We start from the raw sequence: 257,616 nt of genomic DNA on the forward strand, positions 1-257,616 counted from the left end.
GCTGTAGACCTTCCTTTGCTGGGGAGAAGATAACATCTCTTGTGGTGAACTAGCGTTTCACACTCGGTAACGCTTTTCCCCTGACCATGGGGAATTTACAGTCTTAGCAAATGTTTATATGATTATAGAGGAAACATTTAAACATTGCTTTAGAACATGGGATACAGATATAATAAGTAGAATTAATCCATGCAACATCCTACAAGTATTCCATAAAGTCTAAACACATTCTTATAACTCGAATATCTATTTTAATAACACTATCACACAGGTAAGCCAGTCAGCTATGAATATGGAGCGTTCAGTGATGCCTAGGGGTCTTGGCATAAGCTGGCACCTGGTCTACATCACTCTGCTTTCTCAGACATAAACTTGATCATGCTCAGACTATAAACAGGTGTTGACTCAGCCCTGAGGTAAACTCTTTCTTGCTAGAGCCGATGGTACTGCCAACTTCACAGACAGTTACTACTGAAATGCAATCAACTGCTGGTAACTGTTTAAATTTCATGAACGGAAAATCATATGAAATCTCACAAAAGTACAAGGGAGAAAATATGGAGTGAGTTAACGGAAAACAACTTCATTTACTATCATCACTATTGGTCAAAGCATGAGCCAAGAGTAAACATCCTGAGTCCAGCTAAAACAATATGTACTTTATTGTACAGAAATAATGAGCAAATGCAATGAAGTTAATGCCCTGCTTAATCCAGATTGTCAGCTACTACAGCCATTGCAGCTACCTCTTGTGAGATGCAGGATACTTGTTTTTCTTAAAGTCCCCCAGCTCTTGGAAACCCATGAGTATCTAAGAATCTCAGCTTACATTTGAAAACAAGTTTCTAGATCTTATGGTTACAGAGAAATCTTGAAAATGGTACCCTGAGTGCATGTTAAAGTTTCAGAAACCAGGAGGCAAATAAAAGGAACCTCAGAGGCAGCATTTATTAAAAAATCGCATAGCTGCAGAACACTCCTGGCCATACTGAGACTGTAGCTGTATTTCTTTACATTTCCCTGTTAAGACTGAAAGCAAAGTCACTCCGTTGAAAGGGGTTGTAGGTGCATGTATTATGACGGGGGTGTTAAAAAGCACCCAAGGAATTTAGGAACACAAATCAATTGCGTTTGTGCTCCTAAATCCCTTGGGTGCCTCTGAGCCATCTCCCCCATAATTGTCATATGTCTAAGGGCACACCCAATCTCTGTATTTTTAATCACGCTGCTTCCTGTAACCCTCCAATGCCTTCTTGCACAGCAAAGGGTATAGTGCAGTTGCCTGCTTTTTCCTCAGGGGTTGTTGCTCTAGCCACTCCTGGAAGATTGTGCAGCTGGCTCTTAGCACAAACCCTGCAGGACACGCACGTAGCCACACACCTCTTGGCCCGGCTGCAAGGCGGACTGAGGGCACACAGGTTTAATACAGTGCCGCCAGGTGAGGACAGAGCAGCGTCCTACCACAGGGGTGCTCTAAATGCTTTGTCTGGGACCCCCTTTGAAAAAATTTCAGGCTGTGACGATCCCCCCCCCCAAAAAAGTGATGCCCTGCCCCCCTTACCCACGTGCACGGCGACTGACAGCTAACGACCCCCCGGTTTAAGAACCCCTGTCCCAGCACGTGAGAAGCCCGCCTCTGGGCGTCCAGGAAGGAGCCCTGGTCTTCAGTAGAGCAGACTGGCTGCAAACGGCGCGCGCCCACAGACCCGCTCTGCACCGCCGCATCCCTCCCTACCCCTGCCTGTTGCAACCCCCTCTCCCCGGCTGCAATGCAAGCCCCGCACGCCCCCGCTGGCGGGTCAGCCGCAGGCTCCTGGCGGGGGGCGGGCGGGCGGCTTGCGCTGCTCTCCTCCACCCCCTGCTGCACCTGCACGCAGCAGTGCCCGGCCGGCGGCCCCGCTTCTCCCTGCGCCTGTGATCCTGCCCGGCCGCGCTGAGCCCTGCAGGGGGTGTCCCAGGGTCCCAGCCCCGCGCGCGCCGCCAGCAGCGGAGCGGATTCGCTGGCTTCCCCCTCCAGCCCTTTCTTCGGGTCCCTTCGGCGCATGCGCGCGCGCGGGGAGGAGTGGGGGGGTGGACACGCCGCGCGCGTGCCCAGGAAAGGCTCAGTCCCGGACCGAGCGCGCGCGGCTCCCGGCGAAGTTCGGCGGCGCCAGCCCCCTGCGCGCGCCCGCCCGCCCGCCCGCCGTTGCCGGGCTCCGCTGAGGGAGGCGCCGCCGCCAGGGACCTTCCGCGGGCCGCGCCGAGGCCGCTGCCGCCGGCGGCTGACAAAGAAGCCGCCGCGGGGCTGGCGACGGGGGATGGCCGGAGGAGACGGCGGGGTAAGGCAGCGCCGCGCCGCGCCGCTCACCCGGTTGAGGGCTTCGCTCCCGGAGTGTGGACCGGGCGCCCGGAAGGCGCGGTAGCGATGGCAACTGACGGCCCGGCGTTGTACCGACCCACCCAGCCGGGTGCGGGGAGGGAGGGAGCCGGTACGGCGGGTTTAACCCCTCCCCCGCCGGTGTGTGTGTGTGTGGGGTGGGGAGGCACCGAAACGCGACCCCTCCCCCCCGGTCTCATGGGGAGCTGTAACGCCCGGCGCCCCTCCCCCCGGTCTCATGGGGAGCTGTAACGCCCGGCGCCCCTCCCCCCCGGTCTCATGGGGAGCTGTAACGCCCGGCGCCCCTCCCCCCTCCCGAGCGTGCCACTGGCTCCATCCGTCCCAACGGCTGCCGCGGCTCTGCTGCTCTCCGGGTTCGCAAACCCGCTGGGTGGGGGGTGCCCCCCGGCCCCGCCCCTCCTCCTCGTGCCCGCTGCAATGAGCGGGGGCTGCTCGGGGAGATCGGCGGGACGGGCTGCTGCAGGAGCGTGGCTGGGGAGCGGAGTTCCTGCCGGGCTCTGGGAAAGGGGGGTTGAGGAAATGAAGTTGACATTTGCAGGTGGTTTCTTCCGCGTGTCCTCGCTCTCTTTCTCGCTCTCTTTCTCTCGCCCTTTTGACGGTTGCAAACAGGCATCTCAGTTAAGTTGCACAGGAGGATGACAGCGTTTTAACGGGCAGGGATTGCCATCCTCTGGAGGGTTGCTGTCAGATGCAATGCTGGGAATGAAACAGAGTAACACACCAGAGACCCCGTCCTGTCCTTATTACCCAGGCAAAATTCCCTTTGGTTCCAGGGGTTTTTGATGAGACAAGGAAGTGGGATCAGGTGCACGGTAGCAGCCTGCCTTCGGCAGGTCAGTGTCTTGCCCTAAGGAAAGAAAACAAAAAGAAATCTTATTTTTCTTTGCTAATCTTGAGTTTAGCTAGCACTAGTCTAGAGGAGGGGTTAAAGTGTGCTAGACATTGAGACTTCTCTGACTCCCACTATGTCTTGTGCTGCTGGTGTCTCGTAAGGTGTCTTCATCTAATGCTCTGATAAGTCAGCAAGCAGTGTACTCTGCTGCAGTGACGGGTTTTATTTGTTCCTCATCCACACCTTTGCATTAAATCTGTTGCTGGGGGGAAGGCAGAGACTTGGACTGAATCAACAACTTGCTGCTCAGTGTCTCCTAGCCGGGAAAGGATGCATGTCGCTATAGTCCGTTAGCATAACCTCACAGGATGCCTGCTGGACAGGTGTGCTTTGTCTTAGATCAGTGTTTCTCAACCTTTTAAGTAGCAAGTACCCCCTAACATCTGAAAATTTTAATAAGTACCCCAACACTCCATTTTCCATTCCGAGAAACACAATCTTTTCCCCCTTTACTGCTGGATGACTGTATTTCTCGTACAGCAGGGGAGTTCTGAGTTCTGCAGCACTGTGTGGCTGTGGCAGATCACAAAACCCCCTGGTCAACACCAAAGGTCAACACCAGCCAATCACTATGGCCTGATGGCGGCTCAGGTGGTGTTCTCACACAGGTGGGAACTTGTGAGGTCTGAGCAGGCAGTAGAGGCCCACCAGAGTGGATAGCAGTGCTCCCCATGGCCGTCCCTGTGGGCCTGGGGCAAATCACACTGTGTGGGCCTCTCTTAACATTTTTATACTGGTAAAATCTGGGGCTGTCATAGTTGTCAATTTCACGGCTCAGCTAGAGCCATGAAATTGACAAATAAGCCTTTGGTAGAGTGTGGCCCCAGGATTGGGCAAGCCGCTGGGCTCTCCGCCTGGCTTTCTGGGCATCAAGCTTTGAGCCAGGAAGGGGGGCTGCCACCTGGGCAAGTTGCAGGCAGCTGCTGCCTGCCTACCAGCCCAGGGTGGGCGACTGCCACCTGCTGTGAGCTGGGGCGGAGGAGGCTTCCGTGCAGGCTGGGACCCGGGGATGTGGGCAGGTGACAGGTAGCTGCTGCCCATCTTCAAGCCAGGATGAAGGAGGCTGACTCTCGGCTAAGAGCCGGGGCACGGGTGGCAGCCACCCAGCTGCGAACCCAGTTCGGAGTGTGCAGGAGGTTATTGCCAGGCTCCCACCTGGGAGCTGGGACCGGGCGGGATGCGGGCGGCTGCCGCCCAGTTTCCCAAAAAGCCAGCCACTGCCACCCGGTGTCCCAAAAAACCAGCAGCTGCCACCCACCTTCCCAGGACTGGGGTGGCTGCCGTCCACCTCCCAACTAGGAGGTGAGACCGGGTGGGAAGTGGGTGGCTGCCGCCTGGCTTTCCCAGAAGTCGGTGGCTGCCACCTGCCTTCCTTCACTGGGTTTTTTGCCACGTACTCCCAGGGGTACCTGTACCACAGGTTGAGAAACTATGTCTTAGATAAAGCATGACTGAAATGGTGTGGGGGAGCAGCTGATAACTGGAATGTAATTGCTCTTGTAGTAATTTCAGCCACAGCCTAATGGTCCTTTATGTAAAGTGAATAATATTGGAATCCCTGTTTTATGAACTAAGTGGGGACTGAGGGTTTCATAAAATCAAAAAACCTCATAAAAGTGACCACCTCAGAATGACAGTAGGCATGGTGCATAAACTGCAGTATGATACATTGCATTGCTTTTTTTTTCTTCTTGTTCTTCAAACTACTGAAAAGCAATTTCCAATGCACTGAAGGCATCAGAATGTGCAGGGACATCAACTTGCTCTTCCTCAACATTACTTCTGTTATGTGACTTTTTTCACTGTCAGGGAAATATGGTGCATATAACTAGTTGTTCATAAAGTTGGCATTTATTAGATTAAGATTCTACTGCAACGAGTAGAGAAAAATGTAAAACAGTGTATTATCTAAGTTGTCATTCACAAACCTGTGCAAATCTCCTCTTTCTAAGCAGATAAGATGATTTTGATTACTTCAATCATTTGAGCTCTATTTGTTTAGGTAGAGTTGTGGAAAGAAACCACTTCCTTCTTGAAATGTTATTTCATCAGTTAGTGAAGCTATGGGGCAGATCCGTAGGTGTATTTCAGTGGAGCTGTGCAGTTTGCACCATCTGAGAGCCTGCCATAGCTCCACTGAAATAATCTATTAATGTACAACATTTGAGGATCTGGCTACATATAGGCAGTTGCACTTTGTGCGGGCTTCTTTCTTTCTGGCATCAGTTTGCCTTTTCATAGAGATTCAGAAGCTATGTCTCCTGTATTATTATTTTATATGGCCCAAATCCTTTCCCCTATGCTGTGCTTGAGGAAATGGGCTCTGTTAGGATTTCTAACCTATCACCATAGGGTTAAGAGGTTGGTGCTAGGTAGTCATGTGAAAATTCGGAAAGGCGGAATTGAAATCCTGTGGAGTGGCTTGCTACTGTAGCCAACAGCTCTGCAGTGACTGGGCCATCTCTGTGCATGTCAGATGGATTTGCATGAGAGGGCTTCAATTTCCAGTCTTGATATAGAAAAATGTTTGATAGGTTTGTGGGAATTGGCATCACACATAACTTCACTAACTGTAGTTCCCAGTTGTTCCATTTGCATGTGCACAAGCTAGGTTTTTACCAGGCACCTATCACTAATATCTGGGTGCCTGCAAATTAGAGACAATAGAGCAAGGAGCCCAGCAAGTAAACTAGATTTCTCTTTCCTTTCCGGGAGGTTGGTGGAGGAGGGAAGAGTGTAAGCTTTTCTTCTGTTGCTTTTGTGACTAAAAAAGTGGGTTTGCACCTAGCTCATTCCTACCATCTCTGGAAAGGAATGCCATACTTTTGGTTTAGTTGCTAGGAAAACAACTCTAGTGGAATAAGGATGTAATACGTGAGTAAGAGGCGCTTTCTTACATAGCATGGCCTTGTGCAATGTAGGATCTTCAAGACGAGTGTTGTCTTGATGAGAAGTGCAATGGAGTGATGTGCTCTTGGGTCGCTACTATTGTCTGGCTGGAGCTTTAAGGTCAATGTGCTTATTCCCAAGCACAGGGAGTTGCAGTGATCAGTCTGGAAGTCACAAAGGTATGACTCATCGTGGCCAAACCATGTTCTGATGGTGCAAGTTGCAGCTGCCTTTTCACCCACAGAAGGAAGACTCTTTGGCAGCCATGGCTGATAAAGTCATCTAGTGAGATCAGCACAGGTACTGTTTTATAGAGCTGGAAGCTTTTCCTCAGTCAAAGGGTATGGGACTGTAGAGCCGGTGATGGGTTTTAAGATGAGTGTGAGGGTGTGGAGTAGTGGGGATGGTGGGGTGCAAGTCAAGTTGATGATGGAGTTAAAGGACATTCCATATATAACTAACTACATGTTAGGACCCTGTCTGAAGGGGTGCCTGGAATGGCTCCCAGCTCTGGAGGTTATGTGCTGCTAGGTTGGTGAACTGAGGATCAGCGGGAGGTAATGGAATGGTATCTAACCGTCCTCCAAAAGTTCAAAAAACCCATCCCTTACTCTGAAAAGAGATTGCCAAGTTTAGAGTTGACACTGCCTCGCTAGTCTATCAGCAGCAGACTTATACAAGTTAAGGGTGAAGATATTATTTGTACTCTGTATTATTTGTAGCTAATATGCAGCTACAAAACAAAGTATCTAAATATATCTAAACAACATCTGATTAGAGGATTAAGTGGTCAGGCATGCATATCCGGTCCCTGGGACCTTGACCCAATTTCTCAGAAAAGTTACATTGATGAATCAGATATGTAAAAGAAAATCCAATCTGATCTTGTGGTGAACATGATTCTTTACTTCCTTTTTACTATCAAATGCATAGCTCAAGAGTTGGCTTATCTTCAAATAACAGCAGCTCATAAATGTGTCATTGAGGTAATAATTGTATCTCTCCACACTGAACAAATGCCAGGATTAATAGCAAGAGTCTTTTAAACTCAGGATATGGTTTTATTATAGTTAACAGGAAGAACCTTCAAGCTTCTATACTGAAATGACTATTTCTAAAACCACCCAGGACACTGCTGTGGAAACTCTTATTTAGGGTCACAAAATATGTTAGTTTCAGATCTATTTTCCATAAGCTGCTGTTGATTGGCATTGATTATGTTACCCTCCATGTTGCATGAGTTTGATGGTCTTTCACTGGCTGCTGTGAATCTGCGCTTCCCAAGCTACACAGTGGTCCCTGGGGAGTGAGGATTATCAGAGCCATGGAGGCAGGTGGACTTTAGCCAAACGGGACTGAACTACTGTGATCCTCTTCAAATACCACACCACTATTCCACTCCTGACCCCAATAACTCCTCCTGGGGTGCTGGCGACTCTCTCATATCTGAATGGTCTGTTGTGCACAGGGTTGTACTAGTCTCTATGACTCTCCCTTTGTTCCTAATGTGGGTAGTTCACATAGAATGAGCCCCAACTCTTCTGCTGCCTCCTGAGATGCTAGAGGTTGCTAAGGAGCAAGCTGTGTCCTGGGACATTACACTAGACCTTTGGAGTTCTCTGTCTGTCTGGAGTTCACTCGCTGGCCTCCGTCTCAGAAGAAAAGGAAGATGTCCAAAAAGGATGAAAAATACCTTCACCCTTATGGGAGAAGCTGCCTTCTTGAGGGGAAGACTTCCTCACCAGGCCCAGATTAACACATAGGCAGCGTATGCACATACTGAGGGCTTGGTTTGTGGGAGAAGGCAGGCCGAACTTGACCATTGATGCAGCACCTGTGCTCCATGTTACAATGCCACTCACTCAAATTTGGCCTTGCCGCTTTGTGATGGAAGGGCAGCAGTGGCGTGGCCAGTGCTGCTTCTCCACTCTGTTGCTGTAGGGCCAGCTTCTGCACTAGCACCTGAACCAGATGACTAGCCGGAGCTTTGCCACCCCAGGTACTGGATGGGGAGCTGCACTCATGCCTGCACAGGGAAGCTGGCCAGGAGAGGAACAGCAGAGAGCCCTGGGGCATGGACAATAGGGGGTTAGTAGGGCTGTGTCCGAGAAATGGGAGACAGTCGCTGACTGACCTGGAGCCAAGGGGATGAGCTAAACAACAGCTGTGTATGTGTGCTTAGGGCTGAGTGACAGGCTGGTTCTTTTCCTTACCCTTGGATAGCTCTCCATGTGAATCTGGCTCTAATAGTGGCAGTGGGATTTTTGAGTCTGATTTAAATTGGGTGGATTAAATCACCAAGAGAAAATAATTGATTTAAATCAAGTTTCCCACTGATACTTCTTCACAATTCTTAAACAATTGTGCAAATCTGATCACCAAAACATGTTAATTTACAACTCAGTACAGCATTTTACAACATCTAGGAAGGTATACTTGTGTAATTTTTTAGATAACTTGATTTTTATTAATTTAGGAAATAGTACATAATACTCATTACCTGTGTCAAGCTGCAGATGCAGCAGCAGTACATTAGGAATGGTAAGAACTAAATCACACATACAAACACAATAACACTTATATTTATTAAACTAAATCTTAAATTTTACATAAATGTTTAACATTTGCAATTTCAGCAGTCTCCTGAGTTGCTGGCTGACAGCTGTCCTTAAATTCTTTTTATTTTTTTTAATTTTCAAATTTTTTAAACTCTAACAGACAAGTCATCACAACACTAAATGTACGCTGTCCTTAAAACTTCTACAGCTAGCTCTGATTTTCCCCACTCCTGCTGTCATTTTTATTCATAGACTGAAACAGAAATACGAGTGTTCCTGCTTTTTCAACTCCGTCAATTTCTTAGCTTTGAATGAATAATATCAAACGATGAAAACATTCTCTCTGTGCTGGCTACTGCTGTGAAAAGTTGGCTTAGCAACTGAAGAAACTCTGTTTCAGGGTGCCTGGCTAATGATTTCCACCAATTCAAGGGAGTGACTCTGTTCAAAATATCATCAGTAAACATGTACTGTTTAAATGGTTCCGCTCCAGCCCTGAAATTTATTATGACTGGCATAACTGAGGAGTGATTTTGAGATGCCCAAAAGTTAGAAGTTAGGCATCTACCTTTATATCTGGGGTCGAGAATGTTAGCAAGAAAATGAGGTGGAGTTAGTGCTTGATCCATTCGCTTCTTTATTGCCTGCAGTTTAACTTTCTGGTGAGGCATTTCTTTCTTCAGTGTCTCTTGAAGTGCCTTCCAAATTTCGACAGCATCAGCAATGCAGCAACAATTTATCTGAAGTTTGTTTAAGTCTATGGATATAGGCTTCAGTATACTGAGCATATCCTCCACATCTCTCTTTAATCCAATGTTAGATACTTTGGATGAGATACTTCCATCTATTTTATCATGGTTTTCTTCACAAAGTTTTATGAGAATAGGCCAGTTCTTAACAAATTGTTCAAAACTATCAACCACAGAATTCCATTGAACATTTTGAGGGAGAATTAGTTTGGATCCTCCTGCTGTCTTCAGTGAAGGTGAAGCAAAATGGTTGTTACGGAAGTATTTTGCGACTTCAACAACATTTTCTTTTATTCCTGGAGAAGATGTATTTAAGTCTTTGGCTAAAAGATGCATTAAAGTGTTGGGGAATATAGGAAGTTGAGTGTGTACTGAATAATGTCTTCCCTTTTTCTTTCCAGTCCACTCCACTGTTCCTTTCTACTCTGCCTCCGTCCTTTATCTCTTTAAGACAGTGTCTTAACTAACTCCTCTGCCTTGGTTGGCCCAGCTTCACCACCACATAAGCAGAGAAGAACAACAATCCTGTCCAGCCTGTGTCTTCCTTTGCACATGTGACTTTAGACTCCTGAGAAACAGAAACCGAAAGCCCAGAACTTTCAAGAAGCAAGAGCTGGTAGTTAGGCTGGAGAGACTAGAGCCGTTAATTCATTTTTATGAGACTAAGTGTAGGTTTAGCATGTTTGTGATGAGATTTAATTGTAACTGTTATTTTTTAAACAAGAGAGAAATGTAGTATTTTATTGATGATTTTTAAAAATATCAAAAAAATCCCATTTAAATAAAAAAATGCGATTTAAAAAAAAAAAATCATTGATTTTTATCCGCCGTGGATTTAAACAAGACCAGTATTACAGTCAAACATGCCTCTCCAGAAATCATTACGCCACAGAAGGGACACTAACTGTCTAGTGTTCATAACTCGGCATCAATCTGGTTAATGTCCTTTTGAAGATGATTTCACACTGGTGGCTTTCATTGTGAATCCTATACCAGTGTGTTCTGGCCCAGGTGATCAAATGTGGGGCTGTAAGTTTATGGGCAGGTGTCTATGTAAGTGGCCTGATTTCTCAAAAATGCACACCCAGGAGCTTCCATTGTGGGACCTGATGAGGGCTTGGCAGTCTTGGATATCAGGTCATTCACTTAGATACCTAAATGCTGAATCTGTGATTAAATAAAATAAATACATCTGGGTCTTAGACACCTTAAAGGCCTTTGTGTCTTTTAAAAATCTTCTGCTCTGTCATTAAGGATAAACCATCCAGGTAAGCCATATACAGATGCACTGCATTGGAATATCACTAAGGATTAACATTAAGGGTCTAATGAAGCTTTAGTGGGGATTCTTTGCATTGGAGTGAATGTTAAAGAATATGAACTGCATGACCAAATGTCTAGGGAACTTTTATGTGAAAATACACTGAGACATTAAAAAAAAGTAGCAAATTACATTACTTTATGCAGCCCTCAAGCTGCTAAATGAGAATAGCAGGTCTATATGACATGGGAGAGAGCCACATGTGCTATATGCTTTCAAATAGCTTTATGTGTTTAGCAAGCCCAAGCATGACGTGCTGCAGAAATGGAGTTAGTGATTCAGTCGGTAGGACCTCCCTGCCACAGGGCTAAGAGCTTAATATGATTTAAAGAGTGTCATAACTTGCTTATGTGGCAAGTTTCTTTCTAACCTCCAGCTGAGGGAGTTGGCTTATGCCCTGAAGTATCAGGGTTTATATCACTTTCAAACTTGTATTTATTTTTTAATCCTTACTAATGTAGCTCGGAATGTTTCCTGTAAATGTCCAGGCCTCTTCTGAATGCTGCTAAGCTCTTGGCTTCTGAGATCTTGTGACTTCAATGGGCTTTGGATCAGCCTCCAGAGTTAGTGGTAAAATTGGGAACAGAAAGCAGGAATCTTAACTCTCAGGATTGTGCTCGATGTAGCAGTTCCAGATGGGCCCTTCATTGAATCAGAGTCAGTCTTCAGAGACAGACTTAATGGCAGCTGCCACCTCATGATGTTAAAGTTGCACTGCTTCTGGCCAAGTTAGGCTTCTAAGGGCCTGAACCTCATTTTCATGAAAGCCAGAGTAGTATAAAAGAGGTCTTAAAGTCAGGATATATTACAGTGTAAATGAGAATTGTGGCCCAAGTCTATACTTAGGCACCTGAGTAAGTGGCCACGTTGTTTTCAAGAATGTTGAGCATTCAACAGCTCCCATTGACTTGAATGGGAGTTGCTTGATGTTTAGCATGTTTGGAAATCAGGTTGTTTTTTTTAGGTATCTGAAGGAGAAATTTAGTCTAATTTTAGGCACCCATTTTTCTAAATCTTAACCTCTGAATTAAAATGACAGGAATTTCTGGCTCTTGTTGGGTGATGCCTAGGGTGTTGTGAACTGGAACAAGAATTTCTTTCCTGGCATTATGGCAAGGTGTATTAAAAAAATCTGCAAAATCAGTTTGCTGGCATGAAAGCAGAATTCAGTGGATCATTTAAAGGATACTGTAAAGGATCTGGCTGCAGAGTGGAAGCACTATCACACAAGGGTGCCTGGGTCTGAAACTCTTCAATTCATCTACTGAACGTGTCTTGGCTCCTGCTAAAAGCTGATTAATGTCTCTGTCATGTGCAATGAATCTTTATATCCACAGTTTGATATTGATCCTGTCTGGGTGGGATCCCATCTAATTCTATAGGATAGTGAAGAGGGAGTATGCTGGTTTAAAGACTTTGACTTTCATCACTTATTGACCTACTGGCACTTGTTGTTCATGCACAATCACACATCACAGAAAAAACTCAGTGCCCAACATCTACTACAAAGAAATATCACCGAGTAGAGAAGCTACCGTTTTTTCAATGTTGCTGAATTCATCTTGAAAAACTTGATTTAGGAGAATAGTAATTTTTAAAGAAGATTTTAATGTTGGGTGCCTTTCAGTATTTATTCCTACAGTAATTTGGGGCCCAGTTTTCAAACCTGGGTGACTAAATCTAGATGCATAGGCCAAGGCCCTTTGAAAATGGTTACTGACTTTGTTGAGCACCCACCCTCTGTCAACTAAGCCCCTTTAAGGTGCTGCAAGTTGGTGGCCTGAAATCACTAGGCACCCCTGAAAATCTTGGTTGTAAGATTTGGAGACGGACTTTTCAAAAGTGCTTAGTGTCAGCCCAACTCTGCTCCCATTGATTTCAATGGTGGTGGAGTTAGTTCAGTGCTAGGTGATTTTGAAAATCCCCAGGCTGATGACATGCTGAATGAGTCAGTATTAACATTCCACATTTTAAGTGAAAGACTAACTCTATTTTTGTTTTGACTCTACAGGCAGAAGCATTTGTTTGGGTTAATGATGCATTGGCTCATTCCCAGAGTGTTGCCAAGGCCAAATATGAATTTCTGTTTGGTGGATCAGAAAAAGAGAAACCTTCAGAAACAGGTAAGTGCTTTTTCTACCACTTGAAGGTCATACAGAGCCTGATTCTCAGTTACACTAAAGCAACCTACCAGTGCACTGCTGTAAAGAGGCCTTAAAGTGCATGTTAACATAATTTGCAGTGTAAAGGAACCTTGCTCGAAATGAGAATTGGACCCATTCTCTGCGCTGATGTGACTGCAATTCTGTAGTATGTAGCACTGCCCTCCTCTCTATTTAAATGGAGACATTGCCACATGACTGCAGAAAGTTGTGTGCCAGACACATTCAGTATTTCTCCAGGAGTCTGTATAGTAAGTCTTGCAGCTCCTAATTCTTCCAGCTGCACAATCTGAGTCATTTTAGCCACACTTTCTAGCACTGTATGAATCAAATCATTGCCAATTCTTTTTATATTCACTGCATGTGCACTTAGTGTTTCTGGATGATTGTATATCTGTAGCTACAGTTACCTGATATTTATTTTAGATATTCTAGGCAACACTCTAACTAAACTTTTTTCTTGGAAAAACTCCATTCACCATTTTATTTTCTGTATGCAGCAGCAAGAAGTAATATCTAGGGGTCAGCCCATTTTTTCCTCCTCTTTGGTAATAAGGACATTCATCTTCTCCCCCCAGCTAGTCCTTGGCCATACACACTAAAGAACTGCAATGGGAGATGCCCATTTCTCTCAGTTCTTATTTTGATTATTACAAATCCTTGCCTTTGTTTCAGGAGTGAGAGGCAGTCTAGTCTGAGGAGATGCTGCTCCTTGCATCTTGGTAAGTTAAATCTTCCAAATCATGGGCTATCTTTAGGATGCCATTTTTTAGTTAAAAGGAGGATTCTCTTAAACTGTGCAAGAATCTGTTCAGAAGCAGATGTTGAAGTGGGCAGAAAAACTAAATGAACAGTATTAAAGTCCTGATGATGAGGAATTTCTCCAAGGATCTTGCTGAGTTTTATCTTGTGTTTAGGAAATACAACAAGCCTAATTTTTAACTGTTTATTTAGGAAATGTAAACAACTTTACAAATCACCAAACATGTACCAAAGTACAACATGATTCATAATGAGCTCATCTCTTATTTAGAGAATCTTTAGGCAGCAATACAGTCGTAATGCATGTTCACTGTTTCTGGGGACATCTTAAAACTGAGAATTCTGTCTTCACTCACTAACAAACCAATGCAAGTCGTCATATGTACTAACATTCAAAGAAATTTGTCAAATGCAATGGCTTTTTGGGCAAATATATTGAATAAATAGTTGCTAACTACCTAAGTATGTATTTGTCTTCTGTCTGTTTGGCTGTGTATGTACCTGATGTATTCACTCTTCCTTAACATCAACAACTTCCAGTATTTCTCAGAGCCATTCCTCACCCCCTGCGAACTCCAGTACCGGTGAGAAATTACTAATAGTCTAGCGGCTACTAATGAATGAAAGATTTGTTCTTGGTAATCCTTTTAAGGGATACCTAGTGGAAGTGGTTTAAAGGATTATGTGGTAATAAATGTCAAACAGTTGTAATACTTGCACCTAATACTATTTAGTAATTGAACATGTCTATGATATAGGCACTTCCCCCCGTAATTACATCAACATCTTTCCCCACCCTGTGTGTATGTCTGTAGTTTAACCTTTCAGGTTTAAGGTAACATTTAAACAGTATCTCAAAGAAACTCTTAGTACAAATTGGGGTTGGCAGTTCCCACCTCAGTCCAAAACCAAAAGCACACTCCTATGGAAGACTGTATATCCAAATGTGTTCCCTCTTATATCATACATGGACACATTCTTCTTAGCAAAGTTGCTAGCAAAAGCCAAGTATAAACTAGTTACCTCTTTGTTTCCTTTTAGTTCAGAAGCCATCTTTCCTGTTCAATTTCACTTCCTTTCTTATAAATCAAATTCTCTATAAATATTGCAAGATCACACTCTCTGACCTGAAGCTACTGGTACTATGGAAAAGTGGACAAACTGTGTCAAGAAAAGATGCCATTAAACGATTGGCTAATTTCATGTACTCCATGTGTCTCCCAATCTTTATCCTGGGAGAAAAATGGACCAGAGTTCTCCTTACTTAAAGTGGGGGTCACTGATGGAAAATAACTTTATCTTTAGCTCTCTCACAGTCTCAAATGCAGCCTTGCCAAAGCATGGGTATGAATTTATAGAGACACTGATCAACAGGGGAGGCTGCATTTGTCTGGCATTTCTGTTTAACCAAGTACCACTTTTGGGGTCAGCTGGAAAGAGGTGATGTGCCTGGAAGACCCTCCCCTCTACCATTTTGAAAGTATTTTAAAATTGGCAGGACAAACTTACATGCCGTTTTCTCAGTTTTTGAAAACTTGGACATGCCAGATTAGTATGAAATTACACACAGGCAAGGGCTAATACACTAGGAGAGGGAGAAAAAAAAGCAGATGTTATTAAACTAAATGAAGACAGCTTCTTAGCCATATGCTGTTAATGACTTTCAGAAACAAAGCCAAAGTTGTCTTGGGATGGGTATTCCGTTCATTTGTCTTCTGCTTGTCTTGTTAAAATGTGGGAAAATGTTTGAAATGCTACATGACTCAATCACTTTGGTACCCAATTCCAGGTAGTGTCTTCCAGGAACTTCACGGAGAACATGTGGAGTCTCCCAATCACTCCTTAAGTTTGTTTTTTGTTGGTTAGTAGAAAAGCAGCTCCTTATTCCTGAGCCAATCAGAAAAAGGATGTTTGCCCTGAAAGGCTGGGGGAGGCAGGGGAGTGGGGAGGGGAGGGGAGGAGAGCTGATTAGCTGTGAGAAGAGGCAGTGTTTGTCCAAAAGTTTCTCTAAACAGAATTAGCCATTTTGTTAAAGTGACAGTCAGTGGAATAAGCATCAGCATGTTTTTCCACAACTGTGAAAATGGGCACTAGGTGAAGGCCAGAAGGATAAAGCAGTTTGTATGCAAATTTACAACAAACAAATTTACAACAAACAAATTTACAACCATCACAGTAATTACTGCAGTGCTGATGTCCACACTACCCTCCTTCTGTTGGTGGTGCATGTCCTCACGAGAAAGCAGTTTGAGGGGCTGAGAGGCAGCGCTCTCCACTCTGCGCAGCTCCCAGTCAGGAGCCAAGCTTCCCCCCCCCAGCTGCCCTGGTCAGCTGCCATGCTCCTGGCAGGGAGCAGGGAGCTGGAACCCCAAGGAGCAGCAGGACTTCAAGTGGGGAGCCCAAATCAGGAGCCTGCCTGGGGAGCCCAGAGCTGGCTTTCTTGTCAATTTCACGGTTCCAGCAGAGTCCTGAAATTGACAAGACAGCCATTAGCTGCTATAGATTACCATTGCCCTAACTACACTGACATAAGCCCTACGCCTCTCGTGGAGGTGGAGTTACTATGTTGGTGTAGTAGGGCACGTATGTTGGCGAGAGCAAGGCTTTAGTGTAGACACTAACATAGTTAGCTCAGCATAAACTGCCTTATGTCGACCTAACTCTAGTGTAGACCAAGCTTAATTCTGGTCACAGGGCTCTTTCCTAGAGGCTTTAAAAACACGATTTGAAAAAAACTTCACCAGAGCTCCACACCTGCCAAGGCTATCCCCTCCCAAAAGCCCCCACGTATTTCCCAGACCAGGGACCTGTCTGGGAAATAAGGGGTAAGTGGACAGGCACTCTGTAAAAAGCAGAAAGAAGGTCACCCCCACAGGGTCCCTAACAGCAACAAGGCTTGTGGGAGAGGGGTAAACTATCAGTATCCCACAGCGCACAGCTCTGCTAAGGCAATCTCACTTGTCCTCATGCAGCCTTGCTCTTTTCCTTACCTAAATCCCAGGCTTTCAGCTTCCAAGAAAACTTGTCAAAAACAAAACTAAACTGGACTATACAAGACATTTCCTGAGTCTAGTCACTAATTGAAAAGTCACTTATTGACATAGATTTGGACATTTAAGTATGTAAGTATTTACGGAAATCAGATAGTGATCTGTTAAATACTCTTCTCTCTTATATTTAGGCACATCAGATTAACATCTTTTTTCCCCTTCGTAGTTTTAATGTATTTTTTTAAATAAAATTTAAAAAGAAAAAATCCAGTTAACTCCATGTTAAGGTAGAAGGTACATCTCAGCAACTTGAGGGTTAAAAAAAAATCCCTACAAAATGTAAAAAAAAAATAGAAAGCCAAGGAATTCATAATTACTATTAAGTTGGAAAAGAAACCAGAATGATAGTATGGAAATACAGCTAGGTCACCTGAACAACCTTTATTCTGACCCTGGATTGATTCTTTGAGGGCACTATCATTGACAGCCTTATCCCTAGTGAGCAGTCTGATCTCAGTCACCAAACATCTTAAAATGCTTTCCTCTTAACTGTATGGTTATGCAAATTCTGGCCACCTTTATAGCCACAGGAAAAGGCTTGCGTTACAAGTTTCTGATGAGCCAGCTCACAGTTCGAGGGGCCGTCATTCTTTGAGCTACATTAAGATGCCACATGCTACCAATTATACAAAAATTGGAGCCTCTATTTCTACATCTACAAACTTCCTGAGCCTTGATCATGGCAATAAGAGCGCTTACTATGTCAGCCTGTGCTCGTGTCATGGGACCAAGCACCGTTCAATGACTGCTGTTTGTACAAGTCCCATCCTTTCTGTAGCTCGAGACTGTCAATTGGTGACAAAAGATTCTGGTCACCTCATGTAAAGAAAATATCAGAACACTTTCCTCACACACTTAACTAAGCACGGTGCTTGTCTCACTAATCCTTTTGCCTCCCTCTACCCTCTTCCTCTACCCCACTTGCCTCACTTCCCTTCTCCGCATCATTTCCTCTTTCCTTACCTCCAGCCTCCATTCCTCTCAAAAGCTTTACCTATCCTTCCAGTGTGCCATCCCTACCTTGCATCAGGTAATGTTTCCCTCAACCTTTGTCCTCCCTATATCCTTTCCTTATCACCAAATTCCCTGACATCTTGTCCCTTAGATTCCATATACTCCCTCACCTACATTCCTACCCCATCTTCCCTTCCCCTACCTTTCTCCTTTTTCTCGCTGGAGTGCCCCTCCATCTAAAAACCCAATCAGCCATGACCTCTTCATCTCTTGCTCTTTCCACTCCCAGGCAATTCTGGAAATCTGGATTTCCTTGTCTGAAGTTTCCCTCTGCAGCTGTGGGTGAGCCCCAAAACTTCTTTTTCTAAGAGGCCAAAGCAGAGATTGTTCTTTATGTATAAGTGGTTAATTGAAATGGACAGAAAACATTGGGAAAAATGTATGGAATGTGGCATTAGGTTTACAAACCTGCCCAAATTAAATGGGAGCATTCCTGGGATTCAAATGCAAAAGTTTTAAAATGGTGAAATTCAAGCCGCCATCTGTAAATTCATAACTTTGTCAGATGTGTTTGAACCCACAGGTTGTGAATAGATTTTCAGTTAGTACCCCTGTGCACAATACCTGATAGATCAAAGAGTAGCAAGAGTTCTGAAACATTAGTGTGGGACTGTTACATTGTCTCACAGTTAACCTGTGGAACTCATTGTCACAAGATGCAGTGTGGCAAAGAGCTTAATAAGAACGAGGATATTCATAGGTACATTTGACAGGATTAAACTTTCATTTTGTTAAATGAAGGATATAAACACCACTATGGTTCAGGCCATTAAACAATGCCTAACTGAGGAGGATTCAGGAAAAACCTTCCCTTATGGGCAGATTATTCAATACTTTTTCACTATGGAGTTGCTTGCATCTTCCTCTGAAACATCTGGTACCAGCCATAGTCAGATGGGCCATGGATCGGATCCAATGTGGTGTTACTCCTCGCTTTGAAATGTTGGTCTCCATAGCCAGTAAGGGACTGAACACTGCAGATGTGAGGCTAGCCCCAGAATCCTCCTTGGTGGACTGGAAATCCAGACTTCAATAAGGACCTGAGGAAACAAAATAAAAGGCTCTGAGGCATTATACTAACAGTTATAGTGTTTTATAAGAGGGCTCTGGGAACAACCTGACCTAAACCTGAAAACAGGATGGTTAAAGTTGTTACAATAACCTGCAGCTGCTTTCTGTGGAGGAGATAACCACATCTTAGACTCAGTGAACACTGGAACTCGAGGTCAAGGATATCACAGCAAACTAGTTAAAGAAAAGAAGTATATTATTTAGGTTATAGAATCAAGCGCTCAGGAGCCAGGAAGTGCTAGTATTAAGGTAGCAGTATCTTTATATTACAGACTGGGAACTGAGGCACAGAGATCAAGAGAAAAATTTGCAAGAGTCCACTAATTTTGGATGCCTCATTTGAGAAACTTGGGGCCTGACTTTTTCAAAGGCACCAAGCATCTGTGATTCCCTATGACTTCAACTGCAGATGAGACCTGAATTTCTGAAGTGCTGAGTGCTCACAAGTGCCTCGTGTTGCACATCAAGAAAATTATATAATTAGTGACCACCTGTGAAAAGTTTGCTTTAAGTAACTTGTCCAGCCTCACAAAGGAACTCTGGCAGAGGCAGGGATAGAATCTGATTCCCCCTGGACAGCATTCAGCTGCCTTAACCACAAAACTGTCCTTTCTCTTCCTGCAATCTCCTGCCTTCTTCACTGTACACTTTGCAACAAAGAATGCAGGGGCCCTGCAGACAACAGTCTCCTTCACTACACAACCCTAACTGAGCCCCAGAATGCACTGTGGAAAAAACAGTATGTAGTCATACTATTAAACACTGTCTTATAATGGATATGCACTGAGGGGGCTGACATAACATGGAGGATTGTGGCATAGCCAGGAATAGAACAAACATAGCCAGAGCCTTAACCACAAGACCATCTTTCCCCTGCTGTAGCCCCCTTCCTTTTACATTGTCCAATCTTCTATGGGAAAATGCCTCATTCACTCTAGAACCCTGCTGAAAAGTTTAATATTCAGCTGCATCTTTACCAGCAACGTCTCCTTTTGGTTTAAGTCCCAAAAATATATGTAGCCTTTGTGCCTTAATTTAGTCTTAATTTAGCTGAGTATAATAAGGATGCCTCAATATTCAGCGCTTGTAATGTTTTGTGGGCTGGCTAATTGATCCCAAGTCTGAAAATAAAATACATCTGAACTTTTTTGTGTCTGATTTCTTTTGGAGCTGCTGCAAAAATCCATAGTTTGTCACTCAATCCAGATGCTGGGAATATGATCATTTCCTTTAGGCCCTCATTGCCAACAAAATCCCTCCTTGGAAGTCTGTAGATTCGGTGTGTAAATTGGATCTCCTTCAAGCATTTAGCATGAGTGCCTTAAGCAGTGGTGGATTAAGAAATGCAGTACAATCCTCATTCTCTCCCCCCCCCCTCAATTCCCCAGATGCCTTGAACTCCTCAGCAATTACATGCTGGTTTTCCAAAAATTCAATATTATAGCTAAAAACTGGGTTTTTAAAAACTTTTCCTGGCTCCACCCATTTTAAAAATCATGTCTGATCCCAACCTAATGAGATTTTAAAAATAATAAATGGGGGGTTATCTTATGCACTTTCTGGTTTTTTGAGCCTTCGGGGGTCATGTTTTTACTGCAACCATGAGGCTATTAACGCTTTTAAAAATGGAAGCTGAGAGTCTTGTGTAATTACTTGACTCCATTAGCTGGGGCTTGAAGAAAAAACACCAAATATTCTTCGACTGGCAATAAAATTGTGAGAGCTGATAATGCTGGTACATCAGGATACTGAGTTCAGTTGTTTTTCCATTCATCCCTGCTCCATGAACTCACTTTCAGCCTGTGCTAGCAGCTGCTCTGTTCTACCATTGTGGCTTTCCAGGTAATGACCCTAAGGACTGAGCTGTCTCATTGGCCATCTGTGGCCACTACAGCAGTTTGTAATTAATAATCCTTTGTGCTGAATTCTCCCAGGATGTGCTGGATGTTATTCTTGGACTTGGAAGAAGACAAAGGGTTTTGTCGTACGCAGGTCTCTGAGTTGGTGCTGAAAGATGATGTCTTCCCTCGAGCCTTCAGAGTGTTCTAGTGAAGCTTTGCTACCTCTAGATTTTTAGTTTTTATGCATTTTTAGTTGCACTGTAGACTTCACAATGCTCCTTGCCATTTGGAGGAGTTAGCAGTGTTTGAAAAGATGGAATTTAAGGTTGAGTTACACAGTACACTATTGCCAGCCTGAAGGATTGAAGTCAGGACCCAAAATATCATGAGATTTAAAGAATAAATCTTGGGTTTTTTTCATTTGCTGTCTGATCTTTGAGCTCGTTGGGGTTTACATTTTCAAGCTAGAAAGTTTGTTTTAAATGAACGCTGAGATTCTGACATAAGCACAGGACTCTGGGCCCTGGGAGTTCAAAAAGAATACTATCAGGAGTTCATGATAAAATCGTAAGAGTTGGCCACAGTGGAGATTGCAGGAAGTTCTGACCCTCACTGCTTTCGTCTGTCCACCTCTTCCTTTAAAACATTTTTGCTTTCATGTGTCTCCCACCCTTTTCTCCCCCTCTCGTTCAAATTTTGGAGGTTTCTTGATTTCAGCTAACAGGCATGTGAAGCTCAGGCAATATCTTGGTTGCTAGCAAACAGCTTGAAGACCTGAGTAGAGGTACCAGTGAGAACAGGAAGATCATGGTAGCCAATCAAAACAGAGAAATTTGTATATTTGCTGTATTGTTATAAATGAGTTGTACTATGATTATGCAAATCCCTTTATTTCGGCCTAATAAAGGCCATCCACCAGTCAGAACCAATCGAGACACAGGGAGTTGCATCTTTTAGAAAAAGAAGTGCAGGAATAAAACCTATTGGTAATTGTACAGTATCCCTGCAGTCTGATTGGCTGAGCCAGTTCCATTTCTGTAGGGTAGTAGATAGCCTTGATAAAGCCAAATAGTTTGTTACAGTATCATTAGAGGGACTATAAGATGACACTCTAGGTGGTTCTGTACCTTTGAGATGGTTAAGTTAGTAAGAAAATTCCATGAATCCTGTGATTTGTTGTTCACTGACCTACACTAATATTCTGTACCACCAATGGTACTTCCCCCCTTAAACAGATTTTCTTTTGCTTAAATTTGAAAAAAAAAATATTGAAAGCATAATTAATACAAATTCTTCAATTTTTTAAATGTAAAATATAGCTTATGAACAATGCAGGGGCTTGGAGGGAATTAAAATATAAGAAGCCTGCTTTCTTATGTGCAGTCATTCTTGCGTCAGAGAAGATGCGCTATAATGCGAAAATGCCATTGTGCCTCTGTTACGACAAAGCCAGTGTTATACTCTCTGAACTGCCTTCGTACTCTTCTTTTATGCTGATTATAATAAAACAGGCTCCTGTTAATCATAAATATCTCCCTGAAAATAATCTTCTCAAATACGGAAAATCCCGAGTGGATCTATTTTCTGTAAGCTGCCAAGGTGGACTCCTTAGCTTCTGTGATAGAGTGAATGAGATTGCAGTTCCCTCATCAGTTTCATAATGCTCAGAATGCTTCCATTTACATCTCCGTGTGCAATGCAGGGCAGCGGGCTGCCAGGAAATTTGAAACTACTTTGATTCCAGTTGACTAGAACAGCAGCAATTGAATTAGCTTGTATCATTATAGATAAACTGATTATCTGTGCATATTCATTGACCAATGGGTAACTGCTGGAGCTACAGTATTTTCTGTGAGTAGGAAGACTCTGTTCAAACAAATATATATATATATATATATACTTATCTAGCTAGCTAACAGAGAGAGACACACATTTTTGTAAAATGTTCCTGTGAAAATGTCTTTCTATATTTGTAACGTGTGTTGATTTTCTTTTGTTTCCTAGCCTTTCCTTTATAATGCCATGACCAAACTCCTGTGTTAGATTGAAATTTAATGGTTGATTTACATATGAAATATCATATTTATGCCAGTGCAGATTAAATAATGGATTCTTTAAATCTCTAGGCATCAAAAAAGTGCCAGTTGCTCTTGGGCTATATTTGCCCAGTGTCTCAGCTTTCCTTCCATACACCTCTCTTGCTATTTTAGCTTAGAGCTTTTTTTTTTTTTTTTTTTTTTTTAATTTGCCTTATCAAAAGAAGCAACCTTAAATGGAAAGTAGAAATTGGTGTTACCTGAAAGAGTGTGTATCCTTTCATTGTTTATTTTTCTGCTTATCTTCAGCGATGCACCTGATTTTGCTGTTCCTTTTCTAGCCTTGTTTGTATTGCAGTCATGTTGGGGGATGGGGGCTAGACAGGATATGCTGTAGCAAGACATGATGCGGTGGTGGTGGATGGGAATAGAGGAGGAGTTTCCCTTAAAGAGCTCGAGCTCCTTTAAACACTGCTACCTGAAATAAGTCATGTGCTCCCCTAGAATCTGCATGAGACTTTTAAGAAGGAGTGGTTGCCAGTCAACCTCCCAGAAGGTGTTCCTGCAAAGAATAGAGACCATGGTAAAGTGGAACGTGGAAGTTGGTCCTGTAGGTCATATCAGAATAGGTTATTGCTTTGATTGCTTATTCCATGTGTTTTCTTTAGGAGCATTTTAGATTGAAATTAGTTTGAGATAATGAATTTGCTCTTTCTCCCTGGGACTCCAATAAAGGGTCAGATTCTTATTTACATTAAGGCTCCTTCACAACACTGGCAATGTAAAGGGACCTTGAAGTGGGCTTTACACAGGAAGATCAGTGTAAAGGAGGCCTTAGTAAAAATGAGAATAAGGCCCTAAACCTCTGTTTCAAACTTGTAGTTTTCGCTTTAACCTTGTGAGCTTTCTAAATAGCACTCCTGTATTCCTTGGATGTACCATAGATGTTCCGTTAACTCTAATAGGCCTGACTGCTTTGGGCATGGATTTGCTAGGGATTAGGTCATTCATGGAATTAATGAGAAAAATGAAAACATCAGAAACTTGCTGTGAGTTGTTTACTGCTTTACCAAACAGCTGCCTTGTCAAATAGGGTTTGTGGGGAAGCTCATCACAGCTGTGTCCTATATTCATTGCCTGAAAACTAAGCTCTTCACTCTTTGCCTTGGATTGCTTCAGAAGCAAAGATGGCCTTTGAGACTGCCAAATCCCTTCCAAGGGGTTTTAGGTTTAAAACATGATCACGAATTGTCCTTGTAGCTTACCTGTTACAGTCAGCACGCAGCTGACTTGCGAAACTCATGCAGGCAAAGCTGAATGTATGTCAGAGGCATTCTGTATTCTTCTAAAAATGCATTTTCTAAGCAGTTCTTGAGCATTTGAGACATGGTCATGTCTGCTTAGATGTCCTTAGGCAAAAATATTTAAGTAAGGGACTCCTTATAAACAGTTCTTCATTTAAATAATCCATGCCTATCCATGCGCTTAGGTAGTGGTTAATCAATATTAGTGCTTAGAAACTGTTCAGTCACTGCTTAATGGGGAATTGATTCTTCTTTCACTCTCATATACATTTGAAAACCTTTGCTGAAGAACAGGTAGCTTAAAAAGCTGGTTTAGCATCTGCCTACTCCACTTTTAAAAATTCTTTTGATCTTTCTTTGGAGATGGGGCCACACACTTTCACAATAATAGTTCACTGTATTGCCACAGTGCACTGCTAAGGAAATGGTAAGACTGTCTGAAAGAGCTGGGTACAGTTAATAAATTCCCTATGAATTTTATTTCAGAGAGATGAAGGAAACAGAATCTAGCTATTCATAGTTATAGGAGAGCCTTTGATTTCCAGTTACTTTGGGGCTACATGGCAATTAGACATGGGCTGTGAAACGGGATCTAAATCCAAAGCACTCCAAATTTGTTCAAATCAGGCCTCTAAGAAGGACCAAATTTATGAAATGGAGGTCCGTGTCCAATTCCAGATATATTCCCCACACACAGTTCAGAGTGGGGGTGGGGTATGAGACAAGGAGATGGTTTTGATTTAGGTTTCAGCATTGTAATAATAATTGATACAACTGGGATCTAAAACATACTTCTAGTTTCCTTCTGAATAAGTAAATATGTGGGGCCAGATTTTTCCAAGTGCTCAGCCCCTACATAGGCACCTAACTAAAGTGCCTGGAGATTCAGCAGCTCCCATTGTGAGCAGCTGAATTAATATTGTCTGAGAACAATGAGAGCTCTGGGTGCTTAGCTCTTTTGAAAATCTGACTGTCAGTTTTCTCAATTGCTTTATTTTCATCAGCTTGAAAAACAAGACTGAAAAAAAAACAACCAGCCTTCTTGTGTGACACTGAATTTAATCTTTTACTAGAAAGTTGTAAAGTGTGATGATAAGTGTCTGTGCGTCACTGCAGTTCAGCTTTCAGTTATATTAGTTCTTAAAAGAAGAGGGTGTAATGCTAGAGAGTGTAATCGCTTATTAGTTACTTTATAATCAGCTAACTGGAACCTTTCTAGCATTTTGTTTGGCTGTGCTTATGGGTTGTGTGGGATCTAACCAGTTGCTTTCCATGCCTTTGCTCTTTAATGTTATTGTCATTTTCTCTTTTTAGTTCTTCTAATGTATAAAAACACAATATAATGCACACATTGTAGACTGATGTTAAACCTCCAAATACCTGCTTTCTTTAGTTCTCTCATATGGCATGTGTCCCATGCTATTTACGGGGCATTGGGATCCCTGTGAAGTCCAGCAAACATTTTTGGCATTTTTATCTAGGCAGTGCCAACTTCCAAAAATATGCTTCTCCCAAACTCAAATGTAAAAAGCCCAATTTTGAATAAATACAGTACTATATGATTCAAAAAGAGCTAAATACAATAGCATTTCTCTTCAGTGGGCTTGCAGAAGCAATGCAGTTAATCTGTTAGTAGAATACTGGAAATGGAACCAATACCCTTAACAAATGGCTGTATGTACCCTATAGATAAATACACTCTCTTTCTTTTGTGTAGGTGGACATGGAGGTAGCACTCTGCTCCCACATAACGTCACCAATGAATTTCCAGAGTATGGCACTATGGAGCAAGGGGCAGAGGCATTGAGGACTTCATCTGAGTTTCTAGCAGTGGCTGTAACATGCAGCTCAGAAAGGAAGGAGGGTGACCAGTTGCCTACTCTTCTTGCAAGTGGCACTTATGCAGATGAGCCAAGATCTTGCAGTGAGGCATCACAGCTACCAACTAAAGAAGAAACTTTGCCATGTGCTGATAGGCAGACTGGGATTATGAAAATTTCTCAAGAGCTAGAAGCTGTGAAAGTACAGAAAGGAGTGAACGCTTCTCTTTGTTCAGAGCTGCAAATGGAAAAAGAAAGGAATATTGGCAGCCAAGACGTACAGGCAGCCAGAGAATTGGTTCCAGCAGGCCAAGAAAAACCCTCAGACATGTCTCTTCCATCTGAAGTAAGAGCCGAGGAGGAATTATATTTGATCGTAGAAAAAGATCTGGCTGCAATAGCAACTGGAGAAACGCAGTCAGAGTCCTTACAAGCCATCAATAATAAAACTGAGGAGATCCCCAAAGTGAAGGAGACAAGCTGTCACAGACCATCTGTACCAACCCTGGAGGCAGACAGCGAAGTTGGGGGTGTTATCGATATTGTGGGGGAGGGATGGTCAGATTTTGAGAAGGAATTTTCAGTGTATAATCCAGGCGAGATGCAAATGGGTCCTAGGAGGAGGATATCGAAAGAGGCAGCTGTGAGCAAACATGTAGAATTTCAAGGGGTGGAGATTTTATGGATACAGAAAGCAGAAGAGCAGAAGGGAGTGAAGCATTCAGAACTAGAGGCCAGTGCACCTTCACAAAGGGCTGTGTCTATTGAAAAGAAGTTCTCCAAAGCATCAAGTCACCCTATTCCAACTGCAGTTTCCCCAGGTTTAGTCACTTTGTCTGAGGGAATTTGGAACGAAGCCCAGGCAGACCTGAAACCAGGAGTTTGCTCGGAATCCTTTTCTCTAGCTTTGCTAGCTGAAGGCGGGGGCGATGAAGTCTTTGTGAAAGAAAAAATTGCTGAAGAAAAGAACCATGTGCTAAATACAGACAGTGAAAGGTAAGAATGCTTTTTGGGGCAGGGAGTGAATTCCCATGCGTGGACCATGCCTAACACTTTGTGGGAGTTGCTGCAAATGGCTGATTATACTATTAGTCTCCTATCTAGAATATTATGAAGATGACTGTAGTGATTGCACAGTTAATGTTGAGAGTTTCACTGAAGCAGGACTAAAATCCCTCTGGTCCACACTTTTAATGTTTGAATTTAGTCTCCAAATTTGGCATAGTAACTCTGAAGAGGTATTCTGTGCTCTTTACACAACAAAGACAGTGTAAGATAACTGTGTTCTGTGTTGACTAAATATGCATAACAGGCAAGGCCTAACCACATACATACATACTACTGTTCTGGCTGATTTTTGGCAGGGTTTTAAACATAGAACACAGTGAGTGCTGCCAGAAGGATCAGAAATTATTTAAAAGGATACCACTCTATTCCTTTACCCTACAAGAGGATAGCTCCTTATTCAAACTGTGTCCTGTTTGCCTCACATATGTTTGTTTTCCTCCTGGTGAATGACCATAGGACCTCATCACGAGCCTGTGCACATATTCTGATCTTAGATAAGACACAGGCTGTTTTTAAACGATTCACATTGAAATACATGTGGAGTTAGTCCCCCTTATTATTCAGGATCCTCTGAGTTTTGCCAAGATTAGCCAATGGAATTGCTCAGCTCTGCAGTGTCACTTATCCTTGTGATATTATCACAAATCTCATGATGATTGGTGGATTTCTTAAAGCCCCAGATCCCAGAGCCATGAATATGTGAGAATCTCAGCTGTCATTTTAAAATAAAAAGTTAGTTTTTAGCCTTCCTAGTTGTGGAGAAAAGCTTAAAAATGTGATCTGAGTGCACCCTGAAGGTCCAGAAACCAGGAAATAAATAAAAAGAACCTCAAACCTATTGTATTATGTTTTCAAAATCTCCTGATTTTTGAACCATCTCATGATTTTGGGAGCCCTGCGTTTTGATTTTTGAATGCTTGGGGTTGGCTCCCTGACTGGAGGCAAAAATACCGGTGCGGAAAAAAAGGAACGCTTTAAAGATGTTCAAACCTTTCTTTTTGTTCAGGTTTGCTGAGCAGCTCTAGGCAGGCTGCACAGCCTGGAACGTGGGGGTGTGCTCTGGGGCCGGGATGTGGCTGGAGGAATTGCATGGGGCTTTGTCAACATGGGGGGAGCTGATTGTGCAAGGGCCCATAATTTGAGGGGAAGAGGGTTGTGTGGAGCGAGGGCTTGGTGCAGGGGAAGGCAGGTCTGTGTGTCTGTGAAGGCATTGGCCTTAGAAAAGCTCTGCTGGTTGCTCCCTCAGCTCTCTGGCACACTAGGCTACAGCTCCAAGGGAGCCATTATCCCCATAGGAAATGATCAGTGCATCAAGAACACTCCATGGGGCTTTTGCTTCTGTGCACTGGCAGCTTCAAGCAAGCCTTCCAAACACTGATATGGTGCTGAGACACCAATCTGCATCCCCTCCTCCCAGAGTGTCCACACACTCTGTCACCACAAACTAAACCTGCTTTATCATCTGCCTGGTTCTTCCAACTTCCCCAATACCAGGGGCGCCATTTCAGATTTTTGTGTGTTAGGGCGGACTTCAACCGTGATTTCAAGGGCTACTTAGGTACCTGAAAACTCTAGCTTTTTTGCAGATAATAATTTAATTTAGAAATTAGCTGACAGGAGCATGGTATCTAATTCCTATATAAAGAAAGAAAAAAAAATACAAACACCAACTAAAGCCATATTTTAAGTTTATATATAAATTTAGAACAATCAGGGGATAATACAGCAAGATATTCCCAATCCCAAGCCTTGAGGTAGCAGTTTTGGCGCCTTAACAGAGATATCAGAAACACAAGTTACTCGTCATCTGACTCCAGTTTAAATTTGATCAATTAACAAGGAAGTTTTTTTTTAATTCTTGCCCTTGCTTAATCCTGAAAGCAAAATTGTGTTCTTTCTGCTTCTTTCATCTTCACTAGTAATGCATTCAACAATTCTGTTGATGTCTGAGGCCGAACAGAATGCAGCTCTCTTTCCTTGACTGATATTGGTTCCTGTACCAGTAAGAGTAAAAACATATTTTGTATCCATAAAACAAACAGATGTGACTTGAAACAGAGAAAGTGGATGTATGTGAATGTGTAGACATTTTTACAGAGCCACTTTTCTGACCATGACTGGACTTTAAAGAAAACCCCACGTTTATTTTGGTCAGGCTGGACGTACAAGAGATATGCCAATGAACAGTCTTATTATCCATCATCTAAGTCATTAGTTAGGAGAGTGTGCCGTTTTGAGGATAGAGTAGCAGAATGGAATCAGGGCTAAGATACATTTCCAGCTCTCACACTAAGACCTTATCTACACTACCACTTATTTTGATATAATTTAAGTCGTTCAGGAGTGTGAATAAGCCACACTTCGAGTGACGTAAGTTACACTGACCTAAGTGCTGGTGTAAGAGCTTTTCCTGTTGGCATAGCTACTGCCTCTCACGGAGGTGGAGTTGTTATGTCATGGGAGAGCTCTCTCCTGTTGGCATAGAGCATCTCCACCAGACATGCTAGAGCGATATAGCACTTCTAGTGTAGACTAGCCCTAACGTGTTCTGCCATCTTGTGGCAAATCACTGAAGGGACACTGTGTTAGGATTAACATTTTAATGTGTTCTTACTTTGTTACTAACTTTTGAATACAAGAATTGAAACAGTCGTAGAAAAATCTAGATTACTTTCTATATTTAGGCTACTTTTTGCAGTTTACCAAGCTTGGAATAAATCATTTAACTTTTGGAAACATCCTACTCTAGGGCCAGGCCCCCTGAGTTTATACTGCACCTGCCTGGGGTTCTAGGTGTGTTACCCTACTACAGATAATAATAGACTAGAAACTGACTTGAAACAGGAGTGAAACTGAAACTTTTCAAGTCACTTTCATTTCTGTTTAAAGGCTAGTTGCTTTCCAGAAGGCTCTTAAACACAACACTACAGTGATCGAGTTGCAGTTCTCACAGGAGAATATTTAAAACCAAACACCAAGAAAATTCCACATTTTAAAGTTGAGAAAAAAACTGAGTCTTGTTTATTATTTAGCATTTTAATATATGTTTTTTTTTAAAGTATTGTTCTGTGTTTGGACACTGTGCCTCAGTTCCCATTGCTGTAAAATGGGAATAATAAAACTTGCCTGCCTGCCATATGGAATTATAAGGATTAGATTGAGATCTGTGGGGCAGGAACTGGGCCTTCCTAATGGCTTGTATGGTGCCTAGCACAATGGGGGACTCCCTGCTGATTAAGGTCTTTGTGTGCTACTGTAACATTAGTCAGCTGTGGAGATGCCTGCTGGTGGTAGCTGAAAGGGACATACCTGGTGGTGGGATGTGGGTGGAGTACAGGTCAATTTCTGTGTCTGCCAACAGCACGGCCTGCATCCCCTGCGAGCTCAACACCTGCCATCAGAATGTGCAGCACAGCGCGGACACACACCTGTCCTTGAAGCTGCAAGCACTAGTGGGCATGACGGCTCTGGACCAGGAGGGTCTGTCCCTGGTCTCTTCCCAGGGAGAGGTGAGGGTACTCCCTGCTTCTCTGTGGATAAACGGACCCCAAGACCTGCTTAGCTGCTCCTAGCCCCCCACCCTTCTTCAGCTCCCCTTCCCTCAGGATCTTTGCCCCAGGGATTGTTCCCCCTCAGCTGCTCCTCCCACACTCCCTGCCCCCTCCCTCAGAGCAAAGCCCTGTGCTCTCATCTCTCCCTTCCCCTGGAGACTGAGTCCCCTTTCCCACACCACTGCCACTCCCAGGCTCTAGCACCTCCCCACCACTGAAGGCCCTGTGCATCCCCTCTCCTTCCCCCACCACCATTGGGGACCATCTGCTTCTTCCTCCCCCACCACCACTGGGGACCCTGTGCTCTCCTCCCATCCTGGCTAACCCCCTTTCTTGCCTGCCCCACATCCACAGGCAGATTGGTGGAGGCAGACGAGGGGGTGGGGTGGGTCAGCTAGCGCAGCGGAGCAAACTGACTGCGTGAGCCGTAGCCAGAGACCCCTGGCTCCTGGAGGAGGGGACCTGGCTGCTCAGTGCTGCAGGTAAGAGCTCTGCCTTTGGCAGAGCCGTGAACCATGAGCCGGCCTCCGGTATGAAATTTGGGGGGGGGCCCTCCCTAAATGGCGCCCCATGCCTGATACCACCCCGTGGCCCACCTTGAGAGGCACCTTGAGAGGCTGAGGGAATGGGAAGAGGAATAGCGGGGTTCTGTGTGGGGAGCATGAGGGAACATGTGACTTGGGCCCGGAGTCGGAGAAGCAGAGGGGAGAGGCCCTGGCTCTGACAAACCACCTGTGATTTGTCATCAGAGAGCTCCCTTTTCCTCTGCTCTCAGCTCCATCTCCACTCCATCCCTAGGCCCCTCGTCGCCACTCACCCCCGCCTGCTCTCATAGCACAGTTCTGCACACCTTCCATGGTTGCCTGCAGCCCCAGCCTGTCACCTGGGTTCCCCCACATATTGCCCGCCCCACTTACACAGCCAGCACCATGTACAAAAGCTGCATGTGTTAGGGAATGAGTGGGTGGGGAGCACGGTTTGGGGTGTGAGCGTTTGGAGGTGTAGCAGGGCTGTGGGGTCAGGAAGGGGGGTAATCTAGGTGGTGTGGGGAATAGGACTTCCCTGGGGATAATGGCAGGGTATTCTGTTCTGCAGGGCGCTGGGGGGAGATGCTGAATGGGAACAGACAGAGGATAACACGTATCAACACTGCTACATGATGGACAGCTATCAGTGCCAGTACCTACTTACTGAAATAGCTGGGGGATTCCCCTGCAAACCTGGCTGACTGTTTGAGCAACAGAGCCCATAAAAAACCAAGGAAATAAGTAATTACTTCGTTCAATGCTCCATCTACATCCATTCATCAGTTCCCCTTATTAACCACAACCAATCTCTCTTCCACAACCCACATTTTCCTTTCCTCATCCTGAGCAGCTGAAACTCAGCCTAAACACTACAAGCAATGCACTGCTGTCAGTGCTGTAATTTCTGCATTAAATCCACTGTCAAATTTAGAACAATCACTAACATCACATTCCCTAAACGGTGCAGAAAGTCACATCTCACAGCCACCACCCTTCCTGCATGTCCAGTACAAACCCAGATGCAGAAGGATGGATCCTGTCCTTTCTGAGTGCGAGACCGAGCCTATGTTAACCATCAGAACACACTAGCATGTAAGTTATGAACAAGTTTGGTCATGGGCTTTTGGAAGAAGGACTGGGACACTGTAATGATAAGGAGTCTTCTGGTGCAGCTGCAGATCTGCTTCTTTGAGGCTGCTGCTTCAGAGGGTGAAGTGGCAGAAGAAGATGATCTCTATCTAGATCTAGGTTGCCTCCTGAAGGACCTAGGGTAAAATTTTCATTAGTTCCATTTTCAGAAGTGACTTAAAGACTTAGCCTAAGCCCTATTGATTTTCAGTGAGACACAGGCTCCTAAATCACATAGGCCATTTTGAAAATGTTACCCCATGACTGCTGAGAGTGTGCTCCCAACCAGAAGATGTCTGAGGACCAGGAAATCTGAGGGAAGGAAGACTGCTTGTTAGAAGTCTGACTAAGACAGCACAACCTAGCTCGGTTGCCTTCAGTTTCTTGGGTACCTTCTCCCTCTCCGACTTAAAGAGATCAGAGTCCTCAAGAGTCCTTGTCTGTGCATCTGGAGAAAGGCTGAACAGCGTTGCAATACCACTTTAATGTTGGTACTACCTGTTCTGGGTGTTTACCTGTGTTTTCTCTACGTTACATTAGTGTATTAGGTTACATTTAACAGAGAGTGTATTAGTTTTAATTCTAAGGCCCTGACGCTGCTCTGGGACTGTGTGGGGCTGAGTATAGTTTCAGAGGTTTGTCCCCCTGTTGGACTGGGACCTAAGCTCATGGTGGAGCTTCTTATCTACTATAATTCCTTTTGTGTTGCATTCAGTGGAGGTGCTGTGAAAGGGGAGCTAGATGCATCTGAATTTGTGGCTAGTGCCCTTGCTCAGAAAAGCACGCTGTATCTTTCACTGAACACAAAAAGCTGATATTGTTTCTTAGTAAACATCATTTTTTGTTTTCTCCAGAACATTGTTTCTCCCGTCCTCAGAACTGTAGTGCAGCAGTGAGGAAGATTGTGACAGTTCTGTACTGCAGCATGGTAGTGGGAACCAAAGTATCAGTTCTGCATTGTATTCTAGTTCAGTCCCTTTTTATATGTGTGACTCACTCCCAGGGAAAATAAGCAGATTTACTCAACATTTCTAATCAAGCAAAAGTTAAACCAACTCTTTTTGGTTAATTCCTAGAATCATGGAGGAGGAAGAAGCAGCCAAGGGAGGATATGAAGATGTCCTTGGACAAAAGCATGCAGAAGTCTCCATTGATGTGTATAGCTCACAGTTTGAAAACATTCTAGACAATGCTTCTTTATATTATAGTGCAGAATCACTGGAGACTTTATACTCCGAACCCGATAGCTACTTTAGTTTTGAAATGCCACTCACTCCGATGATCCAGCAACGTATCAAGGAAGGCAGTCAGTTCTTAGAAAGAACTTCAGCTTCAGGACAGCAAGATGTTTGTAAGCTTCCCATAAATGGTGAGATCAAGAGTCCTTGTGGAGAGAGCTCCAGTGGACTAAGGGACGTAAGTGACACCCTCTTCAGAAGAGACCTCGGAGAGGTTACTCATTTGCACGGGTAAAAATGTATTTATTTATTTATTTTTAACGGGCATTTGCTTCTGCAGCTTATCTCAGAATTCATTTTTCAATTCTCAATGCTGAACATTTTTAAACAGCGTGTATATCTGTGTCCAGTGAAACAAATGATCCAGGGAAAAGAGAAGCCAAACGGACTTGCTTTTTTGTGGAAATTGACAGACTGCCAACTACTTGTAGGTCTAGCTGTGATATGTGTGTAACTACCAGTAGATGGACCATAATGTGACCTCTCAAGAAGGGGGTTTGCCAGAATGGTGTCAGAGTGTCAACAACCCAGCCATTTAAGATCATCTCCACTTATACCTGAATTTGGAAGCAATAATTTTATGAAAGACTTATAAAAACCCTTTGATCTGAATGGTAAGGGCACGTGTGGACAATTAATTATCCGATGTGAAATCTTGGCTTCCTTGAAGTCAATGGGAATTTTGCCATTGAGTTCAGTTGAGTCAGGATTTCACTCCCCCTGTACCCATGGATTCAGAAGTACTCAATTTTCCACAGGTAAACAAATGCCATTTACTTCTATATGTTAGAAACTGTACAAGAGAGTGCAAGTGGGTATTTAATAATTTATTACAAAGTACAAAAATATTACACACTGTCCGTTATGCATGGCAAAAGAGAAAGAAGACAGACTAGAGAAGAGTGATAGAGAAAATGCAAGAGGCTGCAGTATATTTATAGGTAGTTTGGTTTTTGGAATACTTCTGTGCTTGGTTGGAGGCTGAAGAGTGCAGGGTGGGGGTAGGGGAGGAAAGAGGCAAGTCAGACACAGAAGCAATAAACTCAAATTATTCTTCATCTGCCAGCCTATCAATAGTGGTAGGAAGCCCTGGTGCTTAGAGTGCTGTATCAAATGCTACAGTAATACAGAAACAGCAACCCCTGTTTACAGGTGAAGCTACAAATGGCTCTCGATGAGGGGGAGCTCAGATTTCTGCATGAGCCATTCAAGAAGGGTTTAAAAGGCTGTGCCCCACAGAATGGAGAGATGGAACTAAAAGTAGACTGACTCCAGCCGGGCTGAGTAAGGGGTATTAATGTCACACAGGAGAAGGTAGTAGACACATCATGAGTTTTGTTCCCTGAGGAACAGGAAGGACTGGTCTGGATTGGTAGGATATTGCCAGGATGTATGTGCTAGGACTTAACTTCTTTTATTACTTTTGTGCTAAGCTCACAAAGTTAACCCTTAGAAATAGAATAGAAATATTATCTGTTACTGAGTAAATGTTATTAAAAGATCAAGCTAACTGTAAATGGACACTCTCAGTAGTCTAGACCCATCAGCTAGTTATTTCTCATGGTCCCACCCCCAGTTTTTTTAACAAGCCTTGGACAACATTATACTATTTGAAGCAAATAGGCACAAAGCAATTGCAGCCATGCTGCAAACAGCGGGAGCAGAAACCCCTGTATAGATCCCAGTACTGGCAGCCCTTAATGCCACAGAAATACTGCTCGGTGGGATCACCCCTAGACATGGCAGCAGAAAGGCAAGGTAAATGGGCAAACCCCTGTGAATGCTTGTTACATTGCTGCAGCTCCCAGCAGCATAGAATATCCTGCAGCTCCTAGCAGAATAGAAAGGGCCTGTCAGGGAACTGCCCGGCCTGGCCCTTCAAGGTATGTTTACACTGCAACCTAAGACCTTACTCAGGGTTAGTAGAACTCGAGTTAGCAAAACCTGGGTATGTTAACCTGGGGCTCGAGCATCTACATTCATTGGTAACCCCAGGCTAGGAACTGTTAACCGTGGGTCCCAACCTGGGGCTTCAGCCTGTACGCTGTACTATGTGGCCTGAGTCCAGCCACCCACATTCCTCGTGCTCTTAAAATGTCGCTGCTCTAGCCCTTTGTTCGTGGTGCGGTGTGGGAAAATTTGACTGCCCACCAAACTTGGCTGTCCGGAGGACAAAGAAAGTCAGCCTGTGGGATTGTGGAGTACTTTTGGCAGGCTCCCAGGGTATGTCTACACTGCAATAAAAGATCCGCGACTGATCCAGGTCAGCTGACTTGTGTTTGCGGGGTTTAGGCTGCAGGGCTGTAAAATTGCAGTGTACATGTTCGGGCTCTGGGACCCTCCCATCCTGCAAGGTCCTAGAGCCCAGGCCTCTGCCCGATTGCGGAAATCTACAAAGCAATGAAACAGCCATGCAGTCCGAGCCCAGTGAGCCTGGGACAGCTGGCACGGGCCAGCCACAGGGTTTTCTTTGCTGTGTAGACAGACCCTTAGGCTGTGTCTCTCTGAAAGTCAATGGAATGTAGGGTCCTTGGTCACTTAGATGCTTTGGAAAATTTTGCCTCTGCTACTCTGAAAATGGGAGGGATGAGAACATTGCTATGGAATCCTTAACTTTGTATTCCCTGAGTTTATTTTAGATTTACAGCCATTATGTTGTATTTGCACAGGCTTTTCCACCTAATAGTCTTTTTAAAAAAAAAACAAAGATTGGAAAGAAACAAATATACAAATAGCTGTGTCCCTATGAAGTTGTGTTGTTTCTCACAACTTCAGAAACTGGAGCACTCTGTTAGCAAGGTAACACAAACCCCACCTCTTAAACTAGGTATCGGCTAGCAGTACCACCTCCAGACATCCACAGTCTGCCATTACAGATACACATAACAAACACCACAGCAGTGCAGATGATAGCATAATTAAAAACTTCATGAAGTGATAACATCCTACAGTTCACCAGACACCCATGCCCTACAGATATATATGTTGATATTGCTGAGGTCAGAGTTAGTTGTGCATCATAGTGGAATGGTGGGGAATGTAGTGTAAGTATATTGTGTGACTGCACACGTAGGCGGGGGGGTTTTTTTAATAGAAGGGTGGAATCTGTCAGTAGGAGTGGTGAATGGGACATGTGGTTGTGAAGGTGTGTTAAAGTTGTATATCGTAACTGGACACTTCTTTGTTCTTTTGTGGATGAATATTCCTCCTAACCAGTCTTACCTGGTTTCTAATAATGTTTTTTTCTTTGCAGAGATATATTTAAATTTTCTAGGCAGAGCTGGAAGCATCCCCTATAGATAAGATTGCCCAAGGCTTCCCATTATAAGACCTTATGATTACTTTGCCAAACTTTTATTTGGGTTGAAATTTCTCATGCCTCAGGTTGAAATTTTATGGGAGATTTTCAATTAAAATGGGTTGACCATGAGGTTAGGAAAAAATACATTGTTTTGCCAGCTCCTGAGTTTCCCTAGCTGGGTTCCCTGGCCATCCACTAGTCTTATGGTCGGTAGGCATTGTAATGAGACGTTTTCATGCAGTCACTAGATGCCGCTGTGTGCTGTATATTGTTCCAGACCAGGGTGAAATCCAGACCTGGTTGAATTTAAATGGAGTGTGACCATTGCCTTCAGTGGGCCCAGGATTGCAGCCTTGGTGTGGTCCTCTGGCAGTGCACTCGTGTTCCATGTCCTCTGCAACCAGCTGTCTTGCTGATGCCCCTGGTGTTGTTATTGAAGGGGTGGTCACTGGATGGAGGGTACACACAGGTGAGCTGGTCCAATCGGAGAGCAGGCCGAGGCGCAGTCCTGTAAAGATTTACACGGGGCTGCTTGTTCAGCTTGTGAGCAGTTCCACTGCATTCAGTGAGACTCCCCCCATGCTTGAAGACATGTCAGGGGGTCAGAATTTGCAGGGATGGTGCATAAAAGTTGAGATTTGGAGATCAGATTCTGACTTACCTGGAGTCTTGGGGATGTGAAGGTGGGGGGGGGGGGAGGGCAGGGGAGAACAGCTGCGCAGCTCCTGATATAGGGATGGCGGAGGAGTAGCTATCAGAGGGATGAGAACAGTCAGTAAAAAATAATACCAAAAACCAACCACCACCCAGGACAGCTTACTGTCTCTTCAGATTCAGTGACACAGCATTTGGGGAGAGAGGGCAAGAAAAACCTTCCCAAATGCTGGTTCTGGTGTCTGGAGGAACAGATTGCGAAAGACAGCTGGTTCTTTTGAGTCCAATAAAGAAGCAAAAGGTACAGGCTTGACAGAAGAGGGTTAATGAGTGCCATGTTAAAATAAAAATATAGCTCCCCCCCCCCCTTTTTTTTTTTTTTTTAAAGAAAGGAGAAGCAGCTACTTGACATTCCCCAGGTTGTTGCAAAGGCAAAATGAAATCATCTTCAGTGCTTTGACTGATAGACTCGAAAGGCCTGTTTTTTCATGTCCTCTGGTGCCCTTTATTCAGTGCTGGCCATATAAAGGCCATAGCGTGGAGGAGAGTCAGGCCCTAGATGTTGACTAGAGAGGTTGATCAGTCAGGTTATAAAGCCTGGCTATGATGTAACCCAATCTTTTGAATTGTTTTGATGAATGTGCAGAAGAGGAGCATCCCTGGCTGCAGTACAGCTCTTAGGAGCTCTCTCTGAGGGGGGCATCACTGCTATGTGAAGGCCAGTCACATGGCTTTGAAATAATAATAAAAAAAATGATTCCAGACGTCCAGGCTACAATCTCCTATTGGCTCCTTTGTGTCTGGGTGCTTCTCCCTTGCCAGCCCAGCAGCTGCTGACCTTGACTACATTCCATAAGTCCTAACACAAACTATGCATGACAAAAAACATCATCACTATGACAATGGCCTGCAGAATTCTCTGAATGGGGGCAGAGAGAGAGGCACTGCTTTTGCTGAAATCAGCCAGCTTGCAAGTTCTTATTCAGGAGCTTTGCTGAGCCTCTCTGATGTACAGGTTTGCTTGTTTTTTTAAAAGAATCCTCTCTTAATATGTACAGTTCAGTGACCCAGCTATTGTTGCAGATGGTGTTCAGAGCTCAGCAGAGGAGCGGAGAAATGGGGATGAATGAAACCTGTGTGCTACATATATTCCTGGGAAAGATTTCCAATCTTCTACTTCCTGTGGGTTTTATTAGCTAGAGATCTCTCTCTTGCTAGAACCGGTCTGACTAAGTAGCCATCATTTCCCTGCAACGTGCAGGTTTGCTATAGTTAAGATGGAGGGTTTCATTTAATCAGAACAGCAGAGAATTGCAAGGTTGCACTTTGTTTCCATGTCACTCCTGTTTGGCAGGGTATACAGCCTTTAAGAGTGGTTAGCTTAGAAGGAGTGTTTGTCTTTACGCCTGCACTGCAATACCCAGGCTTGAGTCCCCATTGCCCTGCACTGCATAGTGATTTACATCAGTGCATTCTGATTTGGTAGCATTTTGCACCCATTTTGCATTCACTGGATGTAAATGCCTACCCAAAATGCAGGGCAATAAAGCATCAGTCCCAGTTATGCCCAGCTAGTGTATGCAAACTTTTCTCTGCTCAGTTCTTGTGTTTCCTCTAGACTGTTGGACCTGGGGCCACTGGTTTTCTCTTAGATAATATTTCTTTAATTGTCCTGTCCTGTTCTCGTTAGGTTTACGTTGGGTTGAGAAGAGAAATGTGGTATTTCTTTTTCCTGGATCTTCTTGAAGTTTTCAAAGTGGGAGAGGCGGATCTCAGAATGTGAAGATTTGGGCCACAGTTTCCTGATATTAGGCTCTTGAAGCCATATTTAGGCACCTAACTGAGACCTGGTTTTCAAAAGTGCTGAGCAAGCAGCAGCTGCCATTGTCTTCAAAGGGATTCGGGTGCTTAGGCCTATAGAAAATCAGGCCACTTTTATCTAGGTGCCCTGAACTTAATCACACAGATCTTAAAATATTGGTATCAACCCATTTGATAAAAAAGCAACCTTGAAGATTCTCAGAACATACCAGCAACAATCCAGAGCAAAGTTCCCAGTGTGCAGCAGGTTCTCCTTAGCATGACTTTGGTTATGTGATTTTTTTGGGCCTTTCTCAGAGTTTCACAGTAATCTTTTGTAGGTATTAAATTGAAGGGGGAAATGCTTCTCCACAGTCTTGAAGACCTTAACAAATGTAACTTCTTTGCTTGCTTGCTTTTTAAAATAGCTGTTTACTTAGGAAGAATGTGCTAACTACTTATGCTAAACAATGTGTTGTACCTTGCATTTAGCTGTGACGCTTGGATCATCTTTCCCAGACCTGAAGAAGAGTTCTGTGTGGCTTGAAAGCTTGTCTCTTTTATCAACAGAAGTTGGTCTGGTAAAAAAAAATTCCTCACCCACCTTGTGTCTCTCATATCTAGGGACCAGCATGGCTACAACTACACTGCAGAGAAATAAATTTAGGCTTGTTCTACACTGCAGAATTAGGCCAACATAAGGCAGCTTATGTCGACCTAACTACATCAGTGACTACACTACAGCCTTGCTCCTGTCGATGTAAGTGCCTTACTACACCAACATCATAACTCCACCTTCATGAGAGGCGTAGGGCTTATGTCTGAGCAGTTAGAGCAATGCAGTGTCTGTATAGACACTGTTCCTTACATCAGCTGTTGGCTTCCCTTGGAGCCATGAAATTGACAAGAAAAGCCAGCTGCTGGCTCCCCAGCCAGGCTGCCATCTGGGCTCCTCCATCCCTGCTCCATGCTGGCAGCTGACTGGACTCTGGGTATGGGTCTCTCCTGGCTGGGAGTGGGAAGGCGAGAAGCCTGGGGGGGCGTGGGGGTGCAGCAGGGCTCTCGGTGGGGAGCTGGCTCTCAGCCCTGGCTCTCAGCTCCCCCACTGCCCCTCTTCAGTCAGTAGAAGCACTCCTCCTGAGGATGTGCACGACTGACAGAAGGAGGATAGTGTGGACATCAGTAACTATACTGAGGTGACTGTAAGTCAGCCTAACATAGATTGACTTAAGGTTATAATGTAGGCAAGCCTTTAGATGTTTTGATTACTATTTATTCAATACCCAGCACTTTCGTCTGCAAATAAGCTAATGCATCTGACACTTTTCTGAACGTGAATAGGAATAATTGGCTCACTTAGACCTGTTAATATGAAGAAGCGCTTTGAAGTCAGTGGAGCTATGACAGTTTGCATGAGCTAAAGCTCTGCTCTGGTATTGTCTTTTGGGTTAGGAAAATGTGCCTGAGTTGCATCAGAAGATTCATCATCTAACTTTGTGGATTATAAGGCCAGGAGGAACTATTATGAACATCTTGGAAGTACCTGGCTTAGTAGAAAAACTTGATGTTTGTATCATTGCATAATGTTTCTCTAAACCAAAAGGGGCTGAGTTCATTTTCGTCCCAGTTAATATTGTATGTCTAATGCATGTTTGATGAGGATTTGTAAAACTGCTTATATTTCCTAAATAAGCAGTTATTTAAAAAAACAGATTGCTGATGACATTCTGTTCCCAGCCCTCTCCCAAAGCAAAACAAAATAAAAAAATCCAGGAGCTGACCGAAAAAACCTCACAGCACACCAGCAGCTGATCAGAAAACTGCACACACCTATTCAATACCAAGCATCAGTGGTCAGATGGTCTGCTGGCATGTGTTGACATAGCTCTGTCAAAGTCAGTACTTTTTAGATGACTAGCCTACTTTTCACACATGCATTCGCTGATGTCCATGGAGTTGTGTTGTTTTATGTCCAGCTGAGGATCTGGCCCAAAGTGCAATCTGTGCTCTTATTCATTGGTCACGTTGGCTGTCAGTCAAGCCCTTCTGCATTCTTGCTGGTTAACTCTGTTTTTCTCAGATGCCTGCTTGGGGAAGAGGCAGAAGCAAACAGTTGTTAGGGAACTGTATGTGAATGTGACTTGTTTTTGCTACAAGGAGAACTATGTGTAGCCAAAACAATGCAAATAATTTTCGAACTACTGGGCAGAACAGCTGGCTGTTCTATCAGTTGTGAAAAGGAGGAAAGTTTGTTTCACTGCAGAATTATGAACTAAAACTCCTATGGAAAATGAGTTGCCTGATACACACCATCTGCATGTTTGTTTACTCTTTTTAAAGAGGAGACTTTAAAGAAAGGCATAAACACTGTATTTTTGAGCATGTGTTTTCCTAGATGCCTGCAAAAGAATTAAGCTGAAACAGCTGCACAATCCACATGAACTTCCTGGGCCAGTCTCCAAACAGTTAAACTTTAATGCTAGTGAGGAGGTCATGTGTGACTTCATTGTATTGTGGGCATTGGAAGCAGGTCTGTTGTAGGGAAGTTGTTGTGGGGAACCAGGAAGAGCAGGGGGAAGTAGTTAAATGTCTTTCAAGTTTTGATTCTTGCCCCTGAGGAATCTGTATTAAATCGTTGTGGGGACATATCAAGCAGAACCAGTGCATGGTATTTATATTTCTCTCGAAAGCTGCAATACATACAAGAAGCTCCCAGTGAGAGGAATGTTTGCTGAACAGATGGGATAGCTTTCTGTCCCATGCATGGAACAGTTAGGGGCTGAGCATTTTCTAACAGAGGTAACTGGGATTTAATGTATTTTTTTTTTGTTTATTCTGATCTCATTGAAAGGCAGATTGGCCAGATCCCATTGAAGACCAGGCCAGTTTATATCAGATGAATATCTGGGCCTCTGTGGGTATAAATCCAGTTTGCGTAAATATTATGTGTGTAGGTTTTTTAAACATTTCTTTTTAATATTTTAAAACCTTCTGTCCTTGATAAACTACTTAAGAAGAGTACTACAACAGACAGCCAAATCAGAAAGGATCTGATTTTCATGTACACTAAATTCCCTTCAAACTGCTGTAGTGGTGCAAAGGGGCCTTAAAGTGGGCATATATTTACGCTCACTTTCAGGTCTCTTTACATTGCCACAGCAATGTGAAGAGGTCTTGGGGTAATTTAAGAATCAGATCCATAATATTTGATTACTGCTCGTACTTTAGACTACAATCAGCTCTAATATCAGTGTAATATTGGGACGCACTGACTGTTGGGAGACTAATCCCACCCTTTTAGTTGATGCTCTTGATATTCTAATACTATGATTCTGTAGGGAGAGGATTTGTACTTGCTCTAGTACATGCCTTTCTAGAAATGGAATTTTCTGACATTTTAAATGTTTACTCCTATTTACGATTAGTGAGTTGTTTTGTTATTGGTAGCAAAAGGAGAGACATAAGGAGGATGATTATATACCGCTGGTGGTTATGTTAAGCAGCTGAGACTGTTTTAGTTCCTAAAAACTACTTTGAACATAAAATCTTCTTGGTAAAGAATGAGAAGTGTTAGGTCATAGTGGAGATGTTACTTTGTTCCTTTCTTTGGAGTGTGACAAGTCTGAGTGTTTGGTATTTTTTAATGGCTTCTTGGCAGCTACCTACAGAGTTATTGGAAGACTCTCTCCATTCATACACTCATTGATACCATATTAGTGAGCCACACAGCAAACTGGAGTAGCAAACCAGTGCCACTGTGCTGCTCATACAAGACTGATCTATTTCAAAGCACAGCTTTGCAGGGATTTCATATGTAGGCCTTCAAAGCATATTAAACCATTTAGAGCAAAGTAGCACAGCGAATCACCTACCAAGAAAGGGAGATTTTCCCTGGGAGAGCCTGTAATTGAAGCTAATTGACAAGGTAAATCATTGTTTGACATGAGTTTCTATTGAGCTGCAGGACATGCAGAACAAGCTTCATAATCAGTCTTGAGATCTGTTATTAGCAGTTTGAAAGCACTGTGGCCTTTTGAGCTGTCAATCATTTATCGCAAGCAGTGACTTGTCATGTAATAAAGCTGCCTAGCAGCCTTCATCCACAAGGAATATTTTTTCCACAATGGATCCTCTCTTGCACGCATTGTTTCAACTTCTTTCAAGCAACGAAAGAAAGAAATTCTCTTAGCACCACAAAATGTTTGGAGGCTTCTGGGTATCTGTCCCCAGTATAACGTTAACTTTCCTTAAATCTTAAACTCGTTAGTTGCCTTTTTAAATAAGTGATTGTATGTGCAGGGTGGGATTTTTCAACAGCCAGTGTGTTGACTTAACTCTGCTCCAATCAAGGCCAGCCCTGACTTCAAGGGACAAGAGTTAAGTGCTCAGCATTGGCCTTGGAAAATTCCACTCACAATACCTAGTAGAATGCGGTGCCAGTACCTGCTTACAGCCCTTGGGGGCTGTGGCAGTACAAATCAATTAAGGATGGATAAGGCTGTTTATGGTCAGACTGTTTACAGCTGTGTTTTGTTTGGGAAATGATGATGATCTTCATTAAAAAGTGTTTAAAAAAAAAAAAAAAAAGACTGAAACTGAAGGCATGATGACATCACATCTACAAATGTTAGGCACCTGGGAGCAATCTTGCCCCTATTGAATTTGATGGAGTTTGGCCATTGACTGCAATAGCCACCCTTTATTTCTAATCACTACTCTCCTTGCTGGAGTGGGCTTTGCTGGCAGGTGCTGCCTTATCTTGGCTTTAGATAAAGCTGCTGTTACAATATGTATATTTCTTTAAGAAAAGAGAAAAAGGTGTAATTCCCACCCCAACCACCACATAAAACTTATAAAAACCTCAGGCCCATCTTCCCCTAACGTGCTCTGAATTCTGTGCTCTCTCTCTTCTGGATGCAACATTCCTGGGGGAAGGACTCCCTGCAAAATCAAATGAGACTATAAATCAAAGGCATCTGCCTTAATGCATATATTAAACTGATCATAGTCAGGCAAATGACAGGTGGTGGTTACTGTTACTGCTTGGCTCAGTAATGCACACATAGCTAAACTGTGCTTAAGCACCCTCTGGCTTTTGTCTCTCCATCCTCCTCTTGCCCACTTTGTGTGTTGTCTTTTAGACTCTAAGCTGTTTAGGGTTGGGAGTGGGAGTATGTGTAGGATTTAGCACAGTGGAGCCCTGATCTGTTTGGTCTGTAGGGTGCTAGCACAACAGAAGTGGGATAACTATTATAGACTGTTTTAGGGCTCCTGCCCAGTTGTTATGGCCCATTGTGGAAACATTTTAAATCTGTATTTAATCAGTGATCTGGTTCCTGTTGGTGCCAGGCACTGAATTTAAGGCTGCAGCTATTTATCATGTTGTTTTAATTTTTTATTGGATTCTAGGGCATCAGAATATTCAGATAAGAATCTGAATACGCTGGAACAGAAAGGACAGAAGAGGCTGTAAAAATTCACCAGGAGACAGAAATGGTTAGCTCAAACTCAGCTGGTGGCTTAGGGAGAATTGAACTCCTGGTGCTGGGGCCCACAGACCAGCACAAGTTCCCTGCTTGCCTGATCCCTCTCATTAATTTTGCAAGCATCACTGGGTTAAATTCTGTGGCCTGTGATACACAGGCGGTCACATTAGATTGTCATTATGGTCTCTCTCGGCCATAAACTCTATGAATTGATTAAATAAACTCTATTACACACCCATCTAGCTTATACCATATATCAGATTTTCTTTTTTATCCCATAAACATCGGAGTTGGCTGGCACAGGGGCTTTCATGTCTATGTGACAGATCTGAATCCTCACGCTAGGTCATCTTGATCTAGTGCTAACGAATAGGGGTCCACATAAACCACCATCACAGTTGGCCTGAATTGGCTATTAGCAGCATTGTCAACATAGAGATCTAGGAACTGATTAAATAAAACTCATTACACATCTGGAGATCAAGGATTGTAAAAGATGTTATGTATGTTGGGGCTTCGTATTTTCAAAGCTGCTTAAGTGATTTGGACATCCATTAATTTTTAATGAAAACTGAGCCTTAAAATGTCCCCTCAATCACTGGTATTATTAAATTGGCCTCTTTCATATGAATGCTAAATTTAGGTGTTGAATAAGTCCAAACACCACTTTTACCCCCACTCCTACTAGTAGAGTCCAAACACCACTTTTACCCCCACTTTTACCCCCACTCCTACTAGTAGAGAATTGTTCTAAGAAAAACTGAGAAGAATATTGGATCAAATAGTCAGCTGCTTTGAGATGATGTTTTAGTGTATGAAACACCTGACTTGAACTGCATTTTTACCTTTGGCAAGCTGCCGAGCAAAAAACAAGATCTCTTTTCCTTTTCTATTCCCACTTCATTTCTAAAGTGCTGTGCCGGAAGTTGCTATGGAATATAGGTCACTGTATGGTAGTTGCTGGCATAGTCGTGGTTTGCAGTAGTATTCATTCTTTGTATTTGACTGCAGGATGCAGATGTTTTCTGTCAGTGCTGGCCACATTCCAGGGTTATAAATATTGCCTGTAATAAAGAATAGATGGGGAAGCAGGGCTGTGTTTTATTGGTGGTAGTTAAGGTTATGATTTTTGGCATGGAAATGTTTAGTAAATTTCATGGCAAAGATACAGGGAGAAGAAGATAAGTCATGGAAAGTTCACCAAATGTAGTTTGCATTACATCAACATAAGAGTATAGTGGGAGTGCTGAAGGATGGGGCCTGGGACAGGGGTTTTGGAAAGCAAGCCCACCCTGAACTCATTCTAGAGCAATGGCTCCTGATTGGACTCCCTGCTCTAAGATTATAGCACTGCTCAAATTTGGCTCGTCCACCTCTCTGTCTCCATCAGCGGAGGGGTGGACAGGTCAAATCTGAGTGGTGTTGTGACCTAGTGCTCGGGCTCGCAATGCCACTCGTTATGGGGGCCTAATCAAATGTATTTTTACAAGATGTTTCCACTGTTTCAAATTATTTAAATTCACAATTGCTGTGGCCACCGTGAGCTCTGTGACAGAATCAGAGCCCTTGTGATTGTGTGTAGTTTGACATGGCTTTTGAAGGGGTTTGTGTGTGTGGAAGGCATTGTAAGTGTATTAGGTGTAGAGCAATCGTTTGTAGTTTTGCTCTTTGACCTTTGTATTGTTCAACATGAAAGCTGAGATTTTTAGATATGCCTAGGGGAGTCAGATGTTCAGTATGAAGAGAGAGGAGTCTGCTGGCAGTGTGTTTTCTGTGGGAGCCTTGGGGCTCTGGAACTTGCTTTCCATACCTACTCTGAAATAGCTCAAATTTGGTAACCTTAAAAGGCATGCTGCGGAAGATTGATAGAGCTTTTGGAGAGGGCTGAGGATCTGCTTCCCACAATAACAAAGGAATAGAAAGGGGCATTTTTGTATTGCAGGTGTTGTGTCAGTGCTGCTGGGGTTATGTTGCAATGTTAATTGTGCTTTCAGGCTTCTAGACCCTTTCAATTAAATTAAATTAAAATAAATTCCCAGTAACTGCACTGAGAATTGGGTGTTCAGTTCGACGTTTTGAAAATCTCAGTTTGAGATGATTACTAAAAATGTCACTCACAAAGTGTATGTTTAAGTGATTCTGCTGTAACAGAGCTGGAAGAAAGAGAATACAGATGGAACTGGTAAAAATACTCTTGAGGAGCACCACTGCCCCTTCTTTCTTGAAGTGCAATGGGTAGTGTAACATGGGAATAAAGCTGCCACTGTCATCCCTTCTTCTGACGTGCTGCAGAATACAGGTAGAGATTTGTGTAGCGGGGAACTCCAGCTGAGCAAAGTTTTTTGGATCACACTTTATATTAAGGATCCATTTATAAGGAGTAAATGAATGATCAATAGACATTTTAATAAATAACTGGTCTATTGTTATAGAGTCCAACAGATCAGTTAGTGGTTTATAACTAGGTGTGATAGCCTGCTCTAACACCTTCTGCCACAGTGCTTACGGCCATCTCTAACACACACTGCTCATAGAATCAGAGAAAAGTAGAGATGGAAGGGACCTCAAGGTGATCTAGTCCATCTCACCTCATGTCTGTAACAGGCTTTAACATCTGCTGATCATTTGTTAACCCTTTCTAAATGGAGTCGTAATATCGGTTTTTGTGCCGAAGTTTTGTATGTTTGTTAACTAGGAGTTGTGGGAGGCATGGGTCAAAGAGGCTTTGGGGAGGAAATGAAGGAGAGTCTGAGCACTGATGCATTGGTGTTTGAAAGACATCTCCCCAGTGCAGGTGCACAGTGCAGGACAGGGAATTGTATGGTTGTGTTGAGAACACAGTCAGGTGTCAGAGCACAGACTTTGGGCATAGGTTATAGCAGTGTGGGCAACTGCATGGCCCCCAAGTTCCCATTTGTTCTCCTTCCTCCCAATGATCTCCCATATTGCACACCCTGACCCCGTTTCTCCCAGCCTCCTTCTACAGATCTGTTGTCCCCACCCTGCAGTTACCCTGCATCCCCTCGCCCATACTCTTGCCTTTACAGCTCATCTTGCCTGCCTCTGTATGCCCCCTGCCCAGTAATTCACCTCTGCTTCTCCGCTCAGGTAAGCCCTCAGACAGCCTCACGCTTGGAGTGAGTCTCCGGAGGGGTGGCCAGCTGGCCTGCCACTCATCCTCAGGAGGTCACTGTGGTCCCCACTCCAAGGAGAGGAAATCTTTGTGGGAAGGACCACAGCCCTCTCCCCACCAGCTGGGTTTGGGGCCCGGCAGGTATGTCGAGCTGGCTGAGCCCCGGCCCCTAACGAGCAGGGTTCCCTGGTGCTGAGGATTCCATGCCCTCAATGGGCTCGGATTGTCCATCATTGTCCATCCATAGAACCCGCCAGCCCGATGCCAGACCAGAGCCCAAGGTTTCGACGGGGGAGAAGGTCAGGGAGGAGATTTTGGTTCCTGGCCTTGGGACAGAGACGGACAATGAATCCACAAAGAGTGAAGCTTGGGGGCCAGGTACCTGCCAGCCCCCCACAGGCCAGTGGGAGGGCAGGGCGAGAAATGGCTACCAGGCCCTCCCCCAGGAGACATCAAAGGTCAGTTCTCCTAATGTTGTTAGGGTGACTCCTGGGAGAGTGAAAGGACCTGTGGAGCTGTGGGTATTGGGGAGGGGGTGAGAGCTCTGGGGTGGGAGGCATGGCTGTATGGTGGTGCAGTGCTTTGGGTGTAGCTTCTAGGGAGGAGGGGGTGAAGTTTGAGGGGGCCGAGGGTGATGGAGCTGTGCCATGGTGGGAAGAGGGCTGGATCTTTGTAGGGGACATATGACATGGGAGGGAGGTATTTCTGCAGGGGTCCATGCACATGGGGAGCTTGGGAGCGTGATGTGGAGCTGTGCAGATGTCAGGGAGCAGCGGGGGTGCCAGCTGTTGTGCAAACGATGGTGGGAATGCACGGGAGGGCTGGGTCTCTGGAGAGGGCGTGTGGCATTGAAGCCAGGTGTTGGGGAGCAGTGGGAAGAATCCCGCTTGTGAGGGAGGGGAGCTGGAGGGGTCAGAGCAGGTGGAAGGGGTCTTGGGAGGTAGGGTTGCTGCAGGGAATCAGAGCTGCGGCTGGTGTGGGGAGCTCGAGTTGGGAGTCTCTCTGAGCTGTGTGTATGGGTCAGAGCCCAGGGTGAAGTGGAGCTGTGTGGGGGCTGGAAACGGGAGCGATGAGAGGAGTGAGCTGTGGGGAAGATGAGAGCTGGTTTGAGGTGGAGGAAATCAGATGTCTGGGGGATCGTGGGGTAAGCAAGGGGGCCGTGGAGGGCTCATGCGTGAGAATTGCAGGCCTTATCAGGGGCAGGCAGGGAAAGGAGGACTTTGGGGAGGGTGTGGGTGGGGGAAGTGAGCTCTGTATCCAGCACCTACCATCCAATGTCCCCAGCTTTGCCACCAGGCCACCTGCAGCAGACCCGATGGCTGGGCAGACTCTTTGTGCAGACCCTTGGCCTCATGCGTATGGTCTGTCCGTGGATCTGATCACAAGATACAAAGCTCTTTACATGTCACTAAAATCTAGCCCGCCAGTTGTAACAGCTCCTTAACTTATTCTTCTGGGCTGTACATTTCTTAGCTCTCTTTTGGATACTACTGTAAAGCACGAAGGATTCTTTCTCCAAGAATCAGCAGCACAGACAATACTGAAGAGGTTTATTCACGATACCGGGAAGTCTGATAAATCAGCTTCATCTTCATGGTGTTACAGTGATCAATTATATACGCTTTCTTATCGATTACATAGTACGTTTTAAATTCTTTATCTGTTCACTTACAAATACAGACATTGTCCCATCCGGAGAGAACAACAGTGATAGTGGTCGTTACATACATGCAGAGACACTTTAATCACTCTACTTACATCAAGGATGCTAGGGCTACACTCGGGGTGGGAGTAGGGTGGAGGAAAAAAGGGGGGGGGGTCCTTACAGATAGGTGGCAGATGAAACACAAATTCTAAAAGCAAATGTGCTGTTCTCATTGGAATTAGAATCACTAAGAGGACATCTGGCTTCCTGAGCCATCGGATGCTTACACTAGCCATTGTCCTTGATGATCAGGTATGCTCATTAGCCATTTAAATGGGTTTTGACTTACAGCTTGTTAGCTGAAAACAGCCTCAAGCCTTACACTACATTCCAAACCAGTTAGGCATAGAGATACTTGTACTAGGACACAGAATGAATGTACTTTGATTTTGACAGATTTTGTATTTGCTAGTGCCAAAGTTGACTTCAGCTTTGCAAAGTGTTATGGGATACATAGCATGAGTGAACAAAACTGAGCATAATACCATTCAAATACAAAGCTTTGTGCTAACATTTAGATATAGAATATCACGCATAATACGTATTAGTATGATGTGCAATATGCAGAGCCAGTGCTAGGCATAAGCAGAATAAGCAATTGCTCAGGGCCCCAAGCAGTTCAAGGGGGTCCTCCCCTATTCACTTTTTATGATGTGTTGTATGTGCATGTGTGTGTTGGGGGGTGGTATATTCCTGCTGAGGACCCCCAATGGGCTAGCACTACCTCTGGCAATACGTATAAGTGTATGTATTGGCTAACAGGCTGTTTGGCTGCAAGTCTGAGGGGAGACTTCAGAGAGGCAGGGGCAACATAACCAGTGTATCCCCTAAACTTCACAAGGCACTTGGACCCAGTGATGCAGAGCCACAGAGTACCAGGTGCAGGAAATGCCATAGGGTGTAGATGCTCCACATGGTTCCTGCTTCTTGAAGTCTCCAGCCAGTCTTTGTGAGTCGGCTCCCTACTATAATGCAGCTTCCCCCTGCATCCTCAGACCCCATATTTTGATTCTTGTTCCTCTTCCCATTTTTGCCCCCCTCTGCACCTTCTAAAATTCACAAGACCTACTGTAGCCTTTAGTAGTGCAGCAGGAACTATGGACCCTGTATGAACTCGGCCAGTCTGGGTCAGGGAGCAGGAACCAAGGTCTGGTTCATGGGGCAGCCTGGAAAGGATGGGGTAGATAACTTGGGTGAGCCTTTGTAAATTCCAGTCTGCTCGTTATGGGATTGCAGATGAGTTAATCTCAGGTAATGACCCACAATTTAGAAGTAACTCATTTTGGTGACTCTCTTTTTGATATATCGGTTCAAGCACAATATGTCAAGCACCTGCTATGCACAGTTAAATGTGTTTTGAAAAGTCAGCACAAACAACAAAACACTTAATGATTAGTGGGATCACCCCCTTGGGCAATTATTAGATTCACACTATTGGCTTGGTTTTCGAGAGTGCTGAGTCAGTGAGAGAGAGTTGCTGGGTGTTCAGTCAAAACCCTGATTTAGATGCCTAACTATGGGCTTACCAGCCTAAATTTGTGCCCTATATTTTAAAATATTGGCCTGTGGATTTTACTAAACAAATAGGTCCATGCTAAATGGCTCTTTAGTTGAGTAGAGTAGAGTTTGTTGTATCTTGTAATCTTGCCAATTAATCACCTCCATGCCAGTTAGAAAGTAAACCTGTCTTGAAAATGTTAATGATATCTTTATTCTTTTTTCTTCCCTTCACGTTCCTTCTATCATGTAGCAATGCTGGACTGAAAAGCTCACCATTAGACTCCACTGCTGCCATGGGTAGCAATGAGCTTCTTGAGAAAGATGGCACTGAAAACCATAGTAATGATCTTAGCAATGGCACCAACAGCAATTTGGAAGCAGCCAGAAGGTTGGCTAAGCGCCTCTACCAACTGGACAGATTCAAGCGCTCTGATGTGGCAAAGCACTTGGGTAAAAAGTATGTGTTGACCCTGGGCTTTTCATTAACTATCATTCATATTGTTAATTGTGTACAGTAATAAAAGCAGCTTGACGTTTACTTTTTAATAATAAACTTTTTTTTTTTTAGCAATGAGTTCAGCAAACTTGTGGCTGAAGAATACCTGAAGTTTTTTGATTTCACGGGTATGACGCTGGATCACTCCCTCAGGTACGTGCTCATGTCCAAACCTCATGTTCTTTTCATGTTGTCTCAGTAGATACACTACAATTATCCCTAGAGAATCTAAGGTATTGACGTTGGAGTCCAAGATATGGTTAGTTCCCATTCTTTCAGTCTGCAATTCGAGTACCTAAAAACACAAGAACGGCCATACTGGGTCAGACCAATGGTCCATCTAGCCTGGTATACTGTCTTCCAGTAGTGGTGAGTACCAGTGTGTCAGGGGGAGTGTACAGAACAGGGCAGTTGGAGTGATCTACCCATGTCTTCCCCTCCCAGCTTCTGGCAGTCCAAAGTTTAGGGACACCCAGGTCTGGAGCTGCATTCCTGACCATCTTGGCCCACAGCCATAAATTTGCCTAGTTCTTTTTTTAATCCATTTATATTTTTGGCTATCGCAACATCCCGTGGCAATGAGTTCCACAGGTTAATTGTGTGTTGTGTGAAAAAGCATTTCCTCTTGTTTGTGTTAAAGCTGCTGCCTGTTAATTTCATCGGGGGACCCTAGTTTTTGTGTTATGTGAGGGGGTAAATAATATTATGGTAACATTACTAAAGAAACTAGAAATTGGTGACATTCCTTGGAGAGAAGCACGTTATTTGAATTGCTAAAATTCTTGGTGTGACATTCCCCAGGATACAATCTGGACTGCTGAACAGCTGTGTCCTCTCCGTTCTCCAACCTGGGGTGCCTTTTACACTGCTTTGCTGTGAGAGCAACCACTCCTGGTCTGCCCACACCCAGCCTCCAGCATGTAAATCACCCCAGCTACACTGTATGAGCGCTATGGCCAGCCACTCTTGAATTAGACTGCAGAGCAGCACAAGCAAATTCCCAATCCCAGACTTCCCCCCAGAAAGGTGCATCTTGTACTGCCCAGCACCCTCCTGGACAATAGAAGCTCATATAAAGTCAGTCATTTTATTAATAGAAAATGATATGCACAAATCCTGTTATCTCAATTGGAGTTTCCCAAACACTTCAGTCCAAGCACACTGGTTTAGAAAAAATGATAACACAATAAAAGAACATTATTAACTACAGAAAAATAGATTTTAAGTGATTACAAGTGATGAGGCATAAAAGTCAGAATCGGTTACAAGAGAATAAAAGTAAATGTAACTAACACCTAATTTAACAAGTCAGAATGAATTCAAAGCACAGGTCCCTTTCACCGCGTGTTTTAACACTCTTACTGACTGAATTCCTTTCTGTCAGAATCTCTCCCCAGTCCAATGATGCTTCCCTTGTCATTCCAGTATTGTTGATGCTGTGAGTAGAGATGAAGGGGGAGAGAAATTGAGGCATCTGTTCCCCAGTCTTATACCTTTTCCTCTTCTTTGAGACTCATCTCCAGCTGGGGTTCAGAAGACAGAAAGTCTGAGGGGATGGGAACCTCCAGCTGTTTCTTTGCCATGATGTAAATTTCTTGCTCACATTTTTTTTCCTGCCAAAGAACGGCGACTTAATCAGGTGATGGTCCATTTGATTTAGTTGACACCTGGCACAGTTTGCCTTTGTCTCTGAGGAACTGGTTTGTAGCTGCTATTCTAAACTTGGAACATGTCTCAGTAATGTTACACAATAGAATTTTATAACTTTACATACAATGTTGCCACACACATTTTGTCAGGACAATAATGATCTGCAAATTATGAGTTTTCAAATGATATCTCAAAAGGCGTACTTTTGTACATAGTCTTGTAAAAGGGGTGAACATAGAGGTACAGACACTCACACTTGGTAATCTTCTTGCTTCTTCTGGGGATTGAGAGGAACAAATAGTAGACAATGGCCTAGCTGTGGTGCTTTGAAAGTTAATAGGAAAGACATGACTGAGCCAGTGCAGAAGTGCTATGAATCAAAAGAATGAGGGAATTTGACAGCTGAATGACGAAATGCCTCAAGTCTTTTTGGCTAGCCAAGTTTGGAATTCAGGCTCTCCAGTTGCACGGCACACTCTAAAGTGCTAAGCTCTTTTGAAATCTTGCAGGCATCTAACAACATCTAGAACAATGAGAGGTGCTGAGCCCTTTTGAAAATGGGTGCTCAGCACCCTTTTGAAGCTCTGGCGCTACCATTTTAATTTCCTAGTTGTTTAAAAAAAAATCAGAATTGGGTCTCTCCCTTTAATATTTATGTTTCAGTTATTTTTAGGAGTGGAAACATCCACTCTGTGTGGCAAGAATCTGTTAGCAGTGATATACAGTGGTGTACCGTGGGTCTCCGGCCCCTTGGGGCCAAGCCTGCATTTGTGCCCCTCCTCCTCATAGCCACTCCCGCCATCCCCCCACGCAGGGCAGGAGGGGACCTGGTGCCGCCCGGGGGGGCGGTATCTGTACCTGCGGGGGGGAGTGAGGCCTGTGGCGAGGGGGTGCAAATGCAGGCTTGGCTTTGCCCCACTTTACCCTCTGTGTGGTGCCTGCCTCTCCCACTCCAAACTTGCAGCCTGGCACTGGCTCGGATGGGGTGGCCTCACCCCCTGGCCTGGGGGGAGTGGGCTGGCCCATCACGACACGTGGGGGGGAGCAGCTGCCCCTCAGAGCCTCCTGCATGCCCCACCTGTCCCCGCCACCTGCATTTACCCGCCACTCCAGGCCCGACTCCAGCTTGAATGGGGCATCCTCACTCCCCAGCCTGGGGGCAGTTGCGTTCCAAGGGGCAGGTGGGTGTGGGGGGCCAGGGCCCTGGGCACCAGCCTGCAGGAAGGTGCCAGGCCAACCCTTCATGATGTGCCCCTACAATGTTTGGGCCTGTCCCACTGAATCCTGCAATATTCTTCAGATAAAGTGCGGAAGGATATATTCTGTATTAAATAATACTAAATAATAATTTCTCCACAATCTCTATCAGCTGAACTGTGGTCCCGTGGCTTCCCTTTCCTTTTTCCTGTTTGGTAGACGGTAGCTTTGTCGGGTAGAGAACATGTCTTACCTGTTTGCAAAACACTGTTTAAATGAATGGTAGTGATATGAACTGAGGAGAGAATAGAACTCCTAGCATGGCATGTGTAACTGTGAAGTAGGTTGTTCAAAAATATAGACATAAAATTATTAACAGTCCTAGTGTGTGTATGTGCACACACAGATATAAGGTCTTGTAGTGCAGAGATCTGCTAGGCAGCCAGCATCAGCAAGCTTTCTCTCTATATAAAATATGGGATTATTTAACTACAGCACTATGGACTTCCAGCATCATGTAGGGTAAATAAAATAAACATTTACTAATACAATTTTGCCAACCTCAAGGGCTCAAAAAATCATGAGTCAGGCTCCCAAACGTCATGAGAGTTTGAGAAATAGCACATTTGGCGTACATTTTATTTGCCTTCTTGTGCTGAGCCTTCAAGATTTATGTTTTCTAGTTTTTCTCTGCAACCATGAGGGCTGGAAACATCTTTAAAAAAAAAAAAAAAGTTGAGACTCATGTGATCACCTGACTGCAGGATTTGGGAATTTATGAAGAGCACCAAATGTCACCTGGGGAGCTGGCAATGCTGCTGAGAGAAAGGAGGCTTTTATGGTTAGGAAACTGCTCTGAGACTCAGAAGGTGTGTGGAGGAGTTTGGAGTGGGGGAGGGCGTTTCTGGCTCTGTACAAACTTTCCTGTGACCTTGGGCAAGTCACAGTCTCCCTGTGCCTCAGTTCACCCTCGGTATAATGGGGACCTTATAGGAGTGTGGTGAGGATAGATTCATTAGGGCCAGATGGTTCCTGCTCTTGGTGCACTGGGGTGAGGAAGCCTCGCTTTCCCTCCTCCCTTCCCTGGAGCTCTGCATAGGGTGGGGTGGCTCCACACCGCTCCCACTCCATGGATCCTCAGGGCACAATCTGGCCCATAACATGTGGGAGGCCCTGGGGTACTGTAGTGGTAGACGCTAGGGATACCTAACCAGAAACAGCATTGTTTTTAAAGCTATTTAATCCTGAAGATGCTTAACGCATGTGCCTAATTTACTACCATGAATAGTGTCATTGATTTCAGTGGGACTACTCACAGAAATAAAGTTAAGCACGTGCATAGGTGTCTGCAGGATAGTGGCCTAAGTGACCATTAAGAGAATAACAGAAAATGCATTTAAAAATTGCACCATCCACAATAACAGGCCTGCACCAATCTTCCCTCACAGCCCAAAAAGGTAGTGGTCCCACCTGTGCTCTTCTTTTTTATCCCTTGCATATTCTTTATCCAAAAGGCCTCAAAATACAAGAGATAAATATTTAAAATAATACCATTTTATCGGCATATTTATTCCACTGCTCAGATCATCAATAACTTGCCTTCCCCTTTATTGAAGGGTTGGGATTAAATACACATGGACAAGGGCTCTCTTCCCTTAGAAGACTCTTGGAAACAAGTTTTTGACATGCAATCATTTATCCCTTACTGGGAAATGTGCTGTGTGATAAGTGCAGTGCCAAGCCATTAGAGATCTATGTTTTTAATTTCAGCTTTCTTTAAACTTCTTTTAGGAGTTTCTTTAAAGCCTTTTCACTTATCGGAGAAACTCAGGAAAGAGAGAGAGTATTAATCCACTTCTCCAACAGATACTTTCAGTGTAACCCAAACACGGTTTCTACTCAAGGTAATTTTGCTTCTGATTTCTAGGTCATGGGCATTCCTCTTTGTTCTTTCTCTTTTGGCTTTAGCCTGTATGTTTCCCGTGTACATACCCTACATGTTCTGTATTGGGCTAGGCCGTGCCTCCCCATCTACACTGCTGTTTTTAGCAATGTGGCGTCCCGCTGCCTCCCACTGCTGCAGCCCTTCACCGCCGAGAACGACTCCGGCCGTGTGGAAAGGCCTCCTGCCTGCCAGAACCTTTCCTTACTGCAGTGAAAGGCTCTGGCAGTGGGGAGCAGCTCAAGTCTTTCCGTATTGCCTCCCCTCTGCCGGAGCCTTTCACCGACACTGCCCACTGCAATGTGGACACAGCCTGGTTTTCACTGTGGCGCGTAGCTACAGGTACACTCCACACCACCGAAAATGGTGATAGTGTAAGTGTAGTGCTAGGGCCTCATCCCACAAAGAGTTCAGCACATAAATAGTTCCTCTGGCTTCAGGATATGATCACATACTCTGTATTTCCATGGGACCCCCGCCTCGTTCAGTGGACGGGATGGACAGTGTGTATGATCCAGTGCCTTATTCACTGCACACCATTCAAATGTCACACTGAACAGGGAATTGTTCATTTCCTCATAGTCTCTTTGTATGTTGCTCATCAGTGTAGTACCTGAATGCTTCATAGAGTGACAAATGTATCTTCCCCACTCCCCGGTGAGCTGATGTTACCCCCACTTTACAGACGGAGGTGCTGAGGCACAGAGAGATGAAGATTGATATTTTCAAGTGTTCACAAATTCGGGGTGACCAATGAGACCTGGGGCCTGATTTTCACAGACAGTGAGCACCCACAACTCCCATCGACTTCAGCTGGATTAGTGGGCCATCAGCACTTCAGAAAAGCTGGCTCCAGATGTCTCAGAATGGGCCCCCAGAAATGAGGCACACACAGTCAGTGGCTGCGTCTGCGAATGTTGGCCTATGTGGCTTTCCCAATGTCGCATAATCAGCCAAGGGCAAAGCCAGAGAGAGAACCCATTTCTTTTGGCTCCTCGGTCAGTGCTTTCACCACAAGAGTCTCTTCTTAAGGATCCCCGCAGCACTGGCTACACAACATGCAGCTTCTGCAGCATACGAGGCTAGGGTCCTCTGAGCAAAAGCCTTCACTGCATAGCCCTGCCTTAGTCAGGATCTAAGTCAAGCACTGCAGGAGTCCTGGGGTACGGGGAGGGAATAGTATGTGATCGTGTCATTCAGGACTACATTTCTGGAAGACCAGACATACTGACCCGAGAGAGGCTGTAACCTCTCCTTGCTGGAAGGTCAGTGGTGTCCCAGGCAAGGACATATAGACTTTCTGTTCTGGCCCTAACGAGCGAAAAAAGAAAGAACTGATTCCATCTGGTGTACTGATACTAGCAAGGTAGCTGTGAGAGTGTGGTTTCACATCTACTTTATCTTATCAGTCGATGGTTTTGTCAGGTGATGAAAGAGAGTATGACAGAAACTGACTTTCGTGAAATGACTTTGGATTGATTTCCCTGCATTTTTGTGTGTATTTCTTGATAAGCTGATTCCCCTTAAAGGCAGAGGCAGACTCAGTTGGGAAGCAAGGGTCCCAGTGCACCCTGAGCTGTTCTTAAATATACTGTCCCTGGTAGCGTGAGTTTGTGTATAAGATGACCAGACATCCTGATGTTATCAGGACCATCCTGATATCAGGGACTTTGTCTTATTTATGCAATTTTACCCCAGCCACCCCCAAAAGTGTCCTGATTTTTCATACTTGCTATCTGGTTGCCCTGTTTGTTTGTGACATCTGCTCTCTCTCTTCCCAGATGGAGTCCACTGTCTCACATGTGCAGTGATGCTGCTGAACACAGACCTCCATGGCCATGTGAGTGCACATTCTAAGAACATGCTGTGCCCTTGTTTTCCAGGAGAGCGTGCCTGTCAAAGTACAGCTTTCAGGAAGTCGTGCTTGTCACGATCAGCCCTCTCAAGTGTGATGGGGTGTGGCTCCCCTGCATGTCCCTGAGTTCCAGGAGGGCTGTGTGCCCACTCCCCCAGTTAAAGCTGTGCCCAAAAGCATTGGGTGGGGAAACTGAAAGTGCTCCTTCTTCCGATGCTCATCCTCCTTTTTTGTTGCTCTTGTTTGCTCTCCGTGGGTCCATCAGCCTGTTCTGGCCTGGCCTGTTGGCTTCTAATCTCCCTGCTGCTTTGATGTCCCAGGGAGGAGGAGAAAGAACCTGTGAGGAAATGGGAAAGTGTCTGTTCGGAGGAGGCTGGGAAAGCCCTGGGGAAGATAGCATGTTTGGGTAGCCAGTTAGGAACTGAAAGCCTCTTGGATGAAGTGATCGTGGTTAATGTCCATACAGTCTCCTCTGCAACTGATGTAAAAACAGATGAGCTAGTAAAGCCAAAGAGTGTGTTCAGCATACTTGATGCATTTGGAGACCACATAATCTATATTTCAGTGCACTAAGCACCCAGTTGTATGTGCTCATGGTGAAATATGACTGCTCTGAATTTTAACATTTTGGGGGTCTCTACTACATAACTGGGTCTATTTCTGCACCCCTTACGTTACGTAGAATGGTACTTCCCTGAGGAGTATTGGCTTCAGCTGGCTGGCTTGCATGAGTAAGAACTACTCAGCATAGGCTGTGACCAGAAAACAAATGCATTTCCACAACAGCAAATGCTACCCAACAACAGCTTGAACTTGCACTCGGTCCTCATGCAGGTGAAGCCTCACTGATGTTAATAGGAGCTTTGCCTGTGTGAATGACTGCAGCATCAGGCCCAGAGTAATTTACTCTCCAGGATAATGGTAGCAACAATACAGAAGTGAGAGCAGGCCATAGGGAGAGTGAGAGTCTTGTGGAAATCCGGATTCCCTGCAGATTTCCAGTGTGAAGTGGAGCTTCTTTATGTTGGACAGAGCCGGAAAAAGGTGCAACACAGTCGTGCTTTAACTGGAGACGTAATTCGGAGCTTTGCCATGCCTGCTGGACATAGATCCGGTTGGGGGCAGTGCAGAGTTCCCTCTCCCCAAGGCGTGCAAGGAGGGATTCTGCCCTCAGGAAAGCGTGGAGCATCCCTACAATGGGTGCAGCGAACTCCCTCCCTAACTCCCTGCTTGGTGCTCTGACACTGTGGCCACCCACCCTCCCAGCCTCTTGGGGAGGGTAGATCTTCTTATGCTCCATTGGTGCACAGAAGGAACAATTCTGAGCCTGGGAGATTTCTAGCCCCTTTTTGTTCAGTGCCATTCCACTCATGGCCACTAGGTGGCAGAGAATGACTGGCATTTGTGTGAGTTATCGTTGTGCCAGTGGACCATTCCAGATGGCCTGTCTGCCCTACAGGTTAAAATTAATGCAAATGTGGGTGGTGGGGTGGAGGAGCACAAACATACATTGGTTTGATGTCGCTGTTTAATTTGTATTTCAGAAATGTTACTTGTGATGCAGGGACTTCTAGCACCCCAGAAACTGACACAACTTGGTTCTTAATAGGGAGAGATATTCTAACTGAAGCAAGGAAGAGCTGTTCTCCAAACATTTGGGAGCCTTTGGGTGTGGTTCTTATAAGAAAGGAGGTTGCCTCTTGTACAGACTTCAGTGCAACTGCAAGGAATTTATAAAAGTTACAACTAAGACTTTCAAAGCTGTCTAAGGGACTTTTAACATCCATTTCCCATTAGTTTTAATGGGGGATGGGAGTCCAAATCCCCTAAGTGGCTTTGCAGAGCTCAGCCTAAGGGAAGAGAAGTTGCAAGCAAACTCTACTCCCAGAGGGCCACATTCTGCTACCCTCTCATGTTGTGCACAGAACCGTACTCCTCTGGGAGTCCCACTGACATTGATGACACATCTCCAGGGAATAAGGCAGTACTCCTCATGAGTAAAGATAAAGATACAGGAATCTGCTCCAGAGCATTCACTCTCAAATTGCTCCATTGTTTAGCATGCTATTTAGCTGGAGAATATCCCTAGCTTTACACTGCTGCTGAGACTCAGATGATTCTGTTTGTCGTAAGACTGTGTAACCCTGCAGATTTCTGCGCCTGGTAGTTATGACCATGTTGTCTTAAGTGTGGAGAATGCATAGCAGCTGCCATAATAACTAACAGAACCCTGCATGTATTTCTCGTATCCTTCTCTTCCTTGGATCACCTGTAATCTTTTTTTCTTTTGCATTTTCCTTGTAGGTGGTAAGTTGGGTGTTTATAACTTTGAATGCAGCCACTTCTGCACCTATAACTGTCTGTTTTTTAACTATAGTATAATGCTTCAACATGTTAGCATGACTCTGCTATGCAGTGAAGCCTACTGAAGAAGTAATTGAATGGATCTAATTTTAACCCTCTTTATTCCTCCCTGTCTTGCTGCTGTTCATATTCTTTCCATTTATTGAGTAAGCCACTTCAGTTACCATGTGCTGGAAAGGAATATCTAAGAGAGAACCTATTAATATGGGCAGCAACCCACTTCAAGTGGGGAAATTAATTGTAATTTTAAGGTCTGACAGCAGCAGCAAAAGCCTAAATCAAACCACACCAATTCAGAGCTTTGTTCTCTGAAATGTAATAAAAGCAGGATCAAGAGTTAGGGCTAGGTTGGGAGCTGGTGTGTATGCTGTACTGCTCCAGGAGGCAGTATGGGTCAGAGACACTCCTCTGATGGCAGCCAGGAAGGAATTGTGCCTCTTTGCTCTGCAATAAGGGGGTAGTGATTTATTGCTGGTCTATACAGTAGCAAAGTGCAGCATCTCCTTGTTGGATTGGCATTGCTGTCTGACATGGTGGGGGTTGAACCATGGCTGAGCCTGCTCCTCATCCCTCCATGCCCATGTGCTCTGGAGAGGAGCAGGCACAAAGACCAAGGAATGATGTAGCCCTAAAACTGTGACTTCTCTAATAGATGGAGTTCCTTCAGTCTGCCAGGGTCTGTCTGCACGGCAAAGTTGACTAGGCCTCTTCCTCATGTCTTGTCCCTAACCCAGCTCCTGTCCACACATCAGAGTTTTGTGGTGCTTTCAAACTAGGCTAGCTGGCCCCGCTGGGTATAGGCTGGAGCTGCTTTAACTCAGGCTGTGGGTGAGTCAGTGTCTTCCCACGATTCCCCCATGTGCCTGGATGGACAGACAAGTTCTCCCACAGTTCCCTGGGAAAGAATGATAGAGCGGCTTAGCTTGCTGCAGCGCTAAGAACCATGGGATATACTCCCATAAGTCCTAGCGACACACATGGGGGTGCACAGCACCAATGAGGACACAGTGACTTGAGTGGGGCTTTGCTGTGTGGCTGCTCACAGCCAGGCCAGTCTAACCTGGGTGCTCAGATCCTGGTGCTGATCACCTGAGTGCCAGTGAGACTATAAACCGAAGAAGGCCCTTTGGCTTGGAAATGCCAGTGCAGCCCCAACCTCGGGGAGTCACCGAAAGTTAGGGTTCGAAACATGGGGTTTAATTCAGAGCTGTATTTTCCAGTACAAGTTTGGTTTCTAAGCCTGGTGGAAGAAGTTCTTCCCAGCTTGTCAACTTCCAGACTGCTGCTTTGGCAACATGGCTCCAGCTTTCTGTTAAGTTAGACCTTAAAGTTCTACAAACATAACCCCGCCTTTTGTAAAGTGCTTGGAGATCTGTGGATGAAAGCGCAAGTGCTAGCAAATACCACCACCACCTTCATCCTCATTATGATTTTTGTGTACAATTTAACATCCATTATTTGAACGAGAGGCTGCGCTATTCATGCACCTTTCTTGTATGTTTTCCAGCTGGGTTCACGCAGACATGCTTGCACAGATGTCTCTGTAATGCTGCTCCGCACAGGCTGCCTTGGGCTCGAAATAAAGCAAGGAGGTGCTATCCACCCAGACTTAGTTTACATAGGCCTAACTGTCGTTGGACAGTAGCACCCATCTGACTGTATGGTTCTGTAATGTATCTTTTGGTGTCTTCCAGAACATTGGGAAAAAGATGACTTGCCAAGAATTCATTGCTAACCTTCAGGGGATGAACGAAGGCAAAGATTTCTCAAGGGGGTTGCTGAAGGTAAGGGATGAATTAAGTGGCTAGTTTTAAAATAAGATATTTGGGTTTGCCTTTGCTGACTGGTTACTGAGACACGGTTAAAACAGACCACAGGATTTACTGGATTCTTATTTGTCAGTCATGGCATTTCTCTGCTCCCAAAACACATACAAAAATTCACTCCTTCAAAGTCAATTAAAAGTCCCAATGAAGATACTTGCAGTGCATTAAGGTAAGTGTGTGTGTTAGCCTCTGCAGGGATGGGGCCATGGATTTTAATAAAAGAAAACAAAGGTGTGGCACAGTCCATTAGTGCTATACAATGATAAGAGCAGGCATAAAGCCAGCCAGTTATTGCAACTGAATGTTTAAGAGGGAACCCTGATTGTGTATTATATAAGTTTTATATAGAGCTTGGGAAGAGGTGCATAGCGGTTTTCACATCAAAATGATTAGAATGCATTGTACTGCTTTTCTGCAGGGCTTGTTCGTATAATTTATGTGAGTCTTTAAATGTGAATAACTTCAGGGAGTCTGAGCTGGCCATATCTCATTTTAGCAGCAATAATAGTGGGAAATATTTCCTTTCCTTTGTCTGCTTGTTGGTATGAAACATTAGGCTGTTGGAAGGGAGGTGAGTTTACACTAGCGTTCATGAATTGTTCAGTAATGGGAAAATACAAAATACTGTTGCACCTGGGCCTGACCCAAAGTCCACTGAAGCCAGTGGAAAGACTCCCATTGTCTTCAGTGGGCTTTTGGATCAGGCCCCCAACGAAATGCAGGACACAGTATATAGTTCAGTGTTGTAGGCATTGCTTTTTTAATTTTTGTGGTTTCTCCGTTTGCTCTTGTTTCCTCCTGAGGGAGGCCCAGCTGCTCCTGGCACTATTGGCTAAATTTAAGCCCTTCTTTGAAAAAATAGAAATCTTGGCCTGGGTTGTCAATAACTGAAGCCTTGCTGAAAGGAGGTTCCCAGGTAAACTCATTTCTAACACTGCCTTGGAGAGGCACAGTGGGATTACTTTACAGACTAATTAAAGGTCCTTATTGACTACTTAGATCTCCAGTGCTGTGTTTAAATAGCCCATTTTAGTGTACTAAAGGAAGATTGCCATTGTGCTTACCTGCTGTTTATTTTCCTGCTGTTAGAAGAATAATGATCATTATCCATTCCAAGCTAGATCCTGGCCCATCCTGTTAAGGCTCTTCAGCACTGACCTTAAAGCTATAAATGGGTAGCTATAAACCTGGGAAAACTGATTCTGTGCCAGCCCAGACCATCCCAGCAAAGGCAGTGTGATGGAGCTTTGAGGGGGTATTTCAGGGGCTAAAGGGAGTAGGGCTGTAAAGCACTGCTCTCCATCATGCCCTGCCCTTGTCCCAGTTCCTTTCAGAGGCTCTCATTTGTGTGGGAGGCTGATTTGATCCTTATCCGGCCCCAGGATCAGAGGGGAAGAGAGCAGAAAAGTGGCTTTTAGAGCCACCATTTCTTATCCCCCAACTCTGCTGAGATTTGCTCTGGCACAGCTGAAGATTTGCCTCTTTGTTTTCCTTAGTACATCTGAATAGCTGTCTTACTGGCAGTCTGCAACTGATACCCTAACAGCCGACACATGCTTTATGTTTAGAAACAGAAATTAAATGCATTAGGCCTTTAATCAGCAAGGTGCTTGAGCAAAATGCTTTTATTTAACTATTACATGAGCAACACTATGAATGAAAACAAATTCAATGTCTGACTCAGAATCCCTAAAAACAGTGTGTCTCTAGCATTCTTGCTCTTGACTTTGCAATTCCTGTTAGATACCTGCAGAGTCCACAAGGTGGCATGATGTCACAGCTGAAAATATAACCGCAAACAAGAGTTTTAAAATACCAGATACCTTGTCATCAGTACAGAAGGGGTCAGGGAGAAAACTGGACCGCTGTGAGTCACAGTTTTTTCTTGATTCTCCTATTGGTGCCAAGCTAGGCATTTTCCATTACATGGGCCTGGGCTTAAAGATATATTTTCCAAATTTAGTAGATGCAGGGAAAGTTGGATTTTTTTGTTTTTTGTTTTTGGTAGGCTCGTAGGTTTTAAGAAAAAAGAAAATAACTTAAAGCCTCAGGAAGCATCCAGCTAGTTCTCCAGGAAGCTGGCCCTGATGTATGCCACAAGTGGTGTCTGAATTACTATGGAAAGGAAGATCCACATTTAGTTAAGAGCTGCAGATTCTGCTTTCCTGCATGGTATCTAAAATAACCAAAGATCAAGTAAAAATTAACTCTTGCCTCCAAGTATACTCAGTCAGTCCCATTGACTTCAGTGCCCAGAGAGCAGAATCTGGCTCAGTGTCTTTAGCTTATATGCCTTTGAAATAGCAGAGTTTTGGTTTGCAGACATCAATCTTGCTGCTTCCTGTGAAATAGAATGGTGAGACTGCTGGGAGCTAGCTAATACTCTCTACATGATCACCTTCAGAAGTTCTCTGATGTAAGATCTAACTCCCTCTCCCCCTGCAAGAGAGGTCTTTTTGTTTTACTAAGGTTTCTTGTACAATACTGACACTTGGATATACAGCACAGAGCTTTATAGTTAGGATGCAGTTTTCTAAGAATCTTTGATACCACTTCAGGAACTGAGATTTTATTCTTGCTGGAATTTGAAATGAGAAATCCAGATCTGATCTCCAGCTCCTTGTGTCTTCCTGCAGATTTGTTCATTAACACTGAATAGAGCTTTGCTCTGATATCTCAGTCTGTAATCCATCCCCCCAATTCTTTGTCAGATCTGAGGTTATGTTCTTTAATGTTGAAAACCACAGAGGCAAATAAACATAAGTAACTGAGATTAAAAACTTGGTTCCCCTGAGATTGGCTTGCAGTATTTATCCAGTCAATGCAGGGAGAGATGTTTGGTTCCTTTTTATTCCACCCTATTTTCACTAAAACCATCTGTCACACATCCCATGTGGCTGGCATCAGTTAGAATTGTAGAATCATAGAAGATGAGGGTTGGAAGGGACCTCAGCAGGTCATCTAGTCTAACTCTCTGCTCAAAGCAGCACCAACACCAACTAAAACATCCCAGCCAAGGCTTTGTCAAGCTGTACCTTAAAAACCTGTAAGGATGGAGATTCCACCACCGCCGTAGTAAGTTACTAATGTGCGATAGAAACGGAGATATTGGACCTGAGTCTTGTTTTCACTAAGGCCCTTCTATGGTGCTCTGGCTGTACAGAGGCCTCGAAATGGTGGCAGTTGATACTTACACTCAATCAGAGATCTCTGTACATCATCAGACTAGTGTAAAGAGTCCTTGATGTAAATCAGGCCCCTGGCTGTGATTCTCCCCTCCTTTGCGCAGGTGTAAATCAGGAAGAACTTCATTGATGTCTGCGGCTTTAACTGACATAAGTGAGGGAAGAAGCAGGACTGTTAAATCCAGGCAGAGTTAGATTTTTGGGTGAAATTTTTCAAAGGTGCTAAAACTTTTTTAAAATCCCACCCATTGATTCTGAATTTACACATGCCAGCCACACAAGGGATTTTGCATCATATCAGCCTGTGATCAGACAAGTTGACCCTGAATTCCTGGCACATTGTTTCACTTTCAGCCCATTGAAATAGTACATTTTTCTGGTAAAGATTTCTTGATCCTTGGAAGTCTAATAAAACCCTGCAAGGAATGTGAAATGTCAGTGATGATTGTATCTATGTAGCCATATGTAGCTGTGTTGCTCACTCCTAAAGCAAATCTGGAATCAGACAGCTACATACATTTACAACTGGGGACTAGTGGCAGATTTGCAATAAATGGAAGAACTCAGGATAGCAACCTACACTCAAGGCTCTTCAGAGCAAATATACATGGAATTCTGGTTACTGTATGTATAAGCGGGGACAAGAATGAGGGACTTAACAATAAACCTTAAAAATTGGGCAGCACAGAGGCAGATGGAATTCACCAGAGACGAGTGAAAGTTAATGAGCAGGGACAGGACCAAGTCGGGAGAGAGGTCATGGTTAGATCCTGGCTAAATGGGATGGGTGCAGGGCAGTCTCAGTACGAAAAAGGTTGAGAAACCCCATGACTATATAATAGATGTAGTTTATCCAGGGGCCCTATTCTCCCTAGCCCATACCACCTTTATACTGGTATAACTCCATTGACCTCACTGGAGTTCTTGTGGATTTACACTGGCATTGGGTATTCACAAAGGTAATAAGATGTAATAAGGCTTGATATGGGAGCTGCTGAGTGGAAATCCCTGGCTTGTACAGGAGCTCAGACTAGATGATCATCATGGTCCCTTCTGGCCTTCAGTCATTGAGGAAGGGCCTCTGCTGTTTCAACAGTTTATGTAAAATTAGAGCAGCACATATGCAAGTCAACAACCCTGGGGCCATGTAGAAATTTCACCCATGGCATAAACAACGAGAGTTCTGTGGCACTTTAACAGATTTAATTTTTGTAGGCATAAGCTTTTGTGAGACTCAGCCGAAAGCTTATGCCTACAAAAATTAAATTTGTTAGTCTTAAAAGTGCCACAGAACTCTTGTTGTTTTTGCTGTATACGGACTAACACGGCTACCCCTCTGGAACTGTTACCCATGGCATAATCACACAGAAATAAGGGAATCTGGGGGAGGGGGTGGTGGTTAGTTTCCTTTGAAGCATCCACTGTGGCTGTTCTTGAAGATGGGATATTAGACTGCGTGGACCATTAGCCTGTTCTGCTCTGACAGTGCCTGTGCACGTTGAGTAGTAATTCCTTGTAGATTTGTGTCAAACAATCGACATTTCTAAAAACTGGACATTGTAATAATTGCCTGTAATGATGAATGAAGGGCTTGTGACAAGGTGTATATACCTCACCTCCAGCAAAGGCGTGGAAAGGATGAAAGGGGAGAAAGGGAGTGGACAAGCTGCCATTTGTGTTGAGAGAGGTTGCTGGGACTCATTAGGGAAGCAGGCCTTTGTGGGGATGTCTACACAGCAGCTGGGAAGCCTGGTTCCCAGCGCAGGTAGACATATCCACGCTAGCTTTGTTGGAGCTAGTGTGCTAAAAATAGCAGCAGCTTGGCTGACCCCCTGCGTATGTACTTGGGCAGCGCCACTGCCCGCGTCAGCGTGACCACCCTGCTGTTCTTAGTGTCCTAATTCGAGCAGAGCCAGTGCGGGTAAGGCTACCTAAATTCTGCATTGCACCTTTCAGCTGCTATGTAGACATAGCCTCAAAGGCAATGTTTGGGTTGTGAGCGAGGATCTTTTGTTTTAGGGAAGAACACTGTTGTTGAGCTTTGAGCCCAGCTGATCCCTGCCTCTCAGGGCCCAGGGCAGTACTTGGTTTTCTTAGGATTCCTAGAGTCATTGGCACAGTGTTCCTAGAGAACCAAGGTCATTTGTTGTGATACCCACTTGGGTTGGTGATGGAGGAAGCTGGAATGAGACATGGTTTTATTCCATAGCTACAACTGTCTGTCTCATTATGTGAAACCTGAGGATCCCAGAGGGCAGGCTGTAGCAGCTACATTTCCCCATAACATCTAGAATGGCAATGGACCAGTTGTGTAATTGCTACATGCTTGCTGTATTGATAGAAGGTGTTGGCTATTCATAGAGCTGACTGGAGGTTAGAGAGCTATGCACTAGGGTAACTGTACAAAAAAGAAGAGACAAGAGTGCAGTTTACTATAATGCAGGCTAGCTGATTATAACTGTTGTCAGGAAATGTCTGATGGGGTAGGATTCAAATCTGCCTTAAAGACTTGGACATTTAAGGCCTGATTTTCAAAGCCATTTAGGGGTTCAGTTCATCTCCCATAGAGGCACCTAAATGAAGTGGCCATATTTTTAGGTGGGAGCTACTAGGTACTGAGCTCTTGAAAATCTGGCCCTTAGTTTCGGAAATCATTTGAATACTTGATCTGACTCCCTGGGATCTGCAATTTCCTATGGAAGTTGTGAGGCAGTGTTTATCTCCTTTTGCTGTCAGTTTCTTGCACTTAATTAAGGTTTTGTTTCTGTTTGTCTCTTGCCTTTCTGTCTAGCATGGGGATTTTTTCCCCCCTTAGACCCTCCAAAGCAAACACTTGATTAGAAAAGGATTCCTGGCATCCCGTTTGTTCCAGTCCAGTAATTTAAGATGTCTAATGGAGAAAGGGGGCGAGTTTAAAGTAGTTTAGTTGTTCCTCCCTTATTTACCCGGAGGAAATCATGCTGATCACGCTGCTGTGTGCACATTAATTGCTTTCTTTTGCATCCTCTGCACGCCTTTTCATTTGTGTACAGCAAGGGTTCTCCACTAAAAGGTGGTAATCCCTTGCTGCTGTAAAATGGAAAGGGGAGGCCAGCTACTTCACAGGTAGATGAGAAGGGAGTCCTGAGGAATTGTCAGCCGGAAAGACCGAGGACCAGTGGTTGACAGTATTAATTCCTAGAGTGCTTTTATTGGTATAGTATTGCAAATGAGGACAGCAAAAAGTATAGACAGCAAAAAAATATAGAATTCTGTTCAGTGTTGGATCAAGAATTTAGAGAACGTTTTACCGAAAGAACCTAAAACAAAAAGCCCCTACACAAACAAAAAAGATGGAGGTGTTGGATCTTCTGCAATCTGTTTTTGTTTTTCCCCTAGTAGGGACAAAATTTACAAGCTATTTTCTGTAGCCCCTTCTAATACATTTAAATATGAAAAAACACTTGCCCCAAAACTTCAGGTTGCCAAGAGGTAATAATGCCAACCTGAAAAACACGAAGTCCAGGAAATGCAGAGTAAAACAATTGGCCTACATACATCATCCTACACAGACATATGCTGCCTATTTCCCTAACAAATTAACCCTACACAATCCCAGTCACCAAGGTCACACCCAGACCACCTTAATTCTGCCCTCTGCTTACTGCCAGTGCTCCTGTGGGATTAATCTTACTTTCCTGTTGCTAGTGGTTTTGAGTGTTGTGGATTATAACCTGTTAGGTACTTTAGACAGTTAAACCTGTTTATCATACAGAAGAACTGTGAACTATAATATGATGCAGGTAGTTGTTTTAATTTTAGTATGTATTGCTTTATAAGCTTCACTAATCAGTGAGATTCTTATACCCTTACACTGAATAATGCCTTACTCTATGAGTGGCATCAGTGAATTACAGACATGAGATAGGATGATGGAATCAGTCCCCAAGAGATATATTGGCATACGTGTTGTGTTGTTATAAAGGTAGATGGTTGGTTGATAATGAAAAGTTCCTACAGTATTTAGTTTCCAGATTCCAGGGTTTTGAGTCAAACCACATATGCAGAAAAAATCTAATATCTATATTCTTCTCTCAAGGCAGATAAGCCCTAGTATTATGTCTGGGAAATCAACACAAGCTAACAGCAAAAGTAATTCTCTACACCAGCTTTGTGTTTCTGAATAGAGGAAAATAAAGCTTTTTGAACAATGCCCAGCAGCTCTAGAGACAAAACCTTCAATAGTTGTTTAGAAATACATATTCTCTTCTTATATGCTTCAGGGGTGGCCCAGTTGATAGACCGTTGGCCTGGAAGTTAGAAGACATGGGTTTTGTTCCTGACTGTGCTGTTGATGTGTTGGGTGACCTTCACCTCTCTGAGCTGCTCTCACTCTTTAGCTATTTGCGCTGTAAACTCTTTGGGGAAGAAACTCTCTCTCCCTACCTGTTTATGCAGCACATAGCATAACGGGGTCCCAATTTTTGTTCAGACCTCTAGGTGGCAGGGAATGAGGGGGAGTCAACTAAGAGTCTCTACTATTACTAGCAGCAGCTACATAGTTTTGTACCGGTTTCTGAGTGATTGTTTGGGGTTTCATTTTCATCCAAGAAGGCAAAGTCTCATTAACGTATTGTCTGTGGATGGATCATTTAAAAATGGACTCTTCAAATTGGGAACAATCAGTTTTTAAATCCTGTTAAATAATAAAAGCTGTCACTTACAATCTGACTTGTTAACTGAAATGTTTAGCAGTTCTAAAAGACGAACATGTAAATTCTGAGCTTCCCATTTATCCCTCTAAATTGTCACAATTGCCAGTTCAGAAAATATACAGTGCTATTCAGAAATGGCGTGTACTATCCCTTTAAAATCAGAAGCCTTGGATCCTTCTGAGTCGGGAAATCTCTAATACAATGTCACGCATACATTTTGGTCCTTCTGACATATTACTCCCACCTCCACGTGGGTAGAAAACAAATTCTGAAAAACATTCTTTGATCTTCCACCCACTGATCTGCTAGAAATGTAAGTTCTGTACTGCAACTGGGGGAAAGAGGGAGTAGAAATATAATTTATACCATATTTTTAAAAGATGCAGTTTCCATTGATTCTTCTTCAAGTAGAGTCCCTGTGGATGCTCCACTGTAGGTATGCCTGCGCCTCTGATCGGAGATTTTTGGTAGCTGTGTCTGTTCAGCCCACACATGCGCTCTTCCTCCCTTGTGGTCTGCCTCGAGGCTTTCTAGCGCTGCAGGAGGGCAAATCCTCCTCAGTTCCTTCTCCACCACCTTTGGCCTCGAACCCTTCCTTCTCTGTGTTATTAGCATAAGTAGCAGTTATTTTTGTTTGTTTTGCTCTCCTTAGTCATTAGTGTTTCCTTTTTACCCAGTTGGGAGAAGGAAAGAAAGAAAGAAAGGAAAACAAAAAAAGAACAAACAAACTTTAGTTTATGTTCCTGGCCCTGTCTGAGGGGATCCCCTCCAGGGGCCTTTAGAAGACTCTCTAAGTTCTTTCCAGTTAGACAAAAAGAAGAAGAAGAGGAGAGAAGAACTTTCTTCGGCATCCTTCACTGCTAGAGGGTGATAGCCACTCCCCCATATCCCCATGGGCATGCCCGGCTCCCCCTGCTTCAAGAAGTGCCTCTCCTGCAGGATGCTGTGAGGGACAGACACTCTCACTGTGTCCGGTGCCTGAGAAAGTCCCATATCTCTCAGAAGGGCCCCCTCTGCCAGCCCCTAAAGCTGTGGTCTCGTGGGAACCGGGAGCTGAAGTTAAAACTCCTCCTTATGGAGAAGGCTCGTCAGCCTCCCGGGGACTCTGGTGCTGACCCTGGATCATCCCCAGAGCCTTTAATTTCAAAGTGGGTAGAGTCTTGGGAGAAACCCAGCAGACTCCCCCCATGAAGGCTGGGGTGAAAGAAAGGGGCTCCAAGCCCCCAATCGAGTTGTTGGCCAGCCAGAGGAGTTCCCCAGTGTGGCCACATCGGCGCCGACAGCTCTGAAATGTGGTACCCAGAATGAGGGGCCTCCGCTATGAGTTCTGCAGCACGGCACTGGTTAGGGAAGTCAGGGGCTCAGGCTCTGACACTGCGGTATTGCCCCCTAGGCAGAAAGACCATTACCATGCCATCTCTAAGAGAGCAGCACCAAGAAAATCGTCGGTACCAGATGCAGCAAAGCTCCTGTCTAGGGAGTGCTTGGACCACGGACACTCCTCTGCAGTATCAAGTGAGCGCATGGTACTGCATGACTTTCAGTACCCTGGAGACCTGACAATTGGGAAAGAACTGCAATCCCCATTAATCAGTACACGTTCCACATGTCACGGCCATCCAGTATCTCTCAGAGAGAGTCCACCAGACATTCTTCTACAGCCTGGTTGTCCAGAGCCTCTGAGCCAGGGGAGGAGAAAACTTTTGCAGAACAGGAAGAAGGGCTTGAAGGGGAAACTACCCCTCCAACAAACTTCTCTTTGTTTCTATCAGACGATGCTGTAATGCCCCTCTCACCCTCCATCACTAGGTGATGATTTTAAGAACTTTCAGGATCTTACCAAGAGGATGACAGATGAACTGCAGAGTCCCCTACAGGAGGTGGCAGATACACATCACAAGCTGGTGGATATTCTATACACCTCCTTCTCGTCCAGATTTGCCCTCCCAATTAATGAGGCGATTCTAAATACTGCCAAAGTCATCTGACAGACACCAGCCTCCATCGCACCAACCTGCAAGAGAGCTGACAAAAAATACTATATCACTCCCAAAGAGGCAGACTTCCTGTTTCAACATCCCTAACCCAACTCCATAGGAGTGGATGTGATTAATGCAGAAGGCAAGCAACATCACGCCAAGCTGACCCCATACGATCAAGATTGGAAAAGTCTAGATCTTTTGGGGAGGAAGATCTTTTTGGGAGGTGAAAGACCTACACAGCTGAAAGTCGACCACGAATCATACTTACCTTTAAAAATGGAAACGATTCCAACTTTGTTGTCATTCTAAGCACATAGACTCAACCTCGTCTTACCTTCCTCTGATTTTATACTACATTTTAGACCTCAAGAGGTCAAAACTCTCACTCAGTTCCCTTAAGGTACATCTCACGGCAATGATGACTTTCCCCTGTCAGGTAGACGGATATCGTTGTTTGCTCATCCACTCACCTGTAGATTCCTTAAGTGTGTTGGGAATATCTTCCTGCATGTTAGATCACCTGCTTCAGTTTGGGATCTTAACCTACTTCTCAGGCCTTTGACTAGACCTCCCTTTGAGTGCATGGCAACTTGCTGTCTCTTATACCTGTCCATGAAGACAGCATTTCTAATTGCCATCATCTCAACTAGGTGCATAGGAGAAATAGAGGCCCTGATGGCCACCCACCATTCATGGTCTTTTTTAAAGACACAGTAACTCTGAGGCCGCATCCCAAGTTTCTCCCTAAAGTTGCTTACACTTTCTATGTGAATCAACAGATCCATCTTCCTGTTTTTTCCCCCAAAATCACATAGTGACAACAGGGAGGAGATTCAGCATATGCTAGATGTTAGAGCACTAGCATTCTACTTGGACAGGACTAAAGACTTCAGGAAGTCCCCTAAACTCTTCCTTTTGCGTGCGGAAAAATCCAAAGGCTCCGCGATATCAGCTCAAAGACTATCCAAATTGGGTCTCTGGTTGCATTAATCACTGTTATCAAGGGCACAACCCGTTATCTGTGTCCGGAGTCCGTATGCATTCCACGAGGTCAATTTCTACCTGGGTCACATTCCTTAAAGATGTCCCTATCTTGGAAATCTGCAGAGCAGTGACTTAGGCCTCTGCCCGCACTTTTGCAGAACATTATGCGATCACTGGAGATTTGGCCTCCAATGGTATCTTCAGCTCCACAGTACTCTTTGTAGTAAGACACCACTCCGAAGCCCAGCCATCCATGGGGAATACTGATGTGAAGTCACCTACAGTGGAGCACCCCTAGGGACACTATTTGAAGAAGAAGAAGAGGAAGTGACTCACCTTGTGCCATTGGTTCTTCGAGATGTGACCCTATGGGTGCTCCACAACCCACCCTCCTTCTCTCTACTTTGGAGTTTTCCCTAAGGGGCTCTGCAGTCAAGAAAGAACTGAGGAGGGTTTGCCCGTGCAGTGCTAGATAGCCTTGAGGGAGAGCTCATGTGCGGACTGGACGGACACTGCTACCAAAAACCTCCGATTAGAGGTGCAGAGGCGCATATTCACCTACAGTGGAGCACCCATAGAGAGAGACATCTCGAAGAGCCATTGTTACTGCATAAGGTGAGTAACTTCCTCTTTTGCAATTACTGCTGTATAAATCCTCTGAGTTTCTGAATTCTGTTAGTCATCACACCTTTAGAATGACATTGGGCTACTCTCTGTGACCTACTTAAACTATTTTCCTTTTGAACGAGAACATTGGGTTGCAACTTGAATGTTGATGTTTTTCTTGGGTGCTTGACGTTAAATAAAGCACTTAGTTTTCTTTCAAGGTCGTATTTCCTGATGATCAGGTGTGCAAGATATGAATAAAATATTTGTAAACATTGAGGGTGTGTCTACACGACATTGTAAACCTGGGTCTGCGGGACCTAGGTTCGTGGACTCGGTGTTTCCAAGCCTGTGCTTTAGCGTCCACGCTGTGTTGCAATCCTGTGTTTACAGTTGTGCTAACACTTCCACACTATATTATGCAGGCCTTCTGAACTGAGTCCATACTGCAAAATGACAGGCTCTGACTCTGACCCAACCTAAAGCAGGGTTCTCGGGGACCTGGGTAGTTAGTGATTGCTGACCCGAGTCAGACTGATCTGTGTGTGGATGGAAGGGGAGCTTGGGCTCAAATTGAGTCTGAGCTTGTGCTGAGTGTGCAATGCAGACATACCCTCAGTGGACTGATTCTGACCTTGCTGGCATATTGGAGCCGCACTAGGAACTGCAGGAGCTGGGGCAGAGTTCTCCCGGCATAGAAGCAACGTAGGTCTGACGTCATTGCCCCTATGCTATTCCCTTCCATAGGCTCAAGCGTCGCAGGCATGCTGGAGGTGGGGCTAGGACCGGGAAGGAGCATGTCAGGGGTCTGTGTCCATAGCAAGGAGCTCCACAGGGAATGCTGGGCAGCCTGCAGCCTGCAGGCAACCCTGAGGATGAAGCTGTAAGGCAACCTAGTATAATTTACTTAGGGCTGCTCTAACTTAAACCTCAGGCCAGCTTTGCCCCCTGGCCGTTGCTTCCGTGTTGCATCTCTCAGGAGGCATAGCACCACATGAAATACAGGACACCCATGTAAAGCCGAGGCCATTGTTAAAGTAGCCTTGATTTCCTGGATTGTGTTTGGTTATCTGAACCAGAGGACGGCATGAACATTTGTATATACAGTTCTGAGAGAAGACTGTTCATCACTGTTGGGAGTGTTTATTGCAGGTGCAGAGTCAAGGTTGTCAATGAACTAGTCAGAGATTGTTTTCTCTGTGTTTTCACATACGTGTGATTCAGCAGTTAATTCTGAAACCAGCCCTTCTGTAACCTCAGTTTGTGATGTCTAGTTTTTTACTAGAAGGGTTTTTGAATGGATGTATTCAGTGGTACATCTTCTCTTCTGTTGCATTTAGCAACTTTAACTCTAACTTAATAACATTTTTAAGTTAAATAATATGTTGATAATTTTTAAATGGAAATCTCAATGAATGTGTAACTATTTGTATTTGTGAGCAGAGGACATAATAGAATACAGTTATTAAAATACATAGTGTGATAACAGGACCTGATTCCCTTGCTGGTTATCCCAGTTTCAGTATAAATAAAAAGCAGTATGGCCTACAATATTGTGTTACTGTGTGTGGATGGAAAGGTCTAGTTGGGGAGTGAAGTTTCCTCATTCTCCAGCCATATTTCTAGCAGTTGTAAAGGGAATGAGTGCTCAGAGTGATTTTTGCAGCATTTGTGTGATACCTATGAAACACCCCAGTTGTTGCAAAGGAGTTTGTTTCCCTCCTTCTCCCCGCAAAAAAAAAAAAAAAAAGAAAAAAAAGAAAAGAAAAGAAAATTGAAGGACGAGGCCTGTTTCTGATCTCACAGCAATACTATGTTGGTGTTACTTTGCTGACTTAAATGGATTTACTGATGTAAAGCGAAGGGTGTGAGATCAGAATCAGCTCCATGGATCTATGGGACTTCTTCATTGTGTTCAGTCCCATCACACATACATATACGTAGTACATTTTAACTCAGAAGAAAACAGCAGACTTGATCCTCCTTCGTGGAAGTTAATGGAAGTTTTGCTCTTGACTTCCATGGAAGCAGGATCAGATGCAGCATTTCTGTAAGTGTCGTCTTGTATAGTGTATTGTGGCCAACAGAGGCTAGATGGCTATCATGAAGACAGTATAGCTAGATAACATCAGAAAGCTATATGGATATCCATCGTCCTCCCACCATGCATGAAACATGCTGTTATCCTGTTACAGCATCTCCTTATTTTTGCCTTTACCTGACTACTTGTGCGTGTAGAAGACAAAAGCAATTGCGGTCAGGTATCAGTGACTGCGTAATACACGGTCGACTGAGACATTAAGATTTAATTTAGGCTGTCAACCTCTGACTGGTCAACAGACCTCAGAAATCATTATACTAAATATCCCTGTAATATCAGCTCCCCAAAGGCAACTGATTGCTGATCGCCTTTTAGTGGTTATGTTTAAGAAGATACTAATTATATATGCATCATTCATGCAGTGGAACCCACTTGCATTATGTCTGTTAGGATTGTGGGGATTTTTTTTTTTTTTTAAATAGAGGGAAATCTTCCTCTGGCGAATACACAGATTCACTTAATATTGTTGTGTTTTCTGTCTCCTAATAAGTGTGCTTCACAAATGTCATTTGGTCTCAGGAGTGGGTTGGGATTTTTTAAAATGAATTTTGTATTTTTTTCTCTAGGATCAGGCGTAAGTGGTACTAATGGACTCTTCTCTCTTTGTGGATCATAAAGCTCTTCTTCAAATGGAGTTACTTTGGGCAAGTCTACACTACAAAATGAAGTCGACTTAAGTTACGTCGACCAGACAGCCAGCACAGTAATTAAATGAGTTTGGCATATCCACGCTAGCTCCTGCTAGGGGTGCTCATCCTAACTAGGAGTGCTTGCACTGATTTAACTGTCAGTGTGGGGCATTGACAGCTCTGACAGCCTGAGCCCTGCCGTGCTGGGACTCCAGATATCAGCTGCCTTACAATGACCTAACTTCGTAGCATAAATCAGGCCTCTGATTGTGCTCCACAAAGCCCATATTGAATTTCTCTTCAAATACCACAGTGTAGGTCTCTTGCATTCATATCACCATTTAATATTTTGAACTAAAATTCCATTAATTGAATCTCTCCAAGGTGTCCAGATACTTGCTAATTTCTTCCTGCTCTTGTTTATTCTTTACACAGCAGTAGCACCTGGCAGCACCAATTAGGAATCAGGGCCCAGCTGTGCAAGGGATGTGCAGGGAGATGATAGTCCCTGCCCCAAAGAGCTCACAATCTAGGTGATGATAAAACACTGCGGGTGGGTGTGAGAGGAGCAGGTAGCAATAAAAGGAGCCAATGACTGTACTATAAACCAAGGGCTCAGTTTGCTACCTGCCGAGGCTTTGCGGGATGCTAGTGCTCTATAGGCATCATGGGAGAGGATTCAGGGAGAAATTTAAAGGATAGCAAGGTGGTGACTGTGGATTTTTTTCACTTAAATCCTTTAGACCAAAATTTTCAAAAGTACCCCTCCAGTCTTGGGTGCCCAACTAGGGACTGCTAGTGTGTGATTTTCAGAAGTGCTGATTTATGGCTTCCAGAAGTAGGATCAGATCATTTGGTTTTATACCAGCAGAGGATCTGGTCCAGTGACCTTTATTTCCTTGAAATATCTTTTTATTGACCAAGTTCTGTCTTTCTGACCCACTTGGAGCAGTTCTAGGAGAAGTTCACTACGGTTTCTTGCTGCATCCCACAAGCAGGGTGTTCCATGACGGAGATTGCTCTGGCTTTTCTGCAGTCAATCCATGATAGAGTCAGATGAAAATAAATTTGCAAGCATAAATCAATAATCTGAATGCATATTTTAATCCCTAAACTATTTGGCTGTTACGAATGCTGGTGGTGGTGATGGTGGTGGGGGAATGGCCCGCTACAATGGGTATGCCTCTCTAGGTATTCATTCGACATTAAAGAGAGATGATTCCAAGGAAATCTACATGCTCTTCCTGCTGTGAGCCGGAGGTGCAGAATCCAGTGGATGTGACTTGCTCACTTCTCAGGGCACAACTGCAAATGGAAGACGTGTCTTTCAGAAAGGAAAGTGTGTTTAAGACCAGTCCTTAACTTCTCAGGCTGTCTTATGAAAAACACAGGTGCTAACAAGTAAGAAAGGTTAGAGGTGTTCAAGGTGGTAACTTCCACCTCTTCCAGCCAGGACATGTGGGAGTCAACAGAAACGGGTGCTGGGCGGGTCAGGGTCCCGGGTCTGGGAGAGTCTGAGAACTAGTAGACCAGATCTACGGCAGATGGAGCAGAAGTCTTGTGCTCCAGTAACCTTGCTGTCGTGTTGATGATACACATGCTGTCTGTTGGAACCTGAGTGTCTGACGGTGGCACCTGCTAATTAGGGTTCAGGTGAATGTAAACGATTGGGGGGTGGGGACGCTGCATCCAGTACCAGTTCATTTATTTCCTTTAACAAATGTGTCTCTGCGCTAACCTACCACTGCTAGCAGCACTTCCTAAGAGCCCTTATGCCAGCTCTGGCCACCCTACTGATTTGCCCCCGTGCTGAGGGAGGGAGTTGGGAGAGTGGCACACAGCCAGTTTACCCAGCTCTCTACCACCTGAGGCTTTTCCTTTAACTGAGGGAATCTAACTGGGGAGGTTCTTTGGCCTGTGTTGTGCAGGAGGTCAGATTAGATGATTTAATGGTCCTAGCCTTGGAAGTTACGGATCTCCAGCTGCCTGGTTAGAGCAGCTTTACCGCCGTCTTGTGTATCACAGCAGTTTAAAGGCCATAGTGCAGAGGGCAGCAACACGATTGGCACACACTGGTGTGTTTGCACATTCAGATCAGATGCAGCTGAGCACTGCATCCCAGACCCCTGTCATTCACCTCCATTTCTATGGGTGTCATCTCTCCTGGGTTTGGGTCTATGTTCCCCTCATCCACTCCTCTTCCCCACTTGGACTGTCTGTCTGCCTGCTCCATCCTGTCATCAGCTGCCACTACCTCTGTACCATGCCTAGGAGAGATCTCTCTCCTCTGAGCTGGTTGCTATGGTTACTTGCAATCTGCTGTGTTCTGGGGCTCCAGGAGCCAGAAATGATGGTGCTTTTGCAACATTTAGGTAACCAGCTCCTCTCCCTTATTGGGAACATCCACCCTCCCTGAAATCATGCTTGACACTTGGGTGCAGTTCACTCCTGCACAGAGGCCAGCATAGGGGCCATTTATCATTTAAGCCCTCAAAGTGGGGTTTGAGTGGGTTTTAGGTGGAAACCCTCTGCAAATTGTCCTCAGTTTGTTAACCAGTGTGGATGTGCTGGCAGGACGGTGCAAGGTATGTGCTGCATTCCTGTTTTGGAATGATTTTTGGAGCATCTCTATCCTTTGCCCGTATGTTCACTGCAAAGGGGAGACTGGTGCCCCGGGCTTCTGTTCCCAACGCTGCCACTGATTGCCTGGGTGACCTTGGTCAATCACTTGCCCTCCCTTGCACCTCAATTACCCCCTCTTAAAATGGGTGCCACAGGGCCCCTGCATGCCACTTGATGGTATCTAGATAACAGTGTTAGAGGTGCTAAGCATTGTTACTGTTTATTACGGACAGACAGTGACTGAGGCATCTTTATTTTTCTAACATGCTTTCCAGAGCCCCGGGATTGGTTTTGTAGTGTCCTGGCATCTGTCAGCATTTTTTACTTGTAATGGCCAGTGCCTGACAGGTTACTTAAAGCTTTTATTTCTGGTGTCTTTATTTTACTGCAGATGTTAATGAGGGAGCCATGGCATCACAGGAATAAAAGGGTTGCTTCTGAACTGTGAAGGAATTGGTTGCTTGGGCTGTTGCCCTTGGTTCCAGTATCTGGAATCTGTCTCTCTCTGTTTGTGCCTGTGTTAGTGTGTGTCCGGGGAGGGAGAACGTATGCTGAAGAAGGGAGGGGAGCAGGGGTGGAGTTTGTCTTTTTTTTCCACAGCCAGTGACGTGAGCAATGCCTGGAACAATCAGACTGGCTCAAAACAGTGTGTTGAAGATGCTGGAGCAAACAGCCTGGTGCATTTTAAGCAAACACTGATAGCTCCAGCCTAGGTTCTACAGACAGTCCTTACAGATTTGTCTCCAGCTTTACTACTCTGCAGTGGTCTGGGACGGGCCATTGTCTCTCCTTCCCTCCCCCCTACCCTCACTTTTGGAAATGATTGGAGTTAACAGTGTTCAGAGCACCAGCAAAGTCCGAGTGAGAGCCACAGGTTCTGTGAAATACTCCCGAGAAGATTCTCTCTGGCGACAATCCCACCGGTCAAAGTCTATGAAAATCTCCAACTCCTCTGAGTTTTCTGCTAAAGAAAGCAAGGTAAAAAAAAACCCCCAAAACCACAATGTTTCTGTCTGCTGTGAATAGGGGTAAGGTGATAGAAAATCTTGTACTGATGGGCTGGTGAGCAATGAAGGCATTTCATATGGCTTTGGGTAATCTCTAGCGATCACAGAATTGCTGTGAAAGATCCATCGCTTTGACAAGAGACTGAAGGCAAAGAGGATTTGTGTCGTATAGATGGGATTTTAGAGGGATGCCCTGTCTTGAAGATTGATGCAACGGTAAACGCTGAAAACTTGCTAGCTGTAATGCCAATTGGAGCTCTGCTCCCGGCCACACTGCCTGTATTTGCAAATTCTCTTGGAATTTTTTTTAGAAAATTATTTACACAGATTTCTTTAAAATCCATTTCCCTCCCCTCTTTAAATGGCTCTGCTTTTGTCTATGTAAGAGTTAGATAAAAATATCATCTCATTTTTACTGCATGATTGAATATTACCATAAAATATTTATTGGGAGGGCTCCACTGTACGTTTGTAGGGATGTATGTATTGTTGTTCGCTTAACCTGGATATAACCAGCTGCTTCAGGAGCTGAGTTTAGTGTGCTTTGGAGCAGCAGAGCACTGTCGCTGCTGTTTGTAGGCAAACACGCACATTGTATGCATTGGCACCTGCCTCATTCCACCACTGTCTGTGCACCCAATTGCCAGAAATGCCGATCACCTCCAGTGGGAGCTGGGCTCTCTGCACTACCCCAGAGGCACTCAGCACCTCACAGCATCTAGCCCTATGTGAGCAAGGTACTTTAAATGGTGAACAAATTTCCCTCTACCTCCCCTTCCACCCTACACAGATGATAACAGGAGTTAGAAGGTGCAGTAGCTGCTCACTAGGGAGTGTTAAAACAAGATTAGGTTGGAATGGTTTTGAAGAACGTCTAAAGGCATTTAGCCATGTTTTGTGTGTGTGCATGTGCCGGTGTGTGCATGTTTACACCGCCCCTACCTCCCCCCCACACACACACTTCCCCCACATTTCATTTATGTTGGAGACCTATTGTGTCTGTTTGTTCCAAATCCTACATATATCAGTGCGGGAGTTACATTCCAGAAGACTCTTCTGAAGAAATGTCATGTTGAATACATCCCTTCTTTCCACAGATATTCTTTGCTTTATCCGGGCTATGCACTCATGTACTTGTGCTGTTCAGTGAAGATCCAACACTCCTAGCCATGGAGCATTGCAAACTTTTTCAAATGTTTTACTTTCCAGTTTCAGTAAAAATTGCTTTTGAGAAGGACATTTCTTCAATATAACTAACACAACATGGCTAAGGTTGTTTCAGTGAAATAACATGACAGGGCTTCCTGGAGATTGCGGGTGCAATGTCATAGACTCATAGGACTGGAAGGGACCTCAGGAGGTCAGCTAGTCCAGTCCCTGCCCCAGTGAGGCAGGATTAAGTATAAGTAAGCTGTCCCTGACAGGTGTTTCTCTTGCTCTCCTATCGACTATTTTGACAAGCTACAGAGTAAGGGATAGAGCTTCAAGCACTTCCTGGCCCTGATTTTGCAAACATTTCTGTATGTAATTAACTCTAGGAATGTGAATAATTCCACTGAATTCACTGGGACTATTCATTTGCATAAAACTACTCCATGCACAGGTGTAGGGAGATCTTGTCTTTTGCTGGGTGGGCCACTGGACTGGGAATCAGGAGCCTGCCTTCTATTCCTGTCTCTGTCACTGACCTGCTGCGTGACCTTGAGCAATTCTCTTCACTCCTCTGTGCCTCAGTTTCCCCTCACCTCCCTTTGTGTCTCCTGTACATTTAGATCATAGGCTCTCAGGGCAGGGGCCATCTCTCATTATGGGTATGAACAGCTCCTAGCACAGTGGGCCTTTGATTTCAGTTGGCACCTGTAGTATTACTGTCATATAAATACTAATCATAATGTGTGGAATTCCTGTTGAAGCTAATAGAATTCTGCCTCCGCAGTGCTTGACCCTGTCAGCGGAAATGGAAAAAGTATGGTTTGGTTTTCTCTAGACTATTTAGCCCCACTTCCCAGTTTGTTGGTGCATTTTTATTTTTGCCGTATTACTATTTTTTTGCTAAAAAATTAATCTGTATTTGTCTATTCTCATTATTATTTATTTAGCATCCAAAAGTGTGCTGGCCTACAGTCATGTAGGAAGACCTGTGCCGGCCCACAAAAGCTTACAGTCAAAATGTGAGAGACAGAGCCAGACAAAATGGAGCAGAAGGACAGATGCACTATAAAGATTTTTCTTTTTATCTTTTCCTATTATTCTCTCCTTTAGCTGGAGACTGTCTGCCTTTTTAGGAGAGGCAGCATGGTCTGGTGCTTGGGTCACTGGATTAGGAACTGCTGTTTTGCTCCCAACTCTTCTATGACCTGTTATGTGACCTTGGGCAAATTGCGTCACCGCTCTGCTTGTTTCCCCTCCCACCCTTAGTCTGGCTGGTTGATGTCATTTGTTAGCTGTCTGGGGTAAGGACTGTCTCTCACTATGGACTTGATTCACAGTTACATGAAAGCCCTTTACGGGCCTTTCTGTGCTAGCAGAGCAGTGTACAATGAGTGTAAATGTAATAGCTCAAAAGATGTAAAGATGCCCGAGGGCAGTGGTTCCTAAACTTTTGGGGTTGCCCCCCCACCACCACCTGGTCAGCTCCCCCCCAGGAGCCACAATCGATAGCCAGGGCTCGGAGCAGGGCCAAAACCACGGTTAGGGGCCAGGAGCTGGGGCTGGAGCTGTAGCCGGGGCAGGGGTGGGGGTTGGAGCTACAGGCCTGGGGCCAGGAATGGGGCAGCAGCCGGGTGCCGAGGCTGGGGCTGCAGCTGAGGGGTGGGGCTGGAGAGGAGATGGGAGTAGAATGGGACTGGGTGGTGCTTCCTCCTTCCTACCCCCCCATGGGGGCTGGGCCAGGCATTGCTGTGCCCCCCTTCGCCCTCCAAAGATCCTTCATGCCCTTTTAGGGATGGCGCGCCCCACAGTTTGGGGACCTCTGCCCTAGGGTAAGTGAAAATCAGGTCATATGTGTTTTTACAGTGCCTAGCACAATGGGATCCCAATCCTGGCTGTATATAACTTTTCTTTGTGTGTTCAGCCTGACCCTATAGCTGTTTCCCTTCTCTGTATTGCCTGCAGCTATTTACCTATATTCCTGTTTCCACCTAGACCTACTTGCATCCCAGGTACATTGCACGTTCTGGAATAAAATACCTAAGAGCCTGTCACATGACTGCCACAGTAGACACAGGTGGACGGTGTCTCTAGTCTGTTGGCTGGAAGAGTGGGGTCTGGTGTTCTAGCCCTCCTTGCCCCTTCAGAGACAAGCTCCTTTTCTGGTACTTTGTGCTTGCACGCTCCTTTCAGGATCTCCAGTACTTTGCAAAAGTAATTAGCATTAGCCTTATTTTATAGCTAGAATAAATGAGCAGAGAGCGGTCATGTGACCTGCCCAGTGGCACAGATGGGAACAGAACCCAGCTGTCCTGACTCCCGTTCATCTACTGCCACACAATAACCAGGATGCACACGTCCCTTGGGCTCAGCGATAGCTACTGAAATACAGACCTGGCTAACTACATCTGCGGCTTTCCGAGCAGCTGGCCAGCAGGTTGGCATGTGTGGATGGTGCAGCAGGTTAATGTATCCTTTGTCACCTCTGGAGACCTGGGTTCAAATGCGGGACATATGAAATGTGTTTGATGCCCTCAGAACCTACTGTATGATCCTGCGTGGCTGACAGACAGGCCTAGCTAGTTGTATTGCAGTCCAGCATCGAGCTGTGTGAAACTTAAGTCTGTCTTGTCTACTAAGGTATATGAATGGTAAAGTGCCCCACATAGGTTTTTTGAAATGTGCTCTGCCAGTGCTACCATGTTCTGGAGCACATCTCTAATCTCTCCTCTCTGGCGTCTGTGTAACCAGCCCACCGCTTTTGTTCACAGTAATGCAGTATGCTCCCGTTAGCCTTAACGTTGATGAAAAGCTGAGGTGAGGGCAGCATAGATCTTTCTAGCTGGCCTGATGCGTTGAGATTACAGAGCAAAGGTACCCCGCGCAGCGTTTCGCCCTCAGCTCTCGGGAGCTCATCTAGCCTTCCACCTCCGTTTTCTGCTGGTGATGCGGATGGCAGAGTCTTTATTCTAAGGATCTGCTTTTTAAAATAGGAGGCTCCCTCAAAAAAATGTTCTACCTCAGTGATACTTTCAAAATTCCCTGGGTAAAGTATTCTCCCGCTCCCCAAAAACCTTTATCAAGCCCAAACTCTTTCCCTCCGCCCACACCAAAATCATCCGTCCTTCCCGTATACTTCCCCCTTTCACATTCACCATTCCTTCCACCTCCCACCCAATCGCTCTCCCCACCACACATCCCCTCCTCCTAGCTGGCATCTGTTTCCCACAGTGGTGGTGGTGGCAGTCAGGACATCCTGTGGCCTCTGGTTCTGGGGTGGGTGGAAAGCAGGCCCCGTTTGGGGGTGGTCTGGGTGGTTGGTTGGGAAATAGGTCCCATTTGGTTCTTGATATTGGATGGGTCTCCCCTGAATGCCTGCAGTCTCCTCCAGCTAGTGTGGGGTGAGTGTCGGGGAATGGATCACCCCAGGCTAGTGGGGGTGGGGAGCAGGTCTTGTTGGGTGAGTGGACAGGGCAGTAGGTTGGCTTGTAGCACCAGCTGGGGGGGGGGGTAGGCAGGCCCTGGTAGGGAGATAGGGCAGGCTGCTGTGGCCAAAGGACTTCCACACTATGCATCAGCTTTAGCATGGCCCCTCTCTTTCTTGAACACTGCTGGAATGTCTGGTGAGGACTTTCTACCTGGTGCATCTCCCATGTGCACCTGGAAGCTGGGGAAGAGGCAGGTGAACAAGCTAGATGCAATAGCTGCTGTGATAAAAAGTGGGTGTGTGTGGGGAGGCTGGCAAATGTTACCCAGCAGAGCCAGTCTCAGCACTCTTAGTTAGCACATAAAATAATTTTTTGCCAGTCCCCCCCCAAGGGTAAAACGTTCCTAGTCAGGGTTCTCATGATCCTCCCCTGTGCCCAGTGAGCTGGGGAGGATCATGAGGCAAATCCTTGAGGCATGTCCTAAGCTGAACCCACTATTTTTACATAATTAGTATATGCACTTGGGATCATTAGTTGTCCCCTAAACGTGCAGCAGAAATGGAGCCCAGCTGTCTGATCCTTTCATTCCTGACAATCCGTTTCTATTGGCCAGTGTTGCCAAGGGAAGGCATCTGCTACTTACTTTTTAAAGAAGTGAAAGTCAGGATTCTCCTTTAGTAGGACCCATGGCCGAGCTCATGCAGTGTCCCCCTGCAGCACATCAGCGTGGTGAACCCTGCTGACCAGGCTTTCATCTGCATTGGAAGGTTTTGTATTATCTGACTTTCTTATTAGCTAAATGATTTACCTTTCAGCAATAACCAGCTGGGATAATTAGTTGCATCTTCATCTCTGCATTCACACTTGGTTCTGTGTTCGTTTTGTTGTATGTAACTGTCTCATAGCTTCGTCCAGGATTTGCAGATGATGTAGATTTTGTTTGGAGTAATGGCTCTGGTGACTCAGTGACTCTTACATATGAACAGTTTAGGGAAGGAGAGTTAATCATCCAATGGGTGATAACTTATATTTTAATGCGTTCAGGAGTTTCATGGCAGTTGTCATAATAATGTGACTTAGTTCATTAAAATACAGTATATACTTATTCTATATACGGAGAGGAGTTGTCAGCCGCTCTCCGTGTTCCATGTCTGACTTCAAAGGGAGCAAAATGAGGCCATTGCTGAGTGCCTTTGAAAATATACAGACTCCTTTAATTCCGTTCCTCCAGACGAATTCAGCTTTAAAGTGAGGTGAACTAAAACACCCTTTCCCATGTCTTTAAAAATTCACCACACACTCACCAGTGGAAAATGTTCCCTGGCAGTTATGGAGGGGGAATGAGGGGAAGAACTAAACTACCAATTTCTCAGAACTTAGGCTAACCATTTTTTTTTTTTTTTTAAAGTTTTTTGCCTAAATAGAACCTAAAAATAAACCAATACCGCTACTGAACCTGCAGACAGTCAGCCTCAATACGTCTTCAGATGCTTAGAGCTTTGTCAAATAATGGCAGTGACATTAGCGGGGGGGTTAGGGTTTCGGCAGGGCTTCTGGCTATGATCCGTATCGGCGGGCCATTATGAGACTGTCAACTTCATGGATGTTAACCTCAGACCTCAGCTGCTGCTTGGGAAAGCACTGAGCAGGAAACAGAGAGGTATTAGAGTAATATTTGGTTGGGGTGAGAAATGACTGTAGGAAAGAGTAGACTAGATTTGACCCTTTCCCTTTACAGAAGCCCCGAGGCTTTGAAGGGTGGAGAAGAAACAGAAAGCTCTCTCCCTACCACCTGCTAGAGCAGAGAGGTTTAGGACAATTACTAATTCTGAGTCAGGTGCTGGAGCACCTCAAAAGGATCCAGAGTCTAGTCCTCTGATTAACTGGTGTCTGGTAAATTTGCCAAGCCCTGCCCTTTCCCATCCTTGCAGATGAGCAGCTGTAATTTTGTTGGCTAAACGCAAATGTGACAGAATAGAAATGCTTTTGTTTCAAATGTCCTAATTATGATTTTTGGGAGCACAATTCCAGCTAATAAAAACCACTCTTCTGTAAAGTCACTATTGTAATCTCTGAATAGTTACACCCTGATTTAGGAAAGCACTTAACCACTTGTTAACTTGTGGTTAAGTCCCCTTGATTTTATCATGAGCTTAAGTTTCTCTCTGAATCAGGACCTTAAAGAGTAGCCATAAGATGGCAGAGGACGCCCTCTGGCTGTACGTGTTGATCTGCCACTGGCTTTAAAATATCAGGAGAGGTTTTTATGATGATAAAGAATCTCTTGGGGCCTGATTCAGTGAGATGGTAGAGCTTAAGCTGGGTTTACAGCTGTTTTGCATCCCTGGACTGATGCAAAACAGCCGGCCCAGAGAGTGCAATGAGAATGCAGTTGGTATACCCTTAGCTTCTGCTCAGCTAACTGTTCCTTGCCCCAACATCCATAAAGATATCAGTTACCCTTAAAACCTTGTTCTTTGCCTCAGAGTTTGCTAGTTGTTCCCCATAGCAAGTGCAGCGAATACCTCACGCCAGTGTGTTTGTCAGCATTGGAGCTTTTTAAGGCTGACCCATGTAACTGATGGAGATTGAAGGAATCTGTCTAGCTACCTCTCTGTTGCATGTGAGTCTTCACAATCATGAATGGATGCGCCTCTCAGTACTCCTGCAAGGAAGAGGGTATGCCCAGAGCACAGCATAGACTTGCTCAGGGTCACCAGCAGGTCTGTGGCAGAGCTGAGAACAAAACCCAGCTCTCCCGTGTCCTAGCTCAGTGCCCTATCCACTGGACTGGCCTTCCCACTCTGAACGAATGGTACTCTTATCGCATTTCTGACTAAGTGGGTTACAGCCCACGAAAGCTTATGCCTGCAGAAATTAAATGTGTTAGTCTTTGAAGTGCTACAGAACTCTCCTTGTTTTTGCTGCATTTTTGTAGTAATTCATTAGGGTTTTCTGTGATCTGTTTGTACTGGGCCCAGTGTTAGGTCTAGTTACTGTTGTAGCATGGGGAGTGTGAACATCACCAGACCTGCTGTGCATTAGGGTGACCTGGGGGAAAGAAGGGGCATCTGCACGCTTCTCTGCCGATGCCAGGAACTGAACCATAAATTATCTGCTGCCACTTTAAGCAGCACTGCAGGTATCCCTAACCTTAATTTTATTATTTGAATTGAAGTAGCACTTAGAGGCAATACACAAGATTGGTGTGCCATTGTGCTAGTCCCCGTACAAACACAAAGTGAGAGACAGTTGCTGCCTCTCAGAGCTGCCAATCTAAATGGGAAAGACAAATTGTGAGGTAGGGCAGTGCTGTTATCCCTGTTTTACAGATGGGGAACTGAGGCACAGAAAGACTGAACTTGACCAGGGTCACATAGGATGCTTGTGGTGGAGCAGGGCTTGAACCCAGCTCTCATGCAGCACAGGCTAGGACTCTAACTACCAGACAATCCATCCTCTCTGGAATACCCTCTGTAGCAGTGAGAGGAGAAAGGTGCTAGGGCTGAGTGATACCTTGTGGAGAGAATTTGTTGTTTTTCAGTGGGGCTCTCTAGTCCTCCCCACACACCCACCATTGTACTGGGTGGATGATGCTAACCACCCTCTTAAAGTAGGAGTGTAAGGTCTTGCTCAGTAACAAGTGCTGTGAAATGCACATAATTAACATCAGTCAGTGAAAGAGCTGAAAGTAAAACCCATTGTCTCCTGCTGGTCCCAATCTCCAGCACATTCCTGTGGGCAAAAACAGTGGGGTAGTCACTGCTGCCTTCCCCATCTGGAACTCTAGTTTTGTGCCCACTGTATAGAAAGCCCCATTGGGCTGGAGCATGCTCACTGCAGATGGATCTCCGGAGATTTTAGCAGCAAACCTATAATAAGTAACACTGAGGGTGTGCAAGTAACCATTTTCAGAGGTTTTTAACTCAGCCAGATAGATCTGGGTGGACTTTCAAAGTGACGACCAAACTCCTTGACTCCAGCGCCATCCTCCTGCCAAACTTCCAATTCCTCCTACAAAGCTGGGGGAGCTAGAGCTCTTCAAAGAAACAACTGGAAAAAAGTTAATATTGGCAAAACTCTCTGTTTTCCCCTAACTTTATTCTTCGAAAAAGCTGAATAGTTTTAACTGAAACTCCTCCCAAGCCTATGCCAGAGAACGAACATGGAAATACCAATCTGAATAATTGAAGGTTAGCAAAGTTATAAGAAACTGAAAACGGGGGCTCATAGTGGAAAGTATCACACAACCTTGACTGTAAGCATCTCTGCCAGCTCCTGCTATTACCAATAAAAGGAACCTGGATCTAATTCATCTATAATTACACCTCATATTGGTGTTAACCTGGTTCTCTTTCCCCTTCTCCTGGGGAATATTTACCTAATTCTAAGACAAGACATCATCGGTGGGTTTAACAAGTGGGACCCGTCACAAGTGGGTCTTGTCTTAGAATTAGGTAAATATTCCCTGACCTTGGTCTGTTTGTCCTTAGTTCATGAGCTGCTTGGAGCACTGGCCTGAGCAAACCGCTCTACAGCAGATAAATAATAATAGACTGTAAACAGTTCAGAGCAGGGTCTGCATTACCCTACATGTGCGTCCAGCGCCCACCATAATAGGACCCTGGATGTCACTTGTGGCCTCTGGGCTCAGACCTGACACAGATAATAATAGTATGTGTGATGCTTCATTACAACACTAACAGTTGCTGTTTTAATCTAAGGAACGTGATTTTATGACCTTGCTTAAGAGATAAAATAAAGATACTGTGGCCCTGTGCCACCTATGCGTGGTCCTGCTCCTGCAGTATAGTAGGCATGCCAGAGCATGTCGAGCAAGAAAGGCTGCACTCTGGTAATCCTGGGCTTGCAGAATGGCCCATGCAGTCTTGCTCTAGTCACTTCAAGTTAGATCGGCCAGGAGGCTAAGTTATGCCCCACAAACAGATGGCAGAAAACCATCTATGCACCCCCCCCCCCTTGGGGGTACTGAACATAGCTCAGACACATCTCTTTATCTGGCCCAGTATGTCCACTAGCCTTTTCCCCAGTGATATTTGTCAAACTATGGGCACAAGGAGTTACTTTGCACAGGGACTATAAGTTGCTAGTAACTGCTACACAGTTGTGTATAGCATTGGAGGAGATTTTAATTGTAAGAGTGTCTTTGTTTGACCTGGTTGCATGTGGTTGAATTACGGCCAGATTTTTCACAACTTTTATATGAATAAGAGTTAAGCATGAAGGCCCTAGTCTGTGGGACTCCAACAGAGCCAATGGGGGAGGCAGTGGGGCTCATAGTTGTGTGATGGGATGGATAAGACTGGGTTCGACTTTGTAGTCCTGTGTAGAGTGGGGCTACGTTTTTTAATTTAAACTTTTTTTGGGGGTAGAAAATGCAGATTTGATGATATTGAAGCAATTTGTGTCAATGCTGCCAAATTGTTCTGATCACAGGAAAAGAAATCCAAAATAATGGAAATGTTCTGCTTCAACATTTCCAAAATAAAACATTGGATTTTTCAGTTCGAAACTACTTTTTGTCTCGAAACACCCTTTAATCTTATTTTAAATATTTTAAAAAGCTAAAAAAATGCTCAAAATGAAATTTTGTTATGGGATGAACAAAATGGTTTGTTTGACTGGAAATCCTTTTTTTTTTTTTTTTTTTTTACTTTTCGATTGGGTGAAAGTTTTGAAATATTTCGTTTCCAGTTCGACCAAACCAAAATTTTGTTTTGGTGTTTTTTGGGTTTGCCAGAGAACCAAAAAATCCATTATTCTCTCACCTTTAACTGTAACTGATCTTTTTGTTTTGGGGCAGAATTAAGGCTCTCTGGGTGCTGATCAGTAGAAGTTTGTTTGTTGGTGTGTGCGCTTGAACTGGGTATCGGGAGCCATGATTACATACCTTTAGCTGGTGATTTCCGTACTTTCTCAAAGGTGGGGTGTTGTATTTTGGTAACCATGTCTTGTTTCAAGTTCTGCTTCTTTTGGATGTTGACAGAGGCATGTGTGTGTCTGGAGCGGGGTGTTTAGGAATGATCTAATGGGGGAGTAAATCTACTTGTGTGTGTAAAGATCCCAAGTGTGGGGTATAAGCAGTGCTAGAACCTGAGGTGTTTCACTAACAAAAGCACAGGCCTTGGCCACTGAAATTAAAGGAATTACTCCATTAGCTGTTAGCAGTAGCAGGCTCTTATCAACCATATGGGTCAACTAGTTGAGGGAATCGTGATCAGACTCACTTAGCCAATGTGGTATGCACGCTTCTACTCAGAGGAAGCTCATTCCAACTATCGGATGTCCACAGGAGTTCAAATTCCCCTACAGGCCACCATTTTGTAAAAGCCTGTCACAACAGGCCATTGGCACTGAAAGAACTTGGGACTTTCAGTGCCAAAGATACTGGCCTTCCAGTACTATAATAATAATAGACTGTTATCCTCAAATGTACCAGATATTTGCAGTTTATTTAATGCAAGTTACATTGTACATAGAAACAGAATGTTTTATGGGTGCTTTTGTGTATGCATATGTGATGGAAGTATGAAAGTGTGTTTGGGCTCAGTGATTTTGATGTGTGTCACAGGTAAGCTATTCTGGTACAGATCTCTAAATAAATGCCAGGGATGAAAGCCTGGCTCAGTTGAAGTCGATGGCAAAACTCCCAGTGATTTCAGTGGGGCCAGGATTTGACACCAGATGCAGTACCGTGGTCTTACAATTTCTTGCATTTCAGAAGCTTGTGATATATTTCAAAACCAGAATTTTACTCAAAAAATGTATCTGATGTTTCTCCCACTAGAAAATAATTGAAATCTCAGACCCTGTACTCTAAAGGTTTTGTCTGACCTTGACTAGTATTCTCTGTCCTGGTCAAGTCTGGGTTGCCATGCATGGCTAATGCTCTTTCTTATTCAGAGGCAGCTCACTTGCTAGTGGGAGTTAGACATTTTCCATTGGCATCTTGAAATATATCTGACAGAGTCCGAACAATAATTCCCTCTTCTTTCTTTCCCTTTGTAGGCTCTCTACAATTCGATCAAGAATGAGAAGCTTGACTGGGCCGTGTAAGTATACTGTGCAGAATTTATGAGCTTAAAATCAATCGTGGTTGTAGTAATCCTATTTCCTATCCACGTTGCACTGTGAATAGACTCTGGAACCTGTTGTCTTGGTCCCTGAGACTCAGACATGGGATTTGCTCTTCCATTCGCAAATGGCCGCATTCTACTCCCCTTCTCCTCCAGTAAGGCAAGTTGTTGATGCAAATCAGCTTGTCTGCAAGGAAGGAGGACATTTAATTCAGTAGGAAACTTCAGCTTCAAAAGACAGAAATATAAATCCTCCATTTGTTCTATGACTGCATAAATAAAACAGATGTTGAGTTTCTTCCTTTATCTTCCAGTGCATTGTGTTGGAACCACTGAATAGAAACGCAAGTCTTGGATTGAGTTTCCTACTCTTGGTTTGTTGTCTAGTATTTTCTTTGGATTAACTATGGAGAATTTAACAACAACCTAATATTTTAAAGAGACTTAATTCAGAAAAGACTGATCTGTCCCCCGTTTATCTGCTTTTGACAAGCTTGTACTTCATCAGAACTCACTGTTAAACACAAGAGAAAACGTCTGTTTCCAACTGTATTAATCGGCATTTCCCCTTATCCATTTTCTTTGCAGCATGACTACGCCAATAGGAAAGGGATGCACCAGCCATAGATTGATGCTTGTGCTGAGTAGTGGATTTTGGTGTTAAAGAAAAGGGTTACGCCCCATAGTAGCAGTATCTCTTTGAGATGTTTGTCTGTGTGGTTCCAAACCCTGGGTGATACATGCACCCTCAGTACACAAGCTCAGCTTTCTGGAGAGCACAATCCATTGGGGCTGCTTGCCCCCTGTCTAGGCTCTTGTGTTCCCATCTAAGGATTCATAAAAGGGAGCAGCCCCGGCCACCACTAAGCTCCCTCTGCTCAACCAAGAATCTGTTTTGTTGCTTTGAAATAGTGGGGAAAGTGGGCAGGTAGCAAGAATCCACACAGGCAATCATCTGGAAGCAGGCAGCCTTTAGGATGAGCAACCGCTCTTCTTTCGTTGAGCATTAGCTGCATGGATTCCCATTCTCTTCGTAATTAACAGACAGTGGCATGACTCAAAGGAGGTGGATCTGAGAAGCCTCACCTGGGTAAAGTTGCAGGACTGCTCCCCCAAACTGCAGCTCTGATCTAGAATAATGTGACATGGATATACGTACAGGGCCCCATCCCATGTCTTATACACCCTGGCAACAGAGACATTCTGAGACGAACCTGGCCAGCTGCCTTAGGCCTGGTGGAATGTGCTCTAAGGCTTGTTGATGCCAGAATTTATCTAGTTCTTGGCAAGAGAGCAGGCAGAGACTAATCCACTTAGATAGCCTAGGTGGGACTCGATTGGCTCCTGGCGTTGTTCCCGTGGCAGTTTCAGTCAAGGTGATTTACGGGAGGGCATAGTCTTGTTCAGATAGTAGCTTAAAGCCCTCTTAACATCTAGCCAGTGCACCCCAGTCTTTCCTGAAGGTGAGAGGGGTTTGGGAAAAAATACAGACTGGCTCATGGAAATGGAAATCGGAGACTCCTTTGGATAGGAATTTGGGGGTGTGGGTGAAGGACCACTTTATCCTCATGGATTTCTGTATGTGGCTGCTCAGTCATTGGATTGTTCCTGAGGCCCAGGCACTAAGCTCACAAAAAAGCTGCCTCCAGCGCCAGAGAATGCAGTTCTGAGAATGTCCTGAGAACAGCGCCAATGGTGGTTCTGGACTGTGAGCAATGGCTGTGGGAGGGGTGGGCTTGAAGCCTTCCCCCTCATTCTGCACTTGCTGTTCACAATAGTGATGCTTTAGCTCTGGGCAGCTCAGGGGCTGCTCAGGGTGAAAAGAGAGGGACCATGACCCCACCCCATCCTCTAGATTGGCCTGCAGAGGAGGGTGGACACATGGGGACAGTCAGCTCCATCATAGTGGATGGAGCCAGCTCCTTGTTATCACAGGTAAAGCTGTGGTAGTTTTAGGCCAGTGATGAGAAAAGCGCTGGAGAGTCCGAGTGTAGAGGCACCCAGGGTGTTGCAATGTGAAAAAAATGCTGTTAATCTGGTCACAGTCTCTTTAATAGCTGAAGATCCTGTTTGTTCCCGTGGGCTAAACAAGGGTTTGAGCTTTGACAGCAGTTGTTACGTGATGGATTAAAGACCTGGGGCAGAACAGGCTAAGACGATAAGGGATATTTGGAGGACTGCTATATGATCCTCATCTTGTTCTTTATCGCTTGTTACTGGCTAGACCTGTCGTCATCCTAAAAGACATGCTGTCCGTGCTGCTGTTTGCAGTCTGGCCACAGATCTGGGTCCAAAGCCCACTGACGTTCATGGAAAGGCTCCCCTAAATTTCATCATCAAACCTGTAGACAGAAAAGCACCACAGTATTCAACAGATCCACTCCTTTGTGTGTTCAAAGGCATTGATGCTTCTTTTAGTAGCAAAAGCCTTTCTTTATACTCCCATCAGCAGGGCAGAGTAAGTGCAGTTCTGGGATGGCAAGCTGCATTCCGTTCCTTCTCACCTCCATCAAAGCCACCTGCTAACTCAGTTCCAATTGCAAGACTGCCAGGCTGTTAAGATGAAGCATATCTTGTGATTTGTAACATACGTTACTCTGATCTGGAAGTTACTGAGAGTCAATCAATATGGGCTCCTATATCTCTTTTTCTTCTTAGAGTCACTTTTCAGAGAATTACACTCTCAGGAAAGAATCTCTCCTTATTTTAACTGCTTCCCAATTCCTCTTACATGAAGTGCTGTTTAGTAGGATTGAATGAGATAAGAAGCGTGATGAGAGAAATCAAAGTACCAGTAAATATGATTGTTGTAGTTTTCTCTTCTGCCATCTTCCTTCCACTCTTCCATAATCTGTGCTTGTCTCCACACCCTTCCAGATGTCCTCTAGTTGTGTTAGATGTTCAGTCTGTGGTTTAAAGGAGTGATGGGTTTAAAGGGAAGTGGAGGCTAATCGGATTATATAGAGATTGACTGTCTTTTTGCCTCATGCTCCCGGTAAATGGAGCTATAATTGTATTGGAGCTATATGAAGCATTATTTTTTAGGGTGGAGAAAAAGACAGAAATGTGACAGACACTGACTGAAATCCTGACTTCAATGAAGTCAGGAGCAAATCTCTCATTGTCTTGAGTGGAGTTGGGATTTTACACAACGAGTCAAATTAATCCCTGGGGTAACTCCAGTGATATCAGTAGAGTTACACCTGGGATGAATTTAGTCCAATAACTGGTATGTAACTTTCCATCCTTCTACTGCATTAAACTCCCCTCAGGGTCTCCAGCATCCCCATGAGGTTCTTGTTTGTAAAATTGTATTAGGAAGTTAAAGTCTTACCATCCTCTACTAATAGCAATCATATGTTGTTGGGTATTATTTCCATGGCTGACGTTATGCAGGAGGTCAGACAAGATGAACATAATGGTTCCTTCTACCCTTAAAAACAGACAGATCCTTACCAGCTGCATAGTGGAGAAGGATACTGAGTTTGACTTGTTCCAGTTTAAGCATGGAATAATGAAATATGTTTCATATTTATGATATTTAGATGGACACAGAGATGAGCGTTTTTCCCATTGTTTGTAAGAGTATGTTTGCTCCCTTTTGCAGGCAATAGAAGTAAGAATTACAGTGTAGAATAGGGTGAATGGAGGCACAATGTTTAATATACAAGCTTGAAGACTTGTTCTTAAGAAAACACTTGCAAAAGCACAATCTGCATTCAAATGATCAGTTTCCGTAAGGCCTTTTTCAAAGCAGGACTGTAGGTTAGAGAAATGTTGGTGTCTTTTGGTCTGCTGATGAAACAACTCTTACCTTCAATAAATCTAGACTGGGGTATCTGGATTCATTTTTTAGTGTGAAGTCTACAGAAACAATGACCCCACCAAGGAAAAAAAAAAATGAAATTATGGTGGAGAATTTGTTTCTTTTGGGAAAAGGAAAATCCCCAAATTTATTGTTGAGAATTATAACAGTACCTAGTACAGTGGGGTCCTGGTCTGTGACTAGGGCCTCTAGGCCCTGTGGTAGTGCAAATTAGTATTACTATAATTAATTTATTATTATTAATAATCATGCTAAAATTCAGGGTATTGTAAACTAATGTTGCAATTCTGTTCTGAATTCTGCCTTGTAATTGCATTTGTGTAATCCTCCTCCACATGCAGTCTGGAGATCTCCTCCTCCACAGGAACTGCCTCCTTTGAACTCCAGTTCTCAGATGCTTCCTGTTTGCCACTGTTTCAGAGTTGGATTTGGGAACAGGGGTCACCTGTTATCCCCCTCCACCCCTTTCCCATCCTGGGTCTGGGGTCCTGGGAGAGTGTGATGGTTTGTCAGAAGAGAGGCTGGAACTCATGAATGCAAATATTACCCGAGGTACAGCTCTCCATAACTGGGCCTCAGAAATATAAAGATTTCAAACATTCATATCTTCTTTTCATTGCTAAAACCAAATCATTTGCCATGTGATTGCATTTTCCATATCTCCTCGTTGGCAAGGTGGGGGGGAGGAGAGGAGAAGCAGTCTCTTCAAAAGCAAGGGCTTGATCCTGCAGTTCTCACTTGATGACGTCAGTAAGAACTTGCTGTGATGCAGGTTGTAGAATTGGTTCCCCAGGCAATGGACAGACAGTTCATTACACATCGAGCTGATTGAAAATATTCCCCTGAAAAGTTTTGTCAGTAGAAAAGGGCTTTTTTGTCATAGTGTTTAGAGTTAGGGTTGTGCTTAAATACTTTGTTGATCCAGAGGTCCTGATCCAAAACCTAAGGAAGCCAGTGGGAGACGTTCCATTGTTTTCAATGGGTTTTGGATCAAACCCATAGCAAGAAATGCTTATAAGAATAACCTACTAAAGAGAGGAAAAATTATATGCAGAAATTAATGAGCTGAAGCCTTGCTGGATAATGGTGCTGGGCACTGGGTTTTTCACCTAAACTTTGTTGTGTTTGCTTGCTTTAGAGACGAAGAGGAGAAAAAAAAATCTCATGTAGAAGGTACTGATGAGAAGGATAATGGACCCCATTTGAAGGCCATCACTCGGATCGGCCATTCCAATAACCCCTTCCTGGACATTCCTCATGACCCCAATGCTGCTGTGTATAAAACTGGATTTCTGGCTCGGAAAATCCATGCAGATATGGATGGAAAGAGGAGTAAGCATCTTTTATGTTTCTTGTTTTATCTCTTGGGTACCTCCTCTAAACCATCCAGTAGTGTAAGGTCTTGTGCCAACAAATAAAACAGTTCTGTTACATCCAGGTTATTGAAGGCATAAGAAACAATATAGCAATCTGATTATCAGAGCAGAGGAGAACACCGTCAGGTCATTCTGATGGGTTGCTTTGCACCATATCCTTTGCTTTAGTGCATTTGTGTAATGAAAATGTGCATCTTTTGTCCTTAAAGAAAATGAAGCATTGTTCACAAAACTCTGGCCAGTTTGATTTGAAGTACTGTTGGTTCTGTTCATGGACCAGCCCAGTAGTTCTCAACTTTTGCCATCAGTAATTTCAAGTTACAATGGAAATGTTTCGTAAAGAAAGGAAGGATGGTTCTGACTGCTTGAAACAACTATTTGCAACCCCTCTGGGTGTCACAGTGTCCAACTGAGAATCCAAGGATTAGGCTATCCCTGTAGAAGTTCAGTGGCCTTTCAGAATAACCTTGTAATCTAGGAGGTCATTCCTTGTTACTGATATATAATGCTCTTGTTCAAATTAGATCATGCACCCTTTCAGAAATATGACGTTTGGTTCCTCCTAGCCCCTTATTCATAATAAATGTGCAGCTAAGTTTGATTATATTTCTGGCTTTTAATTTCATATTTCCTCATTGCCGTAACTCTATTATGGAGTACTCGTTATTAAGAGCTTTTGAGGGAGAAGTGTGTGTTTGTGTGTGTGCATGTGCAGTATTTTTATGCCGTTGAAAACTGCAGTGGCTATTGAGGGCATCTGTGTTTTCCCAATTGTTGTTAATGTTGTTAGCTCATTTTACAATTGCTGGGATTACTACTGAAAACCAAATCTGACTTTGTTATGGAGTATGAATACCTGCTACTCTTTTTCAATTATGCACAAGTATCTGACGGTTGCTGCCCTTTGTTATGCCAGGATGTCTTAGAACTTTAACTTAAAGGTCAACATTTTCAGATTTGGATGCCTAAAGATACACGCCTAAATCCAGCAAGGGAGGTGTCTGTCCAACTCTGCAAGCCTGACAATATGCATTTCACCATTTCTGCTGTTGGTGAAATGCATATTGGCAGGCTTGCAGAGTCGACACCTGAACTGGGGCTCTTTTCTGGACAAGCTCTATTGCCTGCTGATCCAGGCCTGCCCTGTAATCTTGACTATTTTGTTTCCCCCATCCCTAGCTACAAAACACGCACTCTGGCTCGTTATGCTCTCCTTTGAAGAGAAGAATACAAGAGATGTTGAATGCAGAATTAATGTAGGTTTCCTGTGGCCTAGACAAAGGGTAAAATGGATTTGAGTTAAATGGGTTGCATTTGTTTTGTTTTCTCTTTAGCTCCCAGAGGGAAGCGTGGCTGGAAAACCTTCTACGCTGTACTGAAGGGAACAGTGCTTTACTTGCAAAAGGTAAAAGAAATAGCTTTCTTTGGGGGGATAGAGCAAGGATTCCTAACCCTTTCCTGTTGGAGCCTCCCTTCAGCTGGGCACTCACTCTGATTTCCCAAGATCCACATGGCACGTCTCCAGTATGTGCACAGTATACAGCTGCTTGGATCCTCTCCTTGCCAGTTGCTCTGACCATGTCATTCACCTCCTTCCCTCTCTCCCACACACAAGTCCTTCCACTGACTCCCTCCATTTCACCACATCAAGTTCAAGCCTATTGTCCTCACACCTGAGCTCTTAACAACATAGCAGTGGATGAGTAGGGATGGGCAGTCTTTCATGGCTTCACATGCTCTGCCCTACCAGTGAAAACAACATTGTCTGCCTGTTTGTCGCACACACATTACTGTGCTGCCTTCCAGGCTGCATGGACCTTCTTTCCCACTGATGTAAAAGGCCTCTACTGTCTCTTTCTTCAGATCCCTCCTTGAGTCCCCCTGTTTGCCATGATGCATGTCAGAAACTAGTCTGCTAATCATGGCCTGAGTGGAGGCTAGGGGGAAGGTTTGCCTTGGAACTGGACAGAAACAGGAATTTCCTTTCCACAGGAAAAAAATTTTTCCAGCTCAAATGCTGAAATTTCTTGCAGTGAACAAAAATTCAGTTCACAACCATCTGATTGTTTTGACTTTATATGGTATTGCAATATCAAATATTGCAAACTAAATGAATTGAAATGAGAAACTTGAAACAAAATGGTTTTACCATATGAAAAGGAAATGAGAAAATCAAAACTTTGGTTTGACTTATTCTCGTCAAAGCTTTCAACAAAAGCGACATGTTTCTGCAAAACATTTTGATTCCACAAAATTGTGTTTTCCAACCGAAAAATGTTCTGTTGCAAACTTTTCAATGAGCAATAGTTTGAGTTTACTTTGTACAACTATCAGACAAACCACTGTATAAAAATATAATTAAATATTAAATAGGAACAATTAAGAACTATGAATCTCATACCCAGAATAGGCTGAATGAGGTGATTTAATCCATTACTTTAAAGTCAAGTGAGTGTAGCATCAGCACTGCTCTGCGTGACAGCACACCAGGCCTTAATAATATCATAACACTTAGCTCATAGCAGTAGCAGCTACTTCACCCCCCACATTCCACTTCAGCTGCCCTGGAGCTGGGCTGAAGGGAGAGGACAGGAGTTGCACGCAGCAGCAATTGCTGCCTGGCTACTGGTTCAGCACCAAGTTGATGTCATTGCCTCACCCTGTCCAAGAGGCCAGTCATAGCTCAGTTTAGAAGGAGGCAGAGGGAGGTACAGGAGTAAATCTTGCAGGGGCGTGGGGAATCTGGAAAGGAGGGGATTCTGGAATGGCGGAGAGAAGAGAGCTGGCGAGGGACATGGGAGGGGGGGGGTCTTTTGTGAGTGTTGAAAGGGGTTGACGAAGGCAGGGGGAGATCCTCAAGGGGAATCCTACCTCACAGGTTGTTCAAAGCATCTCCTGAAAGAGGCCCTGCAAGCTCCAGAAGAGGCCAGCATTGGCATCTTTTTTTTTTAATTATTATTATTATTATTATTTATTATTATTTTATTATTTATTACTTATCTGTATTACAGTAGCACCTAAAGGCCAAACTGAGCTTGAGACTCCATTCTTATAGGCAGACGTAGTAAGAGATGGTCCCTGACCACAAGATGTTACAGTCTTATGAGGCAAGAGAGCCCAAGAGTGGGAGGGGAATTGAAGGCAAAGGGAGGTGAAGTGATTTGCCCAAGATCATATGGCAGGTCAGTGGCAGAGCTGGGTACAGAATCCAGATCTCCTGACTCCCTGTTCAATGCCTTATCCAGCTTGCTTATCTACATAAATTACATATTGTATTAAACTGGAATTTGTGAGAGGTTTGTATTTGTTATCTTTTAAACGAATTGCAGCTCTTTGCTTTGGAATTTGACTTCTGAAATAAATTGTATTTAGTATTCACCTAAAGAAGCAGAGCAATTCCAAAAAATTAAGTCAGTCACCAGATTGCATGTCCATGGGGTTGGATTTTATTTCTGAGTGGGTACCCAGGAGGGGAGGTTTCAGTTAATAAGCTTTCAAGGGGAATAAATGTAAAATCTTCCTATGTTAGTGTCTTAAGTGTCGTTCTGAGTGTTCTTAGAATATTAAGAGTCAAACACTTCATACTTCAAAACAATATAGAGATGCTGATTGTGCAGAGGGAAATTTTCTAAGGACTCACCTCCTCCCACCCCCCAAATCTTTTGGAAAACGAGATGGTAATTTCACGTCTAGCTACATCTTTCCAGAACAAAAATGCACTAATGGAGCTCAGTTTCCTTTGTTTATTGCAGTTGTCACAGCATTCACATTCTCTTTTGAAAGGATAGTAAGGTTACTAGGATGCATTTCTTTGCTTGATCCCAAATTCATTCACACACAACCCATCCTGCCATAAAAAAATGGGGCTTTTGGTAGATATGTCAATTCACAGATCAATTAAAGATCTTTAAAGTCCCTGATGGTCAAAGAGGCTTGCCTTTTGTGACATTTTAGAGAGTTCTGAGTTTGTGTGCCCCAAAGCTAGTGTTTTGTCTACAGTTTTGGTCCCCTAAACTGTGACTACTAATCGTTCTCTCTCTCTGTGACTTGTCTTCAGGCTCTAAAAGGGCTGAAGGGGGTTTGCTTTTAAACTTTTAAAAAACTATCCACCTTAGGGAAAAACTGAATATTGAAAATCTTAGCCAGGAAGTTCAACGTTTCAGGAAAAATAGGGTTTTTCAATGCAGACTCTGGCAAGCTTAACTGTAGCGAAAACTACAGAACTGTGGTTTTCAGCACTAAATGATACACAAATTATTCTAACTTCTAGAAGAGCTCTGGCTAGCTTGGCTTCCATGGAAGCTATTTTGAGAATTGCATGGCTCTGCCATTGAGTGGCTGTGTGATCTTGGGCAAGTAATTTCCCTTCTCTGTGCCTCTCTTTGCCCCCTGCATTTTGTCTGTCTTGTCTGTTGAGATTGTGAGCTGTTCAGTGCAAGGACACACACTCTCTGTCTTTGTACAAGACCTCGCACAATCTCATTAGTGACCTCTAGATGCTACAGTAATAATAATTGGTTGATACATCATCATCCAAAGGGAACTGTGGACCCGATTCTGCTCTCTCACAATTTTTATATCAGTCTGTCTCGCTATCCTTGTTTCCTTTTAAAGACATCTATTACAGTGGTATCTGAGGAATGGTAACTCCAAATTTACATTTGTATAAGCATGAGCAGAATCAGAGCGTATGCCCATGTATTCAGTGGAACTGGTCCAGTGCTAATTGCTGTACTGCATATTGTTTCGTTTATTAAATGAGTGATTTGAGAAAGATGGTTTCTGAATCCATGAGCAGTCAGATTGACAGAGAGGCTCAGATGAAACACTTGCAATTAGCCAACTAAATATGTCTGCACAAGATTATGTAAGATCAGAAATTTGACAAGCTTATAACGTCTGTCCTGTGCATGGAAGTCTCGGTTAATTTCCTGCCCTCTGCCGTTCTAATGTGACAGGAAATCAGTGGAACAGGAGACTGTCAGTGTCTAGTCATTAGCCTGAGCTGAAATGTGTGATGTGCGTGTAGAACGCGACATAAGGGAAGAATGCAGCTTGGGCTGCCTTTCTTGCAATAAAAATTGTTTCTTGACAAATGATGTAGAAGAGCAGGCCCTACTGGTTTATTTGGATTGGGTTTTGCTTTCAGTGATACTAGTTTTGTGATGTTACAGTGTATCTTTATAATGCTTTATATTCTGTGTATCAATTTGCTTAGACTCATTTCCTCTATTAGTACAAAAAAAAATTTGACACAGGATAAAAAATGATGTCAGGTGGTTGTGACAGAGACCATACCTAAGTATCAGCACACGGAGACTTACAGGATCCTCTGAAGAAAAGGATTTTATAGTGATCATGCATAGTCAGTAAAGATGTCCACCCATTGTACAATAGCTGGTAGCAAGCAAAATGTCATGCTGGGGTTCACTAAAAATGGAATAAGGAAGGCACAGTCTGTGTGGGTCAGCTGAAGATGGAAAAGGCCTTTCTGGTCAGCTGCCTGGAAATCCAAGAAGAGATGGGTTCAGTAGGACACTGAGACTGCACACTGCATTAAAAGATGACTTTAGCTGATAGTGACATCCTACTCCCGCCCAGTGCTTCTCTCGCTCTGTCTGTCTAACTGGGTTTGAGCTTGGGCCAGCCTGCTTTAATTCAGACGCTGGAAGGAGGTGTGTAGCTGGGTGTTATCCACATTCTGGGGTCCTTCAGCTCAGGTCTCAGCATCCTGTACTAGCCCTACAGGACTAAAGGCCATTGTGGAGGAAGTTTGATTGCCCCATCACAAGCCTCTAGACTTTGTCTGAAAGTAACAAAGTAGGATTCACGTGGGTGTTTGACTTCTGTCCATTGATAAGAAGGGATCCTTCTGTCTCCATGCTTGTCTAGGTGTGAAGCCTCATTGTGAGGGAGATACTGTTGGAGTTGGCCTCTCAGTGACCATTCCCAAGAATGGGGGAAGTGTGAGACAGGGCAGTAGCTGGCAAGATCATTGATGTCCAGTGAGTTTTTTGAGTCAGAGCCAGCCCACTACATATCTGAGGTTTATCCAAGCTTGCCTCTCTCCACGAAGCATTGCCAGTCTCCATTTTCCCTCACTGCCACAGCGTAGGACTGTGCAAATTCCTTACACCACATTTGATTAGATTCAGAAGGGTTCTTTTGCCATCGATGATCCAGTCTCCTTCCCTCCTCTTTTCTCCATTGCAGGTCTTGGCAGAACCATAGTGACTCTTGCACATGATAGGCAGGGGAGGTCTACAGACCAGTGCGTTGGTTTTGGACAGGAATTGATTATAATGACCTACCAGAGCCCTCCACTGCATTGGTCCAGTGTTTGAGAAAACTACCTGGATCAATTGAGTCTCTGAGGGCAGCCAGCACAGTCAGCCCCCGGGGGGGGGAGGGAAGGATGGGGGGGAGGGGTGGAAAGCTCTGCCCTGCTCTTGTGTGTCAGTGTTGCTCAGCCCATGGGAATGGTGTACTTAGTACACCTCCAATGTGAAGATCAGGTGCGGACTGTCCTGCTGCATGAGCCATTGGGGAGAATCCTGATGAAATCCTTACTCAACAAGTGAACAGTGTCATTTGCCTGGGCACTGAACTAGCCCAAGGTGATGAGTTTAGCAGACCTATAATTCCAGGTGTGGCAGCAATTTAATTAGCTCAGACTGCAGAGTGGCCCATATCTCCTTAGAATTCCCACATAGGTTTAATCGGGCTCTTTTGGCCAGCTCTGTGGAGCTGCTAAGGATCAGACCTAGTGTGGGGCACTCGAATGAGTCAGTTCCCTCAGCAGGGCCTGTGTTTAAAGCGTTGCTGCACACTGCATTGTCATTCCTAGAGCAGGTCACTCCACTAGATCTCTCTGCCTGAGGGGACTCCAGCCCTGTAGTGTTTGATAATCACGGAGACAGATCACCCACTGCCAAAGCTTATTCTTCCCCTGAAGCATTAGAGCCCCATTTTGTGGCAGTCACGCTCCACCCAGCTCAGCACCAGGAGTCTTCAAAAGGCATCAAGATTGACCAACATCATGTGGTCATAGGTTAGGGATGGACAGAGGTTAAGTGTTATTTGCCACTTCTCATTAAGCAACGTTGTGTAAACTTACACCACTGCAGGATTGCAGGGGGTGAATTGTCCCTTGACATGCCCCTGGAATGCCCTAGTTTTGGCTGGACATGTCACCTTCACATGTTGTTGCACATGTATGCACAACCCCTGATTGACTGGTGTCTTTGCTGCTTCACGTTACCATGCTGCAGTGTCTCAAATTGTATTTAGAATGCTTTTTTTAAAAATTTGCACCAGGGGCTTGATTCTGATTTTACACTGGTTCAACACCACAGGAGATCCAAAATCAGTTTCTGGGCTATATCTTAAGAATACTGAGGAATTTAAGCCCTTTATGATTTATTTATCTTCATGACACTTACTGTACTTCCCTCTTCTTGTTGGGAAGGTGGTGGAATTCCTTCATTTTCTTGCGGAGATAATAAAGAATCTTAAAAGGAAACGTTTTAAGAAGCGGAAAATGGAAATATTTATAGGACGGATTAGGTTAAATTGATATTTTTGATGGCCCTTTATGGAACAAGACTATATGCCTTTGTTAGGTTAAAGGAAGAGATGAACAATCTGAAATAACTTGTGGCATCTTTTCATTTTAATTATTGCAGGATGAATATAAACCAGAAAAGGCTTTGTCTGAGGAGGATCTGAAAAATGCCGTTAGTGTGCACCATGCATTGGCATCAAAGGCAACAGACTATGAGAAGAGGCCTAACGTCCTAAAGCTCAAAACAGCTGACTGGAGGGTCCTGCTTTTCCAAGCTCAGTATGTTCTGTTCATTCTGAGTTTTTCTAGTGCTGTTTTGTTTGTTGGGAGGAGGGGTTTGGGAGGAGAGAAGGGGTATGATTGTAACCTCTGAGAGTGGAGGAAGATAGGGGTAAGTTTATGACTTGAAGGATTAAGTGGAAATCTTAAGGAGCTCAGTCTGCTTAGTTTATCAAGAAGATGATTAAGAGATGACTTGATTAGGATGTGAGATACCTCCATGGGGAGAAAATACCAAGTAGTGAAGGGCTCTTTAATCTAGCAGAGAAAGACTATGAGAAACAATGGCTCCAAGTAAAAGCCAGATGAAATTCAAATGGGAAATTAGCACAGATGTGTAACAGCGAGGGTGAGTAATCACTGGAACAAACTGCCAAGGGAAGGAAGTGCTGGATTCTCCATCTCCAGTTGTCTTCAGATCAAGACTGGATGCCTTTTTGGAATGTGCATGTTAGTCAAACACAAGTTACTGGGCGCAATTCAGGAGTAAATGGATGAAATTCTATGGCCTGTGTTATACAGGTGGTCAGATTAAAGGATTTTAGGGTCCCTGCTGGCCTTAAAATATCTGTTGTGCTTGAGCCCTGATCTTCCAGTGAGACCTGCGGGGGGCAGACTGCTGCACCCAGACAGAGTCCCCGGGAGGTTAGGGAGGCTTCATGAGGGCTCCAGAGTTGGCCTGCAAGAATCAGCATATACACTCGGGGTCTTAGAACATACAGTGAAAAAGAACACCAGCTGGTCCATAGGTTGTCTGATGGATTTTATAGCCTAGGGCCTCAGCTGAATCCCAAATAATGAAGAAAGGAAACAGAGCATTCTGGCTTTGTATTTGCATGCCTTTGCTAGCAACTTCACATGCCACTTGGGTCACTCACCATTGAAAATCCAAATGATTTTGATTGGCTATAGTTGTGTAGTCTCAGCCCATTGGCAGCAGTCCACAGTACGTTCTTGCTAAACCAGGATATGCTGTAGAAACGTAACCCAGTTAATGATCCCACATCTTGCTGGAGAGTAAGCATATTCTAAAGGCTTGTCTACACAGTGCTGCAATATGAAGTAGGCGTGTGTGTGATTTCTAGAGGGCACTAACGTGCTGCACTCTGCCTGCCACATGTAGACCTTGCTGGCGTGCTCTAGAAGGTACCTAGTTGGTGCTGACATAGTCCTGTTTCAAACAGAACTACGTTAATATGCACTAGATGCCTCGTGGAGCATGCCAGCATACTCTACACAGTGCAGATAGAGCACAGCCCGTTTGTGTCCTAGTATACAACCCTAGTTTGCACTGCAGCACTGTATACGCAAGTCCCAAGAATGCACTTGAATTCAAGTTTGAAAGGGGCCGTAGACTCCCATTTCCCGACAGGTAGAAAAAGCAGCAAGGTGTGGCTGGAAACACTTGGATGCAGAGATGAGCTCCAGTCTCTCTCTTTGTGTTGATTACTGTACATGTAGGATTTCACCAAAAGCACTAGTTTGATAGTGGTTATGTCCTTCTGAGGATGAATTTCTTATACTTTTCAGCTGGTATCTTGCTAAGATTTAAGCATGTGTTTATGCAATGGGACTTCAGTGGAACTTCTCAGAATGCCTAAAGTTAAGCATGCGTGAAAGTCTTTGCAGCATCAGGGTCATAGTTGAAAGAGATGGAAAACAGACACATGTTTTACTTGCATACAGATGATTTTCTCTAACCCAGATTTTATGCCATCCAATATACTTTGCTTGGCCCCTCCCTATATCACCAGTGTCATCAATACCTCAATCAATGGCACTATCTGTGCAATTTTTAATTGCCTGTAATAGATTTTAATTGAAGATCTTGGAGTTCTTTGCTGCACTGTGTGTCCTGGCATGGCAGTAAACACGTTTTACAGAGACTGGTTGATTGAGAAGTGCAGAAAGAATCGTGTCAATAATAGTCTACTGCAGTAAGAAGTGGGGGAGAGGGATTGGGAAAAGTGGGGTCTAATGCAGGATTTTGTGTCTTTGGTAGGCGAAGTAGAAGCTTGGACAAGAGCCATTCTTTAGGTTAAATTTAATCAGGAAATAGTTGCTGCTTGTGCACTCCGGGGCTCAGCAGTTGATTGTGGAAGGGAAGTTATTAGCAATCAGGCTAATGGTGCGGCCATGTTTGTGTTCAGTGGAAGCCGATGAGGATGTAAAGAAAAAATGTGCAAATGATGAGGTGAGAGTATTCTGGCTGTCAGCAAAATGGCTGTTTTCAGATGTAAGGCAACTTCTAACTGAAGTGGGGAGGAAAATTCCTCATATGCCATCCTCTGAGACTTCTGACATTAGCCACTGCTGGAGGCAGGATACTGAGCTAGATGGCCTACAGGACTGGTCTAGTAGGGCCGTTCGTATGTCCCTATAATAATAAAACTGACAGCAAGGAGGAAGAGGGAGGAGACACTGAGTCCACCAATGTCCTGATTGCTCTCCATCTTTCTTCCACAGGAGCCCAGAAGAAATGCAGGCATGGATCAACAAAATCAATTGTGTGGCAGCTATATTTTCTGCTCCACCATTTCCAGCTGCTATTGGCTCTCAGAAGAAGTTCAGCCGTCCGCTTCTGCCTGCCACCACAACAAAGTTATCTCAGGTGAGCCATTACTACAATAAGCACATCTCCTGGGATGGAGATTTAACTTGGAAGGTTCTTCTCAAAGTTTGAAGCTATGTTATTTTGTTGCTATCAATAGTAAAGCCCCTGTGAAAACTGTCTTTCTAGGACCTTCATCTAAAGGGGCTTATTTCTACTTGCTTTTTGGGACCAGAAATATCTGTAGTTAAACGGGGTGGGGGGAAGAAGAGATGATGTAATTTGTTTGCCCTTCTGAAGAAAGATAGGTATCACCTGTCGCCTTAGACTCATTTACATATGAGATACCAAGTCCTTATCTCATGGGTGTGGCTGAGAATGCCAGACATTCCAGGAAGAACAGAACATTATGCCTATCCCCCTCGCCCCTGTAAGATTTATTTTAACTAAGATTCTTCAATCTCCTGCTTCTCCTGAAAGAAATCTTAGGTGTGTCTTCAATTTAGGTCTTTTCTTTGTGCCCACTGAAATCCCAATCCCTGAAATCGGATCCCATGCATTTATGACTCTTTGGGCTTAGTTGGGTGAGAAAAGTGGGACTAAGCCACCTGTCTGGTTTATTGACCTTGGGGCCAGCCAGGGGCCAGTTCATCATTCAGTGTCACTTAGAGCAGCTTCAGGCCACACAGGCTGTAGAACAATGCGCTCTGGGCACCCTCCCAGTGCACCTCTGAGGGCTGTGAGGGTGATGGGCATGCCGCTAGCTCTGCTGGACCTTGACTCCCCCACATTTCTTTGGGGATTCCCCACCAGTGGGGGATTCCCCAATAGGGTGGGTGAGCCTCCTCTGTGTTCCCTTCGCATCACAGTAGCAGAGGACAGACTCTTAACGTTTAGAAAGAAGCGATCCCAAGTGTTTGATTTACTGCTAGCATTGCAAAAGAATCTCTCTGAACTTCATTACTCCTTTTCCGAAATTTGAAAGGCTTTATGCCATAATCCCAATTTACTGACTCTCCTTCAGAACTTCTCAGCTCTCATAGCCTTTCCTCATAACCTAGATTCTTCTAAGCAGGTATCATTTTTGTTGCCCTCCACTGCACCTACCTTCGGGCAATAACATTCTTCCAGTGGCCTGGGGATTAGCACTTCACACTGTATTCTGGGTGAAAGTCTAACCAAGTGCCTTATCCAGGAGTAATAGTATTTGTCTTATTCTGGGTTTTCACCTTCTGTTAATGCAACCTAGTGTCTTGTTTACCATTTTTTCAGTGCAGCTCCACCACGGCTTGTGGTTTCAATAATTCACCCACAGTCATCAAAAAAATCTTTTCACTAAGACATCATTCCACTTAGCACACAGCTTCCTAGCTTCATTGTTTCCATTTTACCCTGTGGTGTGTGTACTGGTAAAAGGGTGACATGAGAAGCAGAATAAGCTAAGCTGTTTGAGCTAATGGCAGAAGATTGTTAAATTTTTCAAAGCAGATAAATTCAAAGACAAACTAAAACCTGTCTTATTTTATCTGTAGCTGGAGAGGTTGCTTGCAGGCTGCTTCTCATTCTGCAGAGGATGAAATATGAATTATGAACTCTTTCTGGTCTCCTTGTTAGAGTTTGTGGGCTGAATCAAGATGTCCACAACAGCACTTGCTTCAAATGACCTGTGCCTGCTCAGAGTAAAATCAATGTCGTCATTTTCATTGACATCATTGGCAGCAGGGTCAGACCCTAGCTGAAATAAGAGATGAGAAGGCGAGACAGAATTGATTGTACTAAGTCATTTCACCAAGTTCACCTCCAGGGTCTACATCCTGTAGTTGGCTTGTAACAGGGATGTGATAAAAGTATAGAAAATAATGCATTGTCTACAGAAGGTAGATCAAGAGCTTCTGTTCTTCCTGTCTCATAACACAAGAACAAGGGATGTTCAGTGAAACTAAAAGGTGGCAGATTCAAATCAATAAAAGGCAGTACTTTTTCACACGTGTAATTAGACTATGGAACTCACTGCCACTGGAAGTTGTTGAGGCCAAGAATTTAACTAGATCCAAAAAGGGATTGGAGGCCTATGCTGATATCATCCAGAGCTTTTATAATTAATGATAACATTTTGGAAGGGATATCAAACCTTATGCTTCAGGGGTTAAGCCAATCTCTAACTGTTAGAGATCAGGATGAGACCTAATGTGGGGGGCTGATTATCCCATGTCTTCCATCTGCAGGGTCCTTGCACTTTCCTCTGGTGCATCTGGTGTTGGCCACTGTCAGAAACAGGCTGCTGGTCTAGATGGACTTTGGGTCTGATCCAGTCTAGTGAGTCCTGTGTTGTCAGAAACGGATGAGATTTCCCCATTTCTGCTCTTTCCAGCAATGCTAGTTCAGTGGGATGAGGAATAACATTAAAGTAGAGTGTTGAATTGAAAGCCCAGTCCAACCCAAGTTCAGAAACGATAAGGCCACTCTGCAGGACCTAAGGAGTGCATGAACTGAAGGAGAGCAAGCAAGCACTGAGAGTTGCAGAGGAGTGCCATTCTCTACCCAGCTGGACTGGAGGGGGTGAGTGGGTTTGGGATGATTGGGAGAAAGGAAATTATCTAGAAAGAAAGAGTAGCAAGTCCTCGTCCCCTCCAACTACATAGTGGAGTAAATTATCGTAGATTAGCAAAGGAAATAACTCTTCAGGAGAGGACAGAACATCCTCCTCCCAGGAGAGCCTGTGCCTTGCGTAGCTCTAACCAGCTGGCTGCTACAGACTGGAAAGCAAATACTGGCCGAGTGACAGAGGGGAGGAGTCTGACAATCATACCACTCCTGTCTCCAAAAGAGTTGCTTCCAAATTGCAATGACTTTAGATATGGGACCAAACTCTGCCCTTACTTGTACTCCACTCATCATCATTGACTTGAGTGAATTTGGCACAGGGGATAGTAAAGTATAATGGCCAGATTTTCAGCAGTGCTTCACAGCCAGCAACTCCCATCGTTCTCAACTGGAGGGGGAGTAGTAGGTACTCCCTTGTTCCCTGGAGAGGTGCTGGGTGCTGCATACTTTAGAAAATCTGGCCATTTCCTTTAGATGCTTACAAGGGAGGTTCAGGGTGCCAAGCTCTTGAAGATGTGTCCCTGACAATTAAACTGATAAGATAAAATGACATTTTAAAAAAATGCCACTTGCCAGAAATTGCTGTTCAGTGTGTGGGGGATCTTTTCCTTCTTGTCACTTACTGAATCTGTTAGATTCTGATATGTAAATGACTAATCTCTTTCTGAAGGATGAACAGCTGAAATCCCATGAAGCTAAACTCAAGCAAATCTCGACTGAGCTTGCCGAGCATCGCTCCTACCCACCAGACAAGAAACTCAAAGGCAAGGAAGTAGATGACTACAAACTGAAAGACCACTATCTGGAGTTTGAGGTAGGTATGGGATACAGCAGTAAATACATGGGCTAGGCAGCCCTGTTGGAGAAAAGCCCTAAAAATTGCAGAACAGCTTGTAGAACTAAGGAAAGGAGTAAAACAATATTGTAGGATTGACTAACCCAATAAAGACAGTAATGGTACATCTATAGTATCAGTGGTGCAAATAGGTGGGGTTTATTGTTTTGTTTTTGTTTTTGCTAGTAAACATCTGCAAGACTCACCTTACCATATAACCTCTCCATAACACTTAAAATAAGTCAAAGCTTAGACCTAGGCAAGCGATTAGCATCCTTGTATGTCAAACATGATGATAATTCTGCAGGTTCGTCATTATACGCTCAGCGTCCCCTGCACCTGCAGATATAGATGACACAAACATTTGATATAGTTTGAGGCTTTTGACTGCGGTCACCTGTTACCTCGTCAGTCAGGAGGCTCTCGAGTTTGGGAGTCAGTTCTGACTTCTGACACAGACTTCTCGTGTGACTTTGGGCAAGTCACTTAGCCGCTCCATGCCTCATTTCCCCATCTGTACAATGGGGAATAATAATGTTTCCTTACTCCCTTTGGCTTTCCTGTCTCATTAGATTATGAGCCCAGTATGGGCAGGCAGAGTGCCAGTGCCCCTGGATGCTGCTGTAATATAAATAATAGTAATGATGGTTCATTTGTGTGTTCTGAAGGAAGCAGAGGAGAATCAGCCCTTCTACACTTATTACCAGGCACTCACTCTTAGATGCACCCACTGTACCATCAAAACTCTTGGTACTGTGCATAGGTGACTAACAGGTAAACCAGGAAGGGCAGAGGATAAAATACCAGTGATGAATTTGGTGTTGAAAGTTAGATTGCAGCTGTGAGAATCACGCCCCTGTATGTTTATGGCTTGGGGAGTTTTGATTGCCCTCTTTTTGTGCCTGTTTATATTTAGCGAGTTTTAGCAGTGAGGCATGGAGAGAAATGAGAAATGGCCGTGTGCATCGATCCACGTCCCAAAGGGCCCACCACATGTCTAGATAACTGTTACTTCCCCTCAGCTCCAAAACACGCGCTGCCACACCCAGCCTCAGTCAAGGTTTATTTTCACAACAGAGGTTATCAAACAAGCAGAACATGGTCTTAACTCAATCTTTAGTGACTGGCTGTAGTGCCACCCCTCCCAGGGGTCTCTGTCCCTCCGCGGAGCTCCTGCAAGCTTCCTAGCCTCCATCAGCTCTGCTCCCCTGAGTCCCTGGCCCCTTGCTCCAGGGACCCACCACAGGAGCTAGCTCCATTCCACTATGGCTTCCCCTCAGGGCTCTCCCTGTCTCAGTTCTCCCTTCCCAGCTGCCTACTAGCAGCCTTTTATAGGCCCAGGTGTAGCCCAGTCCTCTTTTAATTGGCTGGATTGGGCTCACTTGCTCTGGCCCAGGGAGCTGGGCTTCACCTACCTACAGAGACCAACTGCCCCGTGACAATAACAAATAATGTTGTCTTTCTTAGAGAGAACCTCAAATGAAAACTGAACCCTACAGAGCGAATAGATATGAATAACGCTCCCCAAAATGCCCGTGTAAATAGCTCTGAGATTACATCTACTCTCACCACATGAGAGAGAAGGTGTTTTTAACCTGCTAATATGTGAATCTAGGCTGTTTTCACGCTTGTCACAGATTCCATGGAACGCATAAAATTGGTGGCTGGCTGTAAAAAGCATTCGATTTCTCTGAAAAACTAACAATTGAAATCTTCCGGCTTTTTTGTCTTTGGAGCAAAGCCTCCAGGAGTGAAAGTGATTGAGCGCCTGGCCTGGCCGAGGTAGGGTGAGAATGCAGGGGGGTGCGGCCTGAGCTGCACCCTGCCAGACTGCTTTTAGGCTCTCTCCAGCTGAGCCAGCAGACCAGGCCACTGAAAGCAGCAGCAGCAGAAGGGAAAAGAAAACACAGAATCTTAGTGCAAAAAGGCCAGAATCCCAGAGGAAACAGCATGGTTCCCTTAGAGAGGGAGAAGGCCAGATTTCCCTTCTCTGACACTCTTGTCATTTGTTTTCCTTCAGCTACCTGCATTCTCCCATTCTTGCTCCCTGCGAAAAACAGTACTGCTAACAAAGTAGTTTCTCCCTTTGGGTCTGTATTGATCCATCTTTGGCTTTGAATGAGGCAGTGCATGTGCATCAGAGGCTGCCAGGGTCAGGCTGTGTGACTGCCTCATTGAAGACTGTCCTGTAAAAACATGCATGGCAGAACCAAGCATTATCTAGACCATCCCTGACAGGTATTTGTCTAACCTGCTCTTAAAAATCTCCAGTGGTGGAGATTCCATTGGTGGAGATTCATCGTTGCAAAAGAGAGCAGGTTTTTACAGTTTAACTTCAAAGAAAGCCTTATTTGTACCAGAGGGGTAGCCGTGTTAGTCTGTATACAGCAAAAACAGCAAGAGTTCTGTAGCACTTTAAAGACTAACAAATCTAATTTCTGCAGGCATAAGCTTTCATGGGCTGCAACCCACTTCCTCAGATGCAAGAAATAGAAATCAGATAGGGGGTATAGATATACATCCAAGGTAAGGAACAACAATGGGGAGGGTAGGTGTTAACAAAGTCCATTCAGTTAGAGTAGATGAGGCCTATTCACAACCATTGATTAGAAGGTGAGAATGTGTGAACAGGGACAATTAATTCTTGTAATAAGAGAACCATTCCAAGTCCCTATTCAGACCCAGTTTGATTGTGTCAAGTTTGCAGATGAGTTCCAGCTCTGCAGTTTCTCTTTGAAGTCTATTTTTGAAGTTTTTTTGTAGAAATATGGCAACTTTCAAGTCAGTTACAGAGTGTCCTGGGAGATTGAAGTGTTCTCCGACTGGTTTATGGATGTTACCATTTTTTATGTCTGATTTGTGTCCATTTATTATTTTACGTAATGACAGTCCGGTTTGGCCAATGTACATGGCAGAGGGGCATTGCTGTCACATGATGGCATATATTACACTAGTAGATGTGCAGGTGAATGAGCTCCTTATGGTGTGGCTGATGTGGTTAGGACCTGTGATGGTGTCATTAAAGTCGATGTGTGGGCAGAGATGGCAACGGGGTTTGTTGCAGGGGTATGTTCCTGGGTTAGTGTTCTTATTGTATGATGTATGGTTGCTGGTAGGTATTTGCTTCAGGTTGGGGGGCTGTCTGTAAGCAAGGATAGGTCTGCCTCCCACAGCTTGAGGGGGTGAAGGATCATCTGCTAGGATAGGTTGTAGATCTTTAATGATGTGTTGGAGAGATTTTAGCTGGGGGCTATAGGTGATGGCCAGTGGGGTTCTGTTGTTTTCTTTGTTTGGTCTGTCCTGTAGAAGGTGACTTCTGGGTACCCGTCTGGCTCTGTCAATTTGTTTCTTCACCTCTCCAGGTGGGTATTGTAGTTTTAAGAATGTTTTATGGAGATCCTGTAGGTGTTTGTCTCTGTCTGAGGAATCAGAGCAAATCCGGTTGTATCTTAGGGCTTGGCTATAGACAATGGATCATGTAATGTGTCCAGGGTGGAACCTGGAGGCATGAAGATATATATTGCGGTCAGTTGGTTTTCGGTATAGGGTGGTATTAATGTGACCATCCTTATTTGTATTGTAGTGTCCAGGAAGTGGATTTCTTATGTGGACAGGTCCAGGCTGAGGTTGATGGTGGGATGGAAATTACTGAAATCCTGGTGGAATTCTTCGAGGGACTCTTTCCTGTTGGTCCAGATGATGAAAATGTCATCACTGTAGCGTAGGTAAAGGAGAGGTGCTAGGGGACGGGTTTTGAGGAAGCGGTGTTCTAGGTCAGCCATAAAAATGTTGGCATACTGTGGGGCCATGTGGGTGCCCATAGCTGTGTCTCTGACTTGAAGGTATAGATTGCCTCCAAATCTGAAGTAGTTGTGGGTCAGGACAAAGTCAGAAAGTTCAGCTATTGCTTAAACTAAGGCTGAGGATAGACAGCAGCAGTGGAATCCTGGCTCTGTTGAAGTGAATGGCAAAACTGCCATTGACTTAAATAGGGGCAGGAATCCAGCCCAGGGTTTTATTCCTGGTGTAAACATTGGCTTAGGTTTATGACCCAAATTTTGTTTATTTTAATTATTAAAACCACACAGAGATAACACAGTCCTCCTTCCTGATAAATGTTATGATGAGCCAGCACTTGCAGGAATAACTATTTCCTCCTCTCGCCAAGCTGTCCCATTCATAACGCAGTGAAGCATGTTGCATCATCAGAATTCTGCTCATTGATTCGCCTTCTTTGAGTGGCATGTTTTATACCTCTTTCATTTATTTGTCTCTGCAGCGCTGAGCTGGACCTCCAGATATGGAACTGATAAGACTGTTTTTTCCTCATTTCATTTTTAAGCGGATTTCTCTTGTGATCATTCTCAGTAAGATTCTGTTTCTCGAAGGACTTTTTGAAAGCCTAGTCACGTTCTCTCATTTTTGTCCTCTTCAAAGCCGCTCCAATGCTTTTTTCTATTTTGCATTCAAATAATGATAATTATTATTGCTTGAATGTTGTTATAAATTGAGAGAATTCTCTTTCAACATTTTTGCTCAGTCAGGAACGTAATAATTTAGAGACTATTTTATTCCTTTGAGAAATGGATTAATAATCAGTAGAAGTGTGGGGTTTACCTGTGATCATCTTAATTACAATTCCGACACTGACATTAGTGACTGACTAGGGATGGATTGCCCTTTTCCCATCAACAACCATGCTGGCTAACTTTACTGAACCCTCCTGCAGATAAATTCCTACGAATGACTATTCATTCCTGTTGATAGCTGTGGTATTGTGTGAGGTACTGTGTTGTTGTGACCTGCAAAGCAAGAAGTGCGCTATAACAAAGGGGAACACACTAGTCCAGACACTGAACAAATTAGGATTGGGCAGTTCTGCGATACATAAAAACATTGGTGCCTGACCAGGGAGTAAAGTCTGGTAGATCTCAGATGATCAGGATGAGCTTCCCCTAATAATCATGGGGATTATGGCCTGCGCCTCCTAAGCGCGTCCTATTTTCCAAACTCTGGACTTGCAGAATTTCCTCTTCGAGGCAAAGGTGGGGTGGAGTTGCCTTGGAGAAGGCTGACGTTCCACCCTCCCACCGGCTCTCATTGGGAGAGCCCAGCATAGAGAATCCTTTTCCTGTGCGATTCTGTGCACACTGTGATCCGTGCTTTAATATTTAGGGTCACGTGGGCTGAGGCAGTGGAAACAGAACCCATGGTAGCCAGACTACATTTGGGGAGCTCTGAGGACAGTAGCCAGTCTGAGCAGAAGGATTTTTCACGCTCCCTTTGGACCATTGTGGCATGTGTACGCACGCTGAGTAATGCCATACTGCAGGAGTAATCTTGTTTTCTTTACTCAGGGATACTTGTGCAGCAAAGTCCTACTCTGCATAAGTAAGGTACATATCAGTGGGCCCTGCACGGCTATTCAGAGACTGCTCCCCACCTGTTAGGTAAATCCCCTGCACTCTTATTGGCTGGAGGCCATTATTAGGTACAGAGCAAAGGTTTGCATGAGTGAGGAATAAATGTTGGTAATTGTACAGCATCCCGGGGCTCTGGCTGGCTCAGACACTTTCTGTGTGGTGTAATTTATATTACTCATCATGATTCACATACATATTAGTCTCCTAGATTTCAAGGGGCCAGTCTGATTATCCAGGCAGACCTCCTGCCTACCACAGCCCAGAGAAGTTCATTCAGGCTGATCCATTTCCATGTTCCTTTTCCAGAAAATTCGCTATGAGATTTATGTTGCCCTACTGAAAGAAGGGGGCAAGGAGCTGCTGAGCAGTGGAGAAAATGATGGGCCAGGACTGAAGAAATCACATTCGAGTCCCTCATTAAATCAGGAGTCTCCAGTTAGTGTCAAGGTGAAGCGAAACATCTCCGAGAGGAAGGACTACAGACCAGAAACACCCAGCATCAAGCAGAAGGTCACTTAGACTGTGTGAGACAGCTGAAGAAACAGCCATGCAGCAAAATACCATTGGTCAAAAATGTCCTTTGCTAACCTGTCCTTGACAAAAACAAACCAATGCATCTGCCTGAATGGGGTGTTAGTGACATTTTCTATTGTATATTTTGTTGTTTCTGTACAGATTGTAGGAGATGTCTTTGCTCCTGATTTGCTTTGCCTTGTTAATTTATCATCTAGCCATTGAAGTACCTCCTTTTTTTTTTTAAAGGGGTGGGAGTGAGACTTCCTGATTTATTGCACATCTCCTCCCCTTCTATCCTCTCACATTAGCACGTGACTTTCATCTCAAGTCACCTGTGACCTTTTTCATTGCAGTGGGAACAGTAACTGGACAGGCACTGCAGCATAGCGAGTGCTAGCTGCAGTGACGAGAAATGAATGGTTGCACAGTTGCCAACACGGAGCTGACTACTCCCTGCAGGAGGTTAGTTAAATTCTGACACTGGGAATAGAGATTTTCCAACGATGTGAAACATGCTGGTTCTTGTGCTACAGAGATGGGAGCCGTATTGGATTGTATTAACTCTGGACTCGCATTTACCAGGGACTGAAAAATGAAAATCACAGGAAATGCTGGGCATACAGACTTAGAATAGGTTTTTCAAAGGGAGGAGTAGTGGGAAAGCCCAAAGCTGTTTCTCTTGTTTAGAGATGATCCAGGCAGAATGAATTTTATTTTTCCATTTCATTAAGCGATTGGCTGTTGTAGATGACAACTGCTGGCTGTGCGTTTTAGTAGCAAGGGGAATTGCATGTGTTTATCAACAACGCACTCTCACACTGCTGCCATAGAGAGTCTTAATATGCAATGCCCATCTGCAGTTTCCCTCCAGAATTTTGCTTCCTTTTTAGTATGCACAGGTATTCTGCCGTCTCTCTGATATCAATGGAGTGTTTTCCTCTTCTCTCTGAAAGACATTCTGTTAAACTATCCCTTGAATTTTTAACCACTGTTTAAGAAGAACATATTGGAACACAAGTCCTGGTGACTCAGGGACTTAATGGCATTAGAGACTCTTTCATCTAAGAGCCAGAATCTGCCCCATTCCAGTTGCTCTGTCCCTGATGGTCAGAACAATGCAGCCTATGGCTGGCAAAACCGGCCCCCTGAGGAATCTTCCTTTCATAGCAACTCCTGGCCCCTGTGTAAGGGCATGGACTGGGGAAAAAGGGACTTGGCCAGGGTGTCTGTATTCCTCAGCCTTCCCCAGCTGCGGGAATGGCCCTGAGGCTGTTTCAACTTACACCAAGGCCCAGGATCTGGGGAGCATGAAGGTGACGAAGAGACACTTTTGCTTCTTCCCAGGGCCCACCCATCTTGTGCCTGCCATAGGTCAGCTTGTCTGGGGGTCTAATCCTTAATATGCCAAGACTACCCAGGTCAATATAAACTGCAGTTGGTGGCCTCTCAGAAATGTGTAGGTATCTCAAGTCCAGTTCTTACAGGGACAGGTGTTTACATCACAAAGATCCTCCCATACTTGTGGGCATGCTCAGCAGAGAGGCCAAGGACTGATTGATCATGGACACTAAACTATCCTGGACCACTAAACTAATCAGTCATTGTATTGGAAGTCTAGAGGATAGCCAGTGCTTGATCTCATGTTAAAAGTGACCCTGGGAGGTTCTGCACTTTACAGAACTGTGAGGAGAGCTGGCCAACATTTTCCAGCTGTTAAATTGGGTTTTTAAACATTATTTTGTGTGTGAAGTTAAGCACATCGCCTGAGTGTTGCCCTGAAGAGAAGCTTTCCTGAATTAGGGCCAAAGTCATGTGCTTAAGCAAGAGGCTGGGAAGTGAAATTCAGTGTACGCAAGGGCATGGTCGTAAGGAATCATTTGGACTACTTGTTGAGGGGTAGTAGATTAGCCACTCGGGAGGAAGGCCTAGGCATCTTGCAACAGTTCATTGTACAATAATAATTTAAAAAAAAGGGGGGGGAGGGGAGGCAGCAAACGAGGTTGAGTTGTACTGAGAAAGAGAGAGAGAGAGATTACACTGGGACCCCTGAATGCCATCACATAGGGAGATGATCATTTCACGTCAGTTCCTCACAGGAAGAGTACAGCAGAAAGAGGAGAAAGTCCAGCAAAGTCACAGTTCAATGCCTGTTCCACTCCCACGTCAGTGCAGCTGTACTCTAGCCCTCATGCAAGGCAGATGGGAAGGTCTCCATGTACTCATTGTGCTTACAAATCGAGTGCAGTGGTTTAAAAAGCCAAGAGGTGACATTTACAAATGTTTGTGTTGGCTTTTCAAATATTCTGGCTGCCCATAGATTGTGTTTAATTTGCTGATCTCTCAGTCACGAGCGGAAGCACTCCCATACAATATGTTTTTCAACCAATGCAACAGAAGCTGGCTAATTCAGGCTCACGACTGCGGAACTCCTTGCAGATGAGTGAATTAAAAGCAGTGTGAAAAGTCCAGGACAGTGAATCGCAAAATGCATTTTGTTTGTTTATTTTATCAAATGCAGTTGAGTTTTAATTATTTATTATAGTACTCCAGAGTGTATTTGTAAATGGATTGTGGTATATTTGTAAAACTTACCTGGTCTTAGTAAAATGCAATTTCACTGCAGCTTTCAGCTGCTAAGTATTCGCTGAGCTGCACCTGCTTTTTGTGAGAATTCTGAGGTGTGCAGATTAGTGAATGAGGAATTTGTGAGGTTCTGGTATCCTTTGAAATGCACACTGCTTGACGGATGGCCTGTGTAGCCATGCCCTTTGATACGTTTTGCTGAAACAAGTAAAGAGAAAACACAAAGGCAGATGCTGCTGCCATTGAAGTTAGTGGCAAAACTCTACAGACATCACTGAGCAGGATCAGTGTGCTGACTGGTATTGTAGTTTGGTTTGCTTTTAGCAGTACAGTGTAGCAGAGAGGGTGGGCCAAATTCTCAGAAGGTGTAAATCAGCATTGAAGACAGTGGAGCTATGCTGTTTGACATTGCCTGAGAATCTAGCCCGGTATGTGCTGCACATTATTTACAAAGTACTCTGCTTTCCAGCTCCTGGATAATTGCTTTTAGCAGACAAGATAAATATGTGATTATACAGTGTAGGTGTCCAAGCCTGTGGTTGCTATCGAGAAGCATTGCAACTCAGGAGGAACGAGGGTGCAAAGTCAAGTTTTTAAAGCCACTTCTCTTGTCTTGGGGCCACTGTGTGTCAGGCTGGTTTCCCAGTGCAAGTTAGAGCAGCCTTAAGGCTGCTATAAATGGCACTAGGTGCCCAGTGGTTCCTAGGTGGCAACCAGGAATCACCAGAGTGTAGGGAACCTCCGGCCACACGGCCTTTTCCCAGCCATTCCCCCTGTGCTGGCCGCAGGGAGGGGATTTGGCATAGGAGATAGTGTGGTGCCTCCGCCTATATCACCCCAGGATTCCCCCACAGGGGGGTGGTTGTGACTTCCATGATCGTTGCAGTGGCGTTAGGCACTGGCTCGGTGCAGAGGTGAATTGGCCCAAGGTCTAGATGGGGTTTGAACAGGAGATCCCTTTCTGATCACAACCAGTATCTCCAAGTTCCTCTCAGCCACAGCAGAGTGTGCCAGCATCATGCGGGGCGCTTTGGATGCTCACTTCATAGTCAGAACTCTCGTGATTAACCCTTTGCACTCACCTCCAAGGAGCTACACCAGTCTAGACAGAGACGGGCCATGCTGTCCTCTTAGGCTTTGCTATCGTCCAGGCTATAGACAACAAGCAGGGGGCTCCTGATATAGGTGTTACATCCCAAATCCTGGGTATTTCAACGTGCGCAGTACCTGTCACCTCCACCTCCCTTGCTTTCATGCAGACTTCTCGCCCGTAGGTTCTGATCCTGATATGGTCACTCGGGCCAGCCTCCTGCTGAAGGCGTTGGGATCGCTGAGTGAGGGTGTCGGGTTTGGGCCCATGGCAGGGCTGGTCAGCTCTGCAGTGTTTACAGCTCATTGTGTGCACTCCAGGGATCAGCACAGCTGTTCTGAACTGGGGGGGGAGGGGGCAGGCAGCTGCAAAAATCCCATGGCCATTATGCCCCAGTGGGAGTCTGGGTCTCGGAGGGAAGGAAGGAAGGAGCCTCTCTCTCCGTCTCCACTCTTCCTCCTGCTGTGGGTGCCCCCCCGTCTCTCCCTCCATCCATCCAACCTGAGAACAGTTCTCTCCCCCCCCCGCCCCCACAAACCGCAGGCTAAGCTCCAGAGAAGGGGAGCCTCTCCACAGAACTTCGCACCCACCAGCATTGGGGGGAAAGCATAGCACAGCAAAACCAGCCCCTGCCTTCAGCCCCCTGCCCCAAGAGCACGATTCACCCACACTCCACCTTTTCTAACCCACGGCCGCCAAAATGGGCAAAATACTATCCCAGAACCCCAATCCCACAATCCTTTGCAAACAGAGAGGATTCTGGAGTTTGTTCATGGGATGATTCTGTAGGTCATGGCTGAGAATCGCTAGGCTGTCTCCTGTGTTTGTGTGTGTGTGTGCACACGTGCGTGCAAAACTCTGGAGTGCGGCCAACATCCATCCAGACCTGCAGCCTTTTAGCCCGGTTTGTGTGTCATTTCCTCAGTTGTTGTCAGTAGGTGGTAACTCAGTCAGCTGAGGAATGATGTAGCTGAGCTGTGAGGACTATTGTTTCACTGACACTTCGATTCGGACTATTTGTCATTGATTGCTGGGTGACATTGGGCAAGTCACCTCACTGCTCAATGCCTCGGTTTCCCCATCTGTAAAACGGATAATGATACTGACCTCCCTTGTAAAGCGCTTTGAGATCTACTGATGAAAAAGTGCTATACAAGAGCTAGGTTTTATAATTCCTTGTCTCTTTTCTTTTTCCAACACAATACAATGCTGCTTATTCAATACTATTCGTGAATAAGAACGAGGAAAAATGTGGCGTAGGGGAAACCTTGCTTAATGCAGGCGAATGATTCTGACACCTATTGCAAATGACTGACTGTTGCTCATTAGCATGGGAACAAACAGTGAAAGAAGTGCGGCTCATGCGCCATAAAACGTAACTTGTTCATTTATTTTGTTGATGGCACTGAGGTTTAGCTTTAATTATTTATTATAACACTCCATGGATTAGTAGTAGAGGCAGGCTGGAGCGTTCCAAAGTGCTCAGCATTGTCCTAGCTCTGCTCCCCCAGTCTATGGGCGCAGACATAGGCACATGCAGAGTGCTTTGGAAAATCCCACCTGTAAAGTTAGTATATTTTGTAAAAATAGTAAATTAATAATAATCACACACGCACGCCCCATGGCATCTGCTACTCCGTGTCTATTGAGAGGTGGGGAGATAGAGAACAGTACAGTGTTTAAAGTGTGTGACTTAGCAACATGAGGATTAATTATGTTCTAATGGTATAATAAAAAGACCTAGAAAAGGGCAGCCATTCTCCTCTCGCTTAATCCATTGCTAATTAGTAGTTGCTCTCTGGAGATGTGCCAGTACTACTAATGTTAGGAAGAGCCGAACCAGGCCTTTTATTGGGCAAATTTCCAAAAAATAGGCAAGGTTTCCAGTTCCGCAGTGGGCCACATGAATCCCTGGTGTAACGCCACAGAGTTCAGCCAAGTTGCAGCAGAGATCTATTTGACTCAGTGCCTTCATCTGATCTGATGACACCACCTGCTGAAAAAAGGATGAGTCTTGAAATCGGCCTGCATCACTTTAAAAATTAGGAGAGATTTTCCCAATGGGCCTAAGCACATTTCAGTTCTAAGTCACTTACACACTTTTGAAAATCTCACCCATAGTCCAATACATTTCCAAAAAACTATAGCCTGGAAATACGACCAGTCTCTGTTTCATTGCCGTTACAGCATCCCACCTGGGGCTGGGCTGGGGCACTCGGTAACTTGGCTGAATCCAACGTCATGGATACAGAACAAGATTCCCTGGCAGCTTTAAAGATCAGCAGTTACTGCTCATCTCACAAAGTACAGACAGAGAAGTTAAAGTGACTGTACAGTACCTGCTGAGTGTGTGTGAATGTGTGTGTGGTTCCTATGCGATGTATGGCTTCTGTGAGCAAACACTGCAAAGGTTATTTTTTTTCTGGTGCTTCATTTTTGTCCAGACAAGTTTAACGGCTATAAACAGTAAGGTGTTGGTTGTTTTAGCCAGATAAGCAGTTACCAGATGGTTTAGCACTTTTCCTTAATCCAGCCTTGCTGGGATGTATTCTGCAGGAGCTGCTGGGTTCTCAGAACATTTGAAAATAAAGTAATTTATTTAGGAGCCTGAATAGCAATTAGAGGGTGGGGTTTTAAAAAGCTCTCAACTTTGGGTTAACTCTGTTCCCATTGCTTAAATGGGAGCAGAGTTCGGCCATCACTGAACGCTTTTGCAAATAGCTCCCTGAGAGTCTCATTGAACGCTCCCACTGTTTAAAGAAATCTTGGCCTAGTTCTGTAAATAATTCATCTGGGGTAACGTTTTCAAAAATGGCTAAGTCATTTGGGTGCCTAAATACCATTGGACTTAGATTTCTAGGTCACTCAGGCACTTTTGAAACTGTTACCTTGGATTGTGGTGGCTTTGCAAGAGGTGTGAGGATTTATGTTAACAATTGCGGAGATAATGTGTAAGAATCCCTGGGGCTGGTAAATTACAGAGTGGTAGGGGAATGTGTCTGCCGTGGGTATTTCATGTGATGCCCCAAGGATTCCTTTGGAAAGTATGAAACAGTCGAGGGATTTTTAGCCCAAGTAAATATATTCTAAAACCCACTGGGTTTACAGAATGATATCCGAGTCAGTGTTGCAGTTTGTATGACATTAGGATGACCCCAGGAATGGGGATTTAGGACTAGATCTTGCCCTGCATGGCAAAGCACTTAAGCATGTGCTTAACTTTAAGCACAGGAGCACTCTCAGTGAATTGAAGCCTAAGTGCTTTTCTGGATCAGGGCCAGAGAGCTTGCATCTTACAGGACTGAAAATTTAGTGGAGTAACTCCAGCCCAGGATGATATGCTGGGGGAAAATCCCATCAACTTTGATCCTGGACTCCCTGTATCAGGGATCTGAGGTGTTTCTTTGGCATCCATCGCAGACGGGATAACGTAGTGAAAAAGGGTGGCGTGGCAGTCTCATACAATGATTTGCCACTAAAGAGTCACCACTGTTACTGCACGGTTATGCCTGAGACTTTGTGGTGATTTCTCTTTCCTTAGACCAGGAAATAATGTTGTGTTCTTGGTGTCGTGGTGTGGTGCTTGTGTGGAAATGTTAACTTGCAGTGGCAGCCTGTTGCCCCTGCACTTCAGAGAGCACCCCACACAGACAGACACACCTGTGCAGCTAAGCAATCTCATTTATTAGCGCAAAGCTTATTGGAGTCATGTTCTACAGCGTTTGGTAACGAGCAGGACAGGGCCGAGGGAGCCCCTGGATGGGCCCCAGCTGCAATCCCTGCTGTTTACGTTTTCTCTGGATGCTATTCTGTGCTCTTTGCTTTGTAATCCCATTTGTTTTCCTTTTCCTGTAGAGATCTATGGATTGGTTTACATGGCATGTGGTGTTTAGTCCATTCTCACTGCTCTCTGATGAGCCGCTCTGTCTCTAACGGAGCAGTGCTGAAGTTAACTCCAGCCCTTCTCCACTGGAGTAAATCTGGCTGCTCTGACCCTCGGTGCAGCCCCTATTTAAGACCTACATTGGCTCTTTCCCCCCAGGGGTGAATTTCTCCCTATGGGAATGTATAGAGGCCCAGAGCAGCCTGCTTCACATCCGAAGTCAAAGAGTCAGAGGTAGCAGACCTGATTCAGGCCCCACATCATGAAAGCATTTCAGCACGTGCTTACGTGCCATTGAGGTCCATGGGACTTAATCACATGCTTTCCCAACTATAGCTGCTGTTCCGAATTGGGGCCTTCCCCGTTTTCTATTGGTACCATAGGATGTCCTTGGATTTTCCTATTCTATTCTGCGTGACAGGTACTAGAATGATAATTCCTGGTAAATGAAGGCACTTACAGAATGTCCTGTCCCCCTGGGGAAAGGACTCGTGGATATTGTTATATCATTTAAATAATATTTTGAAATTAAGTTTACATTGCTTTGTTTTTCCTTTGAAGTGACTGTATATAAATATTTCCCTCTCTTTGAGCATTGCTGGAGTAAGCAGACAAATAATTTGCCTCTGATATATTGAAACTGTGAGATCTAGTTCTCTCGTGTACATGTTCATGCTTATAACTCTTGTTCCTCGGTGTTTTATAAGGCGGGATAACGTTGCTTGAGAGTAACCACGAGTCTACAGCCTTTTGAATGATTTTTATGTCACTGAAATCAAGCGAAGCAGTGAAGGATTTCACACATGTATATGATATATGTATATGTACAAACTTTAGAAAGAAATAAACCAAATGTATTTCATCTGCTGGACTTGAATGCACCTTCATTTAAGCTGTCACACTTTAATATTTGTGTTACACTAGCACTTAGAGGTCTCAGCCAGATCACAGCCCCATTGTGGTAGATACTCTCCAGACACATAGCATCCTTGCCCCAAAGAGATCACCATCTAGCCTGAATGATGGAGCCGGTGGATGAGATAACAAGGGGTGCGGAACGGAGGCAGGTGTGCACAGTTCTTAGCCAGCCGGTAGCCGTCACCACAGTATCCACAACTCACCACCTTGCCTCTCCCTGAGCAGGTGGCATTTTTCTGTATGTATTACAGCAAAGGTGAGTTTGAGGAGAGACTTGAAGGGTAAGATGGTGGCTTTACAGACTCGGACTGGGAGCTTTTCCCAGGCATGAGGGGTGGCCTGGAAAAAGTGTGCAATCTAGGCTAACGTTACTGGCTCAGCAAAAAAGCATTGTTTCGGAATCACCAGATTGTTTTCTCTCTGAAAACACACACTCATGTTTAAAGTCACGTGCAGCCAATAGCTGGGCTCGTAAACCCTCCCTACCTCATCCTTGCAAAGTGACAGCTATAGTAAATTGCTCTGCTTCTGCCTACACGCCTGCTGCTGCAGCTGCTGGGCAGAGGTTGAGGGCATGGGCATAGAAGGTAGGAGGAAAGGGGGCAAACACAGAGGGACAGAGACTGGAGGGGGTAAGAAAGCGGGAGAGGTATGGCCTGAGGCTGGAGGACACCAGAACACATGGAGTGGGGCTGGAATTGTGCTCCCAGGTTGTGGAATGGGGGAATCTCTTAGGAAAGAGAGGGGGGAGGTCACATGGAGTGGGGCAGCAGAGTGGCGGGCAGCCATGCAGGAGGTATACAGAGAGGACATCGGGGCGTGGCAGGGGCACAGAGCATGCAGGGGGCCAGAAGGGTGCGGGAGGCATAGAGGAGTCTTTAAATCAGGTGTGTTTGAAATTCACAGAGGCAATAACAACAAACATGCATGTCCTTTTAAAAACACCTCCCCCCATCCCGCTGTACTAGCAAGATTTCTTTGCACGTTTGTCAGTGTTGAGGTTTTTTCCTGCAGGAATTGCCTCGAGTTTGAGATGAGGCACTTGCATTTAGACAAGTCAGACCAATCTTACTCAGTATTTGTATTAATGACCTTGGCGCAAAACCAGGAGAGTGCGCATGAAATGTGCTGATGATACGAAGTTGGGAGGTATTGCTGATCCAGAGCAGGGCTGGACTGTTCTGCAGGAAGATCTGGATAACTGAAAAACCCGAGTGACAGCAATGGCATAAAATTCAATAGGACAAATGGCAAGATCAAGAATTTCTGCTGCAAGCTGGAGGCTCATCAGCTGGAAGCAAAGAGAAGGCGAGAGAACTGGGCGTGTGGGCTGATCACAGGATGACTGAGCCACTAGTGTGATGCAGCAGCGGAAAAGGGAAATGCAGTCTTGGGATGTATTAGGTGAGGTATTTCCAGGAGAGAGAGAAGTTTTAAAGCCATTGCCCAGGGCATTGGTGAGGCCTCATCAGGAACATTGTGTGCAATTCTGGTCATCCGTGTTCAAGAAAGATTAATTTAAACTGGAACAGGTGCAGAGAAGAGCAACTTGGATGACCAGGGGAATGGAAGGCCTATCTTGGAAGACTAGAAGAACTTGGCTTGTTTAGTCTGGCAAAAAAAAAGCTGAGAAGGGATCTGATCGCGCTCTATAAATACATTAAGGGTGCAAATACAGGGAGGGTGAAGAGCTGTTTAAGCTAAAGGACAATGCTGGTACAAGAACAAACTGATACGAACTGGCCATGAACAAATTCAGGCTCAAAATTAGGAGAAGTTTTCTAACCATCAGAGGGGGGAGGTTCTGGAACAGCCTCCCAAGAGGAGTTGTGGGGGCAAACGACTTAGAGTTGTAGGAGAGCACGGGACACATTTATGAATGGGATTGCATGACAGGGTTGCTTGTGATGGTCGGCGGCAGGGCTCAGCAGCCCTAGGGCTCACTTCCAGTTTGTCTTATGTTTCTAAAGGTCATGCTTCAGGGTTTCAGCCAGCCACTAGCAGGGGTCAGGAAGGGATTCTTTCCCTGCAGTGTATTCTGGAAGGGTTTTTTTATGTCCATCCTCTGAAGCATCTGAGATGTCCTCTGCTGGAAAATGGGACATGGGACAGGGTGGGCCAGAGCTCTGAGGGGGCACCGAGCATTTTCTCTCTCTCAGGTGCTTGGCTGGTGGGCTCTTGCTCAGATGCCCAGGGTCTACCTGGTTGCCATACCTGGGGTCAGACAGGAATTTTCCCTCAGGTCAGATTGGCAGGGACCTTGGGGGCTTTTCACCTTCTTCTGCAGCATGTGGGTGCATGTCGCTTGTCAGGTTTATCTGGGTATATCTCACTTAATCATTTCCCAGTCATTGCAGGGGCCTCGGGCACTGAGGCATCTCGGTTCCTCCTTTTCTCTGCCTGTGTGTGGCACATAACAATCTAGTCTCCTGGGGGCTGTTATCGTTTGGTCTCATTTCGGTTGCTGGGTTTAGTGCGTTGGTGTCTGGTGACATCCTGGAGGTCAGACCTCATCTGGCCTTAAAGTGTACACGTCTGTAAGTATTACAGTTCAAACATGTGGATGTTCACCATTTCTCACGATCATCAGTAGTGCTCTGGAGTGAGGACTGTCAGACTTTGCTACGGTGTTCCCAATTCCCATTTGGGGGGAGCTGATGACTTGAAAATAAGCAGAGTGTTAATCCTAGCAACGTGGTATGTTGATTTCTTCTTATATAAAGGACCGCGTGTGCGTGTGTGTGTGTGTGGATACCCACAGAGAAGATCCATTAAGTGCCTCACATAAGCACAGACGAACATTTTAACTGTGTCTGAAAATATTCTCCGCACTCCCTAATGTCGCTGTCAGTGCTATTCACCGGCTCGTTCCATTTTGTCGTTCCTGCTGACACAGGCTCCTCTGATAAGCATTTTCTGCTGATCCCTTTCTGCCCTAAATCAAATCACCTGTTCACAGGGCATTCAACTGGAACAACATGACACACCAGCAGCTTCCACCTGCACAGTGAAAGACAGACACATTTACATTCGCTGGTATCATCCTAAGACACGACGATAGGAGAGGCTGGAAAGCGTTTGGTTGTGTATGCAGGTGGCCACAGGTGCCCCAAATCTGTTCAGCCCATACATAAAGAATCCAGTGAGGAGGTAGTGACTGAAGCAGGAAGGTGAGCATATGTCTGCAGCTAAATCCTCGCTATTACTATTATTATGTGTATGGCGGGGGCACCCAGGAGCCCTAGTTATGGACCGGAACTCCATTGTGCTAGGTGCTGTACAAACACAGAGAAAACGATGGACCATGCCCCAAAGAGCTTACAGTCGCTAATGAAATAAGGCTAGCAACCATACTGAGCCAGCCTGCCATGGTGTTGTGTGTTGGTATGTCCTCGTCTAGCAACTCACAAGAAACAGCGATTTTAGATACTCTAAAGTTCTACCTGCAGGATGGCTGCTGGTACAGTTCATTGCCACTGTCCTATTTCTTCCCAGTTATTGCATGAGCTACTTTGGTTGAGGTTCTTAACTGGGTTGAGCTCTCCTTTTTGTGATGACCTCCAAAGAAGTCGTCCTTCTCGGCACCTTCTTAGCGTCTGCACCACGTGCCTCAGGTGACCGGATTCATCAGCAGATTTGGTCCGCTGATTGGATCATTCACTTCCCCGGCCTCAACTGACGAGGAGTGTGACCCACACGCTGCTCCACACCTCCTCTTTAGCACCGAAATCGCTATTATGGCTGCGTTGCATGGGGGAAGGGCTCAACAGCAGGGCAACTTCCATCCCTCTCCAGAGACACTTCAGCAACAAGAAGGTTAATGACGATGTGCCTCAAGGCAACCGCACGGAAGGAACTGAATGGGAGAACGTGTGGATTGTGCAGAAGCTTGGAACCAGTCCCCAGAGGCTGTAATAAAGGGCTGAGTTTAGAGAATGCAAAGGTAACAGGGAAAGAGACGCTCCAGGAAAGCAGGTATTGTAGCATTAGAAATCCAGGGGTAGTATTTTACAATGCATGTGTGCAGAAATGCTTGTGTGCGTCCCCCACTGTGGGACGAGAATCCCCAACCCGGCACATGCAAGCTGGGGTCTGCAAACACATGTAGCTAGGCATGCGCAGTTTCCAGCTTGAATGCGCATATCAGGGTGTTCGGGCATCTAGGTCCGGCACATGTAAAAGTGCATGAGGACGTTAGCATGCGTGGGTTTGCAAATGCAGCCCCCTTCTGCGGATGTGTTAAAATCCACTGGTACAGAAAGCTGGGGCATCCCAAAAGAAATCAGAAATATGGCTCAGCGTACTAGATTTCCTTTGCAGAAAGACCGCAAGGAACAAGACACGTGCCAGCAGTGGTGTACCGAAGGGGGGGCAGGCCTCTAGGTGCCAACCTGCAGGGGTGCGCCAGGCCGACCCTTCACGACTCGCAAGAGGTAGGCCCCGCCTCCTGCATGTCGTGAAGGGCCGGCCTGGCACCCCCTACCCAGGCTGCAGGGTGAGGCCGCCACGTCCGAGCGGTGCCGCGCTGCAGGACTGGAGCGGCGGGTAAGGGGTGGGGGGGGAACCAGGCCGGCCTTTCACAACAGGCAGGAGGCGCAGGAGGCTCTGAGGGATGCACGTCATGAAGGGCCAGCCAAGCCCCCTCCCCAGGCTGGGGGGGTGAAGCCACCCAGCCCGAGCCGGTCCGAGGCTGCAGAGGAGAAGCGGGTGGTGGGCAAGTGCAGGGAGGGGGGATGGCGGAAGCAAGCCTGCATTTGTGTTCCCCCAAGCCTCTGGCCCCTTCTCCCCCCTGCAGGTATAGACCCCCCCACCCGGGGCAGCTGGGGGGCAGCGCCGGGACCGCTCCTGCCCTGCACAGCGGGTGGGGGGGGCGTGTGAGGCTTGGGGACAGGGCACAAATGTAGGCGGAGACCCTCGGTACGCCACTGCATGCCAGCGTGAGTGCAGAGAGGGGTTGTTCGACGGCCTGAGGCTGGGGGATCAAAAGCACAACACAAATCGGCAGGGCCGACCCAGGGTCAAAGGCGCCTTTTGCTGCCTGTTCAGACTGAGCCCAGTTAAAAGCAGCCCGTTCTTCTCTTCTGAGCAGTGTGGTCTGCCGGAGCCAGCTGCCTGGAGCTGAGCCTTGTCGCTGTGACGTGAAGCGGTTTGTTGGGAAGGACGTCTGTGCAATCAGACGGGCTACAGATCTCGTTTGAAACCAACTTCAATCTCTGTTTCTGAAGGAAATGTCGTCCCCAGGAAACGTCTCTTTCCCATCTCCTCCTGCTGTACTAGCTGCTCTCATTCCCCGATGGTCTGACCTTTTCCATGTTTGCTCTCTGCTGGACGGTGAGTGTTTTTAGACGGCTTGAGCCAATTCCGCGGTTCAGACGTTCAGAAATCGTGCAGAAAGCACCCGTCTGCCTTTCGGAGCAACCCTAGCTACCCTTCCTTAGAGCAAGCACAGCGCGGGCAGCCGACAGCTGTACCGTGCAGATACCGCCCTCGGTGGAGATGAGCGCCTCTGGGGTGGAGAGCGTTGTTTTGGGTGCAGGTCAGTGGGAAATTTTCAGAGACTATTCCTGTCGGTGGGGTAAGCGTGCAGATCCTAAGGACCTGCGGTGCATGGCTCTTGGAGTGGATTCTCTTTCAGTCTCATCTCAAGGGCTGATCTCGGCTGGGCATTGTACTGCCCTGAGCTAGGGTAGACGGGGCCAGGTCCTTCGGGTCTAGCTACTGCTCTTCCAGGTGGATTTTCGTGCGGGGAGGGAGGGGTCCGAGTTGGCACAGCCAGAGAGGAGGGCACGGCCTCACCCCTCAGCCAGGGCTGGGTGTTGGGACTGTGTCCTGGGGGGTTTGAGCTTTGAAACCAGCTGACAGGCGGCAGGGTGGAGAAGCGAACGCCCGTTACCACAGCAATGCCCAGGTCCTGTTTCTCAGGCAACTGAAATCCTTGAGCGGTGGGCGGCAGTGAGCGATGGTAATTGTTTCTGAAAAACAAAACAAAACCAAAAAAAATCCCCTTTCTCTTGAGCTGCCATTTGCAACTCCACTTCAGACAAACTGGCAGACGCCAGTTCTGCTGGCGGGGAGCCAGGCTCTGTGGCAGGCTGATTAGACTGTGTGGGCGCGAAAAAGGCTGACGAGTGAAAGGCAGGTGGAGTGAAACCTCGCAGGGGGCTGCTTTTCTGTCATTTCTCTTGTGGTTCAGTGCACTGGGGCCCGGGGGGGGGGTCAGCTGGGGGGACTGAACCTGCGGCCTTTGCATTTAAAATCAGGAGCAGCTCCTGCTTGAACTAACTGGCCCAGTTGTGTTAACAGGCACGTGGCAGACCCACCAACCTGTGCCAGACCTAAGCAACGGCTGCCTTTGAAGTACCAGCACCGGGCAGCTCTAAGACAGCTCCTTGCTACTCACTCTGCCCCTGGAGCGTCCAGAGACCAGGCGAGTGAGGTAATACCTTGTACTGCCCTTTGCAGCGCTGCTCTACCGATCACCGTCCATTCAGAGCAGGCGTCTGACATCCCCTTGTGCTGGTCCGGCCACACTGCCCGAACAGCTGCAAAGGTCAGACCCCTCAGCCAGTGAGGTTTCTGATACAGCATCCCTGGTTCAGCTCTTGTCTGGGAGGCGAGCAGCTGCATGGTACAGAAACAAGCTCGAGGGAGTGCCGGGTGGTGTAGTCCCTGCTGCCCTGGGTGAGACGTGTCCAAAGACAAATGGAAATAATCAGCCGGCCTCTCTAGCTCTTACTATACGGTCTAGTGTTCAGGGCGCCGGTCTGGAGACCTGGATTTTATACCTGCTGGGTGACCTTGGGCGCGTTGCTTTGCATCTCTGGCACAGAACGCAGGGAAGCTCTTTGGAGAGCGATGGGAGGAAAGACGGTGGGTACCGAGCTGTGGAAGGGGGGGAGAGAGACAGAAGGGACAAGACAGCGATGGCGAAAACAGCCGGCTAACTGCACGGTAACGGGAGTAGATGGGGCAGGCTGCTCTGCCGGGTTCAGGGCGTGGGAAAGTGACGGATGATCGTTCTGTACAATGAACAGACAACACGCCCTGGCTTTCGGTTGCAGGGGGAAGGGGTGTTGGCGGCGCGGTGCTCGGGCAGGCAAGCGTTGAGGATATTTTTCAAGCCCTGGTGCCTGTAAGAGGGGGCAAAGCAGCAAGTGAAGAGAGGAGGAGAAATAAACGGGGGGAATAGGAAGAGAGGAGACGGTGAACGGCGTCAGTGTGAGCAAATGGGCTGGCGGGACTGGCCTGGGAGAGTGCGTGGGCGACGCTGAGGCCCAGGCTCCACGGGTGTTTTGGCACCTAACTCTCATTGCTTTTGATAGGAGTTCGGCACCTAAGCAGCCGTTGAGGCTCTGAGCCTGCGAGATTAAAGGCGAGGGAGAGCGGGCAAAGGAGCTGTGGCTGAGCCGGGCGAAAGGGGGTGGTGAGGAGAGTTGGACGTGAACCGGGGAGAGGATCAGGCCTCCTGTGACGCTCACCTGACAACCGACAAGAGCCCCCCGCAAATTGCCAGCACAAACCACAGTGAAATGGACATTCTGGGCAGAGAATTCCTGAGCGGGAAACGATTCCCCCCTCGTTTTAAGGTTCCTATACTATTGTTTCAGTCTGATTGTGGGGTTTTAAGGAGGAGGAGAAGCAGCCAGACGGGACTTGCTGTTATTGCCGGGGCAATGGTGGCTTTTGTTACTGCGTGTCTGCTGCTTCTGAGTCTGGCCCATCGCTAGGCGTTGGTGGGGCAGATCTTCAGACGCGCTTAGCCCCCAGGGTCAGGGCTAGATTTTCCAAAGAGCTCCTCTGCCATTTAGGCACCAAAATAAGGCCCAGCGGCCCCCGTTATTCCCAATGGGAAGCAAGCACTTCTGGAAGGCTGGTCCATTGCTCCTCCCTTCGGCTTGGAGATCTGGGAAACGGGACAGTGGCAGGAGCTGAGAACTCCAGTTATTCATTGCCTTGCACACCATTTAACAGCAGGGCCTCCCCCGGCGCACGGGGTCGTTTCTTCAGTGCTGCACAGCAGAGGAGACAGGTGGGGATGTGGAACTCCAAGCTAACGTCAGCCGCTTCACAGAAAACCTTCATTCCTTCTTCCCTGGCAGGGTTTCTGTTTAGGGGGGGAACTGAAAGAAATAGAGGCCACTTTGTATTAGGAATGCAGTTCTGCATCTCGGAGAGAGGGCAGCCCCTTGGGACATGCTCATCATTCAAGCCCTATGTCTGCGCCACAGAAAAACTCCGAGTGTAACATTCTTTGCAAGGAAGTCAGTGCATTTTAAAGAGTTCCAACCCCGAGCTGCAGCTTTAAGTCAAATACCTTGATTCATCTCTATTTATTTTGTTAAGCCGTGAGCAAGCAAAAGTCTAGCAGCTGAACTGATGTGCCTGAAAGATTCCTGGCAGGCAATCCATCAAACGAGTATTGATTAGTGCAGCCATTTTGCACAGCAAGCCCTTTATTCTTTCCTCTGACAAATGCTCCCTGAGATGTAAATTAGCTGAAGGTGTCCTTCCCTTCAGGCTGTGGGGCTGGATCCAGAAGGAGACTCTCCTCACCCAACCACAGAGGTGCAAAAAAGGCATCGGGATTCAGGCCAATGAGTGGAACCCCAGCCAAAGTTACCCCTGCGCCAGGAAAGGGGAAGGGACCCAAGAAACAAAACCTCCACGAACGCCTTGGCGTTGTGACCGAGCAATCCCCAGATGAGGCTGAAAGCTTCTCGGGGGTATAGCTAAAGGGTGCATTGATAGTGGTGGTACCCTACCAAGCGCCGCACACACACAAGCCCCTCCCACCTTTCATAGCTTCATGGGTTTTAAGACCAGCAGAATCATCGGGCTGGAAGGGACCTCACGAGGTCTAGTCCAGTCCCCTGCACTCGTGGCAGGACTAAGTATTATCTAGACCATCCCTGACAGGTGTTTGTCTAACCTGCCCTTAAAAATCTCCAATGATGGAGATTCCACAACCTCCCTAGGCAATTTATTCCAGGGCTTAACCACCCTGAGAGTTAGGACTACATTTTCAGGCTCTCCACCGACATGTACAACCACGAAGGCTCAGATTCTGGAGATTATGACGGCCACGTGGAAGAGATATTAGAGTGCTTTTTCATTCCATATCCCCCAGCTAGAGCCTTGGGCACAGCTGGGAGAAGGTTGATACAAAAGAGTATTTGGTTTTTATTAAAGTCTTCATAAAGTCCCCTGGAGATAGAGGAGAAGAAACCAACATCAGGGCTGGTTTCTTCTTCTTGCTGCCCTTAGATTACAAAAGAGACCTCAGGCGACTGGGTTTGGGAATACCACCCGATTAGCAACACGGACGCTTCCCAGTGTGGACGAGTGCGAGAGCTGAAAAATACCATTTTGTCTCGCTTTACTGTTGTCAGGTTTTCCTGGGTAGCTGGGGTTCAGGTTCCCTTATTTCCTCCAGGCCAGGGGGCCAAAGTGGGAAATTCTTTGATGATGTTTTGATAATTAAAAACAAAGAATTACAGAGGAGGGGAGAAAACTAGCAGGGAAATGCAAAGGGTGCTATTTGGGTGAAACGAAAAGGGGGTGGACCCTAAGTACTTGCAGTTAGTCTCCATGGCCTTCGCTCAGCGGGGAGACCAGCTCACAGCCACGCCCTGTAATAAAACCAGCCCGTTGAAAAGAGTAAGAATCATTTAACCTGGCATTGTCAGACTTTGAAGGGGTTTTCAGGAGACGCAGCACCATATTTGTGGATGCCTAAGAAGACCTCGGCATTATTTCTGCCCTGCTTCATCTCACGGAATGAAATGAGTTGATGGTCCCCATTTCCCAGGATGCTGTTGTAGCATGACACCCATTTCTAGCTACTTTCCTCAAGGTCCAGAATTAAATGCCCCTTCTTGCACCAGAATTAAACTTTTTTTATTTCCCCTGGGGCATGAAATACCAAAAATGTGTGGTGGCGAAATGATCAGTGGAACTGATATCTGGTTCTGTACAATGGACAGGTGAGTTACCATCTATTTGAATTTCAGTAGCCAGAGGCCTCAACCAAAATCGGGTTATAATAGAAATTTCTCTAGTAGAAGGTCTGTCAGTGATAGAAGGAAGCAAGAATTATTCATAGATTTAAGTCCTATTCTGATACAGTAGGAGAGGCCATGTGGTCTAGTAGCTACCTGGACAAGGACTCTGCAGACCTGGATTCTATTCCTATCTCTGCCACTGGCCTGCTGGATGACCTTGTGCAAGTTGTTTCACTGGTCAGTGCCTCAGTTTCCCTCTCTGTAAGATGGGGGAAATGATCCTGTCCTCCTCTGTAAATCTCTTTGAGGTCTATGAATGAAAAATGCTGCTGTTCTTTATTATGGTGTTGGCCAATGTATATACACATAGTAGGAGACAGCCCCTGCCCCAGAGATCTTACAGTCTAAACAGACAAAAGATGGAAGGAGAAACTGAGGCACAAAGAGCTGAAGTACATGCCCAAAGTCACACAGCACGTCAGCAGCAGAGCGCTGAAAAGAACCCGAGTGTCCTGAGTCCCAGCCAGTGCCCACAGTCCTAGCTAGAATTCAGAACAGGCATTTCCGCCTAGATCCTAGAGAGAATTGTATGCGGGCAGCATATCCTGGATATTTAGCAATTAATTCTTCCCCCTCCATTACGATTAGTTAAACGCTGCCCAATCAAGAGCAAGTTCCTACACTGGGCAAGCCTATGAAACGTTTCTCTGTGTGCTGTATCTGGAGGACGGAGCGATTCAACGCGCGAAGAGGCTACCAAACAAAGTGGCCCACCAAAAACTTTCCCTAGGGCCCAGGGCCAGCTGTACTGTGACCGGTTCTTCTCCCTTGAGCTGGTAGCTGGGAGGGGTTGCCGACAGCCGGTCAGCAGGAGGAGTTGTTTAAAAGACACAGGAGAAGCTCTGCGCTCAAGTCAGACAGTCGCGTGGTCTTAGGGGCCACATGTGGATTGAACAGAGCTGACAGTACCATACATTTCCATGGCATGTCGCAGAACACTGATAAGATTTATTCCCTGCCCGAAAGCGAACACAGGCCAAATAAATCACCACAGAGCTGGGTTATTTATCCTGAATACAAGGTCCTATTGTAATTCAGACAAATAGCTTCATCATGTTCTGCTTAACCCATGTCCTGTGGAAAGCTGGTTCCTTCCGGCCTACACTAAGAACCCGGATTACTGCAGACACAGCTCTTTCCAGAGCGCATCTCTAGCTCCTCTGTTCATAGACACCTCAGCTTAGGAGCTCTGTAAGGCAAAAGTCTGGCTCCCCGTTCCCATAGCATCTGAGCACCTCCCACTCTTTAATGTCACAGCAGCACCAATGTGGACACAAGAGCGAATGGATATAAGCTGGCCAGCAGGAAGTTTCGACTTGAAATTAGACGCAGGTTTCTAACCATCAGAGGAATGACGTTCTGGAACAGCCTTCCAAGGGGAGCAGTGGGGGGCAAGAAACCTAGCTGGCTTCAAGACTGAGCTTGATAAGTCTATGGAGGGGATGGTGTGATGGGACAGCCGCGTTTGGCAATTGACTGATCTTTGACTACTAGTGGTAGATATGCCAATGGCCTGAGAAGGGATGTTAGATGGGCTGGGCTCTGAGTTACTACAGAAAATTCTTTCTGGGTGACTGGCTGGTGAGTTTTGCCCACATGCTCAGGTTTAGCTGATCGCCATATTTGGGGTCAGGAAGGAATTTCCCCCAGGGCAGATTGGCAGAGGCCCTTGGGGTTTTTCGCCTTCCTCTGCAGCATGGGGCATGGGGCACTTGCTGGTGGATTCTCTGTACCTCGAAGTCTTTTAACCATGACTTGAGGACTGCAATAACTCAGTCTTAGGTCAGGGGGTCTATTACAGGAGTGAGTGGATGAGGTTCTGGGGCCTGAATTGTGCAAGAGGTCAGACTAGACGGTCACAATGGTCCTGTCTGACCGTAGAGTCTCTGAGCAGCCCTGGGAGGCAGGGAAGTGCTATTATCCCCCTTGTACAGATGAGGATCGAGGGTGACCAGACGTCCCGATATTAAGGGCTTTTGTCTTAGATATGCACCTATGTCCCCCTCCCCTGCAAAACGTCCTGATTTTTGACACTTGCCATCTGGTCACCCTGCAAGGAACGGAGACGCAGAGTAACTTGCCCATGGTCACACAAGAGGGTTGTGGCAGAGCAAGGAAGTGAACCCAAATCTGCTCAATCCTATTAACCAGTGGACCAGCCTTTCTCTCTTCGAAAGCTCCCTTACACACATGCTTCTGTTCTACTGATGTCAGTAAAACACGGGCCGCAGTGAAACAGTGGCTCCTGAGCGTATGCTTCAGACTGAGATCCTCCGACCTCTTTGGTGTCTAAATGCCTTTAAGCTCCGAACCGAAGATGTGCTTTCCTGTCTCTCAGCCAGAATGAAATACAGCTTCGCTGTTCGAGACGTCGACTCTCTCGCGTTTTCTTTTTGTTACTGTTCCTTTTTTCTTTGTAATTAATGATCCCGGGAACAGGGGGTGGAAAGAGTGCAAACACAGCTCGAAAGATAGTCTGAATCTCCGAGCCATTTAAACGCTAGATGACAGCAATCTCGTCTATTTTATTGACGTATGCGGTGTCTGGTCTCCAAATATTAATTCACCCGCCTATGTTCCTTGAATTAAATGTTTGGCATACAAAACTGCAATAAAGAATGCCTACATTGAAAGGCTCTGGACCAGAGCCGCAGATGGTGTAAACCAGTGTAGTCCCAGTGACTTCAGTGCTGATCTGCACCAGCTGAGGATCTGCCCCCTCCTTCCTTACCCTATTTTGAATGCCAGGATTGGCGTCATCTTTAGCCGGCGATGCAACGTTTTGAGTGCGGCATACTCCTGCAGTGAGACCTCGCAATAGGGCCAGATTAAGGAAATCCAGGGCCTGGCCCACACCTAAAGGGACCCGCCCCGTGCTGTGACCCCACCCCGGTGCTGTGGCACTGTCCCTTCTTGGGATGCTGGTGGCAGGGGCCATCTACACATCAGCTATTTGCTGGGCAGGCAAGCTGGGCCTGCACCAACCTGCCTGGTGTTTAGACTGGGTTGCAGGGAGTTCCAGACGAGGGAAGCTGCATCTCTCCCCACCCTGCCCCACAGAGGACTCTGTGACCCTGCTGACTGCACCCCGGGGGGGGGGTGACAAAAGGCGGGGGGGAGGACAGCGAGGCCCCTGTTGCACCAGCTCAGGCTGGGCTGGGAAAGCGGGTCAGAGGAGGCAGACGCTGAGGCGGCCCGTGCTGTGGCGCCGTTTACAACGTGGCGATGAAAAGGCTGGCCCAGGCTGGGTCGCCCCGTCAGCAAACAGGCCTGTTGCTCCGAGCCCCTCGCCCCGAGACTCCTGTGAAGGGACCGGCTGGCCCAGCAGTGAGCAGAAATGTGGCTGGCCCGGCCCGGCCTGACACCTTGGTGCTGCCTTTGCAACCCCGGCGTGAGTGTGTGCGGGAGGTCCCCTCTGACCCGCAGAGGGTAAATAAGTCTGTTACAGGCCCAGCTCGGGGAGTCGGAGCTCAGACAAGAGCAGCTCAGACTTTTAGCCCACGTTCGGCCAAGGGGGCGGCCATCACGCCGTCCCTAGTGGGGCGGCGCGGTATTACGTGCCCCGGAGAACGCTGACGAGGGCGTGGGAAGGACATGACCAGCAGGGAGCAGACGCAGCGCAGTGCGTGGCCGAGATGGCAGAGGAGGTGGGCCCGTGTCTATGGGAGCAGACAGACCGCCGGCCGTGTGAGTCCCACGCCGCCTGGCAGGGCACAAGCCGAGTGCATCTCCCGCCGCATTGCGTGCACCTCGCGGCCGGCACGGCACCCGGGCTGTTCCCAGGCCGCGTCCCCGGAGCACGATCCGCTCCTCGCCGCCCGCGGCTGGGCTCTCGGCTGGCAGGGCACGCTCGGCTGCGGCACGGGTGTGGCGGTAACGCTTAGCCCCCCGCTCTGCGCCCGCCGTCCGCGGCTGTGCAACCGGCCGGGCAGGCCGCGAGGAGGCCACCGGGAAGGATCAGCCGCCTGCGTTGCTTTCTCAGCCGCCCGTCACCAGGTACGCCCCGGTGGCAGTGCTTAAAGCGGCGTGAGAAAAGTGTGTGTTTAGGTGGGGGGGATCGACCATTTCCTACACCAGTGAAAGCAACAGCACATCTGTTCTGCCCCCTGCCTCCCCTGCAGCTCTGGGGGTTCTTCGTCCCCTCTCCCAGGCCGGGGGGTGGCTGGAGCAGCATCCCCCCCCCGTCTCCTTCCCAGGCCAGGTGCTGCAGGGAGGGAAAAGGCAGAGTTGTCGCCCTGAGCTGCTGGACTTTTCCTGGCCGCTCCCCTCTGCTCAGCTCCCAGGGGGAGTAGAGCACAGCCTGTTTCCTGCGGCAGTCGTGATAGGCTGCTCTTCCCAGGAGGCGGGTAAGTGGAGAAAGCAGCCAATCAGAGGGGTCCCCCCCCCGGCAGGGCGGCAATGTGCCCCCAGCTGGCATTGGGGAGGACGTCTCCTTTCCCAGCTCTGTGCCCCGGTCTGCCCTGTGCACTGTCTGGTGGCCAGGGAGACCGGCCCACGACAGCAATGGCAGGAAGGAGGAAGAGGCGTTTATTTCAGTGCGCTCTCCCCACACGTTTTCAGTGCTCCACGTGCCCAGTGGGGACTTTTCCTTTACGAAGATACACGGCCCAGCCCCAGTCCGTGCGCTCAACGCCTCGCATCCAGCACCTTCTCCCCACGCAGCCAGCATGCTGCGAGCTGGGGCTGGGCCTGGCCCCGACCACGCCTTGGGCGGCACATCCTGCCCTCAGGCCAACGGCATTACCAGAGCCTGTGTTTTATAAGGCTGCAGACTCCGCCCACTCCCAGCATCCTTTGCTACAGGATTCTAACAGCCAGCACACCCCACCTCCTCGCCTGTCGGTGAGTGAGCTCGGGGGGCTCACGCTGTCCCCTGGAGCAGACACACACACTCGAGAGGCTGTGTCTGTTAAGTCCAGTTTCTCAGAGGGCTTGGGTTTTCCCTGCCTTCTCCACAGGTTTAGTCACTCTGTCGCTGCCTCTGTGTGCCCCTCCTCAGACCCCCTGAGAGAGCCTAACCATACCCCCGTACTCGCCTGTGTGGGTACAGGGGTGGTGGGGGGGGTTGGATGGGCTGGTGATTTGCATAAAAACATCCTCAAATGCTGTTGATTTGGCTCCTCCAGGAGGAAAGCAGCCTCTGCTTTGGGGGTCCCCCAGCTGCAGCCCGCTGGGTGTGGGGCCCCCCCCCCAACGTGGAGGAAAGGCTGCAAGCGCTCTGATGTGAGCGGCTGCCGCAGCGCTGCTGTGACACAGCAAAACCTCTGGGAGGCTGTCTCCGGTTTCCATGGTTACCAGGTCAGAGCTGTGATCCAGCAATAACAGGCAGAGGGAGGGAGGGGGGGCGGAGCAGGATCCCCCGTGGCGAACCAAAAGGACGTGATGAGGATGAGGAGCGCTGGTGGTGTGTGGCAGCCGCTGCTGAGCGTGTGACTTTATCTGAAACGGGAAAGAGACAAATCTGTGCCGCCTGTCCTTTCGGGGGGCTGGGGGGCCGTGTCTGTGGTGGCCTCTGGAACTGCCCGATGAGTGTCCTGCCACCCGCCTCTCCTGCCTCGTGTCTGGCACAGCCCAGCCTCCTGGCACCCCGGGGGAAAGCAGTGCTGGGCATCCCGATCTGCCAGCGTGTGCCAGGACACACCCCTGCGTACACACCCGACACACACTTGTAATCGTCTTTGCACAGAGCAGGCCTTGCATGATAGCGTTTGAAAACTCATAATTTGCTGATCAGTATCGGCCTGATGAGATGTGTGTGGCAACGTTGCATGTGACGTTATAAGACTCCTTTGTATGGCGGGGGTAACATGTTTTCCAAACCCCACAGCTCTGCCCAAACAGAGGTTGGCAAACAGGTCTGTCCTCAACAAAGGAAAGGGTGCTCTGCTTAATTTGCATTTAAGCAATAAACCGAGTCATCAAGCCGGAAAGGGAGACAAAGGAAGTTCAAAGAGATGAAAAAACCCAGCAGGGAATAGCCTTCTGCATAAACTCTCTGGCTCCTGGGTCTCAGCTGGAAATGCTGAGGACTGAAACTACAAAAAGGAGGGCAAACACCCCACTCTCTCCCCTGCCTATTTCATTCACTGCACCTGAAGAGACAAAGGGCACAGGCCTTGGACGCTGGCGGAGGAGTCCTGACCTGAGAGTTTGGTCAGTAATCTGCTGGAGCATGAGGTGAGGAACTTGGCTTGAATCTGATATAATTTAAGTTAGGCAGTAGGAAAAATCAACTTTATTTTTCTTGTAACCGGTTCTGACTTTTGTGCCTCCTTACTGTACTCACTTACACTCGCTCGTTATAGTTATAAACTGGTTTTACTGTTTCATCTAACCCAGTGTGTTTAAATGGAAGTGTCTGAATAACAATTTAAGGTGATAAGCTGGCATAGTATTTCCTTAAAGGAATAAGGGATTTAAGATATTTGTACTGTCCAGGAGAGGTCTGGGCAGAAGAGGACATACATTTCTTGGGGGGAATCCAGGACTGGGGAGTGTGTTGGGGGTCACCGTGCAGCATAACCCAAGCTGGGGAGAGCCAGAGTGTAACCCAAGTGTGGCTGGCAGGCTGCAGTGACGCACAAACACTCGGGGTGTGGCTTGCACGCTGAATGGCTGTTGGTGAGCCGCCCATGGAGGCGCAATTTCAGCAAGGCATTGTAAGGCACCCAAGGGTGCAGGGCAGGAGTGGCGCAGCCCCCGCTCTGGTCTGGACTGTGCAGCCTGAACTTCCAAGCTGCCAGGGTATGTGCTTGAGTCCATCAGCGGGAGCAGCCTGCTGCAGCGTGGCACAGAACACAGGAAGGTAAAGAGCAGAGGCGTGTGGCTTCTCCTGGGCGCTGAGGAGTGGCTCTTCCGGCAGCGAACAAGCCGTCTCCCCAGGCCTGCGGTTGGAAGTAGAAATTAATTTCCCACCTGATCGATCTCCAATTTAAAAGGGTTAAAAATCTGCCTTTCCTCACACAGCCATGTCACCAGAGCTGATTTAATGAAAATTAGGAATTGCCAGACTGGATCAGAGCCCAGGTCCCTCTGATTCCCATCTCTTGTCTCTGACAATGGCCAGAACCAGATGCGCCGGAGGAAGATGTAATGACCCTGCTGTAGGCAGAGGTGGGATAAGCTGCCATGCACATTAGAAATCAGGATGAGACCAGATAGTTAGAGACTGACTTAAGCCTTGAAGCATGGACTTAAATATCCCTTCCACAATTTTGGTGTCATTAATTATAACTCTGGATGGTCTCGTTAGCCATATAAATGGCCATTCCCTTTTGTGAATCTTGCTGTTCTAGACCTCAGTGACACCCTGTGGCAGTGAGTTCCATAGTCTAATTACACGTTGTGTGACAAAGGATGGTCTTTTATCAGTTTGGAATTTGCCATCTTTTGATTCATTTCATTGACTGGCCCCTCGTTCTTGTGTTATGAGACAGGCTGTACAGAGGCTCCTGATCTACTCTCTCTAGACTATTCGTTATCCTATATGCTTTTATCATGTCTCTTCTTATTCTGCTCTTTTTTTAAATTAAAAAGTCCCAATCTTTTAATTCTCTCCTAATAGGAGAGTTTTTCCAGGCCCTTGATCATTGTCATAGCTCTTCTTTGAACCCCCTGTTGTTCTGTAGTATCCTTTTTTGACTTCCCCTCCCTCCAGAAAAGCTGATTTGCCTTTCATGTTTCCGCATGGGAGAGTAGAGGAGTTGCTGATACCAACAGGTTTGGCCTAGTGGCTACATGCCAGGTTTTGGGCTAATAAATAGTTCTGTTAGCCAGTTGGATAATGGTGTTGATTAAAAAACACCCCCACCAAAATTAACAGACAATGTTGAGAAATGGGGCCTGCTTCAAACATTTTGAAATGAAAACATCAAACCCCAGCATTTTTCACTAAAGTAGGTTTCCATTTTCTGAGCAGTTGTATTCTGGTCTAAATAGCAGATCCAGTGTGCTGGAATGGCTGTACCACAAGCTGTCAGGTGCCAGTCCAATTGCAAACCTGCCTTCAGAAGACAGTTCAAGTGAAGAAAAGACTGCGGCCTAGTGGTGAGGACAAAGGCCTACCATGGAGAAGGAGCAAACGAAGCCTTCAAACCCGGGAAAACTCCACTGGGTGCTGGCCTGGTCAGAAACTCCTGTGGCTCAACAAAACGTGGGTTGCACGTCAGCAACCTTCACTTCGCTCTCACGTCTGTGTGTGTGTGGTTAAATTGCCATTTATTGATCAAATCTAATCCTTCTAAGCCTACCTGGTGTGGCCTTCAAGGCCTTCAGCAACACCCCTCGTTAACATGGCACTATAGCGCGGACATAAATACTATCTGACATGGGCCAATGCTCTATGCAATCCGGCACCCATTTGCACAGACTGGCCTGGGATAAAATAAACATCGCCAACCCTACACCAAACTTTGCGGTTCTATACCAAGTGGTGAAATCTCTGTCTAAGCGCAGCTTCTTGACACACACGTGGCCTGACGCAGGAGAACCCAAATGCGTTGGCTTTTGACAAGCACGCTGCCCTAGCCTAGCTCTGCTCCTGTTGAAGTCAGTGGTTAAAAAAAACCTCAGCGCTAGACCAATGCTGAGCGCTTTTGAAATCTCGTCTTTTATAGCTTGCCCTACCCAGTGCGAGGGCAGGCACTGACCTCCGTCCACATAAATGGGTGGTCTTTGGGGGGGGAAAGCACTGCATGACTTGCCTCAATAGTGTCTTGTAACTGCGACTGCCTGGCTTAGTTATACAGCTTATTAAAGCCTTTCTTTTATAGGTTTTAAATGTACTGCTTGCAAATCAGTTCATTTGTCCTCGCTTCGGCGAAAGGGCTAATAGAGTCACTCAGCTGTACCGCTCCAGGCCGTTCCTTGTTTCACATACCCCATCAAAGCTCCACTCACGATGCCCCTTTCTAAACTAAAAGCCTGATCCTACAACCACTCACGTGCACGATGTGCTGACTGACTTCCCTCACGCTAGCAGCGTTGCTGCGGCACGGGGGGGGGGGGCTGCGGGCGCGAGTCAGGCTCACACACATTGGCCAGATCAGGCCCTCAGCTGTCCTAAGCTTTTGGTGTCCTCCTCCTAAGGAAACCCCTGGAGTGGTTCCCACCACCGAATGCACGTTGGCTGTCAGCGCGCTCGGTCTGTAGCTGCTCACCTGTGTGCGCCTGCATCGCCGGGGAAGCGTGGGACGGCAGGTGCTGCGGCCAGGCGCTTTCTAGCGTGTCTGGTTCCCCACATTAAGGAAAGGCCCCGCCCAGCTGCTGTGCAGAGATGCCCTTCGTCTCTCTGGGCCTCGGGCCCCAGCTGTAAAATGGGGCTCATAGTGCTGCACACGGGCCAGGGTGTGGTGAGGCGCGAGATGTAAAAGATCACGCCGCACTCAGACACTCCAGTAACGGTGGCCAGACAAGTACCACGGCTACCGTACGTCAATGCCAACCCCTAAAATGTGTCCAGTAAAGAGAGTCTGCGCTGACCACACTCACAAAGGAAACAGAGCGTTTACTTCCAAGGTGTTTGCCTTGCCAGGAAAAGACACTAGCCTCAGCTCAGAGCATGCCGTGACAGCCGTTCCTTTGTTTGGACCTTTCTTAGCAAGCGTCTGCTCAATAGTTTGTTGCAGCAAGCTGCTGAAACGTCTACGCCTTCCCTCCAGTGCCAGCAGGTGGCACTGCTTACTCTCGTACTGCTGTGACGTTCGCCTGGGGAAGCCGATTTCCCCACTGCAGCCGTGTCCCGTGCTCACAAAGTGCCTCAGCTACTACGCTGATGAGGGCCGTATAAGACCCTATAGGCACCAGAGTACAATAACCGCCCTGGCACACGCTCTCATCGAGTGGTGCTGGGCGGCTGCACAGGTCTGGCGCTGACGGGTGCAGAAATATCCTCCACTGCGGGGTGACAGGCAGCTGTCAAAGGGGTTACTGGACTGAGCCTTCTTCGCAGTTAACCCGGTCACCTCTGTGTGATGTGCTGAAAACAATGCGCACGTCAGACTGTCCCTAGACACACGAACGGCCCTCCTGGGTCAAACCGATGGTCCATCTAGCCCAGTAGGCTGTCTTCCGACAGTGGCCAATGCCGAGTGCTTTATTAGTAAGCGACACAGGGAATGGACAGAACAGGGCAATTATCAAGTGATCCATCCCGTCGTCCAGGCCCAGCTTCTGGCAATCAGAAGCTGGGGACCACCCAGAGCATGGGGTTGCAGCCCTTCCATCTTGGCTAGTAGTCATTGATGGACCTAGCCTCCATGACCTCAGCTAATTGTTTTTTGAACCCCATTATAGTTTTGGCCTTCACAACATCCCCTGGCAACAAGTTCCACAGGCACATTGTGTATTGTGTGAAGAAATACTTCCTTTTGTTTGTTTTAATTTCATTGGGTGACTCCTGCTTCTTGTGTTATGTGAAGGAGTAAATAACACTTCCTTAGTCATTTTCTCCACACCAGTCAGGCTTTTATAGACCTCTGTCGTATCCCCCTTTTCTCATCTCTTTTCCAAGTCCCAGGCTCTTTAATCTCTCCTCATACGGAAGCACTGCCAGACCCTGAATCATTTTTGTTGCCCTTCTCTGTACTGCTTCCAGTTCTAATAGATCTTTTTTTGAGATGGGGCAAGCAGAAATGCAGGCAGTATTCAAGGTGTGGGCGTACCATGGATTTATACAGTGGCAGTATGATATTTTCTGTCTTATTATCTATCCCTTTCCTAATGGTTCCTAACAGTCTGTTAGCTTTTCTGACTGCCACTGCACATTGAGTGGATGGTTGCAGAGACATATCCACAATGAAGCCAAGATCTCTTTCTTGACTGGTAACAGCTAATTTAGATTCCCATCTTTTGTGTATGTATAGGTGGGTTATGTTTTCCAGTGTGCACTACGCTGCATTTATTAACAGTGACGTTCATCTGCCATTTTGTTGCCCAGTTTTGTGAGATCCCTTGGTAACTCTTCGCAGTCTGCTTTGGACTTAAATGTCTTGAGTAGTTTTTTCACAAATCATGTACCAATATGTTGAACAGCACTGATCCCAGTACAGACCCCTGGGGACACCACTATTTACCTCTCTCCATTCTGAAAACTGACCATTTATTCCTACCCTTTGTTTCCTCTCTTTTAGCCAGATACTGAGCCAGGAGAGGACCTTCCCTCTTATGCCATGACTACTTACTTGGCTTAAGAGCCTTTGGTGAGGGACTTTGTCAAAGGCTTTCTGAAAGTCTAAATACATTGTATGCACTGGATCACTTTTGTCCATGTCCATGTGTTTGTTGACCCCCCTCAAAGAATTCTAATAGATGGATGAGACATTTTTCCATTTACAAAAGCCATGTCGACTCTTCCTCAGCAAATCATGTTAATCTATGGAGCTGATAATTCTGTTCTTTACTATAGTTTCAACCCATTTGCTGGTACTGACGTCAGGCTTACTAACATCGCCTCTGGAGCCTTTTTTAAAAATGGGTGCCACATTAACTATCTTGCAGTCATCTGGTACTTAAACTGAATTATGTGACAGGTTACACACCACACTTAGTAGTTCTGCAATTTCATATTTGAGTTGCTTCAGAACTCTTGGCAGGATACCATTTGGTCCTGGTGATTTATTACTGTTTAAGTTATCAATTTGTTCCAAAAACCTCCTCTGCTGACACCTCAATCTGGATGAGTTCCTCAGATTTGTCACCTAAAAAGAATGGCTCAGGTGTGGCCATCGCCCCCCCCCCCCCATCCTCTGCAATGATGACAGATGCAAAGAATCCATTTAGCTTCTCCACAATGGCCTTATCTTCCTTGTGTGCTCCTTTAGCACCTTGACCGTCCCGTAGCCCCCTTATTGTTTGGCAGACTTAGAATCATAGAATATTAGAGTTGGAGGGGACCTCAGGAGGTCATCTAGTCCCACCCCCTGCTCAAAGCAGGACTAACCTCAGCTAAACCATCCCAGCCAGGGCTTTGTCAAGCCGGGCCTTAAAAACCTCTAAGGATGGAGATTCCACCACCTCCCTAGGTAACCCATTCCAGTGCTTCACCACCCTCCGAGTGAAAAAGTTTTTCCTAATATCCAACCTACACCATCCCCACTGCAACTTGAGACCACTGCTCCCTGTTCTGTCATCTGCCACCACTGAGAACAGCCTAGCTCCATCCTCCCTGGAACCCCCTTTCAGGTAGTTAAAGGCTGCTGTCAAATCCCCCCTCATTCTTCTCTTCTGCAGACTAAACAAGCCTAGTTCCCTCAGCCTCTCCTCATAAGTCTTGTGTTCCAGCCTCCTAATCATTTTTGTTGCCCTCTGCTGGACCCCCTCCATCTTCTCCACATCCTTTTTGTAGTGGGGGGCCCAAAACTGGACACAATACTCCAAATGCGGCCTCACCAATGCCGAATAGAGGGGAATGATCACTTCCCTCCATCTGCTGGCAGTGCTCCTGCTAATGCAGCCCAATATGCTATTAGCCTTCTTGGCACCCAGGGCACACTGCTGACTCAGATCTTCCAGCTTCTGATGTTTACTTACATTTTTTTTGCTGTTAGTTTTTGACACTTTTGCTAGTTGCTCTTCAAATTCTTTTTTGGCCTGCCTATTATACGTCTACACTTGACATGGAGTGATAGGAGCCATTTCTCTAACATACATTGAAAGCTTTTAGTGTTGGCACCTCAAATACATCTACATTTATCTTGTCTATCTAGAATTAGTATGGCCAGAATCCGAACTTGGCATGCTATATGCAATTGCCTTTCCACGGCTTATAGCAGATATTATGTCTTTATTGACCAGTAGCAAAGGTAAGTACACAAAGGTAAACCACAAATAAATACACACAACCTTTTGGATTGAAGTGGCCAAACCACAAGTTGTGCATCACTAATACAGTTTAGAGTGTTCTCAGTGAGATGGAAGCGTAAAGTTTTCTCTATAAGTGCTGTTCCCAAGGGTAGTCACGGGATAGACTTGTATAGCCCTCATCATCTTGCAGTCTGAGCTACTGAATATTGCCCCCACATTGCTGGTCTAACTTGTCTAAGGTCATGGAGGAAATCTGTGGCTGAGTCAGGAATTAAGCTCAGGTCTTCTGACGTGAAGTCCCCAGTGGCTTATCCCTAGACCATTCTTCGAACCCTAGACAGGTGCCAATTCGACCAGAAGTCCTAGCCAGTTTTCTCTGCTACACCCAGGATGCTTCCTCTGTGTTGATGCACAGTTCAGTTTTTATAACCCTGTTATTTTCAAGGGCTGGGTCTCTCCAGATTGGCTAATATGATCTAGCGTTTTTAGCGTGTTGTTTCGTGAAAGGACCCAATGGATAAAAGGCTGCTTTTGGAGGAAGGCTGAGCAGCTAACTAACACTCAGCCCAGGCAAAGTAGAGGTGAAGCTGGTAGGGGGAAAGGAAGTTGATCACAGGAGGATTTAATTCAGTAGTAAGGATTGTTACCTGAGATTCTCAGTGAGCAGGTTTGGCTATAGGTTTAGTTGCTGTACAGAGTATCAGAGACACACGCGCTGCTAGAATAATTCTCTCTCTTATTTGTGAGGTATCTGGTGAGGTTTGGTTCAGGTGAAGCTCTGAGAACAATTGCACGGACCCCTACATCTCAGCTCTCTTTCCTTCCGTCTCCAGACAGTGCCTGCAGACAACCCAGTCCGGCAGGCTGTAAAAATGAATGAAATTTGCATACTCACCTAGCCTGGTTACATGCAAGTTGCCAAGGGCACAGTGAACTCAGCACACACCTCCTCCTCCCTGCTTTTCTTCTGAGGCTGTTTCCTCACGTGCTTCTCTCTGAACTCTCTCTGCTACTGAGAGCGACGTTCTGCTGGCATATTACCAGTAGAAACAGTGCTAGGAGGCTTTGGGAAATGTGTTTAATGTGGGTCTCGCAGCTCCTAAGCTCAGTGAGGGCAGAGTTGAGCCAGTGCTGAGAGCTTTTTAAAAAATCTCACCCTTAACGGCCCTTAGCAGGAACAGAACCTGCACCCGCGGACCCAAAAGCACATGTACCACCTTTAAGGTCAAGATATAAAGCTCTGAGCAAGAGTATATTTTTTTTCTCTAATGCTATCTATCATCTGCAAGACAAACTCTCCCCCAAGAGAGGGCTACTACTGCTCGGCCGGGCCACTGCCAGAGTCCAGGGAAAGCGTGCCAGCTGCTTTTGGAACAAGTTGTGTTTTCCCTGGAGGTCTCGCAGTTAAGTATTGAGTAAACCTAGCACTGCCTAATTTATGAAATCTGACAAGATTGCAGCCCTGACCCGTTTGGCTGCAGGAGAAATATCATTTTACAATCGTGTAATGCCCACGGACAAAAGAAATATTTTGTGGAAGCATAAGCTGCCTTTTATTTCGGTTTAAAACTCACTCGATTTGCACTGGCAAAATGGGATTTGACCGTCTTTGATCGCTGGTGCTGAAAGAGGGCAAAAAATGTAGTTCTTAAGGACAAGACACCATGTTTGCAAGAGCAGGATCATGGTGCCATTGGACATACAGGGAACAAATTCACCTGTAGCTACAGTGGCAGCGCTCCTGCGTTCTCTGCCCAAGTCTGGCATTCCAGGTGATCCTACCCAAGGTTGGCTCTGTCTGTAAGACAGCAAAGCTCTTTAATAGTTGAGCGGCACCCACAGAGCAACGGGCGCTGTTTGGCATGTGCTCGGTGTCAGGTCTTTGTAGCTCCAGGCACAGCCTGTTTGTTTGCTTGGATTTCTGCACCAAATCCAACCGCTCCAGAACGCGGCGTGCTTGGGACGTACATTTACCAACACACTAAAGAGGAGCACGGGCATGAAGTGATAACTACCTGGCAGAACGACAGAGGTGCAAATAATTTCTCAGCTTCAGAGTCAGGATTTAATTTCAATACAGGAAAAAAATGTGAACGAGCTAGTTCAGGACTTGAAATCTTGTTTAATGCCACGCTGGGCTGGGCTGGGCTGGAGTCTCTTCGCTAACTTCACGCTAAGGATGAATGAGACACTTTTGCATCCTGTCTGGTTGCCTGGTTTACACGATTAACATGGTTCCTGCCTGAGTTTCCATGAAGGTTTACGCACCTCGTGAGCCCAGGGTCTAGCTGCAGCGTGGTTATTTTTTGTTTCTTCTTCTGTGCTCTGCTGGGTTTCGCCAGCTGTCACACGTCGGTGCTGCTGCTGCTGCTTATACTGGAAGAACCAAGTCAGCCTCACCTTGTACCATCGCCACCTCTCTGCAACAGCTGCAAGAAATTTGCTCCTTACCATATAATAGAACAGAGGTTCCCACCTGTGCCCCGGGGGCCAAAAGTGCCTGCAGGGTCTTTCAGTGTGGCTGCCACTCCTAGCCCGCTGGCCGCAGAAGGGAGCCACTGGCCAAGGACCCAGGCGGAGCGCGTTGCTGTGGGGCTACGAGACCGGTGCAGGCTCCTGGCTGCAGCCAAGGGGATGGGAGATCAGCGCTGCCCCGGCTCCAGCAGAGAGCACGGCAAAGCGCTCCGCCTGGGTCCGTAGACGCTGGGGTCCCTGCTGGAGCCAGAGGGAGGGAAGCGCTGATCTCCTGTCCCTCTGGCGGCAGAAGGGAGCCCCTGCCCAGGTACCCAGGTGGAGTGCACGGGGCTACAGGACGTGTGCGCGTTCCCTGCTGCAGCCAGGGGGACGGGAGATCAGCGAGGAGGGAGGCTGTCTCCTCGCTGAACTCCTTCCCTCTGGCTGCAGTGGGGGGAGCTGCTGGCAGAGACGGGTGGGTTGTAAAAATGCTACGTGTGGCCCGCGAGCCAAGAAGGTTGGGAACCACTGCCTTAGAACCACAGCGTTAGACGGGACCGCAAGGGTCATCCAGTCTCACCCCCTGCCAAGATGCAGGATTTGTTGCGTCTCCACCCTCCAAGACAAAGGGCGCTCCAGCCTGCTCTGTGTCTCTGCTGATACATGGTCGGGTGCTGCAACAGCAGCTTCCCTTTTTCAGTGTTTACAGCAGGCTCAGTCAAAGCAAGAGCGATGTCCTTGAGCGTCATGCCCTGGGCATGGCAAGCTAGCCATGGCATTGTCACAGCAGTCTGTACGTTTAATGCCATGTACTGAGATCTCACATAAAGCTGGAGAAGACCCAAAAACCCCCCCCAACCTTCTAGTCTGGTTCTGCTGGGGGAGACTGCAGCCAACTCACGCTGAAATGTCTCTGCCACACTGAGCGGCTCACGATTGACAGCGCCGACCTCACGGCAGACTGGCAAAAGCTGGGCCGACCCCCCAAGCTGGGGGTGTGTTCTAGCATTGCCTTTCACCAGCCAGCACCCAATGGGAACTCCTGCGTCGCTGTAACAGTCACAGCCCGTCCCGCTGGGCTCCCCCGTCTAGCTGGCCACCCAGGCAAACGGGACTTCGTGATAAATGGTCACTTACGCCAAAACAATCACAACAATATTCAGGTTGCAGCCAGTCCCCCGAGACCAATCACTTACCCCAGGTCTATTTGTACCTTAGCTCTCACACCACGGACAACGCTTGGAGCCAAGCCTGTAATAAAATAACTAAACGTTTATTACCTACTGAACGTGGAACCAGCGCCGCGGCCTCCAGGCCGAGCCGGCTCACGGCTGCTCTCGGGCGCTCAGGTCCCTTCTCCAGCCAGGCCCGGGATGACACCCCGGAGAGCGGCCTGAGAGATGGTGGCCCCAGCCGAAGAGGCCATCGCTGTTGTGAGCAGAGTGAGAGCCAGGCCCCGCACCCTGCCTCCAGCGCCTGCTTCTCTGCGGGCAGCCCTCTGAGCTGGGGCAACGGGGCCAACCCCAGAGCAGCACCCGCCATGCTGCTCCCTGGAGGGACGGGAACGTGGGGGCTGGGTGACTGGGTGCAGCTCTGGTTTTTAATGGTGGTATTTCTTGTCACACTGGCGTAACCGCTGACAAACTGCAGGACTAACGGAAGGCTGAAGGTGCTCATTCTTGTGCTAAGATATCGTAGGCGGCCCCCCCACCCCCTGCAATTGTTCCCTGCTGGCTACTGGGCTGGCTCAGTTGTGCTAAGATCACAGTGATCACCAGCCCTTGACTCTGTTAGGGTGGCGCATTGGGACTCCTCCTACACTTAAAGCTGAGTGTGCACTTAAGGGGTTTGCTGGGAACAAAGCCATCAAAGTCAATGGAGCTAAGCCAGGGGAGAGCTGCTGTACTGAGCGGAGACGCAGGCCTTTCCCTCCTCAAACAGCTGCATGGGCTGTGGGATCTCAGCCGTATTTTTTTTTTCGTTCCAAGTCCCTGCACCATCTTTGGGCGCTTTCCCTGCCCGGCTGACAGGGCCGCTTATGCCACAACTGAAGCAACAGAGCAGCGCCATCGGTGGGCTTTGGGAGCCCCCGGTTGCCTGCATTATACACCCTGACTCTAAGCTTTGTGTTTGTGGCACAGTCCCCTGGGAGGTGCGTGGGTCTGGGTGGTCAAGGGGTGGGCTGAACTCACTCTGCAAGCAGACCAAGCGATTGCTAAGTGCAGCGAGACAGTATGAGCAGCTGCACGAGCGCAGCCCGGCCGTGGCGGGCCTTTTTCCAGCTGGTACAGGGTTTGGCACGTAAGCGCATGCACACCTGCTACATCCTGGTAACTAAAGGGCTCTGGTGAATCCAGGAGCTAGCTACTCTACACACAGAGCGAGCCAGGCCATTCCCCCCAACTGGCGCCCTTCCCCTCCCCTGGGAACCTTGTGTTCAGTAATCACTGCAGCTCCCAGAGCGGGGTGATGCCCTGGGGAACAAGCAGCATTGCTGCCATTGTGCCATCACGCTGCAGCACTGCAAACACCTCTGTGGCTGGCAGGGTAGAAGAGGAGGCGGCTCGCTTCATGCATCCTCCCCCCGCGCACACATACACACAGCCACACACCGGGAACATCTGGCAGGCACTTGCACAGTTTCTGCTCTCCAGGACTCTGGGGCAGCATTGGGCCCCCAGTCGGAGTCAGACGCAGACTCTCCAATGAACACCGTGAGAGGGAGGCGCACTTGTTTCCCGGGGACAACTAATAGGATCGAATGGAGTGGCATGGAGGAAAAATGAAATCGGTGGCAGGCCAGATGGGATGCACAGCTGAATGGGAACTGAGCATCCAAATCCCTTAGGCAACTTGGAAAAGCTAAGCCTTGATCTTCCGCAACGAGAACAGGCAAGGATACTGTGGCACGGGTAAACCAATCGCCAAGGCCGTAGGCGTTAGCTAAGAACTGACAAACTCGTAGCTGGAACCAACCCAGCTCATCTGTTTGTTAGCTTTGTTCAGACTCGCTATCAGTCTGCTCAGATTGTATTTCGTGTTTAGACTGTGAAATGCTTGTAAGTCGCAGCAGTCATTAATCTTATCTGTAATGTCTGCAGCCCGTGCTATACGGCAAAATGTGTGTGTTTTATAATCATAGAAGTGCTTACTCTGAACTGGTGAACTCAGACAGCGAGTGTGGCTCCCCCACCCATCTAGGAGGCCTATCAAAAATTAGGTGGGCCCATAGCAGGACAAAAACTTTGTAGACTGCCCCATCCACCCCTGGAGAAGTACGTGCAGATGGCCTCATCCCCTCAGTTTGAATGCTGGAAGAAGGAAATAAAAATAGCTAACACGAAGATTTTTCTCTCTCTTTGCTGTTTGGACTTGCAGAAGGGCTGGAGCGAAGAAACAAAAAAGGAGAGATTCCCAGGGTTAACCCCTAAAAATATTCAGTGCTGTCAGATCACTACATCTCTGTCGCCTTTTGAATCACAGATGGAAATTCATTGGTGTATATATGCTTGCTTCAACCTGTAAATACCTGAGCACGAACCGCCCCGCCCCACGTGTGAACACGCCAGCCTGCTTGTTCCCAGCCCTGTGCACCTTGGGGCGTCTCCGCTTCGAACCCCTGTTCTAGGTCTGGCCTATCTCACCCCACCAGCACTGCGCCCGCGTCCGGGGGAGCTCAGCACACCACGAGGGAGGGCCGCCCTGCTCTGCGTCCCGCTCACACCTCGCGGGTGGTTTGGGGGTGTGTGTGTGTGTCTCCCCGTCCCCCACTCAGCTGCAGGAAGAGCCGCTCTGCAAAAACAAACAGATCCACAATTTCTCCTGGGCTACCGGCTCCACGGCCCCTCTCCGGGGGTGCAGATGCCTCGCCTGGGAGCTCTGTGGGGCAAGAGCCGTCCCTGTCTGGCCATGCAGTGCCTGGCCCCGGGGGCCGATTCTGGGCAGGGAGTCCAGACCCCCCCCATCATTCACTAGTGTTGTGCAATGCAAAGCTTTATTCCAAGGGCAGGAAATGAGCAGTGCACAGCTTGCCTGTGGGGGCACCCGACACCTCCATCCTGGCCCGCAGACACCTCTTATTCCAGCCTCAGCTGAGCCCCTCCCCGATGCCCCTCAATTTCTACCCGCAGTCCCCTGCTACTCCAGCTCTGGACCACCCATGCATATGGCTCTGGCGTGTCGAAAAGGACCGGCTGGGGGAGCGAATGGTGGGGGACCCAGCACACCCCGGCTGGCTAGAGGTCACAGGGCAGGAACTGGCTCCGAGGCACAGGAGTCTGGGCTCGGCTCCAGCCTTTCCTGCCACAAAGCCAAGCCACCCCTTCCCAGGATCTTCCCTGCGAGGTGGGTGATGTTCCCCTGGCAGCTCTAGGCAGGAGGGTGCAGACCCCGGGAGCCCGGAGTGGGGCTGCCTCTCACCAGGGAGACAAAGGAGGAGCCACTTTGCTGGTTGCAGGCTCTGCCCTCTAACCGTGGATCTCCCTGGGGCTGGAGGTGCAACTTCTTCCCAGGATGGACGGGCCTCAGAGGTGCCTGCACCCAGACCCAGCGGGTGGGACGAGGGAGCGCAAGAAGCAGACGGGAATGCAGGTGGGCCCAAAACACAGGACACGCCTGCTCCTCGCCCAACCGGGGATGGCAGCATCAACCAGCGAGGAAGAGATTAAACGGCCGGCTCCCCCCACGGCGCTGCCCGGAGGGCCCTGTAGCGCCATCTGCCAAAGCCCGGGTGTGCGTGGGCTGAAACCCTGGGCGCGGGGCTCCAGGCGGTGCCCATCTAAACTTGGATGAGTGGGCAACATAAATTGTCACACACACGGCAAGGGTGTTCGACAACGAAAAGCCGGAACACAAAGCCCCACGGGAGACCCTTCCTTAAAAAAAAAAAAAAATCTCACGAGGATTTTTGGGGGCCACTCTCACGATTTTTGCTCACTAAAGGTTAGAAACACAGCCCACCTCACCAGAACATCAGTCTCCACACCTTGCTCCCGTGGGGGGGGGGGGGGGGACGACGACGGACAGGGCAGCTACTTGCTGGGTGGGTCATACAAAACTGCCCACCATCACCCCCCCGAGCCTGAGCATCAGCTCCCAGCCCTGCCCATCAGGCATGGGACATGCTCGGTGCTTAGGGGGCAGGCAGCCATGGGGCACAAAGGACCTGCAGACCCCTTGTAACCTGACCCGAACCCAATGGCACCCGACTACAAGGGCCAGGTTCAGGGCGGATGTCGTGTGGAAGAGTAGCGGGCATCCTAGCGCGGGTCGGCTCATATCACTGGGAAGTGTGCTGGGATCAGTGCTGTTCTATGTATTCATAAATGAGCTGGAAAAGGGGGTATACAGTCAGGTGGCAAAATCTGCAGACAATACAAAATTACTCAAGATAGTTAAGTCCAAAGTGGACTACGACGAGTTACAAAGGGAGCTCACAAAACAGGGTGAGCGGGCAACAAAATGGCCAGTGAAATTCAATGTTGATAAATGCAAAGTAATGCACATTGAAAACCATAATACCAGCTATACAGACAAAGTGATGGGGTCTAAATTAGCTGTTAACATCTTGGAGTCACTACGCAGCAGCAATCAGAAAAGCAACCAGAATGTTAGGAACCATTAGGAAAGGGATAGATAATAAGACAGAAAATATCATATTACCACTATATAACTCCATGGTACGCCCCCACTTTGAATACTGCCTGCAGTTCTGGTCAACCCATCTCAAACAGATCTATTGGAATTGGAAGAGGTACAGAGCAGGGCAACAAAAATAATTCAGGTCTGAAACCTTCGTCTGAGGAGAGCTTAAAACCACTGGGACTTTTCCATGCGGAAAAGAGCTGAGTCAGGCGGGATATGATCGCAGTCTATACAATCGTGTGGAGAAAGTGAATAAGGACATGTAATTTACTCCTTCACAGAACGTAAGAATCGGGGGCACCCAATGAGGTTAATAAGCAGCAGGTTTAAAACAAAGAAAAGGCAGTATTTCTTCACACAAATGCACAGTTAACCTGTGGAACTCCTTGCCAGGGCTGCTGTGAAGGTCAAAACTATAACAGGGTTTAAAAAAGAAGCAGATACATTCATGGACGGTAGGTCCATCAGTGGGTATTAGCCAACATGGTCAAGGATGCAACCCCATGATCTGGGTGCCCCTGGCCTCTGACTGCCAAAAGCTGGGACTGGATGATGGGGGATGGATCACGCAATAATTGCCCTGTCCTGTTCATTCCCGCTGAAGCCCCTTGGCCACTGTCGGAAGACAAGGCACTGGGCAAGGTGGACCACTGGTCTAGCCCATAATGGCTGTTATGTTCTTACAGCGATGGAACGGAGCTAGCGGGCCCCATCCTGACACTCTCCCAGTGGGCAATGCACAAGTGTCCTGCAAGGTACATTATCCAGGAGTTGTCCAGGCTAGACTGAACTATCCCAAGCGATGGGGCTCTCACCCGTCCCCTTGGGGAGATGATTCCCCGAATCTCATTGCCAGGGAGTTAATCTGATAATCAGCCTCTATTTTCCCTTCCCTAACATCGTCCCAGCTGTTTACGTCCCCTCATCTCACCTAAACAATTCCTTTCCCTTCTTGTTTTCGACCTTCAAATGCCTGGGTTCTTATCCTGTCTCGCATCTCCTGAGGCGCCCCTTGGTCAAGCTAGACGTGTTTCCTGGAGCTCTTTTCATCTCCCCTGATGACTCAGTCGCTCAATTTCTGTTCCCCTTCTCGGGTCAGCCTCCAGTTTGTCCTGATCTTTCGCTCTGCCTAGCTCTGGGCCCAATAATTCAGGGGCTATAAACCGAGACTCATGCAGCCCAGACCCTGCCTATTTCAGAGCAAGCTGGAGCTGATTGTCTCTATTCCCAGGCACTTGAGTGCAGCAGACAGACGTGCATTTTAATTAAAAAAGCAGCAGCTTGAGGAATTCAATCAGATCATGACTAATACAGTCAGTACAGTAGACCCCTTTGCTATTTGTTATGCTAGTAAATTCCTTCCTGGGGGAAAACTGAAATATTTCAGCCAAAAACGGAAAACTTTTTGGGTTTTGGACATTGGGTTTTTCGATGAAATATCAAAAATTTCTACAAAAACCAGACACCTTTCCCAAAAAAGATCTGTTCAGTCAAAAACCCAATTTTCCATTGGCAACCAGCTTCGAGGGGAAATTTCCAACCTGGCCCAGTTTTCCCTTCAAGTTATCAGCTTGCATTTAGAACCTGGACTCCACCTTAATGCACTTGTTCTTTGAGCTGGGCATTTTCTTTGCTACAGATGGCAGGGGAAAAGCCTGGTTCCCACGCTGAAGCTGGGGCTCTTCTCTGCACTCATCCGCTGACCTGGCATGGGAGTGGGAGGGCTGGAGCACTCCTGCTACAGACAACAGCACTTGGGGGATTGGCTTTCCTTGACCCCCCCCACCCAGTGGTCTGGAGAGGAGTCAGACATTGGGATCCTGCCCCTGCCTGGAGATGGAGGTGACTCTCTCCCCACCATACCCTTTGCAGTAGTGCTCACCCTGTTCTTTCCTCCGTTGAAGACGCTAAAGGACACATGCCTTTCTTAGGTTTGGCTGCGGAAGGAGAGCGAACGGACAGCAATCTTTCTTGCATTTTCTCCTGTTTGCTCCTCTGATCTCTGCCCCTTCCAATTCTGAAGGTGCTGCTGCTAGAACAGAAGCTGATGGCTTCTAACACTGAAAAAGCCGAGATGTGGCATCCTGGTGTTGCCAAAAGCAACACTAAAATATTTGTTTGTTCTTTCTCTCAGCCCACTTCTGTCAATCCTCCCTAAGTTCTGCCGAGGGAACAATTTCATGGCTGGACTAGGGATGGCAGCTAAGCCATTTCGCCTTCCTGCTCCTTTTATCAAGGCGTAAGTTACAAAACACAAGCCTGCTTGATAGTTCTTTTCCTGCCGGGAGAAAGAACCCTCTGTTGTAATAACCGGGTCTGCAAATTTACCCGAATTGTAAGCTCAACTGTAAACGTAGGCAGCAGTTTATAAAATGTTCCCATAACCATAAATGTTAATGGCAAAAGGTATAAAAGGGAAACAAACGAACAAAAACGAGATACTAATATAATGCAAGAAGTGTGTTAAAATCATGCCTGGTGGAGAAGGGAAGGGAGAGACCAGAAATCAATGGATCAAAATTGGTACGGCAAAAATTAAGCCTAATTGGTGAACCACATCACAAGAGGATGAGCTATCCCATCCATCCCACTCTTCTGGGGTCCTTACCAGAAAAGACTTTGGGGCAAAAATCAGGAGGGAAGTGAACTCAACCATTGCTAACTGAAAGCAGGGAAGGAAAGAACTTCCAACCCCACTCTCCCCTGTAACACCCTTTGTCGTCCCCATCCTGAAAAATGTCCTGAACAAACCAGGCCAAAAAGAGAGACCCAGATGACCTCACTACCTCACCTGCTTTGACTAAATCCCAACCATCCCCTGGGACGTAATATTTTGTCACATACACCCTCAGGTGTCCTTTTCCTTCCCCGCCTTTTTCCTTCTGGCTAATCAGATTCTGCCTTACCGGCCAAGACAGCATATTTTGCTGTAAGTCTGTGACCAGAGAGGCACAGAAAAGCAATGAGTGAAACAGCCTGATGCTGGTACAAATTAGCCAGGTGTTGGGGTGGTTGATAAGAAGGTTGATAAGAAGGTGTGCTAGGCCGGTGTTTTTTCCATCACTGAGGTTGCAAATAAAAGTCAGCACCAGACACAGAAGCTGCATTTTCTATCTCTGCAGTTCTCTTCTCTCTCCTCTTGTGTGTATATTGTTCTCCCTTCTAGAACAAGGGATCAGACTTTAACAACAGCAGCAAGATTGACCACTCCAGTCCAGCTCAACTAACCTTTTTTTCTTTTCCACAAAAGGACATTTATCATCTTTCATGCCATCTGAAAGACTGTCAAATAGGGGGCTTTTCCTTTAAAAAATTTTTTCCAGCTAAAGGGAAAGGAAATTAAAGATGTTGTTAAAATACAAGTCTCACTGAATGTTTTACATTTCAAATGCTTTAACCGTTTTCCTTCATTTTGGTATCGTTAATAAAAGGTTAAAAAAAGAAAAGAAAAAAGAATAATGTCTTTGCTCTGGTACTAAGCAGGCTGAGGTCTCTGTGTACCAAACCTTGAAGCTTACTTAAAACTATTTAATCTTGGACAGTTTCAGGGTCATGTTAACACCGCTTTGGGCCCATTTATTCCATCTAAATTAAAACAACGCCTCTTTCAAGTTGTCGCACTGCAATTTCCGTTCTTCGGCATATCCTAGAGGCTTTTCCCCATTTTTGTCTGCTTTTATTTTATTTCCCTAAACTTTTTGGGTCAGAAACCATCGTTTTTGTTACATTCTTGTACAGCTCCAAGCACAATGGGGCTTTAGGACCCTAGCGCTACTGTAATACATAATAATTAAAATTGTTCCATTGTTTTTAATAAAGGTTATGATCCTGGACAAGTTTGGGGAAGTATTATTTAAACCCATAAGCCTAGATTGATTAAAAGCAGCTTTCCCAGAATTCTTACGCTGTCAGAACAATTAGCGTCAAACTCATGTGTCTTTAAATCCCCCCAGGAATAATAATTTGGAACAAACCACACTATTTGCCTGTTTCCTCGGTCGTATTTATGTCACATTTTGGTTAGTTACAATGTTATCAGCCGCCACACAAACCAGGCTACCCGAATACAACGATTATCTGACTGACGGCTGGCGTTTGGTCTTCACAGAATTCTAAGCCTCTTAGAGGTTCTTTGAATGAGCTCTTTATGAAAACAGGCCATTTATTACCTTAGCTGCACTGGATATTAAGTAAACAGGAAGATTTGCAAGAATAGCCATTTTCATTCATCGACTTTCCATCTACGCAGATTCAGGCTCATGTATAAACACCAATAACTACCCGCCAGACACGTGAGCAAAATTCCCAAGGAATTCAAGCATGCAATAGGAGCTGTATACAGGCAGGAAAAGGTAAAGTTGGGGACTATGAAATAAGCCTAAAAACCACGGACATTTATATAAGAGGATTGCCAACCCTCAGTAGCAGAAGTCTTGGGGACTTAAAAATCAAGTGAAGGTTGACAAAGATGTGGTGACTGCAAAGTAATTACAAAGATGCCTGATTTTGGTTGTTTGAATTCTCTACTAATAGAGTACAGAGTGTACAGCCATACCTCTTACTTCAAATGCTCTTCCTCACGACAAACACGTTTTTGATACATTTCTTTTCCCTCTGAAGGCTGCATTTAATAGAACCCATTCATTGCACACACAGCCACCTGATGGCATTGTCTGCAAAGAATCAGGTCAGTAGGTTTAAAGTTGGGAACAGGTGAGTTCGCCCGTCACGTGTAGTTTGAATTGGGATCACTTTGGTAACCATGCAGTCCGATTACTGAAATGTTTGTCCTTCCGCTCCCTTTCCCATTGGTCTATGTATAGTCCTCGTTTGTCGTCATGCCTGATTTTAGAACGCAATCGCTTTGGGGCAAGGTTTGTAACTTTAAATGATTCCATTAAGTGATCAAAACGGACATCTAATAATATCCATAATAAAACTGAACAGAACAAATTCTACTCGACAAGTGCAAAACGTGCCCGTGTAGCTGATGCTAGCTTTCAGACTGCTTGGCAGGGTTAATTCAATCTTTGCTTGAACCTTCGATCTTAGCGAGACTCCCAAGACACGTTGGATGTTTCTAGCATCATCCGTGTTTTAAGCTGTAGGCCAGACGGAGCTTTGGTTTGAAATCCTGAGGAAGGGTTCGGCCTATCGCCATGCCAAGCCAGGAGGAGTCCAGAAAAGGAACAACATCATACTAGTACCTAGCTTTTATCCAGTGCTTTTCAATCAGCAGATCTCAAAGTGCTTCATTTTACAGACAGGGAAACTGATGTACAGAGGGAAAATGACACACCCAAGGACACCCAGTGGGAGAGCCAGGAGCTCTCTAGTCACTATACATTTTACAAAGCGCAGCTTAAATGCTTAATTCTCCCCTCAGCTCTGCCAGCCAACACTTGGGTGTGGAGCAAGTCTCCGCTCACAACCTACGCTTCTTTCTCTTGCCTCTCCTTGCCCATCTGTTTGGTAAAGGAATACTGGACAGGCAGCCCTGGCTGTTCCCCTTGTACCGCGACTGGGACGCAGGGAGCCCTGGACAGCCTTGCAAGACAGCTCCAGCTCTGTATGAGCTCAAAATGTCCACTCAAAACACGCGGGGCAGAGGCGGCTTTATTTCTGCTTGAATAACTCCCAAGTGGCTGTGCCAACTTGGCCCAAACTTTTTTTTTTTTTTTTTTTGGAAGACTCATATTTGAGCTGAGACCAAGTATAGAAAATGTCAGCCCAAGAAGTATTTTTTCAAGAAAGGCACAGGCGCCCGAAAGAAAGCAGGGGTGGGGGGGTAGGGGGGTGGAAGGGAGGGAATACAATAGGAGTTGGAATTCAGCCTGAACTGTACCATGCACCACTCACCATCTGTTAGAATTACACTGGAAAATAAAGGCAAAGGAGAACGCGTGTGATTTCGGTCCCCAGCTGGAGGGCCCAGAGATAAGGGAAGTGGTTCATCTTCCCAGGGTGTTTCTTAATAAAGACATGATAAATACATTTTCCCACACTCGGAGCCACACACACTGCTCCGGCTCATCCTACTCTCTCTTTCCTTGGCAAACAGGGACTCAGATTGGCAAGCCGGACCTGGAGCAAAGAGGCTCTGTTCCGGCTGCTAAAATAACGTGCTTAATAAATATAGGAAGAAGACAAAAGGGAATGGGAGCTGCCTAATTTCCCTAGCTCGGATCCTGCTGGCGAGACGAAGAAACTTGGATCTGTCCGTAACTGAGCCAAAACATTGCGAGGATTAAATTCTATCCCTTAGACAAAGACCCCCTCCCTCTCGCTTTCTCTGGCATATTTTCCTCGCCTTGCTCAAGTTGCACAGAGTGGCATCTTTGACCTACTGCAGCAAGAATGTAGGAACGGATCAGCACCTGATCACCATACCAGCCAACCAGCCAATGGGAGAAGCGATTTGACCTCCACACCCACCACCCACCCCCTCCAGGAGGAAGGCCTACCAGCAATGTACTTTTGCATATTGCATTGCATTTTGAAAGGAGTGTCTGGCTGCACGAGTAGATAATTCTGGCAGGAAATATCTGCAGCATGATTATTAATTAGAGCGCAGTTACCGGACCCGCCGTGTAAGCTATTTTAAATCCAAAGCCTGCAGTTTACTGGTGGGGGGAGAGTTTCTCTCTATTGTCCAATTCTATTTACTTGAATAAACAAAGAGGATCCCGTTTAGCATTAAAAATAAGCAAGAGCAGAGTGAAGTGAAACCGTGGCCAGGCAGGTATTTATTGGGGCCAATCACAAAGACAGGCTGTGGGCTGCAAGCGGAGACTACAAAAGAATTACAGCATGTAGCACTGTAGTCATTTGAAAGAGAGATAATTGAGTTTTACAGCACCTATTTACTGAGCCTCTGCTCCTGCATGCAGGGAAATAAGGTGACAAAAGGGCTGGTGCAGATTACTTTCCCCATGGATCAAGGAGGGAGCTAAAGGACCACACTGTGACTGAATAACGCAGTCCTTCCTTTGCCTCTGCAGCCGTCCAACAATGTGCAGCTCCTTACTCAGGGCAGAACACAACGTTACGGTCTCTCCTTCCTTGGCAAGCAGAGCCAGATTTCCAATTAGGCACTGTAGACACCTGCCTGGAAGCGCTGGCGTTCTAGGAATGCCTAAGCACTGGCGGATTACCGCATGGGCCAACCGTGCCTGTGCCCAGGGGCACTGACCAATTTGGGGCCCCTCACGAGCGCCAGAACTCTGGCCCCGCCCCCTGCTCCTCCTCTTCCCCCTGAAGCCCCACCCCCTGGCCAAGCATAGTTCCCCCCGTCCAAGGCTGGCTGAGCCAGTCACCCCAGCTCCTCTTCCCTGCCTAGTCCCCAGATGGAGCTGGCCCAGCCAGCCCCTCTCTCCCCTATCCTCACCTGCCCCACGTGGAAAACATGAAAGCACGGGGGGCAGGGTGGTGGTGCAAAAGATGCTGTGCCGAGGGGCGCGTAACATGTAAATCCAGCCCTGCTGGCAAACAGGATTCAGGGTATGTCTACTCTGCAGAGTGAAGTCGATTTATTTTAAATCGACTTTCACCCGTCAAATTTTAGAAGTCGCAGGAGCATGATCACACCACGCTCATTGCATCGGGAGACTGCATCCCCACTAGCCGTGCTTGGGTCGATGACAATCAAAGCAGTGCATCGTGGGTATCTAGCCCACGGCGCAACTCGCCGCAGAGGCTTTTGGGAAGGTTGTCGTCCTCCCATGAGGCAACGTGCTCCCCTCCCCTCCTCCCTTCTTGTCTCAGGCCAAACAAACAGACGATCGCCTTTTCGTGCCATTTTTTCAAACTCTTCACTCTCTGCCACACACACGCCATTGCCTGAGAAGAATGCAGCCCACTCAGCTCTGCGCTATTATTGTGCGCATCACAAACACCTCAGCTGGGCAAGCAGGACCCAGAACCTGGGGGCCTCTGTTGTAAGAAATCGAATTTTTATGATGCTGTTTAACTAAGACAAATGTGGTAAAGAGCTAGGGACTAGGCTGGTGGAAATCTTATAGCCAAAAAATGGGGTTTCATGAAAAGAAATTAAATTTTTCAGTGGAAAAAAATAAATTTCAATGAATATTTTATGTTTGAACAAATTTCAAAATGAACATTTTTGAATTTTTAATTGAATGTTTTTCTCTTGAAATAGTGGGAAAATTCCACTTTCCGTTTCTTTTTTTTTAAAAAAACTACCTTCTGCCCCCTTTTTCAGTGTACAAACAGGGAGAAAGTTACAAAAGGCTGGAGAAAGTGAGAAAAACACACTTCCTCTCATTCATTTACTTTTTTCTCATTCAAAAAGTTGGAGAACAGTTTTGTTAAAAAGTGAGAGAAAGTCTGTGTGTAGGAATGGGGGAAATAACAGTACCACACTTCCACAATTCTTCCCCTGGAAAAGTGTGAAAATATTAAAAAGCGAGCGTTACTTTCCCTCAATTTTTTAAACATCCTGATGTTTTGAGCGCTATTAGGGACACTGCTCAATCAGAGTACACGTGAAATACTGGAATCTGAGTCTCCTGTTGCAGTGGTGTAAATTAGGCGTATTCCCACTGGAGTTAAGGTACTTATATCAAACTGAGGGGTGAATGCAGCCTTTCCATCTTTGGGAACCATGACATTTCGGCTGGTTTGTTTTGATGATAATGGTTTACATTGTCTTTTGGTGCAATTCACAGCATAATTTTGCAACTCCAGTGTCTGATAATTTCCATTCCACTAGACCAGTGTTTCTCAATTGGGGTTCCGCAAGATGAATTTCAGGGTTCCGCAAAAAATTGAAACCGCGCCACCGAAAGCTGCTGAAATTGCGTCGCTGAAAACAGCCGACAGCGCGTGCCGCCAAAAAGGGGAAGATGTCCCGGATTTTTCAGCGGAGGGTATCGCATGGCCCCGCAGAAGTTAAAAAGGATTCCACGGCCAAATTTAATTGAGAAACACTGCACTAGACTATTTTTTTCTTGTTAGAAATAACATAGTCTATATTTTGGAGGTCTTTATTACCTTCCACCCATTTCTTCATGCGCCAGTACTATAAATCAGTTTGTGTTTTATTGATTTAGCTATGCTTTCCCCCATAACATCGTTCACTTTAAGAGCTTCCAAGATTCAAATCCAACTATTAGTTGGACTGAGTATAGTTAGCTCAACACATGAAGATTTTTCTCAATCTGATGACAATTATCTGCAGCCAAAGGGAATACTGGGAAATAGACACAGTGAGAACAGCACAACTGCGAACCATTTAGAATTAAGGGAAACATTCTTCCTTTACCATATCCCAAACATCTCAGATTTTCTTGTACTTGGGTTGAAAATGACTGAACTGGGTGACCCATTTGTTCAAAGTTACAAGAAGCTGGTATTCTTCCCCCTTGAATTTCACAAGCAGGAAGGGGATTTTGAGTGCGTCCTCCTAGCGTAAAAGGGAGATATTGAGTCCAATGGACAATTTCTTTGTAACACACTTGATTTTACTCAAGTCTGAAGGGTCACATCCTACCCCATGCAGCTGGCATTCACGGGATGTGCAAGAGAGTGAGTACCCAAACCAAAGAGCTCCAGTACTTATTCTATTCTGGAGATTGCTGCTTGTCTGTGTAGCACTTGCTGATGGTCTATGAAGAGCTGGCTGATTATGTGGTGCTGGCTCCTTCTCCTCATTTCTACTTGCTCAATCACATTTAAAGGGCAGCTAAAATATATTAAACACCTTCCTTTACAACATAGGCAATTGCTGGAGTCCTAGATGTGAGAAGAGGTAAGTGTCCATCAGACAAGTTCTCTGCCCTATTCATAAGAACATAACATAAGAACGGCCAGACTTGATCAGACCAATGGTCCATCTAGCCCAGTATCCTGTCTTCCGACAGTGGCCAATGCCAGGTGCTTCAGAGGAAGTGAAGAGAACAGGTAATCATCAAGTGATCTACCCCGTTGGCCATTCCCAGCCGCTGGCAAACAGCACTCCCTGCCTATCCTGGCTAATAGCCATTGATAGACCCGTCCTCCATGAACTTATCTAGTTCTTTTTTTAAACCCATTACAGTCTTCTACAGTATTCTGTTCTGCCTGTTCTATTCCGGATGGAGCTGGTAGCAGCACCTATGCGACGGCTGCCTGACATTTTCCATTAGAACAGCTTGTTTCAAGTTCCTAATAATTTTGCCAAGCTTTAACCATTTGGGCTGAAATTTTCTATGCCAGATGTCTACCTCAGGGTGATTTTTTTTTTGCGGAGGGGGTAGGAGTGGAGGGGGAAGTTGTATCTAAAACAGTTCAGCTGTTTGCAAGAATTAGATTAGGGACAAATACGTTGTTTTGCCCATATTAAAAAAAGAATGTTTTGCTGAGAAGCTCTAGCATCTCCTTGCTTTACAGCAGGGACTTGAAATTTGGCAGGATGATCACCCTGGTGCCAGGAATGTGCCTTTTGCTGTTCCCCTGAAATGCCACCCAAATCGGGCAGGTTATATAAGCCTTTGGAAAATCTCAGTTCACACATACTTGGTAGAGACTAGTTAGAATTTAACAGCTAAATTCTTCAAAGATCCCGTCCACAACGAGCATGCGCCAGCCAAGAACTACAGGGGCTTAACAGGATTTTCCTTGCAATCACTGCTGCAGGCTGCTGTAGCGCCAGACACTGGAACTGAGAGCAGGGACAGGGACTGTCTTTCCCCTGTTCTCAGTGCTCCCTCTGCAGGCAGCCAGGTAGCACGAAGGAGTTGGAGGAGTACCCTAATTCGTTGCAGAGGGGGCAAGGAACAGAGGCAAGGAAGAGATGCAGAGGTATCCATAGAAAGGGGAGCAGCCTAACTGAAATGCAGAGGGGACAAGGGCTGGATCAAGAACAGGGGATGGAGGGAGTAGATTGGGACAAGAAGGAAAACTGGTACTGAAAGCCAGGGATGGGGGTGAGACTGGAATGAGGAGCTAGGGAACGCTGGAGGAGACATGGGTAGCCATTTGTCAGGCATCAGGCAAAAGAATCTGTGTCCATGAGAGAACACTCTCTTTCGGAAACCAGAGTGGAACCCAAGATTCCCGAGTCCCAGCAGTCCTCCTTTCTCAGCAACTATCTGTGAAACCCACTAGCAAAGCATGTCACATTCCCCTCTGGTGCCTGGTCCTCACAGAGGAGGACAACCTACTACTGCAGTAAATCTGTTAGCTCGAGGGGCACAGGTCTTTGTAGAGGATTTAATGCTTCCAACCCTGCTGGTGGGCCATGTGGGTGTCAGAATGGTCCCACAGAATGGGATTTCTGTTTTCCCAATTTGTTTGTTGTTTTTAAATTACACACAAAAAACCTACACTGAAGGTTGCAAAGTCAAGCACTCAGAAGTTAGACAATGCCAGAATTGGCCCTCATTCTTACTCAGAGCACGGTCCAGCCGTGCAGTGAATCGGGCAGGGGTCTTGGGGAAAAACAGTATGTGATCACTGAAGAAAGGTTTCATGGGCAACCTCAATTTTGACATTTCCTAACACATGCGTGTTTGACTTTGCAACGACAGTGTTCTTTTAATGCAGTTCTGTGTGTGTAAGGGCTTAACTACACCTGGCGTTATACAGGAATAGCTATTTGAAAAAGCTTTGGAAGCGGATTAAGTTAACAGGAACAAGGCACTCTTGTTCCAGAATAAGAATGTCCACATATGGCACTATGCAGACATTATTAATCCAAATTAACTCAAGTGTAGACAAGCCCTAATTCTATATAGGTTCTCACCCTGTACTGAGGGCTTTCCAGAAGTACACGACTGACTTTGAGGACCCTGCTGTAAAGGTTTTTAAAACTGGGCTCCCCAACTGACAGAAGAGCTCCGTTAGAGGATTGGGGTTTGCGAAACAAACGGGCACGAGGAGTAATCACCAGCTACTACTCCTCATGCAGGAAACTCCCCAGCAAAATGCTTAAGCAAAGGCATAGCAAACTGCAGCTGAACTCTGGCTCTGCAACCGCACTCATGCGTCCCATCTTCTTGCTGGTGAGAGGCCGACTGCTGGTATTTGGAGCTGAGCGTGGGGCCCCTCCTCTGTCCTCACTTATGATTTTACAGCCAATAGGTGGTGAGGGTTATTTGCATATTTCCATTCACATAAGGAGGCTGAAGCTGACAGAAGGGGGATCCTCCTACTCCAGGAGACCTGCTGGCACTTTTTTTTTTTTTTGCACTTAAGTTTGGGGAAACTTTGCACGGAGCTGTAGGCTGCACGAGCTGCACTCACTTGATTCCTCTGGACACTGGAAAAGGGAGACATCCCAGAGATGGCCAGGAGAGCACTGGGCCTGTGGATCCTCTACCTCACTGGTCTCTGCACAGCTGCTGCCACGACACAAGCCACTGTCCCAAGTAAGTCGGAGTCCTTGGCAGGGCAGGAACACTGGAAGCTGCAAGAAAATATCCCTTCGGCCAACATCAACTGAACTTCTGTGTGTGACTTTATACTAAAGGGGGGGGGGGGGTTCTGCTGGGGACATGCACAGGGGGAGCCAGGAAGGGGCACCAGGGCATGCACGGGAGAGACAAGACAGGACTGCCGGGGGCACATGCAGGTGGGTGCTGGGGATGAGCATGTCAGCGAGATGTGCAGGAGGGCGCCCAGGGGTGGGCACAACGAGATGTGAGGGGTTGGGGCATGCACAGGAAAGGGAGAGGCATGGGGGGCATGCACAGAGGATGGGGTGTGTGTGTGTGTGAGGCATGCACGGGGACGTTTGCATGGGGAGGCAGGCATGGAGAGGTGTGTGGGGCATGAACAGGAGGAGGTTGGGGGGCATGCACGGGGAGGTTGGGTGGGGGGCAGGAGAGGGTGTGGGGCCCGCATGGAGAGGTTGTGGGGCATGCACGAGGGAGGACAGGAGGAGGTTGGGGGGCATGCACGACGGAGGTTGTGGGGCGGGCAGGAGGGGGGTGAGGGGGCATGCACGAGGGAGGACAGGAGGGGTGTGGGGCACGCACGGGGGAGGGGGCGGGGCAGAAGAGGGGGGGGCGGGGGGCTCGGCGAGGGCGGGTCTCTCCCGGTCTGCAGCCCCGCGCTGTGTCAGGGCGGCGCGGCGGGGGCGGGGCGGGAGGCCCGGATGGTGCCCGGCACCGCCCCCCAGCAGCCGCGCGGCCCGGAATGCCTGGAACGCGGCGGCCCAAGGTCCGGCCGCGGCTGGCGCGGGGGAGGTGCAGCGCCGAGCGCGCGCGCGCGCGCGGGGGGGGGGAAGTCCCTGCGCTGGGCTGGGGCTGTGCGCAGGGCCCCGGCCGCCCCCGCTCCCAGCTGCTCCGTGCACCAGGCCGTGGACCCCCTGCTGAAACGCGGGCACCCTCTGCAGTGAGCTGCACCCAGCCCATCAGCAGGGGCTGGGGGGTTGGTGGTGTCAGCGGTAATGGCACCTGCCCTGTGCTGATGTCTTCCCGCTGGGCAGCGGGCGGTAGCCAGGAGGCGCTCCGACCTCTCTGCATTTGGGCCCCCCGGTGCGTGTGCTTCGTTACCGGGGGCAAGTGTCCCATCCCAGTTGCACAACAGGCCCAGCGGGAACATCGTGAGCCTTCATCTAGGAACACAAACTAGTTGCCCCATGTAATAAGGCTGCACCGGTGTTGTAACCAATGCCGTTAAAGCGGCTGAAGCAATTAGAGTAAAGTTGGAAGATCCTTAACGTGATCCCACGAGGAATGCGCATAGATACAGCGCACACAGACTATGGCACGGAGTACAGCCCATAACCATTGCTTAGACTGTGTGTGCATGCGCGCACATGGGAGAGAGAGAGCGATTCATACATTTTAAAACTCTTAACCCGTTAGAAAAAAAGTTTGGACACATCTGTTGTAACCACCCAGGGAAACTAAAATGGTAACTAACCATGGCCCAGATCCTCAGGGGTATTTACGTGCTTTGAGGATCTGGGTCTATATTTCTTCTCATTGTTGACCACTTCAGAGGGAAGCATTAAGAAGAAAGAGGATGGGGTGCTAGTCAAAGGAATATATTCTCACTTTGACTCTAATCTTATTCTATCAATGGTCATTCTAGGGCACCCATCACAATAATCTTAGTGACATAAAGCGAGAATTCTCTTCCCTCCCACAGCAAACTTCTGCAAAAGTAGTGTTTTCATTCCTATAGCTACTTCCTTGCTTTGAAGCCTTTCTACTTACTGTGTTAGTTCTCTCTAAGAATAGGTGATGTGGGAACCACTTGTGAGAACATGCCAGAGCTAACCATGCCACGAACCTGATGTAGCATTCCTTTAAACGCTCACTGAAGTTGATAGATGTTTTAGGAGCAGGAGAAAGCAGGATCTGGGACCCAGGAAATGTAACATGAACCCTCAATAAATAATACACAAGATGTTCAAGGGAATATTAAATTTACAGGGCTAAATTCTGATCTCAGTTTCACCAGTGTAAATCCAGAGTAATTCCATATGAATCAAAGGAGTTACACTAGATTTACATCAGTGTTAATGATAACAGAATTTGGCCCACAGCTTTTGATATTACTTGTAAATGCTATGTTTGGGATAACTCTGCCAGCGCTGTTACTGTGTAAACTTTCCAACAGAATCTTTGGCACGTTTGAGATGGCATATTGGAGAACTAACTGCATAGCGCAATCATAGGGTCTTGATAGATTTATTATGTGTGAGAAAATGTTGTATTTGGAAAACTGTCCTGGATGTACGCTCCCTTGTGCATCAATATAAAAAGGACCCTTGTATTTATTATTGTAGAAGTTCGCCCACAGCTGCACTTTATCATTTTAGGACTGTTTTAAAGAGAGATTCTTTACAGTGCTTTCAGGTGGTAGAACCACTGAGCTTTGTGGATGGTCCTAAACCGTAGGATACATTCTCCAGTACATCTAAGGATGGGAAAGTGCTCCCAGTGTATCATTTTACAAGCATATCAAATGCACTCGAGGGACGCAGTCATTCCTCAGGGAATGACTCAGGCTCTGCGCTAGCATCTGTGCAGACATTTGTGCCCTGCTGAGTCCCAGGGGCTCTGTGTGACTGCAGCAGTCGGCGCGTGTGCTATTTATTGCAGGAGTGAGGCCACAGAAGCTCTTTCCTCCTGCGTGGGATAAATAAACTCAGTTGAAGCTCTTGCAGAGTTTTATTAAACAATAGCCTGCTTTGTAGGTTGTTTCATGGGGGTGTAACAAATAGGGTGATTTTTATTTTATTATTCAAACCATTCTTTCAGCTCAAATCAAGCATGATTATTTTTGTAATTTAGTCCTTGTAAAGGCATTTCATTTGTCTGAGTTACAAAACTGACTTTGTTAGGGAACATGGGCTAATATGAGAAATGTGGTGGGGTATTCAGGGTGACTAACATGATGTTCTGTTGTGCTTTATCAGTAGAACGCTCACTGTTTGTGTAAATATTTGTGTGTGTGTGTGTGTGTTTATTTCAGTGGAGCTGTGCCAGCTCGGGCTCTAACCCAGGATGTTTTTATGTATCTAACAATCTGAATGTCCACATCTGTGTACGTAACATGGCAAATGACTAAATTCTTGTTTGTCCAAGATTCCTTCTTTAATCCACAGCTCAAATCCAGTGATCCATAGTGAATAATTATTTACATCTTATGAAACTTTACATCCTGCACCTAGTGGTAGTTTAACATGCTCAAAATTCAGTTCTCAAACCACCTGACAATAGCGATCAATTCAGTGAAGGGCACAGTCTGGCTGCCACTGAAGTCAAGGATCAGGTCCATAATGCTTGATTCTCCTCTTATTGATACTATCCTTACACTTGTGTCAATGGCTATAGAAGTCAATGGGAGTCAGTGGGCATTGGATCAGGCCATAATTTCAGTGGAGTTACTGCTGATTTTCACTGCTCAGTACTGCCAACATCAAGCGGTCAAAAGTGACAAGCGAAGCCTCAGAAATCATGAGATTGACTTAAAAATCATGAGGATTTTTAAAAACACAACAAATACTGATTTTGCTTATGGGTTCTGAGCATTTAGGGTAGAACATTTTTAGATTTCCCCTCACCCCACAATCAAGCGGGCTAGAAACTTACCCTTTTTAAAAAAGGAAATTTAAGATTCTCCTGTAGCCTCCTGATCCCAGCAGCCAAAGCTTTAAGAAAAACACCTAATATTGCGAGACTTCGGATAAAATTGCGAGAGTTTGCAACATTGTTTAATAATTCAGTATCAGGAAAGCAAATGTTTTCTGTACAGAGTCTGCACTTGGTCTGTTCTTCATAATACTTCTGCTTCCTTCAATTACAAAGTAGAATAAGTAAAACATTGTCGACTAAGTTATTTTTACTGGCTCACAAAGTATTATGGTTAAAAAGTATACAATAAAAAGCCCCCAGTGAATTTCAGGAAAAGAAAATATAGTTTCTTTATAGTGCATTTTAATATCCCTACACAAATAACAAATGCCAGAAAATTATACTTTGTACCAATCTTGTGTTTGAAAATGTGCATCTGAAAGATACTGCAACACTGATTGAAATGATATTATTCATGTGCTTAAAGCAACGAGCATACTTTCATACCTTGCTGAATCAGGGCCATAGCAAATACATTATTAATTTAAAAAAGGAATAGTTTTGCTTTAAAAGACCACTTGTCACCGGTCCCTATAGGCTTTGTCTAAATAACAAGTTGTACCACCTTACCTAAAATCGGTTGAAAGCCTCAGTGTGGATACTCTTCATTTGACTGAAACCTGACTTCCATCAATTTTAGCTTATGTCCAATCTGTGCAAATTCAGCTAAATTAATATAAACCATTTTAAACCATTAAAAGTGTCCATATGGGGGCGGGGTTGCACCAGTTGAACTACATAGTTTTTAAAACCCACTTTTAGTTAAATTGACGTGAGTTTGTGCACAGACAACCCTACATTTCTGTTGCTCTGTGTAAGAACTCAACAGTTAAAACCCTACATCAGAATTTCTTTGCATCTAGTTTACAAATAGTAAACTAAAGATTGTGTGATGAGATTTTCTTCTCATTATGGTCCCTATAACCACTGTGCCTTCCAGAAAAGGTATAATTATTCAAACTAATTTGTGCTGTATGACAAAAGACATCGCTTTTATCCTTAGAACAAGGGCACAAATTGAAATGGCAAATTTTTAGTTTCCTGAATGGCTGTACATCGCTTTTTAATAATGCATCTTAGACAGGCCTACTTTTAGCCCACAGAACCGCTTTGTTATTTTAAAGCAGAGCATTATGTAGTCCATCAGTATGTAAGCACTATTCAGCAATGGAGATTTAGATAAGATATTAGGAAAAACAGTGCTTGAGGAAGACCTCCAATGAACACCTCAGTGCTCTGGGAAGTAATATTGGTGACTTGCACATACAAATGTGCTCCGAGTAAGCACATAGCTAGTGTCTCAGGGTCTACACTTCAGCTGAGGTCCTGACCAGTCGTGGCCACTGAAGACTCCGTGGCACTTGTAAGTGTCGGGTCGCTAATCCTGGCATTCTAGCTGAATTGCAATTCATTTTGATTTCCTTCATCTCCCCTGCTATTGCAGCTGGACTCGGTAACAGTCTGCCTCCTCCTATAACCAGTGACATGTTGCTGCACGTTTAAATGGTTGATGTGGTCACAGAGGTGGCTGCATTTCAGTGGTGGATGAAATGATCCCTATACTTAAAGGTTTTTATGAGGCTGAATTAATGAATGGTTTGCAAATGAATGGTTTGAGCTCCTCCAATGAAAGGTGCTATAGAAATGCAAGCTCTTCTCATTAATAATCATCTACACTTCAACGTAAGAGCAGTAACTGGGAGTTACTAGAGGATATTACTAGAGGACACACTAGAGCAGTGTTTCTTAACCTGGGGGTTTAGAGGGGTCGCAAGTGCAGAGCTGGTATTGGGGGTGGCAAGAAAGGCAATTGCCTGGAGCCACAGGGGCGCCATGAAACTAAGTTACATGCCTCAGCCCCGTGGGGGTGGGACTCAGGCTTCAGGGGTACAGTAGTTTGGAAAGGTTAAGAACCACTGCACTAGAGGATATATATAGTTCATGCAGTAGTGTTTTAGCTAGGTCAGTCCCAGGATATTAGAGAGACGAGGTGGGTGAGGTAATATCTTTTACTTCTTATATAAAATATCTTTTAGAGGGTATTCTGTCAGCTACTCACAAATACTAGCCTACGTATGGGAATGGACATGCTGCTACGTTTAGTCTATATTTTGGATGAATATCCATAGTCTTAATGCAGTGGGGAATTGCCCAGGAGTAGCCAAATACAAAGAAAATAGTCTAAAAGGAATGCAGGTGGAGTATTGTTTGCCTTCCTGTATGAAACATAGGCAAAAGTCTTTATTATGGGGCTCTATGCAGTTCAGAGTTGAAAACTGCTTTTATTCTTTTTCAGACTTTGATTTGTCACTGAGTGGAAAGTTAAGCAGGTTGATGGAACTATTCAGCCTTCAGGTTTTTCTTTTTCTGGGTTGGAAAAAAAAAAGAAAAAGAAGCCTAGATACTCTAAAGACATTTTTCAGAAATAGAAATGACTGAAGAGATAATCCCCAAGGGACAATTTATCAGGGATAAAAGTCAGGTCTACACTAGAAACTTTTACTGGTATTGCAATGTCTGTTAGGGGTGTGACTTCTTTATTTAATGACATTTTTATACTAGCATGAGAGTACTTTTGCCCATATAGCTAATTTCGCTGCATCACTGTTTATTTGTGATGCTGGAGGCTAACACCTACTGTAACACAAGTGTTTTGCTTGCAGGACTTAAGTGCACATGCATATATTAACAGCTTAGGCCTCAGTTCAAGAAGGTAATTTAAGCATGTGTATAGACTTTAGGCACACGAGGAATCCCTTTACCTTCAGTGCAACTACTCAAGTACTTAAAAGTTAGGGACTTGCTTAAGGCAATTTGACTGAACACCAAAGGTTGGGTTTTAAATTAATTAAGCATATATAATACATGAAATTTACAGAATGACAATATTGAAATATATATACACACACACACCAGCCAGGATATATTTAGAGTCCTGTGTAGATCCAAAATTTGTATTCTCATCTGAGCCGCGATCTGCAAACAGGGCTCTAGAAATATTCTGATAGTCTTAACATCTTCCTGCCAGAAAATCAACTTTCTGTCATGGAAAAATAAAGCAAAAATAGCTACAATTTGTGTGTCTTGCAGAAATGCCGTCGTTTGTGTTCTCTGTGCTTTCTCTGAGCGTGTAATGATAATATTCCCAGAACTCTGTGAAATCCTGCTGCGGATGATGTCAATAAACAAAATGGTAAACAGAACTAAGCGGTATTGGCTTTTGCTGAGTTGGGAAGAGGAGAAATCAATATTTGCTAAAAGGAAATCTGCCAAGTAAGGTCCCAGTGCAGCAAAGCGTTTATACACATACCTAAATACATCCCTGTTCAGGAAAGTCTGTAGTTAATTATATGCTGAAGTGCTTTGCTGAGTAAGTAGGGCCTAAATAAATCAGGGCCTAAAAAGGGGAAGAAATATTAATTTCCAGTTTTTAGGAGAATATTCCAAGCAACAGAGGAAATTACTATTATAAAAGTGTATGATTTTTATACTGCCCTGAGTGTAAAATCCAAGTTGCACTCACACTCCTCCTTCCCCTTGTCATAAAAATGAAAAACAATTTATATTTTTATTCTGAAAGCAGAGGAATTTCTCCAAGAAAAAAATGATCTTTGCAGACATAGCATACCACATGCTGTGTCATTACTCATATGTCCTTTCTCCTTCACTAGGATGGAGACAGCCTTAGATAGACAGCAGCTTTTCTTAAAGAGTTGGTTATGAGATTGTCGGATGCAATATTGCTTTTGAAAATGGACTTCTGTTTTGTTAGCTCAGTTTAATCCCCAAGGCTGGTTTTTGACCTGGCTTTTTTTTTTTTTTTTTTTTTTTTGGTCAGAACAAGCCCAGACATCCATGCTGCATAAAAGCATGAATGAGTTTCCTGCTAATAATGAATTACAGAAGAATCACGATTCATTATTGCTTGAGTGATTTTCACGAAAGATGAAATTATGGGGAAGACGCACCATCAATAATATCAAGCTTCTTAGGGATACCGTGATTTCTCTGTCCTCCCCTCCACACTTTGAAACCCTTGGGCATTTCTCCACAATGCAATGCTAATTGCTTTCCAAATGCATCCATTTTATTTTAATCCTGTAATAAGAGAAGATATAAACACAAAAAATAAACACATACGGGTATAACTGGCTAGATTCTACTGTCGTTGTTCTGGTTGAAAAAGGGGTCTTAAAGTAAGGTGAAATTGATTTTACCTTGTCTTCTGACTTCTTTAGATCTGTGCCCGTCAAAATATTTGTTTCTTTTTTATGATGCATCTTCCTTAACCAGAACATTTAATACCTATTTCCAATATGCCGTCTCTGTTACAGGAAGCACCATAGAAACAAAGAGAGATTTTGAAGGGATCGAGAGCAAATTTTCTTTAAGGACAGCTGATGAACCGGATGATGACATCTGCTACTTGGTCCCTGGTCAAAAAGACACAGTGGCACGATGCAACTTCAACCATACCAGTAAAACCTTTGTGGTGATCCATGGATGGACGGTAAGAGGAGATAGCTCTTGTAGTTGAGTTGTACTCAGAACTCCTGTTGGTGTCATTGGGAGTTTCACGCACAGAGCAATTGCAGTGTCAAGCCCTGTAGTGAGTTACTTGTCTAAGCCTGTTGCATTTCAATGCCATTGAGTGAAATGCATTTCTGAAACTTTAGCCCATGACAGAAGTATGTTTACAGTAAAAAGAGTCCCCATTCAATGACTCCTTTTAGCATTTGGGGAGTGGTGACTTTCTCTCACTCAGGCTACGTCTACACTGGCAAAGTCGCTGCCATCAGATCGACTTATCTGGATCGACTGAGTGGTCAGTGCAGACCCGCTCAGTCGATCCCGAAGTCGACGTACTAAAATCACCCTCTCAAGTGGCGTAGCGCTGCGTTGACTGGAACGCGGTTCCCGTCGGCGCAGTGCAATGAAGACGGCGCTCAGAAGAGAAGCACGGCAGTCAACGGGAGTTACACAAGTTCTCTGCGTAGTTAGTACAGTCAGGTTCCAATCTCTGAAACTGAAATTTATAGGTGCTACTGCAATACAAATAATCCTGTGAAATCTCTTTTCAGGTAACTGGAATGTATGAGAGCTGGGTCCCAAAGCTGGTGGATGCTCTGTATAAGAGAGAACCTGACTCGAATGTCATCGTTGTAGACTGGCTAAGTGGTGCCCAGCAACATTATCCAGTATCTGCTGCCTACACTAAACTGGTGGGCAAGGATGTAGCAATATTTATTGACTGGATGGAGGTGAGCACTTGTACAGAAGGCTAGATCACATGGATTCTGTAGGTGCCAGGAGTCAGAATAGGTTAATGGTCCAGATTAGTTTGTTCCATCTCCATGCTAGGTTTCTTTCAAGAGGAACTGCAGGAAGCATGTGCGATTTTTCTAGCCAAATATTCAATCTTAATAATAGAGGCAAAACTAATTACATGTTCGGTGCAGCACATGTCTGAACTGCTTTGTAGAGACCAGAGCTGGAAGAGTGTGTCCGTTTGTGGTCGTTTCAATACTAGAAAGATTCTGATGAACCAGTGGGAATTCAGAGATGAATGGAAAGGGATGGAGGGGTTGAATTATCAGGAAAAGTTAAAAGAATCTGGGTATAGCTTTCCCTAGAAGACAACTAAGGCAGGGCACAAGGTAAGAGGAACTGGCATTGGATCAGACCAGTGGTCTAAACCTGGGTGCCTAAATCTATACCTAGGTCTGATTTCATAGCTGCTGAGCAAACCCACTACCCAATGAAGTCCACAGAGTTAGACTGGGATAAGTAGCAGAATGGGGCATATTGATTTACTGAGCAATACTGATCTTCTGCCCAGCATCTGGTTTGATGGTGGCCAATACCACATCCGTCAAGAGAAGGTGCAAGAAACCAATGCCGAGTGCTTTTGAAAATCATAGAAGATTAGGGTTGGAAGGGACTTCAGGAGGTCATCTAGTCCAACCCCCTGCTCAAAGCAGGACCAACCCCAACTAAACCATCCCAGCCAGGGCTTTGTCAAGCCAGGCCTTAAAACCCTCTGAGGATGGAGATTCTACCACCTCCCTAGGTAACCCATTCCAGTGCTTCACCACCCTCCTAGGGGAAATTTTTTTCATGATATCCAACCTAGACCTCCACCATTGCAACCTGAGACCATTGCTCCTAGTTCTGTCATCTGCCACCACTGAGAACAGCCTAGCTCCATCCTCCCTGGAACCTCCTTTCAAGTAGTTAAAGGCTGCTGTCAAATCTCCCCTCACTCTTCTCTTCTGCAGGCTAAACAAGCCTAGTTCCCTCAGTCTCTCCTCATAAGTCATGTGCTCCAGCTTCCTAATAATTTTTGTTGCCCTCCGCTGGACTCTTTCCAATTTGTCCACATCCTTTCTGTAGTGGGGGACCCAAAACTGGACACAGTACTCCAAATGCGGCCTCACCAATGCCGAATAGTGGGGAATAATCACTTTCCTCGATCTGCTGGCAATGCCCCTACTAATGCAGCCCAATATGTCATTTGCCTTCTTGACAACAAGGGCACACTGCTGACTCATATCCAGCTTCTTGTCCACTGTAACCCCAGGTCCTTTTCTGCAGAACTGCTGCCTAACCACTCGGTCCCAGTCTATAGCTGTGCATGGGATTCTTCCGTCCTAAGAGCAGGACTCTGCACTTGTCCTTGTTGAACCTCATCAGATTTATTTTGGACGAATCTTCCAGTTTGTCTAGGTCAATCTGTATCCTATCCCTGCCCTCCAGCATATCTACCACTCCTCCCAGTTTAGTGTCATCTGCAAACTTGCTGAGGGTGCAATCCACCCCATCCTCCAGGTCATTAATGAAAATGTTGAACAAAACTGGCCCCAGCACCGACCCCTGGGGCACTCCGCTTGTTTTTGACTATCAACTAGATACTACCCATTAAGCCCAATGATCTAGCCAGCTTTTTATCCACCTTATACTCCATTCATCCAACCCATACTACTTTAACTTGCTGATAAGAATACTATGGGAGACCGTATCAAAAGCATTGCTAAAAATCAAGGTATATCATGTCCACCACTTCCCCACATCCACGGAGCCAGTCACCTCTTCATAGAAGACAACCAGGTTGGTCAGGTATGACTTGCCCTTGGTGAATCCATGCTGACTGTTCCTGATCATCTTCCTCTCTTCCAAATGCCTTTCTAAATAGTCCTGAACCCGTTCCTTCAGCACTGAGGGCTGCTCACCTCTGCCCCATGTTGTGCTGCCCAGTTCAGCAGTCTGGGAGCTGACGTTGTCTGTGAAGACAGAGGCAAAAAAGCATTGAGTACTTCAGCTTTATCCACATCATCTGTCACTAGTTGTCTCCCACATTCTGTAAGGGGCCCACACTTTCCCTGACCTTCTTCTTGTTACTAACATACCTGTAGAAACCCTTCTTGTTACCTTTTCACGTCCCTTGCTAGCTGTAACTAGCTTTGTGCTTTGTTGTGCTTTGGCCTTCTTGATTTCACTCCTGCATGCTCTAGCAGTATTTTTATACTCCTCCCTAGTCATCTGACCAAGCTTCTACTTCTTGTAAGTTTCCTTTTTGCATTTAAGCTCATCGAAAATTTCTCTGTTAAACCAAGCTGGTCGCCTGCCGTATTTGCTATTCTTTCTGCACATCGGGATGGTTTGTTCCTGTGCCCTCACTAAGGTTTCTTTAAAATACAGCCAGCTCTCTTGGACTCCTTTCCCCCTCATATTAGCCTCCCCAGGAATCCTGCCCTTCAGCTCCCTGAGGGAGTCAAAGTCTGCTTTTCTGAAGTCCAGGGTCCGTATCCTGCTGTTCTCCTTCCTTCCTTTTGTCAGGATCCTGAACTCGACCATCCCATGGTCTAACTGCTGCCTAAGTTACCACCCACTTCTACTTCCCCTACCAAATCTTCCCTGCTTGTGAGCAGCAGATCAAGAGGAACACGGTCCCTAGTAGGTTCCTCCAGCACTTGCACCAGGAAGTTGTCCGCAAAAGCTTCCTGGATTGTCTGTGCTCTGCTGCATTGCTCTCACAGCAGATGTCAGGTGGTTGAAATCCCCCATGAGAACCAGGGCCTGTGATCTGGAAACTTTCACTAGTTGTTTGAAGAAAGCCTCGTCTACCTCATCCTCCTGGTCTGGCGGTCTGTAACAGATGCCCATCACAACATCACCCTTGTTGCTTTTGCCTCTAAACGTAACCCAGACACACTCAACAGGCTTTTCTCCAGTTTCATGCTGGAGCTCAGAGCAATCACATTGCTCTCTTACATACAGTGCAACTCCTCCACCCTTTCGCCCCTGCCTGTCCTTCCTGAACAGTTTATACCCACCCATGACAGTGCTCCAGTTGTGGGAGTTACCCCACCAAGTCTCGGTTATTCCAATCACATCATAGTTCCTTGACTGTGCCAGGATCTCCGATTCCTCCTGCTTGTTTCCTAGGCTTCTTGCGTTCGTGTACAGGCACCTAAGATAACTAGCCGATTGCCCTACTTTTGCCAGATTGCCAGGAGCAGTGTTGCCCCCTCCTCCTTGCACTTTCTCCTGATGTTCCCCACTTACCTCCGGGCTTAGGTCTCCATCCCCCGGCGAACCTAGTTTAGAGCCCTCCTCACTAGGTTAGCCAGCCCACCTGTGAAGATGCTCTTCCCTCTCTTTGTTAGGTGGATCCCATCTCTTCCTAGCAATCCTTCTTCCTGGAACAACATCCCATGTTTGAAGAATCCAAAGCCCTCTCTCCGAAACCACCTGTGTAACCATGTATTTACTTCCACAATGCGATGGTCCCTACCTGGGCCTTGTCCTGCAACAGGGAGGATGGACGAGAACACCACTTGCACCTCAAACTCCTTTATCCTTCTGCCCAGAGCCACATAGTCTGCAGTGATCCACTCAAGGTTGTTCTTGCCAGTGTCATTGGTGCCCACGTGGAGAAGTAGGAAGGGGTAGTGGTCCAAGGGCTTGATAAGTCTTGGCAGACTCTCCATCACATCTTGAATTCCAGCTCCAGGCAAGCAGCACGCTTCTTGGGTTTCCCGGTCCGGAAAACTGTGCTTTTTTCTGAACCCCACTAAAATCCCACTCTACATTTATTTTTTTTATAAATCCCACTAAAATCTTAGACTTGGCAATATGTTGTTCTTGTATTATGACAATTGTCTACCAATATCTGAATGGCAGAGGAGAGGTTTTTTAGGGTGGTACTAGGGGACATGGCTAAGAAAAGGAAGATATGGGATAAATAACAGAAGCATTTTTTATTTTATTCATTTTAAAATCACGTAAAATCACCAGAAAATACAGTACAGGGAACAATTCTGCTATGGTAGTGGGCTAGTGCTGTGATTCATATAAAAATCCAAGCTGGCCCATGTGCATAGCTCACACCTCTCGGAGATGAGCAATGATCAGAGCAACATATGAGAACAGCCTTGACTGACAATGACTTTATTTAGGAGGAGATTTTCAAAAGCACAAATGGGTGTGAAGTGTCCAATTCCCACTGGCTTTCAGTGGGATTCTGTCTGCCCTTTTGTGCCTTATAGAACTATAGGGTTGGAAGGGACTGCAAGGTTAGTCTGGTCTAACCCCCCAAATCTGCCCTTAATCTTTTACATGACACCTAAGCCTGTCTCCCTTGAAATAACAAACCATATTGTCTTAGTCAGGGACAGTTTGGTGAAAACCTGAGTAGGTTTATAGTAAATTGCAATGTTTTCAGATCATTTTTGTGTCTCGATTTTTTTCGGTTTTGCACTCTTGGAATTTAAACTTAAAAAAAAAAAAAAAAAATCTTCCATAGGAGCAATTCAATTATCCGCACGACAACCTCCATTTGCTGGGATATAGTCTCGGTGCCCATGCTGCTGGCATTGCTGGAAGTCTGACCAAAAATAAGATTAACAGGATCACTGGTAAGAAAACCCTGCTGTTTATCTGTTTGTGCACTCACAGAGAGAGAACTGGGTGTCCTGTCTCCCCTTGCTAGAAATATGACCTTCCTCTGGAAATTGGGTTTGGTTTTAGCAGTGGTGATTGTGCCTACATTTTATGCCTTTTGTTGTTGAGTTGCTAGGCCTATTGCTGTTATTGATTTGTGTGATGTTAGCTCCTGGAGGCCTGAGCCCCTCTGTGCTGGGCGCTGTACTTTGACCTATAAAGCAAGGAAAAACACCAGTTCGACTGGGAGTCTGTCTTTACTGGAGAACTAGCTCAGGTTCTTACTCTGATATTGCCTCTGACTCGCTCCTGTCCACCCACAAAACCATCTCAACAGCATTTAGTGTTGCTTTTAGTGTTGTTGGTTGGTCCAGGTGGGGCTGTCGGCAAGATCACAAGTGCCGCTTTGACTTGGGTTGGTAACCCACTCACTATGCAGTGAGGACACAGGCTAAATCACTTGAGTGCTAGTCCTCCAGTGTCTCCCACAATTCTATTCCCCTCCCAAATTTATGCCAAGAAAGACAGACAAGTCTTCTCCCAATGGGCTGGGAGAGAATTGTAGAGAAACTCAATTCGCTGCAGCACAAGCAATCATGGGGTATGCCCCCAGAACTCCTAGCATTGCCCCCGGGTGAGTGCAACACCCCACCATTGAGGACACAGTAACTTGGGTAGGGTTGTGCAGTGTTGCTACTCACCACCAGGGAGGCTAACCCAGGTGTCCAGACCCAGGTGCTGATCCCCTGAGTTAGAATCATAGAAGATTAGAGTTGGAAGGGACCTCAAGAGGTGACCTAGTCCAACCCCTGGCTCAAAGCAGGACTAACCTCAGCTAAATTTAGTCTGCAAAAGAGAAGAGTGAGGGGGGATTTGATAGCAGCTTTTAACTACCTGAAAGGGGGTTCCAGGGAGGATGGGGCTAGGCTGTTCTCGGTGGTGGCAGATGACAGAACAAGGAGCAACGGTCTCAAGTTGCAGGGCGGGAGGTCTAGGTTGGACATTAGGAAAAAGTTTTTACTAGGAGGGTGGTGAAGCATTGGAATGGGTTACCTAGGGAGGTGGTGGAATCTCCATCCTTAGAGGTTTTTAAGCTGAGGCTTGACAAAGCCCTGGTTGGGATGATATAGCTGAGGTTAGTCCTGCTTTGAGCAGGGGGTTGGACTAGATGACCTCCTGAGGTCCATTCCAACTCTATGATTCTATGATTCTAAATCATCCCAGTCAGGGCTTTCTCAAGCTGCACCTTAAAAACTTCTAAGGATGGAGATTCCACCACCTCCCTAGGTAACCCATTCCAGTGCTTCACCACCCGCCTAGGGAAAAAAACCCTGGGACTTACAACTTAGAACTGTCCTAGCAGGGTTAACAGTCTGTGTTAGACATGTTTGCCATTCTGTTATGGGAATCTGCACAGTAAGGGAAGTGAATGGATGTTGTTTGTGTAAGTGCCACAGTTGAGGCTTTTATTTCCTGTAAGAGCAAGTCACTTTTGCATTTTGAAATTGATGCAATTCTGAAATTAGAAATTTCTTTAAAAGCAGGAACATTGACAATGGTTTTTTCATTATTTGTCGTCCCTCCCACACACACACTTGTTTTTCTACCAGCAATTTTTCAAATTTTTGACATTTTGAATTTTAAAAAACTTCAAAATTTTCAAAACCTTGAAAAGACGGGAAAACATTTTGAGAGAACATTTTTTCCCAACAGCTATAAATACTGCAAACATGTACGAGTTAAACTGCCTTATTTCTTTACACATCTTTTATGCGAAATAACAACGAAGCTTTAAAGTCTGTATTTAACGCTTTAGCAAGCATGAATGTGTGCTTTAATCAATGTATTTAAGGAGGTGACAATGGAAACAAAACCAAGTTTAAACTCAGGCTCCCCAAACTTTGGGGACTGTAAGACATCTTACATAAGTTTCATCCACTGGGTTTTTTACTCCCATGAAGGTTTAGATCCAGCTGGACCGAACTTTGAACATGCCGAAGCAACCACGCGCCTCTCCCCGGATGATGCTGACTTTGTCGATGTGCTACACACCTACACCAGGGGATCTCCGGATCGCAGCATTGGGATACAGAAGCCCGTTGGGCATATTGACATCTACCCAAATGGAGGCGGCTTCCAACCAGGCTGTAATCTAGGTGAAGCTCTGCGCCTGATTGCAGAAAAAGGCCTCGGAGGTAAGGCTGGTTTGGCAAGAGAAGGCTAACACCCGGCCAAGTGATCTTGGGTTGGGCTTTCAGCAGCATCTCAAGGCTGGGCCGCACCGCAGCTGGAGGCGCGAGTGCCAGTGCGGGTTGACGTACATATGCCAGCTTTGATTGAGTTAGCGTGCTAAAAATAGCAGCGTTACCGCATCTGTGTGGGCACTAAGACGGGATAGGTGCCCCACGTAAGTACGTGGGATCCCAGATGCACTGGACTGGTGCAGAGACCCTGCTCTTTTTATTGCGCTAGCTTAATCAAAACTAGCACGCCTGTCTCGTCTCGATCTGCTAATGACACCTCCACCTCCAGTGTAGATGGACCCTTGGCTCCATAGGCGCGTACATCCTATTGAAAGCCAATGGGACTTGTGCTCCGTAGGCGCGTTTGACAATCTCCCCCTGAAGCCCTAAGCTCGACTAGATTTGGTTACACTGTCAGAGTTCTCTGATTTTCTTCCTTCCAAGACGTGGATCAGCTGGTGAAGTGCTCTCACGAACGCTCCATCCACCTCTTCATCGACTCCCTCTTGTACGAAGACAAGCCAAACTTGGCCTACCGCTGCAACGCAAAGGAGACCTTTGAGAAGGGGCTGTGTCTGAGCTGCAGGAAGAACCGCTGCAACAACCTGGGCTACATGGTCAACAAAGTGAGAAGCAAGAGAAACAGCAAAATGTATTTGAAGACTCGCTCTCAGATGCCCTACAAAGGTAGGCGGCAGCTGTTTTAGTTTGGAAAAGATACCTTTTTGGTTACATTGCTTTGCGGGGGAGGAGAATGATGATCTTGCTTCTTTGCAAACTAATGTCAGGAGAGGTTGAGCTATTGAAGATCTTTGAGATTTTTCCCTTAAGGGAGAGGGGACAGGAAAACTTATGTAACTAAACGTTAAGTGATTCACAGGGAAAAGGACCTATATTGTCCAGCTTAGTCAGTAACTCTGCTTGGAACAGTGACTTTCTGCATTTTTCCATCTCTCTTTTCCAAACCAATTCTTACTGTTGCTGGAAAAACTAAAAGCAAACCAAAGCACGGTGAGTGACTTATTCTGAGCCACGCAGTCACTGAGCTCACACTATACGCTCGAGCCTGCACATACCATCATTGCAAGACATATGCTTCTATTTTTTCCTGATTGCCACAGTGATTGATCTGAAAAGGAAGTGGCTGGAAAGAATCTGAAAGCTTTCAGCCGAGGAGGGCCTGTTAAGGTGGATGGCTAGCTAGTTAAGCCTAGTAGGTTTGACATTAACATATGTTAATTATAGGACCCAATTACAGCTATGCCACAAGCACTGAGAAAGGAGATGCATGGAGCTGCACTGCTCCAGAATTAAACCAAGGACGAGATCTACTCCAGGCTCCCATTGGTTTCTTTGGTGCTGCCATTGTTAAAACAGTGTCTGGACAGGAATTTGTGGGTGTTGACAACGCCGTGGTGGTTCGTTGGACCAGTTACAATAGACTTCACAGGGACTTTTTGCAGGAGAAGGATCTACTCCTTTGAGTGTGGGTGGGCGGGGATAGCCCTCGAACGGAGACACCTGAATCTTCCACATGAAATGACACCAAGCCAGTAGAGAAGCCACAGCGAGTAATTTCTATTGCCATTCCAATGCCAAGTGGTAAATAACTCTAAAGTATTTGATTTTGCTACCCTTGCTCCTCTTAAGTAATACGTAATCACGAGGTAGTCCCCTAGATGGCCCCTAGAACTACTCACATAAAGTACTAGTCGGCTTGAGCAAGGGCGGCAGATGCAAGCCCAGAGTTTTTACAAAGTTGTCAGGTTTGCTAATCTCTCGCTAAAGGCTGTTTTTAATGATGAATTTTCCTTTTCTGTTCCTTCCTCCACACAGTCTTTCATTACCAAGTCAAGGTCCATTTTTTTGGAAAGGTGAATATGACCAAGACAAATCAGCCATTCTTGATGTCTTTGTACGGCACTGCTGCTGAGAGCAAGAACATTGCTGTGGTACTGTGAGTATCAACAGAAATCCGTACAAGTGACGTATAACCCACAGCGCAGTGTGTTACAGGTCTCCTGCTAGGCCTGATCCACAGAGGATATGAATCTGTTACAGCCCCACCTACAGAACTGGACTCTCTAGATCAAATCTTAGCAACTGATGCTTTGAGTTTTCATGGTTCCCTAGTTCAAATCTGAGCCGCTGTCAGATATGCAGTACTGAAGCTTTGTATAGAGTCTCCATAAGGGCCACATTTTTCAAATCTCTGTTGGATCAAAAAGTTAACTCAGGCATCTGGCTCATCATAATCAAAAATTCTCCAAGCCAAAGAAATTCATGACCTTATTGTGTCAGTCTTTGAGCCGAGCTCCCTGTCGAAATCAGCAGACAGTTTTGCTTGCAGTAGAATAGCTTGTATTTGCTGTTATGCAACGGGGGTGCTCTTTTCTCCCCATTTTAGAGCCTTAATTTCATGTTCCCGTTGCGTTAAATGCAAAGATTTACAAATAACTTAACACGGAGTTTGGTTGTCCAACCTGGCTTTGCCACACGCCTCTCATACGGGGTGAGGCATAGGAGCAGACCAGCAACAGATTGACTCAGAAATGGGAGCAAAGGGGGGGGTTTGTAAAGCCCTGAGCTGAATGGACCTTGGGACAGGCCCTGAGCGAGACCGAGCACACTTACCCATCTCTGAAAATACACAAAGGTCTAATCACAGATTGCAACTTCTTTTCTTCACAGGCCTGAAATTTCCACAAACAAGACTTACTCTTTCCTGGTTTACACCGAGGTCAATATCGGGGACCTCCTCATGCTATCACTGCAGTGGGAGAAGGAATCTATTTTCAGCTGGTCGGACTGGTGGACCTCCTCTGCTTTCAACATCCAGAGGGTCCGAGTGAAGGCAGGAGAGACTCAGAAAAAGTAACTCAGTTTAATTGCTTACAGTAAACATTCAAGATTGGATTTCATCGCCGGTGGGGTCAGGCCTCTCAAGAGAGCTGGTGGGGGGTGGAAAGCGATTTATGAACATTTGTTTTGTGCTGCTGTAATAAGGCAAAGATCCATCCACCTGGCTCATGCAGCTGATCAGGTTACATTTACAGATGTTTCACATCACCAGAGCAGCGAGAGCATCTCCCCACTCAGCACCTCTTCACTCACATACTTGAGTATGTGGCTAACGTGAAGGATCTGAGTAGCCCCGTGGAGTTCAGTGGAACTATTCATGTGCGTGAAGTTAGGCATGTGCGTAAGCACCTCGCTGAATCGGCAACTTTGATGATAGTTGCAGCCCTTCTGGCCTTCCTCCTTCTGAACATTTGTGCAAGTAATGTTTTTATCACAAGGATTGTTCATGGGAAGGGAGAGACTCCTGCACGCCCTTCCAAATTTGTATTCCCACGTGAAATGTTTGTGTGGCTGTTGGAAGCTCTTTATTCACGTGAGAATTCCTCCCAGCAGGAGGACAGCAACAACAACAGCAGGTGACTGTGTTGTGAATGAATAGGGAATACCCAGAGCAGTGCTCATGAGTAGTTCAGAAGCAGAAATACATCCACATTCAAATTTTGAACAATGATCAAATTCATAAAGCTTGAAGTCGGTTGGCAGAAAGTCTGAACTGAAAAAGGGGACTAAATCAGTCCATTTGTTTGTTGTGAATTCTACATCCAGCTCTGAATTTTGTACAGTAGTAAGTTTGTCAAAATATACAGTAGTGAGAGTTGGACAAATATGGAAAAAAGTATCATCAAGTAGCTTCGGCCAATAAAAGCAGCTGCTGGGTTTTGCCGAAATTGGCAACCTGCTTCATTCACAAATGTTCAGGGGAGCAAGGAGTTTTGTTTTCTTAAACCAAGATGTTCAGAGGAAGCAAAAGTCACATGAATAAACTCCTGGGACAGAATTTGCACAGGAAGTGCGGTTCTTACAGCCATTTAACAAACACGTTATTAGTCACAAAGGGGGAAATTCTGTGCAGAGACCCGCAAAAGGCCTAGACATCATGTAAGTCAAATTTACTTCCTTTCCCAAGTTTGTCTCTGCTAGTGTAGAAGTGCGTTCCTGAATCAGGGCCTAAGACCCTGATAATGCAAGGTGCAGAGCAATGACTCTTTGGGAGTTGAGGGCACTCAGCACTTTGCAGAATTTGGCCCATAAATTCCTTTTTTTTTTTTTTTTGTGGTGGCGGTGGTGAATACACACCACACAATTTGGCAACACACAGAGTTTTCACTCTGAGTGGAGTAGCCATTTGTCTCTTACAATGCACTGAAACAAGTTAGTATCTTTTAAAAATCTTTTATCAATGAAGTTTCACAGTACCTAAGTTCACTAGAAACTGGTTGTGCTGTTTGAAATTTTACACAGTTTTTACTAATGACATTACAGTAATACTTAAAAACAAACATTGGTTTTATTTTTCATGTAGGATATCTTAATGTCATTTTTAGCGCTGGGTAAATAATGGGTTTGTTGGCATTTTAAAACAAATTTCTAGTTGGACCAAAATGTTTCGTTTTGCCAAAACATTGTGTTGCCACTTGTAAATGTTTTTGGATTTTAAGTAAAAATAAAGGAAATTTGGAAATGGAAAGTCGTTGCAAACTCAAATTTAAATGTTTAGTTTAAAAAGTGTCAAAACAAAATTTTAAAAGTTTTTTTGGGGGGAAGGAGAGTAGGGCTGAAACTAAGAAGTTGGTAAATTTGACACAAACTGGTGAAATGTTTGTGTTGCCAAAACTTTTTTTGCTGAAAAATATTCAGCTGAAAAATTTCTCCCAGTGCTAGCCATTTCTCAACTGATTTCTCATGAATTTACAAAACCAATGATACCATCCTTGATAAAGACACAGTGTTTCAGTGCATTGATCGTATTTTAAGAGCTAAAAAGGTTGTCCCTGCTCGCTCATCTGTGTGAAAACTCCTGTTTGATCTGCAGGATGGTGTTCTGCTCTCGCGATGGCATCTCTCATCTCACAAAAGGGAAGGAAGCTGTGCTGTTCGTGAAATGCGCTGGAAAGCCCCTCAACAAAACAGGCACAGGGTAAGAGTTCTAGAACCTATGATGCGATGAAGACAAATCAATGAGGGTCTGAGTGTAGGACGTTGCTTTAAGGATGTTCACAGTATTGGCTGAAACCAGGCAGTACTGAAAATCTTGTGAGGAAAATTTAGACCCATGAGATTGCCAGATGGATTTCCATGCTACCGATGCTCACGTCTAGATGAGCTTTGGGGAAGCGTCTGAACTTTGACAAAATTCAGTGACAGAATATTTTGAGGCTTGCCTGTCTTGACTTAGTACCATCAGAACTCTGGGCCTGCTACTCTATACAGGGTCTGTGCTATCCTATACAGGTCATTTCTCCCTGTGCAAAGGGAGACAAAGGAGGTAGAAAGCCTGACCAGACTAGAGCGATAGCGTCTTACATCCACACTTTGCACATGAGGGGACAGGTAGGGTCTGAGGTGATGCCTTTAACTCAGCAAGAAGTAAGCACGCTTTTGCCTTTAGGATCATTTGCAATTTCTTTCAAAGTGTGTCCATCTTCATTTGGGCTTTCCAGCTAGGTTTCAGGCTGTAGGGGGACAGGTGGTATTTGATACCGTAGCTATTTATAGGCTGGTGTTCAGCGCTCCTATGAAATCAGGCTTACATTGGGCACCCAGATTCAGAGGCCGCTTTTGAAAATGTTGGCCAGTCCCATGCCCACAGAAATTGATGAAAACGTCTTTCTAGGGCTACAATGGAAAGATCAGGGCTTTGATCTGTAATTTGTTTTGCTGTGAAGCATCTGAGCTACTTTATAATGGAAGGGGGGCTGTATGTAATTATTAGTGACCAACAGCCATCAAAAAGTTGAGCTGCTAACATACTAAACAATGTCTAATTGTTTAGACATTTTTAAATCCCACAGATCAGGCTAATATAGGTTATAAACTTCTCCTGTTTCTTTTTTAGAGGCCATTCAAGATCTGAAAACAAAATCAGCCCTTGAATTTTCAGAAGAATGAAGTGGGTGAAAAATTTCTGCTTTGGATGGAAAAATAATCCCTATTGTATTGGGGGCTCAGAACTGAATGTATTGAAATATTTATCAGCCATAATACTGCTGGCCTCTTAACCTGCTTTCCTACCTAATCTAGAAGACTCTTTTGTAAGAAGTCTCAAAACACACAAAGTGGTTACTTAACTATACAGAGCATATTAGCAAAGTAGTTTAAAATACTTCTATAGAAAGTGTAACATCTTGATTACTGGGAAGAATTTAAGAGTTATTTTGCCTCAAAATACCACCTTGTAACAAGGTTTCTTGATGTAATGTACTGTATAGCAAATTCCTAGTATTTATTGAAAAGTCTTATTTCTGGGCCTGTATTTCAGCTTTTTTAAACATGATGTGTTATTTTAAAGATTTTTCTAAAACTGGACAGATGTACTGTTTTTGTGGTTGGGCAACATCCATTCAGCTAATTAATGAGTTTAAAGACCCTTTGCTGATACGAGCTCAAGGTTTTCAAGTACATATTTAGCACATATGTACGTCTCATTCAGGAAAGCAAACACCTGCTCTTGATAAGGCTATTACTCGAAAGATGCCCCGAACTGAGTGAATATGGAAAGAGAAAATTGTGGATAATAATGCACTGTACTTGGGGTAAACTCCAATGCTATCAGTACCTACTTAGCCTTACGTATGACCTGTTCATCTATACTCTGTTTACGGTTTATCCTACAATACATTTCCAATCATAGGATATTCTAGTATTTCCGTTGTCCCATGCTGATATCTTAACATTAATTGGTAACGTCTTTTTCAAATAAAGCCATCTAAGCTCTGACAGTGCTCTGTGGTAGGGGCTGCAAAAGAAACAACAGACTGGAAACTGCAGGAGAATCATAGAATCGTAGGACTGGTAGGGGACTCAAGAGGTCATCTTATTTTCATCCCCTGCTTACAGCTGTATTCACAAATGCAAAATGAGGTGAAAGCCATGCCATTCGGCACTGACACCGAGTTTCAGTCGTTCGAGCCGCAGCTGCGCTCGTCTTACCATTTGCCTGTATTTTCCAGGCTTGGAAATGGGCAGGCAGTGATCATCCTTTCTTATGCTTCTTGTTCTTGTTTCCAAAGACTGCTCTCAATGTATTCCTTGCCTGTAACAGAGGGGCAGAAGCTGTGAGCTGCAAGATTGTCTGAAATGTCGCAGATTTCAATAAGGTGCAGTATCTAGGCCATTCAAGGAACCTCAGTGTATTGTTCACAAAACACAATGCCCTGTGATCACTTGAACTAGAAGTGCCACAAACACATAGAAGTACTGTAAAATTGAAGGTTTTTTTAGATAATGCATATTTATTTTAATGAGATGAAAAGTTCAGTAACCATTTATTTATTAAACCATAAATCAAAAACTGGGCAGGGAAAACTGAGCTGGAACATGATTATATATATCCGTTTTTCATAATTCTTGCATTTATTACAAAATATATGGTGAAGGTAGCATTTGTGCTAAGTCATCCAGAACAAAAAACCCACTATGCCTGGATGTGTTATTTTTCCATCAACATACCATTAGCTGATCAGGTGAACAAAAGCTAACCGGGTGCACTATGTTGGAATGCCAACAACTCAAAAGGCGCTCAACATTTGATTTCTTAATCCAATGAAGTGTGGTTGAGAGAAGATAAGAGTGTTGCTTGGGTTTGGGGCATGTCACTCAACTCCTCTAAAAGTAATCAAAGTAAGTGAATCATATTTCCATTTGACATTGCTTTTACTGGCATTTTCCTGAAAGATGAGCTCTTTGGAAAGAAGACACATGTATACTTTTAATACAGGATCTAATATAACACTTATAGCACTTGAATGCCCAAGAGTGAAAGTTTCTATACATAAGGACACATAATTTAGCTTGAAATGTTATTTATTAGCTGTAAATATATATATTTTATATATGTGTGTGTGTGTGTAAAGGTAGTTTGTATATATTGGTGAGATTATCAAGACTATCTCCATTTATATAATTGTGTGGTATTAATCCTGTACATAGCTTTCAAAGATACTTAACCATGCCTATACAATAATGCAGTGTAATATGCATTTTCTAAAGCAAGCGTCTTAATTTTGTACAGAATGGAAACCTGAGGTTTTAATAAAATTGTCAAATTAATTCCATAGTTAGTGACTAGTTTTGTTTTGCAGAAATAAGCACCATAACATTAGTGTTATGTTAAAACCGACAAAGAATTTGCTGGTCTCTGGGAACAGATAGAGGACAATATTTTCAAAAGTGACTAGTGATTTTTTGGTGCTTCCATTTTTGGTTGCCTTGCCTGAGATGCCTGAAAGGGACCTGATTTTAAGAGAGTGGGGAAAAATCCGAGCCTTTTAAGATACTTCAGCTTGGGCACTCCAAAATCAAGTCTCCATACACATGACTAGAAACTTGCTCATGGCTGAGGTGTGTTGGGGCAGCCGGAGGGATGGGTGGCTGTGGGGAGGACAAAGATAGCTTTAATCCACTTCACATTTGCATCACTATCTCCTGCACTTTGGGTCGTTCTGTACCATGATCGTTCAACTGGCATAAATTAGAGCAGCTGCAGGATGCTGTGATTTGCGACGTGGGTACCAACAATGGGTTGGGGTAACTAGAAAGTAGAGGAACCCTGGCCACACTCACTGAGGCCTAGTCTACGCTTACCCGGCGATTCTGCACGGCGTCTTCACTGCACTGCGCCAACAAGAACCGCGTTCCTGTCAACAGAACGCTACACCACTTAAGGGGGTGGTTTTACTGCGTCAACTTCTGGATTGATTGAGCGGGTCTACACTGACCGCTCAATCGATCCAGAAAGGTCGATCTGACGGCTGCGACTTTGCCGCCGTCAGTGTAGATGTACCCTGAGTGAAGGGGGGTGGTGAACTAGGAGCCATCAAAGCAGCTCTGCTTTAGCTGAGGCTCTCCTTGCGCAGGGACAATGCTCGAGTGACTGCTAAGCTGGGACACTGGTGGGGAATGAAGGTAGTCTTCTGGACGTGAAATCTGTCACAACGAGTTTATTCACTGAAAAACGCAGGTTGGGAGCGACTGAAGCTATTCGTGAATTCAAGTCAAATTCAGGGAACAGTTTCAGCCACATAAAAAGTGAAAACCAAAATCAAAAGTTGAAATCTTTAATTTCAACTTTCCACTTTGAAACGGTTTCATTCTGAAAATGTAGCTAGATTTGTTTTAAAAAATTAAGAGTGAAACTCCCCTGAAAACATGACAACCCCCAACAACCCCTCCCCCTCAAACATTTCAAGTCTAACAATGTTTTGTTCAAACGAAAACTATTTTTTCCCTATTTTGGCCACTGAACTGAAAAAACAATTATTCTCTCAGCTCTACATGGATGGTCAGAGGCACTGACTTAGGAACCAGGTCAGGAGTCCTGAGGTGAGCCTTAAGACAGAGGCTTGGTTTGAGAGATGGGATGAAGCGCATGGTGCTTTTATTTTAGCTGACCCCAGTTCTTTTTCTTACGTTGGAGAGGCTGTGTTGGCTATTCTTATCAAACTCCTATGCTATTTCATCGGAAAGTTACACCAGGGCGATGCTGGTCTAGCTGACTCTGTAACTTTCTCCAGTATGTTGCAAGAAGGAAAGAAGGAGACAAGAGGTCTTTAAAGAAGAAGGATGGAAAGGAAAATAAGAGGGTGGGTCAGAAGGGAAAGTGAAATGGGAGGTAGAAGAGGGGCAGGAGAGAAGCAGCATTAGATATGAATATCGGATGCGAGGTGAAATGGTGACCTCAACATTTTGCCTCTGGAGTCATGGGTTACGTGAAGACCTATTACAAAAATGAGTTTGTAGCCCTCAGTGCTGCAGAGGAAAGCTTGTAAACGTGAGACTGAAAGACTCAGAAGCCCAGAATCCCACATTTTAAAAAATGCACAATTTTAAGCCAATCATGAATTTTTAAGGTCTCAATACTTGATTTCTGAATGTTTGGGTTTGACAATACTGAGAATTGAAATACCAGGAAAACCCCTAGGTCAAATTCTGCCCTTGAATCTAGCATCTGAGCACTTCACTGTAGCATTAGTGCAAATGGATTTCAACCAGTTCAGAGAAATAGTGGGCAAGGTCCCCTGGAGAGACCAGTTAGGAAGAAAAGGAGTGGAAGGCAGCTGGCAGCTTCTAAAAGATGTAACACTAGAGGCTCCACATCAAGCTATTCTGATGCAGAGAAAAAGATAAAAGGAGCCACAGGAGACCAAATGTGGCTGCACCAGGAGCTTTTTAGCTATCTAAAAACCACAAGGGAGACATACAGGAAATGGAAGGAGGGTCACATCACTAAGGAAGCATACATGGGAATAGCATGAGTGTGTAGGGACAAATTCAGGGAAACCCAGGCAAGGAATGAGTTACAAATGGCAAGAAATGGTAGAGACAACAAGAAGGGGTTCTACAAATGTGTTGGACAAAAAAGAAAGATCCGGGACGGTGTGGGCCCACTGCTCAGTGGAGACGGTGAGCTGGTGATGGAAGAGCTGCTCAATGCCCATTTGGCGTCAGTCTATACATAAAAATCAACATGTGACTGGATGACTAGCCAAGTTATCAGACAATAAAGGGGAAGGGATGCAGATCAGAATAAGTAAAGAACACATCAAAGATCTTGTGACTAATTTGAATGACTTCAAATCGGGGGCCCTGATGCTATTCACCCAGGGTGCAGAAGGAATTAGCTGTAGAAATCTTACAGCTACTGGCAATAATATTTACAAACTCATGGATGACAGGAGAGGTCCCAGAAGACTGGAGAAGGGCTAACATAGTTCCCATCTTTAAAAAGGAGAAAAAGGAGGAGTGGGGAACTCTAAACCAGTCAGCCTGACTTTGATACCTGGGAAGCTACTAGAGCAATGTATAAAGCATTCAGTTTGCAAATACCTGGATGATGAAGGGTGAACACTAGCACCCAGCATGGATTTACCAAGAATAAGTCATGCCAAACCAGCTTGATTTCCTTCTTTGATAGGGTAACTGGTTTGGTGGATAGGGGGAAAATGCAGTGGACATAATATAGCTGGACTTTAGCAAGGCTTTTAACACAGTCCCACATGACATGCTCATAAGTAAGATGGAGAAACAAGGGCTCGGTAGAACTATCATTAAGTGGATACATAATTAGTTAAACAATCGCAAATGGAGTAACTATTAATGGAACAACGTCGGATTGGAAGAAGGTCTCAAGTGGGGTTCCACAGGAATCTGTTCCGGGTCCAATGTTATTTAACATCTTTATTAACTGATCTAGATGTAGGTACGGAAAGCATACTGATCACATTTGCAGATGACACAAAGCTGGGGGGCTTGCAAACACTTTGGAGGCTAGAATGAAAACTCAAAGGGATCTTGATAAATTGGAGAACTGGGATATAGACAACAAAATGAAATTTAACACACACAAATGTAAGGTGCTACACTTAGGGAAGAGAAACCAAATGCACAAAGAGAGAATGGGGGATAACTGGCTTGGCAACTGGTGTACAAGCATTGAAGGGTATGTGCAGTTTAGGAAAGACAGATATAAAGGCAAAGGTGGTGGAGTAGCGTTGTATATCAGGGTTTATCTGATCGCCATATTTGGGGTCGAGAAGGAATTTTCCCCCAGGGCAGATTAGCAGAGGCCCTGGGGGGTTTTCGCCTTCCTCTGTAGCATGGGGCCTGGGGCACTTGCTGGTGGATTCTCTGCACCTTAAAGTCTTTAAACCATGATTTGAGGACTTCAATAACTCAGTCATGGATTAGAAGTTTATTAAAGGAGTAGGTGGGTGAGGTTCTGTGGCCTGCATTGTGCAAGAGGTCAGACTAGATGTTCATATTGCTCCCTTCTGATCTTAGAGTTTATGAGCACTGCTGAGAAGGATCTGGGAGTTATGGTGGATCACAACCTCAACATGAGTCAACAACATGTTGCTATTGCAAAAAAAAGCAAATGCAATGTTGGGTTGCATTTACAGGGACATAGCATGCAAGTCACGGAAGAGGATCTTCAAATACTTGAAAGACTGCCATAAGAAAGATGGAGAAAAGTTGTTCTCTCTTCCCACACAGGGCAGGACAAGAGGCAATGGGCTCAAACTACAGCCCAGCAGATTTAGATTAAATCTCAGGAAAAAATTCCTAACTGTAAGAACAGTCGGACAATGGAACAGATGGGCCTTGGGAGGTCATGGAATCTCCTTCAGTGGAGGTTTTCAAAAAGAGGCTGGAGAGCCATCTGGCTTGGATGGTTTAGACACAACAAATCCTGCATCTTGGCAGGGGGTTAGACCAGATGACCTCTGCGGTCCCGTCTAATCCTATGTTTCTATGGAGAAACAGGAACATCTTTGGGGATTGACCAAGAGTGGCGAGAGACCAGAGGCTCAAGAATGTGTTCTGTGTCTGACTGGTTGATGGTACCAAAATAGCAGAGCTTTGGCATGTAACTCTGGCCCCTTGGACTGTATAACGAAGACTTGTTATTTACTGCCCACCTGCCACATCAATTGGCTGCTAAAAAACATGCTCACGTCCATTATTGAACGTATCCACAAAACGCCTATCAGAGCTCTTCTGATTGCTGTTTTACTGAGGAGTAACCAAGGCAAGGTGAGAATAATTGGTCTGCCCAAAGTCATATATTACAGAACTAGGAACTGAACCCAGAGTTTGAATCGCAGTTCACTGCCTTAAGTATAGGACCATTTGGCCTAAAAAAGGCCAAGTAATAGAATTTTTAAAGCATCCTTTAAGCATAACTGAGAAAGCACAGAGAGATGGATCAATGAGAAAACTATTGATCTTCCCAGGTCTGTAAACGGGAATAGTGATTCCAGGCTTAGATGAGCCATAAAACCAAACTGGACCTATATAAAACCAACTTTGTCCTCCTGTACAAACACATTTTTAAACTAGTCCATTACGAGTGGACTTAGATAGATGCATATGGAAATAAATGAGCTTACAGGTAACCGAACATTGCTGTGCAGGAAATACACAGAGAAAAGTTGTCTGTGTGTTGTGAAAGTGCTGCGTTGGGTGAATGAGGCATCAGCTCAACGGTATGGTTTCTGTAGACCTGGATGCCATCCAAAAATGTGATCCAAATGTATTTTTAATGAGAAGAAAGACTGAAGAATGAAAATAGCATAAATATTTTATTTATTTACCTTTTAAATAGAGAGACACCTATCCGAGGCTCTAGACGCCCTAACATCAGAAATTAATTAAGCTAAACCTCAGCAGCTTTAAAAATCATCAGCGGTGCCGCAGGAACTCAACCAGACACCTCCACCATCATCCTCTAGAGAGCACATCACAGCCCTCTTCCCCAAGCCCTCCGAACAGATGCCTTCTGCGGCATGCCCAGAGAGTCACGAATAAATCGAGGAATTGGAGTTCGCAAGGGGCACGGAGGGAACATGGAAATGGGGAGTGGAAGGGGAGGAGGGAGAGTGATTTTTGGCTGGGCCCAGCTCAGGAATGCATTTTGAGAACATGCTTGAGAGCGTGCTTCTCACTCTTCAGCAGAGCTCTGTGCTGAACCGGGATGCTACCCTGAACTGAGGTCTGAGGGCTTTCACCGTTAACCCAGCTAGCACAATGTGTACCCGTCAGAAGAGCAGATGCTCCAGGACTGGCTACCAACGGGGTCAGGGCCTTTAGAGGACGCAATCCAAAAGTCACTCATGCCAGATAAACACGGCGTTTTTAGCTGCAGGAGCCTCCCATGTAGCGTTCAGTTGAGACTCGGTATCTTTTTTCTCCTCCACTCAGCGTGGCTCTGGATTAACTCTTATCACCCACCCACCGGATCAAACTAGCAGCTGAGCAGCGAGACAGCCTGGCTGGCATCTGTGCCCGCTATCAAAGAGCCACAGGCCGGCAGGAAAGCAGCACACAGTGTCCCCTGCCAATTATTTTTACCCACAATTGTTGTAGAATTCAGAGGCGACTGGTGACTGCTGATAGTGGGAGGGGTGGGGGTGGGGAAGCACACAATGGCAGTCCGCCCTCCCCCGGCCATCACAGCCGTGGTCAAATTCCAAGGCACCCTCCAGCAACACCCACTTGCCTCCGCCACCCATTGCGCCAGCCCCCACCGCCTCCCTTTGCTCCCCATCCCACCCGCCAGGGCCCCCAGACCCCGTTGTCCCCTTTTCCATTGCCCCCAGCTCCCCACGCTCCCTTCTGCACACCCCAGGCAGGTTAGTCCGGACACCTACTCGAGCAGGTAACTGCAGCTGCGGGCGAGGGAGGGACGGGACACAGCGTCTAATGAGACTTAACGAGATGGAAAGTGTGAGAGAGGCTAACCCAATCCTAAAATGCAGCAGTAGAGTACTGTTAGCATTGTACATGGCGCTGGCGAGACCTGGTCTGGAATACTGGGTGCAGTTCTGGCCTCCCATGTTTGAGAAAGATGAATCCAAACTGGAACGGGTGCAGAGAGGGGCTACGAGGATGATGAGAGGAATGGAGAACCTGCCTCCGGAGAAACGACTTAAGGAGCTTGGCTTGTTCATCCTAACCAAACCCAGGCTGAGGGGAGATAGGCCTGCTCTCTATCAACGTATCAGAGGGATAAACAGCAGGGAGGGAGGCGAGTTACTTCAGTTCAGGGCCAATGCTGGCACAAGAACAAACGGATCTAAACCGGCCAGCAGTACGTTTAGGTTGGACATTAGACAAAGGTTTTTAACCATTAGAGGAGTGAAGTTCTGGAACGGCCTTCGAAAGGGAGCAGTGGGGGCAGAAAGCCAAGCTGGCTTCAAGACTGAGCTTGATAAATGTATGGAGGGGATGGGGTGCGGAGATTGCCCCCAAGTAAGGCAAGACTACCCCCCAGCCAGACACCTGGGATAGAATTCTCTGAAGTAACACCGAGCCCTCCCCACCTACTGTCCCTTCACCGGCCATTGGAGATATTTGCTAATAGCAGCTGCCGATGGGCCATATTGCAGGCAGTCTAACTGACCGCCATATTCGGGGTCGGGAAGGAATTTCTCCCCAGGGCAGATCGGCAAGGACCCGGCGGGTTTTTCACCTTCCCGGCCACCCTGGGGTCTGAGTCACTTGCTGGTTTGAACTGGAATCAATGGTCAAGTGTCTGTAACTTGAAGACTTTAAAATCTAGATTTGAGGATGTCTATAACTCAGCCAGCAGTTATGGGCCTATTATAGGAGGGGGTGGGTGAGATTCAGTGGCCTGTGATGTGCTTAGATGAGCATGAGGGTCCCATCTGGCCTTAAAGCCTACAAGCCTGTTTCACAGCTATCCCCGACCGGTTTCTGAGCTAGAGAGACCCGAGGAAATGCTAAGGGTACCCATCCATTTTCAAATAAAGCAACGTGAGCGCCGTAGAGCCACTAGACATTTTGAAGTGGTCCCTTGTAACCTTCCCCCAAATTCCATCTCCACCCAGCCAGCGAAGGTGTGAACTGCTATTTAGCCGGGGGAGGCGGGGGCGTGTTATGCCTTACTAAGGGCCTGATCCAAATCCCACTGAGGCCGATGGGAGCCTTTCGATTGATTTCATGGGATCAGGCCCTAACAGACAGAACGATCCCCCCACTTTAAACAGGAAGCCTCAACTCGCCCTTACCTATGGCAGAGAAAAGCAGGCAGCTCCTGAATTTGCTTCTCTCCCTCAGGGCTGTATTTCAGCTGACTCACTGCAGGAAGTGGCTGTGAATGGGACACCCGGCCCTAGGGCCTAGATTCACAAAGTTATTTAGGCACCAAACTTCCATTTGTAGGTCCCGGAGCTGGGCGGAGACGGGGGAAGGGGCTCCCTGGGCCATGGGCCGACCACTTTTTGGCCAGGTCAAACCTGAGGGGTTCCGCAACCCGGTATGCCAGGTTGCAATGCCACTCCCTCAGATTTGGAGGGGGACGGGTGTAGGGGGAAGTCAGGCTGATGGTGGTGGCGGGGGCAATGCCTGAGGGGGAAGAGGCGGGCCAGGCAGGGCAAATCTCTGATCCCTTACTTTAAATAGCATTCTGCAGTCCCTTCTCCCATTGAATCAAGGAAGTTAATTTTAAGCACACGCTTAAGTCCCACTGACTTCAATGATATTTAAGCACAAAAGTGAAGCACATGTTTAAGTGACATGGGGCCAGAGTCTGGTGAATTTTATTAAAAAAATCAAGTGCAAAGCAAATAAATAGAAATAAATCCTAAGGAAAAGTGATGAGTCGACCCATTGCATACAGACAGTCCAGATTACACAACATCAGAGTAAGATACACATCGGATGGACATAAAGGATGAATTATTAGAGGCTACATTGGCAGCTCGTTAATTGTTAGGTGTGTGAAATGAAGGTATGGGAAAAAAGGAGTGTTCTGCCGGAGCAAAATATTTCATCCAAAACACCCACCCCCATATTCTGGAATTTAATCAAACTATTATTTATATATGCACCCATTTTTCAAAAAAAAATATATAGGCCAGACACAAAAGCAAGCCAGATTTCCTCATTAATTTTGGCAACGTTCTGCTTGCAGCATAGAAGAGTTTGCAGGGCAAAGGAAAAAAAGCCAATCTTGATTTTATTTTCCAGTCTCTAAAAAGGGGACACGGTCCAAAGCTGGGCCAAGGAAAAGGACAGCCCCATGTCAATCCTATTTCAAGTGTTCAGAGTAGGGAGAAGTCATGGAATATGGTGGATGTAAAAAGGAAGGCACAATGAATGGTTCAGCACTTGGGAAACAGTTTGCTTTTTCCTTACACGACTTGGGCTGTATGTCTTTGTTTCTCTTTTTAACTTCAGCACAGTAAAAGACCCACTGCCGCCTCATGACGAACTTTGAAAAGATTTTATATATTAATGAAATTAATGTATTTAGATTTACATTTGAAAAAAGGTAGACTTTTTTGAGGCTGGAATTTAAAGAAGCGAGGCACCCAACTCCCCCTGAAATTCAATAGAAGTTGATTACCCTCTCTTCTGAAAATCCCACTCTGAATTTCACCTGTGTGCTGCAGAATGGTTAGGTGTTACTCCTTTCAAACCCTCATGTCCAGTATCAGACGACAACTACATGAAAGTGTTCCTCCTTTTTAATTGTATTTTTGTTGTCTTAGCAAACAGCAGAGACCTTGTACTCAGACTCTTCTCGGCATTCTTGGATGGTGTTTCCAGCAAATGAATGCCCTGGGTTTTTCTGGTCTGACATAACATTAAGTAGCTGTGATGAAGTGGACATATTCTTGGGGTTTTCTCTGAGTGCTGTGTGTGTGTGTGCCTCAGTTTCCCCCATATGTTACTCATGTATTTGGGTGATGAGACCCAGGTCTGTGATCATTGTAGAGGCCACTAGAGGGCGAATGGGCCTCCCCCATCCACACACACACAAACAAGGGCCAGGACGGGTTGTATTAGATTGCAGCAGGTAGAGACAAGGAGGCGGTAGACACCATGCCCGGCAAGGAGACAAAGGACAGGGGAGGGGCACGGGGCTGGCTCTGGGGCAGAGGGGGGTGGCTGGCTGGAAAGGCAGTTCCCCGTAAGGGGGCTGAGAGGCAGGGCCTGAGAACGGGCTCTGAGGCTCCCCAGTTGGTCGCTGCTGTAACTGCTAATTAATCTGCTCACAAAGTCTTTCTGCGCTGTGATCCTGAGAACTAATAAACCCTCCTGATTTCCACCCTGGCTGTGAATCGCTGCTGACTGCAACACGGGGTGCATGGCCCTTTGGGGGCCGGTAGGAGCTCCCCAGAGTCCCATCTCGACAGACTCACAGGGGGAGCGCAGGAAGAGCAGGGGGACTGAACGCTCCGCGGCCAGGGTTAGGAGGCGGCTGAGCTGGTGTTTGGAGACCCGGGGGGGAGGGGGGGGGGGACACTGACTGACTCCGGGCACGAGAGTCCTGACTGGCTTCGCCCGAGTGGCTCCAGCGCACGGTTCCCGTGGGACTCCGTCACGATATGATCACATTTTCCCCGCAGAGATTATGTCGCTATTGTTGGGTGATGTCTCCTATTTGACCAACTATCGTGCATTAATATCAGGGTAAACGCTTTTAGTTCTTGCTTGAATTTTTACTCTCTTCCTTCATCTAGAAATGGGCCTGTGAGATAGGGCAGGTCCCGCCAGACAGATTTAGAGTGCTTCAATTGTCCCTTGAAATCACTTGTTTTGTGCTACGTTGAAGGTAATGTTGTTTACAGAACGGGAGATTGCAGCTTGTTCATCAAGTCCACGTCTCCCTTTCAGTTGTTTTCACGCTATCACTGCAGGCGGCTTCTTGCCATTTTGGGGATTTTGAAGATGAATGGACAGTTTCCAAATGAAGATGATATGGAAGAGCAGCTGCATGGTCAGCAACAGGGATTTAAGCCATTATGGCTTTATTAGAGGATTATAAAACATTGAAAATGTCTCACTAGCAAGATATGAGTCATCAGATTTATCAGTATTCTGCTCTTTCCATTTCAATGGACAAGGCTTCATTCAGTGGCACATCTGATCTCGAAGAACCCAAAGAAATAAATTTTCTGCATAAATTCTTTCCATATAGCTACCTAAATACATTTCGTTTCAGAGGAATGATCTATTTTCATTTCTTCAGTACATCTGAATTGGTTTCCTATCACTTCCTTCAATGTTGGGTCTCAGATTCACACACCGAGGATCAGTCATCCATAAATACTAAACACCCATTTGCAGTGTGTATTAATCAGACCTTTGCGGTATTTATCAGCAGTTTTTACAGATAGAATGAGGGGGGAAAAAAGCCTCCTAGCGAATTCAATATTCTGAAGACTGAAACCTAAAAATAAGCTAGCCATCTTCAAATAAAACCATGATATCACATAGCCTACCCACCTTCCAGGAGTGATTCCACAGTCTAGCCAATCAAGACCTATTGATCACTTTACGACTCCACCCCATTCAATGACAGTTCATACCACCTACTGTCCACACCCTTCGTCCCAATCACCAGTGTCTCCAACCGTTCCCCTTCCTCGCTAGGCTTCTAGACCATCCTAGAACCATCTCATTTCCTCACAGGCCTGAAGGGAATCACAAGAACCTCAGCAGTCGCCTCCTTTCCCATTTCACTGTCCAGAACAAAGTTTTCATTCAAAACCGGAAATCCGAGCTGAATGTTTCTAGCACTGGAAATTTTTCATCTCTCCATTAAATACATTGTAAACACTACACAACAACGTGGGAACTGAAAATTGAACAGACCTGGAAAAATCCTAAAAGAGCTTTTAAATAAAAATACAAAAATGAAAAATACTATGTTTTCTGTTCTGGGGAGGAGGCGGGGGTGAAGACAGACAGGCAGAGGGCAAGATTTGATTTCATAACCCTTATTGCAATTGTGATTGAGCCATCCTAAGGGTAGCCTGTTAAAGAAGGGCTGGGAAGCGGTGGCGAAACAAACTGGCCCTACCCACAGTTCAGAGCACTCCGGCTGGTCTATAAATAGAGGACAACCCTTGTTAGAAATCAGGAAAGCTGGCACGCTCCTTTTTCTTCCCCACCCCATTAATTTGAGGGGAAATCTTGATTTACGGATTGCAGACTTACAGCAGGGATGCTCCACGTTCAGGGGCGCTCTTCGCAGGCTTGCCCATCGCCTCTCTGCAGTATTTGCTACGAACTTGTAAATTTATTATTATTATTTTCTACCAGCTTAGAACAAAATGATCGTCCAGGAGCACAGCACAAGTGCTCCATCTCATGCGGCGTGCTCCAGCTTCCACAGGAATCACTTTCACTGCACCAACTCGTCCGCTCTGCTTCCTTCTCCCCCTTCTTACAAGGGGGGTTAGAGGCCTTTAAGGGCACATCTACCCCGCAATTAGACACCCGCGGCTGGCTCATGCCAGCCGCCTCCGGTGTGTGGGGCTCAGGTTGCCCGAGGGGTTGTTTAACTGCAGTGTAGACATCCTGGGCTCCAGCCCGAGTGTCTACATTGCAATTAAACAGCCCTTACTCCGAGCCCGAGTCAGCGAGCACGGGCCAGCCCTGGCTGTCTAATTGCAGTGTAGACCCAGGAGCCACTTGGCTGGTTTTGACGGAGAGAGGGTTCACATGGAGGAAGGCAGGCCCAGAGGAGTGAGGCCCTGTTCTTTTCACTGCTAGGGTGCTGAGAGGACTAGGAACAGGACAGCAGCAGAGCAGCCCTGCAGTGGTACAGCCAAGTCAAAACGAATTGGCTGGGGAAAGTATTTATTGCACCTTGGAGGGCAGGGCCGAGAAAGCAGCATACGTTGTATTTTCTGTCGTAAAAATGCTAGGGGACGTTTCCCACAACCACCTCTGGTGGAACGGGACTCCTGTGCTGCGGAGTACAGTCCCGCACGCGTCTGAGGGCCCCGTTATTGCCAGCCTGGAAGGTTCAAAGTGAACGAGTCGGCCGCCTCCCGCCGCCATCGTGAAAGGGTTAAGAAGCGATACACGGCTTGCTTCTAGTTTCTGAGCCTGTAACGGGCAGACCGGGGCGGGGAGCGAGTGATACCCTGACTCCATCTTTCCAGCGCTGTAGCCAGTGGAGCTGAGCTGCTGTAGAAGGGGATGCAATCTGCAGCGGATACAGACCAGTAGCAGATTACATCCCACTGGAACAAGGTGGGAGAACTGGGAGACTAGCTCTCAGAGCCCCAGCTCATTCCTTGGCCCGCTCTGTGTCACTCCTGAGTCAGGGGTGGGCTGGTAAATCACATTCTAGCCTTTTCGCTTTCCAAGGCTGCAGTGTGGAGTGCGATTCCGTTTCCATGGGAGCCATCACAAAACGGAGGGCCTGGTAAATAGCAGAGAGGGGTGTATGTAAGGATATACACCAAGGAACCCCATTCAAGTCAACTCCCTAAGGAAAATGAAGGCGTCTGCTGCTTTCAGGGGAAAGCAGTGGTTGGTTAATGCGAAGCAAGTGGACTCTTACCATTGTGCAAGTACTAATGATCTCTTTAAAAAAAAAAAAAAGGAATATCAACATCCTTGGCAAAAATAAAGTGTGCATTGAAATACCGAGTTCCTTCTCCTACTTGATTTTCAGTCGGGAATTGTCCGTCCTGCCTGACAGCTACCGTCACGCAGCTCACCAGGATGTTAACTTTGAGAACTGTGGTAAAGCAATCCGACTGCTTCAGGGAAGAAAGGTTACTCCCGGGCAAATTCCTGCTGAGGCTGCAGGACTGTTACTTGCATATGACTATTGCTGGCACGGGAACAAACATAAGGCTTTGACATTCGGGAGGACTCTGTGTACTTTTTTTGGTTATTTTATTTAAAGTGCACGGAGTCAGAAGCGCTTTGGAAAGGCATAAAGAGTCGACATTTTGGAAAACTGTTAGTCCTAGACTGAGGTCTGAGACTATTTTGTCTCCAAGAAAATACCAATGAGCAGGGCTTGAAACTGGCAGACTTTAAAAACAACAATCATCATCATCAATCATCATCTAGTTATTATATGGCACTATCACCATAGCGCCTGATCACCTGACAGTCATTGATGGGTTGTGTATAGACAACCCATTGTGAGGTAGGGAGATGTTATCTGTGCCCCTTCACAGATGGGGAAGAGAGAGAAATGCAGGGTAGATAAAATGACTCACCCCAAGAGTCTGTGGCTGAGCCTGGGATTGAATTCCTGAGTCACGGCTCAGCGCCCCATCCACTGGTCTATTCTCCATCCCTGCGGGCTTCATACTTTCAGCCGCATTACAATCAGAAAGGAGCCTTGCAGATCAAGGTGCGATGAAATGACGACCGTGGGTGTCACCCTGAGAAAGCCAGCACGTGACACAGGGTGTAACAATTCATTAAGCAGGTACAACAGCACTTAGAAAGATCCCAGTGCCTCTTTCCAGCTACACAAACGCCACAAACTAGAGTCCAGGCTGGCGTCTTCGTGACCCATGCCCAAATCCTCAGCGGTGTTTCGGTACCCGTCTCCCATTGATTTAGGTGCCTAGTGCCTTTGAGGATGCGGGCCACGCTCCATTGGCCCATGAGCTTTGCAGACCTAGTGCAGTGGGGCCCTCCAGTAAGACTAGATTTAGTCGGCTAGCCTCGTGACCAGCCCTTCCCCACCAGGCAGCCGCGGTAAAGCGGAGCAGGTAGAGTTCTCCCTGCTCAGCAGGATCATTGATGCCGGACTTTCCTCCATGCCCTTTCCCCACCAACTCATGGGGCTAGCTTATAGATTTGCCACTAGCCCAGAGTAAGGGACAGTGCATAGGAATGCCAGCCCTGCCGCGGGTCAGGGACTGAATTGTGACCCTCAGCCCATGGTCCGCGAGGGAGAGTGATCTGTACCAGACCGTTTACCAGGGGCAGATTGCTGCCTGTGGCAGGGCGCGTCCTCCGCTCCCGTCTGCCTCTGCATGCACGGAGCGCAGGGTGCTGGGACAGTTGCTGATGCCCAGGATTCGGGCACATGGCTCCCTTTACATGGGCTCAGTGGGGTAACATGTTGCATGGGGGAGGAGTCAAGGCTGCACCCACTCCTTGCCCATTGCTGGACTGCGACTCGGGATACGGGAGCCGGGTAAGGGGGCACCTAACGCTCCCCCTCTCCCCTCCCTGAGCGGGCGTGTAGGCAAACCGCAGGCTTGTCTGTAATTAGCAGCCCTGGGAGTGGAGTGCTGCTTGCTGCCATCCCAGAGGGGGCACGCTGGTGCAAGCACAGACCGGCAAATGCTAGCAGGGCTGCAAACGCTCCACCCAGTCTCCCTCGAAGACTCGGGCAGGCACACATCAGCTGGGCACTTCGGCTACTCCCTGCATGTGTTCCAGAGAGGCTGCGTTTGCAGAAGCCAGAGACAGCCGTTCTAGATCAAATCAGAGGAAAGCTGCATGTTATGACATGGTTAACAGAGTAGGAAGAATTGGGGGAAGGAACTGCACCACCTCCTCCTGCAGGGCGAGAGGGATTTCTAATGTGCTCATTAGTCTTTCAGCACTTTGAGAGTTATTCTTTGCAGGGACCCGATTCTGCTCCAGTATCAATCAGGAGTCACTCCACTGAAGTCAAGAGAATTGTAGCACGGTAGCACTGGGGTCAGTGAGAAGAGAACCAGGCACCATGTATCAGCCCCACAAACGGTGGAAGTGAACAGGAAGACATCTCAGATGACATTCGGGATGATAGACTTGGGTTGTATATGCACGTCGTAAAGCCACTGCGGTGGCCTCCAAGAAGCCGCTGCTTGTTCAAGTGATCTGATCAAAGGTCTCTGGGTTCAGTCCAGTCCCTGTGATCACTACGGTTTTGTGTGTGACTGTGTACAAGAGAGGAGCGTGGGCTCTTTGGTTTGTTCTTGGTCGCTCATATGTTTCTCTCTGCGAGTTTTCAGATGTTTTCCCATGAAATGGCTCAGGCGGTAAACACGAAATTACTGCCTATGGCAAAACTAACCGAAAACCTGACAAAGAGAGCCAGCTGCGGCTTTCTACTTTCTCTTCTGTCGGGCTCCAGCAAACACCTGAATGAATGAATGTCTTTTCAGTGCGGTGCTGCGAGGGCAGATCAGTGGCCATATCAGCAAATGTTTGCTTTGCTGATTGCAGGATCCTGGAACTGATTCGCAATTGAAGGCCAAGTAGAAGCAATGGGCATCTATGTGAAAAAACAGACAGATTGTTTGGTCAGCCATCTGCTTTGGACCCAGACGGTCCCCCTTTGATCATTTCTATCTCGTGTCCCATTAGGACGCTGACCTGAATCACAATTTGTCCATTTTGGTTGTTGTCTCTTTCCCACTAGGTATCCGGTCAGACGCCGCACCATTATTTCATTCCTTCCTGACCTCATTGGCTGCTATTACAAGACATCTATAAAATGGATGAAGACTCTGCCAGCTGTCTGAACGCAGCCTCTGAGCAGAGCAAAACTGTAGCATCACCGCCTCTCTAAGCGGAAGACCAGAAGATCACGAGGGTGACTGCTGATTTGTACCCCCCTCCTACCTCTGAATGGGTAAATCCTAGGTTTGGCTGGGAGGAGGTCACGCATCCTTAGGACAGTTCGTAGCCTGGAAGGTGGGAAATGGAGACATAAATGGAGTGACTCCTGATCTCCAGATTCAAGCCTGTAAAATCTGTTCACAGGCCAGGCCAGTGGTCATTTTCAAGGACTCAGACAGGAAAGGGGGAAAGAGCCAGAGGCTCCTGGAAGTCTGCGAGGGACTGTTCTATCGCCAAACTAATCCCTGTGGCAGATGCTCAGCTGCCACGGTGATGAGTGGCAGCACAAAACACCCAGGGCCAGATGTGCGGCCCTTCCTAATGGCGAGTCGCATCTTACTCGGGGAGCGCTCTCCCGGACCGGAACGGGTCTAACCGGGCTAACGGTGCTACTTGCTGCCAGTTGCTCCTAATAAAACAGGTCGACGGACAGCAGGGTGGCTGTATTCCCCTCCCTCCATTACCTGGGCGTTAAATCTTCCGGACAAAAGTAACATTTCCTTTTGCCCACTGCCCATCGTGCACCGTCCCATCACACGGAGAGCAGAATTCAAAATGGGAGCCCGCCGGGTCTGCCGGGGATCGGTTATATGCCACGTGCGGTAAGGACGGCTGGTGTTAACCCAGATCACTGCGCCCTAGCAGACACGCCCGCACAAGTCTCCCAAAGCCCTGGGTCCTTGGGGAGGGACAGAAGAAACCATGGGAAAAGGGGAGGCTCTTGCCAAGCAAAGCCAACTACTCCAAAGCGTTTTCTATTTAGCAGGGCTGTGCCAGTTTTCTGCTGGGCAGGATGGATGGAAATTCTTCCCTCCTCTTACCCAGTCAGATGCATGAATAGTCAGGAGAGAGATTTAAGCAGCATCGTAAGAGTTCCCTCTAGAGGAGCAAAGCGTCAATCGACATGCCAATATTTCTCTCTTCCCTGCCAGAGCCGTTATCCTGCACTTCTGAAAGCAGGACCACGTGACGAGCCGCCAGCTCTCAGGGCCAGGTAGGTAACGGTCCATGGAGCTGTTACGCATGAAGAGTCCCTCCGCAGCGTCAGTGCAAAGTGGCACCTCTCGGCAAAGGCAGCAACAGAAAAAAATGCTTTTACCGACTGAGCTCAGCTTAACACGATCCTTCAGCTAGCATAACCCACAGAACTTACTCCTTATTCATTTCACAGCAGCACCAAGAGGCACCCCTGAAATCATGACCTCGTTGTGCGAGGCACTCTTCAGACAGAGGGAGAGGCAGGACCCCCCAAAAAGCGTTGACCATCTAAATCGGCAAAGGCTGGGAGGGGAAAACAGAGGCATGCAGAGGTTAAGTGACTTGCCTAGGGTCAGTGACTTGCCTAGGTCACACATGGTCAATGACTGACCAGAACCCAGATATGTCAAGGCCCAGTCCAGTCCAGTATCCACTAACCCATGCTCCTCCTCCTCTCCCCATTATTACTGTACTCAATCCAACTTCAAGGCGATACCTTTGTTACGTATTCTATAAATGGTGTACAAGTGTACCTTTGTTTTAAGAGGTGTATGCTACTATGTAAAGGCTGGAACACCATAAAACGCCTCTTACCTGCTCACTTCTCCCTAAGATTCCTAACTTCCAAGGAAAGCTCTGACAGCAGGAGGTCTGTCACTCCTGACGGCAAGCACTAATGTTTCCTGTCTTAGTAATAGGTGTCAAGAAATCCCAACTCCCAAATCCCTCGTATTAAAATGGTCTATCTATAAAACACACACATACACAAATACAATGGGGACCGGAGTACACAGCACACTAATATACTAGGTGCAGGGACAAAGAGAGCAATGAACACAAGAACGGGCGGAGAAGGAATGCTCCAAAAGGGATTTCACACTGACAGATTGGTTTACATAGGAACTGGGCTTTAAACAGCCCAAGGGAGTTAGGTGATAAATCCCATGTACTGCCTTCGAAAATGTCAGCCTTTTTTTTTTTAAAGCAAGCTATAATTCCTCCCAGTAGAAATATCTTTTTGAGTATAACTTGCATTTACATAGTGCTTTTCATCTCACCCACCCACAAAGATCATCGCACTGGACACACATGGGGAAATATTCTGGTTGACGCTGGACAGATGGGGAAACTGAGGCACAGAGAGATGAAGGGTGATGCTGTCAGAAGTGCCTAAGGCACTTCGCTGCTTTTGAAAATTTCGCTTTTAGTGGCTTGCCCATGGCCCGACAGCATATCCCGGGCAGATCTGGGATCTGTTGTGTTGGGATGAAGAAGTGTTCAGCCAGATACAGCCGTGGTTCCCACTCGAGGGCCACAGAAATCATTTTTACAACCCTGAAGGGCCACCAGTCTCCACCAGCAGACTCCCCACCCCGCACTGCAGCCAGAGGGAAGGAGTTCAGCGAGGAGGCTGCCTCCCTCCTCACTGATCTCCCATCCGCCTGGCTGCAGCAGGAAACCACTTGTGTCCTGTAGCTCTGTGCACTCCACCTCCACCTGGGTCCCTGCAGCAGTGGCTCCCTCCCTCTGCTCCAGCAGGGGGATGGAAGATCAGCTCCCTGCTCTGATCCCTGTCCCCTTGTCTGGCTCCAGCAGGGACTCCCTCCTGCCGAGCAACCTATGGACCCAGGCAGAACTTGAACCAAAAAATGTTAGTGGAAAACGTGAGACTTCCCAGGAAACCCTTGAAAGATGATACGACGGAATCGTTTAGAATGAAATAAGCAACGTTTTCCAATGCCCAGCAACGTCTGACGTTAACGTTAAATGCTCAGCTCGTTATTTAAAATACATTTATAAAGGGTAGGCACATTCTAAACGTTAGCGCATCTTTGTAGCCCCTGGGAGGCAAGTGCCTGTGCGTGTCTATATTGCTACTACGAGCATGGCAGGGTCTTTCGTCTGACGGCTTTATTCCCACTCCTGGACAAAAAGGAACGAATACGGATGGGGGGGACGGGGACGTGGTTCAGACGCATTCAGCGCTGGTGGAACTCTGCCGCCATTGAAGTCCACGGTAAAGCTCCCACCGACTTCAGCCGCCATCTCCATGTATATGGCTGCTGTACAAAACTGTGACCGATCGGCTGGGAAACCTGGGATATCTGCCATGATTCACTGAAGAAGAGGGTTTTGAGAGGTTTCAACACAACGTCTACAGACTGGCTGCACTGGTGACCCCTTTCACACAGCAAGCCTCTGAGTGCGACACTCTGGGTGCCCCCCATTGCCCCAGCCCCTCGGGGCTCCCCTCTTTGCCCCTGGCTCTCGTGGGATCCCCACCCCCCCGCCTGCACCCACCTGGGGAAACTGACCTGCATGCACAGAGCAGCTGGTCCGCTCTTGCCTCCCTCCAATGCTGCTCCTCTGTGCACCCTTAGGGGGCTCTGTGGGAGGGGGGCGGGGGGGAGAGTGAGGAGCAAAACCAGGGCTCCCTGCATCCAGGTAGCTTTCCCCACCTGGGCTGCATAAGGGGAGGGCAGAGCAGCAGCAGCTGCTGCTGCTCGCTTCACAGCCCTGCCCAGGTGGGGAAAGTGACTCGGATGCCTGGAACTCTGGCGTTGCTGCTTGCTCCCCTCCACTCCCACAGCCCCCACGGAGGAACATGGGAGGGTGGGTTGGCGAGCAGTATCTGTGTATCACGGCTCCCTCCCTTCCCCCCATGTTCCTCTGCTCACAGCCCCATGCCTGGCCGGGGCTCACAGCGTGCGACTCCCCCGTGGTCGCGACCCCCAGTTTGAGAACCAATCCCAGATGACTTTTTACCAAAGTGCTTTTCAAGGCAGGTAAAACAATAGTAGATATGACAGCGAAGCTGCCTCCAGAACACTCTATTACATAAAAAAAACACTCTCAAAAAGGTCAGTGTGGACCTGATGTCTCTTGTTAACTCCTTTTTGTTGTGGCTGTGAATGCAGAGCAGTGATAACCAATCTGTGAATTAAGACAAGACATCACAGTAGCACCAGAACCTGCCCCATCGAATCTGGGTTCTGGTGAATCAGTTCTGAGTGGTATTTAGTTCCTTTGCCTAGGAAAGGAAAACATAAGGCAAGGTTGATCTCAATGCTGAAAGAGAATGGGAAAGCTGGTTCAGGCCCTGGACTGGGCCTTATGAGATCTTTCCATCCCTGCTCCGTTAGGCACTTCTCATAACCTTGGGAAAATCTTCGAATTTCTCTGTGCCTCAGGAAAACAGGGTCAAAGCTTACCCCACTGGAGTGTTGTGAGGGTAAATTAATTCCAGGGAGGTGCTCAGATGTAATGACAAACAGGGGCTACAGAAAACCTAGCTAGAGAGAAAAGCCAAATACTGTAGATCTTCGCACAAAAAGGCCTCAGAAAAAAAATGAATGCAAAACTGTAACATTGGGCCAGCTTCCCAGCTGCTGTAAATGGCGTAGCTCCATTGACTTCAGGGGAACTCTGTCTGTTGACACCAGGTGAGGATCTGGCCCACTCGGTTCCTCTTGCTCAACAACATTGCCTCTGTATAATGTATTTTGAACTAGGCCAATTTACTGTTAAATTAGACAGTCAAGATCTTAAGAGACAATATAATTTGCAAAAAAGCACACCCCTTTCTTACTCAACAAATACATCAGATTTACATTGTACATGCCAAAGAAATCATTCCCGTGTAGAGTACTCTAGTATTGTGAGCCTATGCACTCAATTAGGATGTTGCTAAGAAACCTGTTACTTTAGCAACATTAGCCCTAGAATGATGGGAAAATGGCTAATTGTGAGAAATAAACAAGTTTCCGTCTATTGTATGTGGTTGAATTATTACAGTTGGATTGATCTGTTAGACTAATGGTGGAAAATACTTACAATTTCAGATTATTTCACTGTATTTATCCACTTCTCCATGATTTCTTCCATGCTGCCCCTTATACATGAGCAAAACTCCCCATCAATATTTGTAAAGCAGCCACTTTATTTTTTAAATCCATCCTTTAATCTCACCTCTGCCTTGACTCCTGTCTGGCATTCATTAGGCAAGAGGCGAATTCAGATTTCTGCTTTTATGCTAAACATGTTTTAGCATTACATCATCCGCCCAACATTCCACCTCTGCTTCTCTGTTGCATCCTGTCTAACCCTATATTGTGATCTCTCTGGTGCAGGGACTGTCTTCTTTGTTACTTTTTTATACAGCACCTAGCACAGTGGGGCTCTGATCCTTCGTTTGGGTTCCTATGTACTACTATAATAGACATTGTTTTTTTATTGTTATTGGCCCTTCTTTCAATGCCAGAGTCCTTTCCAGAACTAACGGCCTGTCTGCCCAAAGCCGGCACACTACGAATTTGGAAGACTCTATAACAGCGCTACCTGGTGATGCCTGTCATAACGCATTGAACGCCTGTCATAACTAAATGAATTCTTTGCATCAGTTTTCACTGCAGAGGATGTGAGGGAGATTCCCACACCTCAGCCATTCTTTTTAAGTGACAAATCTGAGGAACTCTCCTAGATTGAGGTGTCAATAGAGGAGATTTTGGAACAAATTGATAAACTAAACAGCAGTAAGACTCCAGGAGCAGATGGTATCACCCAAGAGTTCTGAAGGAACTCAGATATGAAATTGCAGAACTACTAACCGTGGTATGTAACCTATCATTTAAATCAGCTTCAGTACCAGATGACTGGAGGATAGCTAATATGACACCAATTTTTTTAGAAGGCTCCAGAGGCGATCGTGGGAATTACAGGCCAGGAAGCCCAACTTTAGTTCCAGGCAAATTGGTTGAAACCATAATAAAGAACAGAATTATCAGATACATAGATGAACACGATTTGTTGGGGGAAGAGCCAAGATGGCCTTGTAAAGGGAAACCATGCCTCACCACTGTACTAGAATTCTTAGAGATCAACAAACATGTAGATCAGGGTGATCCAGTGCATATAGTGTACTCGGACTTTCAGAAAGCCTTTGACAAGGTCCCTCACCAAAGGCTTCTAAGCAAAGTAAGCAGTCGTGGGATAAGAGGGGGGGAATATGATAGAGGTCTATAAATCATGACTGGTGTGGAGAAAGTGAATAAGGAAGTGTTATTTACTCCTTCACATAACACAAGAACCAGGGGTCACCAAATCAAATTAATAGGCAGCAGGTTTAAAAACAAACAAAAGGAAGTATTTCTTCACCCAATGCACAGACAACCTGTGGAACTCATTGCCAGAGGATGTTGTGAAGGCCAAAACTATAACAGGGTTCAAAAAAAGAACTAGATAAGTTCACGGATGACAGGTCCATCGATGGCTATTAGCCAAGATGGTCTGGGATGCACCCTATGCTTAGTGTCCTTAGCCTCTGACTGCCAGGAACGCGGAATGGGTACAGGTGATGGCTCACTTGATGATTGCCCTGTTCTGTTCATTCCCGCTGACTCACCTGGCCCTAGCCACTGTCAGAAGACAGGATACTGGGCTAGATGGACCATTGGTCTGACCCAGAATAGTCATTCTTATGCTATTTATTATTATATTTACGTAAAAAGATACCTATACAAGAGCTCTAGAAGTCTTGACATGACATTTAATAAGAGGAGAGTGAGGGCTGAGCTGTGCGGGATTTCACAGATCAGAGCCTGAGTGCGAGAAAAGGAACTGGCTGTTCTAACTCTGTGGCACTTGGATGCTGTCTGAGCGCCGAGGAGGACGTATATCTGAAGGAGGGTGTACATCTGAAGACTCTCCAGGGAGTCATCTGAGAACATCAAGGGAGACCGTCAGCAGGAGGTTGCGGGGGAGAATGAGATTTATAAGATAGTAAAAGCAACGAGAGTCCTGCAGCACCTTAAAGAACTAACAAACTTCTGCAAAACAAAGCAAACAACAAATAACCTGCTGTCCAGCAAAGCACTTACGACCATGGAATAGCTTGCTTGGAAGTTTCCCAAAAGTTTGGAGGTTTCCATTCTTAGACAAGGACTTAAAAAAAATTAATTAGGTGAGGTGTTTTTTTTTTTAAGTTACAAAAAGCTTAAGTACTGGGTCTCAACCAGTTCCTAGGGTACCTTTTATTACAGCAAACTATCATTTGGAATTGAATCAGTCCCTCCTCCTCCTGCTTTTCCAAGCACTGTAAAAACAAACCAACAACGTAATTCTTAGAAGCACATTGTAACAAGCTCTCATGAAGTCCTAGCTGACCAAGATTGGCCCAGTCAGGATTCTGCCGACGGAGAAAAGAGAGAATGGTGAATCCTGAAGGATACTCCAGCCAGCCCCCTCACTTAGGCCAAGTGATTCTTGGTTTCCTCTCCCAGCTTTTGTTGCAGAAGTCCCTGAGAGGCCAACTTGTTCCTCTTCTCCCCCTTCTCCCAGACTATGGAATTCTCTCTCTTGGGGACACATCCCACTTGCTTCTGGGCAGTGGCATTCTCTTCTTGGCACGTTGCTCTGGGGCCCTTTTTGAAGCAGTAGATGGCCATGGAGGAAGGTGCGCTGAGGGGTTCTTGTCCATTGGCCATTATTTGAGCCTCAGCAGTGGCTCACCTTATAATACAATCCCCAGAGACAAGGTGGTTTTTGCACCTCACCCCAAATTCCTGTGGCACTTTTTCCATCTCAGCGAGAGAACCCGGCTGTTTAATAAAGTCCAGCATGCTGTTTTGGGAGGAACAAACATCGAGAGGTCAAGACAGCTCACCTGACAGAGTAAGGGCCAGCTCCTCAGCTGGTTAAAACCATAGACCTCTGGTTCATACCCGCTGTAGGGATGGCCATAAGAGCATGCATCCAGATCCGTAATGAGCTACAGATATTCCTGTGGCCGAATGCCTCGGGGCCCTCTCAGCCAGGGGGCAACGGTGGCCTCTGTGGCGGTATTTCTGCAGGACGCCAGTATCTGAAATCTGTAGGGATGCTCAGTGGAGCTCCCCCTTCACAAATCACTGCTCGCTCAACACGGCATCGGGGGCGAGGGGGGAACCGACAGCGCTTCAGCCCTCTTTGACTAGCAGGACCCTCAGCTGGCTTCCTCAGGGCGGTCATGCCTCCAATGTCAGGAAGGGGAAGGGGCATTCCTGGCAATAGCGGGTATTGGGGCCACATGAGTGCAGCAGGGTGCTCACTCGGCAGACAGCCAGGAACAGCGAGAAGCTCTTACGTTAGAAAGCAAGGAAACATTTCTTGAGAGAGAGAGAGAGATCGCATAGGAGCCAGTAGGCTCTGAAAACGCACAGCCTACAAAACAATCCCCCCCTCTCGCCACCCGGTTTGTCCTACAGAGTCAGCCAGCGAGTCAGCTTTTCTTTTTTTAATCTTTTCCCCATAAAGCCGGGCAGTGTTCTCTGCTAGGGGGTCAAAGAGCAGAGAGGGCCCTGGCTTCACCGCCTCTCTAAAAGCAAGCCACGCTTGCAGCTCCAGATTTGCTTGTCGATACTAAGCGTTCATTCTGAATGCAAGCTTCCCCATCCTACACACAGCTCGCTGGCTGAGACAGGGCGGCTGCTGAGCCGTGCTTACAGGGAGAGGTCTTGAATGTGAAGGGGGCACTCAGGGGGGCAAAAAAAAAAAAAAAGTCACCCAGAACAGGTGTGGAACCAACGGCACTGGATGCAGGGGCAGCCGCCCTCCGTCCTGTGCATGGAGTTGCAGGATTGGGGCCTCCCAAGGACAGAGAGCAATTGTTCATTCATCAACAATTTGGCACTCTGATATCAGTGATGGGTTCTGTAAAGCACCTAAGGTGTAGAGGAGGCATAATAAATACCGTGGGCCTGGTTCTCAGTGGCACTCTGGCAGTGTACAGGGGCCTGACATGGGGCTACATTTATTTCCTTCGTTGCATTCATATACACTCACTCCAGATATCCTGTCCAGAGTGGTGTAAAGGGGACTGAGCATCAGCAAGAATCAGACTCCCCACATCTTTTCCCTTTTTGAACTAGAGACCTACCTTTATATTTCATTCCAGAAAGGCAAAGGAAGAAATTCAAGTTTTTCACAAGAATTTTATAGACGTCATTGCCAAGTTGCTCCTAACATAACCGGTTTCCTATGCTAGACAGCACGGGGGGCAAGCCAGAAGGGTTGTCACGGGCATTTCTGAACTACAGCGAGGAGATGTGGGGATTCAAAGTGAAGACCCGCCAGCCCTTCCTCCAAAGCTGCACACGTTCAGAAGGATGGAAAATTGGAAATAGAAGCGAAAAGTACAGGTTTTATTACTGAAATGAGAACCGCCATGCTCACAACACGCCTTTGCATAGCGCTGGTTTAATTGTTTCACTGTGTGCTAAATATTTAGGTCCCTTTTCAGCACAGTGCATAAAACACTGAGTAGGGCCCTGTGCAGATCACAATTCCTCTCTTTTTCAGAACATTCATGACAGCATAATGCGCACAATATTCAGTGTTAAGGAGCATGCATGGAATTAATTTCACAACTCCAACTGGCAGGGAGCACAAACGTGCGGGGTTTGGTTATTTGTTTATGGATTTGAATTCAAGTTACGCCACATTCGTTGGGTCGCTTGTGGACCGAATCCGAGTGAGCTGCATTGCGGCCTAGCGAATGAGGTCTCAGTGCCACTCAGGTTTGGCCTGGCTGCCCATCCATCAGGGGTCTGCTACCGTGTGTGTCAGGTTACAACACGCAGAGCGGGGAGCCGGGCCCAGTCCCACAGACGGGAGCCACCCTTGTAGGGTGAGTGCAAGTACACACTCCAGCCCCCTGAGCACCAGGATGGAGGGCGCTGCTGTGGGTGGGCAGTGGCCCCTTGGCAATTTAGCATAGGGCACCCATTGAATCAAGAGGCTACATCTGCTCCTGGTAGCAGTATACTCTCTTTTAGGCCTCAACCCTGCAAATACTTACACACGTACTTAGCTTTACTACCGTGAGTAATAGAGTTATGGATGTGCATAAGGATTGGCAGGATGAGAGCCATGGAGTGTCAGACATGTCTACAGGATGCTGCTTCTTGAGTCGTCTGAAATTACTACTACTATTATGGCGGTGCCTTGAGGTCCCAGCAGAGATCAAGGCCCCATCGTGTTAGGTGCTGTACAAATGCACAGTAAGGGAGAGTCCCTGCCCCAAAGTGCTCACAATCTACATAGAGAAGACAGACAAGAGGTGGTAAGAGAAACAGAGGCATAGTGAAGGGGAGTGAGTTGGCCAAGATTACACAGTAGGTCAGTGGCAAAGCAGGGAACAGAATCCAGGTCTCCTGAGAATACCTTATCCACTGTAGCACGCTGTCTCTCAAGAATTGTGTCAGCTAAGCAATATATAAATTTTGACCACATGCAGTTTACCCTCAATTATCTCAAATTAATCTCCAAGTTATGTTATCTCCTATTATGTCTTTTTTTTTTTTTTTTTTGCAGACAAATCCAAACAGACCTTGCCTATTATCTGGGCTATGCTTACAGATTCTTCTTTGCTGTAAAGAAGAAAAACAAACGTTTTATTTGAACATCGCATCAGAGGGGGGGAAAAAAGCAGCTTTTAATTAGGTGAAAAACAAATGAAAAATGATGCTGATTTAAGAATCACACAATCTGATTCACCACTACAAGGGGCATTAACTCTTTAGAAATGTTTGGTTCAAAATGCATGCTATAGTAGCACAAAATCCTGGTATGCTGGAAGCCTCTCTCTTGGCTTGACGCATAGAATCAAAGTCCTGATCTCTTGTGGTAACTGAAAATGCAAGAGACCTTTCAGTAAGCGTCTGAGAGTCTTCCCGGGAGCTATATAATGACTATATGTCAAATGTAGTTGGTGCAAAGTTTACTAGGAGATTTATAGATTCATAAGGTGTGTCTACATGGCAGGTGAGGGCATGCTGCCCAGGTGCGTGGGTAGACAGACACATAGCAGCTCTGGTCACCCAGCTATTCTTCTATTCTAGATCTACCAGAGATTAGCAGCTCTCTCTTAGAAAGACAGCCAGTCATGATTTAAAAAGACTTCAGGTGATAGAGAATCCACCACACCCCTCAGAAAATTGTTCCAAAAGTTGATTACCCTCATTGTTAAAAATGTGCATCTTATTTCTAGTCTGAGCTATCTAGTATCAGCTTCCAGCCATTGGATCTGGTTATATCTTTGTTTGCTATATTAAAAAGCTCTTAGAAAGCTTCTTCCCCATATAGGTACTTACAGACCTTCCCTTTCTTAAGCTAAATAGACAACGCTTCTACTACATGTGGCCAGTTTGAATCAGCCGCAACAGGCAGTTTTTGAGCTAAAGGGAGACAAAGCCATTTGATAAAAGTCAAAATATAAAACGAGGGTAATTTTTTAATGGCTAGTGACCCAAAAACTGCAGAAAAAACCTTCTTTCAACTTTGCAGAAACCTTCTCTGTTGCTTTCACAGCGAGCCTGGCAATTTTTAGACCCTGTCAATTCTTCATCCCAAGATTAGAGGATGTCTGAATAGAGCTTTACACAGGAAGCTGTGGGCAAACTTCACTTTGGAGGGGCTATGGCCTTTTCACAATATAGCCAGAAAGGAGCAGGAGCTTTTTAGTAGTGAAGGACTTAGCGCCTTCATCTTTCTCCAGGATTTAAAGTGACAGGTGGTTACCCAATGGTGACTTTATCGCTTCTACGTAGGTTCAGTTATTGCTTCTAATGAATGATGTTATCCACACAGGTGAGGAGGCACTTCCCAGACCAGATTCTTCCAGCTATCTGCAGCGCTTGGGCTGAAACTCTTCAGATAAAAACCTAGTCATCTCTGGACTGAGTTAACAACATTCTGTTGGCACTGCCGTTTGAGACAGCTGAGTGTCGCAGGCACCACTTAACAGAGGGAACGATGGGAAAAGCGAAGGCTTCTGACAGGAAGTTTTAGTGACATTAAACCACACGGGGGTGATTTTTGCATTGGTGCCCAATACCTGATGGAGCTGCCAGAACTCCCTCGCCTCTCGAACATGCAGCCAAGTCTGCAAATTTTGCTGCAGAGAGCGTGGCCAGGATCCAACAGAGGCTGTTAGGGTTTTTGCTTTGCAAGGTGACAGAAGAAGAGGCTGAACTGACATTTTCCCCACATATTGCTCCAGATCACGTTATATTCCATTACCCATTTCTCTCTCAAGATGGATTGTTATTTCTTGCATGACAATAGCATCCAGGGTTCCTGACTGAGATCAGGGCCCCATGGCGCTCTGTGCTGCACATACACATAGGAAAAAAGAGAATAGATGAGACTGACTCATAGACTATAAGGCCATAAGGGACCATCATGATTATCTAGCCTGCACATTGCAGGCCACAAAAGGTGGGCAAAAGGAAATATTACTGACTAAAGACAATACCAGTTCAGCAGATAGTAACAATATCACCATCAGTGACCATCTTTAAGGACTCACTTACCATCCCTATTCAACAGAGCACTTAAGCACACGTTTAACATTAAGGATGCGCTTCAGTGTGACTTGCGCGCTTGTGTGTGCTTAAGTGTTTTGCTTAAACGTCTTGCTGAATCAGCCCCTCCACTAGTCCTATTACTTCACTGGAAAGACCAACCACCACCATCTGCCAAGCAGAAAAGAAAAATTTCCAATTTGCTTGCTCTGAGGGTGGAGAGAGAAAGATACTCCTTCTATTAGCCAGACTATTTCCTGCAATAAGCAGAATAAGACTAACGACAGACAGCAACATCGAACGACCCGGTCCTTACATAAACACACCTTTGTGTGGATTACGAGTACACTTGTCAGTTTATACTACACCCCTGCAGTTCTTTCACTGCTAATCTTTCTATCCCTGAAATCATTTCTTGCTGCTCTCCCGATATCATCTCTTCACTCCCCCCTGTATCGGTAAAGTTCTCCGAGACAGGACATCCAGATGCCATCCCAGACATGTATAAGCCACAGACAAAGATTATAGTTGTAAAGTAAAACAGTAAAGCTTTCATCGGTATTAATCTGTTCATGTTGTGACACCGCTGTGGGGACTGTGCACCCGGCAAACGGCTCCTCCTGCGTCTTATTGGGTGCCTAAATACAGACGGAAGTGCGAGGTCTAGGAAACCTAATTTAAAAACCCTCTCCACAGCTAACGTGAGACACCGCTGTCAGGCAGCACCTTTCTGAATTGTAAAATAAAACGATTGATCATGTGGCGGGGAGGAAGAATAAAATAAAGGCACGGAAAATTCTCAATCAAACCCGCTGTAACCACCTTGGTTTACCGTAGCTAAGTTGTTCCTATGTATCACAAACCAACGTCAACCATCTGATGGTCCGACCCACTATTCTGAGATTTCTGGTTGCTTGTGCAGCCTTAAATCATGTTCTTCCTTCAGCGAGTTCAGCTCCGGCTCTGTGATGCTCTAAAGAAAGTCTGGTGATTCAGTCTCCTTTGGTTTTAACAGCAATAATGCTGGCACCGGCACACAGTGTTTTTGTTTCTGTATCATGGGATCTCTCCAGACCTGTACTGAAATGGGTAGAACACTGTCTGTGGGCTATAACACAGTCCCTATTCGGGACCGGCTGAACCCGTTCAGTTGAAAATGAAAATCGAATCTGAAATGTTCTTGGGGGCTGGGGAGAGTGCAATCATTTTCATCTGGCTTTCTCGCTGTGGCCGAAATGTTGTGGGGAAAAAAGCCAGTCTCCCAGCTTTTCTCAGGCCTGGTATACATTAAGGACGTTCTCACCCGTACGATCAGTGCCAGCTCCATAACGATGTGATGCTCCGGCACGAAGCGGGGCTTACACAGTACAGCTTCATGGAAGAACATCCCGTACTAAGCAAAGCATTTAAGCACGGGCAGAGTGCATTACCATTCAGCAAAACACGTGAGCATGTGCTTATCTCCCACTGACTGCAGCATACCATCGTCTCACAATCACTAGTGGATCAGGGAGGCACAAAGTGGATTAAGTGACTTTCCCAAGGTCACACAGCCAAAATGTGGCTGAGTTCAGGAACTGAACCCTGTCTACCAAGTCCTAGGGAACACCAGCGACACCGGCATGAATTTCTCCAATGTAGACTGCTCCAAAATGGAGCAACAACACCAGGAGCTATTGGAAATCTGATCTCACAAGACATCCAGCTCTGTCTTTGCCTGTGTTTTAACACCAGTTTCTGGTCTTATCCTTATCTCTGAGGAATGGGAACAGAGGTGCCCGGCAGCAGTGGGAGGTCGCCAGAGACACGGTAGTTCGCACAGGTGGTTTTAAAAATAAAACCGAGCAAAAGACCCTAGTAACGGACTGAAAGGCAGGCTCGTTTTTAGACCGCTGGGCCACTTGAGCATGGGTTTTTTTTTTAAAAAAAAGCAACTGCAACTAGAATGACAACGTTGTGGTGCTAAAATAATTTACAGCCCGGCTCATGGTATTTAACATTTTGGGATAGCACGTTCACCTGCCAAACATAAAATACATTCCCTGGACAATACCTTCCCCTTTGCCGGAGCTCAAGAAACAATAAACGCGATTCAAACGCTTGTTCCTCTCGCAGGTACTACCACGATGGGCTAGATGAAGCAGAATGACTATAGCGGAACATGTCCAGTGTGATTCGTGTCACATACAAAAGTCTCCAGGGATAGCGCTTTAGCTAAGGAGGAGAGCAAATTCCACTCTACCAATCACAGAATCCTAGAAGAGGAGGGTTGGAAGGGCCCTCAGGAGGTCATCTACTCCCACCCCCTGCTCAAAGCAGGACCAGCCCCACCTAAATCAAATGTGGCTTACCAAGGTGAAAGAGAGGGGAAAGGAAGCAAAGGAAGGGTGAAGAGACACTGCTGAGGTAAGGGAGACTAAGACTACTGTTGGAAAGCGGGAGATCAGGGCAGAAGTGCCGAGAGATGCTGAGGAGAAAAAGGAGAGATACAGATGGATTCAGGCAAGTGGGAGAACAACATAGGAGCAGAAGATGGAGGAACTACTGGGAAAGAGAGAAATGGGAGAGATCTGGAGAGAAGGAAATAGAAGGCAATAAGATCCAGGAACTGGAGAGGGAATAGTAAAGAGAAGAGAGCAAACGACAGAAAGGCAAAAAAAGAAAGAAAAACAGTAGAAAGATGATAGGCTCAGATGGAGGAATAGGGAACGAACTGTGGTGAATCAAGCTAACTGAGGAAACGGAATGAGAAACAGGCCTAGCGGAAGACGGAGGGATGGCCAAACGCATTCTTTACTTCAATTAAATTGGCACACATCTGACACCGATGCTGTTTCGCACAAGGAGTAATGAGACTGCGGAACTCACTGCCACAAGATGTTGTTGAGGCCGAGAACTCAGCAAGATTCAAAGAGGGATTGGGCATTTCTATGGATCAAAGCATATCCAGAGTTATTACAGTTCAAAGGACTATCGGACTATGAAATTTCAGTCATAAACTAATCTCTAATGGTTTGGGGTGAGAAGAGTCCCTTGGCAGATTATCCCACTTCTACCTACTGCGGGGTTCTTGCTCCTTCCTCTGAAACAGCTTGTGCTGGCCCCTGTTGGAGTCAGGACAAGATGGAGTACAGGTCTGACCCAGCATGGCAACTCCGATATAATGTTTGGTACATACTGAAGCCCTGACGACTTCAGTGCTTAAACACTTTGTGGAATTGTGGCCAGAGCTAGCATGCACACACACAGTTAAATCCTTTTTTGATTTGATTGTATTTCCCTGGGAGGGGAAGCCCAGGTTAAATCCATGGAGATTAGGGACTTTTTGGGAAATGTCAGATCTAGGGGAGAGAGGAGATCATTTTCTGGTTGATGGGGGCGCAGGAGCCATTCCAATCTCTCTGCCTCCTCCCCCCCGCCCTACACACTTTATTTGGAGTGTTAATTTAACATGCCTCTATAATGATTGACACATCTCTTTTTTCCTACTAGTTTCCTGGTATCTCATGTTCCTGCAGTGATCAGTCTCTTAGGACATATGATTATAGAGATTTTCTCCCACTCAAGAGATTCCTGGAAAATGATGTTTCTTCTGTGTATTCTTTTTTCTATGGACATCTGGAAATGCTCAGCAAAGTACATTTCCAGAAACAATGCCCTCGGGGCGTTATGACATATCTGCATCAAGACATGTGGCTGTTCTGAGCCAGTTCAGCTTCCCCACTCTCCTGATAGCATTCATTGGCAGGGCTCCGACCCGAAGATCTGGTTCAGGGGACAGGGAAGAATCCACATTTCAGGCCAAGCTGTCCAACCCTTATTCATGTTGATAAACTCGGATGCATCCTGGTAGCCCTATTTAAGCCAGCTAGAGGCAGGGTGGTCCAGTGAGTAGGGAACCAGTGTGGTAATCAGTAGAGCAGGGCTCTGCTCTGAGTGCTGCCCCTGACCTGCCGTGTGACCTAGGCAAGTCCCTTCCCCTCTCTTTCCTTTACCACCCTTTATTTATTATCGTCATAGCACCCAGGAGCCCCAGTCATGGCCCAGGACCCACTGGTGCTAGGTGCTGTACAAACACAGAGCAAAAATACAGTTCCTGCCCCAAAGGGACTAGTTAGTCTGCATACACCTCAGGACAGAGACTCTTTCTTACTGTGTCCCTGGGCCAGCTCTGGCCCTGCCAAGGATAGCAGAACCCCTTATTCCTCCTTCTTCAGGGGCGTGGTGACCCACCTAAGGCCCAGTGGGCCCTGGGATCTTTGTGCAAAGGGCCGCCACCAAGGGGCCAGGTGCATAAACTACTACTCAGCCCAATCTTGGCGATTAGTTTGTAACAACAGGGAATCAAGGACCAACAGATCACAATGAACAGCAGACCCTCCCCCCACACCCAAAATGACAGAGGTGCCCTGAAGAAAGGGGACAGGACCAGGCAAAGGAAGAGGATTATTTCCGCAGTTATCCCTATCCCGCAGCAACAAATACTGCCAGCCCATAAATCAGGCAAATGCCTCACACCCTCCCCACAGGCCTTACCTGGCTGGTGGGGTCAAAGCTGGGCGGCTCACTGGGAAGCCAAGAGCTCTCTTTCAGCGAGGGTGAGTCCCTGGGGGCCTCAGGCCACCCCCTGGCTCCAAGTGCAAAAGAACCAAGCCCCCCGGCACTGCAGACAGCCCCTCTTCTCTGGTCAAGTGAAGCCTCCAGCCCTCTGCAGCAGAGAGCAAGTGAGGAGCTACCTTCTCTGCAGCTACTCTACCCCTACAGCCAGAAACATCTCTGTCCACAAACACCACCTCCACCTGGGCTCAGCGCACAACCCAGCCCCGTCCCAGCCACAGGCAGGCTCCCTGGGGCTGCAATTGGTCATTCTGATTGTCAGTCAGGCTCCTGGTCCAGCCTGTGTGTGCTTCAAGCACAGGTGAGGCTGGCAGACTGACTGGCAGGTTTAATCTCTGCCTGCATGGTGCTTTCTGCAGGAGTTGCATCTTGCTAGCCCCCCATGCTAGGAAGGGGGCTATATGTGTGTATGCAGTGCCTAGCACAGTGGGTTTTTTAGGCTGGGGCTTCTAGCTGCTACCCCAATAATATGTCTTGTTTTTGTAGGTGGGATGCCATCGTCCAAGCGGAGCTACGCTCTCAAAATGCTCTGTCGAACCATCGCTTACAACACGCAACAAACCTGTTACCTGTAGAGAGTTTTCTAGGGGAACTATTGTAGTGCCTTCATTGACTGAGGAGAAATGTGGTTTGTGGATTTAAGGGCAGATTGAATTATTGATTTTTTTTTTCTTTTTAAAGAATTTGTGCCTTTCTTTGCATCACTGAAAGATTTTTTTAAGGGGTTTCTTTGTGTTAATCTTCAAAATATGAGGGATGTCAAGTCTGGTCTTCCCAAGTTTTGCACTTTTGGGAGGATTTTAGAGCTGTGTATTGCAAAGTGTCAGAGATCAGTTGATAGGAACTATTAACAAAGACATTATTTCTCACAAGTGTTCTTTAGGCAATTGAGTTAAATAGGCATAAACAAACAACCAAGGACCAGGGACATGAGCCAGCAGAGATGTTTAAACAGCTGAAGCTGAGGAGAGGCAGTGACTTCCCGAAGTGCTCAACTATCTCCTGCTTCTGCACGATGTAGTAAAGTTACGCAGCAACCCAGTGAATCTGCAGTGGCTAGCAATGTGACCAAAGTAACAGGACACATAACCCAGGCGATCCAATGTAACTGCTCTCCTAAGTGGTTTACACACTCACCTGAAATGTGTTTAGTCGCACAATCTCATGCAAGCAGCTTGAACATTAACTGCAAGGAAAATCAAATGGAAAAATAATGCACTTTTGGATTTTCTGTCTGGAGTGACCTCAGCAGCCAGCCCCCACTCGCGCCCCCCTTTTAACCAATGCCACCCATAAACACCAACACACCTACCCCTATATTCTGGGAGGCATTGTACTAGTTAGCAGTGGGAGTGGGTTACATGCAATTTTTTGCTATGAGAAGTTGCAGCTGGCTAGCCTCTGCAGAATGGCTACAGCCTACCGCTGAGACCACCTGCCTGAGAAGCTACACCACTTTGGGACCGGCAGTGACATTTTTATGGCAAACCGACATAAGCACTTTCTTTCTTCCTTTCCCTGTGGATTGCATGCACGGAGCACATGGAAACAAGGCAATTAGAAATCCTCCCTACCACTGCCCTACTCTGAATGGAGTTAAACTTTCTCCTGCGTGTGCGCCTGACCGATCCTAGGCCCTCTGACGTAGGAGTGGATTGGCAGACAAGGCTTGCCCGAGGTTCTGGTCCGCGCGTGTTGTGCTCTGACTGTTACAGCAGAGTTTTTATGGAGGAGGAGGAGGAAAAATAATTAAGGTTATTATTAGAGTTAGTCAAAAAATTCTGGACCTGAAGTCCATGGTTCCTTTAATTCTCCAAGGAACACCTCCTGGGGAAATGAAGAATTTGCTTTGCACAAAGCCTGTCCCCTTAGGGCCAGAAGTGGCACAGGATAATGGCTCTTACTGAGACAGTCCCAGGTTCTGTTCCTGCTTAATGCTAGTGTATGATTTACGAATAGAAGTGACAGGTGTCTGTTTTCCCAAAACATAAAACGCACAGCATGTGTTTCTGGTCTGAGTCAAGTTCACCAGGGAACCACGCTGCCTGGGCCCAGGTTACAACCCTAGCAGTTCCTGTCCACGTCAGGGACAGCAGCATCTATGCATGCATAAACTCTTTTCATTGTGCAAATCAAATGGGTTGGTTGATGTAAGGGCCTCCGACTCCAGCCTTGGCTATGAGGAGCCTTGGCCAATAGCAGAAAGCATTTGTGAGTTGTGAGATGATTTTGAGCCAGTGCCACGTATGTGATTAGCAGAGTCTGTTCCCTGCATTAGAAAAAGTCACGCAGTTGGGTAGGGCTACGACTCCCTCTGACACTGCCACAGGTCCCCAGTTCAAACCCCCGTGCAGCTGGGGAAGGGTAGTGAAAATTATGTCACCTGTGATGTTTTGGTAAGAAATCCCACCTGGGCAAACAAACCAATTGCTTTGCACAAGCTGCAGCTCTGACGCCCCAGCGTGACATGGCAGGATGGTCCCATGCGGGCTGTGGGAAGTGACGTGGCTTAGTCCCTCGTTGACACTGATGTACGAGGTAGGAGAGTCTTTCCAGTGCCGGTCAAATGTGTCTTATTTTAAACAGGAGATTGGTGCCCAACCTGGTGAGGGGCTCGTGAAAGTCCCCCTTCACGCCTATCTGCATGTTTAGACACCTTTCGAAAGCTGCCCTCTAAGAGCCTAAATCCCTTTGACTTACAATGGGACTTAAGCTCATAAGTGGCTAAGCCATTTTTTGAAAACAGGTCTTAGCCATGGAAGTCACGTATCCCTTACAAACACTAAGCAGAGCAAGGCGTAAATACCTTTACAAACCTGGGTCTAAGGGCGTAATTTGAAAACGAGACAAAGGCTCCTAAATCCCTTACGCACTTTTGAGCATTTTAATCCACAGGGATTGCACGCGGTGTTGTCCTAGCCCTGTTGGTCCCAAGATATTAGAGCAGTTTTTCTCAAACGTGCCCACCAGGGGCTTTTCTTGTGGCTACAGTCTCCTGGGCTGTGACTGGGGGAGGGTGGGGGTGGGGAGGTGCAAGGCAGTGGCCCCTCCCTGTGGCTCCTGGGTGCACCGCCTTGCTGATGGTTGACGGGGCTGGCAACAGGGATTGGGTCCTGCCCCCCACCTGGGGCATAATGCTGGAAAAACAGGCAGCTGGTGAATTCCTCACCTTCCCAGGGGCGATGGGGCTCAGGTTTCAGCCTTCAGCCCTGGGGTGGCAGGGCAACAGGCTCCGGCTGTGGGGCTTCTGTCCCGTCCCCTGGACTTCAGGGTCCGGGTCCCTGCTGTTTCCCTTGACCCCGCCGCTCCCCCTGACCCCTTGAATTAGAGAGACAAGGTGGGAGGGGGAATATCTCTTACTGCACCAGCTTCTGTTGGTGAGAGAGACAGGCTTTCTGAGGACGAGCTCTGTGTAAGCTGGAAAGCGTGTCTCTCTCACTCACAGAAGCCGGTCCAATAAAAGATATTCCCTCACCCGCCTTGTCTCTCTAATCTACACGGAGCGGAGTGAGTATTCAGGCTGTGCTTTGAGTGCAAGCGTGAATGTCAGAAATTGGATGTGGAGGGCTTTGTGTGAGACTTGAAAAGGCGATAATTGTGAAGCTGCCAAGTCTGTGATGGCGTTTGGGGGGTGAAGCATGAGAAATGAGGGAGGTGTGGACATTAATGTCAACTGAACCGGCGCTTCCCCTGATCTGCAGTGATTCCTTTGATAGGAAGAGCAGCCTTAATTCTGAGTCAGCAACAGTGTCTGGGTGGGTTTAGCGATAACGGACCAGACCCGCCATGGGTGTAAATCTTCATCTCACTGAAAGCAACGGGAGCTACCCCTGTTTGCACCAGCAGCAGGTCTGGCTCCAGAAGCACGCTTTCCTTCATGAGAGCAAAGTGTTAGCACAGCCAAGATAACATTCAAGGTTTGTTTGCGTTCTTTGGCCAGCGGGGAGACACAGCACAACGAGGGGTATGCAGTACTGGTGGTGATGTAAGGTTAGCCTTCGAACAGCAAATCCCATACCCCAAATAAACAGATTTTAAAATATAAAGTCAAAGTCCTGCCGGACCCGAAAACTCTTCTCATCGTTCCTGATATTGAAATACGAGTGAAACCGGCCAGTTTTACTGCCCGGATTTCCACTCGTTCACTCCCCATTCCCACTTTGGTGCCTGATGGTTAAAACATTTAAAATAGCCCTATCGAGCAGGACATGCATGTGCCCTTTACTCCTTACGAATCGGCGCTGGGCTCCTCTGAGCAGACTTCCCTGGCCATCTGTCTCTGTCTCTTTCCCAGTGTCCTGTCCCCCACCCCCCCGTGCTCTGAGGCCATTCTTTGTCGCAACAACAATGGTCCAAGTCTTAATGTCCAATGACTCAGCTCGCGTTGATTTTGTCAGATCAGAGCCGGGCCTTTTGGTTGTGACCTCCTCAGGGCAGGGACCTGCTTTTCCTACGGTTGGCTGAAATGTGCTGTGCACACCTGTTAGCCCGGGTGACATGCCAAGGTAACTGAAGGGGGTTCAGTGGGCTGGGGGTGGAAATGGAAGTATAGTAGAGGCAGAGATGCACAGAGTTCTCCCTAGAGGTGTCGGATGCTACTGGCTAGATTAGCATGAGCAGCATTGCTTGGCCACCTCAGGCCCTTGATATGCAGCAGAGTTCTGTTCCTATGAATCGTAAGGACTCCGCTGGTCAGAAATTAACTCCTACGGAGTGAGCTCCCAGTTTCTCCAGCCATCTTCAGGGTTCAGGTGTCCACCCTGACCTTGGAAGAGTTAGGGGTTAATACAGTGTTAGTGAACAGGGAGCAGGCTACGTGAGAGGAGGATGGGATGAACGACCTGAAAGAAGAAAATAGTTACGAGGGTTTGATGTGAGGCTGAGAGTAATTAACTATGGGAACAGCTTACACAGTGGGCAGTGATTTTTCTATCGCTCGGAGTTTTTAAATTGAGCACCAATATTTTTCAAAAACATATGTGGTAGCTCAACCAGCCGTTATGGACTCGATGCATGCGTCCCTGGGTGATGATCTCTGGCCAGATAGATACGTCCATAATGGTCTCTTCTGGCTTTAAAATCTCTTAATGGAGGCAAGCCGTCAGGCTGCAGTGGGTGTGGGAGGAGTTCTGTGGTCACGCTTTGCAATGCGGAAGACACACGGCATGATTTTTTGATGCAAGAAAGATGTATTGATTTGGGGACATTCAGAGGTTGCTAACATTCGGTCCCCCAATTCTGAGTTCATCCGTCTGCACGGGCAGATCATACCCTGTACATGGACAGCTATCTGTCCAGTTTGCACGCACGCACGCCTCGTTTGAACGCACAGATGGGTGTGGGCACAGAACTGCCAGATATGTTTGAGACAGCATTTGAAACGGAGGTCCTGCCTACCTGCCTCAGACAATCACAGTGCTTATGTACCCATGCATGTGTGTGCTGTGTTGTAAACGGCACAGTGAGTATCTCTAGCACACTACAGTGCTGCAGGCTCACAGCCGGGAGACCAGACCTTTCTTCGTGCATTACAAAACCTCCTTCAATAGGGGGAAGAAACCTTTAAGCAGCATTGGCTGCTGTACACTGTGCTGTATATGGTGAGGGTTGTGAAAGTGGAGACAGACATTTGGGAGTCTGGAAGGAGAGCAAAGGCTGTGATGAAATTGGCATGCAGTTTGTGCCTCTTGTGCCATCTAGTGCCCAGTGACCAAACTGCGATAAAATTGATTTTTCTATAGCAAAAACCAAGCGCTCCCCGAAAACAAACACGTTTAAACAAGGCTGTGAGACATAATGGAGTATTTGGGGTTCTGCTGTATCCATTCTGCAGCCCGGGAGGATCAAAGCGCAAGGCCACAGGGAGGCAGGCCTCAGACATAATGAGAATCATGGGCAGTCACAGAGCATAATCCTGCTATGTGTTCAATCACTCGCTCATCACGAAAAAGGTTCAGGCACCGAACCGGTGACTCAGTAGTAACCAGGTCGTGTCAGCAACCCGATGGGCTCTGCAGCTACAGGATGTACTGTCCAAAAATGTTCCTTCTATTTAGTGCGTTGCCGCTGACTGTTTTTCACTGAGTTGCTAACGTCACATTGTAGGGTTGCCAGTTTTGGTTGGACCTCTTCCTGGAGGTTTCGTCATGTGACATAATATTTAATTAAAGATTAATTAATTCCTGGAGATTCCAGGACAATCCTGGAGGGTTGGCAACCATAGCACACATCTTGCTTGAGCAGTTATTTACTCAGATTCATAGATCCGGCGGTATACAGATTTTGATACCCGCCACTCGCATCTACAAATCTGACATGGCGTCTCTAAGTGTCTCCGTTCAACCACAAGCCCGAACACCCCCTGCTCAATGCTGTCGATCACTTTTTCAAAGCAAATCATGTCCTAATCCTTCCCTTTAGTCATTCCACTATCAGAGTTTGCGCAATGCATTTCCTCAATCATTTTCTCAACCTTGGATTATGGAATTATCACAAACACATTCTTTTTGAAGGCAGATTGTCTGATGGAAGCTGCTGATCTTCTTGGTTGTATCTACCTTAACCAGAATCAGATCAGCTCCAATCTACCTACAACACTGAAAATGTAGCACGAAAATGGAAATACGTTTCAAACATAATCTTTCACAGGGTGACATGTTGCACCTCTTTGCTTTCTCCCTCCCCCTGGCCCCCAATGGTGGTGAATTTGGGGTGATTTCAAAGCAAAGTCATAAATCAGGCCTGGGTCATTTGGATTAACGAGTGTTAGCAAAATAAAATAATAATTTGCATTTCTATTTCACCTGCCATCCAAGCCTCTTAAAGCACTTTACATGCAATAAATAATTAGCCCTCACGGCCACCCTGTGAGGAGGAAAGCATTGAGATCCCCGTTTTGCAGATAGGAAAAGTGATGCACAAAGGGGTTAAGGCTCTGCTCCAGCAAAGCAATTTCGCACATGTTACTTTAAGTATGTAAATAGTCCCATTGAAATCAGGGGAAGTACACAGGTGCTTATGGTTATTCACATGCCTAAGTGGCCTTCTGAATCAGTGCCTCAGGCCTTGAAGGTATTCAGGTGCCTAATTCCAATTGGGAGTTAGGTATCTCAATACCTTTAAAGATCTTGGCCTACGTGACTTGTCCAAGGTCACACAGGAAGTCTGTGGCAGAGCTGGTAATGGCAGATGGATCCTCATCATCTTCGGTCCAGCTGTATTATTCTTTTTTTTAACTTGTGTTGCATTAACACGTCAGAGTCACAGACATGCTCCCGGAGCCCCTTGTGCTTTACCTGCTGTTTAACAAACGCTGATCTAAGTCTGGTATTTGTAAGAAAAACCAGGCAATTCTACTCCGAACATTTGGTGCGGATCTAATTTGGATCAAACCCGAATGCTTTTCAGGTAGGTCGCCGAACAGCCATCATTGGGTAACAAACCCAGAATTCACTGTGGACCTGCTAATCTAGAGTCAGTTGGCTCTTTTATCCTTTTGGGATACAAATTCTAAAGAAAATACCCAAAATTCCCAGCCTTTCCAGTGACTCACCTTCTCCATTCGTAGAGCCAGACTTCATTTCACGATGACGCTATTGAAACTAATACAATACCAACATTGTGTCTGGTTGGGGAAGGAAATAACGTTTTTTGTGCTAATAAAAGATGTTTGCCACACTGTTACACAATGCACAGTGTTCCTGGTGGCATTATTAGAAAATATGAGCTAGCTGGTGTAATTACAATTGACTTACACAATGATACAATTGACTTACACAATAACAGTCACAAAGTCAATAGAATTGCTGTATCTTATGAGCACATTGGATGTTTACCTCCCTAAAATTGTAAAAATGGGGATTTGTTCTGACTTTCAAATCCCTGTACATTAGAATTTATGTTATTGTGGTAACAACATTATAGTTAAAGCTGGAGGGGTGCTTCTCTGACAAATCCCTAATCGCAGGGGTTTAAATTTCAGCACAAACCCTTCTTTTTAGAGTGAAATTCTTTATATTTGGTTTCAGCCCATCACTTTTTTATTTGGAAGAGATAATGAAAAATCCATTTGGCCATTATTCAGTTTTCACAGTTGAAAACAACTTTTCCCCCATAGTTAAGACATTTTGGGACATTTTTTGCACTCGGATAACTCAATAAGTGCTTCAAGTGCAGCGTGGCTGTACAGCGGTTGCATTTAAAGGATAACATTTGCCAAATGACGACCAGACACTTCCTACTCTGAGTAGCGGGAGTAGCCGCAGTAAACGAGATACCGCTGTGCGGGAACTTTTTGCCAACACTGCCATTTTCATCTATCTCAGCTATTTATATGGCCTTCGCTACCATATAGCTCAGTGCACACAACCTTTATTGTATTTATCCTTACAACACTCCTGTCAAGTAGGTAAGTGCTTTTATCCCCAATTTTACAGACTGCAGATCGAGACAAAGGCCCACATTTGTAAAGGTATTTCAGTGCTGCTGTACTCAGCTGAGCCACGTTAACTGATTTAGGAGCCTGCTTCATTTTCAGAAGGGATTCAGGCACTCAGGAGCCACGGCTGTGATCCACAAAGTACTTAGGGCCTGGAAGGGACCAGATGGTCTGGCCTAGCAGTGACCATTCCAAGTCCCTAGTCAGACCCAGTTTGATTGTGTCAAGTTTGCATAGGAGAAGTAATTGACACTGTTCACACATTCTCACCTTCTAATCAATGGTTGTGAATGGGCCTCAACTACTCTAACTGAATGGACTTTGTTTACACCTACCCTCCCCATTGTTGGTTCTTACCCTTGGATGTATAAATATACCCCCTATCTGATTTCTATTTCATGCATCTGACGAAGTGGGTTGCAGCCCACGGAAGCTTATGTCTGCACAAATTTGTTAGTCTTTAAAGTGCTCCAGCACTCTCATTGTTTTTACCTTTAAAAATGTGAGTCTAAATCACTGGCCCAAGATAACACGGAAAGCCTGGGGCATAGCAAGGAATCGAACGTGGGTCCTAGGTTAACAGCCTAGCCACTGGACCATCTTTCTTTGATGGCAACTCTCTGGGTCTCACTGAAGAGTCGGGACAAATAATCCATGTGCAGAGTTTATTCAAAATTTTCCCATGAGAATTAGCAGGGTGATTCCACACAGGTGCTGGGATTTCAATCTTGCAATCCAAACTTCCCCTGTCGAAGCTTGGACAGATTTGAGATAAAAAGGGTGAGGCCTGAGGCTTCTTTTAAAGTTTTTTAGCAGGCTATGGCAGCCAATTGACAGCAGACATCACAGCAGATAATCCTTGAGTGCATAACAGGTAATTACTTGTGGCTATGAAGTAACATCTGCTGTTTTTTATGCACACAGGTAACTACCTTCATTAGCATAAGGCAATCAGCAATTGATGACCATTCACAGGTATTTATCACTTAAACTTCAAAGAGAAATAAAAACAATAGTGTTGTTACATTCAAGTTCCATCTACATGTTATTATCTTCCTTTAACTTTTGACTGATAGAATATAGTGACATACAGGAAGTATTGGTAATCATTAGCAAGATTATGGATAACTACAGACATATATCTACTTCCAAACACTTAACAATGCAAGATTGAACCTCAGAGTCTTAGCTGTTTACAATGAATGGCTCTAAATACCATTTTAATCATAGACTCATTGAAGATTAGGGTTGGCAAGGACCTCTGGAGGTCATCTAGTCAAACTCCCTTCCCAAAGCAGGACCAACCCCAACTAAATCATCCCAGCCAGGGCTTTGTCAAGCCACACCTTAAAAACCTCTAAGGATGGAGATTCCACCACCTCCCTAGGTAACCTATTCCAGGGCTTCACCACCCTCGGAGTGAAAATTTTTTCCCTAATATCCAACCTAGACCTCCCCCACTGCAACCTGAGACCATTGCTCCTTGTTCTGTCATCTGCCACCACTGAGAAGAACCTAGCTCCACCCTCCCTGGAACCCCCCTTCAGGTATTTGAAGGCTGCTATCAAATCCCCTCTTACTCTTCTCTTCTACAGACTAAATAAGCCAGTTCCCTTAATTTCTCCTCATAAGTCTTGTGCTCCAGCCCCCTAATCATTTTTGCTGCCCTCCGCTGGACTCTTTCCAATTTGTTCACATCCTTTCTGTAGTGGGGGGCCCAAAACTGGACTCCAGATGAGGCCTGACTAGTGCTAAATAGAGGGGAATAATCACTTCCCTTGATCTGCTGGCAATGCTCCTACTAATGCAGCCCGATATGCCGTTAGCCTTCTTGGCAACAAGGGCACACGCTGTTGACTCATATCCAGCTTCTTGTCTATTGTAACCCCCAGGTCCTTTTCTCCTGAACTGTTGCCTAGCCAATTGATCCCCAGTCTGTAACAGTGCCTGGGATTCTTCTGTCTTAAGTGCAGGACCCTGCACTTCTCCTTGTTGAACCTCATCAGATTTCTTCTGGCCCAGTTCTTCTGGCCCAGTTCTCCAGTTTGTCTAGGTCACCTGTCCGTACCCACTAGTATATCTACCACTCCCCCAGTTTAGTGTCATCTATGAACTTGCTGAGGTTGCAATCCACCCCATCCTCCAGATCATCCAGGAAAATCATTAACCTTTAAACATGTCCTCAAAGGTTGATTTTTGGGTTATTTCAGCCTGCTACGCTCCACCCTTCCTGGCCCAGCGTCACGCCATGTTTGAAAGGATTATGGTTAAAAATCACTATTCCATCAATGACCACTGTCACCTGGGCTGGCTTTGGGGGGGGGGGGGGGCATTTAGTAATTGTGTGACATCAGTATGGCAGAATCATAATAATGCACGTGAGGTACATCATGTCAGGTACCGTTAGAAAGAATATATCGTGCTGAGTAAGATACTAATCCTTGTGTTCATGTGTTATACGTGAAATGAAAGTTATGGAGGTATTTGCTATTTCTATATGTCAATTTGGGCTGGCTGGGACACACCCCAGACAGAGGCAGCACTACAATAGCCTGCTTAATGGTCCATTGAGGCACTCACAGATGGGAGGGGCCCAAGCACACCTGAAGAGTCATCAGGATCGGCCCATGTGACTCTGGACCCCAGTTTGGTTCTTGTGACTGCCCACAGGCCGCATGGCCGGGGGAGGAGGTTTATAAGATCAAACCATGGAATCCATTTTGTCTTTGCTCCTGTCCAGTCTGCAGACACACACACCTATCTCTGGATCAATTCATCTTGCAACTGAACTGAAGGACTTAGACCCATCCAGGTACTGGATGTGTACCAGAGGGAACTATACAAGCCTGCAAATCCATGTTTCTTCCAGAAACCTGATGTAAATGGACTTTTAATCATTTGTATATCTGTGATTTGCTTTAACCCTTTAACATTTCTCTCATGGTTTCTTTCTTTCTTCTTACAATAAACCTTTAGTTTTAGTTACTAAAGGATTGACTGGCAGCGTGGTATTTTAGGTAAGATCCAAACTTATATTGATCTGGTGCTGTGGCTGACCCCCTGGGGTCGGAGGGAACCTTTTTAGTAAAGAGCAGAGAGTTCTAGTAACTGGTCCCTTTACTGGACCTAGTGCTGATTTGGGAGCCAGGAACTGGAATGCAGTAAAGGGGCTGTGTGCATTTGTGGACTGGCTTCTTGATATCCACTGTGGGGAAATCAGAAGCCGTTTGTGGCTGGTTGGGAAGCTGGACTTCAGTGTCACCCGCCAGTGCGGGGAGAATCTGCTCTCCTTTTGCAGCCTGCCCTGACCTTGGCATTATCAGTTGGCTACCCTGGGCACGGACGGGTCACAACCACCACGGGCTTCTTACCACAGCATCTACTCTGGCTTTGCACAGGCTGGAGTAGATGCACCGTTGGTTTAATTGGGTTTCATTAATGTTTTATGCATGCACTAAAATGCAGTACCCAATACATGCAGTTTGCACTACACAGAACAGGGTGAATTAAGTGAATCTTTCAGCCTTTGCATTGTGTCATTGTCACAGATCCTAGCTCCCCCTAGGACGGCCAGGAAGGGAATCCAAGACACTGTGCTCTGGATCCCCAGGATGTTTCAAGCTCCTAGCGCCTCAGCAAGCTGCAGGCCTGGTTCCTCCGTTGGCCTCTCTAGCACATTCCTTGGGACCTGCCTCTCAGCCTGTTACCCCTTCTTGTTACCCTCTTCAACCCTCGCACTGAGCCCCAGCATACCCACGTCACTTACACCTACTCCTTCTCCCAAATTCCATCCCAAAGGGGTGACGCTTTTGGCTATAGTTTAACACTCTCTCAGGGGCATGCTGCAGGTGTGAAGCAGACAGAACGCACACACTTGGTACAGCGCCTAACACCTTCATGCTCTTGTATACTTAGTCACGGAAAGCCCCAGAGAGTACAGATCTCACAAAACAACCAGTACGTCTAAACCCATGCCCACCTCAGTTTCCTCCCCCTCCCTCCAGAGGAGTCAGCAAAACTGGCTTTCTAAGGATACAGCTCACATGGGCTGAGGAGAAGCTGCAGGAATACTTTTCCCCATTAGTGCACTCATTCTGGAGACAGTCAGGTGCCGCTGCCGGTTCTCCAAGGATGCCAGGGCTGGTGTTGCTGACTGTGCACAATGCCCCGCAAGTTTTACCATAGTCCTACTCTCACCAGACCTGTTCTGTCTGCTTTCAGGCTAGTCCCTGGGAGCCGGCTCTGGGAGAGGTGAAGGTGTCATCTTGAGAAAGAGGTACCAGGCACTGTTTTAGCCTGCTATTCCCTCTGCTTTCCTGCAGATAGTGCCCCTGCTTCTGTCTTCCCAGCACCATTGCTACTGCACCTGCTTACAGAGCATCTGCAGTGGCAGAAAACAGAGATCTTTTAGATCTCCTTTAGAGACTTTTTTTTTTTTTTTAATAAAAGGTGGTTTTGGGGTTTTTTTTGTGAAAAATCATTTCTGCTGCATTTGAGCGCTGGGAAATAACACCTTCCCACTGAAAAATGCGCAGATTCACTCCATAAATGCTTGGCATGTGTATTTGCAGCTACTTAGGTATGTTTTTGGGGTCTGTCTGCACGAGAGTTTTTGTTCCCATTTTTGGCTGAGTTCGCTTGAGGCAATCATTTATCGACCATGACTGTAACTGCCAGTTTAGATGATCCACAAGTGTTTGTTTCAGGACACGAGACATCCTAGCTTGTTTTCCAAAACAAACTTCTTTTTCTAGCTCTTTTCCTTTCTCTCCTTAAGCAGTTTAAGGCCTTGTCTACACTAGCACTTATACTGACAAAACCTCGGTTGCTCTGGGTTGTGAAAAAACCACCCTCTTGCATGACATAAATTTTGCTGGCATAAGAGCTAGTGTGGACAGCACTACGTTGGCGGGAGACACTGCCCCGTTGACATAACACAGCCACACAAGTGCTCTTACAGCGGCACAGATGTACTGGTACAGCTGTGTTGCTGTAGGTTTTAAGTGTAGACTAGCCCTAAGAAATTAAATATAAAACTAGAATTAATGCAACATTAAGGCTGATCTCTCAGCCTCCATGGCTTATGCACAGTTTGCAAGTAGGCACTGGCAGTTGGTTCACAGTGGGATTTGCTCTTGGAGACAATCTAGACTCTGCTAATGACATTGCTGAGCAGCATCTTTCCATAACGAAAAGAACGGATCTGTTAAAGAACCTATAGTTTCTCATCAGTTTTCAATGGAAAAGCCATGGCACAATCACTGGGATAAATGCCATGGGCCGAAAATACGAACAATTATTTCACCTGTAAATTAAGCAAGAAAAGAATAATCCCACTCCATTGTCACAGTACAAACCAAAGATAAAATCCCGCTCCCCAACGCGGCAATGGTGTGATAAATAAAGATTAAACAAGAAGAGAATTACCGATCCCAGGGCGCGAGGCATGGCTCCCACCCACAACCAACTACTTTACACCTAATTCCAGGACATTTCTGAACATATAAAATGTGTTAGTGGCAGAACACTCTTCCAATTTGAGCTAACAGTGAGCGAGGGAATGAGAAAGAGAGAAAACCCCATTATTCGTGTTATTTGTGACTCTCCAGTTGATATACTTACAGATGGGTGAGAAAGGAGATGTCATTTTTGAGAAAATTTTCATGTTCTTGTTTACCAGGCATGGGTTTAACATGGTCCTTAAGTTGTACTAATGGGTCTTTTTGTTTGTACCAGTTTAGGTTTTGGGAAGTTTTTGGTCTCCCTTTTGCAGCTTTTCCCATTAAGATTTGTTTTTATAGGTTATTGTGATCTTTTACTTCCTTTCCACAGTTAAGCTCACAATTAAGTTAAATCTGTAGGCCCAATTATTAAAATGCCCACAAAGTCCCTGAACTGCAGACCCCACCTCAAAGGGTAGAAGGACAGCTCAGAGAAGGGAATTTTATAATTAGGTAGAAAAATCCTTGTCAAATCTCACTTTTAGTCTGAGACTGGAAACAGAGAAGCAGGGAACGGAGCAGCAGGAGGGCTGAGAACGTGAAACACGGGCCAAATTTTCCAAAGAACTCAGTTCCTGCTGCAGGAACTGTGTTTCCAGAGGAGCTCAGATCCCTCCCGAGCCCCCTAAATTTTTGCCCAGATTTTCAACACTGCTCAGCAGCTCCCAGTGAATAGGTGCTAGCGAGGAGCAATATCGAAGAAAGCAAGGGTTCCTGTGCTAATGTTAAAATTGGTGGGCCTGATTCTGCCAGGTGCCTGTAAGCCCTAGTGAGGTCCAGGGGAGTTTAGCATCCCATAGGATCAAGCCCTTAGGCCAATATTTTCAGAAGCAGCCACTCATTGAGAGTGCCTCCGTTTTTAGAGGCCTGATGTTACAGACCTCAGCTTTGATTTGCAAAGGTGCTGAGCGCCTTCAGGTTGGGTTAGAGCTCCAGGCGCTTAGTAAGTCTGCAAATCAGCACTGTGTGTCTCAAGCTGAGCTTCCAAAAATGGAGGCCCCCAAAAATGAACGGGCGCATTTGAAAATTTGTGTTGTAGCGATCAGAGTCGGGCAGGAAACAGTTTTCAGAATAAGATTTTGACAACATTCCCATTTTGCTTCAGAAATGGAGCTCTTTTAAGGTGCTCACAAAAACACCGACCAACCCACAAACAAACCAGAGACAGAATCACCTCAGAATAGCCAAAGGCCTGTAAGGAGGATACTCTTCTGGCTGGGGTGTGGAAAACTGGGGTTCCAGTCAGCACCCAGATGAGTGCCCTAACCAAGGGACTCTTGTGATCTCTCTCTGGTTTTGAGCAGAAATGCCACCCTGAAACTGAGAAACCTTTTCAAAAGTTTCCTCAAAGCTGGTACGTTCTCACGCAGGATTTCGGTGCCAACACATCAAAGTTTTCTGATGAAAACCCATTTAAGGACTAATAAATTTTCAAGGTACCCTTGATGGGCCACTGATCTCAGCCAGGAGCCACTAATCACTATTGTCACAAAAATAACAATAAGCATATGGTTGCGGTAACTGGCACAGGGCATGTTCCTTCCACCTCCTCTTTCTTCTGTACTATTCTTCTTTGTAAATAAAAATCATTCGAATCAAAGCAGCCCAACAGCGTTTCACGCTACTTGGCCTTTTTTCCGCAGAAATATTGGCCCCCCGTGAAGCACGCGCCGTTGTTGTCGGTGATTTTCATCAGCACATTCTCTTCCCCTGTAAGTGCTGTGAGCATTAAGTACCCTATCGAGGTCATGAAGGGCTCTCTACCACACGGTTGCTAGGAGATACAATGCTGCCCCCTGCTTAAAAAAGGTCTCCTTGGTTCTTGAAGGCTTGGGCCCAGATTTTCAGAGGCATGAAATTAAAGTTAGGCTTCTAAATCCATAATTAGGCATCTAATTATTTGACCTAATGCCTGAGAGAGGTGCACTCAGAAATCAGAGAAGGGTCAAAAGCGCAGGTAGCCCCGTAGCCATTCCAGTCAATGCCATGTCAGTAGAGGTCTGCCTCTAGTCCCACACCTGGGCCATGCCAGCGTGAGTCATGGTTCACCTGCTGACTTAGAGTGCAATGCGGATGCCGCGTAATCACAGCAATCGTGTGCTTCTATTGTCAGGAAAAAGCCTCGGTCTTTATGCTTTATCCATTCATGCACTGCGCTGTTATTGCCTAATGAAAACAGGACCCACTTCTTGTGATCTCTAAACTCCCAGCTTTGTGTCTTTGGAGAGATGATGAAAAGTCAAACCTGGCTCTGAAAGTTGGAGGGGCCTCTTGGGTTACTGTTGATTTGTATTTGCTGTAGTCATGAATTTTAACCATGGGAGACAAACAAAAGATGCCATTAGAAAAGTCTGTTTACGGGGATATTCTAGCCAGAGGTGAAAACAGCTTTGCACTGGGAGACAAATACTCACTCTTTTCTAACCACGACAGCCGAGTGCTTGTGCTTCTTACAATTGAAAAGATAAATGGGGAGGAAAGAAAGCCGTAGGAATTTAGATAATCCAGTGATAGTCGACTCCCCATTTGTAATGCAGGCACCTGTTAAACCATTGATGAGACAGTTGAAATAGGAAGGACCATGATTCACTGAGATCTTATCTAGTCATAAGCCACTGTTCTGTCCTTCACAGCATAGACCACTTCCTCCTCCTTCCGTTTTCAATACTCGTTGTCACACTGAGTGCAAAGCGATTGTTATGCTGGTCCATTGAATCGCTGTTTAAGGGTAACTAAGAACATGATGGAGAGAATGTGTAACCTGTTTTATTTGCGCAGTCCTATGGACAAAGGAAGATGCACCCTGTTCTAGTACCCGTATATCTTTATCTGAGGTTGCCAGTGTTTCCTAGATAGACTTCCATATGGCACGGTTTTGATTCCTGTCGACAAGCCGTTGATGACCACTACTCCTGCGTCACTAACAATAGCTGCAGGTGGTAGTGGAGAAGGAGGTGGTGGAGAAGAAAGAGGAGATAATAATCCATAACGTGACCAGTAATATTGAGACAACTGTTCTGATGAGACTGACGGTTTTAAGGTAAAAGTAATTCAACGTACACTGGAAATAAACAATGCTCTGTGATTTCCCTTGACTCTTTGGCCCATGTTCTGCCAAGCCAGACTTTTAACACTGGGAATATTGCACATTGTAGAACTTTTCTGGCCAGCTGAGACAATCACTGCCTCCTCCTTGACATTTATACGTTGAGAAGGAGATGGGGAGCGCAGGATCTGCTGGCCGTGCGGCTGCTTCCCTAACCATGTGGGAGATTTTCAGAGGCACAAACAGAAATTTAGAGGCTTACGTCTCATTGAAATCAATAGGCTCTGGGTGCTTGTACCTTTAAAACTGCCTCCCTTGTTTCTCCTCAAATCTTTTATATGGTGCGCCTGAGAAATTAAATTGCTTTCTCTTTATATTACTGGGTTTGTTACACTGAAATTTATGAACTTTGACAAATGTATCCATTGTTATCAGAAAACAAACAAACTAGGTCCAGTTTTTCAAACAAGCTCAACTTCCCTTGAGGCACCTGACTGAAGAGAACAGGACCAGCCTTTGCAAACAATGGGAATCTGTATTTTTTTAAGCAAAAAAGTTTCCTCTGAAAAAATTGACCCTGTTCTAGTGCAGAGCACTTTTGCAAATCTGACACTGTATGTTAAATTGTATATGAAAAACTACACATCATTTTCCTCTTCTAATTACTACTATTTAACTTGGATTTTTGCAGAGGACGTGGATGACTGCGGCAACATGACAAAAGGCCTCCCAAAACAACGTGGCCCAAATTCACCGCTGGGAGATGCCAATGAAATCAAAGGAATTATGCCCATCTGAGTAGTTCCGTTTGGTCTGTAGCATGTCAGGAATGGAAAAAATGTTAGCAACAGAGGTCATTAAATAGCACTTGCTTTTCTGCTTGAGAACCTTCTCTGAAAAAAAATATTCAGAGTTTTTTAGTTGCATTCAATCAATTTTTTATGCATCATTTTCATTTGCCAATAAGAATACAGGGGAGAATCAAAGGCGCACTGAGTTAGCTAGCTGTGTACATATCACTCATCACCATGTATCTCCCCCTCAAAATGCTGCCTCGTTCCCAAGGGTATATCTTTGCCAGTCTCATTTTAAAATGGCTTCTTTAGATAAGGATTTACATGTAATCCAATTCAAAGTCTCATTTTAATAATAAATAATAATAAATCATTTTGGGCTAAATTCTTCACAAACATTTGAATTTACTGATTTTTTCCCACACATGATAAACGTAGGGTTTGGCCCTCTCCACCAGAAGAAAGAATACCAGTTACTAGAGAGAGAAAAGAGGACACCTGATTATATTTTGCAAAACAGAAGAAAGCCAGGACTAAGATTCCCAGGGCTTCTGATGCTTTGACAAAAGGCAATTATATCTATCAAGTTGATCAAAAAGAAGTGAAAGGAAAATGTCTCCTATAAAGAGTATTGAGTGAAATACAGAAACAGTCATCTCAGCTATTTTAGTGCTACTTGCCAAAAGAGACTGAAAATCTCTAGACAGAACAGGTGGGATTTTCAGTGATGGTAAATCTCTGACCTCAGTGGGAGAAGAGTTGGGGCAAAATTGAGTGCCTTTGAAACTTCCAGCTAAGTTCAGATCATTTGGATATACAGCCAAATACTTGAATGCTTATCTGCAGTGACTTTCCCAGTCTTCTGAGATTTGTCTATCTAACAAATGACCTAGCGCTTATTTATTTGGGATAGAATTTGTCACACTGTCTGGAGGGACTCACTATTGTGAGTGCCAGCCTCAGGGCAGACTGTTACAAACCAGGGCACAACCCCTAAACTGGTTGTGAGTTCTAAACTTAGATTTCACCAGCCAAGCAAGTGAGAACTCCTTGAGCACTGTAACTGCCTTAGCATGAAATCACACACCGACCCCGTGGGTACGCTGGTCTATCTTGCCACCCAGGCAAGCCTGCCTCTGTGATAAATAGTTCTTTACGTTAAAAATCACAACAACATTCAGGTTACATGCAGCATCTTACACGCCTTTCAAGTCTAAACACATTCTTATCAACTTACCATCTACTTTAATAATGCTAGCACGCAGCTGAGCCAGCCGGGTTCCCAGCTGTGTGTTTGTCAGTGTTCATTGAGGCCAAGGGGCTTTGGCATGAGCTGGCACCTGGTCTGCTAGCATCACAGACTTCTCAAAAGTCCTGACGAGAGCTGGACTTTGAACTCTCTCTACCTGTCCATGGGAGTTGAGTGGCTAACTCCCTTCAGCATTTTTGAGAGTCCCACCATTTTTTAAAAGGCGAATTCGTAGGAAAAGGAGGTACTCTCATGGCATCACAGAAAAGCTTCCATTGCATTTTCCATTTAAAACAGGGGCCAAATTCCCTTAAACACACGTGAAACCTCACACAGAGCTTTCCCCCAAATAATACACTTTCACACTGAATGTTTCTAGCTCACAGCTAGACTCCAACCAGCCCTTATTTATAAAGAAGGAAGGAATTAAAAATCAGTTGATTTTGAAATGTTTTTAGACATGCTTATATTTTGATCCCCACCAACTTTCATAATGGCAACAATTTCTGGCTCGACATTTCATACAATGCTTTAGGTTGCAGGACATGAAAACATTAAAGCAGCTAAGAAGCATTTAAAATAGATCAGAGTTGTCTTCACCCTCCCCCTTTTCTTTTTGCTACAGAGGTCAAAAGAGCACTACATCTTTACAGAGGTCATCACTATCTGCCCAGCTCATTGTCCCTCCTGGCTCTTAGCTACAAATTCTCATGTTAGCTGCTTCTACGCCTCCATTATGTGACAAGGTGTCAGACTGGCCTTTGGATGAAGCCCCAAAAGAAGATTTCAGGCTGGAGAACTGTCAATGATCCAAAGGTCCATTGATTTCAGCAGGCTTTGGATTAGGTTCTTTATGCTTGGAACAAGTACTGCAAAGGCACTAGGAATGCAAAATTGCTTTCACTGCTCCGCTGATGCACTTCAACCTTATTCTGGAAGGTTGACCTGAATAGACAAGTTGAGATGGATTCAGTCAGAACGTCTCATTTCCCACAGCCTGATACCACCCATAGGAGTTCCGAAGCCAAGGCTATTTTAGGAAGTGTGGGTAAGATAAATTCTCACTTTATGAATCAAAAGTGTTTAGTGGTTCTTGCCCATTATTAGAGTATCATGTGAATTTTATGTTCCCTTATCATTTACTTCTACCGGAAATACCATGTATCATGGGTAAGCCATGACTGGTTTCTTTGCTCACAGACAAAAATTCCAGGGATAGTTAATACAGTCAGACACAAATATTCAAATCCTCTTCTGAGTCATTGCAAACTAATTAAGTGTGTTTGCTTCTTTGCTGAGGCTGTGGATTTTGTTTTAGTCTCCTGGTTGTTTTTGTTTTGTAGACAGCTAATTATAGTATTACAGCTGGTTACCTAATTGCAGAATTTGTTGGGTTTTGTCTGACAAATTACTCACTCATCTAAAAATCTCACTTGTTCATGAGAACACTGAGCCCAGGGGAGTACTACATGGTGCCTGCAGGCAGTGGAAGAAGCATCAGCACAAATAAAGTTAAACGAGTTCCTACTTTAATTTTTTGAAGTGAATTAGTGCACAAGAAAGATGATGGTCTATCTGAGGAAGGATGCTGGACTAAGAGATCTAGAGAGTGGTCCGATTCAATTTGCATAAGGGTAGCAGAATCTACCGTATAATATTAGAAGTGTTTGTATTGATCAGTGTATCTCAGCTCATTTTTAATCAAGCTGCAGAAAATTCAGGGCATGTCATATTTTCAATATGAGGACCGGCCCCCTGGGTCAGATTCAGGACAGAATCCAATGGGGTTTCACTGTTGTAAATTGGAGCAGCTCAAAACATGGCAAGATACCACAGAAATGACTTTCCACTCCAAAGCAGAACAAAAAGTCAAAGCATCAAATTTTTTCATGAAACAAGTAATTCTGAAAAAATACAAGCTGGAAATGTTGAAAACAGAAAATTGACAGTTTTGATTGATCTGCAGCTTTTGGTCCTGATCCTGAGTGCACACTCGACTGGGAGTCAGGAAACCTGAGTTCTAGTTTCATGTCTGCCACCGGCCTGCTGGGTGACCTTGAGCAAGTCACGTCACTGCTCTGTGCCTCAGTTTCCCCATGTGTAAAATGGGGATAATGATACCAATCTCCTTTGCTAAGCGCTTGGAGCTCTATAGCTGTCAAGTGCTATATAAGAGCTGGGTATTATTGTAACTTCTACGCATAACACATTCTATTGACTTCAGAGTTAGGCATGTACTTACATGTTTCCAGAGTTTTGGGAAGAAATCTCAAGGGAACAACATTTTTGTGACACTGCTTCTGTGTCCTATTCACTCCCAGTTAGGTTGCAAAAATATTATGTCAGCCTTAGTTAAAATATTGATTTTGTTTCATTGCTATGCAGCGCTGTGGAAATTCAGTGCAATTTTGCAGTCTAAATTACACCCAAATTGTAGCTGTCTTTGAGTTTAAGCATCTGTGTCATAAAAAGAGCTCCAATAATGATACACATGAGAAGAAAACTGATTGAGCCTTGAAAATAACTGCCTCCCTAAAAATATAGCTCTGGTTCAAGTGGATTGTTTCTTTTAATTGAGGGGGAGTAGTTAGAGAATGTTTCATAAATCAATGTTGTCTGAAAATCTCTCCTCTCCAGTTCCTAGATGCCGCAAATGATTCAACTGTACAACGTGCTGGGTAGCATTCTGCAAACGCAGGTACTGTGCACCTATAGTTTGCATTGGAGCGTAATTTGGTACGGAAGGTTAGCTTCTGGAGCTCAGCACACGAGAGGAACCTTAAGCCAACAGCAGCATGTGAGAGAGCCTGATGCTCCACCTTTTTACACTAGTTTTGTACCACTATATTAGAGAGAAAATCCAGCCCAATGTCTATTATTTCCTTCTACAGTTCAGTTCGCTTCTTATGATTATTGTAGTTTATATTATGGCAGCTTGTAGAGGCCCCAGCTTGTAAAGGCCACATTGAGATCAGGATCCTATTGTGCTAGGTGCTGCACATACACAGGGTAAGAGTTCCTGACAACTCACGACACAGACGTAGTGCAGGAGAGAGGAAATACCATCAACACCTCATTTTACAGAGGAGGAACTGAGTACTGCTAGTAAAAAACAATGCATTTCATTTACAATGAAAAATATGCACAAACATTCCAAAATTTTCCACAGAATGTTTCAGGTTTTTTACAAATACCTGAAAAATGTCAATATCTGAGAAATGTTTGAAGACCAGATAGAAAGAGAGAAGGTAGGTGAGGTAATATCTTTTATTGGACCAATTGTTGTCAGTGAAAAAGACAAGTTTTGAGCTGCGTGTCAGGTCAGATGAATAGCTGTGTGGAGTTATTGTGGAGCTGTATGTGCTTCCATTGCATGTGAAGTTAGGAAACATTGTTGAACATGCTACTAGAACATGTTGCAATGTGGGAAACTCCCACAAAGAGCCTTCCAGGCACAACAATGGAGTGGCCAGAGAGCGTTTAATGGCTCTCTCTCACCCATTCAGGAATAGATTCCACTAACAGGAATTGTTTACAGCGAAGACTTCACTCTAGGTAGCACGTTCGCCATGGGGCTGGATTGACCAATCAGGACGAGCCCACAGGTCAGAAGCCCAATTGTTCTAGCAAGCTGAAAGAGACTATAAAAGAGGGAGTGTGACATCAGCACTTGGCTTCACTCCCATTCAACTGAACACCTGAAGGGGCGTCTGGAAAACAAAAGGACTTTGAGAGTGGGGAGGGTCCCAGGCAGGAAAGGTTGCCCAGCCTACGTTTAAGAAACTGCTTGTATCAGCTATAAAGGGTGAAACCTTGCTAATTCAAAATCTTGTTAGTGCATAGAACTTAGACTGTGATCTTATGTTTATTTCATTTGGCAACTACTTTTATTCTCTTTACACTTGCTAGTTATAATCACTTAAAATCTATTTTTCTGTAGTTAATAAACTTGTTTTACCTTAACACTCAAAAACAACTGGTTTAGACAAACTGCTGTAACAAAAGTGGGTTCCTACCACTTCGAGGAAAGGCCGGACTGAATAATTATCTTCACTGGCCAGGCTTTTTGACCAGGATAGAGAATGTGGTCCTGTGCTCCTGGACTGAGGAGCCAGCTGGAGTTTCTCTCTCCTTGGTTTGTGAGTGGCTGAGGAAAGCATTCATTGAACTGAGCCAGTGTGGTCCCTGCCTGTGGAGGGCTGTGTAAGTGCAATACCTGCCAGGGTTGGCTTTTCACAGCACCACAGAGTGAGAAGGAGCCCAAGCTGGTCAGTCAGAGGGCTCAGTGGTATCCCAGCTCCCAGGGGATCTGCATACTGTCACGCCTATACTTTAGTTCAGTGGTTTAACCACAATCCCTAGTGCTTACGAATACCTAGTGCACTTTTCAGCTGTACATCATAAAGCTGCGAACAAAGGAGGTCAGTCTCATTATCCCTGTTTTACAGAGGGGGAAGCGGTGGCCCTGAGGAGGGGGTAATGGCTGGCTCAGAGTCACCAAGCAGGCCAGTGTCAGTGCTGACAATGGAACCTGTCTCCTGTGTCCCAGTCTATCCACTACATGACATTGTCACCCCCCCACCCCACCCAGCCCCGAGACCAGACTTCCTCTCCCACAAACCAGGGGTGCAAGTGAATCAATAGAACGTTTATTCAAAACATCGATAGCTGCAAACTAATGAATTATGCATTTAACGACTCCTTGTATTCCTTATGGAATCGGAAAGTGGAGGGGGCACCGGCTATATTTTAGGAAGAAAGCATGTACTATAAACATTCAAGGACAGCAGGATTACAGGAAACCGTGAACAAATGCAAAACGTAATTTTTCATCTTATATGTAAAACATCCGTTGTCATAGCAACAGGTAAAGACTGGATGTGGATTGCCACCAGCACAGCTTCTTCCAGACCAGACAACATGAGCGCATCAGCAGCCAAATCAGAGAAAGCATCCAGAGCGTGTGCTACAGAGCACGTTACCCGTAATACCGTGGCTCTTGGCTCTACCCTTTTAATGGTGTAGGAGGAGCAGGGGAACAGGCCTCCAGGGCCAATTCCAAGCTTGGTATCCCCTTCTCAGTGCCTTGAGTCATCTAGGCTCCTTGTCACCTATGGGTATGTCTCCACTTCACACTAAGCCCGGGCTCTGACTCAGGTCAGCAAAGCAGTCAGGACCCAGGTCCTTGGACCCTGCTGGGGGGCAGGGCAAAACCCACTGGGACTTTGGTCCAAGCCCTGTCATTTTGCAGTGTGGACACTGGTCAAGCTGCAGATGGGAGTCAGAAGGTGAGTGTAGAACAGCATGGGCACATTATCACAACTGTGAGAGTCACGTCCAGCAAATTGTACACCCAGGTTTACAGCGCAGTGTGGACTCTCAGGCGAGGTTTGGTCCACAAGCCCAGGTCCCACAGACCCAGGTTTACAAGACATGACCTACATTACCAGTTAGTATTGTTCAAGCATGATCAGATACCAGTTTTAAAGACTGTGCTAGTTTAGCCGTGTGTGTTTTCTGGCAGATCTTTCCTCTGGAAACCATTTATGGAAGTTTTCCAGTTTTGCCCCACGTCACTACAGCCAGGGGTTCCAAACTAACAAGTAAGATTGCTTCGCAAACTGCCACCAAGTATTTGGAAATTCAGCAGTGTCTGCTTCAAATGCCCAAAGTTACCGCATAAGATCACAATCCTGCAAACAGTTAGATACATGCTTAACTTGAAGCACGTGAGCCGTCCCTCTGAATTAATGTGAGGAAAGTTACACAAATACGTACATCTTTACAGGTCTGGGGCCTAAATGTGATCAGTTTCTCTAGTATGGCATTGCATGACTTCTATGGGTGAAGGAATGCATTGATCCTGGGTAGTCCTTAGTGATCAATTTTATCTATACAAGAAAAAGCTGCCCAGATCAGCCCTTTTTTGCTATTATCGTGACTATTAGAAACATTTCCTGAGCTTCCTCAGCTACAGCAGCATTTCATAATAATCATGAATCTGCCAGGAAGAAAAAAAGTCACCTTCTCCCGATTCCCAAGCACTCACACCTAGAGCTGGTCATAGAAAAGGACAATTGTTTGTGAATATTGTAAAGCATGAAGGATTCTTTCTCCAAGAATCAGGCAGCACAGACAATACTGAAGAGGTTTATTCACGATACCGGGAAGTCTGATAAATCAGCTTCAACTTCATGGTGTTACAGTGATCAATTATGTACCTTTTCTTACCGATTACATAGTACGTTTTAAATTCTTTATCTGTTCACTTACAAATACAGACATTGTCCCATCCGGAGAGAACAACAGTGATAATGGTCATTACATACATGCAGAGACACTTTTAATGACTTTACTTACATCAAGGATGCTAGGGTTACACTCGGTGAGGGGTAGGATGGAGGAAGAAGGGGGGAGGATCCTTACAGATAGGTGGCAGACAGGAATTTCTAAAAGCAAATGTGCTGTTCTCATTGGAATTAGAATCACTAAGAGGACATCTAGCTTCCTGAGCCATCGGATGTTTGCACTAGCCATTTACATGAGTTTTAATGTACAACTTGTTAGCTGAAAACAGTCTCAAGCCTTACAATAAATATATATATATATTTTTAAAAAGTTTCCTCTCCCCCTTTCCAAAATTTGAAATTTGAAATTTCAAAAGATTCTGACGAGTTTTATAGTGCACTTCTAGTACTTTATAATGTGTTGATGAAGGTTCCTGTCCAAGAAACAGGCATCATGAGAATGGGCAAAGTAGCATGACTTCTAGGATAAAGGTCAAATAACCTTTCCTGTGACATTCAGGTCCCCACAGTCTGTGAACTGTGTGTGTGAATACACCATGCACAGCACTTCTGGAACATCCAGGCTTTTCCCAAATAACCATGTTTCCATGTGAATACATGTATTTTCATAAATAGCAGCCCGTCCAAGTGTTTGTACCAACGAAATCCCCTTCATGCAAATGTTTGTAGCTAAGCAAACCAAGATGAGCATGAAATAAGCAAGTCAAAGATCAACTGAGAAATTGCAAATATATTAGTAGATCGCTTTTCTGGCTGCTTGGCCAGCACTAGTTTAAACACACAATACTGCAGGCGCTTTCCTCTAAAGATTCCTTGGATTTGGTTTGGTTTGGACAATACCAGTAAGTTCCTCATCAGTTCCACGGCTACTGAAAAGAGAGAATTCAGGGCTACTCAAATCTTGTGATGCCAATAATTTCTTATCTGTTAGAAAAATTGCACCCATTTAGCTATATTGATTTCAAAAATCAATCAGGTTAAACTGGTACAAATCCATAATGCAGATGCCCTTAAACTGTTTTATCTCTTGCTGTAATTGATACAACATTGGCAGGAAAGTTACAGAATTAAATTTAACTGATTAAATCAATTTAAGTGCATCAGCATTAGGGAGTTACATTGATTTAATGAGATCAATTTCAAGTTGATTTAGTTAAACAAGCACAATTTTTCTAATGTGCACCTAGCCTAAGGTCCTGATTTTAAAATTGGATGTCTCTTTCTGTCCCACATGGTGAAAAGGAAGAATCCCATTGCCTCTCTCCTAGGGGAAGTGCTAAGATTTTCACGTCTTTTTAAAGGTGAAAAGAAAACTGCTATGCCTTAATCCCACTTTTTGCTAACTGTGGTTTTGTTTTTCTTGGTTTCTAGGGAGCTGTGCTGAACGCTGAGGAAATAGTAAATAACTATTTTATTTTTAATTTCATTTTATACGATGTGCTGATAAGAAATTTCATTGCAACATGAACATGGGAACGGCCGAACCGGATGCTGTGAGCTGTCCTTCTACCCTGGTATCTTGTCTCTGACACGGGCCAGTATGAGCGGCAAGAAGTTACACAGTGGACAATTATGGAATGACCCCAGGGGAAATTTCTTTCAAGGCTTGAGAGACTGGATGCATAAGGATTTATATCCCTTCTAAAAACAGTTGCCATCCTCACAACTCTGGATGTTCTCATTAGCCTTAGAAATGTTTCCTCTTTTATAAAATAATCCTTTTAAACCTCCGTGATATGTCAGTGAGTTCCATAGATTAATTAGGACTCAAAGAAATATTGCTTTTCATCAGCCTTAAATTAACTGCCTTTTAATTTCATCAAAAGTCCCTGTGTTCTTGAAGAGAGAGAGGACAAACAGGAGATCCCCATGTGTCTTCTTTAGGCCATTAATTATTTTGTTTACCTCTAACTTGCCCCTCTATGGCCTAACTACACAGTTCCAGTCTTTTTCATTCATTGCTTATAATGGAGTCACTCCATGCCCCTAAGCAGCTCATGCGTTAATGAAACTTCTTAACACTTCCCACCTACAGCGACCTCTTCTAGACGGCTGCGCCTGTTGCCCGTTTATCCAGGGTGGAGTTAACAAGTCACAAGTGATCCAGTGACTCAGCATGGAACAATTAGCATCACTGTGTTGGGCTACAACACCCACTAGCCGAACTCCTGCCACCTTTGTTCCGCAGTTAGGATGGTAGGTACCATGCACTGCAGAAACGAAGGACTGGATCAGTGGTTCCCAACCCGTGGGCCGTGAGGGCTTTCAAAGTGGCCCCCACTCCCCTCCTGGGAATTAAAATTGGCAGGACCGCATGTATACTATTCACCAGAATATTTTTTATTTACTCTGAACTTCCATTTTTACAGAATGTAGCTATGAAAAATTATTGTCGCACACGTAAGAAGATCTCTGGTTTACTCAGGTAGCTACAAGTTTCCACAGTAAGGAGAATATAATTCGATTAGTCAGTACCTTCCAACACAATTAAATGTTCGAAGGCAAAAAAGCAGAGTAGAGTATTAGTGAATAAAAATAATTCTCTAAACAGAACATAGAGTTTGCTGACTGATAATAAAATGCTCCTGAAATTTCATGTCATTTCACTGTGTGATCCTTTATTTTGAATGTTTCAATAAAAGGACAATATAAACCAAATTATACCGGTGTTCCCATAAAAGATGCATTACAGCCCTTAATCTTACTGTGCATTTCAGCAATCCAGAGAATTTTCAGTGATTGAAAATGAACAGGATTTTCAAGGAAGATAGCACTCGTATTGACTATGTTGTCGATTGGCTGCACACTGTATTTAATTTCCAGGGGCTAAAACTAATCTGCAATTCTCCCAACATATTTCTGTTCCAGACATCTCTCTGAAATATGAATGACTGCATGCTGATTTTATATCTCCTAGGCACAGGTTGTGTTCTGCCAGTAAGTCGTACATGTGTCTATCAAACTATAAATGGTTCATTAGCATAAGGTATCAAACAATCTGTCGTTCTGTTTGGATTCCATGCGTGGAATCCAGTGTGATTATGCAGCACAAATTGTACAGCTGGGATTATACTGACAAGAGAACAGCTGTCTCAGGTCAACATCTAGGACCAGATTTTCAGAAGTGTTCAGAATCCTGAAGCTCTTCTTGTTCTCAGTAGAAGATACCTGCTGCTGAACTGTTTGGAAAATCTGGCCCCTATGACTTTATTTCTCTAAAATAGAGATAATCTACTTGCAAGAGAGACTTGGTAATGTCTCAAGATACTGTATAGCTGGTATAAAGATTTACACCTTGTTAACAAAATATGTTCATTTAAGAAATATATTTGCATCCTTTGCATTTTAAAAACATAGACCCCTTAGAAGAAAAATTACAAGGCTCGCCGAGTTTCCTCCTGTAGTTACATGTTTTTCCATTTTGTTTATTTATGAAAATGTGTTTTCTCCATCTAATCAAGCCCACTCCACTGAATGAAAACAGCATCTAAAGCGTCATAAAGAGTCATAACCACAGCAATTCTGACCTCTCCTCACCCAACTACCGCGCTGTCAAGACAGGTAGGGTGAGATCCAAGCCTCACTGAAATCGATGGCAAAACTCCAATCAACTGAAATGGAATGAGGATTTCACCTGTAATTTTTCCATGACACACCTAAAACACCTAAAATTTTCACAGTTACAGGAAATGAGGAGGGCAAACAATCGGTGTGTGTGTGGGGGGGGGGAATCAGATAATAATTAGTTACGGACAGTAGATGTGAGATTAAAAAAACTAAAGCTTTATAACCGCTAAAACACAAGTTCTCAAAATATACTTACAGATTCTAAGGTCAGAGGTGACCAATATGATCATCTAATCTGACCTCCTGAACAATGCAGGTCACAGAACCTCACCCACCCACTCCAGTAATAAACTTCTAACCTATGACTGAGTTATTGAAGTCCTCAAATCATGGTTTAAAGACTAAGATACAGAGAATCCATCAGCAAGTGAGCCATGCACCACGCTGCAGAGGAAGGAGAACTTGGGTGGCAGCCCATATACAGCCAATATACCATTAAATCTTAGCATTTAAGGTACGTTTTATTTATTGTACACTTTTAAAAAAAATTATATTGCAGTCACCAGCACTGGAATATTCAGAGCAATTGGTCGGAAATATAGATTTTTATTTTATATCTTTCCTCTTAACTGGAACAAGATTATCTATGCACCAAAGACTTCGAGGCAGATTCTTAGCTAGTGTAAATTGTCGTTCCTCCGTTTGGCAGCTATGACCCGCTGGAGATCACCCTTTTTCTGTGATATACTTCTAGAAGTAAAACCGAAATTCAAAAGAGTGTGTGCAAAATATCCATTTTCAATGCAGGACATCAATTCCCTTCTATTTGCTACAAGGGTGAGAATATTTGTTTCTTACTAAGATATCTAAGGTACGTTCATCATTCTTTGTGTATCTTTCTTGCATTTATCGGAGCAATTGTGTTAGCTATTATTTTGTCTTGTGTTGCACTGCGATATTGTTCACCTTTTTTCTTTTGGTAAAGATGCACCAAATTGTACATCAAGGGGCTCAGCAAGACCCAATTCAACAAACACAACAGCATCCAATACGTGTCTTCCCATCTCCACCCCTCAGTTCATTCTTTGCTCTTGTTCAACTGTCTTATTTTAAACTTTTTTTTCTTAAAGCAGATGACTTTTTAAATGATTGCTTTCTTTTATCTTTAGCTTTACTCTGGGTTGTATTACGTGTCCTATAGCAAATCAAGGAGTAAGCCTCACTCTTTTCCCCCCCCTCAAGCTAAGAAAAATATTGCCCAATTCTCTCATTGAAGTGTTAGAGCTGAAACACAGAAAATGAGAGGCTGAGATTTTCAAAGCCATTAAAGGGATCTGGATCCTCTATTTCCCTTCATTTTTTATGGCAACTGGGCATCCAACTCCCATAGGCAGCTTTGAAAATCTCAGACAAAGCTTTTATTTCCTCTTTTAGAACCAACAGCAAAGTACTACGTGCACTTGTCTAGACTGGTCCATGCTTTGATATGTTTCCTGCAGAGCGCCCCAGCTAGACTTGGCATAGTAAGCTCAGAAGAAGTGCGGGTAGGTCGTTTCGTGGGTTTGCTCCATGATAAAAATGGGTTTGTGATAAGAAATCCATGGCCACTAACAGATGCCACAGTTCTCCTCTAAACCTTATAAAAGAGAACTCCCCTCCTCTGTCTACATTACCATTATAGCTTATTATCTCTTAACAGACTGCACACCACAGGCCTCATGAATTACCTGGGATGTTAAAGATGCATTTATGTGTGTCTCAGAGGAATGGTTACACATTTTCCACCTGTTTTTTTAATCCAGCATCAAGCAGAAGCCCTAAGATTCTTGTGCCAAAAAACTTGCTCTCCCAGAAAGGGTATATACAGGGCTTACTTTTAACTTCACCCAACTTAAATTAAAATGTATGTGTCATTTACAGCCACTTTAAGCACCCGAGCAGTGTAAAGGGGCCTTAGTGTAAACGAGAATCAAGTTTTAAGGCACAGCTCTTCAAAGGGATTTCAATGGGAATATAGGCACCTAAATATCATTGAGGGTGTGGGCCTTGGTATCCAAATCAACGACAGAACAAAGGTGATGATCTGAAAACCCTGAATAGAATTTTAATATCCTTCAATAGCAAAAGCAGTAGTTTGAGGTGGTGGTTGTTTCTTTTTAAAGAAATATGCAGCAAAAATCCACAAACAGATCTGATTAGAACTACATGAAGATGGAAGATACTGCTTTCCCGTGACTTAATGAAAAAGCCACAGATAACAATGTTCTTTCATTAACACGTGTGAAGAGTTAGTAGATAGATAGATATCCATGTGGCTATGTGACAGAAGTTCTATTGCTTCCGCCTGCTCTGTAACTAGAGGGCCGCCAAGCCAGCCGCTTTCACTAATTGCATGAAAACCACACAGCTGTTGAGTCTTTCGTCCAAGTAAGGCTGCTATCCATGCTGCTTGAGCAAGTGTGACTAACCCTGCTGATGGGAGGGTGATGGAATAACAGTGGGTTTTTCAGGGAGGCAGAGGAGGCACAACTGCCTATGGGACCATGGGTCCTGGTTTCGTGGGAATGGGCACTGGATTTGGTGGTGGAGGGATGCCACAAAACCCAGCAGAGAGATTTTACTGTTGAGGCTGATTCATCAGCCACAGCACACAAGCCAGCAGTCTAAGGAGGGGTCCACCAGGTTCCCCAAGGAATCTGCCCACTTCCTGGAGTTAATCCATCAGGCCCTGGAATTGCTGTCATCCTTCCAGAGGGGACCCCAGTGGGCCAAGAAAGGGCTTTGCCAAACACCAACAACTATTTGCCAAGCCTGCGTGGTGAACCTCCAGTTCAGAGCAGAGGAAGTGGGGGCAGAAGCAAGACTTAAATGAGGCATTAGGGGAAACTTATCAGTAAGAGGCATTGGCTAATGCAATAAAAGGCACCATCACTATAGACATTCAAGAACATGCGAGAAAAGTCTCTAGAACAGAGCAGGGCAATCATCACGTGATCCATCCCCTATCATCCAGTCCTGGCATCTGGCAGGTAGAGGTTTAGGACACCCAGAGCACAGGGTTGTGTCCTGACTACCTTGGCTAATACCTATTGATAGACCTACCCTCCATGATGTTATATAATTTATCCCAAAGTAAGTGTTTTCAATGGTTAATTACCCTCGCTGTTCAAAATTCGCACTTTATTTCCAGTCTGAATGTGTGTAGCTTCAGCTTTCAGCCACTGTGTCTTGTTGTGCCTTTGTCCACTAGATTATAGAGCTGTCTACTGTCAGAAATCCCTTCCATCCCTGCCTCGCATTGCTCAAAGATGACTTGGGAGACGTGTACGATGGGCGAGCCACAATGAATGGCCAGGAACGAGTTACACATTTTTTGCTGACAATTCTTTCGTACGAATGCAGGGCAGCTGGCAGC

General features: G+C 45.8%; 2 protein-coding genes and 1 long non-coding RNA gene across 6 annotated transcripts; all 3 read left to right on the forward strand.

Annotated features, from left to right (window-relative positions):
• The first annotated feature begins 2,180 nt into the window (after positions 1 to 2,180).
• Positions 2,181 to 125,143, forward strand: LOC137156453 (PH and SEC7 domain-containing protein 3-like). 3 transcript variants are annotated; one of them, XM_067553295.1, is made up of 16 exons: positions 2,181 to 2,318; positions 12,798 to 12,909; positions 25,744 to 26,842; positions 33,197 to 33,589; positions 51,188 to 51,394; positions 51,506 to 51,586; positions 56,072 to 56,184; positions 58,004 to 58,062; positions 62,136 to 62,225; positions 91,684 to 91,727; positions 96,716 to 96,909; positions 98,288 to 98,358; positions 104,639 to 104,796; positions 107,263 to 107,407; positions 110,622 to 110,765; positions 116,516 to 125,143. In XM_067553295.1, the coding sequence occupies exons 1-16, from the start codon at positions 2,298 to 2,300 to the stop codon at positions 116,726 to 116,728; spliced, it is 3,144 nt and encodes a 1,047-aa protein (XP_067409396.1). In that variant the 5' UTR covers positions 2,181 to 2,297; the 3' UTR covers positions 116,729 to 125,143. The 3 variants fall into 3 exon arrangements, with proteins under 3 accessions (XP_067409396.1, XP_067409397.1, XP_067409398.1); XM_067553296.1 differs by lacking the exons at positions 2,181 to 2,318; positions 12,798 to 12,909; positions 25,744 to 26,842 and adding an exon at positions 31,965 to 32,084; XM_067553297.1 differs by lacking the exons at positions 2,181 to 2,318; positions 12,798 to 12,909; positions 25,744 to 26,842; ... (4 more) ...; positions 58,004 to 58,062; positions 62,136 to 62,225 and adding an exon at positions 79,744 to 80,048.
• A 43,188-nt stretch (positions 125,144 to 168,331) lies between these two features.
• Positions 168,332 to 192,564, forward strand: LPL (lipoprotein lipase). 2 transcript variants are annotated; one of them, XM_067553298.1, is made up of 10 exons: positions 168,332 to 168,526; positions 176,584 to 176,759; positions 177,331 to 177,510; positions 182,055 to 182,166; positions 184,153 to 184,386; positions 184,879 to 185,121; positions 186,271 to 186,391; positions 187,126 to 187,308; positions 189,329 to 189,433; positions 190,352 to 192,564. In XM_067553298.1, the coding sequence occupies exons 1-10, from the start codon at positions 168,442 to 168,444 to the stop codon at positions 190,386 to 190,388; spliced, it is 1,476 nt and encodes a 491-aa protein (XP_067409399.1). In that variant the 5' UTR covers positions 168,332 to 168,441; the 3' UTR covers positions 190,389 to 192,564. The 2 variants fall into 2 exon arrangements, with proteins under 2 accessions (XP_067409399.1, XP_067409401.1); XM_067553300.1 differs by lacking the exon at positions 177,331 to 177,510.
• A 33,056-nt stretch (positions 192,565 to 225,620) lies between these two features.
• LOC137156568 (uncharacterized) lies at positions 225,621 to 227,102 on the forward strand. The gene is made up of 2 exons (XR_010920825.1): positions 225,621 to 225,702; positions 225,786 to 227,102. It is a non-coding gene; the product is annotated as an uncharacterized lncRNA (long non-coding RNA).
• Positions 227,103 to 257,616: the final 30,514 nt, after the last annotated feature.

The sequence above is a fragment of the Emydura macquarii genome, unplaced genomic scaffold (assembly GCF_026122565.2).
Source record: "Emydura macquarii macquarii isolate MOO-44397 ecotype Brisbane River unplaced genomic scaffold, CSIRO-AGI_Emac_v2 contig_1451, whole genome shotgun sequence".
Classification (NCBI taxonomy): Eukaryota; Metazoa; Chordata; order Testudines; family Chelidae; genus Emydura; species Emydura macquarii.

Coding starts and splice junctions, on each gene's coding strand:
- LOC137156453 (XM_067553295.1), top strand. CDS start 2,298: ATGGCCGGAGGAGACGGCGGG. Junction 2,319..12,797: donor TGGCCGGAGGAGACGGCGGG/GTAAGGCAGCGC, acceptor TTGACTCTACAG/GCAGAAGCATTTGTTTGGGT. Junction 91,728..96,715: donor GAGAAGCTTGACTGGGCCGT/GTAAGTATACTG, acceptor TGCTTGCTTTAG/AGACGAAGAGGAGAAAAAAA.
- LPL (XM_067553298.1), top strand. CDS start 168,442: ATGGCCAGGAGAGCACTGGGCCTGTGGATCCTCTACCTCACTGGTCTC. Junction 184,387..184,878: donor TGCAGAAAAAGGCCTCGGAG/GTAAGGCTGGTT, acceptor CTTCCTTCCAAG/ACGTGGATCAGCTGGTGAAG. Junction 185,122..186,270: donor CTCTCAGATGCCCTACAAAG/GTAGGCGGCAGC, acceptor TCCTCCACACAG/TCTTTCATTACCAAGTCAAG.